The sequence below is a fragment of the Dermacentor variabilis genome, chromosome 3, assembly GCF_050947875.1.
Source record: "Dermacentor variabilis isolate Ectoservices chromosome 3, ASM5094787v1, whole genome shotgun sequence".
Lineage (NCBI taxonomy): Eukaryota > Metazoa > Arthropoda > Arachnida > Ixodida > Ixodidae > Dermacentor > Dermacentor variabilis.
In genome coordinates this window covers 70,574,482-70,844,743 of record NC_134570.1, presented here as the reverse complement: position 1 = coordinate 70,844,743, position 270,262 = coordinate 70,574,482, and the positions used below count along the sequence as shown (strand labels likewise).

The 270,262-nt window shown below is 46.0% G+C and overlaps 6 protein-coding genes across 9 annotated transcripts; 2 read left to right on the top strand and 4 right to left on the bottom strand.

Annotated features, from left to right (window-relative positions):
* Positions 1-28,171: 28,171 nt before the first annotated feature.
* Positions 28,172-76,184, bottom strand: LOC142575857 (calpain-A-like). Of its 2 annotated transcripts, none has more exons than XM_075685560.1 (19): positions 76,049-76,184; positions 60,447-60,626; positions 57,570-57,639; positions 55,656-55,917; positions 53,099-53,267; positions 51,785-51,850; positions 48,197-48,282; positions 45,769-45,846; positions 44,797-44,972; positions 43,828-43,991; positions 42,115-42,332; positions 39,478-39,520; positions 37,479-37,713; positions 36,246-36,304; positions 35,715-35,783; positions 32,646-32,724; positions 30,097-30,210; positions 28,414-28,472; positions 28,172-28,312 (listed from the first exon to the last, which is right to left on the bottom strand). In XM_075685560.1, the coding sequence occupies exons 1-19, from the start codon at positions 76,082-76,084 to the stop codon at positions 28,286-28,288; spliced, it is 2,190 nt and encodes a 729-aa protein (XP_075541675.1). In that variant the 5' UTR covers positions 76,085-76,184; the 3' UTR covers positions 28,172-28,285. The 2 variants fall into 2 exon arrangements, with proteins under 2 accessions (XP_075541675.1, XP_075541676.1); XM_075685561.1 differs by lacking the exon at positions 76,049-76,184 and adding an exon at positions 67,334-67,525.
* An 18,020-nt stretch (positions 76,185-94,204) lies between these two features.
* Positions 94,205-97,956, bottom strand: LOC142574557 (lactosylceramide 4-alpha-galactosyltransferase-like). Its single transcript, XM_075683610.1, has 3 exons — positions 97,943-97,956; positions 96,567-96,902; positions 94,205-94,526 (listed from the first exon to the last, which is right to left on the bottom strand). Exons 1-3 carry the CDS (start codon positions 97,954-97,956, stop codon positions 94,205-94,207), a joined length of 672 nt encoding a protein of 223 aa, XP_075539725.1.
* Positions 97,957-106,763: 8,807 nt separating this feature from the next.
* On the top strand, positions 106,764-143,228 carry LOC142575855 (ankyrin repeat domain-containing protein 27-like). Of its 2 annotated transcripts, none has more exons than XM_075685557.1 (17): positions 106,764-107,221; positions 107,511-107,616; positions 107,959-107,995; positions 108,113-108,186; positions 109,606-109,661; positions 112,352-112,420; positions 112,520-112,575; positions 115,236-115,392; positions 121,360-121,436; positions 121,778-121,943; positions 123,934-124,005; positions 124,703-124,769; positions 130,519-130,657; positions 132,619-132,712; positions 134,462-134,669; positions 136,392-136,443; positions 140,376-143,228. In XM_075685557.1, exons 1-17 carry the CDS (start codon positions 107,174-107,176, stop codon positions 140,428-140,430), a joined length of 1,533 nt encoding a protein of 510 aa, XP_075541672.1. In that variant the 5' UTR covers positions 106,764-107,173; the 3' UTR covers positions 140,431-143,228. The 2 variants fall into 2 exon arrangements, with proteins under 2 accessions (XP_075541672.1, XP_075541671.1); XM_075685556.1 differs by having other exon boundaries at positions 112,352-112,432.
* On the bottom strand, positions 141,952-149,429 carry LOC142575856 (nuclear speckle splicing regulatory protein 1-like). Of its 2 annotated transcripts, none has more exons than XM_075685558.1 (6): positions 149,408-149,429; positions 148,979-149,057; positions 148,556-148,621; positions 147,938-148,060; positions 145,861-146,068; positions 141,952-144,864 (listed from the first exon to the last, which is right to left on the bottom strand). In XM_075685558.1, exons 1-6 carry the CDS (start codon positions 149,422-149,424, stop codon positions 144,146-144,148), a joined length of 1,212 nt encoding a protein of 403 aa, XP_075541673.1. In that variant the 5' UTR covers positions 149,425-149,429; the 3' UTR covers positions 141,952-144,145. The 2 variants fall into 2 exon arrangements, with proteins under 2 accessions (XP_075541673.1, XP_075541674.1); XM_075685559.1 differs by lacking the exon at positions 149,408-149,429 and adding an exon at positions 149,141-149,363.
* Positions 149,430-149,602: 173 nt separating this feature from the next.
* On the top strand, positions 149,603-247,904 carry LOC142575854 (telomerase-binding protein EST1A-like). The gene is made up of 19 exons (XM_075685555.1): positions 149,603-149,737; positions 152,469-154,398; positions 164,305-164,424; positions 165,826-166,015; positions 170,555-170,817; positions 176,911-176,989; positions 182,746-182,856; positions 184,106-184,297; positions 186,788-186,849; positions 191,992-192,137; positions 193,233-193,527; positions 194,439-194,536; positions 198,718-198,821; positions 199,607-199,777; positions 203,856-204,011; positions 225,192-225,345; positions 242,240-242,451; positions 242,935-243,016; positions 243,866-247,904. Exons 1-19 carry the CDS (start codon positions 149,635-149,637, stop codon positions 243,994-243,996), a joined length of 4,599 nt encoding a protein of 1,532 aa, XP_075541670.1. The 5' UTR covers positions 149,603-149,634; the 3' UTR covers positions 243,997-247,904.
* Positions 247,905-253,032: 5,128 nt separating this feature from the next.
* LOC142573987 (uncharacterized) lies at positions 253,033-254,866 on the bottom strand. The gene is made up of 2 exons (XM_075683187.1): positions 254,500-254,866; positions 253,033-253,432 (listed from the first exon to the last, which is right to left on the bottom strand). The coding sequence occupies exons 1-2, from the start codon at positions 254,794-254,796 to the stop codon at positions 253,058-253,060; spliced, it is 672 nt and encodes a 223-aa protein (XP_075539302.1). The 5' UTR covers positions 254,797-254,866; the 3' UTR covers positions 253,033-253,057.
* Positions 254,867-270,262: the final 15,396 nt, after the last annotated feature.

The window sequence follows — 270,262 nt, the reverse complement described above, 5'->3', positions numbered from 1 at the left end:
AGTGGTGAGTGCTTATGTATATGAGACAGTTGCCTTGCTAGAGCCGCTCATTTAGCTTGGTGTCCTGTAGAAACTTCAACATTTTAGTTGCATGCATTCAAGTTGCAGTGTCGGGCCATGGGCCGAGGATAGCTTCCTCCGATGGTGGCCTGCCAACGCTGGCTAGGAAACTGTCTTAACGTCCTTCCCTCCAGCATGTATGCTGGGCAATCACACAGTATGTTTTCTAGTGTTTCAGGCGTCTGGCAGCGTTCACAATCGGGGCTGTTCGATTGGACGATGAGGTGTGCGTAACGACGGGTGAAAGCAACGCCGAGCCGAATCCTGTGTAGCAATGATGTTTTACTCCGTATAACCTTCGGGGGCAAAGAGAATTTACCGTCTGGGTCGATCATATGTAGGCGTCTGTGGATGTTGTCATCGTGGGCTATGTGTGCCTTTGTAAGGTGCCTTGATCATAGAGTTGGTGTCGGGTCACAAGTAGGCAATCCATATTTCATCAGAGGAAGAGAAGGCCGATCTTGCCTCACTGTCGGCGAGTTAATTGCCAATCACACCACCATGACTAGGCACCCATTGAAAAGTGATCACGTGGCCACTTAACTCGGCACTGTAATGAAGTTCGGCGATTTCCAGCATGAGCAGGTTATATGGTCCTTTCTTTAAAAAGCATTTTAGCGCCTGCAGTGCTGATTTGGCATCGCAGAATACCATCCATTTATGAAGTGTCTGCGTTCTCATAAAACGAACAGTCTCCCGTGTTCCCACAAATTCCGCAGCCGTAGATGTCGATTTGTTGTCTAATTGAAATCGCAGAGTAATTCTAAGTTGTGGGATGACAAATGTGGCCGTTGTGGCAGGTGGTGTGACCGAACCATCAGTACATACCTGTAGTCTCACTATATAATGTAAATATATGGGACAGGGAGAGCCGTTTCAAGCCAATGGAGGAAACTTGAGATTTCTTCATAATTCCGGGTATCTGGAGCCTCACTAGTGCTCTTGGCAATGTCCATGGAGGTGTCTTGGGGATGTTGGTGGCCTGGAACCTTGCAGGTATAATGCTTGCGTGACATGCAATTGCTTTAGAAAAATCGCAGTCAAGGTTGGTTCTTGGAAGTGTTGTCAGAGGATGGTGTGAGTGTCTGGTCAGCAGGCGAAGATAGGTTTGCACAGGTTCACAAGACCTGTATATGTTGATTGGATAAGCCCATGCTTCCACTATTGTGCCCTTAGTTGACGTGCAGCGTGGCAAGACAAGGCATATCCACAGTGCTTGTGCGTGCAGGCTCTCCAGCGTGCACATACAAGATGATCCCACGTTAGATAGCGCAGGCATCGCCACAAGCAAATATGAATAGATCAACTCGATGACCGCGGAAACTTGACCGCGAAGTGACATTCGTGCTGCCTATCGCTTCAACTTAAAGTGAGCATCGAGAACAGGGCACGAGCGCAAAGCTACGAGCCGCCAACGCAGCTAGACTCTGCCTAACTTGAGGCAGAGTCTATAGTCTTGAGGCATAACTGGTGCTTTGCCTCAAGTTATGCAGTACCAACCAGCCCCCACGCAGATCGCTCTCAAGATACGGCCGCACCACCGCACGCAGCAGGCACATGCTCAGTGCGGCTAAAGTCCTTTTATCAAGGGGCTTTAGTAGCGGCCGGAATAGAACACCGTAGTAGAACGCCGCCTTCTGGCGCCTCACAACACTGGGTACCTCGAGCACGACGGAAGACTGCGCGCTTCCTCCCCGCTTTCCGTCTCGCGCAGGCGGCTCCCCTCGCAAGCGTTCACTCGCGCACGCAACGCAGGGCGCGCGGCGACGGCCTAACCTTCCTTTCTTTCCGTCTATTCCTGCTCCTTCTTCCTCACGGCGACGGCGGCCTCGAGCTCCACCACTGGAAAATCTGGCGCCACCGTCAGCGTGACGTGCTAGGAGGGATCACGTGGACGTAGCGGCCGCGTCGGCTGCTTCGGGCGCGCCGAAGCGAGAATTTAAACGAGTTTAAATTCCCTCGTACGCTGCGGTCCTCATTTAGTGGCGAAATTTTCCCGCTTCGAGTGTCTCCGTTACAACGCTTCAAAGCACTACAATAGGTAGTGGCTGCCTTTGAAGGCGCGCAACATATATGGTAGGCTACTGCTCGGTTCCGCAGGGCCGGACGCACGTAACGGAGGCCGGTGTCAGCCTTATTCACACGTAGCCGCAGGACAAGAAGCTGCGTGAAGCTTGGCTCGCGAAACATAAAACCGGCAAACAGTCATCGGCTACAACTCGGGTATGCAGGAAGCACAGACGCGAGGATGATTTCTGCTACGGCGCCCGGTCTGCGATGTTCTGAAAACGCGCACTGAGACGCTCGCCCGAGTCCGCTGCCCGACTAATGTCATGACGGTTTGGTCTATGAACTTGTCGATGCTATAGATACTCGCAAGTTCAGTGGAGTGCAAAGGCAGCGGTAAGAAGCACATTTAAAAAAAGCATGGCATATGGTCATGTTTGCGTTATGAATTAATGCACTGGATTACAAAAAAGGAGCAGCGGGAAATTGCACGCTGAGAACACCGATAAACATACAGTGCGACGCAACTCGAAAAATAATATTGAAAGGTCAAAGAATTTAGAAGAAAAAAAAGATTGAATCGTCGCGACGGGACATCACAGGCGTCGAAGTCTCTACAATGAAATTATTTTTGAACAGCTCTAATAGCGCCCACGCAGCAATGGTTGCTTGTATACTGTCAAATGCTCATATTCTGCGGCCTAAAGCTTATGGCACGGTGCGAAAACGCGCGCGCGGAGAAAGCGAAACAGTGCGCGGACAAGCATGCAGACGCGCAGTCGGTCGCTGCGAATCTGCGCGATCGCTGCATTGAGGCTTCGTTCTATTACGCTCCATTTAGTCATACAAACACTATAAGAACATATTTCACATAGTTTGCTCTCAGCGTTTACCTACATTTCACGCAAGAAGCCGGTTCGGGAGACTCCATCGCGGCGACCGCGCTCAGTGGCGTTCACTGTACGTATTCGGTAAGGAGATAGCGTCTGTAAACGATTGTGTGCTTTCAGTTTGCCCAAGATTATTGTTTAGACAGTAAGAAACTTCTCTCGTTTCGAAAGTACTTATAGAGAGCTCGCGCGTGGTGTTTTCAGTGAGCGCTGACAGCAAAACCTATGAGGAGCGCGCCACGTGATCCCTCATACTACGCCAGCGAGGCGCTTCCGATAGATGGCGACTCCGTAACTCCTCGCCGCCAATAATTGCTATCGCCTTAAAACATTTCGTTCCGACACCCTGAATAAAACTAAATGTAGCGACATTCCTCCTCGCCTAGCCTCTCCTTCTTCTGGTCTCCTCGCTGCTCGCCCTTTCTCTCGTTGCTCATCCTCGCCGTGTGGTCGTTCGCACCGGGTCGCGCCGGCAGTCATACATTCAAAATTGTTAGGTGTTTGCGCATGGATTTTTACCGTATTTAAGGCTTGTTTATTGTGTGCTGTGTTAGGAGCGATGATGGAAGGCTATGAAGCTGCATGGCAGAAGCAGATGATTTTTGCGCTGTTTCGACAGAGTAACTGCGTGCTTGTTTTGCCGCGTCGGGCTGGCTGGCTGCTTCCAGTTAGAAGCCTTTCGATGCAAATTTTGCAGACAAATTCATTTTAGTTCTGAGTTCCAGCACAAAAATGGTAACTCTTTGTCTGGCATGAATGCATACGCAATGTACACGATTTTCATATTGGCGGCGAGCTCCACCACTGGAAAATCTGGCGCCACCGTCGGCGTGACGTAGCATGAGGGATCAAATGGACACAGCGGCCGGTGTCTGCTGCTTCGGAAGCGCCGAAGCGAGCTGAAAACGAAAGCTTAAAGTCACACCTGCGCTGCGGTTCTGATTAAGTGGTGAGGTAGTTCAGCACAATGCGTTGGCGGGCTAGTTGGTGCGAATCCATGAATACATTTGTTAAGCGCAAAAAGACAGACACAAGAAAGACGACAGGACAAGGTCCTGTCGTCTTTCTTGTGTCTGTCTTTTTGCGCTTAACAAATGTAAGTGGTGAGGCTTTACCGCCTTGGGTGTCTGCTTGACAACATTTGAAAGCACTATAATAGGTAGTGGCTGCCTTTGGAGGCGTGCAGCATGGTAGGCTACTGCTCAGTGCCGCAGTGCCGGTCGTACGCAACGGAGCCTGGTGTCAGCCTCATTCACACGTAGCCGCAGGACAAGAAGCTGCGTGAAGCTCGCGTAACATAAAACCGGCAAACGGTGATCGGCTACAACTCGAGTATGCAGCAAGCACAGAGGCGAGGAAGATTTCTGCTGCGGCGCCGGGACTGCGATGTTCGGAAAACGCGCACTGAGACGCTCGCCCGAGTCCGGTGCCCGACTAATGTCATGACGGTTCGGTCTATGAACTTGTCGATGCTATAGATACTGGCAAGGTCACTGGAGTGGAACGGGAGCGGTAAGAAACACATTTAAAAAAAGCATGGCATATTGTCATGTTTGTGTTATGAATTAATACACTGGATTACGAAAAAGAAGCAGAGGGAAATCGCACGCTGAGAAGACCGATAAACATACTGTGCGACGCAGCTTGAGAAATAATATTGATATGTCCAAGAATTTAGAAGACAGAAAAAGATGAATCGTCGCGACGGCACATCACAGTCGCCGTAGGCGTCGAAGTCTCCATAACGAAATTATTTTTGAACAGTTCTGAAAGCGTCCACGCAACAATGGTTGCTAGTGTACTGTCAACTGCTCGTGCGCTGTGGCCTAAAGCTCACGGCACGGTGCAAAAACGCGCTCACAGCGAAAGCAAAACATTGTGCGCGGACATGCATGCAGACGCGCAGTCGGTCGTCGCGAACCCGTGCGATCGCTGCATTGATGCTTCATTCTGTTATGCTCCGTTTAGTTATACAGACAGCCCACTTTAAGAACATATTTCACATAGTTTACTCTCGGCGTTTGCCTACCTTTCACGCAAGAAGCCGGTTCGGGAGACTCCATCGAGGCGACCGCGCACAGTAGCAGTAGCACTGTACGTATTCGGTAAAGAGATAGCGTCTGTAAACGATTCTGTGCTTTCAGTTTGCCGAAGATTATTATATGGACAGTCAAAAACTTCCCTCGTTTTCAGAGTACCTACATAAATGTCCAGGAGGGCTGCCGCGTGGTGTTTTTATTGAGCGCCATAAGCGAAACCTATGAGGAGCGCGCCGCGTGATCCCTCATACTACGCAAGGGAGGCGACGCTCTGCGGCGCGCCTAGAGCCAACTTCCATCACATAATGTTCCTATGCCCTGAGTTTCAGCCGCCCTCTGAGTGGCAACTCACCGACATCGAGGGATGGGAGACCGCGGTGTCTAGCTCCAACCCAGCCGACCAAATACCGCTGGTGGACTGGGCTCTGAGGGTCGCCGAGGGCCACAAACTCCCGGACCACCCTACGCGCTCCTGAGCCCCCTCACAAGTAATGTTGTAAAAAGGCTCAAGTAATAAATGTTTACCACCACCACCACCTTCCGACAGATGGCGACTCCGTAATTCCTCGCTCCCAATACCCGCCAGAGCTTTATTTGAGTGTTATGTCATTCACGACCAGAGTACCGGCAGGCAAGAACACTGTCGCGGCTTCCACAGATCAAACCACATCGCGAGTTATTTTCATTACATTCATCAGATGCACTATTTGGCTTTCTAAAGACACTTGCCCGTCGTGAAAGGGCTGCGATGAAGTCAAGGTTTCGCCGGTACACGGGAAAAGCGATGCGTTTGCGTGCGTGAAGCACTATGGAGCGCCTGCTTATTCAACAACTCAATGTGTTTCCGCTGTTCGAATGGGCGTACGTGTATATTTGCGTGTACCCAATCGGCTGCTGTGTGTCGAGATTTTGCATCTTCATAATGGGATTATGTTAGCACCGTTATGAGCGAACGCAAGGCGCGTGACATATTCGCCTGAATAACGCGAGCGTCATGACGTGATCAACGCGGGGCATCTCAACTATTCTCGTCGTTTCGCACAACGCTGTCATCTCTGCATGCAGTGAAATTGGTCCTACGCCTTCATGATAAACTGGTTCCGCTGGCTCTCAAGCGCAAATATCACAGGTGTATTTCATTTGTAAACGAAGCGTTTACAAGGACGAAACATAGACATAAAAATTGTTTCCATCAAAGAGAACCTTGCAAATGCTGGCCTTGTGCGCTGCAACGCGAGTGTAAAACGAGGTAACTGGTTCTCCCTTTTGCGAAATATATTTGCAGCGCCTAACAAAAGCATGGACTGACAAAGCCACGCACTCTCATTAGTACAGTAACAACACGTATAAACTGTTTAGCTCGAGATATGACAGCACACGGCCTAGGCACTCCATAGCTTCACACACTTGTTGACGATTTCGTAAACGGGAAAAAATTTGAACGAGCGCCGAGAATGGCACCGGTGCATAAGCTTAACCATGACTGAGCTTCGTACCCCGTGAACTAAAGAAAAAAGAAAATAGCTCTGTACGTACACTTTTGCAAGCAATACCTAATATAGAACAAAAACAGAGTTCTTCAATGTCGCGGGTAGCTACGAAGCTTACAGCCAAGACATGCCAAATACCTTGCAAATGCCTCGCCGCAGCATCTCGACGGCCAACCGTCATGCACCGAGACGCGGAAAAAAAAGGACTTTTAGCTTGTCCGCTATTACGGCAAACAGGGGTGGTTTGGACGGATTGCCGGATGGGTGGCGGCGTAAACTTGAGCGGCCGGAGCGGTGCAGCCGCGTGGTGGCGTAGAGCTCAACAAGACAGACGCAGTGCTAAAATTACAGTAACCTACAATATTCTGCTTCGCTGCTGGCGTAAATTTTCGACAGCGGCATAATCGTGTTCACAATTACGCCGCTGTCGAAAATTTGCGCCAGCAGCTAAGCAGAATATAGTAATTGGCTCTGTGTTTGTGTGTTTCAGCTTTGCACCACCAGCTGGCGCCACCAACCTGGCCGCCCATGTTTACGCCCACGCTCATCCGGCAAACCATCCGCGCTTGCCGGAATACCGGACGCACTAAAATTCTCTAATAGTGACAAGGGCGCGGAAAATGCCATATGATGGCGCTCAACCATTTTCAAGACCCATACTTTCTCTCCTGCCTCTTTTCATGCTTCTCGCAGCATCTGCAGCGGCAAGATAAGTGTATGTCGCTACCTTTGGTTTTATTCAGGGGGCTTAAGTGTTTATGGGAGCTGCAAGCAGGACGATTCAGCCACCATGGGTATGATGAACTTGGGAGGAACTAGGCGTACAGTATTTACATGTTTTACATTAGAACAATAGATACATTGGACAGTCTAGCACGATCTAGCAGCGAGAAACAGCCGCTTATAAACACTCCGTGCTTCCTAGATCCCTGGGTGCGGGAAACGGCAGTTCACCGCCGATTCGCAGCGTCAAACGCCAATGCAGTCGACCCGCCGGTTGTCCATTATCTTGAGTCTTGAAAGGCGCGTCAGTTTCCCAGAGCTGACCCCCGCAGCGTGGCCGCCGGTCGTCCACTGTCTTGCGTCCTGTAGTCGCCACGTGTGTCAGCAGACTGTGACGAATCCTGGGGCCCACGTACCGCAAAGCACCCTTTTGTTAGGGAAGCTCTTCTTGCTGCAGAGAGACTATGTTGGCGGTGGCGGGTTCAGTAACAATAGTTGGTCCGCCGATCACGTTTAGCCACAGCGGCGCCGAGGGGGTGTTGAAGCGGCACCTCGAGGTACCTACGAAATGAGTTACCGCAGCAATTGTGATAGGCTTCCATGGTTCTCTTCGGGGAAGCTTGCAACGCTCGCAGCTGCAGCTGGCTGAGAAAACTTGCATGTTGCCACCTCGGCAGGCCATTCCTAACAATATATACTCAGCCAGGCTCAATTGGATTTAAACTCACCAGATCCATACTCAGATGAGAGAGAGAGAGAGAGAGAGAGAGAGAGAGAGAGAGAGAGAGAGAGAGAGAGAGAGAGAGAGAGAGAGAACTTCATGTAGTCGCCTGCAGAACGACACCATGACTAAATGGCGCCGTGACGCGGGCCCTGACGTCTTCTCAGCGGGTGGTCTCTACTCAACTCCAGCGCGTGTTACTCCCGCGGTTGGTCGCCCTGTGGGGCAACGTTCCGTCGGTTTCGCTCGGCCTTTGTCTTTCAAGAGCCGCCGAGACCTGCTGGACGGCCCAGGTTTGGCTTTCGTGGTCGTAGCATTCCGCCGCAGCCGCGAGTCGCGGAGGAATCGTTGTACTTGTCGAAGCCTCATTGGGGAACTTGGTGCAATCCCATAGGATGTGCGTCAGGGTGGCCCTCTCCCGCTGGCACACGCGGCACACATCACTCACATATAATTTAGGGTATAGATGAGTCATTAATACTGGAGTGGGTAAAGAACCAGTTTGCAATTGTCTGAACAGCACCGCCTCCGCTCCGCTCAGCCCCGGGTGCGGGGGTGGGAAAGTCCTTCGAGCGAGGCGGTAGAACTGGGTAAGTTCGTTGAACGTCGTAATGCGGTCCTTGGCACTACACCACGTTGGACGGTCGGTTGCAGCGGCGCGGTTGGTTAGCGCTCGCGCCACTGCGTGTGCCGTCTCGTTGTGGTTATCGTGCTTCTCGGACGCATCGGTGCCCGCGTGCGCCGGGAACCACTTGATTCTAACACACCGATTCTGTCGTTGCAGGTCAGCCGAGCACAGAACGCGCACAGCCTCACCACACACTTTGCCCTTTGCATAATTCCGCACTGCACTTCGGGAATCGCACAACACCGTCTGGCACCCGGGGTCGGCAATGGCCAGGGCAATGGCCACCTCCTCCGCCTGACACGCCTCGCGGACCCGTAAGCTCGCCGCTGCCCTCGTCGCGCCGGACGACGCCTCGATGACGGTAGCTACGAACGCCGCGCAGTCTCCCTGGTATTCTGCCGCATCCACGAACCTTGCGTGCTCGTCCTTGGCGTGAAAGTCGATGAGGGCCTTGGCCCTCGCCGCTCTTCTCTCCTTGTTGTACTCCGGGTTCATGTTTCTCGGGATGAGGTCCACCCGAATCCGGCGCCGGGTTCCGTCCGGGACAGAAACGTCGCTACTCGCCGCTTTCGCTCCGGGCGTGAAGCCCAAGTATTGAAGTATGCGCCTGCCGGCTTCGGTCATAGAGAGCCGCTCCAGCTGGGCGGTTCGTTGCGCTTCCGCAATTTCGTCGAGGGTATTGTGTACCCCCAGGCTCAGGAGCTTGTTGGTGCTCGTACACTCGAGTAGTCCGAGCGCCGCCTTGTAAGCTCGGCGTATCAGGGCGTCGATTTTATTCCTTTCACATTGCATCCAGTTGCGGAAGGCTGCAACGTAGGTGACGTGGCTGATTACGAAGGAGTGCACAAGCCGAATCAAGCTTTCCTCCTTCATCCCGGCCTTGCGGTTGGCGACCCGTCTGATGAGACGTATTGCGTTGGTAATCTTGGCTGTAAGGCGGGAAATAGTCTCGCCGTTGCCCCGTCGCTTGTCTATGATCATGCCGAGCACCCGGATTTTGTCGACCTCCGGGATCACGTGGCCGTTCCTCGTCACGATCTTGATGGCCTCGTAATCCCTCGCTTCGCTCCTCTTACGTCTGACGTATTTCGGTGGTAACACCAGCAGTTCTGACTTGCTCGGTGAGCAGATCAAACCAGAACCGTTCAGCTGGTCTTCAATCGCGTCGACGGCTTCTTGCAGCGTGCTCTCAATGTGACCATCGCTGCCTCCCGGAACCCACAGCGTGATGTCATCGGCGTAGATGGTGTGCCGGACGCCCTCGACGCGAGAGAGTCGCTTGGCCACCCCGATCATGACGAGGTTGAATAACAACGGCGAGATGACCGAGCCTTGGGGGGTCCCGACACTGCCGAGCCTCTTCTCTTGGAGCCGTAGATCGCCGGCGCAGAGCTCAGTAGTCCGTCCCGTCAGAAAGTCCTTGATATAATTGTATGTTCTTGCGCCCATGTTGAGTCTGGACACCTGGGCTAGGATGGCAGAGTGCTTCACCTTGTCGAAGGCGCTCTGCAGGTCCAGCCCCAGAATGGCCTTGTCGTCTTTCGTTAGGGTATCTTCGTCAATTATATCTTTCTTCAACAGAATCATCCCGTCTTGGGTGCCGAGGGAACGCCGAAACCCGATGATCGTGGTGGGGTATAGTCCCGACTCCTCCAGGTAATCCTGCCACCTACACATGAGGACGTGCTCCAACACCTTGCCCACGCAGGACGTGAGCGAGATGGGCCGGAGGTTGTCCGTGTTCGGCGGCTTGCCTGGTTTGGGGATGAGTATGGTCTTGGCAGTCTTCCACTGCTGGGGCAGTGACCCCGCACTCCAGCACTTGTTGTAGTAACCGGTGAGGTTTTCGATGGCCACATCGCTGAGGTTCTTGAGCGCTCTGTTCGAGATGTGATCCGGGCCGGCCGCCGACTTGCTGTTTAGTTCGTGCAGGGCCGCTCGCACCTCCTCGACGCTGATGTCGCGGTCAAGCTTCTCGTTGGCTTGACCGCCGTACTCAGGATGCCTTTCCGTGGGTGTAACCGGAAGATACTTGCTGTTTATGCGTCTGATTACTTCAGTTTCCCCGTTTTCCTTGACTGCTCTGTGAATGATCTTTGCGAGGCGGTCGCGTTGGTGGGACTTTGTTTTAGTCTCGTCGAGCAGATGCCGCATCAAGTTCCAGGTTTTGCCGCTATGCATCTGCCCGTCCGCAGCTGAGCTCACTCGGACTGAGACTCACGAAAATTCTACTCAGCCAGGCTCACTCGGACTCAGACTCACCAGAATCGTACTCATCAGGGGTGACTTGAACTCACTCAATGAGACCCAGAAAGGTCTTCTTGGCCCAGAGATCTCATGAACTCAGACTTTTTTGAAATGAACCTATCGATAACAAAAATGACTTCATAGTAGGCTAATGAAGAGCGAATGCAGTGGGATTACAAACGCTAATTTAGAAAAGAGTATGCACGAGAGTAGTTAATATACAAGAAATTTCCTTATTTCCTGTTCATTACGATGCCTTGCAAGAACTGAATAAGTATGGCGCTCAACCTTGGCAGCGCTGCATTTATTTCGACTGGTGACAAAACGTGCCAAAGGGCTTTTTAAAGAAAATGCAAATTCGTATTTGTTTGTGCATGTGTGCGTGCGTTCGGTGCGCTCACGCCTTTGTTCCTGTGGTGCACGAACATTTTTGGCAGTTCGGGATAGACTTCTTTCTTCCCTGCACTGAACTAAATGAAGGCTTGCAACGTAAACAAAAGATTTTCCTGCTGGAATTGTGCGCAGAGAAGCTTGACTTGTGCGCACAGAAGCGTGTAATGCCAGCAGTGTGTTCAATGGGGCTGGTTGGTTCATCTTTAGAATAAAAACAGGAACAGCGCAACAAAGGACGAGCGAATAAGCAGGACAGCGCTCTGTCCTGTTTACTCGCTCGACCAGTGTTGCGCTGTTCCTGTTTTTATTTTTGCAATGCCACTTATGCATGATTTATATTATAGAACCGCAGAAGGTCCAACTAGCTGTAATGCTTTTTGAGATGTCGGGCATAAAGCTAGACGCTGAGAATTTATTAAGTCCTGTTTGGTCCATGAAATCAAGCCTAGTTTCGTCTATGACACTATATATATGTGCCATAGGTGCAGAAGCGCTATTCCAGGAGTGACACTGCTGACAACCACATTTGCTGTAAATTGCTCTGAACACAAGCATCAAACATGGAGGGTGCATGGAAAAGATCTAAGAGGGAGCGTTATGTGATCATCTGGAAGCATAATCATAAATATATAAAAAAGGCTCATGGGAAAGGCTCATGGGACCGTGATGATGAGCGTGTTGCGAAAACAATAATTTTTATCCGCTGAGCACGTGGCATGGAGATCGCGCGACGAGGGCTCCACAAAAACCTACCGCGTACGACACAGTGCTTGAAAAAAGTAGCAGTTTCTCTCGAAAGCCGAAGCATCGATTCGATAGCAATTAGCGGACGGCCATACGAAGTAAGGATAGCAGTTTTAGCGACCGGGTAAATTTGTAAACATTCGCTCACAAATTAATAGGCATAGTGTCACGCGCACACGAGCGAACATGATGAACTCATCTCACTCGATGACCGAGCACACTCGCTGTCGAAACGCTGGAGTGTGAAAGCGCTGCTGCAGCTGCGAGCGAATTGACCTTGGTGCTGCCTCTCGCTTCAACGGAAACTAAGCAGTGGGAACACAGTGCGCAAGAAGCTGTCAGCTCTTGGCGCACCTTGTCCCCATCGCAGATCGTTTTCAAGGTTTTCAGCGCCATGCGCAGCAGCCGAGAGTTGAACGCCCCACCCTGCCCTCCTCCAGGCGCTTTGCGCGCGACCGAAAACGGCGCGTTTCCTCCCCACTTTCCTCCCTTGCGGGCGCGAGACTGAGTCACCATCATCGGCTCATCCGCGCACGCTTTCACTCACACATGCCGTATAGCGCGCGGCGACGATGTCATGGCCCTTATATTTTATACGGAACATCACGGCGACGGCAGAAATGCGCCTGGAGTGTCCATGTTATTGCTGTCGCAATAAAAGTCCAGAAACCGTGCAGGTTCTACTCCTGAAGACCCATTGCACAGATTGGCTCTATAGAGGGAATGTCGTGGGGCGGAACCATACGAGGCTGGATTGCCGAAACTAGCTGCTTGGCGTCATGCTCCCTGCTCTTTCCTATCCTATCAGCATTTCCTGTCCGTCAAGACACGAAGTGCGCGCGCTACAATTCTACTAAGATTCTAGGATTCGATTCGAACTACGATTCACGAGAGCAAGGCTGAAAGCCTGCCTGACCTCTTCTCGAATGTTGCGCTGGACACTAAGCATTCGGAATTTCCAGTCGCTCCACAGAGGCAGCAGTAGTACAGTCGAACCCGAATAATATTGAACCCACATATCGAATGATTGTGTAGAACGAAAATCTGTAAAATCCCCCTGAAATATATGTATATTTTTATTTTATATACAGAATTATCTATATCTCGCATTTTCTTACGATCCCCTTGAGGGTCGAAATGTCCGGGTTCGACTGTACCACTCATCATAAGCAGTGCCATAAGCGTAGCAATACCACAAGCGACAAATAAGCAGTGCCATGATATCAACTTCCGCTGAACGGCAGCCGTCACTGTTTCAGCGCGAAGGTTTGGGCGTCTAAGCAAAACGGGGGGGGGGGGTGGCACGAGCGCTTAACGAGAATTATAACTGCGCTTAAGAAACCTACTACCGTATACACTCGTGTAGGAGCCGCACCCGTGTAAGGGCCGCACCCCGAACGTGGTAGTCAAAAATTAGGGGAAAGAATTGTCGCTTAGCTCAGCTAACCCTGGATATAAAAAGCGAAAGCTCGGTTTAGCGTGGTTAAGTCTTGGTTTCACTTGGTTAACCTTTGATTTAGCTGTAATTATTATACTTATGTATACAATCATCGTTAAGCCAGGTATAACGGCTGTGCCTATAGGTCGGTGGCTAGACATGACTGTGATTAGGCTCGATAGTACGACGCCTGTTGTGCCACAGGGAAAGTACAAGTGCTAGACATGGCAAGAGACGCCGCGAAAATGCGTAGCGTCGAAGCAAAAACGGACAGGGCACGAACGCGGTCGCTACATTGATCTCGACGGTACGTGCGACGCCTGTTGCATTCGGGACTCTCTCCAGTGAAGCAGCTCGGGGCAATATCCGCGGGGTGGTCAGACGCCGCTTGGCGACGGCGGCTCAAAGCCTCCCGCTCCGCGCAAATCTCAGAGAAGACGGCCCGGTCTCGTTCTCATCCATGGCTCAAGCTCGCACTGGCTAGGCGAGCGCGGCGCTCCTTTTAGCCAGGCGTGCGGCGAATCACGTGATCAGGCGGTTACCCAGCTACGAAGAGCGCATGCGCCAAGCCTGTGGCAGCGGCGGTTAACTCTATGGCGGTTAGCGCATGCGGCGGCGCAGGGGCTCGGCGCGTTGAGTCACATGATGCGTTGCCAAGGCTACGGCGCAGCTGCGGTCAAATGAAGGTCAAATTGATGGTGACGGCGAAACTCGGCTCGACGAGGTTAGTAAGGCTTTCGGTGTGAAAAATTATCGGAGAAGCAATCGCGTTCGGTGCCCCGACGCCGCGCGCGCACATCGGCGAATTTTCGCACGCTGCGCACTTCCGCGTGCTTCTACTAGATGGCGAGAGCTTCGATTTGAGCTCTGGTGCAATGATGCATGCTGAGAACCAGGGTGTGCAGTAGTCACTGGCTGCGCTGGCACCTTTTTCACCAAAAGATTCGGTCCCATGTAAGGGCCGCACCTTGTCAAAATTGTGAAAAATAAATGTGGCCCTTACACGAGTCTAAACGGTAAACTAGATAAACTCTGACAGCGTCGAACTTATTCGCTTCTCGCAACAAGGCAGCCTATAGCGCGCCTTCTTTGAACTTGATCCCAAGAGAGAAAGGGGTTGCTTGCACGGTATACACTATATACTCGCAAATGCCCGGATGCTCCATGCTTTGCAGCGATCCTTCCCCCACTTTCCTTCCAAACCAACTTAATGCGAAGCAGAGGAAATACGAGGGGATTGGGGTGGACGGTGCCGGTAGTCGGGACACAGCGGCGCCGACTTTCGGTACCGATGCTCAGTGAAAGACGCGTGTAAATGTGGAGGAGCGCTTTCATGGAGAAAAGGGGGAAATCGCAGTTGCGACGCGGAGCCGCGTATTCCCGTGCTTGATCTTTTAAAGCGAAAGCTTTATCAGCAGTGAACTTGCTATTTCGCCGTCGCCGTGCTCCGTGGAGGCACATGACGTCACACAGCGTTCCTCGCCGTTGCGTTCGCCTCCGCTCGCTTCGCCAGCTGCGTCGCATTCCTGATAACATGTCGGAGGATTGAAAAGGAAAGCTCGCGTGCGCCGCAACCACAGTTCAGGCGGCAATTCTGATAAGCAGGAGGAGGCCTGGAATCGACATCGGAACGAGATGAAGAGAAAGCGAATCGCCCAGGAAACAGACGAACAGCGCGTCGAACGACTGGCTAAACGCCGCAACATAGCTAGACAACCAGAATAACCTGGACTTGCAATCAAGATTAACCAAGGCTAACCATGCTATGCTTTCGCTTCGTATATCCTGGCATAGCCGAGCTAAGCCACTGCCAATTTTTTTTATGCACTCGTGTGATATATCCAGTATCATAACGCGGTCTCCGCAGCGAACTTAGTTCTGTTTTTCTGTGTGTTTAGGTTTGTTTAGGTGTTTTGTATTGCTTTAGGTTTATCCATTTATGACTATAGTCAGCTAAAGGTGGTATTCGACGTACGTCTGCGCTAGAGAGCAGCACAATTCAATCCTTTAGATTTGAAACCTGTCACGCATATGATCTGAGTGACCTTTCTGTACTTCAACATTATGAATCACCTTTTCCACATTTAAGCTCACATCGTCACCGCGCCCTACCTCGCATTCACCTCTCAATGTTTGCCCTCCCTCACCTCAGCCTCACCAATCTTCGCTTTTCATATAGATTCCGACTGGGCTTGAGTCATGCCCGGTTTTTTATTACTGGGAAAGAAAATGCAGAAAAAAATATGGCAACTGTTGAAAATTTTTCTTGCACAGGTGTGACGCAAGTGCGCGAAATAAAATGACGATTGTGACGTCATGCTCACGTAACCGGCGCTGCGATTTGGACACGTTATTCAAGTGAGTTATGTTGTTTTCTTTTTCTATGCTCACAATTATTTTATTGGGATAGTAAGTATAGGGACACTCCGAGCGAATTTTCGCAGCTGCTGTGCTCTATCCATATAAAGTCCAAGTGTGATAAGATACTGTAGCGTTCCGAGTGCCGTATGCTGTGGGGTCGGGGGAAAGAGTGCGAGCGTGAGTCGAGAAGGATGTTGGCTTGATGCGCGCCCAGTATTGGCGGCGAGGAGTTACGGAGTCACCATCTATCGGAAGCGCCTCGCTGGCGTAGTATGAGGGATCACGTGGCGCGCTCCTCATAGGTTTTGCTGTGACCACGCGCGAGCTCTCCCGGACATTTCTGTAAGTACTTTCGAAACGAGAGAAGATTTTACTGTCTAAATAATAATCTTGGGCAAACTGAAAACACAGAATCGTTTACAGACGCTATCTCTTTACCGAATACGTACAGTGAACGCCACTGCGCGCAGTACGTCGGCGCGATGAAGTCTCCCGAACCGGCTTCTTGCGTGAAAGGTAGGTAAACGCTGAGAGCAAACTATGTGAAATTTGTTCTTATAGTATTTGTATAACTAAATGGAGCGTAATAGAATGAACCCTCAGTGCAGCGACCGACTGCGCGTCTGCATGCTTGTCCGCGCACTGTATCGCTTTCGCCGCGTGCGCGTTTTCGCACCGTGCCTTGAGCTTTAGATCGCAGAATATGAGCATTTGACAGTATACAAGCAACCATTGTTGCGCGGGCGCTATCAGAGCTGTTCAAAAATAATTTCTTTGTAGACACTTCGACGCCTACGGGGACTGTGATGTGCCGTCGCGACGATTCAATCTTTTTTTGTCTTCTAAATTTTTGGACGTTTCAATATTATTTCTCGAGTCGCGTCGCACTGTATCTATATCGGTGTTCTTAGCGTGCGATTTCCGGCTGCTTCCTTTTTTTTGTAATCTACTGTATTAATTCATAACACACACATGACAATATGCCATGCTTTTTTTAAAAATGTGTTTCTTACCGCTCCCGTTCCACTCCAGTGAACTTGCCAGTATCTATAGCATCGACAAGTTCATAGACCAAACCGTCATGACATTAGTCGGGCACCGGACTCGGGCGAGCGTCTCAGTGCGCGTTTTCCGAACATCGCACCGGAGCAGAAACCTTCCTCGCGTCTGTGCTTGCTGCATACCCGAGTTGTAGCCGATCACTGTTTGCCGGTTTTATGTTTCGCGAGCCAAGCTTCACGCAGCTTCTTGTCCTGCGGCTACGTGTGAATGAGGCTGACACAGGGCTCCGTTGCGTACGTCCGGCACTGCGGCACCGAGCAGTAGCCTACCATGTTGCACGCCTTCAAAGGTAGCCACTACCTATTGTAGTGCTTTCAAATGTTGTCAAGCAGACACCCAAGGTGGTAAAGCCTCACCACTTAATCAGAACCGCAGCGCAGGTGTGACATTAAACTTTCGTTTTCAGCTCGCTTCGGCGCTTCCGAAGCAGCCGACGCGTCCGCTATGTCCACGTGATCCCTAATAGCACGTCACGCCGACGGTGGCACCAGCTTTTCCAGTGGTGGAGCTCGAGGACAATAGGAGGTAACGTGGTCAAGCGCCTGCTAAAAGGGGTTGGAGGGACAGCTGAGCGGCGCCTCTCCTCTTCTTGCCTGGCTATGGCTACGTGTGGGCCGGTTAAGCATATACGCGGCCTGCGCGCGCTATCTTGGAAGTAATCTGCGGTTGGCGCAAAGACTGGACGAGCCGAATTTGCTGGTGGTTTCAGGTGCTCTGTCTTCGCGCACGCCTAGTGGTGGATGTCGCGCACTCTCAAGTTTCGGAAATGCGTTGAAACGAGAGCAGCACGATACGTTATCTCCCCTTTTCCCTCGGTCTTCATCACGCCAGAAATGTGACAGCGAATGTTCGCAGTCAACGAGTGATATCTGTTCATGCTTGCCTGTGCACGCGTGGCACCAGGTTTGCTACTTGAATTAGTTAGCGAATGCTTATTTCAATCTATATTGGCGATAAAACATTCATCTCACGGAAACTTGTAGGGTTTGTTTGTTGATATTTAATGAAGCCATCGTAGCGCTAATAAAACAGACACAAGAAAGGCAAGACCGGACAACACGGACGCACGTGCCGTATCTTGGATGTAACCCGCGGCGGGTGCAAAGACTAAGGGCGAGCCGGTATAACCAGTGGCTTCATTCGCACTAAGTTCCCGCGCGTAATCTCAAGGTCGCGTATTCTCAAGTTTCCGAGGTACGGCGAAACGAGAGGCGTTTACTACTGCGCTTCCGGATTCTTCACTCCAGCGTTGCGACAGCAAGTTTTGGGGTCACCGAGTGAGATTCTTGATGTTTGCCTGTGCGCGCGTGACATCATCATCATCATCCGCATCATCATCATCATCAACAACAACAACATAATCATCATCGTCATCATCTTCGTCGTCGTCGTCGTCGTCGTCGTCGTCGTCGTCGTCATCATCATCATCATCATCATCACCACCACCACCATCATCATCATCATCATCAGCCTGATTACGCCCACTGCAGGGCAAAGGCCTCTCTCATACTTCTCCAACTACTCCGGTCATGTACTAATTGTGGCCATGTTGTCCCTGCAAACTTCTATATCTCATCCGTCTACCTAACTTGCTGCCGCCCTCTGCTACGCTTCCCTTCCCTTGGAATCCAGTCCGTAACCCTTAATGACCATCGGTTGTCTTCCCTCCTCATTACATAACGTTACCCCTTAACGTTACACCTATCATTCTTCTTTCCATAGCTCGTTGCGTCGTCCTCAATTTAAGTAGAACCCTTTTCGTAAGCCTCCAGGTTTCCGCCCCATACGTGAGTACTGGTAAGACACAGCTGTTATAAACTTTTCTCTTGAGGGATAATGGCAACCTGCTGTTCATGATCTGAGAATGCCTGCCAAACGCACCCCAGCCCATTCTTATTCTTCTGATTATTTCAGTCTCTTGATCCGGATCCGCAGTCACTACCTGTCCTAAGTAGATGTATTCCCTTACCACTTCCAATGCCTCTATACCTGTCGTAAACTGCTGTTCTCTTCCGAGACTGTTAAACATTGCTTTAGTTTTCTGTAGATTAATTTTTAGACCCACCCTTCGGCTTTGCCTCTCGAGGTCAGTGAGCATGCATTGCAGTTGGTCCCCTGAGTTACTAAGGAAGGCAATATCATCAGCGAATCGCAAGTTACTAAGGTATTCTCCATTAACTCTTATCCCCAATTCCTCCCAATCCAGGTCTCTGAATACCTCCTGTAAACACGCTGTGAATAGCATTGGAGAGATCGCATGTTCCTGCCTGACGCCTTTCTTTATTGGGATTTTGTTGCTTTCTTTATGGAGGACTACGGTGGCTGTGGAGCCGCTATAGATATCTTTCAGTATTTTTACATACGGCTCGTCTACACCCTGATTCCGCAATGCCTCCATGACTGCTGAGGTTTCGACTGAATCAGACGCTTTCTCGTAATCAATGAAAGCTATATATAAAGGTTGGCTATATTCCGCACATTTTTCTATCACCCGATTGATAGTGTGAATATCACTGGCTGGTCCTTTGGTTGACGGAAGTCTAAGGTGTATCTGATTCTATTTGCAATTACCTTAGTAAATACTTTGTAGGCAACGGACAGTAAGCTGATCGGTCTATAATTTTTCAAGCCTTTGGCGTCCCCTTTCTTATGGATTAGGATTATGTTAGCGTTTTTCCAAGATTCCGGTATGCTCGAAGTCATGAGGCATTGCGTATACAGGGTGGCCAGTTTCTCCAGAACAATCTGCCCACCATCCTTCAACAAATCTGCTGTTACCTGATCCTCCCCAGCTGCCTTCCCCTTTTGCATCGCTCCCAAGGCTTTCTTTATTTCTTCCGGCGTTACTTGTGGGATTTCAAATTACTCTAGACTATTCTCTCTTCCATTATCGTCGTGGCTGCCACTGGTGCTGTATAAATCTCTATAGAACTCCTCAGCCACTTGAATTATCTCATCCATATTAGCAACGATATTGCCGGCTTTGTCTCTTAACGCATACATCTGATTCTTGCCTATTCCTAGTTTCTTCTTCACTGCTTTTAGGCTTCCTCCGTTCCTGAGAGCATGTTCAATCCTATCCATATTATACTTCCTTATGTCAGCTGTCTTACGCTTGTTGATTAACTTCGAAAGTTCTGCCAGTTCTATTCTAGCTGTAGGGTTAGAGGCTTTCATACATTGGCGTTTCTTGATCAGATCTTTCGTCTCCTGCGATAGCTTACTGGTATCCTGTCTAACGGAGTTACGACCAACTTCTATTGCACACTCCGTAATGATGCCCACAAGATTGTCGTTCATTGCTTCAACACTAAGGTCCTCTTCCTGAGTTAAAGCCGAATACCTGTTCTGTAGCTTGATCTGGAATTCCTCTATTTTCCCTCTTACCGTCAACTCATTGATCAGCTTTTTGTGTACCAGTTTCTTCCGTTCCCTCCTCAGGTCTAGGCTAATTCGAGTTCTTACCATCCTATGGTCACTGCAGCGCACCTTGCTGAGCACGTCCACATCTTGTATGATGCCAGGATTAGCGCAGAGTATGAAGTCTATTTCATTTCTAGTCTTGCCGTTTGGGCTCCTCCACGTCCACTTTCGGCTATCCCGCTTGCGGAAGAAGGTATTCATTATCCGCATATTATTCTGCTCCACAAACTCTACTAATAACTCTCCCCTGCTATTCCTTGTGCCTATGCCATATTCCCCTACTGCCTTGTCTCCAGCCTGCTTCTTGCCTACCTTGGCATTGAAGTCGCCCATCAGTATAGTGTATTTTGTTTTCACTCTACCCATCGCCGATACCACGTCTTCATAGAAGCTTTCGACTTCCTGGTCATCATGACTGGATGTAGGGGCGTAGACCTGTACAATCTTGATTTTGCACCTCTTATTAAGCTTCACAACAAGACCTGCCACGCTCTCGTTAATGCTATAGAATTCCTGTATGTTACCAGCTGTATTCTTATTAATCAGGAATTCGACTCATAGTTCTCGTCTCTCCGCTAAGCCCCGGTAGCACAGGACGTGCCCGCTTCTTAGCACTGTATATGCTTCTTTTGGCCTCCTAACTTCACTGAGCCCTATTATATCCCATTTACTGCCCTCTAATTCCTGCAATAGCACTGATAGACTTTCCTCTAGATAATGATCTAGCGTTAAACGTTTGCAGGTTCATATTCCAATGGCGGCCTGTCCGGAGCGTGACACCATGCATTTAATCTAATTAGTCAGCGAATGTTTACTGCAATTTATAACGCTGACAAAACTAGTACCCTTACTTCGTGTAGTTCTCTAATACGTTGCTATCGTTATCAATCCTTTGCCTTTCGTGCAAGACTGTCGCCTTTCTTTAACACGTGTTTGACAGCGTCATAAATGGAAGTGTCACATGCGCGGTTCCAGCTGAACTTGGTGAAATGAGCTTGCCTTTATCTGAAGTCGAAACTTCATTTTGAGATTGTGATCTAGCTATCTTGGGCTCAATTGCCGGCTCGACCAGGGCACATAATTATGTTCGCTCTGCTCTACTTTGCTAGCTGTTAAAGAATTTTCAACAGATGATGTTTGCCCAGGCCGGGATTAGTAAAATCCGTCAGATAAGAAGTAAGGTGATAGTTATACGCACGCATACTCTAGCAGAGGACGCATAATACTTTTGATGGCGCTGCCTGTAAAAATGTCTGCTGGATATTCGCCCGCGTCTTCGACGTGCTTCGCCGCCGTAGTCATGAGCACGTGGCAGAGCACGCTTTACAGAAATCAAAGCGCAACTACTCAAGTGAGGGGCACAAATTGAGCGACAAGGCAGGACGCAAGATAAGGAGGGAAAGATACTTGCGAGGCCTGTCACGTAGTTCGTACCACAGTCAAGTGTTCTACGAAAACTCGTCTAGCGAGGAAACATACTGGTGCCAAATAACGTGCACTCGCCAAGAATAAAAGAAAAATTGCCGCTCGTTTTAGAATCCTTTTACATTCAGTCAACTGGACGCAAGATAAACCGGACGCGGGCTAATCTTCCCGAGATATACACCCGCAGGCTGCGCCGCCTCACCCATAAAGAGCCGCGCGCCCGTGCTTGTATCTTCATTGTGATCAAGGGACCTGTACGGGGCCCGAAACGTCGGTTCTTTATTTTTCTTTTATTCTTGGCGAGTGCACGTTTTCTGGCACCAGTAATTCGTACAAAGGCATCCGTACAAACTCGCCTAGCTATCGACTCTACTAATCAAGTAATACGCCTGATGTGCACTACCCTTTAAAGCGATCCTTTCTTTGCGTCTCTCTCTCTCTCTCTGCCTCCAAGTTTCACGTGCCATCTGTCGTTCGTACGTTAGCGTGTCGTCCCACGCAGAGTGTGCATATATCACGCAATTCAGACCGACAACGTAGCACCAAAGGGCACCTTTTTTTTTTTTTGTAATCGAACAAGGATGACGACGTAAAATCTGTACATGTAATGTCGCCTGATAGCCATCTTTAAAACACAGACCTCTTAATGAAATAGCGACTGACATTGAATGGATTTGATTTTCTTGAAGCTCTCATATATAGGCTACCCTAATTGGGGGCTGTTGGGTGTGGTGCCTATTCTTGGCCACTGGATGTGTACTGGATGTGTGCATATTCGTGGCCAGTATTCCAGAATGACAAAAAAAGGTATAAAATGCTTAATTCAATTTAGATATGCGTAGAACTTCGGTGTGCATACGCATCTCCTCATAATTCTTCCCGCGACGAGCATCCTACATCGCCTTGAGCCTCGTGACATCGCTGCGTCGACATGTCATAGTGCGCGCCAGCCTGATTTGCTGTTTGCATTTCGGCATAGCTTGTGAGCAGTGTTGTGCATACACAGAAATAGTCCGTGAGATAACAAGTTGCATAGGTAGAAATAAACTCAACTGTACGCATCGCACTTACTTGTGTAGCATTTATTCAGCCGCTTCACTAAAGCTCCTTTCACGCAGATTTCATGTGTGTTGTATCTTCATATTTTAACTATAGGTCTGTAACATGGCGACGTTTTATGTTTGCAACATGACGATTGGTGAATTTCTTTTCTCTGAATAATTAAGGGATCTGATCCGCGGACAAACCTAGGGGAATTGCAGTGCGCGTGATAGCGGGGCGTCAACATGCTTGTTATTGCGAAGCATTCTTTGCTTCATTGCAGGCACATCGCTGGTGATAGTGAGCAGGTCCCTGTTTCGTCCAGTTTCGTGTCTCTTGAATAAAACGACATTCGCGACCGATGATGCGATCGAATCTCTCTTCCATCACAGTAGCCCTATGCTGCAACACTAGGCCACGATTAATTTTATTTTGTTTATTGCATTAGATCACGATCGCACGTAGTGGATCGAAGTGCCCGAGTGGTGCATCTGGTCGGATTTATTCGAAAGGAGCTCTCGTTTTTTCAGAGTCACCACTGTCAGTTTCGAGACGTACAACCTGACGGCATCAACTACTGCGAAACTTGCAGCTCTTTGCTCTGCACTTCATCTCGTCAGCCAAGAACAACCTCGAAGATCGTTTGTAACGAGCAACTATAGAAGGCAGTGCTGACGTATTTAGCATAAGCTTTGCGGCGTTGACCACACAAACAACTGGTGTTCGAGGTAAGAGTTTTCTCATTCATTTGTCGACAAAGGGAACCACGCAGCATTTCAAAGGCTTCCGTGTCACTGCGGTTTCACTGATAACGAGATCATGGATTGCGCTGCCCTATAGCTCTGATGGAACATTGGAGTCGATACTGTTGTCACGGTCAGATGCAGTTATAGAATACATTACGTGCTTGCGCGATACATCGTGTTCTCTGTGTAGAACAGCCGAAGTTATCAAAAATTGTAATAATAATAAAGATACGGACAAATCTTACACCTTACTAAAACGGGTCAGATATCGCGGTCATTTTTACAATGCAAACAATTTGTTTTTTTTTTTCTCAGCGAGGGCTCAGCGCTCACGAGCTAGAATATTGCGGTTACGTTAGCGTTGAAAATCTGCGAGTCGTTTTACGGTTTTTGAATATGCTGCTGAACAAATGTTTTTTGTCATCGCGTTCTGTGAAGAGGATATCGGCCGTTACAGATATTGTGAAACTTTAAATTTCGGAGCGTGCCCATTATTTCGTTGTCTGCGCAAAATATCAAAATTTTTGAACGGAACGTCGCGAAATCGCAACGTTGGAATGCATACGTTTTTGCTGCCACGATGCAGGCACATTTATTCGTTGTAGAATTTAATTCATTCAGAGGTTAATTTTTGATTTTTGCAATGAGCTGTTCGATCGATAATACTAGTGTTGTAGCTAATGAACACTCCAGCTTCCGCTCAACTGCCACATTACTTTGACACAGCGTGCAGTTTGCAGGCTTGCCAGCTTGCAGCGCCGTCACTGCCTCAAAGCAGAGCACTTACTCCCTATAGGCTGCTGTAGCTATCGGCATCACTTGCATAAACAAGCGTTCAACTTCCTCGTGCTTTCAGGCGCGTACTGGTGCGCAGGCTTACTTCGAATTTTGTATTCGTTTAGGCATTTTAGATCACAGATGAGCACTTACTGAACAGCAATCCTGTTCAGTAAGTAAAAACAATCAGAACGGGTCTTCGTTCCTTCCGAGTCTCGCGCTTTGATGCGCTGCGGCCGCCCGCCACTGTACGACAGCGCCATGTGCTGGACTACCGGCGACGCACGGTCCCCTTCGTCGCGACCGTCAGCAGCAGAGCAACCGAACGTTGCACTAGAAATTTATCAAGCATGACGAGGCCCCGCGTGAGAGCGAGGGCGAACTCTGGCGTCACTCGGGGCACTCTCGTCGTCAGCGCGCGAAGCGCGATAGCAGCGCCCCGGTATGGCCCGCAGCCGCTCCGGCCACTTGAGCCGTGGTCCGTTTACTTTTTTGGCCGTTAGTACCTTTTCGCGCAGTGGTTGGCCTGTACCACGTACCGATAGCGGGGCGTGTCGTCGTGCAGTTGTCACCCCATCGCATCTGCAGACCAGGGCGAACAAGTTACGCCGACCATGAGCGGCGTCAAACGTGATACCAATGGAGATAAACTTTTTCCTCGGTGGCTCTATCTTTTTTCCCCGCATGGTCGTTTGTATAAGGTTTCGAGCAATTTCGCGGCGGAGCTAAGACATAGTCATTCTAAACGTAGTCGCTACACACAATTCAATTTTTAATTCAATTTATTATGTCTTTTTAAATCACAGAAAAATACACAAAATTTGTCTAGATCCATAGCCAAAGGCTAGCAGGGGGTGAAGTACATGAAAGTTATGTTATAGTGCAAATAAGGTAAATTGTGTTTCAAGGTAGATTGGCACAATAAAGAAACGCAATTGCAAATAATAGTGTCGTAGACTTAACATGTGATTCAGTGGCATACTGAAGAGAAGGGGGAAAAAGAGGACACCTGTAAGCAAAACTGACTGCACAAAAGATATACAAAGGGGTCATTTTAACACGCTAATGTTGCCGACAAACACGGATACACTTTCTTTGTCAAATTTTGAGTATAGATATTTTATTAGAAAAGTCAGTCTGTTGAAACGTTATGCACGAAATACCTCCTAAGGAAACGGTAAATGAGATGTCTATTTTTTATGCAGCGAAAGTTCATTCGAAAGTTGGGCTCCGAGAAACTGCATTAGCCATTCTCCGCATACATTCTTTTCTAGGGGCAAGTTAAAATTTCTGGACATGGTACTTCTGGTGATGCGATCTGAAGAGTGAAATATTTACCCAATAAATGGATAGTTATACTGTGTATTAGGGGCTCAGCCAAAACTGTATCTGATTGGCGTAAGGAGTTATCGAAGAATAGATTACTGAGATGGTCATGCCTAGATTTTGTAATTATTCGGTGTGCTCAGTATTGCAATTTTATTGCGGGATCAAGATATGTATCCTACATCCGACCCCACGATTCGACGGAGTAGGACAAAACATTGTGTTTGAATGCAAAATACACAGTGCGCAATACATCGACATTAATGTAATTTCGAGCTTGCAAAAGAATAAAACACTTAGATGCCAGTTTCGCGCATACATAATTAATCTGATCCGCCAACTTAAATGGCAGTCCAACCTCACTCCCATATACTCGAAGATGGGTGCGCACTCAAATGACCAGGAATTAGCTTGAATACAAAAGTCGTAAAGTCTCGCTTGCATGGTCGGAACATTATAATTTGCATTTATAATTGATTTGTTACCTGGGCACCATTTTGATTAGCGTTTTAATTTTTAATTAGTTTTGTTTTCATGTTAAATGGGGTTATCAGCCATTATGATCATTGCTGTGTCATATGCGTACATGAATACCTCAAATGACTGCAAAGTATTGCGAAGGTCATCCGCATAAAGAGAAAAATAATCGGACCAAGATCTGAACCTTGAGGTACAGCTGCGCATCGAGATGGCATAGAAGACGATATGTCGTTTATCGTTACTTTCTGTTGACGACGAAGAAAAAAGGTCGCAAGCTTTCCCACCTAAACCGTAACGCTGTAGTAGCAGTAGTAGATTACGGTGGTCTACTGTATCTAATGCTTTCTCCAGATCGAATAATACCCCTGCTACCGAAAGGTTTTGCTGAAATCTTGAATTATTTTCTGTGTTAACGATAACACTGCAGATGCCGTTGAGTGATATGTACGGAACCCATGATGCTGAGGGCATAATAGTTTATATTCATGCAAAAATTTCATTATCCGAGTTGCACTAATTTTTTCGAAAAATGGTATTAATTGCGCTAGGGTTCGAAATTGGTCTGTAGCTGGAGGCGCTCGGGTGATATCCATCTTTAAAAATTGACCCTACTTTGGCTGTCTTTAGGAAAGAAGGAAATATTGATTATTCCGGTGAGTAATTGAAAAGTGCAGCATAAAATAGGGCCGAGGATGTTAGTATTTTGTTTTATCATGCGCGTCGTGATGCTATCTGGCACATCTACCTTATTCAGCGACATGTTGACAACAATGGTTATTATATCTCCTTGTTCAACATCATAAGCTACAAAAGAGTTTTGAGTGGAATCGGAACTGTACGTTTGTGATATTTGAACGCGCACCTATATGTATTGAAGTTATTTGCTACCTATTTATTAATGACATCGGGTAGAACTCGGAGAGATCTGGATTCACCTACTGCTTCTTTTACAATTTTCAAAATTTTCTTTGTGTTTCCGTTAGCTTACCCGATGAGACCAGAATAATATTCTTTTTCCTTATTCTCATAATTGACACACATTGACTTCGTAGCATTTTTAAACTGACATAAATATACTCATTATCTTTATGCTTTTTTATTTCTGGTGCCAGTGATCTTTTTATTTTAGCAATAAAAGGATTTCATTAGTCAGCCATGGACATATGCGTTTAACATAGGAATGTTTAATAAATGTTCGACTGGGTTCGCTTACGGACATAAGAAATTCGATTAAGTTACTGAATTCCGTGTCAACACCCTCGTTGTATATTGTACTGGTTTCAGTTTGCAAAATACAATTGCGCAATGCATTGTAATCTATTCTACTTAATTTTGTAACCCTAGATCGCTTGTGTTTACGCAAATTGTGTATTGCGACAGAAATTGGCTGGTGATCAGTTCGTCGTTTAGGCCTGCTGCAGAATAAACGCTTGTTGCCCCAATGTAGCGTGTTGGCCGCTTGGCTTCCTGTCATGAATCCTAAGCTCTATATTACATTCAGTTAGATTAAGTTACTCAGAAGAAATCGGCCCATAAATTACACTACCGTTGCCACTGCGCCGATGGTTTGTAAATGTAAACACAATAAGCTGTTCTTTCTTTCCCTGCGTTTATAGTGACCTTTCCTATGTTACATTCTGTGGCGATAGCCTGATTCATTCACTCTTATTCGTCGGAGCAACTTTATTTCCACATCACAACCACGGTGAGTGAATGACGTGGACTCCTGTATGTGTAAAGTGGACCTCAGTCTTAAGGCAAACCAAATAGCACTAGATAGATTAGATAGATAGATAGATAGATAGATAGATAGATAGATAGATAGATAGATAGATAGATAGATAGATAGATAGATTAGATAGATAGATAGATAGATAGATAGATAGATAGATAGATAGATAGATAGATAGATAGATAGATAGATAGATAGATAGATAGATAGATAGATAGATGATGTATGTATGTATGTATGTATGTATGTATGTATGTATGTATGTATGTTTGATTCAGAACGGAGGGCTGAGAGGCGTCATTGCAAGATCTACCAACCGGCGAGGTCGTGGTTTAATTGTTTTCAGAGACGGTGCCTGCGAAATCGCCGTTCCACCCTCGTATTGGCACCATTCCGCGCAATGACAAACAGACACACGTCGAAAGTAAAAACCTTTTATTTGACGACGATATTAATGCAGTACCTTCGAGCGAGAAAGCGACAGTCGCATTTCCGACACTCGCTTCTGAGTTGAACACACCGGAGGGGATACTCAGCAGTACATCGTGTATTTAAGCCACTGAAAGAAAAAGAGCGGCGAGCAGTAATCAAATGAGCACGTCATTTCCTGGCCGCTGCGGTTGTTGACTTCGCATTAGGCGTGATAAGGTTGCAACTCACCTCGTTTCGACTAACGGTCACAGCGTTCTCCTTTTCTGGGTCCCAGGCGTCGTAAATGTCTGAAAGAAGACAGGAGATTGGTATGCGTCACTTGCTGTACCGACATCACGCACAGACACAAAAAAAGTGACTGACCGTGACTGGGATATATGTCGTACGAAATATACTACGACTGGCCGTTAATTGAAGTCTCTGAATTTGTATAAAAAGAAAACAATGTCCTTATCTAGTAACCCCTCCCCCTACCCACCCACAGGCTGTTTCTTTTTTTGTTGTTGCTGTGTGTTTTGTATCGGTTATACGTGTTTCCAGCCTTGTTCTAGGGCCGATACCGAGGAAAGTGCAGTCTAAAAATTCAAGTAAATCCGGAAAGGAATTCAGTTAAAAAATATGGGCCTATTTCGTAGGTTTATTCAGCCTAAAAATTTTAATTCGGACTCTCATTTTACGTCTCTCACTTGAAATGTGACTGCACGGAGTGCCGGGGGGAGTGAGACTGCCTCTTTCTCGCCCCCAACTCACTTATGGAAGACATTGTCTTTGATTGACTTTAACAAGAGATTAGATCGCCTTCCTGCCTTTTTCTTTAATTATCGCTCTTACCTCTTCAACGCGTCCCTCTCGAAGACGGCTCAGCAAACACTGCCGTTGTATACTAAGCACTTATCCTTTAAGGCGTAATTTAGCTGTTAGCTCGCTAGCCGGTTAAAAAGATGCCGACAGAGCCAATGGCGAAAAGAGAGGACAAAGGACAAATGTGATACAGATATCCGGTTCCGTTCCCTTTCTATATTTCAACGTTACACCTTTCGTTTTACATTCTATATCCGCGTTGACATGAATGCGACAGCAGGCGCATCGTATCACACACATCAACTTTCTAGCGCACCGCATCCATGCAAGCGGGGCTAATGCGCTAGGAAAGCGCGTCAGATTAATGTGCCAGACAGTGGGGGATTGAGACAGGTAAGTAGGCTTTCGCGGTGTATGTAAACGCGATCGCAAAGCATTAGGAATTCTGGGAAGTGGAATTTGCAGCCGATCTGCTGCACTCGCCGAGCTGCGTTGTGGCGTGGCGCCGTACGCGTCTGGAAGCGCTGCTTTGCCTTCGATGTGCGACACCGCGTACCGCCGCACCAGGGGTGATGCGCTACACGTGAGTGAGTGAGTGAATAAACTTTATTGTAGGTCCGGCGAGGACGCGAACTCGTCGCGCACCCGGCTAGTCCCACGTCGGGACCGGCAGGTCTAGCCCACCGGCCCGGTCGCGGGCACGCCGGACGGCCAGGATTTGCTTTTCTAGAGCGGGGCTACGCAAAAGCGAGTCCCACACCTCCTTGATGAACTTGGGGTATGTCGACCCGCACTATGCAACGCTGGCGCATTGCATAGCTCGTCACGCGGTAGAAAATGTGATGCGCTACTGTCGCATTTTGTGTCGCATTCATGTGAACACGGCTTACGGCTCCTTGCCGCATGGCACATATACATAGTAGCCGGAAATGCTGCTATGTATCTGTGCACATATCAGCATGTCAGGGAGGCCGCACGTCATCTATGGAGGAAATGTGAGGGCTTATGCATAGTTGGACCCTTTCAGAACCGGCGTCAGTTTCAAGGTCCGCTATAACTATGAGACCAAACCGGAAGCGTAAAAGCGCTGCACTGTTAGGTCACACGCACCGATCATGCACATGAGCTTGACGGCGCAGCCGATGAAATCTGCCAAGCTTATCTTGCGGTCGTGGCCGTAACGCAGGACGAGGGCCTTCAGAACGTGTTGATTGACGACGTAGCCTACAGAAAAAAAAAGACATTGCGAATTATTATCGCAGTTCAACTAACCTTGTAGGAAATATTATTCTCTAACCGTTGTGATCAGCTATTTTTGATAAATAACGATGCATGCACAACTCAGCCTGATAATGCACAAATCACTTATTGTTTAAAATAGATTTCCATTGTTCTGGAAGGCGTCAGGCGCCTCCGAGTTCTGGAATAACGTGGCCTCGTAATGTCGCCTTCGACGAGTTAGACACACTTTGACACCACGTAAAGTATCTTTCGCAGTACGCTGCACAAGAGCTAACGACTATGCCTTATCTGATGGCTGTCTGACGCCTATGACTATTGCTGATTGTAAGCTGGTCAAATTCAAGTGCTACAGACAGTCTTTTTCATGGGCGCCACCATATTGCGTAGGCAGTGGTAGCATTTATGGGTAGTCGGCATGCAGGCTTGGGCTTGCGCTCCGTGTTGCATGCCGTGGTATACACTCGGCGGCAGTTTCTGGTATGCTTTCTCTTTCGCGCTCGCGCGGTCTATTTAGCATGACATGGCGTCTTCTACGAGGTAAACGGTTCTGTGAAACGTGCTGAAGTGACTTAAGTTGGCATGGCTGGAGTTTCTAATGGTGTTGAGGCGGACGGAGCACTTAGCGCGATGTTTTCCCGTGTATTTGAGCCTGCAATCAGCCTCGGAGATCAGTAGTGCATTTCTGAATATATATTTCTCGAATGTGACCTTATACTGCAGCATTTTCAGTGTTATTGAAAGCTGCGGTTTAGCAGCTACGAGTAGTTAGGAAACATATGACGATCCAGCACCGTGGCTACCCTACTGCTGCGGAATAAGTTATGCGGTTTACTTTGACAATTATTCAAACAGTTATCTGTAGACATATTGCACGACTACCCTGTTGGCAGGACGAGGTTTCCGACCACGAATAAAATAGAGTTGACCTAAAAACGTGCATGCCGACACGTTAATCACACACGTCGAGTGGCCGAGTGACCGACCGCAGACTGCGCGAGCATCCGAGGAAGTGGTAGATGGTGCACATGGTCCAAACACGCGGCATAACCATGCGAGGCCTGATTTCGGTATTAGGCAGTGCTTTTCTTTTTCATATTTTTGCGCTATAGAAGAGAATAAACATGTATTTTTTCTTTTTTTTTTCAGTCTTATTCGTCCCGTCCTCAACGACGCATTCATCCGTTTTACGGAAAAAGTGCGCTCACAAGTAGCCGTCGTTTTTTTTTTTTTTGTGATCCCCTTTAGATATGCCTTACAAGACAAAAAAGGCAATGTCGAAGCGCAGAGCTTATACGTATAATGCTGGTTTACTAACTATACCGATCACTGTGTTGAGCAAGCCCACCGGCCTCATACAGGAGGTTTAGGTAGACATGGTATAGTAATTTAAAGTCTACTTACCATATTGAAAAAGTTTGCGCGGAAACACGAGGATAATGCTGAGAAAAGACAGGGACGGGTCTCCGGGAAAACTTTTTCAGTATGCATTTCAACCAACTAGCCCAGCTATCTGGTCTTCTACTTACCATACTTAAAACGCGTGAGAATGATTCCGGCGGCTGACACAAATGTTTTATAATGATTGGCGCTGAGACGTTTCGGGGTTGCATTTGGTTGTGCGTATATGGGCACTCTTATGGCTTAGTTCCCGCGACAAACAATCAAACACTAGCTGAGAAGATTTCCCAATTCACGCTGGCAAGTCACACACGCCGGTTCTCTTCGTTGAGCGGAAACCAATAGAGCCAAAATAGTAGTTCACAACACATACTTACGCCGCGGCCGATGATGCGCGTCGCACTTTTGTGCATCCAATAGAAATTTCCACACACTGCAGCTACTGCCGCACCAAAGGGCTACCAAAAGTGTTTGTTTAACGACCTCGTACGAATTGACCTCGCGTAAATTTCACGGAGGTCGAGCTAAAGCATCTCCGAATTGTTCCGCAGCGCGAATGCAACACATTCAAGCAGCACCGCGCCGGCTCGCAAAGGCCAGAGAGGAGGAAAGGGTCGCCACACGCCCTTTTCTCCTCGCCCGATGAAAACGTTTATATATCCGAGCTTGACGTTGGCGTCGACTTCTCAAACAACAACGACAAAAAAGCGGAAGGGAGGGGAAGGGGAAAACAAATGTTATGAGTTCGGTTACTCCAACCATTTTCGCGAGTGCTAGAACTTAATCTCGGACTTTGTGTACGTTGCCGCATGCCTCATCACCATCTGCTCTGCGATCTGGTTGACAATATCTTACCTATAAAAAACATCAATGGAGTTTTATTGATATCAAGACTGCCGCTAGTTTCTGCTTACAGACGATATATGCTTGCACAGACTTATACAGCAAGCTCAGAAATGGTTTATATTGCTCGCTTCAGTCGCGAGAAATGCGACACTAACTCGAGCCACTGAGCTCACCTGCGGACCGAAGAGCGTTCCTTAATGCATACGTGCTGAGATATCCAGTCGAACCCTTGTCGTAAGATTTAAAGGCCTCCTGAAAAAAAAATTGAAGGTTATAGTTCGACATCATTAAAAGCATAATTTATGTCCAGTGCAGGACCGCTTCGAGGGATCACAAGTTACCAGTGTCTTACACCAGTGGATTCCATTCTATGCTTGCAAATTTTCTAGTTTTATCACACCGACCAATCCTCTGGCGTCGTCGACTGTTTTACCCTTTCTCTACAACTAATTATGTTATTGTAACAGATCGTCGGTCATCTGCTCTGCGCATTACCTTGCCTATCCCAACACCATTTCCTCCTCTTAATCTCAGCTAATCGAATATCAGATAGACCGGTCAGCTAATTGATACCACCGCGTTCTTGTCTACGACATTGTTTTTTTTTTCTTTTTGTACAGCACAGCTCTTAGGCGCCCGTTCCTGTGGCGAGCGTCGGCGTCATCCCTCGGCAAGCTTGTAACCGAGTGAACGAGCACACCAAAATGATGAAAGAGTGAACGCGGAGCGCGGATGGAAGACGGCGATAGCGAAGAGAGCGAGAGGAGGAAAGAGGGGGAGGATGTTATGACGAAAGCGCGAGAAGGAAAGTGCAGTGCCCAGCACTATAGAGGCTAGAAGGTTATCCTAGTGTCGGGAGCGGACGCCCTTTCCCGAAGCGCTGGAGAAACCAGTTTGGATGCTTGGCGGGGTAGTTCGAAGAGGGCGCTGCGCTCCTGTGGCGGGTTACCGACGCCAGCCGAAGGAATGCAGACAAAAGTCGTCGTCAGTTTTTGGTAGCACGTGTACCGACGTAGTTCACTTTGTTGCAGCCTTTATTTTCGTTGAGACCGTAGTGCCACGGCTTGGTGCGATGCGACGAACTTCTGTGATAATGCCTTCAAAAAAAGAGAGGACATGTTTTGTTCCCCTTTGTAAGGGCGGTTACAAGTCGTCTATAGAAAAGGTGTCGTTGTTCCGCGCTCCATCCGACCCTGTTCGCTTGAAGGTCTGGGCAAGGAACATCAAAAGAGACGTTGGAAAACGAAAGAGTGATGTTGGAAAACGAAAGGCTGACCACCTAACAGAAATTATTGATGAGCTATTGGATGATGGCAATTTGGAGTGTGCAGAATCTGTGTTGAAAATACAAGGCAAGCAGTTTGATCATGACAACTGTGTCGAAAAGCACAGTGACAGTAGAATAGTATATTATATAGCCGGCTATGTTGTCAGAAAGTCTTTAAAAAAAATTCCATGCCCCGAGTGTGCCTCTTGCCTTTGTATTTTGCCCCTACAAGCAGATTCTGATGTAAATTCTATACTAACCAGGCAGTTTGATCATGGGGGCTTGATCTACCCTTCCAAAGCTGTTGAGGAGCTTGTTTGTAAAGTTGAGGACACATTTACTGTGTATTTCAGCAGGAATCAGCTTCATGCTGAAAGCATGGTCTGCTTTTTGCATTTCCTTCAGGGAGCGAAGCTTAAAGAAGTGGGTTGCAGTGAGCATGGGCGGTGTTTGACAACAAACATAATAAAGTTCTATGCACTGACGAGGCTGCACTTCTTTGCAAAAGCAAAGAATATGGAACGGAGCACTCAAAGAGAAAAACAGAAGCTCCTGAAAATGAGGCGATGCCAGTAAAATGACAGTCGCGAAAATGCTCCCTGCTTTTGTACATACCTACCTTCGTTGTGCAATAATTAAAAAAAAAAACTTGTAACATAGGTTTTGAAAGCGCTCCCCATACAGCGTTTTTGCGGACCATAGTGTGCAGTTTTGTAAAGCTGCAATAAACTATATGCACGAGAAAAACGGAATGCATTCCATTTTCTCTCCACGCTTGTGGGCTGGTTAGTGTCGCTTATCCCGTAGAAAAAAAAAATATACCAACCCCATTTTATTACGGCCGCTTGCGTAGCTTCCGTCACTCTGGTTAAAATGGCAGCACAACAGGGACGAAGACAAGGCACATAGAAACACATGACAAGTGCACCGTCTAGTTTCTGTGTGTCTTCATCTCTTACGCTGCCATCATAACGAGCTATGGGCGAACTAGCCCAAAACGAAGTTTTATTTCACCGCTCGTCACGATAAGCGTACTGGCCAATATTGTAAGGTTGACTAGCCCTCAAAGATTATTGCGTGCCTGTTTTCTGAACTTGCAAATCGGCGGAAAGCGCCGGTCACTTGCGAGCGCCCGCTGCAAAGCGCGCCGGAGCCCGCAAGAGCAACCCGCCAGCGAGCGCTGGCGCCATCTGCCGGAGCATAGCAAAGTATTTCACGTCGGCACGCGCCTTCACGACACTAGGATAACCTTCTAGCCTCTATACCAGCACGACGGGCTTTGCGGCGACGATGGCCACGAGATGACGCCAGAATAGCGTGCGTCGTCTGCATGGAAACGAAGCACTGCATTAGCAGTGGGTCTGTCTGCGGCGGCTGCTGTGGATCGCGCTCACGCCTCACGATTAGCGAGGCAGTCGCACCACACTTCGCTCCGTTTGCAACGTGCCGCACAAGACAGATTGTCAGCCAATACATTGCGAGATGAAAACACGTATACAGCTGCACTCAAATGTCGCATTAGGGATTATCACAATCGAAGGTGATTTTTTTTTTACATCGCTGGTTGTACACTGTTTTTTTTTTTTTGCGAGCTTCTTTATCTTACAAGATTTCACGCTTCAAGATGTATTTTTATAATTTTCCTGCCACGCTTCTTATCTCCGAGGCAACGCACTGTCCCGTCATGCATTTCGGAGGCCATACGCATGCTTTGTGGTGGCGGCGCTAAATGGCGCCGAGTTTTTTTAGGGAAACGAGAAAGAGGAGTCTTGCTGCAGTACACGCCTCATACATAACTCGTTTCGACGGTGGCAATACGTGGTGTCACTATACTGAGTCAATACTAAACGCGTTACCGTCAACAGTCATCGTGATATGGGTTTTTGTAAGATTTATGCTGACTAACGAATTTACTGAGTACCATCAAATATAGCTATTGCTGTTATTTTTCAACTGCAAGTTCAAAAATACTTGCCTTCCATTGTTTGATGTGTTTGTGAAGCACAGCAAACTCTTCCACAGTCAACGTCCCAGTGTAGTCGTCCTGGCACGAAAATATCAAGGGCGACACGAATGGGATCCAGTGACGAAAATGTGCAATTTACATCAGGGAGATAGCAACGTTTCCAGCAAAAATTGTCCCTTCGACAATAGCAGTAATTTGTTTTCTGTGCGTTTTCTCTGTGGCGAGGAGTAGTGGGTTCCATTCAAATGCGCCCAAGCTACGTTTAGATACATGCCGTATGAAAATAATTTCCGTTTAAATTATCCCTAAAATGTGCCAGCAGTGACTGTTCATGAAACTTAATGATCATTAATCGTCCGTTTCATAAAAGTTACACACGACATGGGTAAACAAGGATTCCCATGGCTTGCGGATACACTTGGTAAATTCAATAAATGAATAAGTGCCTACAGTGGCTGATATATATATCTGAACGCTAAAGGAGCTTGCAAACCGCAGGTTCTTTTCCTTTATCTCTTTTTTTTTACAGTGAAAGGATACATCAATGAGGGCCACCATGCTTCGGCATATGTCCAATGAGAAATCAAGAGGGCCACCATCTGAAATACGAAAGGAAAAAAAAAAGAACGTTACTCAAAGCATACCTAAATATAAGGAGTTGGTTGAAAAAGAAAGTAAGGCAGTATCTTGCATAGAATGAAAGGTTGCTGGCCTATTGTTTATTCGATCAACTTTAGGTTATAATATCAGGCAACAGCTTCGAGCGCGTTTCTGCGTATTTGCTTCATCGCTATGTCGTGCTTATTCCGCTTAAATGAGGTCAAGCTAAAGAATTCTTACTGAAATGTCGTTTCTTACTGACCTTATGCTATCCAGTAAAAGTGATCGGAAATCTACCGCAAAAGAAGAGTTTGTTGTCTCTGTGCAGGTCTTTTCTCTCACAATGAATATTACAGTGGATGACCCAATTTCTGTTGGATGAATAAAAAATGGTCAAGTTCCAAAACAATTATTTTTATCCTACACATTCGTTTTGTCTTATGAGGGCCACAAGCCGTTTTTGTGAATGCTGCAAATACCTTCCGTTCTCGTTTACAAAGGAGGCTTTGAGGCTTTCCCTTCAGTGATATTACAAAATATAGATTCATTCATTGATTCTTCGACCGCTTGATTGGTCAGTTGACATTGGAACTGTTGGCGGCAAGCATATTGATCGCATAGTAAGGCAACCAAGTAGAGGAAGTATAGCTAGATGGCGCCATCGTACGCGCCATGGCAACAGTGAGCCTGTCGCCCTAAGAAACTTTCGATGGTGTGTCCTATCACTTTGTTTTGCCGCGAAATAAAAGAAAGCATTACTTCAAATTGGTTCAATGTACAAGAGCTCTCTCTTTGCATTAAAAGAAACGCGTCATGTATATTTCGTTTAACTTTCGCCAAAATTAATTTGTGAACTAATGATAACTTGGATGGAAAAAGTTTTGTAAATAGGCGGGCTTCTGTTTTTGGAGAACTACCGTTGCTCGCTCTTATCATTCTTGCCCGATAAATTCGACGGGCCGGGCATGCAAACAGCGAAGGCGATTTTATATAGTAGAAAATGACGGGCAAGGTTGTTTTCAGTCTCTAAAAGGAAAATATCAAGTTCCTGTCACTGTCCTTCACAAATGGGCTGCCAAGTTTCAGCACAGAACTGTAACGGCCTTCAATTAATGTCTTCCGTTAGCGCATGCCTAAGCTACGCGAGTGAAGGGGCGGCAATTCTCAACGTACCCTGCTCGGACACGTTCTTGAGCAAAGTTTTGAGTGCGCTGCAGCAGACGGTGCCGTCCTCGGAGGCCACTTCGTTGAAGGCGTCCTTCAGGCTTTGGTCGATCTCCTCTTCGCTATCGTCGCCACCGTCCTCGCCGTCTTTCCCGTCGCCCTCCTTTTCGTCACCGTTGACCTCGTTTCCATCGTCTCCGGTAGTTTTGTCCGGTTGGACTTTGCCGCCATCACTCTTTTTGTCCTGCGGTGAACAAGCAACGCATTCTAGCTGATAACGTCTACGGAGAGATGATTCCTGTTGACATAAAACCCTCAGCTGACTACGGTCACCCGGGTATAGTCTTAAGGTAGGGTGTACTTTGCTTTCGCCGGCGTCGGCTCAAGTTACTTTATGAACGTCAAGTAACAGCGCGTACGTTGTACGTTCGGTCCATGTCCTTTATGCGCTATTTGACGATCGTGAATAACCAACTAGCCCAAATTTCAACTCCAGTGCTCTATAAAACAGTGCGGTTTTCTTGTTTTTTTTTCTTTAACATTGGGGCTGCTTGACGCGCGGTGAACATTATCGAGCGCCTTCACCACCTCACAATTTACTTTTTCTTCTGTTCACCCTTCTACCCTTTTCAAAACCTTAGTGCGAGGACCACAATCGGACGTTTAACAAAAAAAGAAAAGAGAAAAGCGGAATAAAAACACGAATTCGCTAAGCGAGGAAGGACGATGCAGCGCTGTTTTGCTGTATTCGTTTCTTTCTTCTTCTATTTTATTTTGCCAATGAATCCTCCGAGTTTCCCAGCTTGCAGTAGGACAACAATTCTGTTTAATCTTTCCATTCTAGCGTCGCTAAATTTCTTTCTGTCACTTGCGCTCCCCCAGTTCCTGATTTTTATTTTTTTAGGGCCCAAGACGTACAACCAATATCATTGCAAAAAAAAAAAAGCTCCAGGCTGCCTCGGAAAACGCGGTGCTAACTTTCTACGCATTCTATTTCGCTTGCGTCCAGATGTGGGCGTTTTAACGTGGTATGAGTTAGACGCAGCTAGGATCGCAGGAAGCACGCCTTGTAATGATGCTTCAGCTTCCTCTTGTATCTGTGACTACGCATAAAGTCTTATTCGCAGGTTAGCTGAATGTGAATGTGCGCACCTATACCGAGCAAAAAGAGACACCAGATCGCTCTGTTTGCGCGAGGCTCAGCATAAAGCTCGTCACCTTATTAACTCTTCGCTGCACCTGCTTGAAGCGACTGTAAAATTAAGGCACCCACAAGTTCCCCTTGACCTCGTTCTTGTAGGTTCTTAGACAATGCCGTTAACTGAAGAAAGAAAAGGAAGAAGTGGGATCATGGGAAAGAAAGAGTCGTAACACCGAATCGTCACATGAATGCTGCTGAACCAATTAACATATAAAAGACTGTCATTTACATTTGCATTCGTTGAAGGACTTAAGGGGCCATTTAGTTTTGCATTGACTAGACGACTTAAATACCTGAGAATTTTTTCAACGTTCTTTCTTTTTATTCGTTCATTTCTTTTTTGTTCGGCATTGTTTTCTCTTCAAGTTCTGTTTTTCTTTGTGCCTTCTGTGCTGTTATCGTAACGGAAATCTAGTTGCATTATAGTGCAAGTGCATTCTTAATTTATTTGTAAATATTAGACATAAAAAACATTTTGATTGGGCAGCATAACGCAAACGAGCAGGATCAAAAGGCTGAAACTGCGATGATGCGGTGCGGCGTTTTTTCTCGTCTTTTGTCCCCTTTCGTTTTCGCTGTGTTCAACGTTCAAAATGAACGCTAACCAACTCGCCCAGCTAGCCATCTTGCTTCATTATGAAAATCACTCGGAGCTCACTGTTATCCTCGAGTCTGAGGGGACAATATTTCACGTTTGCCAAACTTTGTACGCACTCCAGCCAATGTTGCAACTTCCTATGACTACACTACCATGCAGTTTACTGCGCTCGCGTTAATGCGGACGATCAATGCGACATACATACTGACCTCGCCAGGCTTTGTGATGATGGCAGGCGCTCCATCGTGCTCTCTGAAAGAGAACGTATCGTTCACACGGTTTAACACTGTGCACTGTTTATCGCAACAAGGAAGTGTTAGTAAAACACGATGTACACTCTCTCTCAAAAATATGCGGGCTACATTGCGTGCGACCGTACGTCAGTATGTGACTACAGGCTGTTTAAGGAAGTTTCTGCTCTATGCCACAAGCTCGAACATCCTTGAGACTGAAAAGACACCCGTAGTCACCATCCGGAGCTTTGGAGTGTCAGGAGCGCCACGTTAACCACACCGCACATCCGAACTACATATGTGGTGAAGACCCCGAGTAGGTCGCGCACTTTTGACAAATGGTGTACTTTAAATTGTAGCTTTTGCATAAGAGAACACTTTCTTGCATCTGTGAAAAACTATTGCATGCTTATCCCACCTTCCTTGCCGCCGTAATGGGCGCGCGGAATGAGAAAGCCGTAAATGTATCACCCAGAATAACGATAGGGAAACGAAAAAAAAAAGCATAAGGAAAAGTTGTCAACCACCCGACTTGTCGCCCGAAGCTACAAAAGAAACATATACGGGTTTCTCAGAAAGAAAGTTTCGCAGTTGAAGAAGGGTTCTTCTTCCTGATTTTCAGCTTCCCCAGAACTGATTTGCCCATCTATATAATTCAAATAGGCTGCTTTTTGTGTTATTAATCGGCTTCATTATTCTTTGTTGTTGTTGCTGAGACTTCAACACATCGCTTCAATTACCGTTTCTCTTAATTAAGTTTCTTTTCTTGTGTTTCTTTTTTTAGGCAATAGTTTCTTGAGGGATTCATGGAACGGAAAAGCCGGCGTGTAAAGCACGGACAAAGGAAGAACTAGAATGGTAAGTAGAAAAGTAGAAGTAGAAGTACACCTTATGCACCGTGCTGCATAGCTGCATCTTGTCGTTGGAGATGCTCAGATGAACGTATTTCGGGTGACTATGTTGGGCAAAATTGCGTAAATGTTTCTGCTCGCGCCTGTGTGCCTGTTTCAACTCAAATCTTTTCTGTGCTCGTAACTGTGAAACTGACACTCTGTAGCATCTTTTGCGGGGCGTTCTGACGCGAAATCATCAAATGGCCCATTTAGGGAAAAAGCCGGCGTCTGTAGCAGCGAAAGGGCACTCAAATTCCCCATTGGCTGCGACGCCACGTCGCGAGTGCGCCTCGACGGAGCAGAGCGGGCGAGACGGCACACGTGCTGTTTCTCTAGCGCGCCAGGTGTTACGTGAGGGGAGGGTGCATCGCCACGACGCCACGTCACCAGCGCGACACGACGGGAGCAGATAGGTGACGCGACGACGCGGGGCGACACGGGTTGTCGCCGGCGAGGCAGTCGCGTGACACGCGCGTGCGGGTGCCACCGTATCGCTCTCGGAAGGCGGCTCGCTATCCGCATATATATATATATATATATATATATATATATATATATATATATATATATATATATATATATATATATATATATATATATATATATATATATATATATATATATATATATATCTGTCACTCCCACTAGGCTTAGCTGCTGCGCGCGAGTGCCGGCCGGCCGGCCTTGGTGGCCGCTGCTGCTTCCTCGGTCTCTCGTCGCGCAGGACGTCGGCGGCATACGGCGTTGGCCCCGCAGACTACTGCTGCTTGCTGCCTCGGGCAGCACATACCGCTATGGCACATTAATCGCAGCACAAAACTCGAAGGACCCCTCAGCGGCATTCAATTGGACATCAATGCTTTCGCATTCACGACTCATAAGTGCTTAGGAGTCCTCGGACTTTCTTATATCATTTCTCTCTCGCTTCTTTCTATTGCCATTTTCTCTTCCTCTACCGTAAGGCAGCCAACCGGACTCATGGCTGGGTAACATCCCTTCATTCTTTCTTATTTCTCACTCACTCACTTATATCATTTCTCGTTTTCTGTTTTCCTTAAGAAAAGATGAAAAATTGATATGCATACCAAATACCATTGGCATTTGCCTACATCAGGTGCGTCCAGCACATCCCGTGAAAGAGGTGCCTTTGCCGTATTAGATGATAACATTTTCCGTTATAAAATACTAAATACTAAAATAAAAGGGATAAGATCGCCATTCTTTCCTCCGTACAACGTAGGGGAGGACACAGCCTGCTTAATCTGAGCTTGCAGGCTGCATATATTAGAAGAAACAGGTCTAACATCAGCACTGGATATTAATAAAAGACAAGTCACTCCTTTAGCTTCGACACGGACTTGGCTCGTGGACTAACAATGCCTGTGCATTATCTCGCGCAAAGAAACCACTTTTAAACTTCTTCAGAGACACTGGCCTCAATGGCAAACCTTACTTTCTTGAGTGTGTTGGTGTGTTATGTGTAGGCTGTCTACCCGTGATGCGCACCGCGCATATTATATTTTTCGTCATACCCATCAGGAGTAGCGTGCTATAGAGACGCCGCCAGGTTAACCTTTCCAGGATTCATTAAAAATCCACCCTTCTCTCTTCTATCTCTCGTCTGTACAGGTGTTTCTGTTCAGCGCGTCTACTTCAACATTGTCTCACATTTGACAGAATAGATATTTCGTAAATAGATAAACAATAAAAAGCTGCTGACCTGCACCGGCACTTCTTTTCGGTGTAGATCCTGAGGAGGAAGTCTCCCGCCTGGTCGGCTTCCTCGGTGCACGGGATAACGCAGAAGGTGCCCGGCAGCAGCCGGAACCGGCACGTGTTTTCGCGGGATGCGCTCAACCGTTGGCTCTGTCCAACTTGTCGGTAATCTGCCAGGTACTCGTGAGTCAAGGGTGCCGGGCAGTTGTCCGGGTCTTCGACCTGAGGTGTGACGCGACGAGGCCGAGGAACTGAGACATTTATAAACTCCATTCCAGCGACGCTAAGAAAACGACCACCGACTGCATGGTTATTCAAACCTATTTCGTTATACATTTCGCTGAGGCAAATGAAAGTTCCAGCATTTCATTCCTACAACCTTATTTTTTTTTCGTTTGAATTAGCAACTGTCATAACGAGGGAACGACAATAAGAAAAGAAAGCCCATAGTCCCGTTTCACGCAGGCGCTGCCGAGATGACGAATGAATGATGTCGTCCATAAGCCATCGGTTATAGTCTTCATGTTAGTCAGCCCGTGACCTAACGCCACTAAAAAGTCCTAGTATATGGCTCAAATGTGGCACAAAGGCAAGCCGTTAAAGCAGAAATATGAATTAGTGGACCGTATCCTCGCGTGTCTTGAACGTTGTGCGCACCATATAGGCATGCGATGAGGCTGTTGACCTTAGAAAGAAGGCAAATACGGCCGTGGTGAGCACAAGTGTATATATATATATATATATATATATATATATATATATATATATATATATATATATATATATGTATATATATATATCTATATATATGGACCAGGGCTGGGGTGATAAAGCTGGTTTTCTCCTCTGCATGTGAATGCAACTTGAAATTGAGGCCTCCAGCTCAAACTTTGCATTTCGAAATGTCCAGTTCACTTGTCTATATCAGTTTACGCATGTTAATTACCAAGCAATTCAGTATTTATTTTTCGGTGATTCTGTGGTCGGTATAATTGTGCTCACGGGGGTACTTAAAGTATGCAACGCACTCCAAGCACTCGTATGGTACGTGCACCATGCAATACTCGCAATAATTACTCAACGTGAATTCCATGCACTCAGAGCGACTGCATTATCCATTAAGAACACGAAATAATAAGGACTGATGAAGAATGCGAAGGTTAAGGGATCGTTCCCCACCTGCGGCAAGTTGTTTTTCATCTACTTTAATTTCTATTAACTTATCGTTTCTTTATTTCATTTATTAAGCACAAGTAATTTCCCCTATGTTGCCCTTGGTGTCAGCGTTTGTTGGCTTCTTATGATAGGACTCAGAAAAATCGGGCCCCTCGGTTAACCCCCTTTGTTCTCGTTTAAAATAATGAGGAGAAATTTTTGGGCGGCTCATCTGATTTAAGTGCGTTAGTTTCTTCTCTCTCTCTCTCTCTCTCTCTCTCTCCCTCTCTATCTGTCTATATATATATATATATATATATGATAAAGGACGCTGTAGTCTTGCAAATGCAGAGCAGGCTGTGCGTTGGCGAACTAACTTGCAACCCACTTCCGTGACCCTATTTGCGCGAGTCGCTGAGCAACAGCACCGCTGATGTGGCTAACCGCACTCGCTACAGTGTAACAAAGCTCCCGTATCGCGGTCGTGCGGAATTTCGACAAGCGATTTGTGTCAACAGGAGCGCCGACCGGTGCGTGCGCAGAAGCGCGTGTGGAAAACTACCTCGTAGACAGCGAAGCCGATGTTGAGCCACATTTCGTCGTGGACCTGGAAGACGCGACGATTCTTCTGCATCAGCGCCACGATGACGGTGCACTCTCCGTCTTCGTCCTCGTCGTCCGGCTCGTGAAGGGTGACCATGTACTGCGGATTGGTGGCGAACTTCTCTGCGGGTCGCAAGAAGATTGACTGAATTTAGTATTTGGATGTGGACGGAAATGTCGACAACTGCCTTGTCGCCGCGGCTTCCCCGCAAAGATAAAAAAAATGTGTCAAATGATTAAAAGGCTAAGTGCAACGAAATTTCACTTTGGCCGGATCGGAGTAGTCTATACTATATATTAAAGGTATCTTGACAAAGCTGCCCTGAGCAGGACGTTGTATAATTTTCTTATTAGTAGCCTTAAAGCAGCACTTAAGTAGACGACTCGTGCGCAACTTGCGTAGCGGATATGACGTAAGTGTGAGGCCCGTCGCCTCCGAGATCTTTCAGCACGGCGCGGTTAGCCGCGGGCGCGGCCTAATATTGGAGATTATGTTGAGGAACCGCACGTTCTCGGTCATGCGCCATAACTTCGCACGGAGACTGTTCCGCGTGTTCACTTTTTGAAACTAGGCTTTATTACGTGATTTGGAACGAGGAATGGGGAAAGGCAGACACAAGCGCTCGTGTCTGTCGTTCCCCAGTCCTCGTTCCAAGCGGTGGACGAATAACATTGACCATGAATTGTAACCAACTAGCCCAGATCAGTGCACTTCTAAGTATATTTAAAGTCTCCTTGCTCTGCTGTGGCAAAAGGACGAGTGTCCGCGGCGGTTGTTCGGTTAATAGTGCCGCCAGGTCACTGGCCTGATGGGTTACCGGCCGCCTTTCAAGTGAACGCACGCACATTGCAGTTCGCTAAAAAGAAAAAAAAATTTCTCGATATTTCTTGGCCAGTTAAAGAGTCGTTCAAGGTTTTCTCAGCGCACCCGAGTTGTCGTCGGCGCCACCGGCACTCGACCCGGGCACCCAGGAGCCTTCGAACTTCGCAACCTCCCACTGCTTCTCCGAAGCGGAGCCTTTCAGTTCACCCGTCGTGGAACCGGGATCCAGGTGGCAAAAGTCAAGCATCTGGAAATACTTGACGAAGTCCTCTTCCGAAATCCTGCGCGTAGGTCACGATGATTACGTAATGGTGAACAGGTTGGTGTCTTCTTTTATGATTCGTGAGATCTGTGTTACGTATTTCACTCATCGGTGGCTCAATGTCTGTGATTTTCTAGTGCTGAGCATGAGAGTCGTGAGTTGGATTACAGGAACGCGACCACCGCATTCCGGTCGAGACTAAATTCAGGAACGCTCCCTGAGTTTCATTTCAGACGCACGTTAAAGAAGCCACTTCCTTCACGGGGTCAGCAATAATCCGGAGCCTTCAATTACAGCGTCTTTCATAACCTGCACTGCACTGTTGGTTCGCGAAACATCGTGGTTTCTTACCTGATATTGACTCATGTATGAGATGAGACTAGAACAAATTAGACTCACGTTGATAAAATTTAAATTTTCTGTTTTTACAGCATCTGTGAGGCTGAACACTCGTACCAGCCGTTCTTACTGAGACAAAAAGGCTATAGCTATTACACTAGAGATTGATGCCACGCAACTTGCCACAAAGTAAAGGCGTACCCTCCAGTCAGCCGAAGAAGAAAGGAAAGCAGGGCGGAGAACGGGTAAGGCAGTTTTTGTTATCTTTCTTTTTCTGTTTTTCATAGTACTCAGTGTACCGTGAGACTCGTGGATATCGGGGCAAAACAGCGTGCATCGATGCCCTTAGCGCATCACCCAGCGCTCTCTTGCCTTCTAAATTTACGCTCACTACTCTGCACCTTCCTTCCAGAAAAGAGGGAGAAAGAAACCTGGTCACTTTTCGGGCCCTAGTTTTACCGAACCTGAGAACTCACCAGAACTCTCCATCGTCTTTGACCACAAGCCCCAGCTCCTGTCGCTTTTCGTCGCTGACCTTGGCCCACTTTTTTGATCTGTAAGCCGAGATATTATGTCATGGTAAGCAGCATGCGCTCACTTTTAAGGGCAAACATGCAAGTAGAGAAAGAAAAATGTCCCTGTGTGAAATATTCTGGAAGATTGCTTGAAGAAACACAATATCCGTAAGCTAAAGAACAAATACAACACACAGAAGAGCTGTGGATGTAGTAGTATTAGTGGTAGCGCCAGTGGTGTTTCAGCAGCCGGGTTAGCCTGGCATGATTAGCCAGCAGTTGTTCAGCGTGAGCTTATCACGCGTTGATAACAAGAGTGCGTCAACAAATACTTACCGGCCCCGTGTCTCGAATTATCCCGTATATATCACTACGTTTTCAAAACTCGCACGTGGAAGAGCTGTGCTCATTATCATTCGTGTTTTCGCTGTTAGAAAGTTCAAGTGTCAAACACTGACCAATTGCCCCAAATGCAGATTCTTTTCTGAGGAGCGAGAGAGAAATGATGCATAGAAAGGCATGGAGATTAACCAGAGGTAGTTCCGGTTGGCTACCCTGCAAGGGGGCAAGGGTTATGGGGAATAAAAAGAGAAAGAGATGATAGTATTTTGAGCTTGTAGCTCTGCGCCACTTCAGGACACGCCAGCCCCAAGGGGCAGCTCATAAAGCTTGACTTGTGAAATAGTAAGTAAGGTCGTGAACGGATCGCAGACGAATAAACTGACAGCTAAGTTGTGTGTGCGCGTCTATCTTGTTCACAACGAGAGCGTCAGTATGCGACAATCAAACCATTCATTCACTGGATGTGCGATAACGGGAAGTGTATACGTTTTTTACGATGGAGGCACTTGAGCAGGTCAGCCTTCCAGTGCGACGAGGACACCAATAAGCTGCTCATGGTGTAATGGCGACAGCTTTGTGTGTCATTCTATAAGGAGAACACTGTGGCAGCGAAGACAGCGCTTGTATCATCATTATTTTTCGTTTCTGCTATGTAACGGGTCGTTCAAACAAAATACTCGTCAGCTGCACCTGAGTCGCCTGAGAAGAGATTCGAAAGAGTGCTTCCTTAATTGGCCTTAATTTGATTTTCTTCCTTACTGTGTAGAAACACGAACATAAAACTACTAGCCTTGCCGAGTAAGAACTATGGTGTGCGGCTACTCGAAACATTCTAATAACGAATCGAGTATTTCCTTATTCGATTAGGTCTTCGAATTGAATAGTCACTATTCGTAACCACCAATTATTTTCTGTTAGTTTTTCGAATATTTAATATCACCAACGGTGCGTGATGAAGCGCAATATTGCAGAACATGTGTGACAAATTCAGTCCAGGTGGTCATAGCAGGCATAAAACACGAGAAGTTACGTGGTGGAACACGTTGTGTCACTTGAAGAGCCGGTCATTTCCGGCTAATCCACCGTCATGCGCGCCCACCAATGGGTCCTCCTCAATATGTGAAAAAAAAAACTGCTTATTGGCGGCTACATTCGCGCTTTTAATTAACAGCACTTCACACCTTGCAATCTAACGACAAAAACTTCTTAACGTTGTGGATACGAGGACACTTGGATGTGGCGACACTCTTATATTAATGGTGTACTATAACACTGCTCGAAAACTATACAAGAGGTATTCGATATTCGATTCGGCTTCGAAAATTGCTATTCTCACGCCATTAGTAAAAAACCAACAGAGAGTAAACTGTGCAGTTATCCAGAGGCAAATTGAATGGTATAGTATTTAAGCTCAGAAGTCGTCACTAGCATTCACTGTCTTGGCGCACGGAAGCAAGACGTGCACGTTCGAATTTCAGGGACATACACATGGCATTCGATGATATATACGCTAAAGACTTTCAATATATAGTTTCAACCAGAAGCAACTCGCGCAGCTTTAATATCCGCAATTAACCGCTACTTTTCGAGTAACACTCTAGAGGGACACAACTATGCCAAGGCTCTCATTGCAGCTGGACGAAGACTATCCGTTTGCGTGATACGGAAGCGTGTACAAGGCAAGCACAATTTTTGTGATAATACGAAAGGAAAGATAACGTGCACGTAGGAACATGAAAGTATAACAGCGTAATTTTCTGCAACAAAAGCATGCATAAGTGCTAAACAACGATGTCAGTCCGTCCGTCCGTCCGTCTCGACAAAACTACTGCCTATTTACAAAGCACGAAAAGATACAACAGCACGCAGCAGAACACTATGCAATAAAATTTCGAAGATACCGTACAATATTTTGTGGGGGGTTCAGTATATATTGCTCCTTATCATTTAAAAGTAATATTGTAATACCTAAACGCACTTCTAGTTTAGTTATACCTCTCAGATTAAAAGTGACAAAAACGTTGCGTTTAGCAAAGTGAATGCATACTTGTCAGACCAAGCTCCTCTCCATTCTCCGCTTCCCCACGGGTTTCTGATTCGAATGAGTCGCTCCTCCCGTCCCTCCACCGGCACCTAAGAAAAACGTTGACGAACGGATTCAGTGAGGGTTGACTGATTGATTAATTAATTCCTCGTGCGGGAGAAAACGCCAAAAATTGCGACACGAATACAAAAATAAATAAAATTAAATTATGGGGTTTTACGTGCCAAAACCACTTTCTGATTATGAGGCACGCCGTAGTGGAGGACTCCGGAAATTTCGACCACCTGGGGTTCTTTAACGTGCACCTAAATCTAAGTACACGGGTGTTCTCGCATTTCGCCCCCATCGAAATGCGGTCGCCGTGGCCGGGATTCGATCCCGCTACCTCGTGCTCAGCAGCCTAACACCATAGCCACTGAGCAACCACGGCGGATGACACGGATACAAAGAAGATATAAACTGCACAGGCGCTGACTGTTAGCGCTTGTTCTTCCTGCCAAATGACAAAGAAAAACACGCAAGAAAGAACTGCGCACACGCCAATGAATGCTAATCAAATGAGTGTCTTGATACGTGCAGACACCTGTTAAACGTGGAGGCGGTCTCCTCCAACGTGGCTCGGCCAAACGCACATCAAAATACACCCAAAAAGCTTGTTCTTCCTGCCCGTAAGTGTATGGAGACGCATTTGGGCAACTTTCCTTCTAGTAAAAGTTACTGAATATTTCCACGTTAAGAATTTTGATCACCCTTGAACGCAATGTAGCCGTTTATTTTTTAATTATCTTTTTTCTTTTACCGGTAAACAGATTGAGCCGAGCAGATGCTAACAAAAGCAATGACGTCACGGGGAACTGGTGGATGAATTCCAGGTATCGCCGCCACTCATGTTTATTTTTTTTTGCTTCCTTCTGCGACCTACATCAATCCACTACTAACGATGAGATCGGCCTATTCACAATTTCTGAGGTTCAATGCAGTTTGCTTGTATATGTTTCTTTAGCGTCCCTGTAATCCTCGAAGCCGTGAATGCATTGTTGCTCACGGCTCTCTGAAGAGCAAGAGTTGCTAATGCTAAGGTAAAGCTACATGCTGGATAAGTTTATCACCCAGAGGCTTGTTACTGCGAATGCTCTGAAAACAATAGGCGCGTTCTATCTTGACGTTACTGCTGTTATCTTGCCTCCAAACAGGCTTCTTTCTTATTACACTGGGAACCACGGCCAGTGCCCCCATCATGCTACGCAGACTTTAACAAACTAAAGAAGAAAGCAAGGATACAGAGGAGACAAGTTGACTACATATTTAGAATAATTAACATACACCGTATGTAAACACTCTTTTAAAAGGCGTTTGAAAGAACAACTAGAGAGATCACGAAAATTTTTCGTGAAAATGTCCTAAAATAGTGCAAAGTGACATTGAAGTAGCACCTTGTTCCCACTGTTAATGCAGATTCGGTTGATACAGCGCTCAGCTTTGCGAGCATCTGTTTTTATGGCCCGTCGTTATGGTAACATAATTCGAAGGTCGAAGATGTAGAAAGAGCAAGCAAGTCCTTCGGGTGTTAATGGTGGCACCGAGTTCCTGTGTGATGTGACGGTTGCTTATAAGCTATACAATTGCGATAACAATTATATGGGAACTGCAGGCGCATTCCTACCGTCGCCGTCGGCGTTGCCATGAGGTTCCCTATATAGTCTACGTGCGAGTGAAAGCTCGCGAGGGTGAGTCGGCGAACGCGGTCGAATCTCGCGTTCGCGAGCGAGGAACGCGGGCCGGATGCGTGCCTTGTCCTGTCGCGCGCGAGGCTGGGGTCAGGCGAAAGAGGAGGGCGTTCTTCTCCGGCGGGTGCTAAGGTGCCTCGATGTCCTCCTCACCCACCGCTCAGTACATAATGGAGACATCAGTGGCGTCTACTACGGCGTTGGGCACGCGAATGGCGGACGCCGTAGTAGACGCCTTTGGCGGACGCCGTAAGGGCGCGTTGCCGGCGCTCGTGTGTCCTGGAAGCGATGTGCGACGTTGCCAAAGTGCGCGCCCGTGTGGGCCTCAGCTTCAAAGTGGTCAGCGATGTTTGCAGAGAGAGAGAGAGAGAGAGATGGAGACGAAGAGGGAAAGGTAGGGAGGTTAACCAAGGACGTGCCCGGTTGGCTACCCTACACTTGGGGAGGAAAAAATGGAAATAACAAATAAGGAGAGAAAAGAAAAATAATATGCGGTCATTCACAGTCAGTCGCAGAGGAATATTCACTGTCACAAGCGTTCATACAATGCAGTGCCCTTCTAGAAACGCAGAAGGGCTTTTGTGGTTTGCATGCAAGAACGCATGGTCTACGGTCCAAGTATCCTTTCTTCTCAGAGCGCTCTGTTGTCTAGCAGGTGGAGTTTCGCTTGTAAAGTTGAGTGTCAAAGGACGGGCAGTGACACAGAAGGTGCTCTAGAGTCTCATCACACCCGCACAAATTGCACGCCGCACTGTTGGCCATTGCTATCAGGAATGAACAGGACATTGTAAATGCGACGCCCTACCACATGCGACACAGTAAAGTTGTTTCGCGACGGGAGAGTCCAGATGGCAGGCGAAGTTGCAAGTTAGGGTCGAGAGGATGCAAGCGTGAGTTGGTGAACCCCGGGGAATTCCATCGTATGTGTGATGTAGCGAGCAAGTGATTGAAGTTGTCGCACAGCATCGGTTCTTGAAAGTGGTATAGGAACCCGCTGATGCTTTTGGTGAGCCGAACGCGTAGCTTCATCTGCACTGTCGTTGCCGACAATTCTGCAATGGCTTGGCAACCATTGAACTACAATGTCGTGGCCTTTCCCGAGCGCGCGATTATGAGCGTGCCTTATTTCGTACACTAGCTGCTCGTGTGACCCATGACTTAGGGTAAACTGCAGAATTTGTAGGGCTGCTTTGGAATCGCAGAAAATGGCCCGACAATTTGGTGCCTGCTGGAGCACGTACCTGAGTTCACCTTGAAGAACCACAAGTTCTGCTGCAGAGTGCACGTAGTGCTCGTAGCTTCGTATGCGCTGTGCTTTCGATGTTTCGTTCGCGTTGAAGTGAGGGATGTGTGAAGGTTAATTCGTTCGCTGGTGTCGCGATTCCACACCCCAGCATTTTGACAGCGAGTTTCCGCGTTCATTGAGTGAGATTTGTTCATGTTTATCTGTGCGCGCGTACCTCTGCGCTTGTGGTGTGGTGTGTGTTTCTTTCTTGTGTCTTCGTTTTTTCGCGCAGTTATAAGAAACGTCTAAACGTGTGACACCGTGCTTCTTATTTTAGTTAAAACACGTTGGCGGGATAGTTAGTTTGAATCCATGATAGAATGGTGTAAGCGTGACTGAACAAGGACGTAGAAAGAAGGAGACACAAAAAGACAGCGCTGTCTCTGTGTCTGTCTCTTTTTACGTCCTCGTTCAGTCACGCGTACATATTCTATCATTGTTAATTTAGTTAGCAAGCGAATGTTTACAAGTTTATACGGCCGATAAAGCTACTATTCTTACTTCGTACAACTATCTACTAATTTGCTATCACAATCGGTGCTTCGCCTTTCGGGCGAAACTGCGAATGTTTTTTCTTACCTGTGTGGCCCCAGTGACGCTGTACTCATGAAAAGCATGTAGTCCTTTCTTGCCCTTCTCTGATTCCTGCAAAGGAAATGCAGTGTTTCTTAACTAGTCCGATACAAGAAAGTAAAAAGAAAAAAAAATGTGGGACCTCTTTCCCGCGCGATCTGATAAAAATTTATTTCAAAAGTTCATGACGTAAACTGCCCGGCCTAGCATACACTACGAACCACGGCAGGGTTGGTTAACTCGACAAGCGCAAGCACTTCACTTGCGCCAGGTCTACTCTGTCCGATTGGTAACTTCACCAGGGGCACGCCAGCACAACACACAGACTGCGGAGAATGCCTTAAAACGCTACACACATCGACACTGTAGCCTCTCCACCAATCCTCCTCTCCCACCCACTTCCGCCGTCAAAATTCATGGCGTCACGGTAAACTGGTGCAGTAACTTCAAGGCAGTGTCACCACCGTTATTTCGTTTTTTGGCAAGTCCGTTCTGCGGAATCCCGCAAGGTGGAGGAGACGTCATGAAGAGAATCATTGTCATCCACCCGATCTAACAGGCAGCCGCAAGGGAAACATACGGTTTTTTTTTTTTTTTCAGAAAGAAAGCTTCGCAGTTGGGAAAAAATGTGGCTTCGTGCTACATTTAGGTGGATGACGATTTTTCCTTTCATGCCCTTTCATTCTTGCGTCTTCACTGGCTTACGAAACCTCTTTTCGAGGTAAAAGTGGCTTATTTGGTATTGTAGAAGGGTAATTTACTAATTTTGAAGGTGAAAAATTCAGCGCGACACCCAGGACAACCCACAAAGAAGAGACGAGGCAAGCACTGGCGCTGACTAACAACCGATTTATTCCTTTTGTGGGTGTTGCGCTCAATTTTTCACCTTAAGAATTCCATGTACCAACGAGCCACAACAGAAGTATTATTGATTTAATTTACTAATCTAGCTGAAATATTTTTTCTTTCTCATTAATGCCCTTTTAAGGGTGAGAGTATTAGCCGTGGGACAAGCAAGTGCCTTTTATACACTCATAATGGTGTTAAAGTGCTTAGTGAGTATAATGCTAAGCACAACTGCATGGATCTTAAGTTTCACGAAATTAATCTCAAAATTGCTGTTAGGGGGTAAGACTGTTCGTCATTCCATACTCGAACTGCAACAGTTGCCGACGAACAGCGATGCGCACTCGAGAGATCGTCCTTGCATGCGCTTCACCTTATATCAATATAGAATATAGAATATAATTTATTGATAGGAAATACAGAGAGGTCGACCTGAAACTTTCCAAGGTTTCAAATGGAGGTAAAGTGGCTTACGATGATGGAACATGTGATGAGAGATTTCCTTTCCAGGGCCTTCTGAATGATCTGAAACAAGTTCTTGGGCGGACGCTCCAGGATCAGCTGCTCCGTGAGGCCTCCCGTGAAAGTGCCCAGGCCTTCGTTGCCGCTGCCTCCGACGAGGGCAGCGTAACCTCCGTGGAGCCTACCGTGTGTGTGTGTGTGAAAAAGCGGTGTTAGCATATATCGCTTATTAAGCAATCCTACTACTGAAATGAAAACACCTTACCAGATCTATGTCAATCTGAGCAAGTGAAGCATCAAAGACAGTTAAGCTATACGTATAAGCTAGTCCTTGCAGACTTCACTGGAAGTCCTAGGGTTCTGTTCGCTATAGCTGTTGATAGTGGCCATTCATCATCGACGCCGTGGCAGTGTACTGACGCTTCGGGGCTGCCGCGCAAGTTGCGTTCCTGGACCACGCCGTCAGCTTTTATTGCCGCAGCCATACAAATAATCTAGCTGACCTCCAACGTCCGGGCCGATGAAACGGGGTAGTGAAGAAAAAAAAAAGGTTACTTACAACTAGCCAATGAATATACTGAGGAATCAATTGTTTACGAAGTGGACCCTCATCTCAAATACCGGCTGGATGTAGAACTTTCGAAACGTACCGAGACACGAATTCATCGACTACGCCTTGGGACAGCATGCACCAAACATTTTCTATATCGAATAAAACGGGCGTCTGCCCTTTCTCGCTCCTGTGGGAACGACGATGAAAATGTTCGCCTTCTCCTCCTCGAATGCCCCAGAGACGCGACGCAAAGACGGCAGCTAGAGCAAGAGCTTCACTCCACTGATCCTCACCGGCATTTCTCACCCGCAAAATTGTTGGGCCCATGCCCATCGAAAATAACAGAGCGAAAAGCATTGAACGCACTCGAACATCTTTACGAAAGTACAGGCATCCTTAACATGTACTAGATAACGCACTTAATAGACACACAATGCAACTACGACTTGCTTTCATTATTTGTAATTATTAGCGCTACGTTTTACATTATCTTGCGTTCTGTGCTGAAGCTCAGCCTTGGCTGTCATATTCTGTGCGTGTATTATTTTAACTCTGTGTAATTCCTCATCTGTTTACATGCTCATCGCTGTCTACAGCGTGGCCGCTTGTGGGACTTTGTTTGTGACTTTGTTTACAAACTCATTGTGGTGCGATTTGCCTTTGCCTTTAATACTTATTTGTTGGTAGATGTATAGGACTACATGCTGTATATTTCCGGCCCTGTGACGTCGTTTTTTTTTTTTCATTTTCCTACTAAATATTTTTTAATATATATTGTTATTTCTGCTATGAGAAAAAGAGCAGCCATCACCATTTATAGGATGACTACCATGTCTTTCTTTTATTTTCATCTTAATAAAAAAATACTTTCCACTGAAGTTTTTGTCCGTTCAAGTGAGGTATACGCAAGGCAACTTTTATTTTATAACCAGCGATAATTACGTTTCGACGCAAAAGTTTGAGGCTCCGGCGCCGGTTGCGTTACCGGCTGTACTTTGACATTTGCTACCAATCACGCCGCCGCTTGCCGCCGCCATACGAAAAATGGCTGTGATAGTCTCCTTGACTGCTTCGCTGCAAAAATGCATGCAGGCGTGCAAACTCATACACCAAAGACAGCGAAACCGTATAAGCGGATTGACACGCTCCTACCATATCGTGGGGGTCGTGGTGCGCCGCTGCCCGAAACCCAGCCAATAATTTGCATATGATTCACTATATCCGAGCTCAGTGTATCTATACTGTCTGCTATATCCGACGTACGTTCCTGTATGCTGTGTTGGCTCGGTTTTGTTTGGCGTGTCTTTACCTCCTCCACAACGACCCGCACGGAAACGGTTATGCACCCTTCGCATAAAGGTTTGCTGTAAAATAAAACCTTGGAGGATACTGGGGGAACTATGCATTGAGGATAAATTAAGTGGGAAGTGCTTTTAATCGGAAGTTGCACCCCTCACAGTAAAAAATGACCCAAACACTCAACGGAACCAAGTCATAGCGTTATCGGTGTCCTATTTTGCGCGATCTAAATACAAATGAACACTGGGTTTCAGTGATACTCAAAGATATTGCTTTTCATCAGCTCAGTGGGAGTCGATGAAAGCACAAGTACTTTTTTTTTCCAGTGCACCATCAACAAGCTTCTTGGTCAGTCGTTTCCGCTATCTTAGAAGCCACGGCGAGCTAATACAAAAATTTCAGTACGGCGTCGCCATCTGCTTTCCTTATAGTAGCAGTATAATTTTGTCGCCCACTGCCTCTTAGCTCTCGGTCCGCTATAATGTCGATTCGCTGCAATTAATAGTTTGGGTGTTCGACAAATGCAATCTTACAAGTCCAGGTTGACATTGTGTTCCTTCCACCTCCTTCAATCGCCAGTCAGTAAACATATTCTGAAGCAGACTTATTTGGAAGTCGACTTTCTTGTGCGAGTTAAGCTTGGCGATTTATGACTCTCTCATCTTTCCACGCGCAGGCAGCAAGCAGAAGTGACGTAGTTTGCCGAAGCAGGCTCACTTGGCGTAGGCCTTCTCCAGGAGGGCGCTCCAGAACTCGTTTTTAGCGCTGGATGTCACGAAGGCCAGCGTCTTTTCGTCCTCCCTGTAGGGAAGCCTGTCGTCGACCACAATGTCGATCCAGCGGTTGGCCTTCCACAGGCGGAAGTGGAAGATGCCGGCGTACTTGTCCTTCTGGAAGCTCTGACCCTCGGGCACCACGTTCTTGAATAGATCTTGGTGCAGAGTCAAAGTGGCTATGGATGCTAGCAGCCAGCAGTCACCTGGCACGTAAAGAAAGTGTCATTATACGCCGAGGCGATGACTAAAATCGTCAACGACATCTTAGATTACAGATTATTTAGCTGAAGAATAAATTGTTGATCCCATGACCAACGGGAGCCGAGCAAAAGTGCGTTTTGAAACTACAAAAAAAAAAAAACATTCCGTAAGGACAGCGGCATTGCTGGGCACTATTTACGGTGTTAAAAAGCGTTTTGTTCGCATGAGCCTTCATCCGCACTCATTTAGGCCATTGCATTGATTTTGGGGGATTAACTTACAAAACTGATCTGCTTCCGCTTCAGCTAATTCAAAATTAAGCTATCCGTGCGATTACGTAAATTTCGCGCGATTCCCTTCGCTCCGCTCTTTCATTATCACAATATACTTCGGATTGATGGTTTGGTTAAATAAGATCTTGGAATATTTGCCTACCGCATCATCAATGACCAGAATCGTCTTCAGTTCATTCGCAGGAATGAGATTATTAACAATAATGTAAGACAAAACAACCTACTTCTGTCAAATGTTGGAACTACAATTACGGCACTCAAACGAATTTTTCATTAATCAAGTATGGAATTTATTTATTTATTTATTTATTTATTTATTTATTTATTTATTTATTTATTCATTTATTTCAATAAACCTCTAAAGGCCCTCACCACGAGGGTATTACATAGGGGGTGGTAAAGATTACATCACAAACTAGACAAAATGAATAGGTAACAAAAATCAAAATGTGGTGGAATAACAACACTCAATGAAACATAATGAAAAAACGCAACTTTGAGGATGAACGGAGTTCATAAGTTTATTGTTCGGACGACGGAGAAGACCCTCAGTACCACAAGGCAGTTTCCACTAGGCAGAAAACACTTTTTTGTAATTAATGTTCCTAATGACTTCGAACGTTGAAATTTGCACGTGTCATAGGCAATTAACGGGAAAGTATTTTGTGCACTTCGAATTTTTCCTCTGTTTTTTTTATCTTTCTGCGTTATCACCGCAAAAACGGAAATGTGCTATCCATTTCTTAATAAATTTAATTTTTCAAAAAATATTATAACATATTACACCATAACCTTCTTGTTTCAAATTAAAGTTCTTTAAAAATGCGATTGTTGAGCTTTAGATTAATATATAGCATGCTATTTTGACCGTGATAATAATAATAAGAAAAATCATTACTTAAAACTTTCAAGAAGTGGCCAATTTTCCTATGGGGAGGAAAGAGCTGAAAAATTAAATTACATTCTGGACTTTCACATGCCAAAACCGCGATATAATTATGAGACACGCCATGGTGGTGAACTCTGCAATAATTCATACCACGTGGGGTTCTTTAGCCTGCACTCAACGCACGGAACCTGGGCATTGTTGTGTTTTCCTCCCATCAAAAGGCTTGCGTCACACAGGTGGCGTGCTGCCTGAGCGTCACAGAGTGGTCTATAGCCGCGCTTATATGAATGCGAATGCAGCGTATCGTATTTTTTTTTGGCGCATCATGGTAATACTATATTCGGGACTCATGTCATTAAAGTTACTCACCGGTGTACGGCATACGCTACTTTAGCACTCTACCATGTGCGACTGGGGATAACTTTTTACCCGGAGTTTTCGCTCCCGGTTGTCACCAACCTCCGTTACTCACCGAGTCCGCCTTGCTCCACATCGAAGCGACTGAAAGTTTCATTCAGGAAGTCCGGATTTTCGCTTATCTCCTGAGAAAACGAGAGACGGACAAAACATTACTGACATGGGCCGGAGAACCCGCGGTTAACGAGTCGGGAAATCTAAAATTTTAAATTTTAAACTGACACGTCGCTGCTCACCCCACCCCCCTCCCCCACTCCTCCCCGTCATATTGCCAGTTGAAAAACTGTTATTTTACTTCAGTGTCTCATTGTTGCAAATTTTAAAATCTCATGACGTCATGCATTACGTCATGACGTCATGACCTAATGCATGACGTCATGCATTACGTCATGCAACTTCAAGCAAGTCTTTCCGCCTTATTCTTTTTTTTTTTGTTCTGAATTAACGAAGCTTCGATCACTGTACGAAAAACGCTTCTGATATTTCAGAGGTGTAACTTAGCAGTCCAGCTTAAAATTTTCCTTAGGCACCCCTTCAAGAGTGCTTTAGTAGCCTCTCTTAACTGCCACCCGCCGATGTGGCACAGTGGCCATGACGTCCTGCTGCTGAGTACGGGGTCACGGATCCGATTCCCGGCTGCGGGATTCGAATACGGGGTGCGCGGAATTCCAAAATGTATGTGCAGCTAGATCAAGGTACCCGCGTTAACCTCTTTATGATCAAATACAGTTCCATATGAAAAAAATATGCAACTCGTTTATTTCCGGTCACAAAGAGTGCATTCGTACGAAAAAAAAAATCACCAAAAATGTTATTTGAATGAGAACGTAAATAAATAAATAAATAAATAAATAAATTAATTGATGAGTAATCGATTTGCTGGAATGTTCACAGCTGTAAAGATTTGATCCGACGTATCAAAATCGCTACTGCAGGCTGTGCGCAGGGCTACCGGATCACTCGAATCGCATATCGCCAAATTGGCCTCCGCGGTAGCCTAACAATAGCCAAACGCGAAAACTGTAAGTAGCCCAATGGTAGGCAAAAAAAATTAGTGTTTTTGTGACGTTATTCCAGTCATGCAATAAGTTAATTTTCCGCAAGAAAATTCACATGTTAATCTCTTTCACGGAAAGCAGAAATCCGAGATTTCGCACGAGGCTTGCGCTACAGAGCTACTGAGTAGGCCGCCAAAAAAGGTGCTAAATAAGATTTCCCGTTCATGCAGATGCACATTTGTTACGACAGCGTTGCTCGTCACGTGGTTTTATTGTGGCTTTGTCCGGGAGCCTAGGAGAAGACTATTTAAATACACGCACACAGGTATGTGGTCACATGATGCCGCGTTTCACTGTTCCCTTGCACTCGCACTTGCTGCATCAGTTGAAGGAGTGCGGCCAAACAGGCTCGCAGGCAAATTTATGATATGTTAAATGCGGAATTTATGACAATGCAGTCTTTTGTTTTACACAAAGAAAAAGAACGAAAGAGAGAGTGAAATAGCGAAAAGAAAAGTCGTTTCACAAGAAGCACTGAGTAAACACGCTCAGCAATAGTATATATTCAGCATAGTTATAGCTGACGACAATTTTACAAAACACAAGACAACAAAAAGCACAAAATGATGTGATAGATTATGAAACAAAACGCATTATAATAGATGGCAGCTGTCCCTCAGAAACAGGAATGTCACCAAACTGGCAACTTCAATGCTTTCAGCTTTCACAAATTGAACAGCTTTTACAAACTGAATTATTCGGGAGGACTCTCCGCAAGAAATTAAATATAGTAAAAGAAAGCCAAATAAAAGCTTCCAACTCTGTTGCCAACCAATAAGTGTTCTGCTTAGTTCTTGCACAAAGCAGAGTACATGGTGACTGGCAGTCCGGATTACGATTTGCTACATTCTTACTATCACCGAATTTGCGTGCGAGGGGCATCCATTAGAGTTATGATCCGACACCCGCCCCCTCCTCAGCGTAGCTTATTTAGTGGCTCTCAGGGAGACGAGTTGTAAGTGTGGGAGGAGATTAGTTTTCAGAAGCAATTATATATAGCCCGAAATAGCGACATAGTTGACAGCAAATTTCTGACGGCAACACGGACGAGAAGTAGCCCAATTCGGTAATTAATAGCCCAATCTGGTAATGCCCTGTGCGTTAAGTTTTCCAGTGCCCCAATACGAATTTTGAGGTATCAAACTAAGCGAAACGGTAATGACAGGCTGTGTCCTGGTGGTCAAAGTAAATCCTGAGTCCTTTACTACGTTGTGTAGGCGGGTAGGGTTTAACGAGATGTTACTGATGAGCTTCGAATCGATACTCCTCAATTGCTACTGATTTTCTCTTAAACAGGTGTTGCTTGGGGACTTTAAGTCTCACGAATCAGTCAATAAATCAATCCCTTAACTGCAGGAAAAAAAGTTGCTAGCCACTTAAGTATCCTTACTTCATTAGAATGCGAAAGCATAGTGATATCTGCAATTAATTGGTTACGCCCATGATACGTGACGCCATACATTGTCGCGCGTTCTTCGCCACTCTACCTTAATCCAGATTGCCCTAATTTGTACCAACCTTAATCTATCGTAATCCACTTCAATTCATCTTGATTCATATTAATTGACCTTAATTCTCGTTACTCCACCTTCAAGTCCCCTTAGTCTAACTTGTTCTAACTTTAATTCAATTTACTTCACTATAATTCACTTTAATTAACCTTTATTCATGTTAATTACCCGTAATTGCTACCAGTTAACGTTGTCATACCATTTCCTATCTTCTGTATTGTTATTGACGTCACCCAAGACGCTGACGACGTCATATTGATTTTTGACGCCACTCTTTGCGAACAACGCCGGCTTTCCTGCCTCATGGGACGTATAATGCTTTCGCATTGAAAACCGATACAAGAAAGACTGCGCAGTATTTACCCAAGGCCTTTTCCAGACGACTTCGAACTCGGGTTCCTTGGTGCCCCAGGCGGTCTCCCTCACGCAGGGAAACTCGTGGTCTTCGAAGAGCTCCTGGCGTTTCAGGCATCGCTTCAGCAGGACCTCATAGTCCTGAGGTTCGCCGGTCTTGGTCTTGGTGCCGGAGAAACGTTCGCCGAACTGCGCAGACGAACGCCGTGGCGTTCCGTTCGAACTGATAAGCTCGTACTCAGCGCGCCGCGTGAACGCAGCAGTTGTTAATGCGAGAGACCCGTAAGTTGACAAGAATCAAGGGTGCGGCTCTGGCAACCGGCAAATGGTTCCTGTGAATGATGAGCTTCGCGAATGCAGCCCTGAATTCATGAGGGGCCGCACTGACACGTCCTTTGGTTCGTAAGAGCTGTTGGCGTTGGCTGATCGCCTTCGCTAATATGTCCAACGTTAGGAGTGGCTGGGGCCTCCTCTTAAAGACGTGTTCTAGCTTAATAAGATTTTCTCTCTGTTTCTGTGTCTGTGTGGCGTGCGTAGGGACCCAGATTCTACATGTAAACGAAAAGCTTTAGCACTGGCCTCGTGAACGGGACTGGCAAATGTATCTTATGGTGAATATATTTAACAGCTGGAAAGACACACAAAGCAAAGAAACTTAGACGACGATTCACGCATTAACTTTTAATAAGTAAGACATATAGCATTTTACAATGCTGTGCTTTGTGGGGATGCGCGACTCTCACGCGTCCCCTGATATGTCGTTTTCCCGCATAGCTCCCGTCTCCTGTAATCCGGCTTCGCCGCGTGGCCTGGTGCCCGCGGCAGTCGATGTGGTTGGAGCGCACTGCGAGAGATGGCGCGAGTGTGGCTTTGCTACCGCCACCTAACAGCGTGGTCAAGAGCGCGGAAAGGAGAAGGCTCTTCCTCTTTGGCTCGGGTTCGGAAAGCGGCGCGGACGTTCTGCGCGTGCGCCGATCCATGCTTCTGCGAGACCATCTCGCGAAGCCTACCGCGGAATAGACGAACACGATCGTTCGAACGCGCCACCATTCGCGTGACCGTACGCGCGGACGACCAGGCGTTGGTGTCCAGCATGGGGCGAGCATATTCGCTCGTTAACCGGTCGCGGTGAGTCGGACTTTCGCGATTTTTCGCGTGCCAATCGGCATGTTTTGTGGATAGCAACTCGGCTAGCAGGCGTTGTTCTATGAAAGGTGCAATAAATGCCCTTGTGATTGTTTGCACTACTGTGTTGTAGTTCCTTTGTCCCAAGAGCACGGGTGAGAACCCCACAGCTTGTAAAACTGACTCAGGAAGTCGCACGTGACGTCACACGACTCCCTCGATTAATGTCTCACAATTCACGTTGACGCCAGAATAATTTGTTTATTTCCGGAAAACCAGTTCCGTGGATTCTCGTGAGGTGGCGGAAGGTTCATGAAAGGTAAAATTGTCATCCACCTGAATCTATCACGAAGCTACAAAGGAAACCCACGGAAACTCATACGGCTTTTTCAGAAAGGAAACCTCGCCACTGAGGAACAATTTGCCCTGGTCCAGCCTTCGAACCCGGGACCAACGCCTTTCCGAGCTAACCAAGAGGCCAGCAGGCCGGAGCGCGAGGGCGAATTAATCGACAATCCGAAACACAGGGACACTGAATATGACAAATACGTCCTGCAGAATCCCGCAGGGTTGGTTTTTATAGATTCGCGATGCTTTTATACATTCGCAGTATCATTAAAATATTCTACGTAAGTAGTTTTAGAGGACACGTGAGACAACGTTATGATGCGGCAGCTGGGACGTGCTTAGTGCTAATTACGTAATGACGTCTTTGAGTTTGTGTGTGTAACCTAAGCACATTTAACAGACAAATAAGGCTATGAACATTTCGTAGCCTCTCGTTCTTGCACGAAACAATGCTCGGATGTTCTTTTCGACTTAAGAAAACACGATAAAGTTGAAACTCGCGAATTTTTTTTAGCACGGTCATACGAGTCTAGCAAAGCTGGCACGGGGACAAAAGCGAAACACGACACCGGGTCTTCTCTTCGCCGCATGCCGGGCACGAGTTGAAGGCGTTGGAAGGACTACAGGGTAATGCCCGTGCATTCGCTCGTGCCTTGGTAGTCATCCAAAAGAAGCTGCCGGGACAACAAACAGATTGCAAATTGGCGCTAGTCCAAGGAATGGTTCCGCTGCAGCGCCTATTGAAGGCAAGCAACCCGGAAGGCAAGGATGAATGCTCGCCAAGGGTCCGCAAAAGACAAGGACTGTCCTGTTTTAGCGCTATACAACGCAATAAATAGGATCGGGTTGAGGGGTAGAAATTACAGACGCGTGGATTCTCTCCCTCGTCTGTAGATCTGACGCTGGGTAGAGGTACGGAAGAAACGCTTTTTGTAAGATGTTGTGGAGTGTGGCGTATATCGAGGGCCGCCACCGGCTCGCTCAAAGTGCACGCTCGCTCCTGTATTCAGAAAGAAAGTTGTTACGCTAATGTTGATCGTAACAGCAGACGTTAGGCTATGAGTCTTCTTCAATGAGGCGATCGTGATGTTGGCCACACTACCGAAGGAAACCGGCCAATGGCAAACAGCACTTACGTACAAAGATCTCTGTGCATTCGGCCCCTGAGCAGGTTGATTGATTGCTTGATTGATTGATTGATTGATTGATTGATTGATTGATTGATTGATTGATTGATTGATTGATTGATTGATTGATTTAATGACAATGTTGGCAAAAAGTATGTCTACTTCGCAACATGTATATTTTTTCCATGAACACAGTGATAACTTGAGGTGAAGTGAACACGTACATTATGAAGCAGTTCGTTATCATTGCAGCGACCCCTCGCCCCGCCCCGCATAAGCGTCATCTGTCTTGCTTGCAGTTTGCGTTTCTTTCTTTCTTTCTTTCTTTCTTTCTTTCTTTCTTTCTTTCAACAAAGAGTGCCAGCTACTTTCAGATCATGATCGAACGGCATGCACGTATCAGTGAGACACAGAGCTCGTGACAGGAAAGTGACGATCGCTAAGCGCTAAACAAAGGAAAGGTACGCTAAACTGATGATGATTGTCCTTGGACTGCAACATACGTTTCAAAGGGCCTCTCTTTCCTTGTGTGGCAACTTTGTCTGCTTTAACAGCAAACTCAAGCGCACAACTTAGAAAGCTTATTGGGGAGCAGAAAAATTCCAGAGGTACATCATGACGCTCAGTAATCATTTGAAGGTTACGTGACGCCTTGCGCACATGCCATGAGAAGTCCTTCGTGAAGTGCTTCAGAGGTGTAGTTTATATCCTCCCCATGTCTTGCGGTAAAATGTACACATACCGGCCAAACCTAAATTTGCGTGAACGCTCACTTACGGGAACATGCTCATAAAGTAAACAAGAAAGATGACAAGGGCGCACATACGGTAGCCCAAGTTATGCGTGTGGTTGTGAGGCTCGTTTTTTTTTCGGGGACGAACATTGCAGATAGGGTCTGTAACAGGTCTTCGGATCTTGCTCTGGAAGCCGATGTTATTAAAAGCACAGGGATATTTGTATAAGTGTGCCGTCACTCGCACTTGTTACGTCAGAATATGAATTCTTGTGCAACCGTCTTTGGTATGCGTTCGTTGTTCCTGCGATAGAGCTGTATACTTATTGTGCGTGTACTTACCGTGATGATGTATATGTATAACCCTTCCCACTGTTCAACAGCTGTAAGTATAGCGCTTCTCTTTGTCGTATCTTCCAGTGTGCGTTGTAGATTGGTGCGTTAATTCCACTCATCAGCAATGCAAGACCAAATAGCCCAGCAATTACTCTTTTTAGGCCTCAATGGTCGTAAAAATTGAATATCTCTTAGTTTAGCCGTTCTCAGGCGATCTCTTTCCCAAGGAATGACCGAGCCACATGCTTCGCCATCTTACAAGATACAGCGCATTCAGCATGACATGCCTAATGGACTCATGACACAGAATGATATGAGCACGACAGGGCGGTCCTTCATCAAACTTCACACTGGATGCAGCAGCCTAGGCATGCGAGGTACATTCAACAGGTGTATTCCCTGCTTCTCCTAGAGCTCCAGCGAGCGCTGCGCCGACGTACTGCCCGTTATGATAGGCACTATTTAGAACAAAAAATAAAAATAAAAGAAAATAGAAAAATATAGTAAAGAACTTGTACATGTGAGAAACATGTAAGTCGCGTTCAATATGAGCTGTAACATGGCGCCCGTCGTCGAAGGGGCCTCAAGATTGCACGGCGTCACCAATAAAAAAATAAAAAAAACTAAACACCGTTTCATAAACTGCTACCTATTAAAGCGGATTTTCGTATGTCGGCGCCTCTCTGTAGCCTTGAAGCCTCTTAGACCCGGGCACCATGTTACAGCTCATATTGCACATGACTGTACGTCGCCTTTATTTTCATGAGAAGCATTATACGGCTACTCACACCGGAGTCCAGAGGTGGTGCTTTTCGGTGAGCATCAAAAGGATCACTTTAGCGTGCCCACAGACCCTAAAAAGTGCATAATATATCGAATATACGTGATGAGGAATGCAATAGACGACGTCCATGTTCCAAAATGTTCTCGTTAATTTTCTAGAACGAACTAAAACTCTCATTACAGCAGAAAGCGGACTTAGGTGAGGAGTGTGCGACCTATAGGAGCCAAATAAAGGTGCAAAGGCATGCTTTAGAAGTGTTCTTTGTTCGCAGAAGCGCATTCAGAGGCCATTCGGGGTCACAGGATTCCCTTAGGAGGGTCTGGGCGGCGCCACATATGTGCAGTGGGTGTCACGTGATAGGCGCGGCCCCGTGCTGTGTGTAGAGGTAGTTTGAGCAGAGATAAAAGTGGCGCGGCCGAGGAGGGCGAGCATTGCGCCCAAGCCGCTCGGTGAAGCGACAAACAACAAACGGCAGTAGGCTGCAGTCTTGTCGACGAGCACGACCTTCACGCATTTACGATAATTCATGTCAGGGAGTTTCGGCCTTTACTTCTTTTTTCTCTCTCTCGCTTACTGGTATTCCTGGAGAAGCATAAACGCTAGAAGACAATGCTGGAAAATGCATTGGTAAAAGATCTAGAGATACTTGACTGAAGTGTGGGAGGCGGATAACGAATTGCTCTCTGGAACGAATACCGATAGGATAGGCTCCCTTGATAAGCTCCGTGATTAAATACGAACTCATAGATGCGGCTCTTGAACGCCCGCAAGTGAGACTTCTTTGCTCACTATTGCTTCAAATGGGTTTCACTAAGCATATTTCAGCATAAAAGAAAGAAGGATAGCGGGTCATATGTGATAGCTGTCACTTGAACATCCAGAACTTCAATGTATGAAAAGCGAAGTGCCCAAGCAAGTACGCCTCTACTCGCTGAAATTTCTTCAAATTTTGTGCTTCAAGTCACATGGTCTCCTAGTACATGATACAGTGGGAATCTACGTTCTCAAGGATTGTCTTCCATTGTAAATTGCTCACACATAGTCGCACGTCCTTCTCAACTTGTTTTGTGCCGCTTTGCCTGCGTTTTATATCCTAATAATAATATTTGGGGTTTTACGTGCCGAAACCACTTTCTGATTATGAGGCACGCCGTAGTGGAGGACTCCGGAAATTTTGACCACCTGGGGTTCTTTAACGTGCACCTAAATCTAAGCACACGGGTGTTTTCGCATTTCGCCCTCATCGATATGCGGCCGCCGTGGCCGGGATTCGATCCCGCGACCTCGTGCTCAGCAGCCCAACACCATAGCCACTGAGCAACCACGGCGGGTGCGTTTTATATCTTGATTCGGTGTGGAATTGCATGCTTGTCTTTCAGACACCACTCATTAGGCCACGTTTACTGCGCTTTTCTTATTTGGGTGACACGAAAGAAAAAGAAAAAGAGAATTCGAAAAAAAAGAAATTACGAGGTTTTACGTGCCAAAACCACGACTTGATTATGAGGCACGCCGTAGTAGGGGACTCTGGTAATTTGGACCACCTGGGGTTCTTTAACGTGCACCTAAGTCTAAGTCCACGGGTGTTTTCGCATTTCGCCCCCATCGAAATGCGGCCGCCGTGGCTGGGATTCGATCCCGCGACCTCGTGCTTAGAAGCCCAATATACCATAACCAGGGCGGGTTGAAGACAGAATTTGAAAGAAATCGGGTACCACATACCCTTACGTTCTGTATTAATCACGTTGCTCTGGGACACCCAAGCCAACGTTGACAAAGGCTACCCTTGATGCCTGAACGCACTTCGAGCCAGTAGCTTCTATATTGACAAAAGAGGCCAGAAGTGTAATCTTACACGAAGTGGGACCTATTTGTTTGAAGCAGGCTTAGGTGTCATTCTTCCTTCAATTCTTTATTTTATCTCTGACATTCCTTTGATCTTGATGATCATTGTCGGGAAGCCACTACAACAACAGCCATGGCAAGGCATTCGCCCCTACTGCCGCTGTTACGCCCCTGTAAAAGTAATCTGGTTAACATTCTGTGCACGAAGTAGGAGGCTTCGTTCCCGAATCTTGCACGTCTTAGTCGAGACTTGGTAGTAGAAACGATAATTTAAAGTAGCCTGGAATTGATGCTTTATTTGCCCATATCGAAGGTACATAAGTAAAGATTTAGGAGTGAGGGTCTCGGCGTGAACTTCGGCATGGGCTTGTGCATAGACTACGATAACTCAGCTGTTAAAACGTTTATTGCGGCTACCATTTCCATTAAGAAGACACTGCAGCTTACCGGCCACCAGCAGGCGTTCGCGCGCGTGGACAGATAGCCATTAATTTCGGCTAACCCACGACCGCGGGAAAAAAAGTTAAGAAATAAAAAAGTAAATAAAAGGAAACAAGGAAAGAGGAGCTGAAGGCGGACATGCTTTCAATTATCTCACCTTGTAGATTTTTTCCTTGGTCGTTTCCGCCATCGCTCCTGCTTTTCACGACAGTGCTTCGCCGCACGCGTTCAACGCCAGGTAGTGCTCTCAGGCACAACAACAACTCCGTCGGCAAGAACTGTTGACGATGCCGAGCGCCTGTTCCGCAGCCAGCCGCTTCACTTCCAACAATGCCGCTCCTCCGGGCGACGCAGGGTGATTAAAATAACCCCCCGCTGTCTCGCACTTCCCCCGCGCTCTACGCTTTAAAGCGCACGTGGCCTACTCCAAAGCACTCCCCCCACGCACACAGACCGGGACTGCCTTGTTTCTTCCTTCCCTCCCCTGAAATGTTTGTTTTCTTCTTATCTTTCCGTTTGTTCCGCCGCGCCGAAGGCTCGGATAGTTTTGACTAATTGTCTGTCACGCCTGTACGCTTTGACGGAGGAGGACTGGCCGGCGTTTGCGACAAGGGCACACTGACCGACAAGACTTGCGAGATGAAGCATACTGTGGATTTATTACGAATAAAGAGTAAAGAGAGAGAGACGCAGAGAGAGACAGAGAGAGGATATTTTGTTTTGGCTAAGGGAGGCTGCGCGCTATCTTCGGTTTACTGTGAGCGCGCTTAATTCAGCCACTTGACATCTTCGCGACTCTGGGCGCGACGTACGGCCTTCGCCCGAGGTTTCGTATTTAGCTGATACGCGCTTTTGTGTTTTTGCACTGTTCGTTGTGGCGGCCCTACTTGACGAAACGAAAGCGGCCCGTCGGCTGCTATGGGCGCGCCGCGTGCAAGCGAAGTGCTGACTCCGTCCTTGACCGCTCACAGCTTGATTCGTCCGGGCGCGGCTGCACACGCGCAGCGCTAACTGATAACCTAATTCTGGCTTGTTTTAATTCACACCAGTCGAAAAGATTTCTCAGGCATCCAAAGAGTCATCAAGTGGCGCCCGCGAAAACCTGCCGCCTCACTTGCGAAACCTGAGCCTATAAGAAGCCTTTAGTCGCATCACAGCTCGAGTTCGTAACACGTGTGCTTTCTAGCGATACGCTATCGCGTGCAAGCTAGGCGATCCCGTTACACTGGAATGAAAATAGAGCGGTGCGGCTCCAAGACGACGTCGCAGGCTGCTGTTTGTAGGACGCGCTTGTTTTTACGAAGTTAGCCGAGCGTTACTCTCTTGCGATAGCGCCTTATTTGCGTGCTGGAAGGATTGATCACCGTAAGAAGCTGACAGACACTCAGAGAGACGGTCTTGCCGTGAAGTGGCGAAAGAGTGGTAATTTATTGTGCCACGTTGCATACAAGACGCCGACGTGACCTCGCAGAAGTTGCGTGCGTGCTATGAGGCTAAATTATCTGTCTAGCTAAGGGGGCGCCAGTGTTACTGAACCACCTCGGGGTTGTTTGCGTGCCAGGGGAAGCGATACTGCGACCACTCCTCGTAGTCGGTTTCGTGTGCAAAGAAGAAATTGCGCTGCTAACTGAATGCAAGGTCAATCAAAGGAAATCACCTAGAAGTCACGCAAACTGGGTAGATTTAAAGGGCCCCTCACCAGGCCACATAACAAATCTTGGTTATACGCTGGAAGAAGTTACGCGCCCTCTTTGGAGAGCTAAAAAAATTAAATTAGGGGGTTTTACGTGCCAAAACCACCTTCTGATTATGAGGGACGCCGTAGTGGAGGACTCCGGAAATTTCGACCACCTGGGGTTTCTTAAGGTGCACCTAAATCTAAGTACACGGGTGTTTTCGCATTTCGCCCCCATCGAAATGCGGCCGCCGTGGCCGGGATTCGATTCCGTGACTTCGTGCTCAGTAGCCCAACACCATAGGTTTGGAGAGCTCTACCGCAAGAATTTTTTTAATTGGTTCATTAATAGACAAGAAAGAAATACTTCAGTACAGCGAACCCATGATTTCAGGAGGTGAGCGTCACTGCCAACGAGGGCACTCTCTCCACTTGCGCCGTCTAGCCTCCGCAAACGAAATTCCTTCCCCGCGTTCTCCCATATACCGGAGCTGGAAGATTGCGTGACGGAAGCGTCATGGGCCCCCGCCTTCTTTTTTGTTTCTTATAGCCAAGCTGGCTAGCCGATTCGTTCATCCGCCCATTCGTCTGTCGCCTGTACGCCGAAAAATCCTCCTGCGCAACCCCATGCGCATGCGCAAAAAAAGAAGGGAAAGAGAGGCGCACTATCGCTATCGTTCCCCGCCGCAACTGAGAGCGCAGGAGCAGTAGTTGCTCTCCGGCTCCGAAATGGCAGGGCACGCGTCATGCGTACTCCTGAGCAGCAGGCAGCTTTCGATTAGCAACGCCGCGAGGAAAAGCGGGAGCAAGCTCGTCAACTCCGCGCCGATGCTGCAGCCAGGGCACGAAAACAGGCTCGTGAAGCCGAGCGCCAGAAGCAACTGCGTATCGAGGATCCGGCAGCCTACCGAGCCATCGTTTAATGAACCGTCGCTATGAACCCAGTGATAAACATTGGGGCCGCACGTTTCAGCTTCGATGGGTAACCATCTGTACGGTGTGCTTGGGCAATGATCTTTCTTTTTCTCTCTCGCTTTTTTCTGCGCGGCGCACTCCGCTGGCTGTCGCGCGCGCTCGTTTCTCGCAGCGCACGTTCTTGCGCTCTGTGCACGAGAACACCTGACTAGCGACACGAGTCAGTGCTAAACGAACCCTGAGGCAGACGCAAGTGGATCACAGACCATGTTTGCGTGCTGGAACTTGGTAGAAAATGGCATCGGTAATTTCGCTCTCAATGCGCACGATTGCTCGACGTGGGAACAAGCATACGAAACGGAAGCACACCTTTCTTTCTGCGGTGCGAAGCTTCTGTAAACATTACTTTGTCTATTGAAGCAACAAATTACAGAAATAACAGATTCTGCCTTGAATAGTTCTCGGAGCGTCACGTGTTGCTATTGGCGACGTCACAGCATATATATACATGTACGTAGGCGCACTTTGGTCATTCCCCCGTCTTGGAGCGCGGCGCCCGCGAGGAGAAAGGCAAACGGCGTCTAGTTTGAAATTTCAGCTCTTTCTGTGGCGCGCGGCGATGTAATACTTAGTAGGCACGATCGTTAGCGTGCATAGTATGCGCGGCGCTTGTCAGCTCAAAATGGCCAGACCTGGTGAGGGGCCCTTTAAGGGACACCCTCAGAGCGATAAAGTGGTAGCTTGAGCGAGTTGGTGATTCAATATCGACATGTCTGCATGCATAGAGCAAAAGACGAGAACAGAAGAAAGGACACAACACAGCGAAGCAAGGACACGTCACAGAAATTACACATGAGCGCCTGTGTTGTGTCCTTTCTCCTGTCCTTGACCTTTGCGCTGTGCAGACGTGTCAGTGTCCTTACAGTGGGCCATTTCCGAGGTATAAGCGGTGATGGCCAATTCAGGACGTCTTCCCAAAAGATTTCTCCGGCCTAAGCCCTCAAGATATGCTACGAAATACGTTGCTTGTTGATAGTGACCTATAGGAGTAGTGTGATCTATCTATCTATCTATCTATCTATCTATCTATCTATCTATCTATCTATCTATCTATCTATCTATCTATCTATCTATCTATCTATCTATCTATCTATCTATCTATCTATCTATCTATCTATCTATCTATCTATCTATCTATCTATCTATCTATCTATCTATCTATCTATCTATCTATCTATCTATCTATCTATCTATCTATCTATCTATCTATCTATCTATCTATGTGGCTAAATCTTTCGCGATATCGCATTGCTTGTAAAGAAGGCTGTTTACCATGCAGCGACGGCGCGAAAAAAATAGCTGCGGTCGCTCGCTCCCCAGAGCCACCTTCGTTGAAAACTGCCATATGCGTCGGCGACGGCCAAAGTAGCTTCTCTAATGTCAAAGTATCCTCGACCAAATCATTGCAATGGAAACAACCCGGAAACGCGGCAAAAGTTCGCACGTTGTTGTTTTACATCAAAATAGAATAAGTGTCGTGTTATGAGGTTACTAAGAGCGTTGGTCATTTAGGATTGCTCAATTAGTTCGCAGCTGACATGAGTGAAAGGCACACCACCTGGTAAACTATAGGAGGAGAGCAGGAAAGCGCTATCTTGAAGGCACCCAGAGTGGGGTGCCTCGATGTCACCCAGCCCACGATCGTGCCGATGCCGCGATGGGCGGCCAACTTCGCGGAACTAACGGAAACATTTCGCGGGATGGGTGCGGCAGAAATCACTCCGTCGCCGAGTGAAATTCGCGGTATCGACAGGAGCGTTCTTTAGCGCGTCCGTGCCAACACACCTCACAGTCGGAAGAAGACGACGTCGGCACGTACCAACGACCTCGTCTGAATTCCGTTCTTTTTGTCAATAAGGTTTAAGCCACACCTCAGCCAGTCGTCCTGGCGGAGGTATGCGTAATAATTTAGGCCACATGGCGTTGTTCAACGCACATCGAACTCTATCCGCACGCTTCTTTTAAAGCGAATAACTTTCTTTGGCTCTTTCGCCCTTCTTCGCGGCGATCGGTGACAGAAAGGTTGGTGGGGGCTGGAATTTAGCGAGTTGCGGGACGTGTTCATCAATGAACACCAAGCTCGTTGAAACGCACGTGCTCCCGCGCGAGAGCTTCGGGGCGTCCGAAGGTTTAGTTGCTGAGGCGCAGCACTGGGTCTATACTATACCCTTACACAGCTCTGTTCTCTACGAAATTACGCAATGAAACAACAAATGCTAGCTAATTATGCTCACTTCAACAAATACGCGGCTCCAAGCGCGTCGTTCCTTAAATAATGGGAATGACTTTCTAGGAGCTCTCGGCTATTCGTTTACATTGGCAGTCTTCGTCGATAGCTTCTGCACATGTTTTGTTTCATTTCTCTCTCTCTCTCTCTCTCTATATATATATATATATATATATATATATATATATATATATAATATTCTTTTTTTACTTTTTGTGTTTGCATTCCACCCTATAGTGTGATCACCTGGCATACTACTACGGTAGCTGAGGGACAAATATTTTATGCACATTGATAAAACTCCCAATCGAAGACGCCACGTATACCCTACTACGCGCATTGACTATGCCTTCCATATGCACCCGCTTGCTCCTCTCTCTCTTCATCCCCATACCCCTTTTCCCCAGTGCAGGGTAGCAAACCGAAGGTGCGTCCGGTTCACCTCCCTGCCTTTCTATCTCTCTCTCTCTCGTTCACTATTCATCCACTATTCTCTATCATCGACAACATCATCATCATCATCATGATTTTTATTTTCACCACTGGATACAAGGTGAAAACGGGAGCGCCGGAAAACTATGCCTCCGTAAAGCCCTATAGTATATATTCAAGAGTGCTGGCAACATTGAAGAATAAGCCGTCCCATGTTAACCAAATTTCCGAGTTTCGGGCACACTGACTCCATCAAAGAATCCAGAAACTCTGCTAAATGGAGTTAGGCAGGGAACAAGCAGCTACTCCCACAAAAAGAGGATTCACCGATGCTCCCGCTCCTTCTTGGAATGCCGTGTTAGAATGCAGCAGCCGCGTGTAAAACATTCAAGTCTCAAATTGTCAGCCGTAGAAAAGGCTACCTATTATCAGAGCCCTTTAATAAAAAAAACGTATTAAAGGTCTCCGGTTTTAGCTGGTGTTATATACATCTACTTCTTTGTTTCTCTAAGCTTCGCCGTTGATAACGTGAGAAAATAAAGGGCAAGAAAAATTAAAGAAATGCGCATTTGGATGACCACAACGGCATATACTATCAATAATGATAACAATGACAAATAAGGCAAATAAGACTGTAAATGTATTTATTGCACCCTCCTAAAGGTTTCACGCACGCACGGACGTACATAGCTACTGAGAGAAAGAGAGAAATAAAATAGAAAAAGACACCGCATAGAGCGTATAGTGCAATCGACATGAACTGTCGTCGCAGCGAAAATCGCTCAAGGCTTCAGTTGACCTTCTTACGTGACAGTGACCTATTAGAAAGACTATAATGATCCCATTCCGTCCCTTTTCATAATTTTTTTTTTCTCACGCTTTTATTTTTGTCACGCTCTTCTTTTCGTCTTTACTTCCCCTTTCCCTTCCCCTGGTGCAGGGTAGCAAACCGGAGGTTTTAACTCTGGTTAACCTCCCTGCCTTTCTCTAATTTGCGTCTCTTTCTCTCTCTGACCAGTTCAGATGGATTACCTGAAGAGTTGAACGTTATCTGCCCGACAAATGGCTATGTCTAGGTGGCTTCTGGGACACTGTTAGCTGGAACACCCACGTATCTGGCAGCTCACTTTAAGTTCGGTTATGTTGAAAGTGATGCAGGTCTTACGATTTCTGCTAAGCGAACGTAACGTTGGCAACGCGTGGCTTAAATTTTGCACTTGCAACATATACCCTACAGAGTGAATGATTAAAAAGTTGATTACTGAATATTCTCAATTACCTACCTGCCCATCGCGATTTGCCGGGCAAATAACGTCCGCCTTTTCTAAAGTGCACGTGGAAAGCCGGAACAACGCTGTCACAAGCGGTGTAAAAAAATTCAAATAAAAAATATTTAGACCTTAACAAATCAGGTGGTCCACACAGCAATCTTGCAAATGCAGGAGGAAAATGCACGAGTCAGAGTTTATCAGACTTGCATAATTTGCCTGCAAAACTTTATACTGGCAGCACCCACCCACACACGAATGACGACCTGTCTAATACAGAGGGGGGTCGCCTCGCTTAGTGTCTCGCGATAGCGATCTTACATAAGCAGCAAAACGTTTCGGTTGCACCGGTTTCTACACTATGTCTAAATGTCAAGTTTTGCTTTGCATCGATACAAGTGTTCTTTCACGGGGGCAAGTGCGCATGCAGTTTTCGAGAATGACTTTACTTCGCTATCTAGGTCGCTCGCTGTAGCTCGGTTGACTGAGCGCTTGTGCGGACATCCAATTCTTGTAAGTTCCAACAGCGGTTGGAATTTCATAGCTGGTTGTTACTTGAGTACGCTTGAAGTTCACTATACTTGGTACTAAACGCAGTCACTGTGGTATACACATACACTCACGTCAGCAAGTCCGTGTGAACTTGTAGAGAACAGCTTGGAAGGTTGCGGATGCTACAAAAACTGCTCGTGTAATCGCGAGTCAGATGACAATAAAGGATGTCGGCGAAAAGAAAATCCCGTAGGACAGTCAAAACACTTCTTGGTTGGTAGCGTGACGGGATTGTTGACGTTTTACGTGACATTTGACTGAAGAAAATGTGTGCCTATCCAGGTAGTGTGACTATGGCGCCGAATGAAATGAAGAGGTAAGAAGTCGATAAGTGAACTGAGACTTCCCTCATGCGTACGTATATACACGCTGAGGCTAATAGTATCAGTAAACGCTAATGTATATTGCTGTAAGCGACCTGGCTCCTACAGTTTCTATGCATTGCGTAATCGTCAGGTAAAGCGGCCGACTGAAATCACCAGGGATAGGCTGCTGCAAGAGATAAGCGGCACAGTCGTCATACAGCCACCCTTCGAAGTCATACGATTGCTGACAGCATAACCGCAAGGAGGGAGCAACACCGTTTGTAGACAAGGAAGACAAATACAGAAATGCGCAGTGGGGCAAGAAAGACTTGCCGCTGTTGCGCAGATAGCTTTTATTTTTTCATTCCTCTTTCAATTGCGACTTTATCTTTTATTTTTCTGTTTCGTACATCACCATGCACTTCCCGGTTAGGGGGGTAGGAATATCTTCGTTATTACTATATTATTATTATTATATTATGTTAATATTATTATAATATAATATTAATATAATATTAATGTTATATTACGCATCCAATGGTGGCCTTCAAAAAGGCCCTCCAGCACAATAGCCCTATAATCTGCTCAAGCATCTACTTTTTCCGGCAGAGCCCATCTCACGACAAACGTTGACGTTAATGCGATGAGCATTAAAACAATGTAGCGACATGCCGTATTGCCAGACGAAGTGGCAGTCTCGCTGCCAGCCACAAAGCCAAATGTAAACACGACAATATATATATTCCCTGGTGATTACATAAAATTCTATCATGCGCATACTCGATTTGTCAATAAGGTATTTATGTGTGTGCACGCCATGATAAATTGTTGTAAGCGTCATGGTTCCTGGTTGCTGTACATCGCGCACGCAGTTGTCAGGCCAGGAGGTTGACTCAACTGGCAAGGATGTGCTGCTGCAGGACATAAGTGTCACCGCCGCCACTCCACCGCCGTTCTTCCAAGTCATACGATTACTGATACCGTATCCGCAACGAAGGGGCAAAACCGTTTGTTCACAAGGAAGTCGAAGATTGCACAGTGTCGCGTGAAACTTGTCGTTGGTAACAGCGCATCTAGGGATTTGCCTCCACCTCTTCCTTTTCTTTTTGATTTTCATTTTAATTAGACGTATTCTTTGCGTTATGTATAACCAGGCACTTTCCGGTTGAGTGAGGTTATGTTGCTTCGTGTCTCGCCTCGTCTCGACTCGTCTCTGACCTCTTCAAATAATAAATGAGGTGTATGACGGCGCACTTTGAATCCAAGTCCCCCAGCACAGTGTCCCGATGCTCTACCCAATCATGCACTTTGTTTCGCTTTATAGAAGCCAATTATCTGCCCAATTCGCAACTCAAAGAGCGCAAATCGATCGAAGCCAACGTGAATAGCGAGAACATATAAAGCAGAAATCTTTTTTTGTCTCTGTCTCTTTCCTTACCTTGTAAACGTGAATATTGTCCTTTGCCTCGGGCATTGCTCTGAGCTGCCGTTCCTCGCCAAGTGAACGGCCGGTGGTGTTGCGGGTTGCAGAAGTTGCAGTACTGAAGTCCGAGTGTGCGGCGCGCGCCGGAACGCTCGCGTGAGCAGCGTGCTGTTGCCAAACCGGTCGGCAAAGATGATGTTTTTGTGCGGTAACAGAGGCTGCCGGGCATGCGTTGCTTGCTTTATTCTGCGCCTGCCATCCAGACGAGGAAATTATTGACATCTACTATATACGTATACTGGTGCCAGGCAGACGTGTTTGCGTCCACCGTCCTTCAATGGCAACGAGGTCGCGAACGCTCTTCGCTATACACGCGTAGCAGAAAGGGCGCAGTGAGGATTGGCTCTTGTGAAAGAAAAAATATCAGCGTACGCTCGGGCAGGCGTGCGCTTTCCACACGATATATGTTCTCGTCAGCGTTCTAACGTAAAAACAGGTCCTTGTTAGAATCATAAAACCATGACTGATGAAGCTTTCTTTCCTTCTTTCTTTCTTTCTTTCTTTCTTTCTTTCTTACAGAGTATCTAATCGCGCTCTTCGCCAGCGCATTAAGTATTGAGTAACATTGAGTAACATGTAACATGAGCATTACACATGTTTTGCCTTCTCTGAGAGCTTTCATACCCACGCGAAAGCACATACGCGTCAGTAACACAAAACCTGATGAACTGTCACTGTTGAAGCAATTACAACAAGCTGTTTTTAGCAATGTCCGGAGTCCTGAGTGTCGATTGAGACACTGCAGTGCTTACGGAAAAATTTTCCATGGACATGTTTCAGCCTCCCTGTGACTACAGTGTGGAAGAGGAAACAATCTGTCACATTTTGTTTCAGTGCCCATCTGTGGATTCTCTCATTCTTCGCTGGGCTCGGCCAGTTGGACGCCCGGCCTCTGTTGGAAAGAGATAGTTCTGAAACATATACGAGTGTCGGCTACATTGACTCGCTGGATCCCTAGCTGCAACTGCCGTCACAAATGTTCCACTCCGATGCGACATTGTCCTGCCGCCTCTGGATCGGGGTAGCATATACAAAAGCTTATTCGCTTCATATTAGAATGTTTGGCACACCTGTGTGCTTCGCCAGCGAGACTCCTGTCGCTTTTTATCATTGTGACATCCAGTGCCATCCTCTCCAGAATTCGTTAAACTGGCTAAGTTCAAGACTGTGGTCATTGCTGGCATATAGGGTGTATTAGCGAACACTTTCAATCTTTTTTTAAAGGTGGCCTGTGGCAGATAGCTTACTTCTAGTTTATTAGCCGATCTACTCGAAGCGGCGTACACTACTTGCACAAGAAAATGAAATGCAAAATTGAATAGTTAACAAGAATTCACTAATTAACATTTTAGCTATTATCTTATGACCCTTATTGCAGTTTACAAATTCTAGCAGTGGACTTCACAAGGCGGATCCACTTGGAACGAATTCTCAGGACGACACCAGCTTCGAGATATAAATTCCCGAACTTTGCGGAGAAACGCACTGGCGTTCCAGTTACTTGTGTGCTTCAGTGCATGAAACGACGTTTTGTTATCAAATTAACTGGAACACCAATGCATTTCTCCGCGAAGTTCAGGAATCTATATCTCGGAACTGGTGTCATATTGAAAATTCGTCCCAAGTGGATCCGCCTTGCGAACTCCATGGCTAGAATTCGGAAATTGCAATATGGGCCATAATGTAATTAGTTAAAACTTAATTAGTGATCTCTTTTAATTAGTCAATTTTGCATCTCAATTTTTTGTGCAAATATTGTCCGCCGCTTCGAGCAGACTAGCTCATGAAATGGAATCGTGATGTCAGCCATAGGCAACATTTAAAGGCTTTTGAAAGTGTTCGCTGAAACACCCTGTATAAAGCAACGAGGGCGTTGCCGGTGTAAGCCAAGACGACGGCTCTCTGCGACCGGTTACGGACTTGGTGCACACGTTCAAGCGCACGCGGAACAAGTGTTGTCTCTTTCTCTCTCTCCTCCTTTCTCTCTTTTCGTCTTCTATCCCATTTTTCTCCAGTGCAGGGTAGCAGACGGAACGTGCGTCCGGTTAACTTGCCTGCTTTTTCCTTGTTTCTCTCTCTCGCTCTCTCGCGACGTCACTCGCCAACATACCAGAAGGCCTTGCAAGCACTGCTGCGCTTCTTGCGATCCATCGGTCACCTATTACGGGAACGCTTTTATTATCCACCTATTATCCGCCTATTATCATTACGCACCTAGTACACGAAAGCTTTCCCATTTTATTTTCATATTATACTTTTCTTACTCCCCTCTCTGACTCCTTTCTCCCACCCATGGTAGCGAACCGTAGACTTTCACCCGACTAATCTCCCAGTCTTTTCTCTCACTCTTCAGCCTCTCTGTCGCTTGTATTTTGTTACTTTTTTTCGATAATTCGCGCAGTCGTGCAGGGGTCAGCAATGTTTGTCAGCCATTTCGTAAACTTGCCCTTACCATCACAGTTGCTTCTATTTATCTGATTTATATCGTTCCTGAACTTAGCACGTGTCGTGTAATATATGGGCCAACGTCTCTATTGGTTCGCAAACTTGCCGACGCGGCGCAGTTCCAGGTCAGGGACGGACCCGAACGTGGTGCAAAACACAACTCGGCTCCACGTGCCTGCGCTTCGGCCCCACGGGGCAACATTCTCACAGATCGGAGCGTTTCTTGCCAACACGCGATCTCGATAATATGCGCGCCGAGTGATAATTATCTTTGATAGCTACGGCTTCCCTATTGACTCTCCGCCAAATCGGTACGGTGCGGATGTTTGCCAAGGCCTGCGGCTTCGGTAACCAAAATAAGTTACTAATTATGCGCCCTTGTAAAGACAAAGAAGAAAATCACTTCAGATGAAGTGATAGTTCAGTTTTTCTTTTGCTCGCGTTATGCTGTGCCAAAAGTGTACGCAAACACGACGGAGTATAAGCGATTGCAATGATTAACAGGTTTAATCATAAAGACCATTACTACCGCTCATATTTCTAACGTATTAACTTTACTCCTTCGGTTACGCCTACGGTCGGGTCCTTTCATTTTCTCCTTTCCATACCTGACAATAGCATTGCAATATTTTGCGCATATGCGAATATGCCGCGCAATAGCCTTCGATGGACTAAAGATGTGCATTAGTGGCTTATAAGCAGCAGCTAAAAATATGCATACAGTAAAAGAGAAGCGACGAAAACATGCGAATGAACAATCACCAAAGGCGTCAGGGAAAGTATATCCCACCCGTCGTGTTGGCTCTGCTATAGGCACAGCGGGATCAAATCGACGCCGCGGTGCCCGCATTTCGATGGGGGCGAAAGGCAAAGACGCCCGTCTACCCGGCATTGAGTGCGTGTTAAAGAACCCCAGGTGGTCAAACTTATCCTAGAGTCCCCGCTACGGCGTGCCTCATAACCATATTATGGTTTTGGTACGTAAAACCCCAAAATTTGATTTTTAATCTATTTCCTGAAGCTAATGGCGCATTATATTGGGAGAACATGGAGCACTCAAACGCGTCCTCAAGTAATCTCTCAAGAACAGCTGCATTCCCATGGGCGAACAGGTGAAAGAGTGCATTAGCGGCAGAACAGGAGCACTTTGGCGACGTCGAGAACAGTCGGGAGCAGTTCTACTGCTCGCGCTCGAAAAGCGCAGTGCGAAGAAAGCTGCGTGACGTAAACGCGTGACATTATTTTATCTTGGTTGTGTTTCCGTTGTTTTAGCTCAGCGTGCAGCCAGTAATGGCGGCTGAGAAGTGAAGTTCGCGTGATAATCACCGCAGGAAGGTAAACGGCGTGGTCACGTGGTACACCCTCGCACCTGCTCACGGAGCGCATGAAACGTTTCAATGGGGAAGCGACCTGTTACACTCTCACTGCGCTACTGCTCTGCTCCTCACTGCTCTTTGCCTCCATTCTGGTTCTTCCAGCAAACTGCGCCTTAATAAGCTGGAAGCAAGCTGAGTGTCCAAGAAGCAATACGTGTAATTGAAACTGAATATAGGGGCGAAATCGACCAGAAAAAGACGGACTGCACGTACCTAACCATGATACGAGCACGGAAAGCACATGAGATGTAATGTATATGACAACAGCAGTGCACAATTCTGCACCACTTATAGACTTATCTTATTTGTACGGAGTAGTCAATGTAGTATATAAACAAAAGAAGCGCTTCCTAATTGATTATAAGTTCATCTTTGATTGTGCGCGTGCATGAGTATAGCGCTTCAAGCTGCAGTAAACGTGCCCGATAATTTCGCAGTGCTTATTCGCATTGGCATAACAGTGCACCGAACTAATTATCGTATACTAAGGTGCAATGATCCCGAGTGTATTACTTGCGCTGGTGAAAACTCCACTCCTCAGCAGCAGTCTCGAAAAGGAGTCATTTCCTGGTCAGCGTTCTCCGACTCCGTTAGCAGTACAATGTACGCTCGTTGAATGTAGATTATCTCTAAAACGTGGGGGCCATAACCTGTTTCCGGCATCTAACTATGATTTCTCAAATCATAAAAGGTTCCGGCTTTTTGTTCCGACGTAGCTCTTTTGTAGCTCTTTTAGCTATGTGCTCTTACCGACCGTGGTGAAGACATGACGTTTGACAGTGCAGCCGTGAGGTACAGCTCGTCTTCATGGCTCTAACGTTATATGAGACCTACAGCTTTAAAACGTCATGCGCACTGTGACAGCATGCGAGATAAGTATTTACAGACAGTGACCGCAATGTTGAGCAGTACAGCTGCTTTAAACGAATTGTTATTCTCGGCTTGCGAAAAGAAGGCGAAACGCGCTGCGATTATTATGAATGTAGCATGCTTTGATATTGTTGGCACCGACGCGATGTAAAGTTGTCAACTAAACAGAAAATCATAAATGGTTGCGTGTTGCGGCATTATTTATCAGAACTTCGACTACCGTAGAGTTTCTTCGATGCTTTCGATTTTGCATCTTTAATGAAACTTCTTCATGTGAGGCCGCGCCATCGTTCCGTGTGCTTTAGAAAACTTTAAAGTGAACGTTCAGCAGTTTTTGGTCTGTTGTGCACTTAATATACTGTTATGCGCTCAGCTTGCAGAGCCCCCGACACACACTCGAAGAGTAAGAGTCTCGCTGCAGTTAATTGTTCTGATTGATGAACATCAAGGCTTCAGAAAGTATTTGTATGGGTCAGCAAACAGCTACAGCGAACGTGTTTCACGACTGTATACACTTCCCCAGAGAATGAAGGCGTGTCCAAGCAAATCGTGTGAAAATTTCTCGCAACTTCTGTACTGGTTGGAAAATGCAGTCGCAGAGCATGCGCCGCAAGTATGAGTATATTCAAAGGAGGTACAGGGCGCCTTGGCCCTTATCATGCCATAGGCAAATGCAATTTGGCACGGGCTGCTGTTCTGACCGCGTAATCTGTACCGAGAGGTCTCGTAATTGGAGTCTTACAGCAAACAGGACATCAGCGCCTGTTCCGTCACTTCCTTAGCTCCTCTTGTCCGTGTCTCTGTGGCGCTGTTTATCCAAGACGAGGATATCCGGTCTCGTTACGGCACGTTGAAACAGAGCGGCGCTAAAGGAAAGAAAGAAAGAAAGAAAGAAAGAAAGAAAGAAAGAAAGAAAGAAAGAAAGAAAGAAAGAAAGAAAGAAAGAAAGAAAGAAAGAAAGAAAGAAAGAAAGAAAGAAATACGCACCAACATGGTAGACCTAACGACATAATATTGAAATTAATCACGCCTGGACCGAGGCCAACCAAAGAAGCAGCCTGAATGCCGTTTTGAATGCAGCGTCTACTCATTTGTAAGGAAACCCTATTAAGAAATGCATAAACCCCGCATTCAATATTATATAGAGATCCCAGATATAAATCCGTATGTTCTCATATATCTTGAAACATCCTATCAAAAGAGTACCCTATCCTCAATAACCCTTATATCCAATGTATGATTTCATATAAAAACTCATATGTTTAGACATGGGGTTTCTTTTTGCTTTTCTTTAGCTGCACCAATTTTTTTAAAAGCTCGCCGGTGGCAGATATCACAATTGCAACCCTTGAGCTAAATTACTCGTTAATGCGGCCATTACTACTACGAGAAATCAAAATGCTTATTTCAATAATTAACATAATTAGACGAATCACGATTTTATTTAATTACTTTACAGCACATGCTTCAATATACGAATTGCAGCTAGTGAGTTTGTAACGTGTATCGACTTAAAGCTAATTCTTAGGATGACACCGGTTTTGATACGCGCCCATCAGACTTCCGGTAAAAAATGCATTGCTGTTACACTTACTTTTTAAAGAAAACGCTGTTTTATTTATCGAAGTACAAAAGTAACTGAAACGCCAGCGCGTTTTGTCAGGCATTTTGAAAATTAACACCTTGAAACTGGCGTAGTCCTGAGAAGTCATTCTAAGTGGATACGCCTTCCGAGCTCACCGGCTACAATTCTTAAATTGACATATGCAGCATAAGGTAATTAATATAGAAAGGTAATTAGTGTATTTCTGTTGATTATTTAATACATATAAGTGTCCCAACTGCCGTGCATGAATTCTTAAAAATATGCAAATGCCATGTAGCTGAACAGAACCAAGTTAATGTTGCTCGCCGTCGCTTGGTGAAACTTAGAATACTTTTTTTGCATTCCGCCTAATTGCATAATTAGTCTTAATTATTTACTCAACTTCTCAAGTATTATAATTAGATGAAAAGTGTCAATGATAAAATTGTAAAGCAATATGAAAAGCTCACGATACAGCTTTCTCTTGCTCAATACGTTCTACCTGAAAGTGTTTTTCCGAGCGTGAAAGAAGCCCGCGAATACATACAAAATTGCCGCGCGACTGGGCGCTCGAGGCACTTCGCGTGACCGCGCAAAAAGTGATGGAACGAAAAATGTTGGGCGCAGCGTTATGAGACAGGAAACGAGCGGTACGGATCAGGAAGCAAACGGGTATAGCTGATATTATAATTGACAATGGACTAAGACAGAAAAAAAGAAGAGCTGGGCAGGCGTAGTTTGGATAACCGGTGGACCATTAGAGTCACAGAATGGGTGCCAAGAGAAGGGACGCGCAACCCAGGACGGCATAAAACAAGGCTGGGGGATGAAATTAGGAATTATGCAAGCGCAAGTTGGAACCAGTTGGTGCAGGACAAGGGCAATGGGAGATCGCAGGGAGAGGCCTTCGTCCTGCAGCGGACATAAAAATAGGCTGATGATGATGATAGCTGCATCCCAGTCCCCATCAGTGCTTGTCTGCACATTGGAAAGACACGAGAACAGCCTGAATCTGTCACAACTTAAATATAATTTCATCATTTAATCATCTTTTAATCGTTGCAGCCATTACGCAAGCAAGAACCGGCAAGGGTCTAAAGAGCGTTGCATAATTCGGGCTTTTAAGTTGCATAATTTGGTTTTAAACACCGGGGAAACTTTATCGCTTTATTAACATGATTCACCGCGCGAATAAGGATGTCCTAACGGGATGTTCACCAGACTCAGTAGCACGAGCAGGCTTTTGCGCCAGAAGCACCACTGCGTAAAGTTATCTTCGCCGCAGTACAGATATTTATGCAGTGAAGCTTACTAAAAGTAGAAAGGTTCCATTCGGAGAAAAAAAAATGCGGCACAGTCAGTTATAGGCTCAACCAAACCAGCTAAACCATTTGCTCCTAGACGAACGATGCTCCATGCGCACGGCCAGCCATGTCGATGACGCGGTTTCAACTGACCATTGTAATTCGAATTGAATTCTCGGGTTTTACGAGCCAAAACCACGATATGATTACGAGGGGTGGCGTAGTGGAAGACTCTGGTTTAATTTTGACCATCAGGGGATCTTTAACGTGCCCCTTGCACGGGACATGGGCATTTTTGCGTTTCGTCCCCATCGATATGCGGCTATCGCTGCCGGATTCGATCCCGCGATCGCGTGCTTATTAGAACAACACCATAGCCGCTAAGCCACTGTGGCTGGTGAGTGGTAATTCATCGGTAGAATTTGCCTACTTAATGTGTGGAGGAGCGCCCGTAAGACTATGAAGCTGAACGCCTGTGAATTGGGCCGCCAAAAGGAACTCGACTTTTGGCGAGAGTGCATCAGTGTAGAATGTGCTAAAGTCGGGCGGAAATTCTTCCGGCCTGCCTCTTCTTTGGTTAATCTTTCCCGAACGCTTCCTTCCAAGCAACCGAAACGATTGATTTGCCGGACGATAAAGCATGTCTCCCCGTAACTGAGATTTCGACCAGTCTCGTATTCTTGCAGCCCTTGAAACGCCCCTTGCTGTGGCGATTACCCTGAATTCTCATATGACGAGTTATTTCTCCTCCAGTCAAAAGATATTCTGTGTTGATATTATAAGAATACTGGCCACTGGTATATCATATAAAGTTACATAAAGCTAAGTGCAGGTGCCTCTCAAGCTTCCTTGAGAGACTTCTGCACGCTGTTAATTGGGAAGCACGCAACAACGTCGCCATAGACTGTTTGTGCGCTAATTCCAGGGCGTGCAATCCTTTAGCTTTTGCTAACGGAATAAGGACGTCGGAACGCTGCAGTTCACAATGCCGTCGATGAAATAAAGGCGCAAATATATACCGTTGCAAATTAATTTCGTCATTATAACCTAAAATAGAAATCCTTGTTAAATACTTTGTTACAGCGAGGGTCGTCTGCCTCCCACTAGTGCCGGCGTATAATCGCTATCGCGCTCACCTATCACCATTTTCAGCATGCTTTCAGTGAACGACTACATCTTCACTGCAGATAGAAAAGTTCTCATAAAAAAATGCTCCACGGCTTTTTCCGCGTTAGCACTTCATGATTAGACACTCTGACCGGTAAGCGTTCCATTGCACTGAAAAAAAAAAAATGGGTAGCACGAAAATTGGTTGTCATTCCCTTTAAATACACCTATGCGTTTTGTTGCCACAACATATGCGCGTATTGCAGCAAAGCCATGGTCGAAGACACTAGCTTTTGCTTCAGCTCCCTCTGTACGCAAAGACTATTCAAACATGGGGTCGCAATAAATAATGGCAGTGCATCCGTGGCACTCTTTATTTATTTTGTTTGTCGTATTTTACTGCCTTTCAACGTGCCCACACTTTCGCCAATAACTTAATCAGTGACTGGATTGATTGATTGATTGATTGATTGATTGATTGATTGATTGATTGATTGATTGATTGATTGATTGATTGATTGATTTTAACGCGCCTCACGCTCAGCAATCGGTACATTAACATAGCTACTGATCCTACGTAGGGTTTCGCTCGTGAATGACTGCAAGTCGGGCAAATCGGAACAAAATTTTTATCAAAAATACGCAGAAGAACGACGTATAATTGTTTCTTCAGATGTGAGAGTGCTACGTCCTTGTATCTCCTTGGTTTGTGTACATATAGATGTAGTTCGGAGCATGAAGCAAGGGAACAGGAAAGACGCAGAGAAGTACCAACTACTAACTGTTCGTGCCTTTGATGTCATTTTATAAATTTTGAAACTAGAGAAGAAAGCTAAGCTGTGTTCAAGCACTCACGAAAGGTCTCTTCCGGACAACCTTAAATCTATAGCGTTCAAAGTTCGACAGAGAGAAACTCCGGGTCCACGAAAAGATTCTACTTCTTCAGGCATTGCTCCAACAAAGTGGAAGTGAAAATTTCCATCCACTTTCATTTCCATTAATTTATCATTTCTTTAATTCAATTAGTAAGTACAAGTAATCTCCCCTGTGTTGTACTTGGTGTCTTTGTTTGTTGGCTTCTTATACTACTTGTAACCAAGAACGACATGTATAATAAACCTTAACACCAACTTACCCACGAACAAGTTCGTCTGACGCCTTTATAGTTTACGGAGTAATAGGTCCCAAATCTTCGCTGTGTACTATGAGTGGTCCTGTAGGAGAGGGCATCGGATTGGCTACGGCAGTCATACCTCGTTAATATGGACATGGGAGGGGGGGGGGAGGGGGGATCATTCTATATCTCCCACAATGGCGCGCCTAACACAGGTGCCCGCTAGCGTAACGCTGACATTACGTTGACGCTTGCGCCGAGGGGCTGCTCGGTCGTGGCCCTAGCAGCAGGGCGACACTTCAACGTGGTGAAGTAAACAAAAAGATGGCGGCACACAGCGCAGTGGTAGCCATGACGATAATGACGCGGGAGAAGGTGCACGGCTGCCGCCGCCGTCATGGCAACGATCGTCGTCGTGACAAGGGTCGGCGTACTTAACCTTGACGGGGATCGAGAGTAAGTGCCCTCGCTCTAAACCTGCGTGCAATAGTAAAATATTCTGGGTCTATTTTCAGGTCAAGAATGGCATGCACGCATCAGTGTGCCGCAGTGTTCTTCACAAGAAAGTATCGAGCTAGGTACACGTCAAGTTTGACGACGAAAATTGGCAAGTGTTAAAGTATTTTCAACCATCCAGTTTTTCTCGGTAAATTTGTTTCCCGCATGTACGTATTAGGCAACATATATATATATATATATATATATATATCCGCTTTGCTACCCTGCACTGTCGGAGGGGTAAGGCGAGAGAGAAAGATAAATCCATCTTCCGGTTAACCTCCCCGCCTTTCGCATCTCACATATATATATATATATATATATATATATATATATATATATATATATATATATATATATATATATATATATATATATGAGATGCGAAAGGCGGGGAGGTTAACCGGAAGATAGATATCCGCTTTGCTACCCTGCACTGTCGAAGGGGTAAGGCGAGAGAGAAAGATAAAGAAAAATGTACACGGTTTCAGAAGCAGTCGAGCTTATCAGCCGCAGGCCAGTTTATAAAGCCGCTAAATAGCTAGCTAGCTGAAGGCCATCCCAAACTTTCACGAGATGGAGAAAAACAAAAGAAACAAATGTCTTGCAGCGACCTATTGACAAGCTCCACGTTACACTGAAAAAAAAAAAAAAGAAATGTAAAGGCAGTAAACTTCCGATAGCGTTAAAAACAACAAGACTGTCGTTTTGCGGTAGAAATGTTGACAGTCGTGCTGTCAGAGACTCCCACACACTCTTGCGCAACCCGTATGTATACACAGGCTGCGAGGCGACCGCGTTCACCAAGCACGCCTGGTTGGTTGGCGCGTACGTGTATAAGCCACTGTATCCTCAGCCCGACTGTCGCGCTGCCCTGGCCAGCATCCAAGAGTCGCCACTCGCAGTTCGTCAGCGCTCAGTTACGCTCGGCTGCTGTGCCTTCCTGCTCACTGCGCGTGCTGCCATGCGTGCGCGCTGTCATATTATTGGCAATCCAGAAGCAAAACACGCATTAGTTACTGCATTGTTGCAGACAAGAGCGCAAGCGTTTGGCGCCGCGGTCTGTTTCAGATATCGATCCGTTTCTCCTATAACGCACGTACTGGCGCGAAAGCTGACATATGCCAACAGATCCATCTTCTGACGGCACGCATCCCGCAGCCAATATCTGCAGAGTGGATCCCACGCGACCTTCTAAGCTTCCAAAGCCGTGCGGATTCTGCGACCCGTCTGGCGACCTCTCCATCGTCACTGCCTCAACTCTTTCACCTAGATGGTGCCACCCTCCTTTTAACAAGAAAGGAGCACCTCGGGCGCCGCACACGTGCTCTCATACCTTCTCTCTCTCTTCTCTATCCTCCTTCGTCCGGGTTGCGCTGCCCACCCATAGGAACATGTTCAATCACCAACTCGCCCAGCTTGCCGTCTTAACTCTCATACCTCCGTGTGCGGTAAACCTCCCCCGCGGTCTTACCCGTGCAGAAGGAGGTTGCGCTTCGGAGGATCCGGGTCGGGGTTGCCCTCACTCTTGCCGTGACACCTAGCAGCAGCGGGACTCTCGCCGCATAATCCGAGCGATTACACTGCTTGGACGCAGAGACCACATTGTCGATCCCTCTTGGACTAGATTAGATCAGCAAATCTTTTTTCATTCATTTAATCAACCTTATTCACCCCCATCTCATACCCCTGTATGCCCTGAGGCATTTACTCTCGCATTAAAAAAAAAAATAAAGCGTACATAGTGTGATTACACAGCAGCAGTAGCAGTTGGTTGTTGATTGTCGTTTCATGAAGGACGAAAGCGAATTGCTGCTGTCTGCACTGTGTGTGTCTAAATTGGGCTGCTGACGCCTAAACGGGAGCCAGCAGAGGGGGTGGCGGGAATGGGTGCAACAACATGGAGAAAGAAAAGCAGAGATAATTACGCGGTGGGAAAGCATATTTATACCTTTATTTACACTATGGAAACATTTGGCGCTTAATTTCGCTTTCAATGTTGAATATTCGAAACTTTTCAGTATTATTCAAATATTCAATAATATTTGAATATTATCGTCTTATATTCGATTCGGTCTATTCGAATAGTCACAGTTTTCCAAATCGAACGATTTTACCTTAGTTCTCGAATACATCACGCCGTCTTGCGTACAGCGCCAAACAGGTGTCGCCGCTCAGGCCTTTCTCGACTTTCTCGACTGAATCACTGGATCATTCGTTCAGAAATCTCAATACGTTCGCTCAGGCATGGCGTTTAGGGTGGCGTGTAAGCTTTGTTTGGTGCTGTTTATGGGTGATGCGCGGGCGTCCCTTCGGGAATAAACGGAAAACAAACATCTTCGCAACATTAGGTGACGTATAATAGTGGCACTGTCTTTCGCCGTTATTCCTATCCAGAACAAAAACAAAATGTGCGCTTTCTTGTTTCGCCGCCGCCGCCGCCGCTGCAGAAGATCTTGCGTATTCCCGTGTTAGTCTTGACGGTACACGCTAATGTGAAGTGCCCCAAAAGGTATGGCCTCGCAAAACTTTCTCCTGATAAGCATGGCCCCGTGTCAGTGGCGTAGCCAGAGAAGGAGAGGGGTGGGGGGGGGGGGGCTGACTGGGCTTCAGTATCAACCCCGCTCCCCATCCCCCGGTTATATTTACGGCCGACTACCTGCTCCCTTTTATGCCTGGCGTGTCGCCTATGAACAAAAGTGTATATCCTTCAAACATCCGCCCCATACAAATACAAGATGGTACACAGCTTCGGGCAGACCAAGAGCCTGCTCAAGGTAATAGTCTTATTATGCGCCAAGCATGGGAAACTTATCAGAGAATAAGGGAACCTTCCCACCCCCTTCCCCGAAAAAGAAAAAATCCAGGCTACGTGCCTACCACGTATGGAGTCCTCAGTACGGGAAAGAGAAGCTACTTACTCGAATCATATTTTTTTTCCCGTTTAATAAACAATGCTTTATGCCATGTGGTGTAACGGCAACACATCGTATACGTTTGGACACTACAGGATCCCAGCATAGGTTTATATTAACGACATAAAGGTCATTTCTTAATCGAAGACAAGTAAGAATGTATTGCATATTTCATTCGATTCGCTCATGTAGCGCTTACTACCTAAATATCCCGTAATATTTTATTACATCGGGAACGAGCAAACAGAGGAACCCCTTCTCGCGACGGGCGCATTCCAACGAAAAACAAAACAAAACACAAAAAGAAACAATAGTGAATATATTGAGACAACGCTGCACGTCGCCGACGCTCTTTGCCATCTGCGCAGCCCAGCGAGAGCGCAGCTGTGATGGTACGCCCTGGTTTGATTGATCAGGTTTATCGGGAAAAAAAAAAAAGCGATGTAGAGGCGCAATTGAAAGTAAGCATCACACGGGGTTGCGATTCAGTTTCACCGGCGCTATTTAGTTCCGCTGCCTCAGAAGAGGAGCTGGCGTCGGGATCAGCAGAAAAACCTGAATAGAATCGAGCTCAAGGAGCCCCTAGATTACACCGACAGGTTATACCTGTTCGGGTCCGGCATAATGTAAGTATTTTATCCTCTAGATCCGATTATTTTCCGATTATTCAGCGCTCACAATAGGCCGATGCTGCAGTAATGACGTAAGCACTACTCACGAAGCCTGAAAAGAAGAAAAAGATAAGTGGAATAGAATTGTTACACTAATTATCCTGGCCCAGGCAACTCAATATTGAGCACTCAATTCATTTTGCTTCGGTTTATTTTTCGGGCGGTGTTGGGCTGCTAAGCACGAGGTCGCGGGATCGAATCCCGGTCACGGCGGCCGCATTTCGATAGGGGTGAAATGAAAAAAAAAAACACCCGTTTACTTAGATTTAAGTACACGTTAAAGAACCACACGTGGTAAAAATTTCCGGAGACCCCCACTACGACGTGCCTCATAATCAGATCGTGCTTATGGCAAGTAAAACCCCATAATTTATTTTTTTTAATTTTTCGAGCGATTAGGTAAGCGAGCGAAGATAATAGAAGCGTCATGCTGCCACGTGAACAACTCGTTCGTGCACATGTTCGCCCGAACAAAGAAGTGATGTCAATATAAATGAGCCCCATTAGACCAAAATACGTACACCTCTTCTTCTTTTTTTTTTTCGAGAAGGAAGCAGGGAGGGAGGAAGGATTAGGCTTTCGTTAGCACCGCAGTAAATACGCATCTTCGGCATGCTTTCGGTTCAACTTTCGCACTGTCACATCGCTCTGTGCGCACAGCGTTGAAATGATATCCAAACGCATGAGCATGCGCAGGCTCAAACAAGGACCACAAATTCGTGATCGCGAACCGTGTGGCCTGCTAGTTTTCGCGTGGTGTTAGGAAGTGCGTCTCAGACATGCCATTAGAAATGCCGTGCGCAGTTCATCCTGTCTATTTTTCCATTTTTGAGTTGTTCTGCCGTCCTTACGTATCAAATTCGGTTATAGTACGCTGTAAAAAAAATTAATTAGAACATGGAACAAGGAGAAACGCTAAACTTCTATGCTTGCGTCAGAAAATTTATTTCAATGGAAGAAACAGCGATTATTTTATTTGTAAGATAACGTTTTTTCTGTTTATGGTTAAAGGCAAAATTTTTCTCAATTTTAATAGAATCGGTCCCTATACGGTAAAGTGAAACATTTGTCATCAATGCTGCATGTGATCGAAATCAGATTTCTTCGTCTCTTTACTATCCTCAATTAACATATTTGTACAGCTTCACCAGGTCACGTAGGTATGGGCGGATAGATTTCACATGCGCGAGCCAATTGGTCTTTGTTTCTGAATGAGATATCACTGCAATCAGGGCGATCGAATCATGCCGCTCAGATCATGACTACATAAACTGGCAGAGAGGATAGGTGGGCGTGTCGCGCAGTGCCCAGCGTCTTGCACCAGATGCCTCGTCGGGTGATTAAATCTCATATGTTATTCGTAGCGTGCTTATGATCTGTTATACAGCCGCACCCCACCCTTTTGTCTCTTTCTACAAAAAAATTCTACATGAAAGCTCGAGCCGAGAAGGGAGTCAAAATTACTCCCTAACTGAAATAAACTATCTAACGATTTCTTTCTGTAACATTACGGAAAAACAATAACCATGTAATTTTGCTTAAATTACAGAAGAAACAAGCTGTAAGAGAGAAACGAAAATATATTTTGCAGAAATTGCCACGCTTCTCTCTGTATATATTGTTTCTTTAAATTTAGCATTGTATATATAAGTCCCAAACCTCGGCACTTTGACTCCCTCGACACGCTCTTGATTAGATGCGTGCAACTCTTCTGTAGGCGGTAGCTGCGCCCCAGCTGACGGGGACCGGAGTAAATGACGCTCGTTGCCACCTCGCTTGTTTTGGGGTTCACAGGCTAGCATGACGACTTCCAGCCACTTCTAAGCAGTATTTTTATTCGTCATCTTCTTGCTTTTCTTTTGCACTTCACCTGACCTTTCTTTCTTTATTGAAACGAATGTTACAAAACAGAAGAAACAGATGTAGTCGCCCTGTGATGGTGACGGCTACTCCTTTTTCGCGGCAGTAGTAACCACAATAACAACAATAATAAAATTATTGTGAAGGGGAAAGAACGACGTCTTAGGGCCAAAAATGACATGACGCATGACAGAGATGAAAGGCGAGGACAGGGTGGGTTTGTTGTGAAGCAGGCGTGCAGGTACTCAGGCACGAACTTTGTCGGAATTCTTCGTCGTAACTTATAACACAGGTTATCTTATATATAGTTCGCCTTGAAAGCGCGATCGTGAATACAAACGCTAATAAAAGTTGTTAAAATGTAATAATAACATAAAATTCGCCGACCCGGTCGGCATAACTAGTAGAAGTGGGCAAATATCGATCGAATACGAATCGAATACGGAGTAACGTTTATCGAATCCAATATCGAATATTCAAACCCAGACCCACATATGTACAGCAATAGTATTTACTTCAGTATAATTAGGTAACACGCTTGCTGGCAGTGAGAAATAGACTGCCAATTATTATGGACAATTAGGATCAGTTTTAAACACAAGCTCCCTATAATTCTCCTTAAAAGAAATGCATGAATTCCAAGAATGACAGGCTGCTGTATGACTAGCTTTGTGACTATAGCTTAAAAAAAAAAAAACGCTAAATAAGTGGTTGCTGAAAAAAGAAACATACGAGAAGTTGGTGGAAAACCCAAAGAAAGAGCTGCATACGTATTTGTGTGCCGTAGACACAATAAAGGGGCCGTTACAAAGAAAACATCGCTGGTTGTTGCGTAAAATATAAAAAAAAATCTAACTGATTAGACTGCAAGGAACACAAAAAATGACCGGTTGTCATGTAATGGACAAGAAGAAGGGGAACCGAAGGGCCCGAATTTTGTTAATCGCAACACCATATGAAGTCAACCGATAACGAAGAAAAGGAAGGCATAGGGAAATAATTTTTAGTTTTTGATTAAAGTGTAGAAAATTTAAAATAAGGGAAATGAAAGTGGAGAAAAAAACTACTTGCTACCGGTGGGAGCCGAAGCCACGACCTCCGCATTACGCGCGCGCGTTGCACTACCGATTGTGGTTTACCGTGACGTCTGTTCTCACGTCCACATTCTTGGGTATTTATGTTTGTGCACGAGATCTAACCCAAGGAGTGTTAGCCAGCGCCACGCTTCCGCCGCGAAACCGAAAACAAAGCTTGTATTACACTTTTTGTTTCTGCGTTACTTGCAACAGTTTTGTTGTGATTGTTTTGCTTCCGATAATTTACGATATTTTGTTCAGCAGGCGGAGAACAGTGACCCGACTGAGTCAGTTTTGCGAAATTTTTGGTTGGTTTCAATATTCGAAAATAACAAATAGTTCATTTTCTAATACGAATAGAATATTGCTGTTCGTATTCGAAAATTCGTATATTCGCCTTTCCCTAATAATTAACACAACGAATTGAGGACGTATTAGTTGAATTCTGTTCGACACTAAGCGTTCAATAAGTGTGACGCTGCGCACTATAAAATTACATTACTTAAGAATAAGAAATACTACACCCATCGATATGGATGTTTCAGACTGAAAAGGAGTGAACGCAAAGGCACTCAATAAATATTTCCTCCGTTAGTCTCTTATCCATGTCACGCAATATTGGTGCAATTTGGCGCGTTTGCTATAATGCATGCTTCTGATGTATTTATTTAATACATACATACATACATACATACATACATACATACATACATACATACATACATACATACATACATACATACATACATACACACACACACACATACATACATACATACATACATACATACATACATACATACATACATACATACATACATACACACACATACATACATACATACATACATACATACATACATACATACATACATACATACATACATACATACACATACATACATACATACATACATACATACATACATACATACATACATACATACATACATACATACATACATACATACATACATACATACATACATACATACATAAAAAACTGGTTCTGCCGGGTAAGCTTTTGCGAATACAGATCCACATTCGTCTTTTGGAAAACAAGAAACGAGGCAAGCGCTTCAACGGAAAAGATTTCTTCTGACTTCTCCACCGGCCAACTCACCCTCAGAAGCGCATGCCTTGAAGTTACAGCAAACCTTGCGCCTTTGTGAGCCTTCGAAAGAAATAATTTCGCTTGCATCACGGCAGTCCTTCGCCACCTTTGTATATGCAGCGAGCGCGTCTTGCTCGCACGTCAGGCCATTCATTCCCGCCGAATCGTAAATTGAGTCAAAAGCGTCCGTACAGCCTGTTCGCGAGGTCGAAGGTGCGCGGGCAGTTTTGGGCGGCCGCCCGTTCAACGAACGACCCGCGCTCGGCCTGGATGTCGCGGGTGCGACTGTGGAACGTGTGCACCAAATAGCTCTGGCCGAATGACTCGCTGACGTTCGGGCCGGCGGCAGTGCGGAAAAGCTGGTGTGCCGTCGTGTGGTTCAACGGCAGAAGCCGCTTGCGTGGCAGCAGTGTCACTCCGCGGCAGCGCCGTCTGTTGTCCAGCGCTTGCTCTACCCTGGTTGCGTTGCACCATCGGAGGAGGACTCTGCGCACAACCCTGAGAGGTACAGAGAGAGAGAGAAAGAGAGAGAAGATTGAAGAGAAATAAAATTGGAGACTCATTTGTGAAGTGCGTAGTATACCCATTATTGCTAGGCTATTGCTATGGATCCACGTGAATCCACATTAAGTTCACGGCAAATGCTGTGCCACCTTTATGAAGTTATGCATCGTTAAGCATTTCGTCGACACGGAGAGTAAATATTTAAAGTATAGTGGAGGCTGTCAACCCTCTACTGGCGAGCGAAATAAAACGGAAGGAGTGTGAATAAATGAAACATTTGCGAAAATATCGGCGCACGCGCACGGGGAACTGCGCGGCAACCGTCAAGCCTGTTACACGCAATCCCGACGTATATATATATATATAGCCAAGAAGCGCAGCTGCGTAGATATGCTGGAACGAAGGTTCTATATATGGACATGGAAGCGGCCCTTTACTATGGAGATTACGTGGGCCGAGGACACGGGTATACGAGCCGAGTTGTGCTCCGAACGAGAGATGGCCTCAACGAGTGCGTACCCGAGTCTCGAAATGTGACGCCTCCTCTTTCCAGCCGCGCGCAGCGTCCCCTGGACCAAAGCGCGCGGCGCGGCGATGTGTCGCCGGCAAGCCGGCCAGCCACGCGCGCGTTATCAGCTGCGACTGACAACAGCTCGCGATCGTAAACAACGACGCCCGTGCTGCTGCCGAAATGGCCTGGACAGTGCGCGCCGCCCCGCCCGACAACCTTTTGCGCAGTTGTGGTACGTCGTGAAGATATAAGCCTCCATCTGCATCTCTCTCACGCTTACGTAGCTCACCGTAACGCTCTCCTTCAATTGGTATGTTCTCAACTCCGGCGTCGTGCGGCGGAGCCGTGTCACAATCACAACGTGAAGTGTCGCAACAAGTAATCCAAGAGTGAATATTTACTAAGTCGTGAACTGTATATACGTATACAATAATTAAGCGGTCATTTTCTATCGCAACTATCTTCTTTCCTATCAGCTCTCCCTGTCCTTAACTCCAATGTACTCCCTCACTCTCTGCTGGCGACCATTCAAGTGCCATCCACTAACATTAGCCAGCGCGGTCAGCAGTAATCCCCGTTCCTTTCTTTCAGATTTTTATTTAATTAACAACCAATTAATACTTCTATTAATAATTCGTTATAGTACTTATACACGTTTGAGAAGTTACAAAAAAAGGATTCGAGCAACAGCACGGCCAGCCGTCGATTAGCTCGGCGGCGCGATCGACTCTGGGATGTTTCTTCAAAATCATACATAACAAAAGCGGCGGCGACTTGTAATTAACTAATGGCGACGCGCTGCCATAACGGGATAGTATACCTACAGTAGACAGCTGCACGCTGTCAGTCCAGGAGCACAAAGAAAAAGCTGTCATCGGATTCGAATCGGAGCTTAACGTCGAGACACAAATTAAATTAAACTTTTTGCTACAACTCAACCGAGAAGCGACGTCGGATAAAGTCAGAGCAGAGCAGTTGCCTGATGATGTACAGTCATGAGCAATACGTGACGGGGGAAACCGAGTGCACTTTTAAACAACGAATACTGTATAGCGATGCGCGGATTCCAACCTGACATAATATGTAACGGGTTAGCTTGCTCCCTGGACATTTTGTATCGTTAGGCATCTGTCTTTAGCCATTACGGCTTCTTCAAGGTAAAGTGCAGGTTCCGTATCAGATTGCTCGAGGGAATGCTCCCCGTGAACCTGTGGCCTGTTTTGAGATTGTTTTTACCCCACTCGTAAGCCGCTAAACAATGAAACAGATATGGTGTGCGAAGATTAAATAGGGCCCCAGGGCAAAGCTTTCGTTTAGCGAAGGTTATCGTGAGCACTGCGAAAACCTATTGTCTTGCATCTGGGTGCCCATTCTTCGATAAATGATCGTTGGAGAAACTTCGCAGCCGCATGATTACCTGCGTTTTGTCGTCTGTTATTTTTTTACTTCACAGCTATTCATTTCTTTAGACAGGGCCCACTTCAGCGAAAAAAAAGAATAAAATAAAGAATGTTAATGCTTGCCTGGGCCCGTTGTAACCCCAATCCTTTGGATAGTAACCCCAGACGAAGTCCTCGAGGCATTCCCGGATGAACGAGTGGCGCGCAGAAAAAGCGAAGAAGTTGTTAGTGACCGTGTCGTCAGCGGAACAGGCCACTACGGCGTCGTCTATGCCTTCCAGGCTCTTCAGGAAGATGACGTCGAAGTCGACGTACACGCCGCCATGTTTGAACAGCAAACCCAGCCTGAGACCATCGGACAAGTGGACCGCCTCGTACGGGCCGCGCTTGTAGGCGCCCTCGCGAAGCCACAGGTCGAGGACGGTGTCCTGCGGCAGCGACGATTGAAGCAGCGCGCAACTAGAATAAGGACAAAAGCGATAAAAACCATTTTTTTTCTTTATCGCCCTGGACACTTGTTTAGTGGTGGCACACTGCAAAACGTGCTCTGTTTCTTCAGCGGTGCACGTCTTTGCCGTTTCGTCTTGTCGAGTTCTTTTAACTTATACGAGTAGCACAAGTAAAAGAGACCTCACAAGAATGATGCTGCGAGCAGGAGGAGGATATATGATGCCGTTTTTAACGCGACCGCGTTAAGGGCCCCGTGTCGCAGAAATTCGGCGTCGGACGTCGTTCGGCAAAAAGATTTTCGAATAACCCACACCCAGGCCCTACATGTGGCGCAAGGACGTTACTGAACTAATTGAATTTCTCAAGCTAAAATACGTAGAAAAATCGTTAAGTACGACTTACAACCTACAGACATGGTAGCGTCGGATTCTAATTTGACTATACGCGAAAACGTAATCCTGTTACACGAACACTCAAAGAAACCCCTTTTCCAGCGTTTCTACTATACATAGACCCGCCACGGCGTCCGCCATATGCGCACGCCGGCGCGCGAGTATCTCAGAGGTCACGGAGCGGCGCGCCCGATTCCTTGCAGTACCTCCAGATGGCGCTCGCCTCGGCCGCATCGCGGCCCACGTAAGAGGTCGCGCTTCTACCAAAAAGTCCGCCTTCATGCATAGCGTTCGCGGCCAGTGTTTCCCGGTAAACATTACGGTTACATACATTCCAGTTGCCGAGAAGTGTGAGAAGCGGCCAGGGATCTTTGAATGCTATCGCATTCCACTCTTAAAGGCGAAGCTTAAGCGTCCTCCAAATTTCTTGTGTCCCGCTATCGATGCCATAGGCCCTTGTTTCGTTTTTAATGTGTCTTTAAAACTTGACGAGCCAACTAAGTTCTACCTATCGTATGAAGAAAAAAAAACGGTGTATATACATATCGGCTAGTGTATAGATCTAAGCCCTGAGATGTGACACTGTGTCCGGATCGCCGCATTTCAAGCTTAATTATTTTTTTTTGAGCAGCAAGAAACACGAACGACCTTCCTCACGCCAGCTGTGCCATCGTTTCTGCAGAAGCTACTGCTGTCACCCAGGTTGTATTGTAATTAACGCCTGCTTCTAATAATTGCTCATATTTACTTGCATATCACCCGCCCCTTATGCTCGATGCCTTAATGAGGTCCGTTAACGTCAACAGACTCGGCTAAATTTACTCTTTTCTTCTTTTTCGTTACACGTGTGCCATCTTTAATAAATTACTCGCTTTTACGTGCGCATCGTACCCAGCAATGACTACTTCTCTCACAACGTAGCGAATATGGCTTTTGCGTAATATTTATCGAAGGAGATAAATATTTCTTTCTTTTTCTGCAATGAGTGAAAAAAAAAATCAATAATAATTAAAAGAGACGCCTCATTCGCGTACAAGCAAACGTATAGTTACCAAAAGCACAACGAAATCAAACGCGCACACAGTGTCTCGCACTGCGAGTTCATAACTGTACCCCTGATCTTACCTGTGCCATTTTTTGTAACTTTTAGCAGTTGTGAGTTCGTTTGTCCGAACCAGCACTGTAGCGCGAATTGCTGTCCGCCCGTAAAAATGGCGTTTGATGGCTTACCTTAAAATGGCTCTTGTAGTCCAGGTGAGCCAATCGCACGTTACGGAAGGTACGGAGAAGCGTCGCGAACGGACAGAAAGGCGACAGCAGTCTCACAGAGGCGTGCAAGTAGTGGACCGACCAGAGAGGATGGAGCCGAGATGCGGACTCTACGGCGCACGCTGTCCGCGCCCCGACAGTTCGGATCCTGGACGTCTCCAGAAAGAATATCCGTCGTGGTGCGCGGTCGCCTCCCTCGTTCAGGAAAATTGCGTCCTCCAAAACTGCACGCCAAGGAGACCATATAAAGCCAACAGGCAATGAAGCCACGGAAAGCACGAGGGTAGTTATAGACGTGGCGTTTGAAACCGAAAATGTTGAAAATGATGATGGTGACCATCACTATGCCACAATTCATCCAACCACGACGCAGAACCTGTGATGCCAAGGTTGTGGGTTTGAACTACCCTTGCCCCGGCGGCAAATTATCTTTTCGTCCACTCTCATTTCCCCTTTTCTTCATCCTCTTCTACGTTTCAATTTCAAACGCAGCTACTCCTATGCTTTCCGTGATTCATTGTGTGCTGGCATTGTACGGCCGTGATTAACAAAAATCAAGTCCCTCTGTTTCCTTTCTCCTCGTTTACAAAAGTGGTGCTATAATTGTTGTGGGACCAGGTGGCCCTCAAGGGGACGTTAAGAATAAACATTAAATCACTTAAAACTGGCAAAGTGTTCATTCGAAATCTTTATTCGTTAATCTCACGTGACAAGATGTTAATTATCAGAAGAGAAAATTAAGGCCAAGCTACCACGGTTTTGAATTTTCCGCCGAAACTTCAGTGCCGTCGCGTCATTGTGACGTCACGAATTTATAAGTATGTTTCTCGTACTTGGTTCGTTCTGGCTCAGTAAAAGCTAGTGAAACTTGCTAAGTTCAGTCCTTGGCTCATTTAGAATTCCGCGTGGTTCATCATCTTTCCCGATGAAAAATTGCCCAGCAGACGTCGAGGGCGCGGGAACTCCATGGTGGCGTCGCCACCTGTGTCTCCTTTCTTTTCAAGCTTCTCGCCCTTTCACGCTAAGAGTGGCTTTTGTTTTCGTCTTGTAGAAGAATAATTTGCCATATAATGTTAATTAATTTTTGTTTTCAATGTCCCTTGATTTTGATGGAGGCGTCCCCTCCCTGCTTTACTCACAGGTCTATTGTGGCGCTCTCCGTAATGGACAAACAAGAGCACACGGCGCGAAGACGTGCTTAATTGCTACGTGCTACGCTTTCTGCTTCAGCCAGTTTGAGCTGACGTAAAGCGGCGCCAACCTCATTGGTGCCGCTTCACATTAGCTCAAACTAGTTGAAGCAGAATGCGTAGCTCGTAGTGACTCAGCGCATCTTCGCGTCGTGTGCTGCCATTGTGGCTGCCCCCGTGCTTCATGCATGGTTCTATAGCCTCTTACGCCAGCTGTCGATTGCGCTATGGCGGTTTGAAAAACCGAAACCAGGAGGCGCAATTTCTTCTCATAACAATCAATGTTTACATGTTGCCGGAGCCTGCGTTACTGAGTTTGCACGGGTTCAAGAAAAGAAGGCGCGATGGAGATTTTGGTCTAGATTCCGGCCAGACTTCGCCGAGGTAGCTCAATGGCTATGAAGTTGCGCTGCTGTGAACTAGGTTGCGGGTTCGATCCCGACGGCCGCATAGCAATGAGGGAGGAATGCAAACAACGTCCGTGTTTTGCATGCGCGTTAACTGAACCCTAGGTGGCCAGAATATTCGGGAGTCCCTCACTATAATGGCGAGCCTCATAATCAGATCGAAGTTCTGGCACGTAAAACCCAAGAATTTTATTTTTTTTTATTTCGGGCGCACCTTCTCACGATCCGCTGCTACACTCTCCCACAAGTTAGGACTTTGACAAAGAGCTTCGAGCACGACAGAAACTCTTCGCCAGCACGAGCGACAAAGTCAGAGTGCCAGCTTTTTGCAGTGCAAGACAGTATGAAGGACACAGGATAACTTCGTATTTCTCAGATGGCAGTAACACCCAAGGTTTCGTGGATATTGTTTTGGCTAGACAAACACGTTCACATATGCCGATAATTCGTTGTGCTTGGGGAGCGACGTTCTTATAAATTGTACGAGGCGTACAAATATAGCAGTCATTTCATTGTACGGAGCGTATTGTTGTAGTTGTCAGAGGAGCGATGAGATTGACCAACGATAAAAACAGCGACGTCCGGCTCGGGGTGTGAAGGACGTTTCGACGGCAATGTACGTACATGTCTCGCCCGAATGTGCTCTGCGGCACGCGACACCTCGTCCACAACCAAGCGTAAATATTTTATTGTACCCCAAGGAGTCTGTATACGTACATGCGTCTACTCTAAGACTTATAACCGCTCATCAGAAAAACGTCGACATTGCAATCGTAAAATGTTACCAGGCTGCTGGAGTTATGAACAGCAGCGGTTTAGGGTATTTTGCCGTCCGAAGTCAAATTATAGCGCCCCTCACCACTGTGGCACCAAATTCGGATGTGTCGTAGTTCTGAACATCACTCTGTGAAGCGTTAGAGATTGTAATGGGAAACGTTAGCACGTAGGTTTCTGGGTATCAGTTCGTTGCTCCGTAAACAATCCGTGGCAAACAGTGGGAATCCGTGTTAAGCGAAGCGTTCTTTGATGTCCGTGCACATCTTAAAGCACATGCTACGCAAACGTAACACTATGATGACGGTAATGTTTTTAGAAAATGACTCAAATGTTTCGATGCAGCTACTACTCTGCTTGTTATACTTATCTATTTGTGCTCATGTAGCAAGTGCGTGGGACATTTCCTTTCTGTGGTATTGGCCAAGAACAAGCACGTACCGTGTGTGTCGCATGCCCAGTTGCAACATATCCAGTGGCGAAGTTGTCTGTTTGGCAATATAGTACACGCAATGGGTGAAGAAGCAGAGAGAGCTCCGCTTTAATATAACCTCCGTGGTTGCTTAGTGGCTTTGGCATTGCGTTGCTAAGCACGAGGTTGTGGGATCGAATCCCGGCCGCGGCGGCCGAATCTCCGTGGGGGCGAAATGCAAAAACGCCCGTGTACCGTACATTGGGTGCATGTATAAGAACCCCAACTGGTCAAAAGTAATCCGAAGTCCCTATACAGCGTGCCTCGTAATAAGGCAGTGGTTTCGGCACGTAAGACCGCAGCATTTAATTTTAATTATTCTTTCTTTAACAAAAATACACAATTTGTATCCAATTTGCATTCAACGTTGCAACAAACAAAAAAGTTACAACGTAGTTTATGGCCCGCTGGTTAAACGCGCTTGTCAATGAAGCAGGGTGAGGGGTGCGCTAGCTGAAACGCTCCTGGTCCTCTTTGACATAACTTTCATGCCCCGAGGGATTGAAAATATTTCAAACTGTATATCCGACAATAAGCGACTGAAAAATAACAATAATTTTCCGCAGAATGATCTGGCAGGAAGGAGGTAGCACGTGCGCCGCATAAAGCGTAAAACGCGGCACGTAAAACTTACCCATGCTGCCCCAGTTCACGTTGACAAGTATAATCGTGAAAGACAAGCACACGAAACAAAGTACAAGAATACGCCTCGGCACCGTTGCCGATGCTGTCATCGTTTTCTTCTTCCTTATTCAGACGCAGCGAGGAAAACTATTTGCGAGAGAAGCAAAATACATTTGTTGGAAACAAGGACGCTGACATCAAAAGGGCACTGCAACGCGTTTTGAAGCGCGCGCAATCTGTAGGTATGCAATGATGTCATGAACATATGCGAGCCAAATATTTTTCCTCTGCGTCAGCATGAATTCGCCCACAATCTCGCACAAAAAAAATATTGCTTTTTCAGCGGCTTCGATGCACCCTTTGTCATGCCCCATCTATATATATATGACATCACAGACCACACGACAGCGCATTGAGGCCCCATTGCGCATTTGTCCATGGCCACGAATTACTCACTTGCGCGCCCACTCACGTACATTTTCGAAATCTTCTATATAGCGAACTGGGAAACGACGTTTGATAACGCGTCCCGCCCGTCTTTACACTGCTCCTTATAATTATGTCGCTCTCTAGCACCATTGTCCGAATACGATGCTTAAGTATTACCATAACTGCGTCGCGTAGAGAATAAGCGAGAAAGGAGGAATATACAGAGTATTGCTATTGACGCCGTCCCAGCTGAAAGGAAAACGTATGTTGAAGAATAATGGGAAAGTAAACGTTTCGCACTTTGCACCTCCGATATTATTAGGTCCGTTTCAAAACGTCGTTCGGAAATGTATTCATTGAAGTGCGCCGCACTCTCTGTAGTGTTTCCGCAGGTATGAAGAAATGGTGCCGCAGGGTCCCTCTAATTAACGGGGGTAGACACAATGCGCAACGCGCCCTTGGATCTCGTTTTACGAGTGCTTTTGATGAGTAACAATTCTTTAAGGCCGTAAACAGGAGTATGCAGAAGTTGTCATCTGTCTAAAGGTTGTTTTCTTTTCTTTAGCTGCACCAAATTTTTAGAAGTTACCTGTGGCAGATAGCTAGTACAATTCTAAAGAATTTCGTCCAGCTAAAGGGAGAAAAAAGAAACCTGGTATATAATTCTCCTAGCTATGCACTATTCCTCGCGAAAGTTTGAGCAAAACTTGCTTTTACAGTATACAGCCCGCATATATGGGATTTCGTTGAGATCTATGGGTGATGATTGTCCCTTCGTCCGTTCTTAACAGACATTCGACGGTCAGAAAACCGACGTTACTTGGGGCGCAGCGCAGAATCTCATCACTAACTTCTTTCCGGTGTTTGTTCAAGTGTTTCTTCGTAATATAAGAATACAGCAAAGAAGAAGCAGTTATGATAAAATATATGGGGCAACAGAGTGTATAAGTAACCCGTCGGTTTTCCTTCTGCAACTCACGTTCTTAACGCTTTAGCATTCCCCTCTCTCTCTCTCTCTCTCTCTCTCTCTCTCTCTCTCTCTCTCTCTCTTATTTTCTTTCTTCATATATGTCTTTCTGAGAGACTTGAACGTGCGCAGAGGCGGCCGATCTCTCAATATTTGCTCCTAGCAGTTTATACAGCAACTTCCGTCACGTGGGAGTGATCGAGCTGGTTTTCCCACGGTGATTTAATTATCAGAAAAACCGACAACGAGAACTGGGGATGGTGAAGATTGAGACGGAAGGTAAGTGGCATTTAAGGTGATGTGAAAGGATCCGACGTATTCCACCACGAAGAAAAACAACTACGTTTTGACGAATTTTGAGCAACAGAAGAACGGAAAAGAATGTTGTGGCACAGAAATGGACGATGTGCAAAACCCGCAAGCCGGTTTCTCGACACGACCCACCACTACTATAAACAAGAATGCGAGAACCGCAATTTTCGAATAGGCGTTCATGTCATCGTCCACTGAGTGCGGCTTATGAAATGAGGACATAAATCGAGCTATACGAAGCCCTTTAGCAATCACTTATGTCATAAATTTAATATGTTTAATTCGCTCATTCTACTTTGTCTTCTTATTCGTTCTTTCCTTCTGACGGACATGCTCGTGACGTAGTTCCAGGAAGGACTGGAAGACCAGCAAATCCATGCCTGTCGGTAGCCGCCACCACTCATATATGTATTTTTTTTTTAAATGAAATAATAGGTAGCAATGCGGGGTGAAAGAGAAATACAGAAGAGCCACTGACGAAGGAAAGTGAGAGAAAGCGGGAGTGCAGAGTGGTATGGTGCCAAGACATGTGCCAAGCTCATTGCGGAGGTTATGGTATGGTATGAAAAACTTTATTCAGGTCCTTGAGGTCGCGCTAGATTCCGAGGCCGAAACGGGCCGCTCCCACATCGGGACCGAAAGGCCTATAGCCTCTCGGCCGCATCGCAGGCACGATGGATGTCCATGTCTGTTCTTCTGTATAGTTCGGGGCTGCGGAGAGCCACGTGAGCTGTCCTTGTCGCTGCTTAACGCGTAGCACCGCCAGAGCATATGTTCCAAGTCTGTTGCTCTACTGCATCGCGGGCAAGTGTATGAAGCCAAGGCTTCGGGAAATATTTTGCTTATTAATAGGGAATTGGGATAGGTCCCCGTCTGCAAGAGCTTCAGGGTGAGAGCTTGGGGTCTGTTTAGCTTTATGTGCGGAGGCGGATATGACTTGCGCGCCAAGCAAGGGTGTTTCATGAGTTCGTTGTATGAGAGAAGGTGGTCCCTGCAGTACGCGTAACCTCCACGACTGGCTGCCCTAGCGCCACGCGGTCTGTAAGCCCTTGCGCAACGTCGTGAGCCGACTCGTTGAGAATAGTCGGGGCTCCGTCAATGTCTCCCATGTGTACGGGAAACCAAATGATCGTGTGCGGGTCAACGTCCTTGCCGCGGAGGATCGCCAGGCGCTGTCTGGAAATGGTGCCCTTGGCAAAGGCTCTCACTGCCGCCCTTGAGTCACTGTTAGAAAAAAAAAAAAACTGTGCAGAAACCATTGACAAGGATTGTCAATCTGAGGAATAGCCGAAAGTGTCCTGCAGCGAGGGTGTTTAGCCAGCGTTTGTTATTTCACTGCTTAACTCCGCAGAGAACATAGTCATTAACCAGCACGTTTGTAAAGGTAGTACAGGTGGCTATATATATTAGCTGATTCGTCACAAGTATCTCGTCAAATGTGGACAGGGCGCCACAAGAGGACAGAGCGGCGGGAGAAGAGGAGGGCTGTCGTTCGGCGACAGCCCTCCTCCCGTTGGCGTTCGGCGACGAGTGCGCACCACAACTCAGTTTTGCGCACGGTGTAAGAATATTATTCTTGCACCGTGGTTTGGCTTGAGCATGCGCCTATTACATTGGCGCTTTTGAATCTGCGGTGCAAGACCGACCGCCAACGCTGAAACGGACGAAATAGCTAAAGAAAGCTAATCGCTTTAAAAGAACTTCATCTATGTCCCGGAGCTTTCAAGTTATGGTCCGTCCGACATATCGCACACGTTTGCAGCTGCTTGAGCATCGCGAATGAAGGCAAGTTGCTCAGGAACAAATCGTACTGCTGACCTCAGTGGCTCTGACCGGCTCTTGGACATTTATTGATTACATACAAACGGCGAGCGAAACGTTGTCCAGACCCGTCACGCGTGACGTCACGCGTGACCGCGTGACGGGTCTGGACAACGTTTACGCCGGAAGAGCGGCGGTGGCGCATGGATGGAGGGGCTTTACGTCAGCCTCATCGGACGTGTACCACTTGCGTCGGGTTCATGTAAACGTAGCCATATATGAGATCGACGGAAAACCGTTGGCGTATGCCAGCGCCCAATCAAATAATCACATAGATTTGACGTTTACTATCCAGACGAGCCAGCAACCTTAATTGATTCCGGTAAGGGAGCGTCCAGTTGGCTCCGTCGCTCTTGCAGCGAAACGCACTCCGCGTCTCCGGAGGCCATCTAACACTACACACGTGGGCCGCGCATATGCAGTCGATACTGGGACATCACGGCGGCGGCGGCTCCGACAGCGCGAACTTGCCTCGAGAGTCTTAATGCTATCCCAATAAAAGTGCACAGAAATACGTTAAGCCAAGTGGCCTTTTAGGCAATTAAATATAATGGGGCTTTACATGCCAAAACCACTTTCTGATTATGAGGCACGCCGTAGAGTGGGACTCCGGAAATTTGGACCACCTGGGGTTCTTTAACGTGCACCTAAATGTAAGTACACGGGTGTTTTCGCCTTTCGCCCCCACCTGAATGCGGCCACGGTTGCCGGGATTCGATCCCGCGACCTCGTGCTTAGCAGCCCAAAACCATAGCCATCTTTTAGGAAATTGATGCAAAAATTTACATACGGATAAAGTCTACGAAATACCACGCAACTGATGCCTTCAGGAGGAGCAAATATGCACCCAAAGCAGCCATAAGCAGCTGCGCAAAACTGACCTCGAACCTCGACCTCATTTCAACATGCAAATTGCTTACGAAGTTGTATAGAGACTACTGCTGACATTATTCACAAAACTACTAGCGATGGTGGATGTGGACTGCGTGGATTCATTGCTCGTCAAGCATGCACTGCAAGTTTCAAGCTTTGCTGCAGAAGTGAAGCTGCTACTTCTAATTTTTGACACTATACGCGCAAATACATAATTCACTACTACAGCCGACTACAGCTCATCGTTTTGATATTTTAAATTTATTTCCGCTACATTTCCATATGCTTTGATTCGGGATAATTACTAGCGCCACCTGAAGGCACGTAGGGGCGCGACTGGACGCTTATTGACGTCAACTGGTCCACATGCTCCGCAAGCGATGCAATCCGTAACAGATGTTCGCGCTCAAGGAATGTCGGTAGTTTCACCTGTTTCGTCCGCATACTGGCTTTGTTGTATGTGCACTGCTTTTCTGGCTTTCCGCAGAGACGGAAGGAGCGCGGCTGGGCTCTGAGCCAATACAGCGAGAAGCCCTGTCATCTGCGTTCGTCGCGCCGGACGAATGAAACGTTATCAACGCACGTCCCCCAATACCTTGAGTCACGCCGCTCAAGCGTCCTACGTCAGAGTACGAGCTTTCGTTTTACGAGTAGCTGACGTAGAGCAGTAAGCCGTCGTTACGGTGGGATCTCTCGCATTCTTAGCAGTTTTGACCTTTCCAACAAGTTGTATCTACGCCACAAAGAAGGATGTCCGCGGACGACTTGGAGTCCAACCCCTTTTACAAGCTGTTGCAGGTAAGAGTGTTCCAATTCGTTTGCGGTGTCTGAAAGTTTTGTTCTTAAGTAATAACGTCGTATTTGTAACTTTGTCAAGTTGAGAACGTCGCTCTGTCATATCGCATCGGCGGCGGCTGCCGCGATCCTGCTTTGAGACGTTTGTTCTGTGTTTCGGCCACTGCATGACCTTGTGAATTAGTGTGGATCAGGTCGTTCTCAGTAGCAAATGATCAGTAAACGTTGAGAATTCCGCTCACTTACGCACCCTCTCACTTACGTGCCTCTTCTCATCTGTTTTCCTCCAAAGACGACGTATCGATCGAAGTACGAAGATGCTCAAGCAAATTGCTGGCTGGTATGCGTACCACATGCTTCGTCGCTAAAAGGAGTGAAAATAAACTCAAAGTTTGTTGGTGAGTTGTATTAATAACCTCTAAATCCTACCTTATTTACGTGTTACAGTAACCGATTTGAATTTTGCCACCTAAGTTCTTTTAATGTAACTGGTTTGTAACTGGAGGCAGAACCAAAATATTTACGCATATTTTTGTTCTTTTGCTGCCATGCTGGTAGCTAATACTGTTATTCGTAATTGGCATTTGTTAACAGCCCTTTCCCGTTACCACTCTTATGATAATGCGACGCTTGTTGGAAATGGGCAAAATAACACTTTCAAACTAGAAACCTTGCTAGGAAATCTAATGGAAATCAACAGAGCAGTTTATGATTCTTTCTGGTATACATATTCTCACTAGATGCCCACATCTTGAGGCCATCACCACTTTTCAAAGGGTGAGAAAAAATGCACATTCTTTTTACATTTATTTCTTCCTGCATGTACTAACAAGTGCATACAAATATATTTCTTAGCTGGCAAGCATTATCAGCAGTTGCTCGTCTTAATTGCAGGCAGTACACATTCTCTGGAAACAATTTGAAAAAGAGTGTTGAAGTTGATGGAGCAGAAATCAAAGCAGTTTCAGGTATGTGTCTTTGACAGCACCTTTGGTCTAGCGAATCACTTCAGGCGATCAATCTGGTGAGGTGGGCAAGTTGGTTGCTGTAGGTCTCATTCGTATTTGCTGCATGGATTTACTAAGTAGAATGGACAGTGCTCATCCAGTCTACTTGTGTCTTTCTGTGAGTTTAGTAAGTCTGCGCTGTAAACATGAATGCGAGCACTTCAGGCAAAACCTTCATAGCAATAGCAAGTTAGTGAAACTCTTTGAAGTTTCATGAAAGCGAGAAATGGTCTACCCTACAGTAGCATGTAGCTACAGATGAAACCCATATAGGTTTCTCAAAAAGAAAGTTAAACAGCTGAAGATATTTGGCATTATGAAACATTACTCCAGTGCACAATTGAATATGGACGAGAAGGACAACACAAACGCCAGTGTGTTGTCCTTCTCTTCTCGTCCGTGTTCAATTGTGTGCTGGAACGATGTTTCATAATGCCAATCACAACCAACTAGCCCAGCTGTCCATACTTACTGAAGATATTTGTTTAGGCCAGGATGAATTTTTCTTCAGCTCCAAAGCTTGCTTCTGAGAAATTGAGCTTCATGCTACCGTTGGATGGACATCAAGTTTTTCCACTTCATGTCAGTTTTCTTGCGTTATGGCATACTTGAAATTAGCTGGTAAAGTACATTCTGTCTGATAATTCTGCCTTTATTAAACAGTTGTCACATCTATAGGAATTCGAAGTTGTGCAAAGTTGCCTAACTCTTACATGTTGTCGGAAATTGTCACAAAATTGTTTTGCTGTTTTGCATTTTCTTTTTTTTTCTTGCACAGCATGCACTGCCATAAACGTGAGATGTAGGCAAATGTCACGCTGGCTTGAAGTACCCTTGCTAACTTTTCATGGCCTCATGAGGTTTGGACATCACCTGCTCTGTACTAGTTGATAATCTATCTATAAACAAAGAAGCACATTGCATTCTGAAGGAACCAGAGAGTCAGCCTAGCCAGTTTTAAGAACTACTTCTGCACAAAAATGACCCAAGCTGGCAAAATTGCTTCAGAAGCTGCGGCGTCATACTAACGGACTGATGTAGAAGTTTGGGCACAAAATTCAAGAAGGCAAATATTGTCCTTCATTTTGTCTACCAGTAACCATCCTTTTTTCTGCCACGTAAGTGCAAGTCGAGCCTTGAAAAAAATACTTCACCATACTAAATAAACTATCTTGCTGCTGCTCGTTATGCAGCAGTAAGGTAGTTTAGCATAAAGACTGTGTTTTCCTTCAGTAGCAGTAACAGCACACTATGCATGACAGACGTGTGTATTGTGGGCTATATAAATACGTTCATGCAAAATATACTTCATGTGCATATATATATATATTCCTTCTTTTTTTCAGCTCTAACTGAACATTGCGTTTTCTTATCCTGTAGGTTTTCCTCATGAGTTCACGGTGAAGATTCTTGGTGAAGAACTTTGCTACAACAGGGTACAATATCTTATGTTAGAGCTTGTTCAATACATTAAGGCGCTTACAATATTTTACTAAGACTGATACTTGGGCTGGTTGGTTGAAATGCATACTTGAACGGCAGTGTAAGCCACACAGGTACACAGAGAAGGACCACACTTAGCTGTGGTTGGTATGGTAGGGGTTGGTATGGTTTTCTTCTGCCTTAGTCTTATGCATGCGTCCATGATCTTTTTATTTTTTATTTACTTCCAATGAAGTGTAATTTCTAGTTCAATGCTATGTATTGTGGTGCTTTCTTTTGTGTGTATTTGTGTTGCTTGTGCTGCTGTTCATATATGCAAAATAAGCTTTAAGGCTTTCTTTCTTTCTTTCTCTTTCTTTTTTTTTTTTTTGGCGCGTAACATTTTAAGGGCTTTCATGCTTGACTTGCTTACATGCGTTGTGACCAGGGTGGTCAGTTCCACTTACCAGAAGCAGATTTATGCCTGCAGCTTTTGCTGATTTGTTTGCAAGACTTTTCAGTAGCTTATTGGTGTTCAAGCTTTTAAAGAAAAATAATGTTTTGCTGTAATATGTTCTTTCACATGGTTAAATAGCCGTGGGGCTTAATGTTCCCCTAATGAATGATTGTTGAAGGTAATTAGAGTAACCAAAAGCTACAGCTATCATCGTCAGTGCTTGAAGAATGCAGGTGTTGATAGGAGAGGTTAATGTCTGGAACATTAAACTTCTTCATGCCATTGCATTTAAAGTTGGTGCTACATGCACATTTTTAATTACATTACATACCAATGCGGTAAGATTTCTTGCAATCGTAATATTGTCAAAAGTATTATTTACCAGGTAAAAGTGCACGATGTGCCACTAAAAATATCAATAGGTATATTTTTTTATATTGAATAGTATTAGTTTACTTCAGAAATGTGTTTCTTGTGGGTAGCCTTATCTGGAGGCTAACTGACAATGAGCATGTGGGTGGAGAAAAAGCAAGCAAGATATTGGTGCTTTGTGTACAAGAGTAAGCATCACATGCATTCGATGGTCGAGTGAGTTATGAGAACACGCTATTTTGCAAGTGACATTCAATTTTAATGCATTTAAACAGTTTAAATGTAGGACCATATGACTGGAAATAAACTTTAATGCATTAAGCAGTTAATGTCATGTTTGTGCCCAGATGGCACAGGTTATGAGGTAGTGTAGTAATGACTGCGAGTTACTTTTACCTCTTTCAGTATTTGTAACATTTTACTCTACCTCTGAAAGCACTTATGAAAGCAGAGTTGATCAAGTGCATTTTAAATCCAAACTAGTTAAACGTTTAAAAAGATTCTTTTGATGAAATATTCTGCTTGCTTGATGCTATTTAGTGTGACAAATTATGGCACTTAGAGAGAGAGAGAGAGAAAACGTTTATTGTGTCCGGATGGGGTTAGAGAGAAGGGGGGCGAGGAAGTTTCGCTCCTTTTTCCTCGTCAGGCGGCGGCTAAGAGTCTGTGGGTTCTGGCAGCGACCTCTGTCATCTAAATGAGCCGGGTTTGGATGCCTGGGTCAGAGCTGAGCAGTGCACTCTCCATTGCTCCATCATTTTTATGGCACCTAGAAAAAAAACTTTCTTTCAGAAGACTATCAACTTGTTAAAATAAGTTCGTCTGATCTTCCGGGCTTGCAACCAAACTGAAGGTTTATCACTATTAGAGTGCATGTGAGAACATTAAAATTGTTATTAGACACACTCCTTTTACGATGGTAGTCTGCACGTTATATTTGTGTATAGTTAAAAGATCCAAATAATTTCATTTCACGGTCAGTCTTGCGTCTTTAACTGCCATATTTTGCACTAAAGAGCGACAACGTGCTCATGTGCTTGCGAATATACATCAGGTTGTAAGTTGTAGTTGGTTGTGGTATTTGGGCATGGTGCATTCGTTGCAAATGCACTACTAGAAACAATATTCCCCTCATACGACAAAAGCATTTCACATTATTGATGGTCTTATTGGCTTGTCAGAGTGGGCGCTGGCTGACAAGACAATGCTTCCAAAAAGGCATATTTCTCCAATGAGTCAACCTCGCCACTATTCTCGTGGCTGGAAAATGAATGTCCTGTTTGTATCAAGGGAAAGGCATGTGAATAACATAGCATGCAAAGACTGAATTCCTCAGATGTACCAGAACTTAGTCACTAACTTGTGGCTCCATCTTCTGAAATTCCTTTGCATACAATGTGTTGCCTGGTGATGATGCATTGCCAAGCTGTGGGCTTTTTAGATAAGTATTGGGAGTGCTTTGAAAAGTTTGCTTGGAGAATACTTTACAAGCAGCGATAGTCAGTTTAGTGTTCTGAAACTGAAGCATTCTTTGCACAATAGTCAAACTGAAATAGTCTGTGCTTCAGGAAAAAAGAAAGAAGAAAGATTCATTGCTGTTACCATGGCTGATTTGTTAAAGTATGCTTAAACATTGACTTGCTTGGTGCAGTAGAACTTGCTGTGTTAGTGCCCTTCGATGTATGAAATTATTGCACTGAGTGAAATATGTCAAAATGCGACTGACATTTGGAAACGCTGATAAAGGGCTTGAGGCGCTGTTTGAACATGATGCATAATGGCCCGTGACTTTGAGCTAGGAATCTTTATGTGCCTCTTTTGCCACGGAGGCTTTAAAATGTGCTGCAGCATAGCCACCTTACAATCTGATTTCAGAAGTTCAAGCAGTACAGAGTTCTGACTATAAGCAAGCCTTTTGAGGGCGCATCATCAGATTCGGACATGGTAGGTGTTTTGGTAAGTGTTTTGTATAGTCATCTAAATGCTCTAAGTTAATTCTTTTTTTTAGTGCTATACATTTTGCATTTTCATCTGTATTTGCAGGAAACAAACGGTTCCCTTACTCCTGCAGATTTGGAGAAATGTCTGTCCTATAAAGAGTGAGTTTACTCGTATCTTTAGCCTGGTTTTGTGTATGACTTATTTAACAGCTTTATTGACTCGCTGTAGGTAGAACCTTGGCTTCATTAATGCAATAGTCTTACCGGTATGGGAAGCTCATAAATGGAACAGAAAAAGTACTTTTTACCAAGCAAGCCATCATTAGCAGTCAATCAAAACCTTGGTCTGGGATAGTTGGTTCATTGTGTTAATGAACGAGTAAATGGCATAAGAAAATATTTGAAAATAGGGATGCAAGGGATGAATAAACAACATGCATGGTTGTCCGTGGGTGTTGTACTTCTACTTCGTGTGCCCATTCTTCTTTTTCTGTCGTGCCACTTACGTATTCGTTAGTATAATTAGTAGTGTAGCAAGATCAAAAAGCATAACGTGAAGACACCTGAGTACTTAGATTTAGGTGCACTTTAAAGAATACCAGCTGGTCCAAATTATTCTGGAGTCCCCCACTACAGTATGCCTCATAATTGTATCGTGGTATTAGCACGTAAAACCCATAATTATTTCTTAAGATGAAGAAGGGCTAGAGGGCGGCAAAGTCGAGTTAGGCGAATTGACGACCATTCATTTTAATGTGTGAAGCAGTGCACGGAAACACGACACAAAGGAGCAGACTAAATGGACAAGACAATCGCTGCACTCACAACTATTGTTTATTTTGGAAAAAGGAGAGTTGATATATATATATATATACACACACACTATTGCACCACTTGTGCGACAAAGAATGCCACTATTTAAAAGAAAAAGAAAGGGAACAAAACATGGTTGTTCTAAAGCAATCCAATTACATTTTTTTTCTTTTTGCTGGTCTTTCAAAAAATGACAATTCGCACTCGTTCAGCATGAGAGATGGCTGGATGGTACACAACTCTTTTCATCTTGCAATATGAAATACCTATAAAAGGGCAAGAGGCTGCAACTTGGGGCTTGTATCATCAGCATCGCCATCAGTATTATCATCACCATCAGCAAAGGCCTCGTAGATCTCTCATAGAGATCTCAAACAGATCTCCTTTTGCACCTAGACCAGTGTGAGCCGAACTGTTCCTGTGCCTGCAAGTCTCCTAATCTTATTACCTAATCTAATCCCATGTTTCCATCAACAGTATTTCCTTTGACATGTGTTCTGTCAACCTAATAGACCATTGATTATCTGTTCAACTCATTATATCACCTGTTCCTCTCCACTTATTTCTATATTCTCATCCATCTATCCATGTTCAACCTGTGATGCATGCCACATTGTTTTTCTGCCTCTTGATGCTATCCCTGTAATTTCTTGTGTTATTACCACATTCCTAGCTCTTAGTTATGTTCAGTCTGTCATGCTTACAGTGATAGGCTTACACAGTTAAAATTGGAGGAGAGCAATGGCAATTTGGGCATTGATCCAGCTCTTGCATACAGGCTTTGGCTGGTACAAGCGAGTGAGCGAAGCAATTTTATTAGGAATGCCTGCTTAATGATTAGCCTTCCCCTGTAAGGGAGGCATCACCGTGACGCGGCCATGACGTCTTCCCGGCGTGTGGCGCCTTTACTCCGGCCGTGGCCGTGCTACTCCCTTTGGTCGACCGTGCCTGCCCCTCTTTTGGAGTGGCAGCCTCCCTCTGGTTTCGCTCGGTCGTTGCCTTTCGAGGGCCGCCAAGATCTGCTGGTAAAATAATTTTTGGCTATGCCAGTGGCTGTCATTGATACTGCGTGCTTAATGTGTCTGGCTTTTTCTTGTAGGTCTTGTGAAACTGAAATTTTTGTTTCAGTTAACCTGTAGCAATAGTCAGGTTATTAATGTGTACTTTTCAAAAAATGTTTCCAGTTACATTGTGTACTATATATAAGAGGGAGCTGAGAGGCCAGACTTGGTAATTAATTAATTAATTAATTAATTGATAGTCAATTACTTATACCTCAAGCACCATGCAAGGTAGGAGGTTCTACATGAACGCTGGGTATGATGATGGTGTTAACAAAAGAGAGACATTACTACAGTCTTGAAATGTGCATGGTTAGTATGAACAACAATGTCCACAGGAAGATCTTTCCAATCCATAGCTGTATGCACAAAGAAAGGACTGTAGGTGGGTCATAGTTCGAGGAATTGAATGGGGCCTCTGGTAGCTGATATGGCTGGAGGTGTGGTGGGCTGGTTTGATAATGGAGCTGTTAAGAGGTAATGAATGGTAGAATTTATGAAAAATGCAAAGCCTGGATACTTTGTGTCATATGTGTAGACTGGACAGGCGGGCTTTGGTTTTTTACCACTCTGAATTTTTAAGTCTGTTATGCTGTCATTGTGCAAGTAGGCAGAAAATAATAAATTGTAACAGCTTGCTTCTGGACATGTTCAAGCATTTGATTTAAGTTATTTTGATGATGAGGCTTCCATGCAGCACTAGCACAATCTAATCCTGGCCTGGTGAGAGCTACATAGGCTAATAGTTTTACTTGGCGAAGAGCAAGTGTTATGTTAAGTTTGAGAAAAATTAGAATGCGGTTAGTGTTGTTAGCAGTGCTTGTTACCAAACAGTTAAGGTCGTGAGACATGGCTTGTTGTCTTGATATGGTCGACTTGCAAAGGTAATGTGAATGTCTAGCATTGAGTTGTGTGACATGCCCCTCTATGTCTTTTTTTCTGCAGATCTCTGACATACCTTCGGAGTTTGCCTGAGCTTGTGCCACTTCTCAAGGAGCTGGATAGGAAGCTGGAGAGCTTCTGTGGCACCTACATGATTCTGCCTGCCTACTTGCATGACACTGCGCAGAAGCTGAAAGACATAGTCCTCTGGGCCGTGGATGTGAGTGCAAGTTTTGAAGGCATACCCCAAGCCTAAACTCTGAATCAGACTACTAGGCTGGTGCGCTGCAGTTCACTGCTAGAGGGAACGCAATAGCCAGTGGGTGGCAGTTTGAGGATGCTCTGACCAGCTGTGGTTGCTGCTTAGTGCTTGTTGGCAAGAAGTTCCTTCAATATGAGAGAAACAAGCTTTACTACTGTAATCTGTTTTCTCTGCGTGCAAACTGTGGCGTATTCAGTGTTCTTGCTGTGATGCTGCACATTTTGTTCTGTTTAAAGATTCCTTACAGGCATTGTATGATGTATTGGGTAAGGGGATCATAAAAGTAAAAAAGTAAATACATGGGAACAGAGCAATATTCACATATGCAACATAAAATATAAATACATTAGAGCATTAAACGCAGAGAAAACACTTGTAGATGTAGTAGAAAAGAAAGTAAAAAGAAATTCTGCCCATAAAGCAAACAATATGACAGTGAACAAAAGTGGACTTTCCAATATCAGTCAAACAATGATAAGAAACGCAAGAATAAGAAATACAAAAATACGAAATCGAGACCAGAAACGTTTTTGTGCAACAAAACAACCTACTAATGCATAAAAGTAAAAAAAAATTATCATGTCATTTGATGTTGCTATCAGTGAAATGTGAGCTCATGAGCTGGCAGAATCTGTCTAGATTTGTTTTAGCATTGATGAAATTGGGAAGAGCATTCTATAACCGGGTGACAGGAGGAAGCACTTACCAATTGAATGCGTTAGTACCTGAAATGCTCGATGCTTTCACGTCCCCTGACGTTAGTCTTCTCTGCACGGCTCTTGTGACCAAGTTATCCGTGTCCTCAGGTGGCACTAGCATCAGAGCCTTCACACCATCTCTAATTGTAGCTGCATAACTACGACACCGACTCCCACCATCGCGTGCATGTCTTGCAGGGAAGCCAAACAGGTGAAGAGCTGTGCAGTGAAGACAAAAGTTGGGGTATGTGGGAGAACCTGAGCATACCCACCTTATTTAAGTCACGAAACACGTCTGTATCCTTTCCTTAAGAAAAGGTCAAAGAACCCACCAGCTTGTATGGTAAACTATTAATTTAAAACAACTATACATAGTTCTGGCCTGGCATTTTCTCAATCTGTGACATTACTAGGAGCTGTTCTTCAAATTTAAAGGGGCCCTGAGACACTTTTTATCAAAGTAAGAAGGGCATTTGAAGTTAAAATAGACTATTTCTGAAATATCTTTCTGCAAAAAATACTTCAATATGTTCAGAACAAGCGGAGTTATCGGAAATCAAAGGGTGCATATGACACTGTTCTCTGTGCTCCCATTCCTTCTGCAAGGCTTTTCACTGCGTAGACTACGGCGGAGCGGGGTTGCTTACAACGCTCTGCCTACTGTCACCATGGCACGCAGCTCAAATGTGACTTTGGATGTTCAAGTAGACGCCACTACTTCCGGTTTTGGCGCCTACAGTGCGCCAAACGTAGCCAAACACGGTTGTCTTCATTGGCACAGCGTGCTCAGCCAGCAGATTTGTCACGGCACCTCGCGGTGCTCGTGGTATGTACACTATGCAGCAGACTGCAGCTACATGCAACTGTAGTGCGTATGCGCAGCGTTTGCTTGACAGGGCTGAAGTGCCTGCTTGCGCTCATATGCTCCTGTCTGGCCATACTACGTAGTGCAGACCGGCTTTGTCCTGCACCAGCTTGACCGACGGATAGTAGCCACATCCAACTTGCGCATTTTGAAGCACAGTCAATAGCTCAATACGAAGCGAAGTCTGCCAAAGCGTCTAACCAGGAGCGGCTAGGAGTGAGTGTGCACTGGCAAGCGTGTGTGGGATCTGACCTTAAGTTTCGTGTGGTTCGAGGCTAGTTGAGTGTTCAAAACGAGTCAAAATTAGCGAGACCCGATGGCTACGACACCGATAAGCAGGGTAGCCAAAGTTTAATTTCTACGTGGGTGGCCACGGCCGAGTGTGATGAAACAGTAGTTTGCTTCTTCTGGAAGTATGTAATTATTATCAGAATGCAAAAGCAGATACTCACTTACATCAGCCTGTTTATTAAACTGTGTCAATAAATATACACAGTAACAGTAGGAAGAAGCGCACTGATCCAGACACCCTTCTTGATTGATGTCATCTATTGGCCAATAGCAGCTGCCTAAAGGAATCTGCTATATTACGAAATAAAGTGTCTGGAAAATAGTGAGGAGCAGGCTACTGTTGAAAGGAGAGCATTTAAGAAAAACGGTGACCTTGCGCTCTGCTTGCGAGCTCCACGCACCGTACACGGCTGCAAAATTTGGCTGAGGTGTTCACAGTGCCGTATGCTATCTGCGGTCTGTGTTTTTTCACCAAGCCCGAAGGGTAGTTCAAGACCTCTTTAAGTTGTTTCCATAGATCGTTATGCTTTGCATTGTCTTGCATCTTATCAAACTCCTGTTTTTCGTAAAAGTATCAATTTGAAGTTTTACTTTGACCCTTGGACTCTTTTGGACAAATATCCCAATAAAGGGATACCGACACTTTAGAGGCTTGATTGTGCAACATTTGGGCGACACACACAGAAGAGAAACACACACCACAGAGCGCTCTGTAGTGTGTGTTTCTCTTCTGCGTGTGTCATCCAAATGTTGCGCAATCAAGCCTCTAATATGCTGTACCAACACGCCCAGTCCTCAACCTTGGCAAGATGCTGACACAATATTTCTAAGTTGAGATAACTTGTGAGGTCGATTTCTGTGGACACACACACACATTATCTACAAGCTATAAATGGCGAATGTAGCTTAAAACATATTTAAAATCAGTTTTAAAGTACCGTATTTACTCGCATAATGATCGCACTTGCGTAATGATCGCACCCCTGAATTTTGTCGTCTAACTTCGATTTTTTTATTTCCTGTGTAATGATCGCACCCCGAACTTGCCGCAGTGATATGTCATGTTCCAAGTTTAGCTAATAATGATCGTGCTTACCATCTGTTGAATGCTACGCGAATGACTCTTCAAGACAAACCAGGCGGTCTGCACGCACCAAACATTCTTAAGCAGATGCCGCATTTCATTCGTTCCATCACTTTCCGCATTTCCATGACAAAAAGATAGCTACAACCAAACTTGCCTTTATTATGTGTAGGCTTTATAATGGTTGTGGTCAACAACAACAACGACAGCAAAGGTGCCTTTCAATTCTTCTCTTCTGCAATCGTGGGCACGCAACAGATCGTGAGCGGAAATGATAGTAGCCACGTTTACACTGATATGTTAGAAGTGTACCCTATTCATACGCCGCCGCTTGTAACACAGCTAAGATATTCGCCCATCCTTAGCAGAAACATGCTTTATTAGGATAGTAGTGGAGACAAATGCCACAGTTTCCGCAGCATGCCCGCCATGTGTTTCTATGTCACTGGCAGCTAAGCGCGCCCATCTGTTTTTGTCCCCTCAAAGTGGACATGGCTATGTTATTGCCGCATGCTTGCTGATATTAACAATATTATTCATTACCGATACGGAAGAAACTGTTTCAATGCATGTAATGTACTCACGAGAAAAAAAAAAATCGCGTTCAGCGTGTTCGGCTTGCTCCGCTGGCCGCCATTTTTGTTTTGGTGTCCCGCACTACAATCAGCGGCGGCCGCCTATTTGTTGACCTGTTGTAATCCTGCAGCAAATGCGGGATGAACAATTTTTTTTTTTTGCAGGAAATTTAACCCACGTAATGATCGCACCCCTGAATTTGCGTCAATTTTTTTTTACAGAAAAGTGCGATCATTATGCGAATAAATACGGTATGTGTGCACATAAAACCACAACACATGGCTTCTCGCGACATTGACATTAAGAAAGTTAGTTTGTAAACATCCCAGAGCATAACAACAGCAGCGCTACATCACGAGTTTGTGTTGTTTATCATCCTCCTTGTACATGCTCTTGCTTGTCCCACGACCTAGCCCTTCACTGCTGCACTCCCAGTCTTCCTTGGTTATTAGTAGTACAGTGGAGCGCTTTCAGTGCCGTTGCAACAGTTTTTGTCGTGGTGGTTAAATTCCCCGCGCTATCTGTGTTCACTGTGCTACACTGGCTGCACACAGAATGCAAGTATAGCATAATGTTGAGCGCATACTCAGTCGTTGACTTCTGCCCAACACATTCAGGGCTGGGTACAGTCAGGCATAAATTTCCCCGCGATGGCTCTCAGCGGCAGAAGTGGACCTAGTTCGTGGACACCACTGGACGTAAAGAGTGGACTCTGCTGAAGAGCGGCCACGTTTGCACACCTCAATTCGAGCATAGAAAAATAAGATATTTTGCTTACCTCTGCTTTGCTGTTCTCACCACTTACCGAAAGATCGCATTTCATTTTCTGGGTGGTTCGCTATAACACATGGCACTTTTACTTGCCTGGTTTTTAAGAAGGAAATGCAAATTTGCATTCATCTGCAGGGATGGCATCTGTTGCCAAGGGGGTGCTAGCATGAACCTGTGTAGCCACCTATTGGCATCTGCTAAAGGCAAAGCAGTCGTTCCAGCAGGATTTCCCCATGGGGAAAGCGGTTAGTTTGAAGATGCCTATGCCTAAATGTGAGGGCCATGTCCAGTATGGCAGTTGCTCGCGTTTGCAGAAAATTGTTGCCGCTGGACAATGAAATACGTATGGACAATGACGAGGGTGGCGAGGACATCACGCGGCTAGTACATGTGTAGATGGAGAGAAACAACTAGCTACAACAAATCTCGTGCGGCGGTGTTCGCGTCACCATTTTGTGCGATCATGTGACGTGCTGTGTTTATAAACCTACTGTCTCCTCTCATTGCTCTCTCAAATCGAAACTTGGGCTAGTTGCTACAAATGAGGCTCTAAATAATTAATCATTGTGCACTGAAGCAAACGAGGTTTCATACTGTGATAACTGGGTCGTTGGCTGCTTATTATAGCAGAGAGGACAAGATCCAAAATTTTAGTGTCAGTGCTCCTTTAAACATTAACTAGCAGTCAAACATTGTGTATTCTCTGGTTAGAGACTACTAATTGCAGTGGGATGAGCTTTCATATAAGGCATACCTGCCAAGCCTCCCAAATTATTTATGACGTTTACAAATTCGGCCTTGTTTATGACTTTGTGAATGCTGTGTCAAGTTTTACAGAAAAAAATTCTGTCTGCGAGAAATATTTGCTCGTTGGTCTCCGAAATTTTCGTTGGAAGATTCTTGATGATGAAAAAAACGCCAGAGGGGTACTTGGTTTGAGAAAGTTCCTGAAATCAGGAGCAGCAAATTTGCTGCTAAAGTCACTGTGATATAAAAGCAATGTTTTGATCGTTAGTCTCTACTGTTCTAAGTTTACTGCTGCTTGTCTGCTGTGTCTGCTGTTAATAAAGTGTCTATGTATTCCTCAAAACATGCTTGCTCAGAGCAAAATTTAAGAGAAAAAAATGTATATATGTAAGAGAATAAAACATGTTAGAATATTACTCAAAGGGTGAGACCCGTAGCTGTAGTGGCAGTATGAAGTAAATGTAAGCTGGCTATAAGTAAAAATGAGCTGTTGTGCTAGGGGTCCTCTGTTTGAATCCTGCCATCGGACAATTTCATTTACATTTGTTAATTCAAGCCAACGTCGTTCTTAGCAATTATTACAACAACTTTTCCATATCGGGTATGTTTCAAACCTCTTTCCTGGCTTATCCAGGCAGTCGTGCACACTCACGCTAATATTTCATTTTCAGGTTAGAGCTTCGTTATTGTTTTCCACTTTTAATATTTAAGTCTCAGAAGAGTTAAGATAAAAGGCATGCACTGTCAATGTTTTGTTTCATGACATTTGTTTGTGGGCTGCCTTTCTCAAAATTCTGAGGAATAATTTTGTAAAGGAATATGTAAGACCTGTTAGGAGCAACTTTAGTGATAGCATTGCATCTTTTCCTTCTTTCCTTCTTTTTCCTTTCCAGTCATTCCAGAAGTCACAGACACCACCGATACCAAGTTATGGTGGGGCTTTTCAGAGGATATCTCTAGCTGCAGAAAGGTGCAGTATATTATTTTTATCGCCGTTAATATTTGAGAGCCAATGAATAGAACACATACAACATAGGCATCAGGTGCTCCCCACATATGTGTTAGTAAGACAAGTTCACCTCTTTTAATAATAGTCCTTTTTGGGAGTGCCAGTGGCTTGTGGCAAAATTAACTTGACTATGTCACCTTTGTGATACTCTGTGTCACTTTAGTCTGATAATAGGTGAACATCTGGTTACCATCAACTGCTATTGATAATTCCATTGAACCCCTTTTCAGTAGTAGCATCATATCAAAAATGCTGCATTTTCATGATGTAATAGCATTTCCCCCTTTTTTTTGTGCTTGCAGCTACATAATGGGAGCAGTCCATCACAAAGTTTTCGGTGCTGTGAAGCAGTTCTGTCGGCAGGAGGACGCTGTGCTTGTCGAGAAGCTTAGGCAGCTTCACTCGGCCGGCTTGAGCCCCGATCAACTCGGTGTTCGAGAATCCTTCTGCTCCCCACTGCCTCGTTCAGTAAGCCTTTCTATCGGTTATGACTGTCAGAAGCTCCTCTGTACAGTGTATTGCAATCTCATATTAACTCTCATATCCCATCTGTTGGTCTGGGGATGCCAAACCCCACAACTTGGTTTGATTTGGCTTTGTTGTGGACGGAGCTGCTGTACCAAACTGATTGATGCTGACTGTGAGACATAGTGAAACTTAGGCGATGGCACCTGATAGGAATGGAATAGGGAATATAGTGCTTGTAATCATTAATTACTAAGGGTGTGTAAATACTCGAATATTCAATTTCAAATCGAGTAGTGAACGTACGAATAATTTGATTTGTGAATCAAATATCTGATATTTGATTTCTCAGATATTAGATTTTTAATATATTGGTTCCTTCGGTGAATGACCCTGGCCATGAACGGTGCCTTGACGTGCGCAGCGTTCACACGGCATGCAATATTTATCGGTAAAAGGTTTGATCAGGCCAACTGGAGTGATTGAAACGATTAACGCTGTGCAAAAAGAAGGAACAACAAAAGCAGCTATTGCGGAAAGCACGGAAGCATGTGTGAAGATCGGGCCAATTCGCCACCAGAAGGCATGCTGATCGAATCAAATACGTGAGTTCAGTGTTCACACAAGCAGATTTGCGCAGTTCCGAGCTTTCTACCCACATGCAAGCACACAGTAGTGTGCTTAGTTCGCAGTAGTTGCCGGCTGTTCGGCCATGGACCCAAGCGCTGCTTCAACGGCAGCTGTCAGTCAAAATGCACAAGAGAGCTCATGACAGATCACTGATCAGCCATCCGCAGACACTTATTAGCGACAGGCTTTCCGTGATGGTTTGTGGCCCGTTATCACAATGCCCGGCGGCAAATTTTCGTCACGGCCACACTATTGGCTACGCTGTTTAGCCCATTAGGCCTAGTTGGAGGTGCGTCGTGGGGCCTTGGCGACTAAAGTTATGGTGACTGAATCTCGGATCTATTCACAATGTGACCCTCATAAAGCCGACAGACCACGTCACCAACGAAATCGAGTGCACAGGATGACTCTTGCATCTTCATGGCCACCATCTTTGTGAAATAGCGTATGGTGGCCCCTTGTTCCAAACGCCATTTGTAGGCACACAATGGTCTTTTTTCATATCTTCATGTGGCCTATCACAAAACTAGCTTTCGATTTGCATGGCGCGCTCGGAAATGTCATGTGACAGCACACTGACCCCAGGCTACAGATGCATTCACCTAGACTGCAGATGGATGCAAATGAAGTCGAAAAGGGGAGAGGGGGACGTTGACTGAACTTGCCGTAGGCCTTTCGATTTGTGAAGTCTTTACCATTGGTGCCGATGACTGCACGGAGTGGTGCCAAGTGACATGATGTGCATTCCTCGCATTTTTCTGTCGTTAAGATTGGCCTTAAAGAGGTGATGATATCCCACAGAAACCACCTGCCATAAAGATGAAAGAACACTCCTATTTTACAGTAGAAAACTGGAAAGCAATACTTTCCAAGCAATAGACGATTGCCAATAAGCACAGTATGGCCCACAATTAAACTGAAAACCCCATTGGTATTTAGGACAACTTCCCTATTTCTTCAGATTCAGAGAAAAAAAAAAGGGCTTGATTCTACTTGACAGGCATTCTATCAATAAAAATATATATTCTGAACCTTTGTATACAAACTGAGTTGTTACCAGTGCTGTCACACTAGTTTGGTGTTTCCTTTAATAAAAGTAGAGCATACTATACATCTATATTTATCGGTACCTAACAACCTAGCAAGATTTTTGTTTAGTAATGGGTTTAGCCTCCTGAGCATGTGCAGCAGTGTTTTTTTTTCCATAAAATTTAGAAGCCTAAAAGCTTGTGTTAAATTTTCTGATATTCAATATTCGATTCGAAATCTACTATTTGGTATTTGCACTACCCTATTATTACCTCTCCGTTTTTAATAACCTGATCTGTGTGATTGTTTGCTCCTATTCTGGTCATCTTTCCAGGTGGTGGAACTTGCATCACTGGACTCGAAGATGACACCTTTAGAGAAGCTCTGGTGTTTAAAGACCACTCTGGTAACCACTTTTTTCATGTTACGCTCTTGTAACATGTTTTGTAAGAGGTAACATATACACATCATATACCTAACATGTATCTTGAAAACACAAGCTCAAGAGCGAAGGTTAAAAAGTAAAATGTGTATCCTGAAAGATCTACAGAGTGCCTTTAACTGTGATTTTAGCAGCTATAAATTTTTAAAATTAAAGCAATTTACTTGCGATCCCTTTATGTTTACTATATGAGTGTTTGTCAGATGGATGGCGTTTTTATATGGAGTAATTTGTGCAGTGATATACACGATGAAGTTATTTTTTTTAATTGACTTCTAAATGGTTAATCTGAGATTGCTGAAGCATTTGGGCAGTTGACGACTGTTCTCAATATTATCTGACTGCTCAATCACATTTTGAAAATTGGAGTTCCTGTGGGAGGTACTCTAACAGCGAACAGTAAAATGTGGTTGTGTCGTTGTGTTTTCTTTCCTGGCCACATTGCCTGTACAGAAATTGAGATTAGCCTAAAATTAAGTAAATATGCATGGCTGGGGGCAAATTTGCTTTTTAGTTTTCTGTTTAAAATTACGAATAAAATCAAACGCTATGCCATGTGTTCCGAAACCTGGAACAAGGTAAATTCAGAAAAGTGAGTGTAAAATTACTTCCTAATGTTTCTTTGGTGTTGCAGTGTGTAATCCTTTGTTATTTGTTGCAGAAAATGCTATCAGAAGAAATTTATGACTCTACTGCATACAGCTGTGCCCGTCTGAAAAATCCTAATGGTAGGGCTTTTGTGCAGTGTTTTGTAACATTGAATTGTAAAGAGTTGTTAAAGTACAAGAAATTTTCAATATCTTTTTGTTTATCTCTTACCCAGGCAACTCATGTTAGGCCTTATGAACTCTAATTTATCTTTGAACTTATTCCGTTATTATCTTTGTGTGAAACGCTGTCCTTCTAAAGCATTTCTATCTTTCTTTTTTCTATCTAGTCCGAACGAAAGTTTCTTGTCCCATCAATCAACTAAAATGATACTTGTGTTAATTTTAATCGTCTGTTTTACAGACTGCAAATGGGATTTTCAAGGATGTTACCCTTTGGTCAGTTGGCTGGTCTGTCATTGAAAAATGATGCAGAGCAAAAAAATGATCATTACCTCCGGGCAATATTTGAATGCATCATTTTTCAGTTAATCGCCATGTGCTCTAACCACTGCACCATGGCAGCTTTGCTGAACTGATTGAAAACCAGTAGTAGTTATGCAGCTTTACGTCCAAGGCGGTTAGATCTGCCACTTAATGGGTGCTTCACAGAAAGCTAGACCCTAGCGTTGCAAGTGTTGGGACACCACGCACTCAAACAGATAGGTAGACGTAATGAGCCACGTCACTTTGCACATACTTTTCAGAGGACTAGAGTATGATGTTGCAAGCACTGGGACGTTATGCGTGACATGGAAAAAGTCATGTTTCCTTCCTGTGTGCAGCCATGAGCCACATTCTGGTTTATAATTTCGGGGACACCACTTCCACTCGGTGGTGATTGGCTGAGCCAGTGGGCTGTAGTATTCCCATTGCTCCAGTGATATGTGACACTGGACGCTACTTAATGCAAAGGCAAACGTATCGGCAAAGTCAGGGTCCTTCATTACTTTTCTTCTGGTCACGAAACACTTGCGTAACGCGATGGGAGCGTTTCATTTAGCGCACGCAGTGGACGCACCACGGCGCTCGGGCAAGCAGAACGGCATCGCAGGAGATGCCAGTTGGACGTCACATGCGTTCTGTGCCTACGCCTGCTTTTGTGCAAGGGCTGACTTCCATTGTTGACGTGTGAGCATTGTCGGTACAAGGTGTAAATCACCAAAAAAAGTAGAAGATACCTATAAAGAAAAGGGGTCAGACAAGGAGAGACAATCTCTCCAATGCTATTCACTGTGTGCTTGGAACAAGTATTCAAGCTATTAAACTGGGAAGTCTTAGGGGTGATAATCAATGGTGAATATCTCGTCAACCTTCGATTTGCAGATGACGTTGTCCTGTCCAGCAACACTGGGGACGAGCTACAACAAATGATTGAGGACCTTAACAGTGAGAGTGTAAGAGTGAGGTTGAAGATTAATATGCAGAAGACAAAGATAATGGTCAATAGCTGGCCAAGGGGAACAAAAGTTCAGGATTGCCAGTGAGCCTCTAGAGTCTGTGAAGGAGTACGTTTACGTAGGTCAGTTATTCACAGGGGACCGTGATCATGAGAAGGAAACTTACAGAAGAGTAAAAATGGGTTGGAGCGCATATGGTAGACATTGTTAGATCCTGACTAGAAACTTACCATTATCATTAAAAAAGAAAGGTGTACAATCAGTGCATTCTACCGGTGCTAAAATATGGGGCAGAAACTTGGAGACTGACAAAGAAGCTCGAAAACAAGTTAAAGAGCCCCTGAAACTGTTCGGACAAATTGTGTAGACGCGTAGGGTACAGCTAAAGTTAATCGTTTGCGCCACAATTTGTTTGAAGCGTCTCGTATTAAGAGAGCTCCGGATGATTACAAGTTACCGTCCTCCAGAGCCATGCATTTTCTCCAACTCGGTTGCCAAGTGATCTGGGCTAAGCTCCGCCTTCACTGACTCTGCGACATGATGGCACGTCATGTCGTTTACTTCTGGTTCTCTAGGAACACACGTGTGAAGCCCCTCCAACCTCTTCGTCAACTGCTTGGCAATCAGCCCTAAGTGAGAGCTATCGAAGCAGCTTGCATTGCAAGCATTCTGTCACAGTGCCGAACCTGTCTGGTATTACGGTAATCACAGGCAAGCTGGGCATTTCGATGGATGAGTAGAGGCATAAATTCAAGCTTATGAATAAACTTGAACGTATACGTACTACGTAAGCGGCCTGATAAGTCTGCACGGTCCAGCCACCTGGTGCTGCAGAGCTTAACCAGCCAAACCAAGAGCTAATAATGCTCTAACCAATTGTAAAACATCTTACACATTTTTAAACAATCGAAAAACTTACACCAGCAGTCAAGAATACACTTCGTTGCTGCTACTTTGTTTGGTAGAAGTCTGTGCCACCAGGTGGCTGCACCGTGCAGACCATTCACGTTTGCGCTTCTGCTCATCTCGTGAAATGGCCTGGTCAAACGGCCAGGCCCTGTCCCCTTGCGCTTGCGTCTACCCGAATACCAGACTCGCGAAACGCTATTGTGGTAGTAATCCTCCGTTGTAAAGTGACGGCCGCAAACACACATATTTTGGCGCCGATCGGATAGCGACAGTCGGATGCACTGTAGCCAGTGCTCTCATCTGCTGCGTTGTAGAGGGACACGATGTTGCAGCTTGACATATTGCCAGGCACTATGTTTGCAGCCCACAACACAACAAAGGCGAATCATGGTGCTCGCTAAAAGACTGATACCGACACTTACCGTAGAGCTCTCGTCAAAATGGAGCATGTTGTAACAAGCAGACGGCGCTTGCTGTGTGTCGGAAGCGCTTAAGTGTAGTGAGAAATTGGTCTTGTGCATTCTCTTTCTGTTACTTTCTTTTTATAGAAACAAATTAACTAACATTCCAGAAATTACTAACAACTTTTGTTCACCATAAAGTTGGAAAAAATTATTAATGACACGCTTTGGGAAACCAATCAGATAGCTCGCCCTACAAGCGTCATTAGGGCGACTTACGTCAAATGGTTAGGGGCGGCTAAAACTTCAGCTGAGCAGTGTGCTGCGATTGACAGCGATGTACATTTTTGCAACCTTATAATAAATTAGATGCCTTATGCGGAGCACTTAGATGTGTCATTAATGATCAGAAGGACCTACTCTACGACTCTGTTCGTAAAAATCATCAAAATAATTTCAGGGTCCCTTTAAAAACTGAGCAAAGAGCGATAGAACGAAGAACGTTAGGTGTAATGTTAACATACAGGAAGAAAGTGGTATGAATCAGAGCGCGAACGGGGATAGCCAATATTCTAATTGACATTAAGAGAAAGAAATGGAGCTGGGCAGGTCATGGAAGTTAGATAACCGGTGGGCCATTAGGGTTACATACTGGGTGCCAAGAGAAGGGAAGCGCAGTCAAGGATGGCAGAAAACCAGGTGTGGTGATGAAATTAATAAATTTGCAAGTGCTAGTTGGAATCGGTTGGTGCAGGGCAGGGATAATTTGAGATCAGAGGTAGAGGCCTTTGTCCTGCAGTGGACATAAAATAGGCTGATGATGATGATGATGGCTAGACTTGCTAACCAAATCTAACTAGATCATCTAACAAACCAGAGAATAGTCTAAATAGAGACAGCTGATTGAAACATTTTGTGGAACGAATGCTATAAGGGGGTACGGGCATGTCAATTACACAATACCACTGTGTGTAACAAACACATTGCACGCTGGATTATTTTGCCAGAAGTTCCCATTGAATGTTCGCCCTGGAAACATGCTGAAATAGATGATGATATTTATTGGCACCCCTTTGAAATGAGTTAAGGACAAATAATCACCTAGCTTGCTTAATTTAATCAGGTTTTAGTACATCTATCGTTGTGAAGTCCTTTGCCGATGTGATCTCAATTTTAACTTTCGTATTTAAAACCTCTAGCACTATATTGCACTGTTATCTACACTTGTAATGACCTCAGTTATATCAGTCTCTTCCCTAGTTTTAGAATAGGTGTGGGAGAGGCCAGCATCTCCGGTGCCGCCTCCTGTCCCTATATGAAACTTTCGGGAGGTTTTGTAACCAGAGGAAAAGTATAGAAGGTCCCTGGTGAAAGCAATCAGCTCAGAATATGCGTGATGGATAATAAATATGAACCACTTGTCAGCGGGAATCTTGGTGCCCCTACATGTTGTAGTATCGTCATGTGCACATTGCTTTACTTTTTTGCCAGTGACAATCTTTCACTGGATTATCACTGTCATCAAACTGTTGTTCGTTGCTGAATGCCTAAGGTATCCGAAGTTTCTTGAATGCTGCCTCAGATTGTATTGAAGAAGTCTTTTATGGTCAGATTGCATGCTTGTGAGGATACTGTTGTACAGCTCTCGAAGAGATTAATAATCTCCTATGAGTGTTGATCAGCACAACGGGCAGCGCCGTGTTGCAGAGCACAGTTATGAAAGTGTTGAGAGCAGGTGTGTGGGCACAGAGCATACTAGTGTCGTAGCATCATGTGCTAAGCTATTCCTGTAAGTCCCTTGTAGCCCCAGCAGCTTATTCACTACCATCACAAACAGAAATGCACCCATGGCCACCTGCGCTCAAGATGGTTATAGTAAGTGGTTGCAAAGAATATATGTGCTGACAAATAGTAGGGACTATGCCATATTCATTGGTATAGCCTAGCAGACGGTGTGCGGACACCAGGAAGTTCTGGGTGCGCTCGCCTATGCTTGTCACAGGTGCGTGCTCTATAACATGGCACTGACTGTTGTGCCAATCGATGCTCCTGTGAGATTATTGAAATATTTGAGAGCTGTGCATTCTTGAATCTATGTGAGCACCAGGGATTGTCTGAAATGTATAGTGACGCATGTACTATCAGTGGACGGACTTGACCCGTCAGTTCAGATGCGACAACCTACTGTGATCGCTGCTGTCATTGCGATTTGAGCGTTGCTTCTTTTTTTTTTGGCCATAGGTTCACGCAGTATAGAGTTCAGTTCTAAGCTCGCAGTTTTGGCACTGTCTGGCCCTTCACTGTTGCTATAAAGTGTGACAATAGGGTGCAACAGTTCATAAAAGATGCAAACGCATTTTGAAGTGCTTGTGTTATGCATTTGTCAAAGCAAACATAGGTTTCTATTGGCTATCACTTGCCATTACATCTCGTTTGCTCTTGACTGCTAAAAACAGCATAAGGTTTTCTTCTTTCTTTTCTAATGCTCTAGCTAAACTTCTCATTACTCTATTGAGGCAACGCTTGCATCATTGTCAACTGTTTCCTGATTTAGCTCGCTGCACTTGCTGTCTAACGCAGCCTCTGTACCACTCTTAAACAAGCTCTCAAAGATAGTAATAATAATAGTAAGAAAAATTGTGTTAAGGTCTTTTAAGAGCTTGTGGTTTAGTGGGCACTATGATAGTATTAGAATCCAGCAGTATTGTCTAAGGTGAGAAAGCAAGATTAAATGGACTGGCTCATAGCATGTGTGGTATGCTATGTTTGTGTATGGCCATCCAAAATTGAAATCAACGTTGTACATGACTAGTCATGTATTCTGTGCCATTCCTACATCATTATCAGAGTAATTGAAGTTCAGGTTGTGTTAGAAATTGCCATTTGCAATCTCTTTGTATGACTGGCATGTCACAGTTAAGCCATGCAGAGCTGTTGGCTTCTGCCAGTATGTTGTTTAACTTACTCTATGTTTGAATTGAGAGAGTTGTTTGACATGTGTAGATGCCTTTTAATGTTCCTCAAAACAGATGAGTTAGAAGGCAGGTTGCTTGACTTGTCTAATGTGATTCCTTATGCTTACGCTGGCCTTTGCTGACACAGATTTCTTCTTCAATACAGAGCAACTGCACCTGACATCTGATGATCTGATTCCAATCCTGGCCTGTTTGATTGTCAGATGCAAACTGTCCTATCTGGAAAGCAACCTCTACTACATCCAAAACTTCAGCTGGAACCTCCCAGAGAAAGACATGCTCGGGTAATTTTAGTCATTTCGTGTACCGTGAAATCATGACAGTCAGTGGTAGTGGAAATTGAATGCTTTGACTAATTCAGTCTTCTGACGAGAACATATATAAGCAAAATGACAATGTTTGGCTGAATTTTACCTGCACAGTGGCTTAAAGGCCAGCTGCAATAGAATGTCACTTCAGCACAGTTTATTTATCCCTTTCTAGCCCATTGTCGCCATTTTCCAACATACTGAATCTGAGCTGCTAAATACGAATGACAGACCTAAGTGAGATAGTCTTTTTTGGGTATGATGTGTAGTCATCCAACAAAAATATGTTGGTGTTTCAGCGTGTCTGACTGAGAAAGCAATGCTGTGCACACATTGTTTCCAAGAGTAAACGCTCCAAGAAACTGACGCAGCTGCATCCGTTCGAATTGAAAAATTGCAGTCGTCATCTCTGCAATGCTGGCGCATTTACAGGCTGCCATAAAATGCCAGATGGTTAGCTTGCCAATTCCGTATTAGTGCAGTGTGCAAATCTGTGGGTTATTATGTTGTGCTAGGTGCCCATTTTGGTGTTTCATAAAGAGCCCACAGATATTGTGCAGAGGTAGGAAATGGTATGAAACAATTTTGGATGGTCTCACAAAGAAGTATTTTTAAGTGCAATTAAAAAGCTTTCTTTTTTCATAGTAATTTAGGCTAAAAGGCTGAAAAGTACTGACAGGACATTTATGACTCATCATTTTCTTTGTGAGTTAGACAATGGTTCAAACACTCCCTATAAATACCCCTAGAAAGACTGGCAAGCATCGGAGCACACAAAAGAATAATTACTTAATGATAATACAATAATACTTGTTTCTACAAAACAATTTCAGTTTCAGTACTCGGGAGATAGATGCCTCACAATGTCACGATAGATTGGTTCACTTTGTTGTTTTGTTCTCGCAGACGAGCCTTAGGAGATGGAACGGTTAGGTCAGGGCTAAATAACAAGAAAGAAACTTGTTACATTTATTTCCAGAAAATGGTAGTTAGGTAGCTAAATAAAAAGAGAGAATTGCGAATGTATGATCTAATTCAAGTTACCATTCCGTCTGCTGTTCATGGTCACTCTTTACGAGTTCCCGTCGTAGGAAAGGTGGTGGTGCGGTTGCTAGCCCCTTAGCACCGATGCACTAGTCATCAAAACCTCGGTCACAGATGCTGTGCTAATTCACTTTCTTGGAAACTGTTGTCCACTGTTAACAACCGGTTTTAAACTTTTTGTGGAACTTGGGCGATGCTGTTTGAAACCACCCACGGCATCTTTGTTCAGCATTTGCAGGGCAGTTCTTGGGTGACCACCCACTATCCCCCTCGTAGCTGTGTCCTCTGGAACCACTCTCTTAGCTGGCGTAGTGGTTTTTTGCCAGGGGAGGTCACCCACTGCGAACACATGCACTCGCGTACACAAACACAAAACTGGTGCTGAAAGGTCACTGCCATACGTGCAAAATTTCTGCAGGCCTCCTGTGCCAAAGAGCACTGAGGGCAGAAATACAGTATACATATGAAGCAGGGACCTGGCGTGGTCAACTCGGGTGAGACCTAGTCTGAGTTCTACATCAATTCTGGCAAGCGGTAATGATCCTGCTCTTTTTCAGTTTCAGTATGGCAAACTTGCATTCTCATGAGCTATTTTTGATGCACCCATTCTCATTTTTCACACGAAATCCTGCACTAACATTTCTTTGTAGCTGCACTACTACTGCTACAGATATGTTTTATGCTATGCAATATTTCGCTGCAGCTGGCCTATAAGGTGAATTGTGTCTGCCAGTTCATGCCATGTTAAGATTGCTTACCATTTCAGTTCTGCTGCAAACATTTCACGCACTGCATAGTTTATGGTGTCAATGCCTCTCATTGTCTGTGCCTTTGAACTTAAGTGCCTTTCCAATAGGCTATTTTTGTCATTGATTTCCCTGTCTTTTGTTCAGGTACACCCTGGTTACTTTCCAAGCTGCTAAGGAATTTCTAAGGTTGCAGGACACTTCACATCTGCAGCCATCACAGACAGGCATGAGGCGAGAGGTATGGAGAGAGAGAGAATAACATTATTGAATTGGGGAAAGGGGGATAGGGGATTAGGAGCTTGATGGGTGGCGCCCCAAGTCCAGGGCTCCACTGGCTTCTCCTGCTAGCCGAACGTGACCAAGAAGAGCCTTCTGCAACTTGCTGTGCAAGCTATATTAAAGGGGAAAATTTATCTAAAGACACACACCAGTTCCTCTAATCAAATATGCGGGAAAGGTACAGATGCTTTCATGTAGCACCTGCTGAACTGGTTTGTATAAATAAAATTTTGTGCATTTAAAGAAAAAAATTTTGTTCTGCCATCTGTGTGAGTCAAAATATTGATTTAGGCTGTCAAAAACGAGCAAAAAAAATTTGGTCAGTTGAAGAAAAGAAAAGAAATAGACATAATTCTAGTGCTAAGGTTACAAACTCGCTCTGTGAAAAAGATTTACCAGTTTTGTAAACCACATTACTTGACCATTCAAAGCCGACAGATATAGTGATCAATATACAGTTTATGCAAGGCAGTTGCTTCATTGATGCAAAATTTGTAGGATTTCTGTCTAAAAATTATATATTTATATTTCATAATTTTGTATAACTTTTGTCCGCTTTAGTTGTCCTAGCTGATGCAACTTACAATATTGCAATTTGTGTGTTTTCATTCTACGTTATAGGCTTTTAGAGTTAATGCTTCATATTCCTGAATATTAAAAAAAAAATATATGTGTATATATTGGAGGACCAAGATAAAACGTCAGCAGCCAGGGAGCCCATAAATGCTTTTATATATATGTGCAATAAAGTTTGTTCAAATCATTCCTGCAGCGGCCAGATTAAAGAATTTCTGCATTTAGCATTTCCTTGTTTGATTCTGTTTTTTCACAATGCCTCAGATACCGTGATAACAAAATTTTACATTATTTGAATAGGGAAGCTCAGAGGTACAGATGTCTCTGTATCAACTGCTCTTTGTTTAAGTGCGCTTGTACAGTGGAATCTCGATAAACGGAAATTGCTTAAATGGAACTGCCTCTTAAATGGAACACCATCCTCATGGTTGGTTGGCTTTTTTATTCATGCATTTGTTTTCAGCTTTGTCTCTCAGTAAATGGAACTCCTGATAAACGGAACCCATTTCCCTGGTCCCTTGAGGTTCTGTTTAAAGAGCGTTCACTGTACCAGAACCATGTCTAAGCACAGAACCATGTCTAAGCACAAGCGTGTGCCTACTTTCATTGGTGCTTTTGCATAATGTCAGCTTGCGTGGCACGCTGTTTAGATGATGCTGTGCCACTGGTAAAACGGCCCCTCGAATTTGTTTTTGTGTGTCAATTTATTCATGCAGTAAGTCTATTTCGTGTTCTTAGCAGCACAGGATACAGACACATTGCAGTGAGTGAAAATCGATAAGAACAAACAAGAAGGCACAACCAAGTGCTTTGTTTTAAATGCATGTATAGCAGGGTATTTGTAAAGGAAGCTCAAGCCTAAAATAATAGAAGTGTTGAAATCTGTCACAACTTGAAGTGGGATAAAAAAAAGAAAGAAAAGAAAAATGCTCTACTTTGGCTTTGTGAGTACCTGTGTTGTGTATGCCAGTTGGACACTTTCAGTTGTCATCAAAGCACTGTTGTATCTGAGCATAGTTATCGCATACTCAGTGAAAGTTTCCACAGAATTGGAATAATCAGAACATATAATTGTTCACATTGACATTAACCTCTACACGAAATTGACATAATGTTGATCATTTCGCTCTAGATAACGCCGACAGAATTGATGCAAGTCACTGCCAGACTTCAGATCTCTGAGAAGAAAAAGAAAAATGATGGCAGCAGCAGCAGTGGAGATGAAGTAATAAGGACTGCGGTGACTGCACCAAAGAGTCGTCCCATCGACAGGCAGCTAGAGCAAGCGGCCAAACTTATCGAGGCCTCCACTTCGGAGTTCCATCAGAGGGAAACTGAAGGTAACAGTCCACTGTGCTCGTCTTTTGCTTACCTGTCGTGGTCGTGGCTGTGTGAAATTCTGCTGTCGAGCACAAGGTCCTGGCTTCGATTCCCGGACACAGCCGCTGTATTCCAATGGGGGTGGGATGCAAAATATTTGTGTAATTAAATGTAGTTGCATGTTGGAGAGCCCCATTTGGTTGAAATTGTCTGTTTAATAGTGTGCGATAACCCTGTTGGTAGCCATGTTCCCCATGAAAGTGTTACATTAAAACATACAAACAGAAGCATTTAAGTTTAATGTATGAGCATTGGCCAGTTTGAACTGCTGCGAACATATTTTTTTTGTGCCTCGGAACTGAGACAGAACTGAAATATTTCCTCTGGAACAAACCAAAAATTGACATAGGAAGAAAAAAAGAATATAGAAAGTTTTGAGTGCTCACAGAGCTGTGCACAGCAAAGCTGATTCTGGCATTAATCCTGAGAAAACTTCATTTTTCTATGTTATAAGCAGCTTAATATTACAAAAAAATTGGCAAATAACTTTGCTGCAATTCTGCATACTCGCACAACTGTTGCACTGGGCTGAACTGGAAAGTGGTGTTATTGGTTGCCTGCCCAGAGAAATCGAACTACTGTAGAATGGTCCCTTAACCCTTTGAGGGTAGATTTTTTTCGCCATATGCAACCACCCAGGGTTGATTTTTTTATTGCAGATTCCAATTCTTCCTAGGGACTTATTTCGAAAAAAATTTACCGAAATTTTTCTAGGCTGACCGTAAAGTGAGAAAAAAATATTTTGTGTTGGTATATATGTACTCTTTATTGATGAATAACAAGAATAAAAAAGGAAATAAACTAATAAGAATGAAAAATTTGATGCATTGTTCCACACATAGTTCCAGGCTTTGAAAATGCTCTCATGAGAATATTTGGCAAGGCTCAAATGTTCCTGCTCTTACACTAATATGCACATCCATAGCATAATAGAACTGCGTAGCTGCACGCACTCAAGAAAACTGTGTGGTTGTGTGCCCGTCAAAAAAGCAAAACATGCGACTTCCGCTAATCTTCATCTTATCGCCAACCAGAGGCAATTAGTTTTCGCAAGAGTCCAAAAAAGAAAAAAAAGCAACAGAAACGCATGCACGGTGGCATCCCTCCTATGCGCACTCCTGTGAGCACGAAACGAGCGAGAAACAAGTGGTCGCCCTTTGAGCGATTAGTAACGAGATAGCCATCAGTTTGCAAGTGCAAGAAGCCGAAACTGCCCGCGCAATAAAACCGGAACCGTCGCCCGACCGCGCACGCGCCAATGCGCGAGCGGTAGTATATAGAGGCGCGTGAGCAAACTAGCTCTAAAACAAACCATGCAACAAAAACCGAGAGGCGGAGGCACGCCAAAAAAAATTCCCTGTATCCCCACATAGTGGCAGCACATGACAGAAAAGAAAAAGTTAGGAAATTGGCACGCTTTCTAATGTACAGACGGCACCGTAAATATATGGCATCGACCATTTTCGGACTTGTTCGAGGCGCCGTATATTTATGTCATTGACCTTTAAAGGGTTAAACAGTGTAAAATCATTCCACTCCACACCCTGTTGTTGCCCTTTCTAGCAAGCTCAGATCACATTCAACTAGTATAGCTTTTCTAAAGTGAAAGCTTTTCTATCACTTGCTGCCTGTGTGACTGTGCTTGAAAGCAAGTGTGCTTTGTTTTTCTCATTCCTGTGCAGAGCTTCAAGAACTGTTCAAGAATGGCGATGAAAATAGCAAGGCCAGTATCGGGTATGTGCTGCGTTTTAACGCTGCATTCTTATTGCCCACACCAGGGGAACGAGCCCGTTGTGTTGACGCAATGGCTGTGACATTCCTCTGCCGAGCTACAAGTTTGATTTTTGGCTGCGACAGGCGCACTTTGGTGACACTGGAGTATGAAAAAAAGCAATCCTTCGCAGATGTATGCCATCTGAGCAAATAGTACATGAAAGACAGTGGAACTGTAGAAGCGAGTTCTCACAAACTTCATTGCAAGTACTAGGGGTCCTGTTTGCTGGCTCAGTTTCGCTTAAGCGCAGCAGCAGTTGCTGCTGCGTTTTAGTGGATGCCTGTTCTTAGTGATACCTCCTGCGTAGGCTGTGTTAGAGCACCACGGCATTGACTTTCACTGCCGCAGCCTTATAAACTCCTAGCTGAGCTCCAACGTGGAGTCAATATAACACAGTGTGAGAAACAGAAATTATAGCTTACTGGTTTAAAAAAAAGAATTCATATAAGTGGTTTTTCATTAGAATGAAATATACATGTATTACTTCTGATTTTGATTTCTTGCCAATAAAAAGGCACACTGCTTTTTGTTTTCTTTTTCTTGGTGCATTAATATCTTGTATTATATTATATTAAAATGTATTAAATTTACTATGTTTCCTTATACAGTTAATTTCCATTAAAGGGACCCAGAAACTATTTTGACAATTTTGCACGAACGTACTGAGTCATTAGATCACTAGTCCTTCTGATCATTAATTGACGCATCTAAGCGCTCCGCGTAAAGCATCTAATTTATTATAAGGTTTCAAAAATTTACATAACTGTCGATCGCAGTACACCGCTCGGTTGAATTTTCAGCCGCCCCTAACCATTTGACGTAAATCGCCCTAATGATGCTTGTAGGGCGAGCTATCCGATTGGCTGCCCAGAGCGTGTCATAAATAATTTTTTCCAACTTTACGGCGAACAAAAGTTGTTATTAATTTCTGGAATGTTAATTTGTTTCTATAAAAAGAAAGTAGCAGAAAGAGAATGCACAAGACCAATTTGTCACTACACTTAAGCACTTCTGACACACAGCAAGCGTCGTCTGCTTGTTACAACATGCTCCATTTTGACGAGAGCTCTGCAGTCAGTGTCGGTATCAGTCTTTTCACGAGCACAATGATTTGCCTTTGTTGCGTTGTGGGTTGTAAACTTAGCGACTGGCGATGCGTCAAGTTGCGACATCATGTCCCTCTGCAAGGCAGCAGACGAGCAGAGTGGCTGCAGCGCATCTGACTGTCGCTATCTGATCGGCGCCAGGATTTGCGCGTTTGTAGCTGGAGGATTGCTACCACAATAGCGTTTCGCGAGTCTAGTATTTGGGTAAACGCAAGCGCAAGGGGACATGGCCTGGCCGTTTGACCGTGCCGTTTCACGGGATGAGCAGAAGCAAAAACGTGAATGGCCTGCATGGTGCAGCCACCTGGTGGCACAGACCTCTATCAAACAGCAGCAGCAACGAAGTGTATTCTTCTTTGTTGCTGGTGTAAATTTTTCCCAGGAGTGTTATCATTAACATGTTGCTTTTATAAATGTTTTAAATGTTTTACACTTGGTTAGAGCAGTCTCAGCTCTTTGTTTGGCTGATTAAACTCTGCACCAACAGGTGGCTAGACAATGCAGACTGATCAGTCTGCTCACATTCCTTCATCAGCTTGAGTTTATGCTTCCACCCATCCGTCGAAACACCCAGCTCGCCTGTGGTTACCAGAATACCAGACACATTCAGCGCTGAGACAGAATGCTTGCAACGGATGCTGCTCCAATAGCTCTCGCTTAGGGTCGGCTGCCAAGCAGCTGATGGAGAGGTTGGAGAGGCTTCGTGTGCTCGCTCCTAGAGAACCAGAAGTAGACGACACAATGTGCCATGATGATGCAGAGCCAGGGAAGGCGGAGCTTAGCCCCGATCACTCAGTGAACGAGTTGAGAAAATGCGTGGCTATGGAGGAGGGTAACTTGTAAATGTTCATAGCTCCCTTAATATGCAACGCTTCACACAAATTGTGGTGCGAATGGTTAACTTTTGCTGTACCCTACACATCTACAAAATTTGTCCGAACCGTTTCCGAGCCCGAGCCCTCCGAGCCCTTTAATTCAGCCATGACAGGGCTGAAGAAATTGATCCAATTATCTAGCAGGTTGAATTAAAAGAGGTCCGAACTCACTGCTGCTTCATTTGGCATTATTTACCCAACTATGATGCGCCCACAAATCTAATGTGCATCCAAACTTTATAAACCAAAAAATGTAGCATGTCTCTGATTCCGGCAATTACGAATAAGATGAATCTAGCAGAGTTTACTTTCACAGAATGGAAATTTATGCATACTTAACGTCCATCGTTTCCAAGAGCTTTTTATTCACTGTCTATGAAACATACCACTTCATCCTCCTTGAGGGCCATTGCATATGATATCCCACATTTCTTGAACTGCTACAATTGAAAATGGAATGGTGGTCCACACCTGGGCTAACCACGACACCATTTAGTCCCACGAAGCATTCACATCTTGAGTGCCATAGATGTGTCATGCAACTTTGTTGCTGCTAGCATTTTGATCAAGTAACTTCATCTTTTAAATGAGTTTTCATAATTAAAGTCTGAAAGTGGCACATTTTCATCATTAGGTTATGCCAAACTTTTTTTTTGCACCAATCTTTTGATGACATTGGCAACGACGCTGTGTCTGATGCTACAGTGTTGTTAATCCCTCTAATGTGGTTTCGGTTTAATGTCCGTTTTTGCCTCAATAAACGTGCCGAAGGCAGGCTGAAAATCATTTTCAGCAGGAGATGAGATGCTGTCTGTCCGTCCTTCAGTGCCACCAATATGGGCAGTGCATGAACGAAAAAAACCAGTCAAAAACACAAAGGACAAGCGGAGAGGTTCACATCACGACTGGTCGTTGTGGTGTGAACCTCTCCTCTTGTCCTTTGTGTTTTTGACTGGTTTTTTTCGTTCCAGTATGTACCAACTGGCCCAGATTTCAACCCTCGGGCAGTGCAGCCATTGGGGTTGGATGCATGGGTGCTGACCAGTCAGGTTTGAATTGTTTGAGGGCCAATTTTATGATCTAAATAATAAAAGATTTAGCCCATATAAATGCATGATCGAGCTGATTGAAAAATTAAGATAGTCAGAGTCAAATTTCTGGAAGTCTACCGTATTGCTTGTTTTCCACTATGCTTCTGCAATCCTTAATATGCCAACTGCACGGTTTTTTACTTACCTGCCTTATAAAGTAATCAATTATTGCTGTACCAATAATTGACCATTTGACAGTTACCAAACATTTCTGCATCTTTATGCTGTGTTAAAGGGACACTAAAGGGAAACAGAAATCAGTTCAGACAGAGCACTATTCTATCAAAACTCTATTTACTATAATTTAGGTGAAAGGTGGGCTATTAGAAATGTAGTAAATGAAGGTAACAGTTCTACTTTTTAGATTTCGTGCCGAAAGCCCAGCACATAGTGCGACGTCATGTATTTCAAAGTACTGTGTTTTAAAGTATTGTTCGTTATTTGGGCCGTTGTGGATTGGTGAAAATTCTCAAGCCTGTGAGAGCTTGCTCTTTGGTTTTTCCAGATTACAATGCAATCTATCTCTTCCAATAAAAAAACTAAGTTGGCCTGAGCAGGCACCATGAGAATCCATGAAGCAACTATTCTTTCATTGCCTTTTTCTTTTTCTGGCCTATCAAGCTTCCCCTGAAGAATAAAGAGAGTGGCTCTTTAGTTTTGTAGAAGCTTAGTTTAATAATACAGCTCAAATGAATTTTCTCTTTAGTGTCCTTTACTAAACTTCAAAAGTGGCAAGCTCTGCCTATATAATAAGCAGAACTGGTTGCCCTGGCCCAGTGTTTTACAGACAGTCTTTTTCCTTCTCTCCTTATGTATGCAGGGACTTTCTTTCGGGACTTCAGGACTCGCTTGGCGTCACCTATGGAAAGCTCTAAGATATATTTCAGGTCACCACTGGCTGAACTCTGCGTTACACATTTTTAATTATTTTTTTTACAAACTTTTTGGGTCGCAATGCTTTCTTGGCATATTTACGTATATTGAGCTGCAGCATTTACCTGCAATGTGCAAACAACCCCTCAGTTAAATGTACAAAGGATTTTATTTTTCTTTTTACACTAAACAATTCTACAGCTTATTTGTTCTCATAGAGTAAATCTATTGCCGCGACTACTGCGCCATGCTCAGCAATGGATGCAGCGTAACGAATTTTCACAACATGCATGTGAACATGGCACTGGTTACGTGTGATGACGAATGTTGGAAAATAGAGGCCTCTGTTTCATCCTGCTGCGAGTGTGCATTGCATGAAATGGGTATCTGTCCGCCTTGCGTTGTGATAAGAATGTTGCCTGGAGTGGTGTGAAATCGTGTTGTTGACCTGCTGTCCCAACCTGCGATTCGTAGGCTACGTTGAACTTGTCATTTCATGAATTTACAAAGTATACTGCTGGCAAAAATGTTCAGCACTCAGATTTTTTTTTTGCTTTTGCTACGAGGACGCACACTCCTTAGAAAACAAGTTGAACCGTTGATATGTTCCACCATATCAGTCACAGCGTCACCATGTGGACTGTGGCAAAATCTCAACAGTGTTCAGCAGGCTGGCAAATCAAACGAGTTTTCACTCTTATGAGATAACCTGTTTCTTGGATGCATTAAGACACTGTGGTATTGAAAAATTTAGTTGTTAGTAGCACTTGTGCAGAGGAATGAGCTGCATTGCGTGTTGCTTTGCAGGCTACTATATAATTAAAATGAGGGTTTATATTTCAGTAGGACTCTCTGTTAGATGCCTTTGGACATGGTGATGTGGTGAATGAAAAGTCGTTACCGACACTGACACATTGGCGAAATGCGTGTGCATCAATGTTGAGAGGCTGACGTCGCATGCCATTTTGCGAGACAGCATGCAGCGGTGCTTCTCGATTTGCATTTCAAACTACTATATACTCGTCATGTTTCCTGTTGCTATTACATGAACTAATATGACACTAGTTGCATTTCTATGTGGCAACATCGTAACTGAACAGGTTGAAGTAGGACACTACCATTTGCCGAGTGAATTTGAGTGATTGGTGCAGAGTCAACAGTTTAAAGGCTGCGTCTTGCCTTGAATATATATTACAATGACGTCTATATATTATGCCTACTGTTATAATTGTGTGATGTTCACAGATGCACTTTTAAAATTGTGTTACTCACCAAGAAGCAATAGTGCATCTACAGAGTACAGAGCTGCGATTTCGAGAGCATGATGAAGGCTTGCTAGTGTACGAGCTTAAGTGACTCACGCACAGTATGTTCAGACTCAAATTTTATTGTATTTATACTACTACTTATGAATGTCTGTGAAAACATGTTGGATGACAAGTTAAAAATGTATGATAATGTAATAACATAAAATTCACATCATTGTAATGATAGCATTATCGCGATAGATTAATTTCACACGATTCTCGTGAAGTGTATACTGACCTTCCTGGACACTATTTCTAATTTCTATTAAATTTGGTATTTGAAGGATTTTTCTTCCTGTCCTATACATGCTAGTTACGTGACTTGAATACTAGCATCACAAAAGTGCTACATCTTGAAATGCAAATGTGAAAAAACTGGACACTGAATTTGATTGTCATGTGATGTGCACAGTGGAACATTAACTCTGTTATTGTTATTCTTGACATGGCAGTTGCCAATCGTAAAGTGTGTTTTGAAAATCTGGAGGTATGGGCAGTTGCAACAGTAGAATGTTACACTTAAAAAAATAAAGAAACACCTTTGCGGGACATGTGTTAATTTTCCAATGTAACTTTTTGAAGCACTTCAAGAAACAGGCTGTAACATTGATACTTCGTTCATAATAAGTGCTTGACTTGTGCTTGCAAATGTTGGCATTCGTGTGGCTTGTTTTGATCCAGTGTTTCGCAGACTGCTTTCGGAAAACTTCTGGGAAGTCTTGAGAGGGTTCAAGCAGATGCAAAGTACTGGCTTCGTTTCATTTCCCAAACACTGGCGCATACCAACTATGGGGGGGGGGGAGGGGATTGGCCAAAAAGCAGGCAGTTTTCCGTATGGTTAGAATTAAAGCAAAACTAGATTTGAACAGTGGAGCATGGGACTAAGGTACTGGTCTAGAGGTGTACCATTGACACTAGCATCGTCTTCTTCAAAAGAGCAAACAAAGTGACCTTTCGAGGCATTCGCAAGGACCCGTATGGTATAGCTACAACTCTGAACAGTAACAAAAGCAGAGTTGAAATTAAGACGTATCTCATAAACCAAACTTGCAGTTCTTAGCTTTTTTTTTTCTTTAGTTGAATCTGCCATCTGTTGCCTCACTTCCGGATTACAGTTTTGCCTCTTTCATTGATTGTGGGTGTCATGATAAATGTAAACACAAAAGAAAAAATTCCAACAGTTTCATGCATAACACACATTTAGCTGTTATTGTGTTAACTTGATGTGTGTCTTTTTGCTTATGCTAACATGTAAAAATGAAAAAAAAAGGGAAAGAACTTGTCTAGGGGGTTGTGTATGATTTGAGAACATGTGATGGCATTGTGAAAGACGAGACTGAGTACCCCTGGTTAATGTTTAATATGTGCCGGATGTAGAAATGTTGATGAATAACTCATACATATCTTATAGACACATGGCTGCAGTCATATAGCGTTTGCAACTTTTCTGAAATGTACTGTTCAGTGTAAAAAATAAAACAAATTATACTGTATATGACTGTGGTGTCATTTCTTCATACCATTTCTGTATTGCCTGATAGCAAATTTGCCAGTTCGCTTTTGGATGAATTGGGACACAGTACAGCCTTAAACACTACTTTGATGGCAAATGATTTGATATCTCTTTTTGGGGGGTTTCAAGTTAAAATGCTGCATGTAAAGTATAAACTAGAGCAGTCATCCCTTTTATGTTAAGAAAAAAAAAATTGCCAGATTCGGATTTATTGCAATCGAAGTCTTTTTCCTGGCAGAGATTTTCAGGAGCAGAGCTTGCTTGTCTTCATGTTTGGGCCGAGTGTCCCTTCATTTGTCGCACTCTGTGCTACTTTAATGCACACTTTACTCTGGTTGTACACCTACTTGAAGCATGCTTTTGAACGTGGCTTGCTTGTAATAAGGATTTTAACATGTAAAACCAACTTCTAAGGTTTAAATTCAGGTGTTGCACAATGCTCTACTTTATTCTTAAGTTGAGAGCAGAACATTTTACGGTAAAACTGCACATCTATTTTTGCATACCTTGACTCGTCACAATGCACACGCTGTCCATCGCCACGCTTGAATGTGCTTTGGATGGCACCAGCAACTTTATACAGTTATTGAAACATGTCAGCACATAGTTAGTGCACACATTTTGTTTCTGTACAAGTGCTGCTGCCAACGTTTCCAAAGCACCGGAGGTGTAATCACTCGTAAGAACGGTAGCTTTCAAAAGCAACAACTAAAGAGTCACCACTACTGAAATAGTTCGTCATGGAGAGCCACTGCTGCTTTTGTTTTACTGAACCTTGCAGTAATACGATTGGCGCCAGTTTTCAGGAACTGTCAGCATGTTAACACCACTGCGAAAATGCATCACACAACACTTCAGCCGACTCCAGCGAATCTCTTAATTCAAACTGGCTTTGTGCTACTGGACACTATCATGTGCTGCCCTGTAGACATCCAACTCTGCTTTGCGTTCAAAGTATCGTGCTAGTGCTGCTTCAAACTTGTCCCCAACTGTCCTCTTACGGAAGAGGGCTGTCCAGTCTTTCTCAATGACCTTTGTGGCAGGTTCCTTGGTCGTGTCTTCTTTGCCCTCGTCATTGGCTTCTAACTGGTCTTCCTTTGCTCGTTTACTGCTTGGCATCGAAGTGTTCCCTTTCTCTTTCTGCGAAGTGGCCTGGCTTTCATCTTCATCAGAGGATTCTTCCGAGTCAACCTCGAAGTCACTATCAGCATCTATGTCTCTGTCTACATTCTCACTCGCAGAAGGCTCATTGTGTGGTGGAGAGCCCTCATCCTCAGAAGGATCGCTGATCTTCCTTGTTCTGTAGCCCCTTCTGTCTTTCCTGGACAAGCATTCGCTGCGTTTTTCACTAGTGGCTTGCTGTGTGCTGTGTTGGCTGTCTCCACTGTCCCTGTCGCGCTGTCTAGCCAATGACGACGTTTTGCAGTTTTCAGGTGAAGAGCGACCAGCTGGAGAAGACTCTTCGATGCTCTTGGAAGTTCTGGGCTTCTCGTCTTTCACTGGCCAATCTACAGGCTTGTCAGTGTTTTGAGGAATTCTCTCTTCCCCGACTTCTTGCTTCAGCAGATGGCGGTAGAAGCCACTGAGGTCTTTCTGTTTTGTGACGTCCATCATTTCTGCACAAATACAGAGAGAAAAATACAACTGATCCATATTAATGGTCAAGCTTCAATTCTGGAAATTTGTCCCACCAACGTAAGATCATCATATATCAAAGTCAAATTCTCAAACATGTCCACACCTGTCATATCGGTAAACATGACGTTAAAGTAGAGTACATGCTTCCATACAGTGGACTAAATGCCAGTAAAGTGATAGCTAAAGGTGAATTAGTTTGCGTGTGTGTTCTCATACTGAAGTACCAGTGCACCACCCTTTATTTTTGTATTAAGGCCAAACTACACATACACTTGCCGGCATGCAAAAGCTTGCACCGTTTGCCGTGCCTAGTGAGTAATGGCGGTTTGAACCTCCAAGACGCGCGCCAGCACGCGCTGACTTGTCTCACTATTTTTGATTTAGTCGACATCGTTTCGTATTTTTGTGAGGCAGCCAGAGCACTGATATATTTGTCTAAGGAGGGTATCTGCGCTTGCATCATGCATTGATGCGTACAATCTGTCCTGCACCTTAGTCTCGCCAGATAGCATTTTTTTTTACAGCTTTCCTTACTTTCAAAACTCTGAAAGCAATGACTTCCCACTTTTCATCATTCATGCTGTGACACTAGTGATGCTGCTTCGAGTACTTCATTTGAAAGCACTGTTAGGAATGCTCCAAGGGAAAAGCTTAGCTTCGAGGAACAAGTGTTTGACACGAATTAGACACATATCACGCAAAAATACTGGCTTGCGACTTAACTGCTTCCTTGCGACTTAACTGCTTCCCCATCCTCCTCAACACCAACTTGGTTTCTTGGATATGTAATACTTTCTCTTTCCTTCATGCTTCTGTAGCAAGGGTTTGCTTGCATGCTTCACTGTTTTCCGCTGAAGCACATTTGCGTTAAATGGTACCTTTAAGTGAAGCGCTTGCCCCTGTCTACCCCTGGTGCAATCATCCTTTGGCTGTTTGTCTCTTTGTGCACCAAGGGTGCAGTCACTGGTACTCACGGTTCAATTGTTCCTGCCGCATTTCGCGTTCTTCTTCCTCTTGCATTTCCTGCATTTTGCGCTTGTAGGCCGATGTGACGTATGCCTCCTTGTCACCAAAAGCCTCGCCTTCAGTTTCACGTTCCTTCTGGATCTTTCGCTGTGTCCTGCGGTCACCTTCTCGCTTGCGCAGCTCAGCCGACTTAAGCAGCTGTTCGATGTACCGAGGCTGCATGAGGAGCAACATGAGAAGTAATGTAGTTATTTGCTATGCTGTCGTCCAATGCCAGAAGATGCAGCAGTTGTACAGGGAAGATGAACGTCAGGGGATGCTAGATAGCCGAGTGTGCCCATAGTGTGATGCATATACTATTTAACACTGAAAAAATGAAAAAAGAAAGATTATTTGGGAATTTTCTGTGCCAGAACCACAACCTCATAAGGAGGTACGTCATAGCAGGCAACACCAATTAATTTTGACCATCTGGGGTTCTGTAAAATGTGCATAAATCTAAGTACATGGTCATTTTTGCATTTCGCCCCCATTGAAATGCAATGCAATTGCCGTAGCCAGGATTGAATCCGTGATCTTGAGCTTAGCAGCGCAACACCATAGTCACTAAGCTACCGTGGCGGGTTGAACTGACTGTGGGCGTAGGGTAACGTTCAAGACAGAGCCGGTGATGCAGCGTTATGTGAAATGCTACCAGACCATAAGTTTCGTGGTCAACATACTTTGCAAAACAGGCATACCATGTGCAGTGACGGCTATGAGACTTCACGTTGTTTCTGCCCTGTGGTGTCATAATTTGTGCTTGATAATTGTAGGTTTGCTTTAGATTTAGCAAAATATTCAAATGGCAATATTTAGTAAAATCTAGAGGTCAGAAAATAATACTATTTCATAGCACATTTGAAAACTTAGATAACCCCATCCTCCGAAGCCAGAATTTTAAGTAAAAATTTTTAAAGTATGGCAGTGACATTAAACTTAAGAGAAAATCACAGATAGGGGGATTGGGGACTTAAGCAATATGTAGCAATAACTGGGTGTCTATTTAAAAAAAGTCAAAATAAAGAATGGAAAGGAAAAATTTGTGTTGATTGCCCAGTAACTGTCAAGCTACATCTGCTGACATCTGAACAATGGTCAGCAGTGGGAGTGGGTTTAAAGGGGGGAGGAAAGGGTCAGGGAGAGAGGACAGACTAGGATGAAGGAAACAATTAACATAACGCACAATGTAGTAAAAAGAATGGTAAACAGAGAGAAAAAAAGAAATAAGCGCAACTAAGACAACACGAAAAACCATAGCTTGCTTATGCTCTCACTTTGGCAAAGCGTTTGTAAACCCGGCCCTACATACCGGCACTGTTTAGTTCGTGTAGAGCAGCCTTTTCAAGAAAATCACAGAGTGTTATATGAGCTGCCTCCGATGTGCAAGATGGGCCACATGGTTAAATGAGTGCCTCGCAGTTGTTGGCTGCAGCAACGTAACAGCTCAAGAGTTCCTCGCAGTGTCGCAAATGTTCTGCACTGCAGGAGCAAGTGTTTAAGGATCTTCATAGCACTACAGTTAGTACAGGTGTCCGCAGTGGCAAGGTCAAGGCATTGCATGCGTGCTTGTGTCCGCACTCCACACACATAACCACAGCGATATGCAATGGATTTGGAAACTAGTTCCTAAACCGTGCGAGAGTGACAATTCTTTCATTCTCATTGGCATTTGATTCCTTCGGTATATGAGGTGCATGAGCAAGTCATAGTTATAACAGTGCTGTTGACTGGAAGCATTGCCAGACTGTAAGCATGAAAGTGCCTTGAGATCATGGCTATCATCATGTATCTGCTGTATCAAGTGTATCAACTCTGTCACAATGTTTCAGTCTAAATGCAAGTGAAATGTATTGAGATTTACGTTAAGTTCAATGAAAGGTGAAGTTATATGAGCTTTCACAAACAACATAAACCACAGTACCCTCTCCAAGATATTTCTGCACAGTATAGCATTGGAAATACTAGCAACATACGCTGGCTAAAGTGTAAAGAAAGAAAAATAACATGGCATAACTTTACAAAGACAAGCTTCAAAATTTGTACCTTTCTGTCTTTTGTGACTTCTTGTTTCTTTTCCTCCTTATTCCTTTTCAAGTCATCATACACTTCATCATATTCAAATACTGACGGGTCTTCTTCCATTGCTTTCTTAAGAGTAAGCTGTGTCTGTAAATAAAAAAAGAAGACAAAGCATACTGTTTGAATGACGAGGTATTAGCACATTTTTCGCCTGAATGCTCATGAGATGAACATTACATGTCACTCAAAATGACACTCATAACCATAATTTATTTATACCACTCAAGTGAAGGATCTCAGGTCTGAGAGACCATAATTAGCAGGAAATGGCTTAAGTGATAAAACAGATTACTCAACTTATGCGGTGCCCCTATTAGCCCTGCCAGTGGAAAAACTGTTACTCAATCAGCCCTTACAAAATTAGTATTTGTCAACTACGTCATATGCTTCTTCTTCACTGACAGCTGTCTAATATGGCTGTTCACTTGAATAAATAACATGCAAACATGGATTCGACTAAGGGGTAAATCCACCAAGAGCACTTCGGTTCAGAAGGTACCAGCTAATTATTCCAGTGTTTACAAATTGGTGCTATTTTCAGGTTAGTGCATAAGAACAGTGCAGGACAAGAAAGAACAGTACCTGAATTTTCTTGAGGTTGCGCATCGACTCTTTTCGCATAGTCTTTTCGATGGATGCCTTGTCGTGCTGCAAGAGGTGCAAGGTATGTATTGAAAATCAAGATCGCTCGGGACAGATGCCATCGAAAACATTTGTAATCACTTAGCCCTCAGAAATATGTGATGGCAGTTTACGGGTGTTACACGGCGCACTTTCGATCGCGATCAAGCCCGTTCCGGATCGAATTTCTCGGTTTCGATTTGTTTATTCGCGCAAGCTGCGCGAGAGAGCCAATCGCGGTCGAGAATTTCGATTCGGATCGGGCTTGATCGCGATCGAAAGTGGTCGTGCGACACCGGTATTATGCGGCTCGCATTGTAACTGGTATCATCGCAATGCGCAGTTGTCAAGTGCGTTTACAATATTTGACTGCGTGCAAGTTACCTCATCGTCACTGTCATCTCCGAACACACATGCCGAAGAAAGAGGTTTGTCATTCTTCTTTGGCAAAATGAGCCCATACCTGAAAACACATTAAAACAAGCATTCAGACATCACAGATTTTTACAACATCAGCAGCGTTCAATCGAAAACGTTTTAACGAACGTGAACATCAGCCAATCTTGTTTATAGGTCAACAACGCTATATTTTTGCAAGCCAAGGGGGGAAGCTTATGCTTGGACCGATCGGCGAAACTGACGCTAAGTGTGGGAAAGCAACGCGTGCACTCAGCGTTACGTTTATGTATTTTTCTCAGTGCGCCAGTGCAAGCTTCGCTTTCAGCATTTCGAAGCAGAACAAATAAGCATTTCGTATTATAACAGAAGCATCCAAGTTAAACGCGCTGGGTGCTCAACGAAAAGAATGCGTACTTCTTGGGAGCCGCCATGTTACTAGTTTTCTTTTCTTGCTTTTTTTTTTCTCAACTGCAGAAATAAAGTATATAAAAAGTAGGGCTCATTTATTAGTGTACAATATGCCAATAAGTATAATTTATTAAGGAAAACATATGAAGTACAATAACTTTTTTGACATTTTTTGTTGTATCGGTTGGAGGTGAACGAACACCAGGCGTCGGAAATCTCCTCCGACTAGAGAAATGGCGGACCGACCGTCTAGAACGCATCGAAACGTACAAAAGGTATCGCACATTGAGCGAACCTGTGCTTCCAAACGACAGGTGATGGAGCATAATCGTGCAGGTATGGAGAACGTCCAGAGCGGCTATAATGCTTCTCTCCTGTGGCGCAAACAGCGCGCTGCCTCTCGCTGCGGTTTTTTTTTTGTTGGTAAACACTGCGTGTCTTTGGATACGCAGTTAACAGTTTTGTGCTGTATTCCGCCATCTACATCGTCCAAGGCATGGTTAATGCTTCTTGCAAAACGGTTCGATAAATATGTGCCCGCACACGTGCACGCTTTTTTGCGTAGCGTATCGCTGTGTGCTGTGAACGAGTTTCATCATCGGTCTGTGCGCGCTGTGACTTGTTCGTGCGTTGAACTTGCCGCGGCGTGAAGCCAGCCGTATTCGAGATCGCGCATCTTGGCGTTATCGCCCGGCGCATTGTTGCGATTGCTTTTTGACGGTGCGTAACATTTTCGTACCCTCTACACTAACTCCTAGCCTAGTGCGCGTGCTGTGTAGACATCGAGGCCTTCCCTGCGCTGCGATCTGTGAGTAACGCGCGTTCCGCGACGCCAGCTTGGAATTTTTGGGGAGGTCGAGATGGGAAATTGCCGTGGCTTTCTCAAAGACGGCCCTCAGCTATCGTGATTGATGTTCTTGCATATTTTCACATGACATTGCACATCGTTGACAGCACAGGACGTGCCATTTTAGAAGTGCAAAACACTGTCGCATTTTTTTTTTTCTCCCGGTCCCTCGTTTCTGTGCACTTCATTTCGCTCTTTCGAAACACAATACATCTGCAACGGTTGGTGGCGTGCACTTATCTTGGTGTGCCACGCACAATCAATCCTTGAAGAGAAACATCATTTATTTAGTTTGTATATTTGTAACTGTTCACATACTAAAACAAGAAACACTAGATTGGTGTCCTTTTTCATACCATTACCTTCTGTGATCATGAGGAATATCCACTTGCAAAATCACAGAAGAAATTGCTAGACAGGTCTGTAAAGGTATGTCATATCGCTTTCCTACTGGAACAATTATATAATGTTCCACATGAGTGGGGGCTATAAACAAATGCCTCCGCTTTTTTATTACCTTTTAATGCACAAGTCTCGTTTTTATTTTTTGTGCTGCTTTATCATATTTATCTTTTGTTTGTTGTAGGAACATGCCTGACTGGGATCTTGTCATTCAGCTATGAGGTTATTATATGTATACATAATTTGGGACCACAATTAATGTTCACTCTGTGACCATAATTTTTTCCTTTAATGCATTGAGACTGAGCTTGCTAGTCTAAAATTGGGAGGTTCTTCTGCACAATTCATGACTGCTCACAAATAAATGCGCAAATATTGACTTTGAACATGTCTGGACAGGATGTAAGGTAAACTGCAGACATGCTAGTTGGAGGCGGAGCTTTTAAACCACACTGGTTGCAAAACACTCCATAGGCCTTATGTTTTAGAGTCCAGACCCAATGGTTGCCGGAAAGTTTGAGGGTCTGCTGATTGTCACATTACCTATGAACAGCAATAAAATGAAAATCTTTGAACAAGTACATTTTCAGCAGGCATACATAATCACACTTTGTGAGTCATGTGAAGATTTTGACTTTCTGCAGTGCTTATTTTTTATGAGAAAGTGTTTTGAATACTTTGTACATACCAAGTTTTTAACCTATTCAGGTGCCAATTAATTTTGCACTCAGAAAATCTAGTTTTACCAAATTGCTTGCATCTTCAGAATCATGATACACTTGCAGCTGCAGAGCAGATTAAGAATTTTAAATTCTTCAGTGAGGTTTCTTAAGTCTACTGGATGTGAACTCCATGTGAAAACTCTATACAGGAACGTCAGATATGAGAACGCCAACTATTTCACGTCTAACATAGTTACAAAAGAACTATCCAGCCTCTTGTATATATGCCTGATTTGAAACATTTCAGCGACACTCAGAGAAGTGAACCTACTACATGATGACGTATTTACACCGAGAGCAAAGACGCAGCTGTCTACCTTCGAATTTCACCAAAACACTTTACATATATTATTCATACGCAAAGCTTAGGACCAATAATAAGTGTTTGAATATATATGCAGGACATTTAAAATATTATTTTCATCAGTGATGTTACTTTTGTTGCACTATTTTAGTGCACATAACTGTGTACACAGCCTGAAAGGTGTTAATTTGATAATCAGACTCTTTGAGGGATGTGACTGTGACCACATCTTTCTTTATTTGATGAATGTAATAGGAATAGTTGCACAGAAAAAAGATTTTTGTTCAAAATTGCATATTCCATACAAGAAACTACATGTTTTCTGTGTGCATTGATTGGCACTCTATAGTTGTTCCTTTTCATTCCATGGGAGAAGGCAGGTGCGTTCAATGGAGCAAACTTTTCGTTGAAGCATAAAGCATCTTCTGTACAGGATGCACCCTTGCTTGCTACCGTAGTCTACAATGTGCATGTATTTATTTGATATAACATTGTTGTGGCAGCATGCTTGCCGTTTGCTTTTATTTTTTTTCTTATTGACCTATACTAAAATACTTAAATTATGAACCTTGATAAAGACATTAGATAAGGATCTGCGCTACTGAAGTGACACAGATCCAATATAGCTTCACTGCGAAATGCATGGACTGCGAAATTCATGGAATGAGACTTATGTGACCCCACTACATCCATAGCTTCGTCAGTGTTGCCTGCTAAGTACGAAATGGGGGTGTAGGTATGAGACGTCCAGGAGTCATAGTGTGCCTCATTGTGCCGCATGGTCTTGTGCAGATGCTCCCTGTGAAAAAGATGGCAAACGGGAAGGCAGGCGGTCAAAGCCCGAGATGGCCCTCTACCGACCAGGCATGGGTCTACCCCATAAAAACCATGGGAGAGCAGACACGTCCGGAACACCCACTGAGGCCAAAGGACAGGACCCTGTGCCAGCCTTGAAGGACCTTTCTCTGAAAGATAGCATAAATGGGAAGTGGACGGGCAGTCGAGCCAAGCGTCCTGACCAGCCCGTCTACACGCCACGGCCCGTCAAACCTTCCGTAGAGCGGCCGGCTGCTCCGTCTGAAGGACGGCCCAAGGCGGCCGTCGTAGACTCTAAGGGGCCGCCATGTTCTGCTACACCATTTCCTGCAGAAGGCACAAAGCCTGTGCCTGTTGGTACTGCTGAGAAAAGTGCCGAGAGCAGTGAAAAGAAGGTGCAACAACCTCGTCCCGAATTGGCACTGCAGAATGGGCACCACGAGCATCTAGCAGAGGCAAAAGTGACAGAAAACTTCCAGGAGCATCCTAAAGAGACAGGAAAAGCCCTCGAGGTGATTGGACCACCAGCAGTGAAGCAGCAAGTTGTCATCAACGAGAGTTGTGGTCCTGGTGGCGACATGAGCACATCGAATGCCTTGAAGGCCGTGGATTCCAGGTCTGACCGGCAGCTTGCGAGAACTGGTCGACGGACCAGGGGTAGTGGCAGGAGAATTGGCCCTTTGCCCAATACTCGTCAAGAAAACTGGGATGCCCCAGACTGCCCAGGAAATCTCGAGAAGCCTCAGCAAGGAGTGCTTGCCCAAACACCTGGCCGGCCAGGACGGATGTCATCCCCTCACCGCAGGAACAGCTTCTCTGAAGGGCCCAGGCACAGTGGCTCCGACGATGCTGATGAGACTGAACACGACGTGCGCCGCAGGGGAATGAAGAAGAAAATTAAGAAGAAGAGAAACAAGCCGAAGGAAGAGCAGCCGGCCACAAGAATTTCTGTCAATGGACTGTCTTCGAGTGGTCGTCATTCAGACGGTAATGCAACGACAGAAGAAGATTGGAGTGGGGAACTTATTGTGGAGTCATCTGTGCATCCGAGGATCTACAGCCAAGAGCAGGTGGCCAGAAACAGTGGACCCATGAGGCGAGAGAGAAATGACAGTTACCAGAGCTCATCCCCCGAGCCCTGCCGTTTCACTGGGCGTAAGTTTGTCAACAGACATCACCGTGAGTCGTTCTCTGAAGAGGAGAAAGACAGGGGCCCGACTCGAAGTCGCAATGGCCCCCTTCCGGCACCCGTCATCAAAGACTGGAGCGCAGCCGTGGCGGAGGAAGAAGAGCTCCAAAGGCACTCTCTGAGCCGGACGACAGACAACCTGAGAAATGACTGCAGTGACTCGTCCACGTGGCGTTCTACCTGTATGGAAGTGCACCGCAAGAATCGCAAGAATGACGCCTCGTCCCAAAAGGCTTCTCCGCCTAAAGCGCACGAGTCCCAGCTGCCTCCTCGGTTCCAGAAGCGGAATCGGCCTGCAACCCCTGAGAATGCCGTCTCGTCGGCAGCCAAAGGTGGGCTCATCCGCCTTCCATGCGATGTGAGCCTAAGCAGTGCAGGCTCCTCAGAACGACAGTGTGATGAGAGGAGTGCTGCTGTGGTCCCTGTGTGCGGAATGGGTCAGGAAAAGCCCCTGATTGCAGTGAAACCTCAGCCTCACGTGCCAGTGGATTCCATCTACAGCCGGACAATGCCCATGGCACCAGTGCCTGGTTTCTGCAACCACTATGAACCATCCCCACCACCTGTTGTGTCGCCGCCCATGATGTCATCACCAGTGGTGTCACCAGCGTATCCGGCTGTACCTGGTGTGCCATTTTCGTGCCATCTCCCTGGCCATGGTTTGTCCCCGGTGTACCATGGTGATCAAGTCATCACACCAGATGCATATGGTCGGAAGTAAGTGGGGATACCTTTGAGTTGCGTTTCCGTTCAATTATGTAAGATATTGTGAACTGTTCTTGTGGCACATTTGTCTGGTCACTTTTGAGCACTCTCGCGGCAAATTTAGAGTGCTCTTGTGGTGTGGCTTACATTCAGCTGGTTGAGATCGAGCAATCGGAGGGCATTCGCCTGGTTCACCCAGAGTGCTGGGCTCCGGCTCCGAGCGCTTAGAGGTGCTTTCACCTTCGAGCTGGAAATGTGACCAAGCTTCAGCAAAATCTCATTCATGCGGCTACTTAGATTGCTCTGGGAGCAGCTGAAAGTTCAGCTGGGACAGCATTACTCTGGCTCTGATCTCCAGAGGACTTCACCTCTTTGCAAACCGAGTTGGAGTATGGCAGGAACCATTCGAGTGTACCATTAGAAGCGCTCGTTGAAGGCACTTTGAGCAGCTGATATGCAATCCATGGCTGCAGCGTAGGAGTCTTAGGTGGCTCAGTGCTTGTGGCATTGCATTGCCAAGCAGGAGGCTGTTGGTGTTGTGCATGTCAGCAGCAGTCCCATTTCGATGGGGGCAGTATGTATAAAAACATTGCTCGTGTACTTGTTAGATTTAGGTGCATGTTACTGAAACCAAGGCAGCCAAATTTAATCTGGAGCCCATCACTACTGTGTCTCTTACAGCTTAGATGTGGCTTGTGGAATCCTCACCCGTGCTATTGGGACAAAGGAACGACAACACAGTAGTGCGAACAATCACAAGAGCATTTATTGCACCTTTCATAGACTAATGCCTGCTAGCCGAGTTGCTATCCACAAAATATGCCGATGGGCACGTGACAAATCTAGCAAGTCCGACTCAGTGCTACCAGATAGTGAGCAAATATGTTCGCCCCATGCTGGACACCAACGCCTGGTCGTTCGCACGTACGCGGTCACGTGATCGGTGGCGCGTTCATACCAGGCCTCGCGATACGGTCCCGCAGAGGCATGCATCGGTGCATGCACGAAATGTTCGCACCACTTGCTGACCCGCAGCCAAAGGGGAAGAGCCTTCTCCTTTCCGCGCCCAAGTAACCTTGCTGTTAGGTGGCGTTAGCAGAGCCACACTCGCGCCATCTCTCGCAATGCGCTTCAACCACACCGACTTCCACGGGCATCAAGCCACACGGTGAAGCCAGATTACAGGAGACGGGAGCTACGCGGAAAAGCAACATATCAGGGGACGCGTGAGAGTCGCGTATCCCCACAGGCAGTAGTATGTTAAACCACATCATTGAGTCTGGGTGAGGGCAGCAACCTTGGCAAAGGGATGAGCAAGCTTTTATATGCTTTGAAATTTTAGCATTAGCACCAATGCAATCTCTGTGGTTGTTTGCAGTATTATAATGTTGCCAAGGCCAGCTCAAGTTAAATAATAGTTTCAGCATACAAGTGTGAAACATGTCATGAGCTTCTCATAGAGCAGATAACCTTCCTGTCCATGGAGCAGCTGTAATTTTCTGTCATCACAAATTTAAATGAGTCAATTCAGTGGTAATAGCTTGTAGTGACTGTTCATAATGTACATCTGATACCAGTACTGTAAGGAACATACAAAATTTCACGTGCACTTATACATGATATAGAATGTTTTAGACTGGTGTCGTGTCTTCTCAAGTTAGTACAGTGCCTACACATAGTTATGCTTTTCAATTAAGCCTATTAGCTGTGCAGTTTAGTTATAATCAAGTTGCACTCCAAGTAGAAATAACCTAATTATATATAGGTCTATAGGTTATACAGTATAAGCATATATTCATTACATGCTGATATTTCTGAGAAACATTTTAACTTAGAAATTAAGTGTGCTGGGACAAACAGCATCATTCCAAAGGAAGTGAGCACTCATGGCACGAATATTCATAGGGGTTCTGAACCACTCCTCAGGCTTGGTGAAAAAACACAATCCACGGATAGCATACATTGCTATCAAGACCGCAGCCAAATTTTGCAGCCGTGCAGGGTGCATAGATCTCGCAAGTGGAGCGCAAAGTCACCTTTCTCTGAAACACTCTCCTTTCAACAGAAGCCTGCTCCTCTCTCTTTTCTGGATGATTTATTTCTTACTATAGTAGATTCCCTCCCTTATGCAGCTGCTATTGGCCAACAGCTGCCATCAATAAGGAAGGGTGTTTGGCTCAATACACTTACTGTGTATATTTATTTACACGCTTTAATAAACAGGCTTAAGTAAGCGAAAATCTGCTTTGAAATTTCTTTTATAATTAAGTACTTCCAGAAGAAGCTGACTATCTTCTGCTCATGCTCGGCCATGGCCACCCGCGCAGGTATTAAACTTTGGCCACCCTGCTTATCGGTGTTGTAGCCATCAGGTCTTGCTAAATTCGACTAGTTTTGAACACTCAACTAGCATGGAACCATGCAAAACTTAAGATCAGATCACATGCATGCTTGCCAGCGCACACTCACTCCTGGCCACTCCTGGTAAGATGCCTTGGTAGACTTTGCTTTGTAATGAGTTAATGATAGCTTATGATAGGGCTTCAAAATGTACAAGTTGGATGTGTCTACTATCTGTCCATTGAGCTGGTGCAAAACAAAGCCGGTCTGCACCATGTAATACAGCCCAAGGAGGTTAAAGAAAAACAGTTTCCTTTAACAGTTTCCTTTAACCTCCTTGGTACAGCCATACAGGAGCATATGAGCGTTACCGAGCATTCTAGCCCTGTTATGCACAAAGCAAACGCTGCAATTGCATATAGCTGTAGTCTGCTATGTAGCGTAGATACTATGGCCACCGCGGGGTGCTGCGACGAGTCCACTGGCTGAGTGCACTGCGTTTCGCTAAGAACAACTATGTTTGGTGCATCGTGGATGCCAAAATGGGAAGTAGTGATGTCTACAAGAACATCCAAAATCAAATTTGCACTGCGCACCACGGTGACGTTCAGTAGGCGGAGCTTTGTGGGCACACCCTGCTCCATCATAGCCTTTGCAGTGCAAATCATTGAAGGAGGAGCGGAAGCACCGCGAATGCTATGCTTGAGTGCCAATAACTCTGCTTCTGATGAAGGCACTGAAGAACATCATTTGGCAAAGCATTTGGGAAATAGTGTAATTTAACTTCAAATGCATTTCTCAGTTTTGATAAAAAGTGGTTCATGGCTGTTTCCGTACTTTGTGGGGCAACTTGCACTATGATTATTCAGTCATCATGGGCATGACTGGGAGTACTGGTTTTGGAATGCGGTTTGTTGAATTGCATTCTGTACTTGAGAGCCTGTTCTATGTCCTTGTTAGCATCAGTCTGTTCAGTTCCCTCTCACATTTTCTTTTAGCTTCATGGTTTCACACTATTTCAGTGAAGTTCAGCAGGCCTTAAAAGATTTGAAAAATCTTCATGCACCTTTTCACGCAGCTTCACCCTCGTGTATGGCGTATGATAGCCTATATTGCTTAAGCAACAAAAGCCCACTTAGCCACACAAGCAATATTTCATGCAGCAGTATCAAATAAATGTGGTGGCACTGCTGCTGGGACTGACAGCCATTGCCAAGTGAGTGGTTAGCTGGCATTTCAGAAAAACAATCTCGTGACCTTGCAACCATATGGAAATTTGCATGCTACGCTATGTTTCTAATGATAAACACTGTTTTATAGCAAAAAGACTCGGCAGCTTGGGACAGTCGGGCAGCCACACTGAACTCTAGGCTGTCAGCTGAACCAAGGCAATGGTTATAACTCCCATCATTTCTATTCCATGCTAGTTGAAACACCACATTGAAAACTGTAATAGACACTAGCACTCAGTATTCCTCTAGGCAAGTTTTAAGAAAATTTATGGCCCATGACGAAAAGTAGGAAAAAAAGAAACTCTTGCTGGTAAAGTGAAGTGAGAAATTGAACGTGAACCACTCATTCACATGCAGCTTGCATGGAGGCTTTTCTATTCACCCTCAGCCACCGTCATCTGCAGAAACATGCCAGTGGGAAAGGGACAGTACAGAAAAATGGGAAATGGAAAAATGAGTACACACAAAGGTTTTGTCTCCCTCTATTTTTGTATGAATAGCTGACAACCCATTAACAATTGTATGAAGTTTTGATCCTTGAGAGTGTGACATTTGTGCCATATTTTAAAGCAGCTGTTTCCGAACATCTGCCAAGTGCAGCGGGGCTTCGGGTTTGAAGGGGGCTTTTTGTGACATTCAGAAATCGGAGGTGGTGATCAGTGGTATCAAAAACGGCTTGCATGTGGTTTAGTCAGCCTAGCCTGATGCAGCATTCTCAGGTTATGTTGTGACTGAGCATTCAGCAGCACCCACCACAGTGGCTTCGCAGCTGCGGTGTTGTGCTGCTAAGCACGAGGTCGCGTATCAAATCCCAGCTGCGGCGGCCGTATTTCGATGAGGGCGAACTGCAAGAACGCCTGTGTCCTGTGCATTACAGGCACGTTTAAGATCCCCTGGTGGTCAGAATAAATCTGGATCCCACCACTACGGCATCTCGTAATGAAATTGTTGTTTTGGCTCATAAAACTCCAGCATTAAATTCGAGCATTCAGCAGCATAGTAGAGAAGAGAAAGTAGGAGGGCTGTTAAACATTTCGAGAGAACAAAGCCCCTTACCACAAATAAAGCCCCTTACCAGAGAAGGGATAGCAGAGGACCAGGGTTCTCCTGTGTCAAATGTGAGGGTGCATTCTGGTGCTTTGGTCATGGTGTGGCTTGCAACCACTCTACTGATATGGGCATCACCAGCTTTTGAGTGTTTACCAGCAATTTGCGATACCATGTCATCATCATCATCAGCCTGTTTTATGTCCACTGCAGGACGAAGGCCTCTCCCTGCGATTTCCAGTTACCCCTGTCCTGCACCAACCGATTCCAACTAGCGCCCGCGGACTTCCTAATTTCATCGCTCCACCTATTCTTCTGTCGTCTTCGATTGCGTTTTGCTTCTCTTGGTACCCATTGTGTAACCCTACTGGTCCAATGGTTATCTAACTGGCACATTACATGACCTGCCCAGCTCGATTTTTTTTTTCTTGATGTCAATTAGAATATCGTCTATATCCGTTTGCTCTCTGATCCAAACTGCTCTCTTTCTGTCTCTTAATGCTATGCCTAGCAACCTTCGTTTCATCGCTCTTTGCGCGGTCCTTAACTTGTTCTCAAGCTTCTTTATCAGTCTCCAAGTCTCTGCCCCATATGTCAGCATTGGTAAAATGCACTGATTGTACACCTTTCTTTTCGGTGGTAATGGTAAGCTTCCAGTCGGCAGCTGGCAATGTCTGCCGTATGCAATCCAATCCATTTTTATTCTGTGAATTTCCTTCTCATGATCAGGGTTTCGTGTGATTAATTGACCTAGGTAAACGTACTCCTCCACAGACTCTAGAGGCTGACGGGCAATCCTGAACTCTTGTTCCCCTTGGCCAGCCATTCACCATTATCTTTGTCTTCTGCATATTAATCTTCAACCCCACTCTTACACTCTCTGTTAAGGTCCTCAATCATTTGTTGTAACTCATACCTAGTGTTGCTAGACAGGACAATGTCATCTGCAAATCGAAGGTTGACGAGATATTCACCATTGGTTATCACTCCTAAGACTTCCCAGTTTAATAGCTTGAATACTTGTTCCAAGCACACAGTGAATAGCATTGAAGAGATTGTCTCTCCTTGTCTGACGCCTTTCTTTATAGGTATCTTCTTGCTTTTCTTGTGTAGAATTAAGGTAGCTGTAGAACCTCTGTAGGTATTTTCCAAGGTATTTACGTAAGCGTTCTGTACTCCTTGATTACGTAATGTCTTTATGACTGCTGGTGTCTCTACTTAATCAAATGCCTTTTCGTGATCTATGAAAGCCATATAGAGAGGCTGATTGTACTCTGCGGATTTCTCGGTTACCTGATTGACGACATGGATGTGACCCAGTGTAGAGTACCCCTTCCTGAAGCCAGCCTGTTCCCCTGGTTGACTTGTGACTTAAGTCCAGTGTTGCCCTTATTCTATTGGAGATTATCTTGGTGAATACTGGAAATAAGCTAATGGGCCTATAATTTTTCAATTCTTTAACGTCTCCCTCTTTGTGGATTAGTATAATGTTGGCATTCTTCCAGTTCTCTGGGACCCTTGAAGTCAACAGTTCGTATAAAGGGCCACCAGTTTTTCAGGCATTATGTCTTCTCCATTTTTGATTAAATTGACTGTTATTTCATCTTCTCCTGCTGCTTTTCCCTGTTTCATGTCTTGCAAGGCCCTTCTAACTTCATCACTAGATACAGAAGGAGCCTCTGTAACCTGCACATTACTACTTCAAATGGAAGTATCATGGCTGTTCTGGGTACTGTACAGTTCAGTATAGATTTCTTCCACTGCTTTTACTATATCTTCAAGGTTGCTGATGATATTACCCTGCTTATATTTTAGTGTATACATCTTGCTTTGTCCTATGCCAAGTTTCCTTCTCACTGATTTCATGCTGCTTTCATGTTTTACTGCTTCTTCTTTCTCGCGTTACAATTTCGAATATCCCTTATCTTCTGATTGTGGATCAGTTTTGACAGTTCCGCGAATTCTATCTGATCTCTTAAGTTGGACACTTTCATTCTTTGTCGTTTATTTATTAGGCCCTTTGTTAATTGGGAGAGCTTGCCTACTGGTTGTCTTGGTGCCTTACCTCCCACTTCAATTGCTGCTTCTGAAGCCAGCCGAGTTAGGGTTTCATTCACTCCCTCTACGTCATCCTCATCTCTCTGTTCTAAGGCTGCATATTTGTTTGCAAGTGCCAGCCTGAATTGGTTTGCTTTTACCCTTACTGCGTCTAGGTTGGCCTGTTTCTTCCTGACCAAGATTACTCTTTCTCTCTTCAAATTGAGGTCAATCTTAGACCTTACTAACCTAACCTATGATCACTGCACTTTACCCTAACACTTTTACATTGTGCACTATGCTGGGATCATCAGAAAGTATGAAATCAATCTTATTTCTTGTTTCATCATTAGGGCTTTTCCAGGTCCACTTTTTGTTCCTATGCTTCCTAAATAAGGAGTTCATTATTTGCAGCTTATTCCTCTCCGCGAATCCTACCAACATCTCTCCTCGAGTGCTAAGTTAGTTAATTAGTTATTAGTTGATCAGTTGGTAAGTTACATTTGGTTAGTTGCTTTAGTTAGGTACATAATAGTTTAGTTGGCAAATAATTAAGTTTAGGTATCTAGTTGGTTAGCTTTGTCTGTTTATTATATTCTTGATCTAGTTATTAGTATTATTTTGGAAGTCAATTACTTTATTAATTTTTAAAATTTAGATCAGTTATTTAGGTTTGTCACCCATATTAGTAAGTTAGTCATTTTCTTTAGATAGGTTACTTAGTTAAAGTAGTTATAAGTTTGTTTAGTTAGTTTTGTTAGTTATTTACTTTAGCTAGTAAGGTTAGCTATTAGGCAATTAGTCCAGTTTGTCTTGTCAGCTTATTTATTTAGTTAGATGAGTTAAAACTTAGTTGTCAGGTGGGTGATTTTTTCTTGTTATATTTATTTCAGCTAGTTATATTAGTTATTTAGTCATTTGGTTGCTTGGTTGAATATTTTAGGTTATTTAAGTCAGTCATTAGTTGCTTAGCTTAGTTATTAGTTGAGTAATCCATTCATTAATCCATTAGCCTTGTTAACTATTAATTTTAGTTATTGCTGAGTTAATTTCAGTATTTGGTGTCTTTTGTTAGGTAGTTTAGTTCATTATTAGGTATGTAATTAGTTTTGTTAATTAATAAGCTTAGTTCTTGCATTAGTATACTTAAATAGGTATTAGTTTAGTTAGTAAGCTAGGTTAGTCAGTCACCCTTGGAAAGATACAGAGCCACACAGCAAATGTTAGGCATTGTCGCTATCATGAATCGTGCTGTCACCACACAGGGAGAAATGTACAGAGCAAAATTTAAAACGCAAGCAACCAAAAACAGCAACACAGGCCTTTAACGCGTAATTACATAAAAGAGTGACATGCAATCACTCTTTAGCCAGATTTCAACGATGGAGTAGTCCCAAGTGCACGTTTTGAATTCTGAATTTCTCACGTTATAGTTTCGGATATCCCTTATTATCGCCTTGTTGATCAATTTTGACAGTTCCGTGAATTCTATCCTATCTCTTGAGTTGGATACTTTCAGTTTTTGTCGTTTCTTCATTAGGTCCTTTGTTACTTGGGAGAGCTTGCCTGCTGGTTGCCTTGGTGCCTTGCCTCCCACTTCAATACTGCTGCCTCTGAAGCCAACCTAGTTATGGTTTCATTCATTAGCTCTATGTCATCATCATCTCACTGTTCTAAGGCTGCATATTTGTTTGCAAGTACCAGCCTGAATTTGTCTGCTTTTACCCTTACTGCTTCTAAGTTGACCTGTTTCTTCTTGACCAGTTTAACTCTTTCTCTCTTCAAATGGAGGTGAATCCTAGCCCTCACTAACTTATGATCACTGCACTTTACCCTGCCTATCACTTCTACATTCTGCACTGTGATGTGATCATCAGAAAGTATGAAGTCAATTTCATTTCTTGTTTCACCATTAGGGCTTTTCCAGGACCACTTTCTATTGCTACGCTTCCTGAAAAAGGTGTTCATTATTCAAAGCTTATTCCTTTCTGCGAATTCTACCAGCAACTCTCCTCTAGCATTCTTAGAATCGACGCCGTAGTTGCCAATTGCTTGTTCACCAACCGGCTTTTTCCCCACTTTTGCGTTGAAGTTGCCCATTACTACAGTATACTGAGTTTGCACTTTTGTCATCGCTAATTCAACATATTCATAAAACTGATCTATTTATAGATCATCGTGACTGTATGTTGGAGTGTAGGCTTGTACTACGTTTAATATATACCTCTTATTAAGTTTGATTACGACTACAACTACCCTCTCATTGATGCTGTAGAATTCATCAATGTTGCCTGCTATGTCCTTATGGATTATGAATCCCACCCCATGTTGCTTCTTATCTGAGAGACCTCTATAGCAGAGGACATGTCCGTTATTCTGTAATGTATAAGCCTCACCAGTTCTTCTAATCTCACTAAGGTCGATGATATCCCTAACAATGTCTCATAATTCTTCAAAAAGTCCTGCTAAGCTATCCTCACTCGAGAGTTTTCAAGTGTTAAGCGTTGCAAGGGTTAGTTTCCATTGGCGGCCTGTCCGGATCCAGAGATTCTATGACCTATGACTGATTCGTTGCACACTCGAGTGAGGCCTCGTGCCGTGACTACAGAGTCGGCAGCTACCCAGTAAGGAAAAGAGATAATTATATGTCAGTACACCTTTACATTCAGTTGAAGTTGGTCAGAAAAGTCAGCCTTGCTGTAAGAGGATGCCTGGTAGATTATAATTTATGTAAAAGTGAAAGCGGCATGGCAGCAACGCCGCATTGAAGTTCCCTCTTAAGCTGTCTTGTGACATCAATTGATTTTCATAGTCTGTGCTCTGCGTCAGAAGATTGTTGATAGATAAAGATTGCATTTAATTCTGAATGTGACAAGGACTTGTCGAAGCAAGGTTTGACAACTTTTTCTGCATAAATGTTGCAAAAATGGCTCAAAGCTGCAGTTTGACAAGCTAACTGAGCCGTTTTGACGTGAAACTCAAATAAAGGACAATGGATTTAAGCACCAGTGTGCACTTTCTGTATCCTTGCGTCCTGTGCACTCCAGACTCACATTGGGCTCATCCTCAGGCTGTTGATATTGGTTACATATGCATGGAGAATCTCTATGTGCTGTAAAGGTTTAATCTTCTTTGCTTGTCAGTTACCTGCATGACAGATGTCATTTCTTGATCATTATGTGGTGATCAAGAAATGACATCAAGAACCTTTTTATGTGGGGATCAATAAATAATCTTGCCCCTGTCCCCCTCAAATGTACAGCCGGATAAAGCCGCTTGTGGAGAAGAACCTGCATGATGCTGTTCTCCTGGAGCGAGAGCTGAATAATTACCTTTCCAAAGGTATCCAGAACATTGACACCAAAGCCATGGGCCACTGCAGGTGAGTTCATTTGCCTCGACACCAATGGTACGCGTTGCACCACAGCAAGTAAGGAAGAAATGCGGAAAGCCTTTCTTATCCACAGTGCATGAATTCACTCACTGCTTGATAGTTTGTGTGAATGCTCAACTCTCTTGTGTGTCCCACCATTCGGCTTTCCTGCATGACTCACATGTGAGGCGTTGTTTAGTTATGTAGCCATGACGAGAGATGACACAATGTCTTCCATTTTTCAATATAAACATGCCCTTCAAAGCCAATAATTGAACTTTTAGTATATGAATTATAATTTATTGAGTTATTAATTTTTTATTCTGACACCTTCAATGCCCGAAAGCATTACAGAAAAGACTAATGATTAGAAATCAAAAGGACACAGCTCTGTGGTAATGCAGTTGCAGCACACAGTAGTCATCAATGTCACCTTCAAATATTGAAATATTAATGATGTTGACAATGGAGATGGGCAGGTGGTTCCAGTCAGTTGCTGTCATCAGAACAAATGAGGCAATAACAAAGGCAAGTTAATGCTGCAAAAAGGCACGCCTTTCTTGCTGTGGTTCACGAGTTTCTTTATTTTGTTGCTGCTGCAAATGATGCTTGTAGTTGTAGTAGTCCTTTGCATGTTTAAGAGCTTTTACAGTAAAAAGCAGTATTTATTTTCTTCTTTTTGTTTTTGTTATGACAAACTGGCTTAGTCCTGTAGATCTGGAGGCAAGAAAGCATGAATGAAATGTCTCTGCAATAGAAGGGACCCCTAGCCTTTCCCAGGAAATTGCTGGAAAAACCCACAACAGCACTTGCCTAAGCACTTTGTGAATTGTGAGATTGATCTGTCCAGTCGGTCACTGAAACATACACTTACGAGAAACACTTAAATGAGTTTAGGCTGATGAAGTATTCTTTCAAAACTTCATTTTTGTTAGTTTTGCAGTTCTAGGTTGATTATTAATAGATAAAACTGCCAAAGTTCACTCCTATTTATTTGTTAATTTTGTGTCAAAAACTCTGTACTGGTATATCAGTGTGACATCACGGCTTTCAAATTTTTGTATATTGTGTTTGTGGGACCTGTAAGTGTTCTCAAGACTCAATCTTTGGCTATTTTAGCATACGACATAGCCTATCTGTACCAATGCAAACATTAACTAGGTCCAAGCAGGTGCCGTCAAATTTTATAGCATCACAGCTAACTGGTCCAGGAACTTTAGAACAGTGTCATCACCAGTCTTATTGTTTTTGCATCTTTTCTAGTTTAGCAAGCCTTTCCTCTAAGTTAGAATGGCTTTTTTTTTTCAGTATTGTAGAAAGGTGATTTACTAATGCAGCTCAACCTATCCTTCCCTTTAATGTCTCTTCACTATGTAGATGTAAACAGTTGGAATCCCCTCGTGGTTTCAGATGGAAGCTCCAGCTGCGGTATGAAAATGTGATCCTGGCTGACCCGAGGTACTGTGCAGAGAAGAATGTGGAGAATGCTCTCTGGAAGTCTGCCTTCTACCAAGGTATTGAGACGTTCCGTCGCATCATGGAAGAGTGCCCCGAATTTCAAGATGAAGCCAAGACACAACTTCTCAATCTGGTTGACGAGGTGAGAAGATAGCCAAAGTGCTGAAGACTTTGGAAAGTGTCTAACGAATGCATGTGAATGTAGAATGGGTTGCACTTTTAACAGCAAATAGCTCTTAACAATCTATTACAAAGTTTTCAGTTTATTTGTGCATACATAACTAATACAGTGTAGACCATAACGCAAGTCGCGGGGGTTGTGAAAATCCACGCTATAAGTGGTACTGCGTCATAACCAAAGCATGCATTTTTGTGGGCTCTTGCAAGCACTAAACGGGCGACCTACCTTTCAAACACAACTTATTTCACATTTCACTCACACTCGCATACAAAAAACATGTGCAGCTTGCACTAGTGGTGCAAGGCTGAAGTCAACAGCTGAGCTGATCACCTAGCTTTTATGTGGCTTGCCTAAGTTGTTTGTAGGTTTTGCAGGTTATGCTAGGTTTTGCCAAGTTATTGGTAGGCTTGGCTGAGTCGTTTGTAGGTTTTGTGAAGTTATGGTAGGCTTGGCTAAGTTGTTTCTAGGTTTTGCAAGGTTATGCTAGGTTTTGCTAAGTTGTCACGACGGGCTTGACACTGGAAGTTTTAAAGCAGTCACAGGCCAGGATCGCTTTCTTGGCGACTTCGAGCATTCAGGTGCTGACTCTCGCGTTCCATGGACTAAAACTCGGAATCCTTGACTCGGCGTCGCCTCTTCTCAGCCGCCGCTTTGGTGTGGTGTTCCAGATCAGCTCTGTGGCGACGTATTGCTTCTTGCTTCCCAGTATGGCTCCCTTCCTGGTAAGCCGCTTCTTCTTTGGGCGTCCAGACTTTCTTCGCTCTTCCCATAGCAGCAGCATGCACGTATGGAGTAGAAGAGGCAAGAGGTGTGTCGCCGCGCCGGCTGTTCCGAGCTTTTACTCGCCTGTGACGTCACAACTGATGTCAAGCTGATCACGACATGACAGAAGCTGAAAAGGTCGGGCACATGCTTAAGGGAATTGCTGACGGCCCATTTAATCTGCTCGTGCAAAAGCTGCTCTACAGTTGATGCAATCATTAAAGAGTGCTGACAATTCGAGCAGGCCAAAAGCCAACACATCTTGCAACCATTCGCCAGACTTCCCAATACTGCCGCAGCGTCGACGTGTGAAGATCAACCCGCACAGCAGCATGCGTCGCCATCAGAGGACGTGTTGTGAATTGTTAGACATGAACTGGATGCGATGGCGCCCGCAGCTTTCTGTTTGCGCAGCCCTGACGCTACCACATTTTCAGTTCCCCTCATACAAGCCATCATTTGCCAGGAACTTGAAAACATTCGTTTACATTCTGTGTGTGCTGTCACCAATCCCAGAGCTAATGAACACTCTTCTACTATTTTTACTCCACCCCGACACTTCTCTCCGCGTTATCGCAACCCGACATCCCCTGCTTGAATCGTTCAGTGACATCTTTGATTTCGGCGACAGACGTTTAGGCCAAACATCTGTTGTTCAGCACCGTGTAAACACTGGAGACACGAATCCTGTTCGTCAGCATCCCTATCGTGTAGCGCATGCTGAACGTCGAGTCATCCAATCAGGAGTGGACAAAATTCTCTGCAAAGGGGTCATCGAGCCATCAGCCAGTCCTTGGGCTTCGCCTGTGGTAGTTGTGAAAAAGAAAGATGGTACCTGGCGTTTTTGCGTCTATTATCGCCACTTAAGCAAGATCACGTGAAAAGACGTTTACCCACTACCACACATCGATGACACCTTGGACTGCTTGCACAGAGCTAAATACTTTTTAAAAAATCTTGTCCGTCGATCTTCAATCTGGCTACTGGCAGATCTCAGTTGATGAAATGGACTGCAAGAAGACGGCCTTCATCATGCCGGATGGCTTACACCAGTTCAAAGTCATGCCTTTTGGCCTATGGAATGCTCCTGCGACATTTGAACGTATGATGGACTTTTCTGCGAGGCTACAAATGAACCACCTGTCTCTGTTACGTTGACTACGTTATTTTTTTTTTCTCCCACGTTCGGCAGCCACCTTACCCGACTCTGCCATTCTTGCGGTCTTCCGAAAAGCCGGCCTCCAACTGAACTCCACGAAGTGTCAATGCGGGCTCTGTCAGATAACTGTGTTGGGACACGCCATTGACGCATCTGGTGTCCAACCACATCTGGAAAAAGTTCGCGCTGTACGCAGTTTCCCTGTGCCACGCTCTGCTTCTGACGTGCGCTGCTTTGTCGGCCTGTGTCCTTAGTTTCGCCTTTTCGTCGAAAACTTCACTGACGTTGCTCGGCCCTTGACAGATCTTCTAAAGAAGAACACTCCATTCTCATGGGCCCAGAGCAGGCTTACATGTTCGGCACTTTCATGGGATTTCTGACCACCCCTTCCATACTTGGCCACTTCGATCCATTTGCACCGACCGAAGTACACACTGACACAAGCGGCCAGGGCATCGGTGCTGTTCTCACCCAACAACAGAATGGTGCCGAGTGCGTGATAGCTTACGCCAGCCACCTGCTGTCACCTGCCGAGAGAAATTACTCCATCAGTGAGTGGGAGTGCTTGGCTTTAGTTTGGGCTGTCGCCCAATTCAAGCCATATTTGTACGGCCGCACGTTTTTGTTCGTTACAGACCACCACGCAATGCACTCTGCTGGCTGTCTTCCCTCCGGGACCCGACAGGACGACTTGTTGACTGGGCTTTGCGGCTTCAGGAATTTTCGTTTGTTGTCAACTATAATATGGTCGTCTGCACAAGGACGCAGACTGCCCCTCTCATCACCCCGTGGATCCCCCTGATCCTGCTGCGCATGATCCGATGACCTGCATGATGGCTTTTGCTGACATGACCGACATGCGCGCTGAGCAACAATGCAACGAATCCTTACAGTCCATCATCGCCGGAGTGCAATTTGGCAGCACTGACTCCACGTGCCGCATGTTCGTTCTGCACGATGGCATCCTCTACTACCGCAATATCAACCCTGACGGCCCTCAGTTGCTGCTTGTCCTTCCTCGTCATCTGCGATTCGTCGCTCTCGAACAACTTCACAATGCACCGATGGCGGGACACCTTGGCGTTTTGCGTACATACGACCGCGTACGACGCCAGTTCTTCTGGCCGGGTCTCTACCGCTCCGTGCGCCGTTATGTCGCAACTTACGAATTGTGTCAGCACAGGAAGGAACCTCCCCTGCCACCTGTCGGACGACTCCATCCATTTGAAGTTCCCTCTGAACCGTTCCTTTGCGTAAGCCTTGATCTGCTTGGCCCTTTTCCGACGACAACTAGAGGGAATAAGTGGATCGCCGTCACTACTGATTATGCAACATGCTACGTGATAACAAAGGCATTGCCGACTAGTTGTGCAACAGACGTCGGCGATTTTCTCCTCCACGACGTCATTCTCCACATCGGTGCACCTCGACAGTTACTTACAGACCGCGGCCGCTCGTTTTTGTCTCGAGTTGTCGACGACCTCCTCTGTTCTTGTGCCACTGAGCACAAGCTGTCCACTGCCTACCACCCACAAATGAACGATCTTATGGAACGTCTCAATTGAACAATCACAGAGATGCTGTTGATGTACGTCTTCAATGATCACCGTGACTGGGACGCCACGCTGGCCTACGAGACGTTCGCATATAACTCATCCCTACATGACACCACAAGATATTCACCCTTTCATCTTTTGTATGGTCGTGACTCCACATTGCGATTTGACACCATCCTGCTCGTGAAGTCATCGATGGCGCTCACATGGCACGTCAAGTTGCCCAATCTCGTTTATTAGCCTCGCAGCATGTATAAAAAGAGCGTTATGACCGGTGCCATCGCGATGTTAAGTTTGCGCCATGTGCTTGGGTGCTCCTTTGTTCACCATGTCATCGGGTTGGCCTCTCCCAGAAGCTTCTCTCTCGCTACACAGGGCCTTATGAAGTCCTATGTCAAGTAAACGACATAAATTACGAGATTGCGTCTCTACAGTTTGATGCATCCTCAAGTTCGACGCCTGTTGACGTCGTCCACGTTTCGCGGCTGAAGCCATACTTTGCTTGCAATTCTTCGCCTACCATGCGCCAAGACAGCGCTTCACCACCCGGGGGTCCTGTTACGGAAGGATGAAAGAAGAAGATCGCGGGGCGCTGGTTGCTGCGTGTTGTTGGTCGTCGGCTGTCTCAACTACTCCGACTCACTTTGTATATATATTGTAAATACAATCTTTTATACTCCCAACATCCCCGTAACAATATCATTAAGTTACAAGCTCATGCCTGTAACTGTTGGTAGCCTATAAAGTCAAGCATTGATACTTATAACGAATGAACGAATTAATTGATGCATTGAATTAAATGTTTGTTGTCGATATTAGCATGTGATGAATATATGCTTATAACAAACATTGAACATAGCAAAGTCATTTTCGTGCTGGATGCAACTCCTTTAAAAGGATCCTCTACTGTATTGCATTGAGTCAAGGCAAACTGACAAATGCTTTGCATCACTAATTCCTGGATATGTATACCATACTAGCCAGCACAAGTTTTCTGAGCTTCTCTTTCTGCATATTTTCCAGGGCACAATCTTTTACGAGAACCTGCTGGACAAGTTTCAGGAGACGTATGGTTTCAACTTGAACCAGTTTCTCGAACCGGACATCTGTAGTTCCTTGGGCGCCGGTTCCTCTTCATCAGCAGCCAGTGTCGCCGGAGGAAGGGCTATTGCTGACTCCGTCAGGCTGGTGCTTATCTCGGTGCAGAAGATCTACATCTGTCTTGGAGATCTGGCTCGGTATCGAGAGCAGGCCATGGGCACCACCAACTATGGCAAAGCTCGCAGGTGAGTTGAGCCCATTTCATAAGCTGTAATTTCACGAAGCAAGTGGTTGCAACAAATAGCACGCTGCTGCAGTCGTGAAACATTGCTTTCGTAAAGGCTAAAATTTAGTCCTCAAAGGGACCTACAACCTATTTTTATGGCACATATCTTCTTTAGTTCAATGGAAAGCTTACAGTTTGATTGCGCAGTAGTGCAGTTGTAATGTGGAAAGCTTCATTGGACATCTTCTATAAGAATTTTTCTACGGGTAGCCATGGCCATGTTTATGTAGCTCTATGCTTGAAATGGTGATAAGTGAGAGCGATAGCGATTGTATATCAGCGCGAGAGGGAAGCTGTTACATGTACATTCCTACTCGTACAAAATCTTTCATTTATCTAGGCAATTCTCGTGTGATTTATGCTTCCTGCAATATTGAATAATTTCTATGATCCTACAGTTAAACATTGATATAATGAAGTTGGTAAAATCAGCAATTTGCTTTGTTATACTTAAATTTTGTTATATTGAAATTCAATTTTTTATGCAAATAAGTACATTCGCTGACTGAATTTTCTTACACTAAAAAAGCTAAACGATTTTTGGAATTATCATCGTTACCGTATTTAGACGATTGTAAGTCGACTCTAATGTAAGTCGACCCCCTCCCCTCCCCATATTGTGCGACAGGGAAAGAAAGAGCATACCCAAGGGCGCATTCGATAATGAAAATTTATTAGTAGCTGACATGGACACTGGACTGCTCATCTTCACTAGTGCTGCCATCGTCATCGTTGCTACAGTCCCACAGTGCGTCATTGTCCCGCGAAATTTCGCATTTGGCAAACGACTGCACCATGACATCTTGTGGAACAGCAGCCCACGCCGAACGCACCCAACCACACGCAGCCGTCAGGGAGGCTCTTTTGACAAGTCCGGTTAGCGTAATTTCGCGGTCTTCTGCTGCCAGCCACTCATACTCACGGCGGAGCAGGTCCTTAAAAGGCGAATATCCGGTCTTGTTTCATGACCATGTCACACTTCACTGGCAGGGACCGATCGCGCATTTCAGTGACGTACGCCGCAAGCTTAGCCTACAGCTCCGGAAAGCGTCCAGACTTCGGCACGTGGGAAATTTCTCACTTGCCGTGACAGGTGAAAATTTCGCTTCGCTACAGTCGCCACTGTCGCACCACCTGTTCCGAAACATCGAACTTGCAGCCCGCTGCGCAGCAATTTGTTTCTTCGGCGTAAACGATGGCAGCCCTCTTGAATGCTGCTGTGAACGAGTGCCGAATGATTAGTGCGCCTGGAGCACTCATGTCGACTGAGGAAGCATAGAAGTAGCACGTAGCTGGCAGTCAAGTGGAACGCGTCAAACCAGTGCCTTTCGTCAAGGAAGCTAAGCGCAACAGGCAAAGAGAAACCCGCGAGCGGTGTCTGCTCTTCCATGAACTACCGATGCTCCCCGCAAGCACCGCCGTTATGAGGGGGCCGCCGCGAATGGAACAGCGGCGCTTCCATCAACTATCGACACTCCCTCATAAGTGTTGTGTGCACTGTGAAACTCTCAAACATGTTGAAAAACCCTTCCGAAAAGCGAACAAACATGCGGGATAGCAAAAAGCTATGGGTGGGGCCATAGAGCAAATATAAAATTGTAACTACGTTGTAGCTCCCGTTGGTCTCGCTTTTTTGGCGGTGCCATGTTTTGGTTTCGATTGTAAGTCGACCCCCACTTCAGATTTTCAAATTTTAAAAAAAGTGGTCGACTTACAATCGTGTAAATACGGTAATAGAGACTTTTAGCGTGTCTGGTAATCCGGCAAGCGTGGGTGCTTTGGATGGATTGCTGGATGGTCGGGGGCGTAAACGTGAGCGGCCGGAGCGGTGCAGCCGCCTGGTAGTGTAGAGCTCAACCAGGGAAACACAGTGCCAAAATTGCAGTAACCTACTATATTCTGCATCACTGCTGGTGCAAATTTTCAGCAGTGGCGTAATTGTCTTCACAATTACGCTGCTGTCGAAAATTTACACCAGCAGCTAAGAAGAATATAGTAATTGGCTCTGTGTTTATGTGGTTGAGCTTGGCACCACCAGCTGGAGCCACCGATCCGGCCGCTGACATTTACGCCCCCGCACGTCTGGCAAACCGCCCGTGCTTGCCGGAATACCGGACGCACTAAAATTATCTAATTATAAGAGCAATCATTTTGTTGAATTAGGGAGTAGACGCCAAAAGATATGGTTTCACGATGTGTTGACGATATCTTCACATCGATTGTATGAAGTGAAACCAGCCACGCTTTGACGTCTGCTCACCCCCCGCAGCTGATAGTGTCGCCCGCAGTTGGACATTGTTACTATGAACAGCACCGGCAGCACGAGGAGGAATGCTTCATCTGCTTCTTGCTTCAGTGCATCTCGGAAACTTGAGATTGCGCAACCTCAAGCATAAATGCACGGGAAGACAGCTCAAGATGCCTTGCCATCTCAGCTTGCCCACTCTGTGCTCATGCGGCAGATTGCTTCTAAAACCGTGCGCACAGGCTGCGTATGTGTATAACCACACTGAGAACCATGTGCAGCCAAGGCACTGCTCTAGAAAGGACAATGCACTCCAGCCTGACCCCCTCCGCCCTTCCATGCACTTGATCGCGGTACCGCAATCTTGCACCCCCGTCCCCCCTTTCCTTTTGCTTGTGCAAAAAGATGGAGTTCATCAAGCTGCCATCCTTCTCGGCACACCCTTCCATACTGTCGCTCGGAGGTGTAGTATGCAACAATAGGATTTTATCCTATAAATAGGGAGCAATAGGATCTTATCACACTAGGACTTCATCTGGAACATGTCGCTGCTCTGGTTTGGCGGGGAGCGGGTTGCAAGCTGCACACAATTTGAGAAGTGTGTTCGCAAGCAGCAGCATGTAATTCGACCATTTGATCTGCTTACTCGGAAGTTTCTGTTTCGGTATTCTTCTGCGGGCGCAATGAAATTTCTTTATATTGAAATTGTGTATAAATATTGGTTATATTGAGGATCAAAATATGTGGTTTTGTATGGACAAAAAGTTATAAAAAGTTGAACATACTTCACTGTACTGTCGCCGACCGATTATTCGGACTCGACGGAGACTGTCAAAGCGTCCAAATAATTGGGAGTCCGAATACTGTATTTGCCCAAAAATAAGCGACTGTTCCACAAGTTGCCAAACGCAGGGTGCCGTATTCTCGGTTAGTCACTTTTATTAGAGATACAGTAGAACCTTGTTGATACATTGTTTTCAATTAAATTCAATTCAATTTATTTTTCATTGATAATAATTTGTACAAAAGAACTGCTGGGCCAGTATCCAAAGGCTATTGTAGGGCCCATAGTCACATATGTAGCAGCAGCAACAAAGTCAAGCACATATCTAGTTATTAGTGATACAATCTAATACAGTTAGGTGGATACATACAATTAAAACCAATAAAAGAAGAAAACAGTGCATATCAATTATAGTAATAAAACAGAACTGTTAGGAGAATACATACACACAAAAAAACAAAAAAGAAATAGCATATTATATGTAGAAGTAACATATTTGCAAAGGTCTGTGCGCAAGTGTTTAGGCCTTCTGAACAGATTCAAGAAGGAATAATCTGGCTCAATATGAAACAAGTGGAGAACCAGACTGACGGAAAATCGCGTACTTCTTGATACTTAGGTATAGCTTTTTTACAGCAGACATGAAATGGTTGGCCATTTTTACCTCAAGAGGTACTACGTTCCAAATTTTGGCACCATGAAATTCAAGTAGTCGTTAGCCATACGACTACTTGAGTTTGTTGTTATGTACGTTTTCCTGGTGCCAACATTCGCAATTGAAAACACAAAAAATGACCCGATAGAATCACGCTCATTTTTTACCGGTCCATATGTTCCCGGAAAACATGATTTTTGGCTCCAATGTTCAGTACTTTGCTAAACTACGATCATATGATACGTTTTCCGGCCGCTAAATCCCACGTAAACAAGAAAATGCGCGATGTGCGCAGGAGCGAGAACAGTACTGTATAGCTGCCCGCCACGGCAGCTTCACTGCAATACTCGCCTGCCCGTCTCATATGAAAACACTGGCGCTCACTCAGTTTTTCATTTCGGTACCAAGAAATCTTCTCCTGGGTCATTGCACGTGGCATTCACAGCTATCACCGCCAATCCTATTACGATAACCACCTTGGTGTATCTGTTTCACAGCGCGCGGTGCCATTTGAAGTGTAGTGCATGCTTCTACTAGGATAACGGAAATGTGCCGCCGTTCCCTGCTGCAGACTGCGATCGTATATGTTTTCCGACTGCCAGATCTCATGTGAACAAGAAAAGTTGTGAGCAAATCTCCACCCGGGTCACTGCACACTGTATTCGCAGCTATCGCTGCCAAACCTCTTGCGATAAGCACCTTCACCTACCTGTTTTACAGTGCATGGTGCATAGTGCCGTTGGTACCGTACTGCACGCTTTGAGTCGGCGATAATGCAAACGCGTCGCCGTTCCCTGCTGCAGGTGGCACAATGTGGGCATCACGTTTCACTTCGGTGGCATCCGGCAGCACCCACCATTTCTATTTTGTTTTGGTTTCCCGTTGCCCTCTTAAAACACCATGCGATAGGAAAACAACCAAACGCATCTCGGGCTGCTGGAGCACCATCAGCTCGACGCGCGTCGGTGTCTCGGGCCACAACAATCCTCACGACACTTCGCATTACGTAGATGTCAACAACAGTTGAGTCTGTTGAATTTTTTTTAGTTACTTCGGATGGTATGTTTTCCCAGTTAGTACGTTTTTTCACGCTGTTTTCTTCCAAAATGTATGAACAAAGTTCTACTGTACCTTCAGTTTCCCGTTACTATAGCACAAGGTGCATCGGTGTCTAGGAGCGACGGCATTCTTGGCATTGTGCCATTTTCACTATCACTGTGCGGAAATGCTGCCATCTGTCAACGTGTCTTGTGCCAATCACGAGAAATATCGGGAAATTCAAAATATTTTTCGAAACTAATTGTTCATGAATAGTGCCGAGTTCGTCAATGCATGTTGCTCCACACACATATGCTTGACCTTGGCCTAGACATTTTGCAGCCACGATATTCTGCGAGGCCTTTTTATGCTAACCCTTCTCACGCTTCGTCAGTGGCCAGAGCCATGCTTCGCACACATTATTAGCTGGATGAGCTGGCCACGAACAGTAGATAATAAAGATGGCATAGAACAGAGTGGAAGGTGTCGCAACAAAATCGACGCCTGTGTCTTGGCTATTGTCGTGTTGTTGCTACTGATACATGAAAGTGCAGTCAATGTATGCCCTGAACTCTCATCGGCGACTGTTTGATTGTTTAGGCTTTGCTAGTTCGAGTTTTGCAGAGTGCCGCCAATGTGGCCGGTGATGTCTCAAAACGAAAGTACTATCACTATTTCTGCTTGACTAGGTGGCCATATTAGCACACGGTCGTGCATTCGGAGCCCAAATTATCACAAAATGCGCTGTAAGGTGTCTAAAATTGCAGTCGTCCTGTCAATGGGGCCGCGGGGCTGTCCGAATGATCAGTCATTGACTGTGTTGAAGTTCTTTACATCGAGGTTTAATTGTATATGCAAACTTTTGTGATTTCCTGTCGAACTGCTCCGGTAATTTCCCAAGTCAAGTCGATTTACTTTTTTTGCCAAGCCAAGTGAAAATTGCAAAAACAGAACAATGCCATTACACTTGTTTTTACATCCATGGGTAGTAAATGCTAGGAAATGCCATTACTGTTCTGATAGTGCCAGCACCTCTTTACTGTACAAGTCACATTTTATGTCTTGCAAGTAGACCATCGAACTCAAGGGACTTGCTTACAATATCGAACGTTTATAAAAGCCACCATGCAATGGGGGATTCTGCTGTTTCGCTGTTCCTCTCGTTTTCTCGTGTTATAGTATGCCCATTCCTATTGTATACCAAGTGCAACAGTGGTCCAGCAGTGTGCTCTATTGCAAGCTGTGCTGCCTAGTCATTCGCTGGAGCGTTGTGTTTGTTGTGCATTCCGTCGGACATAATATTTCTTTCCTCTGTCATTCCTCTCCGCAGCTGGTACCTGAAGGCCCAGCAGATAGCCCCAAAGAATGGCCGTCCATACAACCAGCTTGCCATTCTTGCGCTCTATGCGGTAAGTTCACATGACTTTTCATCTTTTGCAGTCTCTGCACCATTTCATATTGTGCAGTTGAACCTCGATATGACGAAGTTATACTTGCAGTGGAAAACTTCGTTAAATCGCGAGCTTTGTTGATTTGAAGTTTTAAAGTTTCAGTATTAAAAATAACTTCATAAATTCCCAGAGCATTCCAGGTGGATAATATCTTCTTAGTAAGCGTTTATAAACAAAATAGCAAAAAGGTCGGGCCATAATAGCGTGGTTATGAGCACCAGTGCGTGCCGTGCAGATCGCACCGAGAGCAAGGAATCGATGTGGCCCACGGCGTCTGAGATTTGCGTGTGTTGTGTCACACAGTGCCGTAAATCTTGGACGCCATAGCTGACCGCGCCACCCACAAATTAAAACAAAAGTGTAAAAAGCTACAGTTATTGGTCCTGAGCACCCCCCCCCCCCCTCTCAAAAAAAAAAAGTCAGTTTCGCCAATGCTGGAGCATTGATGGCGGTAGCAAAGAGGCTACGCAAAGTAAGGTTCGTGGTTTTATCGGTGTCACGCACGTTCAGGCAAACATTAACACATCTCACTCGATGTCCATGAACTCACAATTGCAACGTAAGCGAGCGCTTCCTGCCCTTTCTCTCGGAAACTTGATATTACAAACAACTTTCAACACTAGACAGCAATCAATCAACACTAGAAACGTGGGAACAACAAAATGCACGGGGCCACGGCATCATTCATTTCGGCTTGCGGCAGAGAGATTGCCTCCAAGATTATTGTGCGCGGCCTGTGCATGAACGTGTGTGCAGAAGATAAGGCAAATAGGCTGGCGTTCCTGCCCTCCCTCCCTCCCAGCGCCTGCTTGGATCACACTACCGTGCATTCACTTCCTCTCCATCCCTCTTGCACAGAAGGAATTGTCGGCTCTCATGTTTCTTCGAGTTGTTTACCAACTCAACAAGCGGCGCAGCAGTGCTTCCTGCCTACCGTGTCCCAGTGCACGTGCTTTGACAGCGGTGTATTGTCGCTCAAACTTTTCATGCAGAAGAACGCTTGAAATAACTTTTGCCTCGGCCGACATAGTTTTTTGCTAGATTTACTAGCCATACAGGTTAGGTTACAAGTACATGATTGAAATGGACGAAAACATTGTTAAATTGAAACTGTGTCACGAAGTTACTTCTTTAAATCACGAAAATTAAAACATGGTTTTCAATGCAACTAAGGTCGAGAAATGAAAATAGTTCGTTACATCGCAAATTTCGTTATATAGAGGTTTGTTATGCTGAGGTTTAACTGTAACATTTTTAGGAGAAAGCATGCAGAGAAATGTTGTTTGCCTAATTGGCCACTGGGATCTTGGCATCAGACCAACAATACATATGCTGTCATCTCTCTCTGCTCCTATGAAATAAAAAATGAAAATGTGGATTAACTTCGTCTGTGACTTTGACTTCAGTTAATTTGATTTTTCGCTTGATTTGAGCCCGTCTGTCACACAAAACTGACCGCAGTGCGTTACGATGGTTACCTAACTTTCTTTTTCTGTGTTTACTTGCATTGTGGTTTCAGCATTTCTTTCTCTCCTTGTTTTTTATGTTAGAAACATTGATGTTGTATTAGGAGGTGCATTCGTTATGCAGGGAAAAATATTTAGTCAGAATTTTGGAATTCTGAAAGTAAGAAAACTAGTTTGATTAGCCTCTTTAACATGTTTGTAACATGTGTGCCTACTGCCACAAATAATACAAGGATTAGGGGTGTGGGATATAATAGGGAGTTTTAGAATAGGGGCCCCAATAGTTCGGGGCCCCAAAGAGCTTTGCGGGTGTTAGCGTTGGGGCACGTAGGAGTGAAGAGTTTTAGAATAGGGTTTTACGTTTGCGGATAGCGTCTTGCGCTGACAGCGCCACTACGGCGTCAAAGAAAAGCTATTAGAAATAATTAAATAAAACATACCATTTTATGATAGGAATAATAATTTTGGCTTTCGTGTATTCGCATTTAATTACAATTTGGAGGCTATTCTGTAAGCAGCAAACAATTAGTTGCGCTTAGTTTTGAGCAAACCAACTTTACTAGCCTTCACCAGCCAAGCTTAGCCGTGTTAGGCCTACGAGCCATAAAATCCACAATCGAATTCAAAATCAGCGGCGTCTAATGAGTCAATCTTCATAACACACGCTAGTTGAAAGAAAGCGATAACCGCAGTCACTTCTCCTAGCTTGCGAACTTCACGCGTTACCGCGAATCGAACCCAGTTTGGTGCTAGGTTAGAGCCGTCGCTTCGATGGGTGCCGCCATGTTTGCCGATGCAAAACTGTTGGGGCCGCTATTTGGGCTCCCGCTAAATCGGTGAAATAGCGTTCCCAACGCAAAACCCAAAGGCAGTTTGCGTCTTGCGCATGCGCAGTGGCTTCGACGCTATTTCTTTGGGGCCCCAAAACGTTTGGGGCCCCTATTCTAAAACTCTCTAATATGCACAGCACGCTGGCTGTCAGTGAAATAATAGGGCAAGCAGCTGACAGGGCTCGGAGTCATTTATTTTCTTATTTATTTGTACATAATTACCAATAGTTACCACTCGTGCGATATCTCTATGGTAGTCCACAGTCGCCTAAGGCTAATGAATGACGATAGGTGGGCCCAACGGGTATTTAGATACCTAAATTTAAGGCTGTATAAACATATTATTGTAGACGTCTCTACATTCTACAGTGAAAGTTTGGCCTCTTCGGGGAAAACTGCAGGAATAGGCACACACAAATGCACCATAGAATGCAGTTGAACCAAGGGCTGTAACAGGTGCTTGTTGGTACAAGATGGCAGTGCCGTTGCCAAGTCATGCGCATTAAAATTTTCGGTGTGGCCTCACAATGTTAAGCGTCCTGAAAGTGGTGTTTATTGAATCGGCAGGCAACCTTGTATGCATGGGCCTTAACGCTGTAGAGTTAGCCAGTTATATTATCTGGCAGAGTCGTCCCGACTAGGCCCTTGTCACATTTTATGGACATTGACTCTACCTAGTTTCAATTTCATTTTGTTATTCTTTAAGTACAATAAACGGGTAAGACACAATACACAGATGACAGTCTCAAAGTCAAAGACTGCATAAGGACCCTCGGTTAATAACAACAATGGAGAGATGTATCAAAGGTGAGCAACCTAGGTAAAACAAACAAACACAGTCTCAAGAAATACAACATAAAAAAATTAAATAAATGAAAAACAGTTGTCAGTGCATAAGCCTATCGTGCATAAATGTACTTACTGTCAATATATGCAAATGGCAAATGTAGTGTAATGAACAATGTGAACTTAGTTACATAAATGGGTAAAAAAGCTTAAGGGCATGACTAAATGCATGAAAGTATGAGTATGAGGATTTAATGGTGTTGGGTAAGCCATTCCACAGTTTTATAGCAGCAAATGATGTCATTTTTCCATATTTAGAATGAACCATAGGCAGTAGAAAATTGGAGTTACATGCAAACCTAGTATTATTACCATTAATAAGGTACCTGAAATCAACGAATTAATGTGAAAGCTCTTTATTAAGTAATTAATAAAACATAATTGATAGCTAGTAGTTGAACAAAAAATGTTAAAACAAGGATGTCATTTTTTTTTACAAAATAATAGAGTAGCACTTGTGAAAAAAAAAAAAAAAACCGCTGTTAGTGATAACACGTATTGCTTGGTTTTGTAAGTACTAAATAGACGAGATATGACAGTAATATGTATTTTCCCAGGAAACAATGCCATAATTGATGTGATTGTGAATGAAAGCAAAGTATAATGCTAATGACACCTCTTTTGAAAGATATGCTCTTGATTTGATATTGCTCTAATACTGAAGATACACTTTTGCTTTAATGAAGGCAATGTGTTGAGAAAACTTAAGGTTGGAATCTATTTTGATGCCCAAAAATGATACACAGTTGGAGATGGGAATGTAACGACCATCTAGACTTATCTCAGGCATGCCAGGTAGTATTCTTTGGCTTGATCGGAAAAATCATGAATTGAGTTTTGGTAGGATTGATAATTAAATGATTGGAAAAACACCATGCAACAATCTGTTCAAGCTCATTGTTTAGGCTAAGGATTAAAGTTGTTAAAGATTTGTCACCCAAGGAGGTAGTAGTATCATCTGCATATAGTATGCAGTGTGCAAATTTAAGACACATAGGTAAATCATTAATATACATAGAGAATAGTAAAGGGCCTAGTATGAAGCCTTGTGGTACACCTTGATTAGTAACTTTTGTATCAGAATAAGCACCCCCCCCCCCCCCCCCAAAAAAAAGCTGTTTGTTCCCTATCATGCAGGTAACATTTTAGGAGTTTTAGTACTGGACCAGTAATTCCCAGGGCTTCTAGCTTAGTGAAATTATGTTATGATTAATCATATCAAAAGCTTTAGTAAAGTCCAAAAATACCGAACCAACGAAATTACCTGTATCAATCGACTAATGAATGTAGTTGGTGAGGGATATTAAAGCTAAATTAGTTGAACTGCCAGTGCGAAAACCAAATTGACAAAACTGCAATAGATTAAAGTTCTTAAAGTAAATATTAGACACTTACAAAATAACTTCTCAACAGCTTTACTAATCATCGAGAGAATAGAAACAGTATGACAGTTAATCACCTCCGTTTTATCACCTTTCTTATGTACTGGAATAATCTTAGCCCATTTAAAGCAAAGTGGGAAAAATACCACATTTAAACATATGAACAATTATAACACAAAGTGTATCAGAAGTAAGTGGTGCAACAAGTTTTAGATGAAATACAGAAATATTATCTGAGCCAGGGCTAGTATTCTTCAGAGCTAATACCATGGAGCGTACCTCATCTGCAGTTACGGGAAAGAGAAAAAAGAATGATTGCAGCGATAAATGGGATAAGTAGCCGTCATATGACGACTGCTGTATATGTTATAGAAGTAGTCACTGAAACTATTTGCTATGCTAGAAGAATCAGTGAGAATTTTACTGTAATTTATTTTATCAGCGGTACTACCGGACTTGGGTAAATTCATGAATGCACTAAGAAGTTGCTATTGTTTTTTGGCATTTTTCTTGTGTCTTGCAAATTCAATTTCGTAATACTGTTGTTTAGACTTCTTTAGCAAATTATTCAGTGTGTTACAATATTTTCTATAACGTGCCGGTAAGCATACATTAAAAGGTTTCTTTTTAGTCTTTTTGTATATGTTTTCGTTTTTTTCCCATACTAGCCAGTAAACGTTTCGTTACCCAAGGATTACTGGAAAACTTAAAATGTTTCCTGCCTCTGACAGTAGTTGTGTTAGTGCGAACGGCTTCTAGAAAGATGGAACAAAAATTTTCAAGAGCTGGGTCGAGATCATGCAGGGAGTAAATTACAGGCCAATCAGTATTTGTTATAGTGCTAGAGAAACTATCTCGGTCAAAGTTGGAGGAAAAGTAGCCGGGCTCGGATTGAGGCATTTTGGCCTGAGAGGAGACAAATATCAGAAAAGGGTCTGTGATCTGAGTATCTATGACACCAGCGTTTGGAGTTGGCACGATGTTAGAGCATGGTCAAGGTGAAAGTTGCTTGCAGTGAAGCTTAGTGGAACAGCAGCAGTATTGTGAACTATAAGGCTACACAACAAATCTGTAAAGAGAGCAGGTGCTTCTCTCATTGGAAACAACTAGCGCATGTCCAAAAGTTAAAGTAACACAGTTGTATGTGTGGGATCTCTACCTGTTTTCTTTCTTTACTCTGTTGTGATCAGAGGCGGAAGCTCGACGCAGTCTACTACTACATGCGAAGCCTTGCTGCAAGCAATCCTTTCCTGACAGCAAGGGAAAGCCTTCTGGCGCTCTTCGATGATGCTAGGAAAAAGGTATGTTTTTAAAAATTGTCTACAGCTGAACCACCTTGTATAAAAACATGTATGCATGCTTTTAAATAGCAGGTTGCAAATTCGAGTTGTTTTTGTCGTTTGCTCCTGCTGTGTTCTGAAATGATAATCTGAACAAGTTGGTCCTCATGGGGAATAAAGAAAATTCTACTTGCTGTCACCTGTCACACTTTTCTGCAAACGATAAAAATCTAAAGAGGCTGCAAAGTCTGCAACGTTGTACATTGATGCCATTGGTGCCCCAGGTTGGGTGCCAAGGGAAATTTAGTAAAGGAAGTTTTTTTCTTCGGTAGCAGTTTTCTTTGAAAGTTGTGTTCCTTCACTGAACATACACTGAGAAAGCACTAAGAAAGTTTGTCGAATAGTGAGGCCTGATTTTAGAGTTTAGCCTCACAGTCACCGGAGCAGAAAAGCGTGCTTTCTAGAACCAAAATTGGAACAGGGAATCGCTAGCCTAGGCTACTTTGTACCTGTTCATTTTGGCGCTCTTGTCCGCAGTTTTTGCACTTGTTACCTGTCACTATTTGTCACTATTGTCAAATTTTGTCTCCTCTGCTGCTTTTGGAATGAGTATTGGGTTTGACAGCAGCACTTTATTGTTCATATAATTATTTTATTTTTGCACAAACAGATATGTCTTGCAGTGTGTCTACATCATGTGCTCAGCTACACTCACTGTTCTCTTTTTCGCTTTGTTTGTTAAGGACTCCACTCATATCGGCATTCAGTAGCGTGAAGTTTAGGTTCTTGCAACAAACATTTAGCTGCTGGGTGGCCAGAGACTGCATTGTTGTTTTTTTTTGCTGCTTAGCTTTCTGCTTCTTGGCTACCTTTGTGGGATTTTACGGCTTTCTTTAACTTGGAACCGAGCAGCCCTGGTGGAACACTCATCACACTACTGCATGTCGAGGGCTACATCATGCAAACTGTTCCATTTGATTCTGAGGTGGTATTTTAAAGTGAACACATTTGGCAATACTTTTACTTTCATGAGATACTGCGTGGTTACCAATGGATGTGTCCTCTTCTACAAGCGACGTCAGTCCTTGCACGATGACAGATGTGCTCGGTTTCTTAGCGCAGTGTTGGGAATGCTGTTGCCCCTAGACGCCGACACGTCTGGCACTAGTCATATCAAATTCTCGCAAAAGTATGACTATCCCGGAAAATGATCGCCTGAGAATACCGGCTCTGCTCTCAGCATAACTCCGTAAATGTGGTCTCCTTTCAGTATGATCACCTGGAGCGTAAGAGGCTTGAGGAAGAGGGTACCAGCCAACAGCCCAGTCTGGAGGGTCCGTGGGACGAAGAGCGGTTGGAAATTTGGATCCGGCCCGATGGGTCCACTTCTCACCGGAGCAGTCGCCAAGGGGACCAAGCGTCACGCGAGATTGAGCAGTTGGCACAGCTTTCGACAATTGATGTAAGTTGCCGGAGGGAGTAGAGCTGAGCATGCGAAATTGTGCACTTGGGGTGGCTTGCTCAGGAGAAATACCAAATTCAGCTAGCTTGACATATGGAAGGCAGGCTCCACGTACACCTTACTTGAGTGTTCAGTGGAATTGAAATGCGGGAGTCGAGTACTTCAATTCAAAGTAAAAGGTTTTTTATATGTTCTCGAAATCTGACACAGCCCTAAGTTGTCTTTTCTTTTGCTTCTCTCTCTCTCCTTCTAGCATTGTTTTCTTAGTTGTTGTACCTTTTATTTGTGTTCCCCCCCCCCCCCCGTGAATAATCAGCTCTCGTGGAAACAAACCGTACGAGGAGTAAGTTCATTGCAACATTCACAAGCTCAGTGATGGTGTTGATAGTCGCACGTGTTGCAGTAAAATGTTATTAATTCAGGTAGTCGGATAATTTGGACTCATTCTATAGCAGGTGTGTGCCTTTAATAGTGTATGAATTTAATGGCATCAAACTCTCAATAATTCGGACGTATTTGGCTGCACACCTTTTAATTCGGACAACCCTCAGAGCGTGGAGTGCCTTATATGTGCGACACAAAAGAGCAAGAGCAGCGCTGGCGGCCAATTGAAACACATAGCCGCGGAAGTCTGCATCACCGTAGTCATCAGCAGAGACCACATTGGAAGACAGAAAATTCGAACTCTTCATGTCTGTTTGTGCATGTATGTGCTTACCGCTGCACATCACTGCGTTAGCCACACATACCTTCAGAAGTGCGTAGTCGCCATCCCTGATCTCATTGACAGCTGTGGTTTCTTTTGCAGTGGTTGTGACAAACAGTAGTTTTATTCTGTGTCATTGCATGCATTGGTCACGTGCCTTCAGAACTGTGCAGTCACCATGCATGGTTGCATCGGTAGTGAGTGCGGGCGAAAAAGTAATTTAGATGCGCGTGCGGTTGTAAAAATTATGCCTACTCGGATGAAGAGATGAGTCTTGTGCTGCGACCAAACAGGCCTCACTGTGAAGGAAGTAGTGAGGACCTCGCCGCAGCAAACGCTAAGCAGTCACGAGATGACGAGAATTGCCGCTTCTGCACCGATTTTGTGGGAAATAAAAGCAAGGGTTGTGAATTTATTTGTTTTTTTTTTATACCCTCGATAATGCGCCAGTTTTTTTCGGTTCCGTGAAATGCGAAATGAAGTATTAAGGCTAGGGAAGATGCAAAAGTGTGACTGTATTTGGATCAAGACGTACTTTTGGGCTAGTTGATTCATACCCATAGTAAAACGGCGCCAGAGGACACAAGATACCTGAGGAAGAAAAATGACACGTACACAAGGCGCACTAACAACTGAAGGCTTATTCACTTAATGTGCAGAATAAGTACTGGCTCAACATGAATAAACAGAAGATAGGAAAATATAAGAGGCACGAAAGAGCATCACATGGTCAAGTCTACTATGTGTGAAGAACTATTCCTGTAAAGCATCTGATGTCTTTCCCTGCGAGCATGACGGACTGCATGCCGACACAAGAATCCCCCCCATCGTTTTTATCTCTAGGGTTTCAACGATCACCCTTGTTAGCCTATCTGTTTATTTAGACATGATGCAAATTTTTTTTCCAATAAAGGTGTGCAGCTGCAGTCCCTACAATGAATACCTAGATGTCCTGACATTATTTTTGTTGTGTTGTACTCGCATTCTTTTAATCTGTCATTTAGGTATCCTCCTTTCTGGCCTTTGTATGAAGCACCGCAATCCAAAGCAATTGTGTAGACCACGTTTTCAGTGCACTGTACAGGCTTATCGCGATGATTCTTAGTACACACAGATTGCCTATCTCCTTTATTAACTGCTCTGCACATTATTGCTAGCTTGTCGGCTGGGGTAAAAACCACCTTTACTTCCGCTCTTTCCACCACTTTCTCCAGGTTATGCGAAACGGAATCTATGTAAGGAATAGACGACACACTCTTTGTACGTCCTTGTGCTCCCCACACAGTTGGCGTTAGTGCCTTGGTTCTTCAGCTTAAATGGCCGAAACGTTAAAACATTAAAAATGAAATTTAAGCATCTTTTCTGCAACTGCAGGGGCATTGCTCACAGGTATCCCCATTCAATGAGTCGATGAGCCTGCTCGTCGAAACTCTTTCACAGCCGTTGAATGCAAATTTCTTTTGAGGCACTGTCAAAGGATGAATGAACGAAGCCGCGCTTTATGAGCTTAGAACGTGAAGAATGAAACATCAAAATCTGTTTATTTGCTCTAGGCTAGAATTCCCAGCAGACCTGTTTGGATGAGAAATGTAGCTTTACTTATGATTTAGGGTTTAAACGACTTATGTCTTGCCACCTCTTGTCCCCTTGCCACCTCTTGTAATGCCAGTTCTCACATTTCCCACTTTGCTTAAAGATCAAAGAAACAGATTTGCAGTATTGCATACAAAGATTAAAGTGACAATAAGTATGATTCTTATTTTTAAACTTTTCTTGTTTTGCAGCTCAATAAACGCTATGTCTTGAGTTTCCTGCACGTCCATGGGAAGCTCTTCACCAAGGTTGGGTAAGTGCAAACTTCTAACAGTAAATAAATTAGGGATGTGATCTTTTAAGGAAGTGGTAACAAAAATAAAGTGTTTAACGCGGCTGCTACATTTGTTTCTGAGAATTTCATGTTGCATTCTGTTTTAATTAAATTGCTAGTTACAAGTTTTGTGTTCTTTTCTTTTTTCTTTTTGCTTTAGTACTTTGGTAAATCATGCGACGCAGTTTAGGGCACCTCGCTAAATCCCTGCACCAGTGGTGAAGTGAGAGGGGCAATCTGCCAGGGAGTTTGTTTATCCAAAGTGACCACTATAACATGAGAATTCACTTTGGAATCTACCAGTTGAAGATGAATAAAAACACAGTCTACTCGACACTTAGAATGTGTTCCAGATTGACTACAGTCAAGCTTCATATTAACGAAGTCACATGTGACGCCATAGTAACTCTACTATATTCAATATTCGTTAAAGCAAACATGCAGTTAAACCTCAATATAACGAAGTACAGTAGAACTTCGTTCATATGTTTCCGGAAAAATCTCAAGCAAAAATGTACTAACTGGGAAAATGTATGATCCGAAGTCACTAAAGAATTTGGCAGGTTCCGCTTAGTTGACATCTACATAATACAAAGTGCTGCACAAATTGTTGCAGCACGAGACGCTTGAGCTGGTGCGACCCAAGTGGCACATTGTGGCTTCCGGCAGGCTTACATTTGCGCATCTCAAATTCGGCCTATGTCAGAAGGTTCTTTGAGAAGGGTATTTTGGCAGGAAGTTCTGACATGCCCACTCAGCTCAAATTGTTGCGACACGAGACGCTAACGTGCGTCGAGCTGGTGGTGCCTGAGTGACCCGAGGTGCGTGTTGTCGTATTTCCTATTGCGTAGTGCTTTAAGGCAGCAACGCGCAGCCGAAACGAAATGAGCTTGTGGTCAACGCCGTAATAGAATGCCTACAATGCCACCAGAGCGAGACATGACACTCACTTTGCACCACCTGCGCAATAGCGTTTTTGTTGTCGCCTACTTAAAAGCGTGTAGTACTCTTACAACAGCACTGCGTGCTGTGAAACAGATAGGTGAAGATACTTATCACACTTGGATTGGTGGTGATAGCTGTGAACAAGTGATAGCATGCAACAAGTCGGAAGATTTGCTGGTACGGAATATGAAACCAAGCATGCGCCGGCGTTTTCACGTGAGAGGGGCGGGCGAGTACGTATTATGGGGGGGGAAGCTGTTGCGGCAGTAGCTACTGTTCTTGATTGCGTGCACCTCATGCTTTTTCTTATTCACATGGTGTTTTGCAGTAAGATAATGTATTAAACAATCAGAGTTTTGTGATGTGCTGAACATTGGTGCCAAATGATCGTGTTTCCTGGGAACGCATGAACCGGTAAAGAAACAAGCGTAACTGTATTGGGTAATTAGTTCTCAATTACGAACGTTACTGCTGTTAAATCGTACTTAACTTAATCATATCAACGAGGTTCTACTGTATCTTTTTATAACCTCTCGTCCACAGAACTCCAATGTATTTTGAACCTTAATATAATGAAGTGCATTTATACGCAATTTCAATATAATTAAATTCTATTGCAGCTGCGAAGGTATACTGAGGCAATAAATTCAAACTGCCTCAGACGTAGCTGATCAAATAGTTGAATTACGTGCGGCTGTTTGTGAATGCACTTCTCAAATCGCACGTCGTGCAGCAGAAAGCAGCCGCCGAAGTGGAACAGTGTACCAGCAAGACCCTCTCATCGTATGTTCTGTATAAAGTCGAAGTGTGGCAAGATCCTGTTGTACTCCGCGTGTCGTACGCTGTGTGTGCGAGAGAAAGCATGCGAGGGTGAGCTGAGAAGGATGGTGGCTTAGTACGCAACCATGGGGTCAAAAAGGGGAGGGGGAGGGTGCCGATGAGCTCGCGTCTCTTCCCCTGGCATGGCCGTGGCCGTGCATGGCTGTCAGTGCTACAAAGACTATGCACGGACTATGCGCCCTATGTTGGAGGTAATCTGCAGCGGCTGCAAACGCTGGGTAAGCTGAGATGGCCATGGCTTTATGTGTGCTGTCGTCCCGATGTGGGCAACACTATCAACCACCGCGGGAGAGTAAACTAAAAGCCTTTGCTTCGTACAGCCGATGTGAAGCTCTCAAGTTCAGCTAAACGAAATTTTTTTTCATTGAATTTAATTTTTTAATTGCCGGTAAGTCGTGGCCCCTTTCATGCAAAAACAAAAATCTGTCGGCGACTACTTAAAGAGGTTGAAGTTTACTGCAACAAAATTTCGATGGAACGAAATAAGGTGCCGATTTTACTGGTCTCGTTATATAGAGGTTCAACTGTATTCATTACGTGCTGATATAAACTGTAAGCTTATTTGATTTACTTTGTTCTATCTGATAATTTTGTTATGCAGTTGCCAAATGATAATTCGGACATGCTTGATTATTTGGACAGCTCCGTGGCACCGCCGCTGGCCCCATAGACATATACAAGTACGACTGACATTTTAGACACATTACACTGCATCGTGTGATAATTCTGGCTTCAACTGCATGGCTGTGTGCCAGTTCGGTTAACAATTATAGCAGAAACAGCGATATTGTCATTTTGATACATTGCCGACATAGTCGCTCACATGTTGCTGGCGCCTCGAAACTAGTGAATCCTAGTCAATATAGTAGTCACCAAGCACCCTCAAACCACAGGACAAGCCAAGCCAAGCTGCTAAGTTGTAAAGGCTACATTTGCAATTTGCATGATTTTTTGTGCGAGTTCCATTCCGCTATAATCATCGACCGTTCACGGCCGACTGATCCTGTTGACAACATTGGCAGAAAGTCGCTCTGACCACTGATGAAGCATGATAAGGAACAGCATTAAAAGCATGCATCGTTAAAAAATCGCTGCCACGGGCTGTCTAGACTACCGTGGTCTAGTCCAAAGGCAAGCGTATGTGGGCGTGGGAATGGGTTGACAAACTTGAGCTGTATTCTTAGACAATCACTTTCGGAGACACTTCCACCTTAGCGATATTACGCATGACTAGCACAGGATGCATCAATAGGCAACAGTGTTTCTGCACTGTAATAAGATAGCGTGCTTGGAACTGTGCCATGTGCCGTCCCTCGTAGACACCAATGCGCCTTGTGCCAGTCCTGCAAAATGTAGCGTCCTTAGCATTATGCCAAGAATTTTGTCGCTCATTGATGCCTATGCGTCTTGTGCTAGCCACGTGAAATTGAAGGTATCTCGGAAAGTGACGATCCAAGAATACGGCACACTTTGTTTTCCCACTTTTGGAATAAAGTCACTTATTTTCTTGTGAATCCAGTATTTCGGATCCCGCTTATTCTGATGTTTTGGTAATCCCTGTCGAGTCGGAAATATTGGTCAGTGGCTCTATCTATATTCGTTATATAAAGGTTTAGCTGTAGTGGACTAGACCTTCCATGTTGTGTGGCTGAGTACTGGCATCTTTGAGTGTAGTGAATGCAGCATGAGGGTGTTGCAAAGGGGACAACACAAGTATTTGACACTAAAGCACTGTGTTAAATTAGCTTTAAACTGGCGAAGTAAATTTTTCAAAACATTATTTTCATTTACAGTTGATCCTGATTTATCTTAAAACACAAAGATATCGATATTATTGTCTCCTTTGAACAGCCCTAACATTCCTTTTTTAAATGCCATGCAAAAGTATAATGCTGCTGTCCGCGTGCATCGGACTCCCGTTCATCGGCACATTCGATATATCAAACGCTTTACCATGCCCCTGCAGGTGCACTTCTCAAAACGGGGCCATGAACACTTCTTGCGCCGTTATAATATTTCAATTCTCATGAAGTGGCACTGTGTTGGCAGATGCTGCTTTATGCACATTGCCTGGAGGAAAAAGTAGTTTTGTCGCTGCAAATGTGGACGGCTCTTGTGGACTGCAGCAGTTCCTTATCGACAAAGGCAGGTCACCACACTCCCTCAAGAATGTGAGAGGCTTCCCGGTCTGACATGCATCCCACAAAAAAGTGTGGATGAAACACTTCCTTTTCACTGGGTGGCTCTGGGCATTGGATGTCAAACTGGAGATTCCTCACCACAGGGTTTGTCTTCTTGTAGTTGCAGGCTTTTTGGGTTTGCACTGTTATCTCTAAATCCAAGACCATGACTTGTTATGTCCGTGCGTAAAAAATGAAATAAGTAAGTTCACTTTTGTGTATCCGATTCAGCTTTGATGAAATGAATCAGGAAAGTTACCACGTGTCACAATCTCACCAAACTGTTGGAGATATTTGGGGTTCTCTGATAGGCATACCTTATATTTCAAATTATTGATATATCAGTCTTTTTGCGACCATTGCAGTTCAATATATCCATGATTGACTGCAGTATTTGGCACAAATGGGTTGATTATTGCTGGTGAAAATGATGACCAAACTTCACTATTTCAAACTTTGTGCCGACAGCAAGTGTTTCAAAGGTATTTTTAATGTTTAGGCCATTGTGCTGCAGAAAACGCTATCGAAGCTTGCTAGATGAACACTTCAGAATTCAATGTAGTTCTGTACCGATAAACAGTTAACTTCGCCCGAACAGGTGCTGTCAAGATCGAGGGCGTTGCAGAGAGCTGGTTTGGAACTTTAGAGGCTAATGTCGCCACCTGAATCTCATTTTTGCAACTTTCTTGGCTTACCAAACCTCCTCTAGTTCTAAGAGTGGCTGCTTTAATGTTGCTGAAGCACAATCAATAATACAGTCAAGTGTCAACATAATGAGCATGAATATAACAAATTAGTGGATATAGCGAAATAAGCCTAGAAAGTTTATTGCTAATATCAGCATGTAATGAATACATGCTTATAATGAAAGTCGGATATAAAGAAGATGTCCTTGGGGTTGGACGTGAGTTTGTTATAGTAAGGCTTGGCTGTAATAACGCTTTAGTATCCCTTGAATCAATTACTTTGGCCTGCACACAGGTTAAAGTAACAATTAATGACACTTTATCCTTTCTCACATTCACATGCGCAACTGCTTCGTATCACTGTTCGCTGCTCGACAGTAATGATATGGTCATATTTTTCCTGTTTCATTTGTAGAGTTTCCCTTTGGTAATGCATGTTTTGACCTATCTTTTGGTGTCTTTTGACGCAGTATGGAGACATTCTCTGAGACGGCTCGGCGGATGCTGATGGAGTTTCGATGCCTACTCCAAAGGACACCAGCTGCTGTCACCAATAGCCGACATTTACAGCTTCTCGCGATCAACATGTTCACCGTTGCAAACACCTGTCTAAAAGGTGGGCTTTGTCACCAAGTTTTTAGGTTTTGTGTGTGCACTCTCGCTCGGCATTGACAATTGCAGTTTTTTCAATTGACCAAGATTTGTTCCTTTGCTCTAATGAAAAGCCGCTGCTAATTTGCATTAGAAACACCAGCTGAATACCAAAAAGCTTGACTGTCTTGATGAGCCAGTAAGGTAACTAATTGAATACTAGTTACCTCCTGTTGCAAAGCAGTGCTGCCGCAATGCCTTGTGCATCTCGTTGTAAAGTGTGCTTGTTGCCGAGCTTGACTGTAGTTTTCTCTCTCTTTTTCAGCCTTATTTTAACTGATATTTTATCTTGCTTTGCTGTACACTATGGGGTATCTGTATACATTGATTTTTGCCATAGGGTAAATGGGATTTTGGGAAAGGCCTCATTACGCCCAGTCCGGCAGTACAAGTGCTTCATATGGTCAACACTGTATTGCCATTCTACATTAGATGAAGATGTTTGAAGTTCTCAAGAATGAAACAGACACGAAAACAAGAGAAAATGATAAAGAAGAATCTGATGAATACATTGTTGTGCCAAAGGATAAAGAAGAACAGAGAATGGAAGAACCATAGTGCTAACACTACTGTACTGTATAAGATGGTTGTATAGAGGGCCTGCTTGTTTTGTTTGCTGGCAGGTTTTCCATTCTCAAACATATTTCCTGTGGTGCCAAAAGAATCTTCGCACGTGGCTGTTGTGTTGGTCACGGTACAGTGTATCACTGGATCTAATCTCTTCATAGAAATCCACAAATCAGCAACATTTATAGAGCGTTCCTCAGTTCTGGGGCCTTGCGTTGGTATGGTTCATATAATCCTATTTTTCCCTCTGTCTTGCTCGTGCCCGACAGCAGCAAAAAAATTGGCATGCTTGAGCCATTGAAAAATTGTGGCAAGAGTTCATTGAGAGAATAATTATTACTAAATTTGCTCAGGGAGCAACGCAGACTTGCAAAATTTGCCCCTGTGCAGATTATTGTGTTCTTGGTCATTATTCATCACTTTTTCTTTGCACAGATTCTTCTTATGCAATGGAACCAACGTGCCTTACTTACTTTCCCATCCATGTGTCCAGATCGCAGCATGGACCCAGACTGCCGTTCACTGCTCCAGGAGCAGAGCCTGCAGGTGGCGCTTGCCCACGTGGCCATTGTATTGGAACGTGCCACACAGCTGCTGCAGCAGAGCTCGTCCTCCCCATCGTCCTCATCGTCGTCCTCACCTGGTGCGCCCTCCTCCTCCTTTTCACGGGTCTCCCTTTCAGACGAGGTGGCTGAGCTCCTGCCCACTCTGAAGCTGTGGACCGACTGGATGTCCTGCCAGAAACGGCTCTGGATTCCTCCACCTACGCCGTGCGACTACAACACTAGGTATGTGCCACTTGTTGCATGCTTTGTTCATGTTAGACGTTGTCATCTATAATCAAACCTCAATAGAGTTAAACCCATTTATCAGTACATTATATGTGGACTCATTCTTCAAGATGCTTAAAAATTAACTAAGCTCAAGCTAACATTGGCAGTTAAAATTTGGCACCACTTTGGCTTGTTTGTTTACAGGACTTCATGGAACCACAGTTGTGGGTGCGATTATTGTGAGAGAGGGGGAAAGAATCCTAATTCTGACAAGTGAAGTCGGGTGTGCTTTTATTATGCAAGTGTGTTCATTGGGCGTGTAAATACAATGTGTAGCTTGTTCATAACTTCTGTAAGCTTAAACCTTAAAGTCTTGTAACTAGCTGTATAGCACTAATTATCTGTTAACCTTATAAATGAGTGTTGCGAGTCAGTCAGTGCTCAAAGCTTGTCTACTTATAGAAAAGTTGAGTGTAGCGTTAGTTTGGAGATATTTGGTACCAAAATCTGATGCACAATGCATTGGTGTTCCACATAATTCTGTGCCGAAGTATGCAAGGAAGGTTTTCAGAGAGAGCAGTAAGTGGACCATTAAATTTAATGCACTTCAACGAGGGTGAAGTCTTGGGCCTGGTGCTAGACTTTAGATTTCTTCTATAAGTTGACATGTCTTGAGCATCGACTACTTTTTATACTGCATGCTCAAATGAATCAATAAATGGTTCTTAGTGAAACTGAAGTAGGAGCTTACTGGTTTTTGATGTCCATGACTGCTTTGAATTTTGGCCAGTAAAATTTGCAATGTTGTCAGATCTTTTTTATATATATACAATTAGAGAAAACTATTGCAACTATTGGTATCAGTTTGTTGGTATGCTGGAAACTGAATGCTGTCGCTTCTTTTTCTTTTCCTTCTATGATCTTAGTGTGAAAGGGAATGTTTGGACAACACTGGCAGACCTTCTGACAGTCCTGCGAAGGTTGAACCTGGGTGACATCAAGTTCTTCAAGGAGCCTGGAGAAGGTAATAATTTATCTGGCTTGCCACTTTACCTGTTTGTAGGTAGGCCCGTGCAGAACTTAAGATAATTGGTTTAGTTGTTTAGCCACATTATTTTTTTGAATGCTCGAATTCTGCTATGTTCTCATTTGGAACTGATTAGAAAGGGTGTAAATGGTCTTTAATCCTTTGAGGGTCACGTTTTTGTAGAGAAATGCATACCCCCACAGTCACAGTTTTTATTCCAGATTTAGATTGTTCAGGGTAACTTATTTAATAAAAAAAGAAACAAGTGAATAGGTAATTCTTAAGTGGCAATAGAGTGACAAGAAATTTTAATAATGTGTGCAGTTTATTCTTTGTACTGCTTTCATACTCACTGATGTACATCACTCCTGCTTGGGCTTTGAAAGGGTCTGCAGTATTCGTAAATAAATAAATAAATAAATTATGCATTTTGTATTGTTCAATACATAATTTTTTACTACTGTGATAAAATTCACACAATCTTCTTACATGCTGTGATGGGAGTGCTGCGCCAATTGCACCAAACTGATTTCCATGAAGGAAATCCTGCTACATGCTGCGCAAAATTGTCGTATATAACAGGTATTGCGCCAGGCCTGTGCCGACCCACACCTACAGTCGAACCCGACTATATCGAACCCGTCTACATCGAGTTATTCCATATATCGAACAATTTCAGGACACGGTATAGTTAAAATGAGTATATATAGCAAAAATTATGCTTACATAGAATAAAACTAGTGGCGACTCCCGATACATCGAACGTCAAGCGGCGGACAGTGCCCCCGGAAGTTGGCTTTCCCTCGCGGTGATGGGAAAACCCGGCGGCGCGGCTCCATCCAACCGCTCTCCCTACGGGACCACGCTACCTCGGAGCCGCCGACACCGCCCTGCAAAAAATGACCCTGGCCCGCCCGCAGCGCTTGCTCAGACAGCCAATCAGAGGCTCTTGTGCCCTCGCCGTGCAAGATGGCAAAAGTGCGAGTTGTCTCGCTGCTTTTCTGGTTCATTGTGTGCGCCTTGTGCGCCTTCTCCCGCAGTGTTGCCGTGATGAAGCGGCAGAATTCGCCTTTCGTCGTGAAGCTCGAAATCATAAATCGGGTCGAACGCGGTGAGAAGTCGGATGTACCCGCAACGTACAAGATTCCGAGGTGCACCCTCGGCACGATCTTGAAGGGGGAAATTAGGGCTAAAGCGGCCTAACTCTTGACCCGGTGCCCATAGTGCCCGTGGCGCCCGACGCGTACGCACAGCCATATACGAGTGGTTCATCCGAAATAACTTCAGCCGTACCGACTTACGCATGCTCGGTGATGACTGTAAATTCTGATTATTGTGACAAAGCCGTTGCCAGTGTTGCCGAAGTTTGGACCGAGCTGTCAGAATTTCCGGAAAGCGTTGACGAATCGACGGTCGACGAGTTAGTGACTGCAGATGATACTGTCGCGACCATGAGAGAGCCCGAAAACGAAGACTACATTGCCGATAGTGTATCGAGCAGAAGTGAAAGTAGGCACAATGAGGAAAGCAGCGACGGTCCTTTGCCCACGTCCTCCGAGGTGATTGGTGCACTCGCACTAGTCCGGTGCTTCTGCGCGAATGTGGAAGGTTGCGGCCTCAGCTACTCCGACTGCTTAGACAATGTAGAGAAGTGCATGCGTCGCAGGCAGCGAAACTGCCCAAGCAAAAGAAAATACAGGACTATTTCATGCAAAGCTAAGCTAGTTTCATTGATAAAGTGGTTTTATAAATGGTATGTGCTTTTATGACATCCAATTATTTAGCAGGCTTATATCGACTTATGCTCTAGATTGAACTGATAGGCGTTTTTTTGTAAGTTTGATATAGCCGGGTTCGACTGTATAATGCCGGCATCATGAAGAGTGCTGGCAGCAAGAAGCAAACACTTCGTGCTATCTCTTGCTTCAGCGCATCTCGGAAACTTAGGTTGTGTGACCTTCAACACTACATGCACAGGAAGACAGCGCTCATGAAATAACCAGCCTTCGTGGCTTGCCTTTAAACATTGCATCTACCGCAAATGCCACGATACAGTGGGTGGGCTACGCATGCACTCAGCTGTGCGGACAGCACTGCGCAGCCATGCTTAATCACATCGACGCCCCAATACTGGGTGCAGGGGAAGATGGCGTACATCAATCCACCATTTGTTTGCCTCACTCACGCACGCTTTACCTTGCACCCAGAGCATGCGGTGCGGGGCGTGATATTATCGCACTTGGACTTTATATACAGGATATCACAGCAACAGCAACAGTGATAATTTGCCTGGAGTATTTATGTAATGGCTATCGCAGTAAAATGAAGTGTTAAGGTCAGAGAATGCAGCCCCAGAGATGTGTGCTCATAGTGAAAGCTAGGAATGTCGTTTGAGTGCCTGCATTCAAACTCAGTGGTACACAAGCATCATAAAAACAAAAGCGAGTCAGAAACCTGCCGTAATCGATTGTTTCATCGCTGGACGAGATTCTTTCAGCTCTAGTGTGTCTCACAGAAAGAGAGGCATACACACCAGTATTGCTGGTTTGCAAGCACCTGCCTGTAAACAAAGTAATCTCATGCCTGTGGGAGAGACATGTAGGCTAGCATCTCTCAGTGACGCTATCAAAGATGAGAAACGAGATAGTAATCAGTTTGCACAATAGCTGTAACTTAAAACAACAAATGTGACACTGTCAAATATAAAGTGCTGAAGCGCAGACGTGAGCACATCACTGTAAACTATCCGAAGAAATACTGTAGAAGAGCATTAACTTGCATCTCACAGTACCAGAAAAAAGAATGTCTGAATTATCTGAATGCTGAATTCACGAATAAACAGCAAAAACAGCATTGAAATCAAGCTGGAGCAGCATATTTTTATTTGATGAAGTACTGCATTTTGGACGTCTGCCTTTTTGCTCAAAATCCCAGCTGACATAAGTTTTCTGAGCCCTTCTAATTGATCAGCAGCACGCAAGCAATAGATCCACGCAAAGGCAGATGCGCAGTGCAACAGTCAGTCGCCCACCGAAACAAACCTTCCAGCTGAGAATGATCTGTGGTTTGCAGCCACTGTTTTGATGCATTGAGCTTTTCACCTTCAAAGGCTTGCGGGATGTGTTAGTTTTTCACACGGGTCCAATGTGCTTATCTTCATGTTTTACCTTTTCATGATGTCGCAATGCACCATTCTTCGATGCTTTCAAGATTTCGACTTTAATTGCCAAGTTCTTGGCCTCGTACTTCTGTCACTTTGCAAGCGTTGTCATCAGTGTAGCGCATGGTGACATGGCATGCACAACACGACAACAAAGAAAACTCGATGAGAACAGGCGGCAGCGCATGTCCTACAACAACAGGGAAAATGGTGCTGCCCAGTAAAGAGAACAAGTAAATAAACAAAACAACAACAAAAAACAGATGCTCAGTGGTGCTGTAGTCGCCGCACCAACTGATGACGATGGCCGTGCTATGGCGATGCCTCCCATGGTTTCACTCAAGTGGTGCTGCCTTTACTTTGCTTTTGCGCGCCGGCAGTTGTAAGCATTTTTCCGAATTATATGGTGTACATGCAAATTCTGCCGAATTAGCGAACGTTCCATCATGTAGACTAACATGCATTTTTGCTAGGACGGAAATACCAGTCTGAATTTCTGAATTAACGGGTGTCAAGTTACTGAGCTTTTACTGTACTACTCCTAAAGCACTGTGGTGGCAGCCACCGTAGAGCGAAGTGAAAAATCAGTTCTGGTTGGAGCCGAGAGGCAGCAGCACGTTAGGAATTTTTTTCTAGAAGACAAGGGAAATTGCAGCACCTCTAGGTTGATGCTAACTGGTGCTTTGTTCTGTAAAGATGGATTTTTTTTCAAGTGTTTTGTTGCCATCATACATCTACGTCCATGGCCATTTGGGACTTGTTTCCACCACCATACATGTTAACCACACGGTTAAGCCAACCAAAGCCGAAAAAACGGCAAATTTGACCATTTCCAGTGCCCACAATAACATCCGCATCTAGAAATTCAAGAAAAAGAATGAGACCAAAGGCCTTTTGTGGGTTGAGATCAAAACTGCAAAAAACTGCTATGCAAGTCGTCAAGTTGCCTAAGGACATTTGGTTTTTGCAGTTGTTGCTTTGAAAATGAAGTCATATTTTTTCTCTCACTGCTTTACAGATCGTGAGCTGGTGACCTTACCTGAAGATGCCACCCTGACCAGCTTTGTTCCCTTATTGGGTGCCCCTCAGGAACCCTTCTACGTCCAAGTGCCATGCGATCGGGTGAGTTGCGGTGTGTCAGCCCCAATAAATTTGGTCCCATTTGTAGGGCCCAGTGTCTCAACTTGTACAAAACCTTGCCACTTCAGTTGAACCCTGCTATAGCAAATGCCAAGACAACAAAATTCTCGCTGCAACAAAATATTTTCCCATCCCCAACAAACGGTCATAGAATTCAATGCATTTCGCATCTCTCGACAGTGAAACGCCACTAGACAGCAGTTCTGCCGTAACATTTGTCCATGTGTTATTAGCCCACGTAAGGCTAACGAGTGCAAAAAGTGCTCTATTACATTTGCTGTGCACTAAAACTGCATAGAATACTGCTACTGTGATTGAGAACTTCTTCAAGTGTGCGGGTTTCAATGCCACGAAACTGGCATCACAGGCTGATTCGGCGTTTTCAGATTAAGATTTCCCAAAGGCACAGATCACGCCAGTGCTGTTGGCCCAGTATTGCCATCACTGACTGATGCGTGGGGTGAACTTTGTGTTGTCTACGATACTAGCAAGCCAGCAGGCCTGGGACTCCGAGCTCCTTAACCTGGCTTTGTGTGCGGGCTGTTGCTTTGAGGAGTAATGCCATGTTTCTTAAATTAAACTGCATTAGTGCTTAAAACTACTACTGAAATCGCTGCAGAAATGTTCTACTAGTATTTGCTCTGCACTTTTCCTGCTGTCCCTACCCCCCTCACTTCGTCATGTCTGTGAGTGCTCTTACGAAATTTAAAATTCTAAGGTTTGCAGCTACGTGCATTTTTTCTAAGCTGTATGTCCTACTGATGCAGGAGCGAGCTCGTAACTACCTGCGAATCAGCCGGATCCAGTTCTTTGGGGACTACCTGTGTGGCATCTCGCCACCCTACCTGGAGTTCAATGTGGAACGCAAACGCTTTGTTTCACTTATCGCTGTCTTGGATACAGAGTCTGACTCGGAGAAAGACCTGACTTACGATTCGGTAAGTGCTGCAAGCACTATGGCCCCCTGTGGATCACTGGCACTCATTATTTTGTGGTGTGCAGTTGTGATGGAAGATTATGTTTACATTGGAAGATCTCATTTCTTCTTGAAACTGTGCTACTGGCCTACTACATACCTGAAACATACACCCTTTGTCAGGAAAGTTCCAGGACTGAATTCTATTTCTTTTTTTCCAATATTAAAGCTCAAGAAATTAGTGTAACTGAGCGATTTTGTATGCACTCAGAGTAGACATAACCTTGAATGGTTTTTCATGGAAATTCGCTAGGCAGGAAAGCTGTGTTTAGCAGACTACTGTTTGACTAGTTGGCACTTTTAGTTTGACATCGCTCAAATGACTTGACAGACACAAATTCCCAGCGGAGAGTTAATATCAAAGTGCGGTGAACGTGTGAATGCCTGTTTGCAAGTTCAAATGGTGGAACCATCTTTACATTGCAATATATAGGGACAGGCAAAGCCATTCTGTTAAAAATGTCATTAAAATAGTTGGGTAATTTTTATCCAAAATACCACATTGATTCACGCACATATGTCCAGCTTCGCTGTATTTATTTAGAGATTCAGTTAATATTAAGACCACATAGTGTACAGATGTGTTTTCTACTGTGCCAAAAGTGCTTATCGCTGCGCCAATCCAGGTTTTATTGCGACAGCAATTATAGGGCCGTTTCAGGTGAATTTTCACTATTGGCGTTGCTGGGATGTTCCATACATAATTGGCTATATGTATACGACACATTTATCTATGCTGTACAGTCGACTCCCGATAATTCGAAACCGCTTAATTGGAATTTTCGTTTAATTAGAAGTGAAGTGCTGGTCCCGTCAGTTTTGCATGTAACCCTATAGAAGAAATCGCTCGATAATTCGAAGTCCTCATCCAGTAATATTGTTTAATTGGAAGTTAATTTTCAGCCGGGATCCTCGAGGTGACCGTCATTTTTTGGTAGAATGTGCAATTTTTCAAGTGTTGCAACAGTTTCGTGCTCCGCGTTGGTGTCATCGCCACCGCAGCCGCCCGCAACGCCATCCTTCTTGGAGCGGCGCGATTATTCATTGCTACGGCTGCCGTGGCCTCCGCGATCAACTCCGGCGGGAGGCGAAGCGGCTCCCTCCGGAGGCCACGCGCGGCTGCCGCGCGGGGCCGGAGCTGATCGCGGAGGCCACGCGGGTGCCATAGGTGCACGCAGCGCTGCATACTGGCAGTGGCGAGATTGTGTGAGATTAGTCTTGCAGCGTGCGCAGCGTATGTCGAGGCATGTGTTGGTCGAGCGCCTTTGTGCGGGAAGCTCGTAGGCTAGGTTGTTCCACGAGTGATTCGGAATTGACTGTACCTAGTCGCGCAGTTTATAGCCATGGCAAACCGTGGCTCTTATCGCACGCTCGACCTGGCAACGAAAGTCGAGGTTTTGAAGGAAGTTGAGAAGGGAGGTGCCGCCAAACAAGACATAGTGCGGAAGTACGGGATCAAGCCGAACACGCTCTCTAACTACATCAAGAACAAGCGCACAATAATGGATGCATTTGAGAACGACAAGTTCAAGACTTCTCGGAAGCGAATGCGCACCGGCGCTTACCCAGAGTTGGAGAAGGCTCTGCTGGTTTGGATTAGGGAGGCCAGGAGCAACAAACTTCCTCTCAGCGGAGACATCGTTGCGATGAAAGCCCGAACGCTTGCAGCAATGTTGGGGATCGATGACTTCGTTTCGTCAGATGGATGGCTGACGCGCTTTAAAGATCGCCATGACTTGGTTTTCAAGAGCATGTGTGGTGAAAAGGCGTCCGTTAACCAGGAAACATGCGCCACGTGGAAGGACGGAAAGCTGCGTGAATATCTCGCCGAATACAGACCGGAAGACATCTTCAATACAGATGAGACTGCACTCTTCTATCGGCTTCTACCAGAGAAGACCCTGACATTCAAGGACGACGACTGTGCTGGGGGCAAACGCAGCAAGGAGAGAGTGTCGGTGCTGATCGCGGCAAACATGACTGGCAAGGAACGATGTCGGTTACTTGTGATCGGGAAAGCCGCGAAGCCGAGATGTTTTAAAGGCGTGAAGACGCTGCCTGTGGACTCTGAGGCGAACAAAAAAGCGTGGGTGACGGTCGAAATCTTCAAGAGCTGGATAAGCAAATTGTACCGCAAGTTTGCTGCTTCGAACCGCTAGGTGTTGTTCCTTGTCGATCACTGCAGTGTTCATGTGAATGTGCCACCCTTGAGTGCAATACGCCTGGCATTTTTGCCTGCAAACACAACGGCTGTTTTGCAGCCAATGGACCAAGGCATCATCAAGAATGTTAAAGTCCTGTACAGGCGGCACCTCCTCGAGCACATGATTTTGTGTATGAATAGCTCCACAAAGTACGAGGTGAGCCTGCTTAGTGCCATCCACATGTTGGCGCGAGCATGGGATCGTGTGAAGCAAAAAACAATTGCAAACTGCTTCAGGGCTTGCGGTTTTGTGGCAGCTTCTTCGGAGGATTCCTCTGAAATTTCAGCGGAGGAAGCGTCAACAAGCGAGCTTGACGGCACTGATTTTGGTGATGCTCTCGGGGACGTCAATTTTGAAGATTACGTCGCCGTAGACAAGGCGGTCGAAACGTGCGGTGCGCTGACGGATAGCGAAATTGTAGAGATTATTCGGCCCCAGGAAGCGACCCAGGAAAGCGACGATGACATTGAAGGTGAGCAGCAACCTAAGGCTGCCGATGTAACTACGGGCCTTGCTCTTGCGGAGCGCTTCTTTGCCGCTGAAGGTAACGCGGAAGAAGCGTTCCGCCACATCTACAGCCTGCAGAACTTGCTTTCAGCAGCGCGATTCGGCAAGAAGAAGCAAAGCAAGATGACCGACTATTTTTCTTAGAGAAAATACTGGGTTTCGCCACAAATAAAATGCTTTTTTTTGTGTTTTATGCTTAATTGGAAGTTCGTTTAATTCGAAGTTTTTTGCGGTCCCCGTGAACTTCGTATTAACGGGAGTCGACTGTATATGCAAGCTCGGTGCTATAATATTCAACTGCCAAAGCTGCTCAGATAGAGTATTGTGTTCTTGACGGAATTATTCCTCAGAATGTTTTACAGTTGCAGTGTGAAAACAAAAGTAATTAGACATTTCATTCACAGCGCGTACCTTTTATCTTACAGGGCATACGTTTTATCTTAAGTCATCTCGGTCTGTTAAAAAGTGCAAACCATTTTAGTGCTCACAATCTGAAAGGCATATAATTTCACTGGCAAGACTCTTCATGGGCAGCATGGTGGTGCTTGTGCAATGCAATTACAGGCCCCTCATGGCATGTTAATGCTTTCAAGGGTGCCCAGAGTTTGGCGCATCCTCATATAGTCGCACTTGCATATAATTAGAGCAGCATCTGAGGAGTTTAAGCATGCAGTTGAACTTTGGTATTGCTGACAGGGCATTTCTCATTGGGCAAAATTGCCAATTTTTCGTCTGCGCCGAAAGGTTAAATTGCTGTTCCACCACTACGTCTCCCTCTTTTTGTTATTACTCACCAAGGTGACTCAATGGCCACAGCCTTCTACTGACTGCCCAGCACAAGGTCATGGGTTCAATTTGTGGCAAAATTGCTATGAGGGCGAAAGGCCTAAGCACTCGTGTACTTTTCGTTTTTTGTCTACATTAAAGAACCCCTAGTGCGCAATATTACTCTGTGACCACCACTACGATGTCCCTCATAACCTTTTGTGCAATTTCGAGGTGTTCAACTGCAGCCCCCCACCCCCACCCCCTGTTCCTTGGTGAGTTTGCTGGCAGTGTCTATAGAGGAGACTGAATAAATTAGGCGTTCTCCTGGGAGCATCTCAGTGTGCTTGTTCCATGCTCCTGGCCATCACTGTTATGTAGGAGCTGTTCATGTGGTCATTTCAGAGACCCTTTCTGGGAATGCAAAATGTTGCCTAAGGAAGCCTTTGTTCACCGTGACATAAGCGGCCAGTTGTGGGTGGCTAATGTCTCACACTTGTTGTGTAGGGATGTGGGGGAGTGGCAAATGCTGGCTCGACAAGTGCAATCTTGGCATGGTTGCAGTCTGACGACGAGCTGGAACTGGGCGACTCTCTGGACGACCAGGAGGCACCGCTCAAGTCCGGGGAGGAAGAGAACGAGATCCAGAGGTTGTGGACCAAAAAGGAGCAGTTACGCAAGGCGAAAGAGCAGCATGAACGCCAGCACGCCTGCGTACAAGTGAGTCAGAGGCGTCTTTCTGGCATTTGCACTTGGTTGCAGTGAATTAGTAGTTTTACAGGGAAAGCTTATATTCTTTATTTCAATTCTTTATTCGCAGGCATAGAACATACAGAAATACCAAAACTGGAGTTTTATATAAATTTAATATGCCAATATGACAGAACATGTGAAACTGAATATGAAATGACACGAACAGCCAATATGAAATTCTTTCATCATATCCCATATTCTCTGTAAGCATATGACAAAAAAAAAAAAGAAAGCCTTGCAGTCAGGTTTATGTGGATAAAATGCAAGCATATATGGTGCCTCTGACAGACGAGCAAAGGTCTCCTGTGGATTTTAACGACCTGTCAGTGGCTTGCCAGCTGTGCCATGAGAACAGCCCTAAATTACAAATGCAATTGATACGGTCAGACAGGATTGACACGTTGGCTTGCCAGCTACAGGCCAGCCAAGCCATACTGTTGGCCCAAATGCAAGTGCCCATTTAGAATGTGCCATTTCAAATTTCTTCTGCTGACTATTTAGCTGCCAAGTGAACAGATATTTGCTTCACGATAACCCATATTGACTCGTATCTTGCATTTTCAGTTTCATTATAACAATAAAATACAGTATAACCTCATTGATATGATCATGTTTTGTACGATTTCCCAGTGCCAACAACATTCACGATCAAGACTACAAAAAATGATCCAGTACAGTTACGTTCTTTTTTTTTTTTACCAGTTTATTCATTCCCGGAAAACACAATCTTTCAGCACCAACGCTCATTACATCGCTTAACTGTGAGTGTTTGACACATTATGTAAACAACAAAAGATGCAAGGCATTCGCGCAATCGAGAGGGGTAGGCAGCTGCTGTGGCAGCTTACCCACAGTGCTTTTCCACTTGCGTCACATAAAAATGTCGCCACGCATTCGGTTTGCTATTGTGGTACCAGCGATTGTCTTCGTGGGTCATCGCACATTGCCATTCATAGCTCTCGCAGCCAACCCATTGCGATAATAACCTTCACCGATCTGTTGGACAGTGCGTGTTGCATAGGAAGCGTACTGCACGCTTTTAATAGGCAATAACCAAAACGCACACTGTTTCCTACTGCAGGCAGCATGAAGTGAGCATTATGTTTTGTTGTGGCAGCATCGTGGCATCGTATTCCAGTGTTGCCTACTAGCTCGATTTTGTTTCGGTTTCCCATCGCCATTTTTAAAAGATAACGAACATCTCGGGTGGCTTGAGCCCCATGAGCTTGATCAAGCCTCAATGATTCTCGCCAAGTGGGCATGCCGAAACTTACCACCAAAATGCTCTGACCGAAGCAGCTGCTGACCCAGGCAAGATTCGAGGAGCACGAACGTAAGCTTGATGAAGCCGCAAACACGACAATGCAAGTCTTGTGTTGCTTGGGCCTCACAAGATCGGTGTGCATTTGCATCTCGTGCTGCAACAATTCTCGAAGTGCTTAGCATTGTTTAGCTATTGTCTAACGTTCAGTTTGCCATTGGATTGTGCGTTTTCCCAGTTAGTACATTCTTTCTTGTATTTCTTTCTGAAACATACGAACAAGGTTCTACTGCAGTACATTTCACATGCTATACGTGTAACAAAGGAATCCAGAAATCAGCACCTCACTTTTGGAACAGACGTTAGGCATTAACACGAACCATGCACCGTACAAAACACTTGGCTTCAGACGACATGGATAAATGTGCAATAATGGCAAACATGCACATAGTCGAACACCTTTTATATGGACTCTAAGGGCAAATACCGTATTTACTCGCATAATAGTCGCACTCGTATATTGATCGCACCCCTGAATTTTGTCGTCAAAATTGAATTTTTTTTCTTTCCCATGTAATGATCGCACCCTGAACTTGTCACAGCGATGTGTCATGTGCCAAGTCTAACTAATGATGATCGCGCTTACCATCTGTCGAACGCTACGCGAACGACTCTTGAAGACATACCAAGCGGTCTGCACGCGCCCAACATTCTTAAGCAGATGCCCCATTCATTCCTTTCATCACTTTCCGCACTCCATGAAAGAAAAATGCTACAACCAAACTTGCCTCGGTTTTACTACTTGTAGGCTTTACTATGGTTTTGGTCAACAACAACATAAATGGAGCCTTTCGATTCTTCATGTCTACACTCGTGGGCACGCAACAAATCGGGAGCGGCAACGATAGTGGCCACGTTTACACTGATACGTCAGAAGTGTACCCTATTCATACGCCGACGCTTGTAACGCAGCTAAGATATTTGCCCACCCTTAGCGGAAACATGCCATATTAGGATAACAGTGAAGACAAATGCTGCAGTTTCCTCAGCATGCCCGCCATGCGTTTCTGTCCCCTCAAAGAGGACATGGCTACATTAGTGTCGCATACTTGCTGATATTAATGATATTATTCATTACTGATACAGAAGAAACTGTTTCAATGCGCGTAACATACTCACGAGAAGAAAAATAATCGCGTTCGACGTGTTCAGCTTGCTCCGCCGGCCGCCATTCTTGTTGTGGTGTCCCGCACTGACAGCGGCAGCCGCCTGCTTGTCATCCCGCAGAAAATGCGGCGTGGAAAAAGAAAATGTTTCTTTTCGTGGGAAATTAACCCACGTAATGATCGCACGCTTGAATTTGCATCATTTTTTTTTACAGATAAGTATGATCAATATGCGAGTAAATACAGTACTAAGTCGACATGGACTGTTTAAATACCATTGCAGAAACCTCGCAACGCTTGTTTTCGTGCAAGGAAAAGACTTTGTCTGCGAGTAAATTCCATCTGTAGGGTCCGAATACCTTTTTCGAAATTGAAATCTCCCGCCACCCAGCCAGGGGAGTGGTGACATTGCATATGCCATCCCCACCCTTTGCTGCCGTCAGTGAGTGAAACGGCATCCAACAGATGGCAGTACTGAGCCAAGACTGTGGACGGTGGATTCACTGCTGCAGCTGTTTTTTGGTCAAGTGGCGTAGATGGTCCCGGCATCTTGCGACATCACATGGAAGTAGAATTCTTGGCTACTTGCATTTTGTGTGAATATGTGAGCCAGCAAAACCAGCGCAGCACTAATGCAATAACAAAACTACTGAAACGCGAAAGCGTGGGCGGCGCAGAGTCGAGCAAAAACAAAATCTCTCGACCGCCTATGTCATTGTCAAGGGTAACTTAGACGAGTTATTTTTTCTAAAAATGAAATAGAACTGGACAAGTAACAGTTTATTTCGTCTTATAATACAAGGATGTTTTTTTGCATTGATTGGCTGAGTACTAGTGGCAGAATTTAAATGAGGAGTGCTTTTGTCATCGGGCAAGTGCTTGAATGTCCCAGGGGAGTCTCTAAACATGTCCTGCATTTATCTCAGTTTCTCGATTAATAAGGCTCTGTTTGCGATAATATTGATGCCTTAGAGAGTGTCGAGCACTAATCTATCTCTTTAGCTTGACCTAATATTTGCCTTTAGTGTCCCTTTAAAGGTCCCCTCACCAGACCACATAGCAAATTTTGATCATACGTTGAAAGTTATGTGCCCTCTAGGGAGCGTTCTGCCACAAGAATTTTTCAAATTGGTTCATTAATAGCCGAGATAGAAATACAGTTAGGCCTCGATATAACGAACGTCAATAGAATGAAATTCTTGATATAACGAAGTGCCTAACTTTTCATAACCCCTTGTCTATTGAACACCATGTATCTGTAACCTCATTATAACGAAGTGTGTGTGTATGCGATTTCAATATAACGAAATTTCACTGGCCCCGCAAAGGAATGCCGAGACAATAAATGGAAACGTCCGCAAACGCAGATGGTCAAATGGTTGGACTACAAGAGGCTACTTGCAAATGCACCTCTCAAATCGCGCGATGTGCGATAAGAGCGACCGCGGAAGTGGAGCCCAATCATGTTCCGTGTAAAGTCCAAGTGTGACAAGATCCCATCGTGCCACACGCACTGTACGCTTTATGTGCTAGTGAAAGTGTGCAAGGGTGAGACAAGATGGTGGCTTCACAAGTGCCGCTTCCCACGCAAGCAAACGGAAACGGAGGGGAGCGCGTGCCGTAACATGATCAAGTGCGTGCGAGGGGGCGGAGTTGGGGAGGTGTGGTGTAAGTTGGCGCCAGTCTCGATTTCTGACGCGTGTCTGTCTCGGCCGTGGCTGCGCATAGCTGTAAGCGCGGCTGCGCGCAAACACAGCCGCGCACCCTGTGGAGGTAATCTGCTGCGTGTGCAAAGCGTGGGCTTGCCGAGTCCGCGTGGTAGCTGTCTTCCCGCGTGTTTAGTATTGGAGGTTGCGTAATCTCTAGTTTCGGTGACCCGTTGGAGCAAGAGGCAGACGAAGTATTCGCTCCCCACTGTCAGCGCTTTTCCTGATAGCGTCGACCCAGTGCGGGTGACGCTATTAGCCGCAGGGGCGGTGTGCACGCGAAAGCATGGCTGGCTTCGCTTAAATCGTACCGCCGATGTGAAGATATCGTCGATGTGCATGGAATGAAAGCGTATCATTCATCGCCGACTCACAAATTTATCAAAATGAATTGTTTTCTCATTCAAATTCGCTTTCTTCGATTGCCCTATAATTCGGAAAACGCTGCGGCCCCTTTCCATGCAAGAAAGATCGGCCAGCGTCTGTGCTTATTTGCATAAAAGTTCGAATTTCAATACAACAATATTTCGAATAACAAAGCAAATTGCTGATTTTATCGACTTAGTTATTTCGAGGTTTAATGGTATTTCAGTGCTGCAAACCCATGATTATAGTAGATGGTGGCCACTGCCAAGAAATACGCTCTTTCCACTTCACCGTCTAGCCTCCACAAGCAAAATTCCTTCCCTGCGTTCCCCCATACCGGTGCTTGAGGGTCACAAGACGCATATGCCTTCTTTTTTTCTTTTGCCCTCATTTTATTTCTGCGCAGCGCACTTCCACTGACGGCGTTGGATGCAAGCTGTTGCATTTGTCTCGTTTCGCGCAGCACACGATTTTGCCCGCTGTGCACTAGAACACCTGACGCAGTATAAGTCAGTGCTGACAAAACAAAAGTACATTTCTCTTGCTGTGAGGCGAAGTAAAACAAGAACACGCAGACATTCAGTTTGTGTGTTATATTACTTCAGTAAACTTTAGTTCGTCTATTGAAGCAACAGATTACATAAATAACAAATTTGGCTTGAATAATTAGTGAAATCGCGTGCCACTGTGAGTGGCATCACAGTACTGCCATGTATGTAAGCGCACTTCATCGACTCTCCGTGGGAGGGCAGTGACCGCGAGCAGAAGGGAAAATGGCAATCAGTTTGAAATTTCAGCTCCTTCCGCGGTGCGTAGTGATGCATTACGTAGCAGACGTGGTCGTTTGCGTGCCTTGTATGTACGGGGCTTGTCAGCTCAAAATGGCCAGACCTAGTGAGGGGCCCTTTAAAGCCCATTCAATCTCCTGGCAATTTCAGCAATGGTTGTGCGTCACTGTTTGTAAATTGTGAAGCTGGTGCAGCATTTCACCACTTACACATCGCCATTCATTACACATAATTGCGTGTTTAGAACACAAGTTAATGGCATTCCTTGCACTCACTAAAAACTTAGCGCTAGCTTTGTTTTGTGTAGGTTGTGCCAAACTCAGTGTGCATGTAAATGGAACTAATGGGGAATAGTCTAAAACTTGCAAGGTGATTGGAATGGACTTCTAGCTCATAGGCCTGCAAGTCATATCAGCATATCAGCTTTATCATGTCTTGCGACATGCTGGCCTACATACTATTATCTAAGAGGTAGTGCATGCATCCCACAGGTTAGAAGTTGTTAAGTAATATGATTCATGGCTGGCTGATCCTGTACATGAACCTGTAGCTTGTGACCAGGTGTGGCCTATTTTGACGTACAAGTACAAATGCCATAGCATACGCATTTGCTTCAGCTGCCATCCATGTACGCAATGGCACTTCAAATGCTTAGGTCCGATAAGCCATGCTATAGTCGCCTTGCAAGACTGTTAGCACAGCTGTTAGTTGTATACTTGTGATGGGGAATGAACAATTGTCATAAAAAATTTGTGGTGTGTGTGTTTTGAGAAAAAGTTTAATTTCTGAGCACTTTATCCCCACAGCCAGTAAAACTGTGAAATACTATGCTGTTCACGTATACCAGCACATGTTCAAAAAACCCGAATATGAGGCTGCGTGTCTGGGTTACTGAAGTATTCGACTTTTCCTCGAATTCCATGGTAGGTAAGCTTTTGGAGTCGACTACAACCGTGAGTGAAATAGTGAGACTACATCTCGCAAGAAAAGGGACTGTATTTTGCTGTTGAGGTATGTAACAAGCAAACGGTATGTGTTACCTGAAGAATAAATAACCTCCTGTGTTTTCTTGAAGCCGGTCTACTAATCAAGCTTAGAACCTGGTGGTTATAGAGGGAACAATGGAACAATTTTCCCAGATGGTGGTCACGGTTCATGGAGCACAGTTAGGGCAACGTCGATTTATTTATAGTGCATGTTGCCGTTTCTGATGCTGAAGCAAAGGATTGACAACAGTGCACGGTGTGACAGGGTTAGAATGACTCGGAAAATGGCACTGCTACAGTTAGGAGTGGCTGAGCAGGCATTGCGAAGATAAAGGAGGCTGTGCCTGCAATTTGGTGCGTGAAGGCTGTGCTAAACTCTTGAAAGTAGAGCGCACATGACGTTTACAGCTCTTCATTTCTTTTCTATCTCTCCTGCCTTTTTTCTTTATTGCAATAGCAATTATAAGCCCCCGTATGTGCGAGTGAAAGTGTGCGAGGGTGAGCCGACGATGGCTGCCCAATCTCGCGCGCGCAAGGGAAGAAAGCGAGGAGGAAGCGCGTCATGTTCCGCCACGCGCAAAGTACCGGAAGGAAGGGGAGGGAGTGAGGGGGGTCGCGTTTTACTCCGGTGGCTGCTGCCTATGGCGCGACCTCTATGTTGAAAGTGATCTGCGATGGGGAAGTGTACTGAGTGCTGATAGCTTCGTGTGGGCTGTGTTTTAGCCCGTAATACGCGTTGAAGCGAGGGACAGCGCGAAGGTCAATTTGCTCGCTGCTGCTGTCGCGCTTTCCCACTCCAGCGTTCTGACAGCGAGTTCCAGTGGTCATCGAGTGATATGTGTTCACCTTTGCTTGTGCGCGCGTCACACCGTGCTTGCTGATTTCGTTAGCAAGCGAATGTTTACAAGTTTATACGGTCGGTAAAGCTACTAACCTTACTTTGTATAACTGTCTACTAATTTGCTGTCGCAATCGATGCTTAGCATTTCAGCCGATACTGTGGATTTTCTTTCTTTCTTGCGTTAAGTGAAGGTCCTAGTCTTCTGAACCCCGTAAAAAATACTGGCAAGCCTCGCAGCTCCCTAAGTAATTTAATAGCTTTACTACAGGCAGTTTTGGTTTTGTTCCCCAGGAGGTGTCTGTGTTGTGATGACGCGAGGCAGAAGGTGGTCACGTCACGAAGTAGCAAGGTATCGCGACGTTTTGGCACTCGCTCTGGCTCGCTCGGTCGTCTGCTATGCATCGGGCATCACAGTGAGTACCAGCATATGAGGCAGCCGGAGGGAGTGCAGAAACGTCGCTATACCATGCTTCCACGAGACCACCTTCTGCGTGGCGGCATCACAACACAGAAACCTCCTGGGGAACGAAACCGAAATTGCATGTAGTAAAGCTATTAAATTATTTAGGGTGCTGCGAGGCTTGCGTCTTTTCCCCTAGGATTTAGAGATACCAGACCTTCATTTAACTAACAAAATGAAGAGTTGTGTGCTTTGCCAACAAGATATTGATTTTTCTTTTGGAGGGGAGGGGGCGGAGAGAGAGACCCATAGAAGTTTGCTTACGCATCAACCTTTCTCTGAGAATGTTGAGGTTCACTTGCATTGACCAATAACCGTGCCATTCAGAAATACATGGCCGAAGCGTGTTTGCGCGCAAAGACCACTAATTTGGCTTTCCACGGCCGAACCCTCTTCTTCGGTCGTCATCGTGTCACCGACCTTGCCTGGGGCCGCACCGCGGTCAGTCCGCGAATTAATCCCCCACCGATGGCCCGACTCGCATGCGTTGTCGCTCGTTTAGGTCGCGTGTCACCGATGTGTCTCCTACTCTCTCACGGCCCACAGTCACGTGAAAGCGTTAATCGCCAACCGTTATGACCCTGCGCCACTGCCAAGGCACGTTTAGGCGAGGTCCTCGTAAAGGTGTGGCCCGTAGCCTTCCGTTCTCGTGTCTCCTCGCGGGAGTGTACGACCGGACAGGGCGCGCTTCGGGAGACGTTCCCCGGCGGCTCCTTGGCGATATCATTAGCGGACTCCTTGGTCGACCCGGTCCGTGCGACAACGCGTGTTTGTTCGCCACGCGAAGAGCGAGAGCGCTGCTTTCGTGGGTCAGGTCTTTCCCAAACGAAACGGCGCTGCGCTCGCAAATAGAGAGAGCGCGAGACGACGTCGAGGTAGTAGTGCAGAGCGAGCCCCGTGTATTATACATATAACTGGAGCGTGTGCGTGCCAACCTCCTCCTGGAACCAGCCGCCGGGTGACGTAACGGCCGCCGATCTCTCGACCACGGAATAACGGCCTTTGCAAACCGTCTGTCTGCGCGGACGTCCTTGCCCTCCGATCGGAGAGGAACGCATCCCGGCCGCGCCTCCCTTTTCGTGTGCGCCACCTTGCGCGCGCTCCGTCTAGCATGCGCGCCGGTTCGTCTTCCGATTTTCCGTACACGGAAATGCGGGGAGAGCAAACGAGCAGCGAGCAAGGTCACCGGCGCGCGCTTTTTCTTTTTCGCAGGCCGATCGCCCGTGTGTGTGTGTGTGTCCACTACTTTGGTTGTATGCATGTCCGCTCGCACACACGCTGCAGGCTGCGTGCGTATCGAATTTATTGCCCGCAACCTCGCCGAGATGTCGGTTGGTAAGGAAAAAAAAAAAGAAGGCTTCCCTAGCCCGTCTCGCCTTCGTCTGCCTCGTTTCATCCATTGTTGCTCGCGCATGCTCGTCGATTGGCTTCGCCAATCTTAGCGCTGTACTACATGTATGTGCGGGGCAGTGCCGAGCTTCCGAGGTATTTCGCGCGTGAAACAAAGCAAGCAAACGGGGCGGTCTATAAAACCGCTCGCTTTACGGTGCTCGGGAACGAGAGGCCTCCGTGAGATCATTCAGTATAATATCTATATAGGCGCCCGATGTTGTACTGCGGCTCGTCCTCCTCGGGGTCAGCGCAGGCCCGCTGCGTGCCGGCCGCGGCGTTACGTGAGGCGGCCGGACGACTCTATCTGGGCTTGTCTGCGTGTATCGCGGGACGCGCCTCTCTATCGCGGGTCGACGCCGGCCGCCCCGGCGCTCGAACAAACCGCTCCCACGCGCGCACTGTGGGCACGCTCTCACCCTCCGCGTTCCTATTACCTCTTGATCTTCTTGGGCATCCCTTTAGTATTGCGTGTTTTTCGTCAGTGCACCGCCCTCCCCTCGATCTTCTTTCTTCTTCTTCTTTGGCAAATCGCGGGGCGCTCCTGCTTTCAGTCACAGAAATATAGCTGTCGAGACGTCCGTGGCAAGCGCGGAACTCATGCCATATGCGGTAATGCGCGGTCCTGGAGCACGTTGGAGCAGGCCGGTTGCCAGCCATAGGCTCCCCCGCATTGTTCGCGGAATGGTGCGCGTTTGTGCGTGACCCGCTGATTCTGTGTATGTGCGGCCTTCCCCCGCGTTGCCTTTCATCCTGAGTTCCCTCCGGTATGCCCCCCTAGAGATGCATCTATCGCGCGCGTGCCTAACTATAAATTCCGATCGGGATATATCAATCACCGCGAGCGACGTGGCTAGTCTCCTACTCATCATTCAAACGTCTGTGTTTCCTTTCCTTCTTTATTTTTTTTTTTTTCGTCAAGTTGGTATCCTAGCGCAAGTGCATGCTGTCCGTTGGCGGATGGGAAAGGACTGGCGAAGCTACAACTCGCCGCTTGACCCGGCACGATGATCCGGCGTGGCGCCGTTTCCGGTCTCGCTCGTGGCCGACAGGCAGACTGACTGACTGACGTACTCGCGAAACGCGCGAGGGCGTCGTATATAATGGGTATGTGTTTACAAGCGCGCCCGGCGATCACGGTAGCCGTCGCACCCCCGTCTGTCGCTGGCGCCGCCGCCTGGGCTGCGCAACGTAGCGATGACGAATGGTTCATCTCCCGCTGGCCCGTAACGTCTCTGTCTTGGTGTGCGCGCCCGTTGCGCCGAGAGACGCGTTGAGGAGTATAATGGCTGCGACCGGCACTTTGCACGTCCGTCCGTCGAGGGCGCGAAGACGGGGCCGGACGGGCGGCCACAGGTGCGAGCGCCTCGGCAGCGCCCATGTGCAGTGGTAGATGTGGTGCCCTACTCTCGTGTCTGCGCTCGTTTGAGTCTTGGTTGTTGGCGTTCCTGCTTGCTTTTGAAGCAACGATTGCGGTGTTTTTCGTAAACGCCTGCGCCCAGTCGCCCTCCCTTCCTGTTGTGTTCGCTGCGAGCGGTCATTCATTGCCCCTCCCCCCCTCCCCCTTGTTTCAGCGAACTGTGCGCATCAATTCTTCGAGGCGGAAGATCATTCGTCTCATGGGCGGTGCAGTGTTGCCGAGGTTATACGTGACGGGGGAACCTAGAAAGGAGGGGAGAGCGTGCAGTGAGGTGGGGGGGAGTAGCATAAGGGAGCGGGAGACTCTGGGGGACCTAAAGCCTGTCCATCTTGAGGGGTTTTGGTGGGGACCGTGCTCCCAGCGCTGCCTGGTGCGGGTTACGCATTCCATCTCGGTTATTTTTTGGGTGCAATTGTTTTTTTATTATTATTATTATTATTTCCTCTCATCTTTTGCTTTCTTCTCTCGCCACACTGCCATCCACATACAGCAATTGTACGGCCCGGGAATAAATGAAAGAAAGAAGGCGCGCTTGGCTGATTGCATTGCGGGTGCACACTCGTCGAAATTCGAGCACTTGGGTTAAATTGGCGGCAGCGTTCATTCTTTTTATCTTATGATTACTGGACGCCATCCACCTTCTACCTTATTTTTATTTTCCTTTTTTTTTTTCCTGAGCGGAGAAGAACGTGTGGAAGCGCAGAAAGATTATGGAAGGAAACCGGGCGCGTGGTCCCGCTTCTGTTGCAGCGTCCGCTACCGATGCGCGATCCATTTTTCATTCCGCAAGCGAATTAGGCGACCCAGCGCGTGGACCATTCTGTTGCCGCTTGCTGTCGAGGCTCTGGACGGCTTGGGTGTGTGTAATAGCGAAATTGCGATGCGGTCGAGGATTATGCTGTCTTCCGCTGCAACGCTGCCGATTTCTACCGCGTGCTTACTGTATGTAGTTCCTCCCTGCTTAAGGCGCCGAAAGAAGTTCCTTATCCGGCATCTCTCTCTCTCTCTCTCTCTCTCTCTCTCTCTCTCTCTCTCTCTCTCATTTCCCGTGAAGCGGGAGTTGGAGAAGTAATTTCGCTTCCCGGTGCGGGAGAAAGTGTATAGCGTAGAACGGTGACGGTTGAGGGCGGTATGCGCTCACTCCCAAGTGCTTTCGCTTTCGCGCACACCCCACCCCGTGCGTTGTTGCGTGCGTATGATGACACGTATGTTCTTGCTCGCGTAAGGTCCCCCTCCCCCCCCCTTATACGGCACGACCGCGCGCCGTTTTTGAGGAAAGAAACTGCAGCTTGCGGACAGCACCTGCTGCAAAGCGCGAAGCACCGTCGAAAGGTCGTTCTTGAAGGTCGTTTAAGTGCTTTCTCCCCAAATAGCTTGGCTACTGTGTCGCCTCATTATTTTGTTTTTTAGAGATGACTGAAGCAACCGGGGGAGGTGGCGGGGACCATGCGTTCGGGTTGTCCCGGTGTAAATTGCCGCAGTTTCACCGTCGTGATCGATTACACGGCACTGAAGGTGGCGCGGAAGCATCGTGTGAGCTGCGTCTTGTGTCGGCTTGCAGGACAAGTAAAGATCACACAGCCAGACGGACGGCCGGGGAAGATTACGCGCCTAAGTGCTAGAGGCGAAAAGTGTATGTTGTGAACGCTCGAGAATTCGAGAACCGTTATGCTGATGGACCCGCTTTAGTTGTGTGCGTGTGTGTGTGTGTTTTCCCACTGTGCCTTGAAGTGATAAAGGAATATGTGGGGTTGCCCTCTCTCTTTCTTTCTTTGACGTATTCATTATCTCGCTACGCATCGGCTTAGCCGTATTTTACAGAAATAAGGGAGGTGAATGGAGGCGTATGTGATAAGGACGCATTATAGTTATCAACCCCTGTTCATGTTTGGTGTTAGACCGCTGCAGGTTTGTTGTATTCCTTGACATGTTACTCCGTTCAGGCGGGATTGTCGATGGAATGTGTGCGAACCGTGTCCAAACGGCTGCCACATCTATTAGATGATTTTATCTGATAGTGCCATCCCTATATACGGATTTGACCGTATATGGACACCGAGGCGGGGCACGTGCAACATACCACGGATGCTGAACCACTGGAGTCACAGCGTAATGACTATGCAGTCAAAACAAAATGGACAGGCATCGGTTAGTCATAGGAAGCGTAGGTTGGTGCTCCGACGCCGCGTGTCTCCCATTGTTCTAGCTTGTTCGTAAAAGTATTACCGTTTACTGAAAACCGGATTACCGAAGCCTTTGTCGGCAATCGCAACGCTGGCAGTGACATATTGTGACACTTTGTCCAACTGCAAGGCGTTTGAAACGTTTTTTGTGTTAAGTGTGCGTTCTCGCCGAACAAAATTAAAGGACTGATTGTTAACGATCATGTCGATACTGACGCTTTACAAGTTTAGTTAAGCGGAATATGGTATGACAGGCCACTGCTGTAACGGCACCGTTTCCCCTTTGATTAAAGTTCCTCGCCGCAAGATGTCGCCATGAAAAGTGTTGAAGGACCCTGGTGATACGCGTATACGGTCAAGCCGAAACTATTCGTAGTCTCCCGCTTGTGCCCTGCACTTTGCTTAGAAACTGTGCGCTCTCTTTGCATGCTATATACCGCACCATTCTGTTGTGCATTTTCAGTAATGAGCTCATTTATTTATTAGCCATTCTTTCGGGACCATTCTTTTGCAGGAACGGAGATATAGAGGTTGGCGCTTTCGCTTTTGTTGGTACCCTTGTTATACGTGTGTCGGTAGTGCGTGCAGCTTCCATCCCACGTTCTCGTCTCTTGAATCGCCGTACGCCACCACAAGCATGAGGAAACGCAAAGCAGCTCGTTTTGCTTTTCCTTGTTATTTTCTTTTTCTAATGTTCCCGCCAATCTCCGCGTGTGTGCTCCCGCGCGCGCACGGAGGGAAGGCATTCGAAAGAGGGAGCATGACCGCGTTCACGTCGTCGCGGTGGCCGCACCTGCGTCACAACCTGTGTCAACAACCGTAAATCAGAATCGTGTCGGCTCCGCATCCCTCACTCGCTCTCTCTCAATCACTCGCCCTCCCAACCCAGGCGCCGCCGCCGCCGCTGTAACCACTAGCTGAGCGGGGATTCGCTCCTTGTGGCTCCCCCGGTTCCGAACGGCGGCTTTCGCATCTTTTTCGCATGCTGTCCGTGCCCGGTCCCCGAAAAAGCGGCTGTACGCGGCGGCGTGGTTAGCCGAGGCTGCGAGTGTTTTTTTTTTTTTTTTTTTTTTTTTTTTTTTTCCGGAGCCCCGCTCGGGCGCCTATGTCCCACTGGGCTCGTGACAAATATGTCTCGGCTAGACGGTGTGCTGCCCTAACTGTGCGCGGGTGCCTTTCCTCTTATTATTGCCTGTATCAATTTTGTACACTTGCGCAGCGGTAAGCCGCGCAGGGAAAGGGACAGCGAGCGTCTTTGACGGTCTAGGACAAGAAGAGTAAACACGAAGCATCGAGATTGTTATGTTGCCCGAGAAGTTATTTGACAAAGAAAAAAAGGAAAGAAGAGAGAAGCGAATGTATCGACTTCGGGTTCGTTTTGCCGTCCAGGCCCGCGCGAGCGAGCGAGCTGGCATGTTCGGTGTGACCAGCAGCAGGGGTGTGCGCGCGCCGACTTAATGGTCGGACGCACGCAGCTGCGCTTGTCTGTCGTGATCCCTGCATCCATTAATCATATCGCTTCGGACAGTAATCATAACGAAAAATAAGCGCGCGTGTGTACATTGGGCTTATATGCTAAATATGTCAGCGGGTGTGACCTTGCGTTGCCGGCCGGCTCTGCGGACGCTATCGAGTGCGGCCCGCGGGGGGAAGCGGAACGGGGGTGGGGGGGGGGAGTCGACCCGGCCGTCTCACGAGGCCAACGCACTCGGCTACGCGCCGTGTATCTGTGATCTCGGCGGCTCGGCGCCGTCTCCCGGTGTTTGATCGTGTCCCGGACAGCGCGATACAGAGCGCGATGTTAGCTGCCGGACTGCGGAATGCTTCGACGCGCAACCTGTTGTAACGCGATAACCCGCGTGCAGGGCCGTAGCTGTGTGTCCTGTTCTGCAACGTCCACCCTTTGTGCCTGTAGAGGCAGAATGTAGGCTTGTGTAGACTGGTAGCAAGTCATGTTCCTAGGGGTGGGCAGCGCAACCCGAACGAAAGACGAAGTATACAATACGAGGCATTCGTCTGGGTTGCGCTGCCCACCCCTAGGAACATGTTCAAGCACCAACTCGCCCAGCTTGCCGTTTTAATTTGGTAGCAAGTGGCCGAAGTCTTTCAAGCTGGCTAGTTTTGCCTTAAATAATTGTGCGTCGAGTACACAATTCGCGCGATTCGACAGATTTGAAGAAACAGATTCACGCTTCACTTGCACGAGAAGCGCCTGAGCGTCGAGAACACCATAGGCATTGAAAACAGTTTCACGCTATCATTTCTGCCTTGCGGCGCGGATTTTTTTCTTTCTTATTTAAGTTTCTTCCCTCTATCAATACACACCGGACGTTCTCCTGTATAAGTGCCGTTTAATGGGGGTAGACTGTTTCTTACGTGGCTGGTGCGCCGACCACATTGTCCGGTTTGCTTACACGTGGATTCGAGCGTTCGATGCGAATAACCGCAGATATTGGGCAAGTTTTTTTTGCCTGTACTTGCGTATCAGCCACTGCTTTTTCTTATGTCATCCGCGCCGCTCCTGATCTTTGACTACATCGTACTCTGAGAATTTGCGGACTATTGGTTGTAAACGCGGTGAATTGAAGTCTATGTCAGCGTCGCAATTTCAGTCGTGGTTGCGTGCCACGCTCGAACGCCTACATGTTCTACATGTACAAAAAGACGCGATATTCTTGCTGTACGTTTCACAATCAAGTCCTCGGGGAAAAAAAAAAAAAGAATAGCAGTTGCTTTTACTGGAAGACAGCGCTACAGAAGAACCTCGGTGATACCACCAGGTCCACCTCGGTGGCGGCTGCCGACTGTTTGGTGCCAGCTTATTATTATTATTATTTTTTGTCGCATATTCGAACCCTCCAGAGAGAGCATTGTACGTACAAAACAAGGATTGGCATTTTATGTTTGTTCAGAATCGGTTTTCGGCGCGCTTCGTGCTTCCTTTGTTTGAATACGCGCACATGCGTTTGTTAGTGCGTCCACGGTGTGTCCTCTGCCCAGCCGCCCATCCAGTGTGCTGCGGTTAATTGCCTCCACTCGGCGCCCGCCGAACGCGTGGTTAGCGAGATCACGAACGCGTGACGACCGTCGGTGAAAGCAAGCTGTCTGCGTGCCGCCATGTATAGTATATAGCGCTTACTCGTTACGTAGGGTCTTCTTTTTTTTTTTTTTTTTTTTTTTTTGTACCGGTCGGAGAGCGGGGCGGTTGCGCCCAAACGGTGGCAACTCCGCGTGATTGTTGTTACCCGTGCGGCGGAGGAAGCTCAGTTCCATGGCCGCGCGACCACCTCCGGGATTCCTCGAATCGTACCCAAGGACGGTCACTGGGCTGTCTGTCCTTTGTTTTTCTTCGCTTTTGTTTTCCGCTCCCGGTCAGTTTGGATGCGCTCTCGAAGTAGGGACTCTATATACGAGCATGTGATGTAGATTGGAACAGTATACACACGAAAGCGTATTGTTAACATACAAGTTTTGCCCAACACGTAGTATAGGTGCGCGCCGGGCTCCCAGCTCGGGACCCTTGTATTGTATTGGCGATGCGGCATCGGAGCGTTGCAGCTTCTTCGCTTATACGCAGCATACTTCCTGTCAGTCTATATAGTATAGAGTCGATACATTGTGTTTATTTCTCATTTACGCTATCGTAGCACCTGTTTAGCGGGCCGCGCAATCATTTTTAGCTGTTGGCTGAGAGTATCCCGTTGTTTTCGTATCTCTTGCTCGTAGGATCGCTATTGGCCGTGACCAGATCATCTCTGTAGGATCTAGAAAGAGCTCGTGCATATACTACGGAATTTCTCCGGGGCGGGTCCCTAAATTGTCCAAGTGGGACTTTCGTTGTTGCGAGGCGTTCGTTGTTGCGAAACTTTCGTTCTTCTGCGCTTTGCCTCGTTGCATTGCAGCCATGCGGCATGAGTAGTGCGCCGTGTTATTATTGTTTCCGTTTATTTCATTGTGCGCACTTTGTGTCGCGTTGTTTCTTCGTTTATGTGTGGAAGCTTTCGGGTATGCGTCCTCTCTCTGAATTACCTGTTGATGCGAAGGGCATTACATGTTCTTTTTTTTTTTTGCCGCAGGACGTTTAACTTGGTGTATACGCCACGACGAAGCGGTGTGTTCATTGCTAACGTGTCCGACCACCGCCTCAGGCTTGATACTATCGAGCCGGTGTAGCATTGAGACACGGCGTCTTAAAGAAAAAAAAAAAAAAGTCCCGTGTACCGCTGGCACCGGCTGCGGCGCCGCCTGCTGCTCCTGCCTGCCCCTTCGCAGTATTCAATTATCCGAGAGCGCTTCTGATCACGAGGGGAGAACCCGATGATTTATAAGCGTTTGGCTTTTCGGTCCTTGTCATTTACATCCGATCCTCCCTTCTGGTCTCGGATCTCGCGTTCTCGCGGCGTTTCCTCTCGCGCTCGAATCAATCCGGCAAATTGCGCATTAGTCCGAATGCGAGCCGAGAGTCGTTTTCTATACTCGGGCCGCCTCTCTACTGCTGTGGCGCTGCGCCGCTGCTGCATGGTTTGCTGATGCGAGCCGCCGCCGCGCCTGCGCTGGATCTCGTGTCTGATGAGTCCTTCACGAAAAGGGCGTGCTGCGCGGGTCACTCGCCTTGCGCGTGCGTGTCTCTTGCTTTTGTTTGAGCGCGTGTGTGCGCGTGCGTTGCGTCTGCCCGCGCTCTCCGGTTCTTCCCGTTTCGCGACTCGCTGAGACCGGAGCGCTCACGCAGAGCCCGAGGCTACGGCCGGTCTACGGCAGCCACCGTCGTGCGTGGACCCGCAGCGCCGCTCCTTTTCCTTTTCGCTCTTCTGTCGCCGTCTCTTCTCCCGTGCTTGCTTCTTCATCACTGTACTACACAGGGACCGGCGTTTAGGTGCAGTATTTACCTTTAACCCGCCACCAGCTCGACGTCTCTCTCATATGTATGCCTCTACCGTCTTGCTTCTCTTCCGGCTAGCTCTTTATTTTCTCATGTGGGTCTGTCGGGTCATTCTGATAGAAGAAGAAGAAAAAAAGATATCTGTGCATTCCTGGAATGAGTTAATTGGTCGGCTCGAGGTGATTTATACGAACGGGCCGCGCGTAAGCGGCTTTAACATGTATTAAGCCCGCGTCGTCTGCTCCTTCCTCCGCCTTCGGGCTTCTGAATCGTTTAGGTCATGTTTGGGAACTTGTTTATATCAGCTTACAAGTCGAGAGAAAGCAGCAAGGAAAGTCGCTAATGGATCGTCTCGAAATCGAGCGGCAGTCTTGCCGCTGAGCGGGGACTTCCTGTCGGCGGCGACATGTGTATATATTCTGCGGCATCGGCTCGCTGTCGTTGCTTTGGCTACGGCTGTAGTCATGCTCACTCCAGGTATGGCCGGCTCAGTTCTGGCCGTGCATAGGCCGGACCCCCCTCCGGCCCTCCTGCGCCTTCCTCCCCTTTAGGCTATGTGCGCCCCCCCTTCGAGCTGTGTGGATGATTTCGTTCGCCCAAACATGGCTTCGCCGGCACCGCGCAGGAACGTTGACCCTCAGCGCGGTTCGAAGGGAAACGCTTCGGCGCCGTGCCATTCCTTTGCAGTGCTGCTGTGCAACGTGAGCGATGACGTGTCAACCGGTGCCGAAGTGCCCACGGGTCTGCCCGGCGGCGTTATGCTATAGGTGGAGTTCAATTAATGTTCCTCGAAACCCCGCCTCTGATGTAGTGCGGAATGCGTTCGGCCGTTGCTTGTTTCGTTTAATCTGCTCCATCTTTCGCACTCGTTGTACGCTTCATTCGTCATCCGCGTTCTTGTGCCAAAAGATTAGGCGATGTGTGTCACAAATATCAATTTTCAATTATGAAAGCGGCGGATGAAACAATCATCTAGTCGGAAGCGTTTTCGCGTATGTTCCTTGCCACGCGTCTGAGCCTGTGCTCCTCTCCTGTTACGGTTCGGGAGTTTCGCTGTCCGTTCTCGAGATATTTAAGAACAGGAGCACGTTTTAAAATTGATGTGGTGCCAAGCTATTTTTGTAGCTAAGGTAATCAGGGAATAACATACTATAGACGCAGGGTGGATACTGCATGTAACCTATTGTGTTGCCGGCGGTTTGGGGCGAGACGTGGGCTGCGTGGGACTTCTCGACACTGCGCAGTGCGGTTAGTTCTTTGTCCGGTGCATCTCTCCGTGTTTCTGTGAAGTGCTGGGAGCTCAATTTGGTTGCCCATCGGAGTTTTACGCTGTCCAGACATCCGAAGTGTGTACACTGCCGCGGGCTCTCCTCAAGTGGACCTTCCCATATAGCTACTGCTCCCTCGCACACAAAGACTTCCCGCGAACCACTTACACCGAAGTGCTTGCTTATATACGCGCCTCCTACGGCGTGTCCGGATTATCTCCAGAGCGATGCACCTGTCAAACAGAGTTTGCACGAATTGCGTCGAACGCGCGGCGGCATTCGCGGGAGGTGTATCGAATAAAATCGATTGGGGAGAGCGAGGGATTGGGCAAGCTTCAGTACGTGAGGGAGCTGCAGTTGGGAGGCAGCGGGGGTAGGAGGGGGGAGGGGGATTCGAAATGGGGTGTCCACGTTCCAATCGGCGTCCGTCACTTCCCCGCGAATTAACTCAGGCTGGCCGGCGTGAATGCACGTGCTGTTTCTGCGTTACACTGCTGTTGTTCCGGGTCCGAGGGCTCTTCGCCCCCGCATCTCGTGCAGGCTGGCACCGCACGCCCGGGGGACGGCGGGGGCAGTGGTCGTGCGCGCCCAAATAAGTGTTGAGTCACGATCAGGTGACTGAGTCACTGCTCCGTCCTTCTCCTGGTCCCTCTGCCTGCCTGCCTGGACACTGCTGCAGCGACCCTGCGCCGAATTCAGCCGGGGGACGCCCAGGGCGGTCAGTGCGGGCGCCAAGCTCCCGCGGTGTCCGGCTCGCGTTGACAGGGTCCGTGCCAAATGACGCGTCGGCCGGTCCAGATGCGCGCGCGCGCTTTCTCCTCCAGCGTGGTCCTCTGCGCGGCCGCCGGCGGGCGGGCTGCTTCCAAATAAATGTGACTCAGTGCGGCGCGCCGGGTTCGGAGCCCCCTTTTGTGTTATAAGGGAAGAAGCCGAGACGGGAGGGGGGCTTAGGGCTAGATTGGACCCTTTGGCGAGATGCCTCTCCCCTGAGTGGACTGTCGTGGCGCAGGGCGCTCGGTGTCGGGATAGTGCGCCGTGGTCACTGGGGAGACGGATGCGTTTTCCCCGCGGTTCTCGTTTCGAATCGAGCCAGGGAAGGGGGTCTGCGTTTCCGGCTGTCGCTCCCAGTTGTGCGCTTTGGACTCGGCCTGTTGCTGCAGCGCCGCGTTTCGAAGCCTGGGCCCCCCTACTCCTTCCTTCCTTTGTTTGCCGCCACGCGCGTTTGTTGACGTCCAGGGCGTGACGTCCGGCGTTGCGCGGGTTGTGTGTGCGCGCGCGCACGCGCTATCGCTGTCCGTGCCTGCAGTGGCGAGTTAATGACCCTTGGTCGCGTGTGTACGTATCGCAATATAAGTAACCCGTGCGTTCTGTGCACGGGGACGCGATGACGCTTGACCCATCGGCGTTTGTCTTAGTTAAGAACTCCCGCTGTCATTGCTGCAGATGCGGAGTCTGATGAGAGCAGTGGGCTCTGTTGTGGACCTGAAGAGATAGCACCGCCATTAGGGCTAGAGGAGCGTATTGGTGTGCGTCGTTACCTTATCTCTGCAGCTATCGCTTTCATCTAAGTAGCATTAGGGCAGCGCTCTTTTGAGCACTGAATGTCGTGTTTTGCTGATGCCTGGAGCAACATGACCTTGGTACCTTGTGATTTCCTATGCGCAACATCATCTCGCGTGACCCAGTGTGCTCTGGTAACTTTGTTGTTCTTTGGTTGTGATCATCACGTGGAGCACAAACGCTGAAAGCATATGAGGAGGATATGCGTGGAAGGTATGCTAAAGTGTTTCTTTCGACCATGTGCATATATAGGTAAAGTCTGTGACTTTTGTAAACGATTCGCGCACAGAGAAGGTCTATTTGTCTGATCTTACTGCCCTGTAGTGAATTTCGAGTGGGAGTTCAAACGAGGTGGTTCTATATAATAATGCCACTTATTTATGTGGCGCCCTCCCAATCTAGTATTTTGCGCCACATTGATTGACTGAAGAAACGCTTTATTTTCGGTTGGATGGCTTTTTAGTGTAGCACAAGTAATGAGGATGGGAATAAAGTGTGTTGCGAGGGGCAGGATCTTCCAACCGGTGTAATAGCCCAGGTTCCCTGACAATACTCGGACAATACTTGGACAATACTCCACGGCTGCGCGACTGTACTCTAGGCCGCCCGCCATTCGGGCCTACCCTTTGTAGCTCGATCGGCACCTAAAGGATTTTGTTAATGTGTGGTGAGCCTTCTACTCCGATGTCAATCCGCGAGCCTGGTTGTTTCGTCTCCTCTGTGTTCGTGTTTCTGTCGATTCTATGCGTTGGTGTATAGATATACAGCGCTACACACATGTCGCAACGTTGCTGCTGTCGCGACACGTTTTTCCACTTCCTGCTTACGTGCGGCGCCACTAAAAGGACCCGTGGTCGCGTCGCGTGCCTCGCAGGCGGTTCTACAGGAGCACCGAAGCAAGCAGGCGGCCATGCTGGAAATCCGGCCTCGGTTCCTCATACCGGACACCAACTGCTTCATCGACCACCTGCCGCTCGTCCAGAAAGTGGTCGCCGACGGACACTTCAACGTCTACGTGCCCATCGTTGGTGAGTGGGTGCCCGCTTGTCTGGCCGCGAGCTCTCGCGCGCATGCTGAGCGATTTGCGTGCTTCTCAACCGGTGAGGGATTGCAGCTGCTGCTCGACTCGCTTGCCCGAGTAATCGCCGAAAGTGGGTTGTTCTAAGCAGGGCAGCTCCTGTAATGAGCGCGAGTCGGGTGGTAACTATATAGGGAGTAAACGTCAAGGTACTCTATGACTGCCGTCGCCTCTGTCCGTGAAGAAAGTAAGAAAAAAATATTTTGACGAGCAATTAGTAGAATGAAGATTTTCGGATGATTGGCGGCCATTGGCGGATACGATTTGGTTTGTGGAGAAACAAAATCATTCGCTTTGAAATTGCAGCTGTACTGCGCCGAAAACTTTCAAGTGGGACCTCTCGCCCTTGGAAATAGGTCGGCTGCAAGGCGTGATTCTGAAGTTTAATATTAAACCTAACTATAGTACTCCGTCGATTACAGCTCATATTGCACGCAAGGTTCAGTTGACCGTGTTCTTTGTGGTTAGGCGGTTAGGCGAAATGCTACTTTTATCCTAAGAAACCGATGAAATATGGAAGTGAATTTCGCTGAAGTATCGATTAGGTGCTTCTCATATATGTTTGACCTGTACTGTGTGAGAGTTCGATTTTTTGCTCCTGTACAGGTGTTTCGTCGAGCATGCTGCCACGGTACGCTCCAGCCCCCTCACCCCCTTGCCTTACATGTTGCTCTCGCACTTTCCCATAAAACGAATTTAGAAAACATGCCAGCTCTGCTCACGTATTCCTACGTATAGTCGCCGATGTATTCGTCGGCAACCGCGCTGAGAATGTCGGTCGGATCATCCATAAACCAAACTTCCACTTCGTCTTCTCCCGTGCCGTGGCGTCCGTGTTCCGTCTCTCTCTCTCTCTCTCTCTCTCTCTCTCTCTCTCTCTCTCATTGCTGACCCCTGAAGGCCGTGTTTCCATTCTCACGACCCTTGCCTTAGCGTCGAAGCAAACTTGCGCGAATTATGTTTGCCGAAGGGAATGTTTGTCGAAGATGGCCGCGAAATATTACTCCTCGCGGGCCGCGCCCATCTGAACCGCATCGCCGCTGTTCGGGAAGAGTGATCGTCCGCGCGCCTTCCTCCCCTTCCTCACTCGCATCGCTGTCTGCGCGTTCAGGTAAAAAAAGACAAGGAGACCGCTCGCGGCTCAACCCTTCCTCGCCCGTAGATCCGGTCGGCCGTGCCGATGCGTCTTCGCGTGGCCGCAGGTTACTGCACCGCGTGTTCTACACTCGCGCACGTGTGCCTGCGCACGCCGGGGACAGAGCGCGCTCACACCGCGCGCATGCCGCACGCGAAGACATAAAACCTCGCGTCTGCTCGCGTACGACGGCCCCGATGTGTATCGACGGCGTCGGCACTTGCCGGCCTGCCGAGTGATGAATGGCTTCCGGAGGCCCCTGCGCTGGGGCCCGGCGGCGGCTAATGCGGGTTTTCGGCGAAAATGAGATCGTTGTCACTTTCACCGCACGCGCTTGTAGCTTTCTCCTCGCTCCTCACCCCCCCGTCGTCCCCTCCTCGACGCAATCACGCGGGCTAACGAGTAGCCCCGAGTGCCGCCGCCGACTTGGTTCCGCCCTTGCTCGTCGAAAGGGTTGTACCTCTCGCCTTGACATTGAGCCGTCAGTGTAATCACGCACGCTCGGCCTACCTCGTTTGAGCCGAAACAGTTCTCGGACTTTTACGTGCAGACAGGTGGGCTTCGTGTAACGCCTCTCTTTGTTTCCCTGTTAGTGTGTGCACTGGATTCTTATACTTACTTTGCCCCACGGAGGACCGATTAGCCCCGACTGCGTGCGCGCGCATTACCTAGGTCCTGTCGGTCGATTTATTTCGCGAGGCGAGCACCGCCCGGCGCCACGTAGTCGCCGGTCCTGTCAGCCGACAGCCGGAACGGAGAACTAACACCCCGGTTCGGACCAATGGCGCCGCTGTACTTTGTACAGCTCGCCGTGTCGTTCGTTCGCTCGCTTTACCTATTTTGCAAGAATTAAAGCAGGGTATGACGGGTAGACGCAAAGGCGATGAAAATGACGAGACCACGTTTGTCCCGCCCCCTTTGCTGCCCTCTCAGGCTGTGACTCCACCTGCCCATCCTTCTGTCCTTATCCCACCCAGCCTCTGACGTAGCTGGCCAATTCTGTGTCGAAGTTCGTATTGCCAGGCGCTCTTTCCACCCAGTTCTGAAAAACTTTTGTGTGCTCGTTCTGGTGCTGTCACTTAAAGTGCCCCTCACCGTGCCCCTTGAAAGTTTTGGTTGTGCACTGAAAGTAGTTACATGCCCTCTAAGAAGCGTCCAGCCGTAAAAATTTTTCAAATTGGTTCATTAATAGCCCAGATAAAAATAGTTCAATGCCACGAACCCATAATTTCAGGAGGCGAGTGCCACTGCCAAAAGAGACTCTCTCCACTTGCCCCGTCTAGCCTCCTCCAGCAAAATTCCTTCCTTACGTTCTCCCATATCGGCCCCGCCTTCATTTCTTTTCCACTTGCTTTTTGCTGCGCGGCGCACTTCTGCTGACGGTGTCACGCGCAAGCTGTTGCGTTTGTCTTGTTTTGCGCAGCGCGTGATTGTGCACGCTGTGCATGAGAACACCTGACTAGCGGTATGAGTGAGTGCTACACGAACACTGAGGCAGACACAAGTGAATCACAGAGCATGGTCGCACACTGGAACATGGTAGAAAATGCCATAGTTCCGGTGTCAGCATGTGCGACTACACGACGTGGGAGCAAGCAGACGAAATGGAAGTACATCACTCTTGCTGCGGCGCGAAGTAAAACAAATACAGGGAGACATTTGGATTGTGTTCTTTATCATTTCTCTGAAACTTAGTTCGTCTATCGTTGCAACAGATTACACAAATAACAAATGTTGCCTCGAATATTTCTCGAAGTCACAAGTCACTAAGGCCGACGTCATAGCAAAGACGCATGTACGTTGGTGCACTAGCACGTATACGTGAGCTCTTTTCGCGGTGCGTAGCGGTGTAATACTTAGCAGACGTGATCGTTAGCATGCATTGTATGCATGGCGCTTGTCAGCTCAAAATGGTCAGACCTCGTGAGGGGCCTTTGAGGATGCTGTATTGTGTGTAGTCTACCAGCTGCGGGCCTAGATTTCTTGGCGTTATGTTGAGGCGGTTCTATTGCTGGAAACATAATTTACGCAGATGTCCCTCCACTTTCTAATGGCACATTCGACTTGCCGTTTTCGAGCGCTTTAGACCTCTCTGGCGGTGCACGTTACGATCGGCTGGCGGGTGGAAGGGGGCGGAAACCCGCATTTCAGGATATTTTGTTGAATGGGACTCAAGGGGCGAAGGGGTGCTAGTTCAGCATTTTTTTTTTTTTTTCGCTTGGGCATGGTGATAATCTTATCTGATGAGAATTTGAATTACCCGAGCTAGCAGTGTAATCAAGGGCTACTAGAAGTGCGGCAATGTCCCGAGGCTCTTTTTCCAGCAGTCAGTGAGTGTAATCATAGAGTTTCATCCAATAATTACTAGAGGGAACTCTGGCACTAGTGTTTACAGGAGCTGCAATTGCGGCGGTTGAGCCAACATGGGAATTATGGGAAGCACATGGATTTGCCTAAACTTCATCCTCCTGGCTCCAAACGGCTTCACGACTTTGTAAGCTCATCATTTTCAACAATGTCCTGCATAATACATAATTAAATAAACATTATTAAAATTGTTCGATGGCAGAATTCGAGTACAGTACCTCCAGCACAGATGCCAGATATAGAAACCATTACGCCACTGACGCATGCATTGACAAGCGACATATAATGCCCTTATAAATTTAGCGGGGGGCAAGCCAGTGCCTTGAGACGCTTGGCACGTTTCGATTTGGCCAGCTCGACAAGCTGAACGATTACAATGGACGACTTGCAGAATGGTGTGTGTTCTCTTCCGTCAAGCGGCAGTACTACAAAATTTGGGTGGGAAAAGAGGCTTAAGTTTGACCGCTTCTCAGTAAATTAAGTTTGAGTGCTTTCACAGATCAAGTGTTTTTGCTTTGTTTATGTAAATACTAGGCTTCTTACAAAATTAAACTGCATGTCCAAGATGAAAGTGTTCAGGTGAGTATTGATGACATAATCTGCGATAAAATTCGCTATGATGTAGAAACTTCATCCTAAAATCAGTAACACAAAGGAACATGTCTACCATGTATCTGTGAAGCAAAATCAGCTCTCTTAAGCAAGTTTGGTTGGAAAATACCTTTCTTGTTTGTGCGTAGTATATTTCTGCAAATGGCTCATTGGCAGCGACTGTGCATGTTCGCAGTGTTTCTGCACTTAGAAAAGTATGGATTACTCTGAAATTTACATGGAGGAACGGAAAATATAGGAGGGATCATTACGTCATACAGCCAGCCTTCGAAGGGGAACGCTAAGCCACAGCGGTGGCTCCTCCCTCTGTGGAAATTTACAACAATGAAGGCATACAAAGCATGAATCCACAAGCACGAAGATCAGACAAATCCATGTACATCCCATTGTTCCCATGATGGCTCAACGATTGCAGTGCCAGACTTCCCATTAGTATATTGGAGTAAACTCTGTGAGTGGAATGACTGTACATTAGAGTGCATGCCACCCATAAGTTGGCCTATATACTCGGCAACGCCTCGACGTCGGCCCTGTCAAGGACAGACTTACCTGATGAAGTGCCGAGTCCATTTATTTTCACACCATTTCTTTCTCTAGCTCTCTTTTTGCAATAGACATTTGTACACACACTGGCCTGCCTGCCTACCTACCTACCTTCCTTCCTTCCTTCCTTCCTTCCTTCCTTCCTTCCTTCCTTCCTTCCTTCCTTCCTTCCTTCCTTCCTTCCTTCAATTTGAAATTTTGCATGTGGGCCAACTTAAATTTTGGGGTGAGCCAAATGAAATTGGGGGGTATGCTTACGCATACTTAGACAATTCCAGTGGAGTTTCTGCATACTGTTATTAGTATATAGATAACTATGTTTAGTCCTGAAAGCGCCAAAGATTTAGCTTTACAGATTTCGGGAACCTTTACTGCGTCACAGCAGGAGACTACAACTTAAGGACAAACTGAGTATCGGAGCTTCTTGCGTCTGCATGCTTTCGAGCTCTAGTGCAGTGGAACATCACCGACTATTGCTCAGTCCGTCGAACTCCCAAACCACGTTTCCCTCGGGCTAAATTTGTAAGAGACGCTATTTATCAGCGGAACAGACAGCATTCCGCCGTCTGTTCGGCTGCAACATCCCAGCTCCTTCCTTGTTATTGGAACTAATTAATTATCGTAAACCTTCGGCAGACGGCAGCTTGCTGCGCCTCATATACGCGCAGTTCCATCTTGCTCATAGTCTAGTGACCCGGCAAACTTGGGATAGCGATTAGTTATGTCATTGGCGTCGTTCCTCGTCTATGTAGATCGCCGCCGGTCCGACGACCGTTTCCATTCGTCAGGTCAAAGCGCTGCCGTTCTCGGCCGAAAGAATAAATGCACTCAGTGTGGCTGGTGCCGAGGGAGAAAAAAAAAAAAAAGATTTATTTCCTCAGACGCGGTTGTTTCTTGCAAGCCGTTAATAAGAGAAGGCACGGTTCTTAGAAGAGAGCTCTTAGTTGGCTTTCCAAATCCGCATTGGCACAGTTCTTTAATATGCGTCGGTACTTTCGCAGGTGCAGCAGCAGCACGTTAATGGGCATGCCGACCGCGTGGCCGCAAATTAAGCCTAGGCTTGCGAGCGGGTGACACCCGTTCCTCCGAGATTAGTGGTCCGTGTAACTATTATACACTGCTCTCCATATACCTGCGGGAGCTTCGCCTGATCACTCCAGGCGCACTATAATCCCGCTGGCGAGGGGGAATTCCCGGAAATTGCCGCCTCTTTTAATTAACGCCGTAACTCACTTTACCTTTTTTTCTTTTCTTCGGTCGCGTCGATAAATTTCGTTTCGACGGCGAAGTTCTCGTAATGAGCTTTCCCGGCTAGTGGTCTGCGCGCCGCTTATGCAAGAGTGCGGCATTTAAGGACGCCACCTTTGCCGTTCGTTGTCAACGAAACCTTTCTCGTTTTTGTTTTTCTTATATCACGAGTCGGCGGGTGCACGCGTAGCGCGTGTTTGTCGCGCCGAACTAGCGCGCGACGTCGCCGCGAAAGGAATCTCGCGTAATCGCTTCCCAATTTGGTTCAATCTGTGCGTGTGCCGCCTTTTTTTTTGGGGGGGGGGGGGCGAGGGTCCACCGTTGTGTGCCACCTGCCGGAGCGGCGCCTTTTTTTTTTTTTTTTTTTTTGCTTCGCGTTATTTGCGCCACTTGAAGATAAACAGCAACCGCGGAGTGCTCTCTCACGCAAGTCCTTTCCTCTTTTCCTCCGAGCCTCACGGGGGAAAGATCGGGCTAGACGATCGCGCGCGCGCATGCACGCACACACACGCACACGCGTGGTATCGCCGAAGTGTCGCGACTATAACGACACTTTTGGCGGCTTCTGTAATGGCCATCTGTCCCGCATGGCGCCGCGCCACCGCTCTTGATGGCCGAGCGCGTCGCGAACTGTGGTAGCCCGGGAGTGCGCGCGTTACGAGAAGTATGCGGATAGAAAAGCGAGTTCGGAGCTCGCGCTTTCTTGCAGTATCCTGTGCGCGTGCGCGGGATCGGGATTCCTGTATCCTCGCAAACTTTCTTCTTTTGTCTTGTCTGTTTCCGTTAGCGTGCCTTTCTCTTTTTTATGCTTCTTCGTGTTTTTCTTTTTTTTTTTTTTTGGGGGGGGGGGGAGGGGGAGTGGTTCGCGCGTACCGTTGAGGAGGGATGAGAAAGAACAAAGAAAGCGGCGGGCCCGCGGCGGAGAAATCTTTTGAAGGGGTGAGGCTCATCACGCGTCCGTGAAGGGGAAAACGCGCATTCGAGTTCGCCCTGGGGGTTTTATATCGTAGACGGCGTAGAGAGCGAGAGCGACGCGGGTTTTATGGTCCCTTTGGCTCAGAGCGGCTTCATCCTCGCGCTCTCTCTGCTTTTTTTGTTTTTTTTCCTCGGGCTCCGAGTGTCGCCGTTCTTCGCGGAGGCGATGGAGGCGTATAGCGAAGTGTTGCTGCGTGCAGCTACCGGAACCATTAAAACAAAGCGTGCGCTGCTGCACTTGCTGGCGGCGGCGTACCGTTCCCCCGTAGTGTCCAGCATACCCCCCCCCCCCCTCCCCATATAATTCCCCTTCCTTAGCTTGTCTTTTTGTGATAGTTTGGACCGGCCGATCATGACGAAGAACCTAACCTGTTCGTGGATAATTTCGTCTTCGTTTGATGATTGCTCGATGGCGCACGGAGCGGAGTTTTTTTTTTTTGCTTGGAATGTTTTCGATGTGACAGCGAGGCGGTCTGTGCCTACTTCGGCCGGAGACGGAACAGAGCCTTGTCGGCTGTGGGAGGTGGCGACTCGGAAGTCTCGGAGGTGTTAGTGCGTGGGATCGACGACCGCTTATCGCTCCTGACGCCGGCGTGTCAGAGATGCGGACTAGTAACGTGCTATTAACCGCGAGTAGGACCCAATGAATGTGGATCTCCGGATAAGCCAGACTGATAAAGCAGAGCCATTGCTTCCTAGAGACCGGTTGTACTGTTATCGTTGCTGTGGTGTCGCCACGCGGAAGTGAACGGCACATGTAGGCACGTAATCAAGTAATTAGCTTGATTAGCTTGAGCCAGAATCCCGATTACTATGCAGTAAAGCTGCTTTCCCTAAGAGAAAAGCGCCACTCGCTAGCCATAATGGCGATACTGAGAGCACGGTCGACTGTGTCGTCGGATCGAATCGCGCGCCCTGTATGCGTAATCGCTTCGTTTTTCATATGGCGTCGTCGTGCGTTTTAGGTCAACTGCCATTCATGGGGCGATTCGATAGTTTGCTATACGTTCCGCGTTTGCAGCGGCGGGCCCGATATCGGCTACTATCTCGTGACGCAGATAAAATGCGCTAGCAAAGGAAAGCGATTATAAACGTGTCACAAGCAAAGAGCACGCGTATAAACAAAATCGTTTCTCTCTGATCTCTGAATAAACGGAGATATACCGCTAGAGGTTCTTCGATGGTAACGTAATTAGTGCCGAACGTGCCTTATCGCGCGACAGTTTTATAGCCAACAGATGGGTAGTGCACTGGTTCTGGTCGAATTAATTACCTTATAAGGAGATGAGGAAAATGTCCGTGGTGTCGTGGGAATGAGGTCGTCGCGCGTCTGTACGCGGTCCGTCAACGCAGGGCAAGTCTGATTGTCCAAGTCCGATCTTCTATAGAATATTGGCGCCGCTGTCGATATCACTGGTGCTACCTGAAGAAGCAGAGCTTGACACATGCGTGCTGGGCACATTGCCCTCCTTTTATCTGCACACTACTTTTGAGCCAGCAGGTTAGTCGCATGGACGCACACGAACGCTTTTTCTCTGTCACTCAGTTATACAGTGTGCTCGACTGTGCTGTGCAGGATGGCTCGTTGTACGCTCATGTTACGCCTTATTAACTTCGAAAGTGGCCGTTATCCTCTCTCTCTCTCTCTCTCTCTCTCTCTCTCTCTCTCTCTCTCTCTCTCTCTCTCTCTCTCTCTCTCTCTCTCTCTCTGTGCACACCCTTCGTAGCGACGAAGAAGCTGAGCCATCTAATGGGACGGTTCGTCTTGTGAAAGGTGTTAATGGTCAGTTGACCGTCGAGCAGAAGCTGCCCACGTTTCTGTTGTGATACGAGAAACGGGAGAAACCAGAGAAGCATCAGATCACTTTCAACTGGCCGAAAGAGGGAGAAACGAACGAACAAAATATCACGGAGCGTAGTTCGAGTGCGGGGAAAAAGGTGTTCCTTCGGGAGAGCAGACTTTCACCTTGGCGGCGAAATCGAGGCCGTTACCACGGAACGCCCGATACGCGGCTGGCTCCGACCTCCAAGCGAAGAAGTGAACGGCCGTGCATCGGCCATTATTACTGCGCCCGGCCGAGGAATAGCCGCCGTTGCTCCTTGGTGGTGCCTGCTGCTGCTGCTGCTTCTGTAGGGGCGGCGGCGCTAGCGCTGGGCAGCGGCCATTCACACCGGAAGCGTTAAACGGGCGGTGGGGGAAGGCAGGCAGGCCCCACCGCTTTTGTTCGCCGGGAGCGCGCGCGTTCACGCGCTGGCCGGCCCGCTGGAGAAGAAAGTCAGCTGAGGCTGCGGCGGCAGTGCCAACCTCCCCCCCCCCCCCCCCATCCCCCGAAATCTCCGGCCCCGTCGGCCCGCTAGTTCGCCGCAGCGTATCGTAACCGAGCGCCGCAGGAGGCTCTGCCGGCTGACCGGCGAGCGACGTCCAGTGGTGGCAGGGCAAGCAGCACGTCTTGCGGTTGATACCGAGGTCGTAACGTAAAACACCGATACAAGCGCTCGCGCGCCAGACGTGCGAGCGCTCGTCTATGGGGAACAGATAAACACGTCCGGAATCTTAGCACCTTTGCTGCGCGCGCTGGTAGTCGGAGGTAACTAGATTTCACTGTTAGCTGCGTGATAAGTCGTGCTTGCTTTCTTTTTTTCCTAACGTGCTTTATATTAGCACCAAGCCAATGAGGGTAAATGCACTTCTAACTATCGCTTTTTATGTGTCGTAACGCCGGGTAGCCAGCCTGGATGTTGAGACGTTGCGCAAAGTGCTTTATAGTTCTTCCTGCTTCTTCGTAAGTTGAGTATTCCTTGGTAGTCTTGCATTTGGGGTGTATATATATTTAAAAAAAAAAGTCAACCGAAGTGTTTCCTTGCATGATAGCCAATCGCTCCCCTTGCACTCGGATTCGGTGCGCCCTAGCCACTGTTGTGACTCGACCTCTATGGTGTTGTGCTGCTTGTTGCGGGGTTCGAGTTCCGGCAACGTTTTGGTAACGGCGGTTTGCGTAGGCATTCGAGCATCGATATTTGAACGGCAGGTTGTAGAATTAATCCGGTGCACTTTTCTTATCTCAGTGTGGTTTCCGAGTGCTAAATTATACATGTAGTAATGTACTATTATTGCGACTTGAGTACATAATTCTCGGCGCTCAAATGCTGCAGTAATCATAGGTAACCTAGAGAGCGGAGACTCGCTGGTATGGCGGACCCGGATTCCAACCTCGGTGCATGGACACCGGGTGGTCGTCTAGACTCTGCTTACGTAAACGGCTATGGGAGGTGAGGCGCATTCGTACGCGGGTTGGGAAGTTTGGCGTCTCGGCATCCCTGTCGTTAAGTTGTTGGGTCAAGTCGTGAGGTACCCGCATGCATCCTACACTGCTTGCAAGAACCCTTGCAAACGAACCAGGATGACACTGGCTTCCACCGGGGACGTATATAAGATGGCTATGGAAAAGGAGGAACGGACGGGCTGCGTAAGTAGTGTGCCATCACCGTTAACTGCGCCGGTGCCTAATACGGCAGATAATGAAACAAAGTCGTATAATTCAAAGCGTCGCTGCCTATCCCTGGAGCCCACGTATCCTTACCCTTTATTTGCTAGCGTGTTTATTAAAGTGAGCTTATCCCTGCGTCTCTTCTTTTTGATGTCGCATCCGAGGTCTATAACCTCGTCAGTGTAGAAAACTTGAGTTTCTGCATAAAGCTGTCAAATGGCCTCACCTCACGTACACCGTGTTTCCAGCCCCCAGCGACACCGGCAGCCAGGTGCTTTGTGCTCGGCATCGTGTCAAATCAACACACTTGTGCGCTTCAGCATGTTCAATGCAGTGAATGCTTAAACATAGGTCGGCCACAAGTGTAGATTGACCGCGTAAGGCACGATCCGCAAGAATGCAAAATGTTTGAATATTTGAAGCGTGGGTTGATTACTATTTCTGATAGGAGCGGAGAAAAATTTGAAGATGACAGGCCTTGTATACTTCGGCGTTTCCGCTGCAGCACAAATCCAAAAGATATCCAGTTACTCAAGTCCTACGCGAGCCGAAGCCACATTGCGTCGGCAATTTCATATGCTCAGTACCGCTACATTGCCTGTGTTTGCTCGGAAAGTACGGTCTATTACGAAGCGAGATCACACTATTCACGCCATCTTAGCTTAGCCGCGGAGCTCCTGCGATGTCGCAGTTTCTTACGCGTCTATTAGGTAGAGTTTAACTCGCAATTCCAATGGTTGTAATTCCATATTATGGTGCCTCAGCACCAATTCGATTACCCGAAATGCCCATCGCATGCCTTCTCAACGCGTTTACATAGCTTGGTCGACGCCGATTCTTCCTCGCGGTGTCGGCTAGAATTTTATCTACTCGCCCATTTGCTCTCCATTCCACACTGTCGTCTTTTGTGTCTACTTAACGTGTCGCACGCCCAGCATTTTCCTTTCGACCGGTCGTTGCGCGGTCCTTATCGCTTTTGCACGGTGCGTGCGTGCAGTAACGTCGCGCTAAGCGTGATTTCCTTTAACACGCCCTGGTGCCGACACAATGATGCACGCAACTCACGCGACGCAGTACACAAAAGGCTGTCCGGGAGAGCGAGCGGCGTTGGTGACGACGACCTTGACTCGGGAGCGGTGAGACGCGATTATATGTCGCAATCCGCCGCTGCCGTCGGCGCGTCGTGGTCATCTCGCGGACGCGTCGTTTAAAGGATAATACGGCGTTTATAATTGTTTATGCCTCCCACTGTGATGACCGCTCGCCTGCACTCTCGGCGGTCTTTGTCGGAGCAGCGTTTTCGGCGGGGAGGGTCTCGAAAAAAAAGGGAGGGGGGAGGGAGCAGGACTAGGAACGGCTCGGAGAACTTCGGTGGAAGGAGGGAACGCCCTTCTAGCGGGTTTCTCTTCCTGCTTCCACGTGTGTGTGTGTGTGTGTGCTGTGGGCGCGCGCGCCTGTGTGGTGTATCACGCGATTCAGCCGTCTGTCTTTAGCGTGTTCTCCCGAGTGGCATCTTCCATTCTCACTTTGGTTGGGCCCCCCTCGCATGCGTCTTTCTCGGTTCGTATTGCGGCCTTTTCTCATTTTACTTCTTCGCCACTCTTCGTCTCTTCTGAACGGACGGGCTGAGGCACTTCCTCTTCGCCAACAGTCCGGCGTACGACCGCCACCGATCACCACCACCACGGCGACCAGGAGCCATCGAGGCAACAACCTTGGTGCCCCTGACTACGAAAACAAGCCAAGCTGCCCCCCCCCCCCCCCCCACATCCCTCCCTACTCTTCCTGCCACCGTCTTCAGTTCTTCCGCCGCCCCGCCCCGAACCTGTCGCACGTTTCTCCGCTGTACTTTTATTTTACTATTTTCCTCTCGCACTGTCTTCGTCGAAGAACGGACAAAAAAAGGAGCCCAAAAGTGCGAAGAGAGCTCTTCCGCGCCATCCGAACTCGAGCGCGCGTGGTGTGATGGTGATGGATGAGGAGACCTCATGCAGCGGCGCGCGCGCACACACACACACGCATGGCGAGCTTCACCACCGCCACCACCACTGCGCTCCATTTCCGATTGGAACCGATTGAAATTTGCTCCTCCCGGTATTTTTTCTTTCTTCTCCTCCGCTCCTCCATTTCGTGGCTATTACGAACACGAGGAACCTTTTCTTTTTCCTCTCTCTCTCTCTCTCTCGGACTAAACGGGACTCTTTGCCTCCGCGGAGGAGCTCGCTCACCTGCGCTCGCCCAGGGTGGTTGTCGGTAGGGAGAGTATCCCCTGCGCGAACGGGCTCTGGGCAAGGCGTGTCGATACCGTGTCCGTTGCAGCCGCAGCGTTCGGCGCTGCGGGTTCATAGCACGCAGCCTTCGCGGTCCGCTCCACCTTGGTTGGCACGCGAAGCTGCGCGCATATAACTACACGCGCGTTGCGCGATGTCGCGGCGACCCTCTGGAGGTGGTACAGATACGCGCATCTTTCTATTTTTTTCGCTGCTGTATACGCACGCACGTAAGAGCAGAGGCGGCGGCTTTGGCCGCGCTCTTCTACCAGCTCTCGTAATGGGACGAGAACAGAGCCGTCCCGGGACTTCCGCGTGCCTGCATTATACGAGCCCGCCGCTGCTTGATGCTGCCCTTTCGGTTCTCCTTTGTATCTCTCCTTGAACGTGCATGCAGCGCTGGCTGACTGAAGGGAGGCTTTGTTTCGTTCGCCTGCCGGACAGGCTACCGCTCGGACCTACTGTACACGGACGTGCGCTGTGGCGGGCAGCGCGCGTGCCGAATTAAAGCAACCTGCTTCGCGTTCGTCTTCCGCGCCTGAGCGAATTAGCTCGAACGAGAAAAAAAAAAGAAACTATCTCATGTGGCGGGTGTCACGTCGCATCTTCTTCCCCACCCCCACTCCCGCTGCTTCCCTTTTGCTTCGTGCAGCAGAAAAGGTGTCCTACGCAATTAAGGAGGTCGTATCTCCCTTCCATTCTTCCGTGTCCCATTGAAACTTGGAAGGTCAGGGCCACGGTCGAGTCTCGTCTCCAGTTGTGCGAAGGCTGAATTTTCTGGTGACACCCGGAAACGACGGGCCCGCTGTTTGTTTCGTTGTGTTCTTTTCTCTTTCTTTTTTCAGGCTAGCTTTGTTTTGTTGTTTCACGGCTTCAGTGGCGTTTCGATTGACGAAAGGACTGACCGAGGTCCGACGTAGTGGTCGTGCGGAGAAACTTCAAACGAACGTGTAGGTTGTTAAGTTAGACGGCCGAAACCCAGTAGTTGGCAAAGCTTAGGGAAGCTTGACTCACGCACGGTTTTCAGGACCCAGAGTGTTTCGCACGCCCAAGGGCGAGATTCTTGCTTTGCTTTGGGGGGTGGGGGGGAGGTTGAGGCTTCTGCTATCCACGCACGCGATAAAATCCGAGCTATAGCATCCTTCTCCCACACTTTACTACTTTTGATGCGTTTCACGGCACTACGCGAGATTGTGCAGCGCGTCGCTGTGCGCTGTGTAAACATGGATAGATGGATGGATGGATGTTATGAGCGTCCTCTTTGGAACGGGGCGGTGGGTTACGACGCCATGCTCTTGCTATTATACTGCCTAATGTCCTACCTAGGCTAAAAAAAAAAAAAAAAAAACCTATGAACTGCCACAACCAAATTTTCTGATCCCCTATTGCGAACTTTGCTTTTGGACGTCTCCGTTTCTTGTCGTTTCCCTACTTCCACCAATCTTCCAATCGCCTCTTACTAATCTCTATTGTGCGGACACGTTTACTTTTCCACTGCTCTCGCTGAACCCAAGGGCTTCAAGGAGGCCAGTGGTGCCTAAATCGACCGCTGGGCAGACGTCTTCAACACGCGGTTCCCGGAAGCGCCGTGTGGTGTTAGTGGCCGAGCATCGTACTAATTTTTGCGTTATTTAAGTTACGACTCGAAGCCGACAGACTTGCACAGTGTCGTGACGTTCTTGAACGTGGGGACGCGGTAACAACTTGATTCGCTCGTGGAGCTTTCACCTTGCGGAAAGCGTCGCTGCGGGAAAACTTGCCGCGATGCAGCAGGCTTCTCCGTCGCGTCTGTTCATGTTTAGTCAATTCATCGCAGTGCAACAGCTTAGCACTAGCACGGTTCTGTATCGCCATTGTTTTTCTTTTTTATTATTATTATTAATTTATTTTACTTGCGTTTTACAAAGCGTTCGCTTTGGCGTTGGAACGAGTCTCCTTTGAGGTTGGACTGACCTATTCAGACTCCACGCTGCGACTCGTGAAGCAGAAAGTTGGTCGCGAAAGTTTTCTCCGAAGGCGGCACATCTCGCGGGCTTATGCACGGAAATGCGGCGCCAGCCGATTGTCTTTTGCATTACCCTTATAGTGCAACAAAGGGAGGAATGTTTCCCTAATTACGTCAATTCGATTCTGCAGCGGGTTTTGTCCGTAGCAGTTGTAGCCCCCCCCCCCACTCCCCCCCCCCTCTCCCTGCGTGCTGCCATCCTAGCTTCTTCTCACGGTTGAGACAGGCCAGACTTCGCCGTCCACTCTGCGTCCCGAAATTCACACGGCAGGCGCCGCTCAGACGATCCTGGCCGTGATCTTATAAGCGGCGGCCCAAGGGCAATGGCATCCCGTTGCGGTTCGCTTTCTTCTCGTCGGCCGCTGCCGTTGGAGCGAGGCGGCGGCGGGGGTTTTATTCATTGGGCGGGCGGTGTCGGTGTCTGCGAGTGAGCGAACGCGCCTCTTCGACGGCGTTCTTGCGAGCGGCTAACGAAGCACCGGTGCCCGCCTCGCGTTCGCCGTTCTCTTTTCTCTCCGCCTCGTTGTTTTCTCCGGTGCTTGCCCCGTTTGTTCCGAGCGCGCGGCTCTCGAGGTGGTGGTGGTGGCGGTGGCTGCTTCTTGCGCCGCTGCGCTCGGGAAGGCGCAGATTAAATGAAGCCGCCGCGAGCGAGCGCTTGTTATTCGCCACGGGGTGTCGGAAAAGGATGAGGCCGAGAAGAGGGGGCTACTATTCAAGGAACGCAGCGGCCTGTCTCGTTTGTCCGTTCATGATGACCCTCGTGGTAATGGAAAAGCGCAACGCAGCGGTGGCCCCCCACCCCGTCCCCGGCCACTATTTGTGAACCCGTCCCGACCTCTCGTGTGCCATAGCTGCTGGTTGCATCTGCTGCGCGACGCAACCTTTCGGGAAAGCGCGCGCGTAGCGCGAGTTGACCGACCGCTGTCGGTGAAGAAGCGTCGTCGTCTTGCGTGCGAGAGGTGGGCTTTACCGCAAATGTGTCGTGTCCTGCGAGTCAGCCAACTTTGGCGGCTGAATGGTGGTGGCTCCGGCCGCAGAACTTGAGTACTGCCGAAATTGAAAAAAAAAAGTGCCGTTTTTCCTTCATCAACTTTGTGTGATTTGTTGCGACCTGTTATGTTTCGGTGGGGCATGAGGAAGTCAAAAGCCTGTGCTTGTCACCAGCATCTCCTGCGTGTCCCCATTCTTCCTCCCTTCTTTTTTTTTTCTTTTTTCAAATCCTCAAGATTTTATGTTCATTTACTCATCCTGCCTCTTTGTTCCTACCTCCTCGGTGCTGAGCCAGGGTCTGCCTGCCGTTTCTTTGTCTCAGCATAAATGTGCTTGAGCAGCTAAGGCAGCAACGTGACGTGCCTGCCTTGATGTTAAGAAGTGAATAGAGTAACACCAAGATAGAGTCAAACAAACATTTTAAAAGAAAAATGTTCTCACTCTTAGCACAAAGCCCTCTTCAGTCATGTGGCTCTGTACAAGAAGTGTTATTATTTCTTTCTTTTCTTTTTTCACCTGTAGGCTGTCACTGTACGCATTAAGACTTATCTATGTTCTTTACATAGGGGCCAAACACGGAATCTGTTAATTGGGACAGGTGGGACATGTCTTCTCAGTAGTGGAGGGTATGATGCAACCATCCATTAGGAAAATACAGTACACGACTGTAATTTCCTAACGGATGGTTGCATCATACTCTCGACTGCTGCAGCTGTTGCACTAGCTAGCCTGCTGGTTCAGGTTCAGTTCATGCTGCAGGAGCTGCATTGTGATAAATATGTGTGTCTACATGCTGAACTTTTCGTTCATGTTAACCTTCAGTAGCTTAAGTTACAGGCATGTTCGAAATTTTGGTTTTAATCTCACTCATTTGTAGTTCCTTATTGTCAAGCTGTCAGCAGGACTTTCAAGCTGTCCTATTTATTTTCTGGGTTCATTTACTTGCACCTTCTTTGAGGAGCAGTGAGCTGATGTTCTCAAACCAAAAGCAACGCTGAAGAGAGCAGTGGGCTTCTTTCATCATACTAAAATTGTTTGATTATTTAGCTGCTTTGGATTTACAATAGTTACAATTTCGAGGAAGTCACTCAGTGCAAATGGTATAGCTTAAGTGCTACATTTATTGCTTGATTTATTGTGTAAGAGAAAACAAAAAGAAAACCTTCTCGAGTTCTTTATTTCACTCACACTTATCATGTACCTGTACGCAGTTTTGAACGAGCTGCATGGTCTGGCACGAGGTGGATCTCGTCCGGGACCGTGCCCTGACCACTGTGAGAAGGTGGGCTCGAGTGCCAGGGCGGCACTCGCCTATCTAGAGGAAAGGTTTGGCCAGCGGGAGCCAAAGCTGCGGGCGATCACCATCAGGGGCTCCGTACTGGACACAATCAGCTTCCGGAGCGAAGATCTTGGAGACTACAAGGTACATGTTCTTGCTTAAGACATTTGTCAGGTGCTTGTACTATTGAGAGCAAAAGTCTAGATAAGTATATCTTGCTGTTATGACTGACTTGGCCATGGTGGCACGGTTGCTATGGAATTCCTCCACTGAGCACAAGACAGCTTCAAATCCTGACCACAAGCACTATTGGCATCAGAGAGCTTTAGCTGTACGATCTATGGAAAAGCACTTAGCCATAAGATTAAACTTCTGGCAAAATGAACCACATGCATGGTAGAGGATTTCTATAGTACAACTAGCACAAGAACACATGAAGGGCAAAAATATCACTTCTGATAGTTGCGCTATGCAAAAGCACCTAAGTTATTTAAACTTGTGTGCATGTGAAAGAATGCTTATCCGGAGCTGTCCAGTACAGTGTCACTCATTATCCACAGTCACATTGCAGCTGTAGGACATGAAAAGTTCAATTAATCAACCACATTTTTCCTCAATTTACTGCAGGGGACCAATGATGACCAAATTCTGACTTGCTGCCTGCTGCTTTGCAATGATCGTACGGAGCATGCACTTCCTAGGGAGCCTGGTGAGTATACCATAATTCTGGGAATGGTAAAGAGATCAGGAACTATGTAAAGCAACATTGGGATTGATTAAAATCAGTTAACCTTGTTTGCATTCACACTGAAGGGTTCTTGAGCAACATGAAAAGTACCTCACATGGGGCACTGACTGGACAAGGCAATGAAGTGACGAGTTGGTTTAGGAAAAAAAAAATGTTTAATACTATTTAGGTGTGTAATGGCATTTGTGGCATTGGCAAGAAAGTGGTCACAGCAGAAACAAAGAGTTGTATGCAGCAACTGCAGGCAATCTGAACTTTCACCTAGCCTGAAGTTCTTGGTAGCGATTAGGGTACTTATAAAGCAATGATGTGTCGGGGGGGGGGGGGGGGGGGGGGCTAAGCACATGGATAATGCTGAAGACAGTAGGATGTTTTGAGATGTTAGATCAAAGAATTGGCTCTCATAACAGGTTCATAAGCACTACAGTCTAACAAGGTATGGCTTGTGGTTGTTACATTATGCGAGTTAACCTTGCTTGTTTTTTTTTACATTCAGCATCCTGCTTCAGTATCTCAGTGGCTTTGGCGTTGGGCTGCTGAGCTCGATATCGCATGTTTGATCTCGTCTGCCGTAGCTACATTCCAATGGGGGCAACATGCAAGAACTCTCATATACTCATATACCAATCATTGGACACACGCTATCGAAATACAAGTGGTCAAAATTAATCGGGTGTCCCCCACTATAGCAGGTCTTATAATCATATTGTTGTTTTAGCACGTAAAAACCCCAGAATTAATATTAAAAATTGACATTATCAGCTGCAGAAAGAGTGTTGTGCTTACCAGGCACTTTTGTTCTTCTGGCAGATGCACCGGTGAAGCTATACCGCGAAACAGTTCTAATCACTGAGGACCGGAACCTGTGCGTGAAAGCCCTGACACACAATGTGCCCGTACGGGACCTGCCAGCCTTCCTCCGTTGGGCCAACATTTCGTGAGGGCAGCGTACGAGAGAGAGAAAAGCCTCTCTGCCACAACACAAACGAGCAATGCAGTGAAGTCTGCGCCGGAACTACCTGAAGGATATCGCTACCTCCGACCCCACTCTGGACAACAGCCCTCGGGTGCACCCTTCCTTCCAGCTCTGCAAGCACAGGTCTATCAGGCTGGCCAGCTAAACCGTAAAGCACATCGCTGACTGAAACCCAGGAAGACAGGGCGCCTAGTTTTGCTTCCACTAGGGGGCCCCTTTAAGGAGATGATGCAATGTCTGTTATAACATTTTTGAGGGGGGTTGGCAAGAGAAGAAATTAACTCTCGGCTGTTTCACGAGGCACGCACGAGATCTGTGCACAGGCTCGTACTAGCTGCAGCAGAATGGCAGCATTTTTTTCCTTGTGCTTCGTCTCTTTCTTATTTTTTTTCTGCAGTCTCTTGTAGTGCGCCTCCTTGATTGATCATCATCAACCAGGATGAGAACAGGAGAGCACAGGATCCAGCCACAGACTGCATTCTCTGCTACCGTGTTAACAAAGTTATCTGCAAAAGAGACAGTTTTTTGATTGTTGAGAGGCTATCTGTTTCAGTAATAAAGCATGCAAATGAACAGGAAGGATAGAGGGACTTGACTTTTTGCTACATCACTTTACTGCCCCTAGTCCTCACACTTGAGTTGATGAAAAGCCGCAGCTGCTGGAGGCGCCTTATGAGTGCTAAGACAACTCCTTGGCATGTGAGAAGCGCCTGCCAACAGTCTTGCAGGAGTAGCACAGTCGTAGAGAGTAGCGTACACATGCAAGAGGAAGAAGTTTGTGTGAAGCAAGTGGGAAAGCCCCATGGTAAATGTAATTGTACTATATTTTTGCCACTGGTGAATGAAGATCTGAGGTGGTTATGCTGCAGAAGAACCATGTTTGTATGTTTTCCGAGAACACAATGGCAGTATGTTCAAGGCTACTCACTGTGGTCGCACGTTCAGAACCAGTTGATTGTGACGACAGTTTGGGCCCGGTGGGCAAGAATGCTTTGTCGGGAATGCACCTTTTCCTCTATATCTCGCTCACTCTTAGATCACTACAGGGAACTATGAATACCTTCACATCTTTGAGGCGGTTTCTTAGGAATTCAAGAATGCATTTGTCAGAAGATAACATAGTGCAAACTTGTAGCATATCTAAGAGCAATGCAACACAGCCGTAGACTGCATTAAATACCTGTTTGTATTAGCGAGCTTGTTTTTCTTGTGTAATGTTCACTACATTTTATTACTTTTAACAGTACAGGTTTTATTTCTTCAGCATAAACTCCAGAGGCTGCATGCACAGCGTTTTACCTGTGCGTAAATTTACACACAGTTGTAAAAAGCTTCCCTCAGCAGACAGTAAGCAGACATTGTCAAGTTACTGTAGTAAAATGTCACAGGCGAGTGTCTCTCTTCTGTCTTTTAAAAGCTTCCTTGCTGTGACTTGCACACAGCTGCGTAACCATAGGTAAAGTTACCCATGCGTAAAATGCTTCATGCAAGCTGTTTCTGGTCTTCAGCTGAAATCTCGTTCAGCGATATTCTCTATGGTATTAATATTAGCTCTGTGATTTTTTTTTTTTTCTCATGTGAATAAAAGGTGTTCTTGGCCATGGTTCCCATTCATTTATGGCAGGCTTATTGTGATGTGTGTGATGTTGAATCTTGCATACATATAAACTGGGTGAGAAAACAAAAAGAGCAAAAGGTGTGTCTGTAAGTATTTTATTGAAAATGGAATTCATTGTGTACATGTTCCTCTTTTGCACTCCAAGGTGCCATACTTCAGTTCAATTTGACTGGTGGTGTGTTAATTGTGCAGTCATGTTGAGGTTGTGATACAACTCGTGTTCTCATGTGTACTCTATGTGAAAGCGAATAGCTTTTTGTCTCTGTGTTTTCATCATATCATGCCATGTCTTACTACCTCCATTTTTCTTTTTTTCGTTGTTGCTAGCTTTTGTGTTTTTTCTTGAGTGATGTGGTGACGTTGTCTTGCCCTGCTCTACCAGATGGATGGATTTTTGCCGTATGTGCAAAGCAAGCTTTCTTTTTTAGCTTCAATTTTTTTCTGTTTGTCTTTTGTGTTGTGCTTTTCATTACTTTTCATTGTGTGAAATACACATTGTAAGCATATGCTATGTCATCAACATTTCATGTAGTAGTACACAACTATGCGAGTTCTGTAGCTGTGCGTAAACTTTGGCGAGCATTGTGGTGGTTACACGGTGGTACGAATACAAGAAGAAACGGCTGTAGCTGCAGCAATTGCGTCACTTGCATTTCGCTGTGTCAATCACAGTTTGAGACAAGGGTTTTGTGGTTAACCGCACGCAGCTGTCGAGTCGTCAGATTATCATCTTTTTCCGCTTTGGCTATGTTTGTAAGAGTAACGGCACAACATTGGTCTGAAAATATTTGAAATAAACTTGTCTTTTGCAGCTGTTTATGTGTGGTTGTTTTGGGCATGTGGTTGTTAAGAGGTAGCAATTGCAAGGTGACAGCACGTGCTTTCGCTGATTGCCATTTTTCGTTATATGCATGTTAAAGCTGGAATTCAGTCTAGGTTTGACTTCCACAGTGCTCGCAGTTGTGCTTCTTCATCTCGTGCACATTTCTTCGTATTTTTTTTCTCTTCCTCATTGCTCGTTCAAAAGAAGTTCACTACTACACAATGTTTCACTTTGATACTCATGCTTGGGATACTGGCTCGAAGTCGGCAGTGCAGCAGGTACAAAGTGGTTATGGGAAACAAGATTCATTCCCATCACTGCTGGTGGTGGTATGTGTTACGGGAACACCTCGGAAACCAGAGACTGGTGTTCTTATTGTCTAGAGGCAGGTGTATTGGTGTCCTCGTTGTTGTCGGTGTTCCGAGTGGTGCTTCTATTGTTCGCCTTTACCGCTTGGCCAGAGTTGCAGAAACCCAAGCTTACCTACATTTGATGCGCCACTTTTTTCAATCCATATGCGACTTTGTACACCCCTCGAATGCGGCCCTCTGTCTTGCAATAACAGCAGGAAAACTGTACTAAAGCTTCATGCTTTTTGGACCATCCCAGATGCCTTGTAGACATTGTTATTTTACTCACTCCCAAGAATATGGGCAAAAAGTCGGTCAGCATTGATGGAACAATTAACCATTTGTTCCCTTTTCACAAAGATATGCATATATATATATATATACAAATAAAGGTTGTCTAAATTCCAAAGGTGATGTGCATGCACTAAATGATGACGTGGTCTCTAATTTTCATGCTGCAATGCCTTGTGGAAACCTGAAAACAGTGCTTTAGTGCTGCAAGTTCATAATAAAATCCACAAAGTGAAGACAGCATATCCACACTGGCAACCTTTTCTTGTATAGCAGCCTGTAAGTATTGCAGTTGCGTACACTCGAGTGTAGCTGCTAAAAGAAAATGTGGGACATTGTCTTGGCAATACCACTACTATAATCTCGGTAATCACTTACGTGTGCTAGCTTTTACGCAGTCTATTTTGGTGTTGATTTAAATTGTGGAGCTGCATTTGTTATTGTGTTGCTTTTGGTGTCCTCTCTCATCATGCTCAGCGCAGAGTACAAGGCATGTTTCCACCCCGCTTGTGAACCAACCTTTTTAGTGGTACAGTGTCTCCTGACTTAATGTCGTTCCCTGTTTTGTTGGCCATTTTCTTTCTTTAAGGGCTACATGTTGCCTTACTTTACCTCCTGCCACACTCGCAATGTGAGTGAGACTCGTGTTTTATTCCTGGTTACACATTTCAATGCTGCCATTAGTTCTCTCTTTCTCTTTGTGAGTATGTGCATGTGAGTCCTGTCACAGTGAAATCCAAGCACTTTTAGGTCGTATGTGATGGTCATTAAAAACAGTTTCTATTACAACCTTTGCTTGTCTTTGTCTTGCCTACATTTGAAGAAGTTTGTGTCCTTTTGCTTCCTGTCTCTATTTCTGAAATGCGCTACATGCAATCCATTAATTCCATGCATTTTCTGTATTATTCCTTTAAAATGTAGAATTGATATGGAACCTTTATGAATGCCATAAGTGTTGTACAGGAAGTATGCAGAATGACCGGACTCTACGCATTGCAAAGGGTGGATGATTGCATTAATATACCGTCACGGCTGCAGTGTGCGACAGTCTGTACAAATTATTGCAATAACAATACGGTAAAACCTCGCTATAACGAAGTTTAAGGAGAAGCTGCGCTTATGTGTATCCATCAGTTATAACGATTGTCCACTCTCGCGACCGACATTGACCCGCCAGTGCAAGTATGTGTAAATTGATGCTGGGTAGACCACTGCAAACCCCCTACGCGACACCGAAGCACGGCGAAAGATTTTCCTTTTCGTTTTTCATCGTTTTTTTTGCGTTCTTTAATGCAGCTATCGACGCCATACCATCCTCTCCGTCGACGTACGCGCGCTCAAGCAGTGGCCTAACAGTTTTAGCAGTGAACGTTTCGTTAGCGTGACGGTGGGGCGCTGCAAGCCTTTGATTTTGTGCAACGGCTGGCGGCTTGCGCAAGCAGCAGGCGCTTAAAAACGATAAGAACATTTCCTTACGCTAGCGGGCTTCTATGGCGGGCGTTGGGCTTTGAATCGAAGGCTGGTAGCGGCCGCTGGCACGTTCTGTAGAAACGCCGATAAGGCAAGGGATCTCCGAGTGGGAGTAATCTGTAACGGTCCATTATTCATTTTCTGTCGTTCGTCGCGCTGAGTGCCCCATCCAGGCGATAATGGCGGCGCGGCTTTGTTGGCCAATGAAGAAGCGCGAAGAACGGGTAGTTCAATGGGTCGTCATAGAATGGCGGCCGAGGGCTGATAGCTTCGTGTGCGCTGTGTTCTCGCCGCTCACTTCGCGTTAATTGGAGCAAAAGACAGCGAGTGCCCGCGGTCACCGAGTGCCATGCAGTGTTTGCCTGGGTGCGCGAGACACCATGCTTGTTAATTATTGCAAGTTTATACGGCCGATAAGACTAATATCCTTACTTGGTATAGCCGTTTAATTTGCTATAGCAATCGATGCTTCACCTTTCGAGAGAGTCTGCGAATTTTTGTAACAACACTGGTAGGTACAGCTGTACGCAGAAAAGCCTCCCACTGTAAGCACAGTCATTGTACTCTGGCTGGAAACCCTTAAATAATTAAAATAATGCAACAAGAAATCGTCTAAATAATTTTAAAAAAGCGAATGACAAACTTCAGAAGTATTGAGGCACGGTAGTATTAATACTTAAACATAGAGAGGAAATCTTAGTGCAGAAGTTTCTCTGCAGTCAAGGGAAACGTATGCGCAAACACTATGAAATTAATTAAAGAGCACCGTCATTGCCTCTCGGCGGGAGTGACGCATGAATCGGGCCGGTGCTGATTGGCGGTCATAACGCTCGACTCGGATGCATGTCGCAAGTCAGTGGTGGTTGGAGGGGGGCTGACTTTCACTGCCCATACAAATCGCCGATGCGAGGGAGCGTAGTCTCACGGAACTGGGTTGCGCCGGTGCTCGCGGCACCACAGACAACACTAGTATGTTTGATCGGCTCATATATGCACCGTGATCCGGCCCTCGTATTACCGCTACGTATGTGCTGGTTAACGTGGGTCTGTTCTCAACGGAACGACGCAATAAAAACATGCTATACCTAAATATTCGAACGTGCTTCGCTAAGTATGGCTGATGATGTCCGGCAACCATGCTTAATTTTGATGAGGAAAAGTTCTGTTTTGCTGCCCGAATGCCGAGTGCAAAGAAATAAATGCTATAGTTTTACAGAATAAAATAAATATCGTCGCTAGGCCTCCTCCGGTTCACTTCAAAGCTAAAGCTGACGGCGCTTCGGAATGAATCACCGACGCTTCCAAGCCGCAATATTTTCTTACCGTTGTTGTCGCTCTTCGCAATAATTATAATCGCGACATGCACTTCGAGTGGCCAGTTGTTTACCTCTGCAGGCAGAGCACGCGTGTGCGCGAGCAGACGACGCAGCATAGTTTTGAGTCACTATTTTTGTGACCCACGTGACCAAGCCGCGTTGCGTTTCCTCTCCTATACGACGTCATAGCATGACCCGAAGCCCAGAAACCGAAATCGCTCGGTAAAATAATGCTATTATTAAATTATTTATCGGATATATATGAATCCCGCGGTGTGTATCGTGCTTCCTGACGCAGTAAGCGACGCTCGACTCAAAGAACGCATGAACGAAATTCTATACCCCTGTAGGCACTACCCATACGTGGGCCGATCCCGAAGATAGTGCGATGCCGGGCCGACCCGCGGCGGAGGCGCAATACGCCATTAAGGGGCCCTGCATTGTTACGTATTCGACGGCAAGACGCCGACGGTGGCAGGACGACCAACCCAAGGTACAGACGACCCACGCAGCGCCAGGAAGACAATGACGTTTATTCTTTCAGCGACGCGCTTTTTTGCGCGCTAAGCAGCCAATCAGGGGGTGGCAAAATAAAGAAGGATATCGCGGCAAGCGGGCCATCCTTATCTGCAGATTCCAACGTAGAATGCGACCAGCACCGCGAATGATACATCATACACAGCTTCGCTAGTCATCCTTCTTCAGGGAGTGAAAGGGCACTGAGTTTTTTTCTCTCTCAACTTTCGTATCCATTTTTCCTTTCCAGAGTACAGGGTAGCCAAACGGAGATGTCCTCTAGTTAACCTCCCTGTCTTTCCTTGGCTTTTATCTCACTTACTGAAATGTCAAAAAGAGCGATACAGAAGAAAGGGGAAAAGCAGGGAGGGTAACCAGAGGGGAAGATCCGGTTCTGAAATGCCAAGATTGTACATGCAGGTAAAGTGCGGACTGACTCCCAGGTCTCCATTCTGGGGACAGTTATCATATTTGCCAATGCCTCCGCCCCGTTGTCAGATTAAACGCCGCACGCAACAGCCGCGTCACACCAGGGAGGAGCTTTGCGCCAATCCTCTCTTGCATGCGCAATTATGCGAACGACAATTAAAATTTGGAGTCGGATATCTCGGAGCACAGACACGCTAGTAGAATTCTTCCAACAGATACTGCCTGTAGAACTGTAGAAACACGACTCCATCTAACTTTGCAGTACAAACATACCCACTAACTGCAGTGAACATGAAGTTGATTAGTCAACTTTAGTTATTTGGGCTGCCGACAGCCATAATTATCATTTCACTTTGTGCCCCCTGTTACGTCGCAACACCACCAAGGGTGTTAATTGACCATTTGGCACATGTCAAACCATCCACCTCCTAACCAGACGTCAGCGTGGCGTGGACAATGACTAAAAGCGCTCCCCCCCCCCCCCCCACACCCCTATTACCTAGAAACAGGAGAAAAGGATGATTGACAGGGAACACGGTCAACGAATGGACAAGGGCTCCTAATTAGAGGAGTCAAATCACCACCTATCCCTCGGCACTTATCCAGCCGTCCAGAAAGAATGCAAACAGGCTGCTGCAAGATTCCACGAAATGCCCTCAGGCGGCGCTTGACCTTGCTGACTGAACGAAGGACGGGGTGGGCAACGACGAATGAACCAGGTGTCGCCGGATGATTTCTTTTTGCCATGAATTCCAAACCAGTTTCTTCGAGGCGGAGTTGCCTGGGCGTGGTATTGCAACGGAGTCGACCATGGTTATTTGCTGCTGGAGAGTCTTGAGATTCCCTAATTGACTCGCCTAGGGATTACGAGGAGATTAAAAGCCGATACTTTCCGAGTGAGGACAGAGGGTCCTGATGTGAACTGAGACGTTAACTTGCTCCTGCATGGAGTGGGCTTCCGCACTGGAGCCGTGCAACTAAGCTAAATAAACCCATTTTCCTTCATTTTCTACAACTTGACGTCGTAGTCGATGAGCTTGGTGGATTCCATGCCCTGAACGCCAGCCTAGCCGCAACACCACCCTGACCGCATTACTCATTTGCACAGGTGGTCTTCGCGTGCCTCCCAGTGCCTACATAAAAGAAAACCATAACGCTTAATTTTGTGTGTTCCGAAGAACAGTGAAAGTGGCACAAAATTCACTCGTACCTAGCTATCCCTTTCGTGAATTATTATATTGCCTACATTTGACTAGAACACTCGCAAAACCACTAAAAAGCTTGATGTAATCTTTTCGCAGGCTGTATCCGTTTTATATACGGATTTACAATGCTCACACCAAATGCCGAGTCCTGTAGACAATATGGTCTGCCATATCGTCTTGCAAAGTTCTGCACGCTAAATTTGCAAGCGAGAAACGCTACACGTCGCACACAGGTGCACAAATTTTGGTTTACTCTGGGTAGAAAGCTCGGCAGTCGCATGCTCTCTGATTTCGGTTAACTTTTGCAGGACGTTCTTACTGCCCCTTTTCTGCTGGCGTAATCGCCCGCTCGGAGTACGGATTAAAATCAGAGCCACCATTTTGTAGCGACGCCCTTTTCGATGCTAATGCATTTCGCGATCGACGCTCCCGCCCAGGACGGAGCGTCGCCTGACCACTGCGAAAGGACACGCGCATCGGCGGTGTGCCATTGTGTCCGTGCGTTCCGCCTGTTCGCGCGTTTTGCGCCATACTATTCCAGCCGACGCGTCAACGGGCATGCATCTAGAGGTCACGGAGAAAAAAATGTCTGTGGCTTAGCTAAGGTTAAGCCCAGGATGCGAAGCATACTAGCCTTTATTTTAGTTATTGAACCTCTGATTAGCCTGGTGAACTGCTGTTGCTTGGCTATATTTGGTTCGGCTAAACGAAGAAACAACTCACGCAGGCGAGCGCACGAGCTGAGACCCGGCTATGTAGCTACGCGGCCGCAAGCGAGCGCACGAGTTGAGCCTCCGCTTTTGCAGCTGTTATGACGTCATATGGTAGCTACGCGGCCGCGCGCGGCGCAGCAAGGAAGAGCGTGGTTGTGCGGCTAGTATGCTTCGCATAAAGGAAAACAGCACTGCAGGGGAGCCGACTTCCATTAGCATGGAAGTGGTCCGCAAGAGCGTTGTTTTTTCCAACTTCAAGTTTCCTTTCAAAACACACTTTTATTGATCGAGAACGTTATCCAATGACATTGAGTATCGAAAAGACGGTAGACAAGGGGGACGAGCACTGGGGAAAGGCGCTCGAGCACACGGGCAGCCAGCCGTGCTTGCCTATGGCTGCGGCGCGCCAGAGGGCGTGGGCGGGACTCGAAGGGGGCGCGTGCGACAGTCCCGCGAATATGCTTCCGATGGTTGTGCCGATGAAGCTGCGCGCCCCGCGGCGGGCCACAACCTCGCACACGAGCCTCGACACGCAGGTGTTGGAGTCCAGAAAGCCGACGGCCCTATACAGGGCGTTGTCGAACTGCTGGGGCAAACTGACGTCACCTCGGTCGTAGTGGCCGGCGTGGATGTGATGGTGGTGGTGATGGTGGGTTCGCTTGCGCCGTAGCTGCGAGGCAAAAGAAAAAAAGAGAGAAAGTGAAATTCAAAAGACAAATGAAATCAAGTAATTTCATTTGTCTTTTCCGTGTTTACGCGTCTTTATGGCGAACGGAGAGCACTATTCACATTTATACTAGTAAAGGTAAGCCCCCTCCGCATTTGCATAGAAATGTTCCATTGGGTCCCCCCCCCCCCCCGAAAAAAACTTCCCGGTACGTGCCTGGTCTCTCTTGCACTTCCGCCGGACGAGAATTGTCCTATTTTACGCGAGATAAGATTTGTAACATAAAACAACAAGACGCGTGTTTTTTTATAGAAAAGAGGCGAGAATGAAACAACCAGTAGCGACGCCGGCTTGAGATTGACTGCAGCATATTGGAAAGACGAGTTTCCTGAACTTTTATTGAGCGACGAATTGCCCCAATGCAAATTTTAACGTATCACTACAAACCAACCTCTCTTGCAACAGAGGTGCTTGCTGAAAGACATGTTTTTTGCCGCAATTGAACACACACAAAAGGAAGACACGTAAAGACAACACGGGCGGCACTTCCAACTGATTTAATTTGGGCTGTGAATATGTGACCCATGGGTCACAGCCCAAATTAAATCAGTTGGAAGTGCCGCCCTTGTTGTCTTTATGTGTCTTCCTTTTGTGTGTGTTCAATCGCGGCAAAAGAAACATCTTTTAAACCAACCTCTCATCGCAGAATTAACGAAAATAGAAGACTTCACATAGAAGGATCTATCTGTGTAAACTGACCGTAGAGGTAGAGCTGAACTGCAAATCAAGATTTTCGAAGTAACACAGTGCGACTTGTCCGAGTGGTCCCGCAGTTTTTACGCATTTCCAACTCATTCGCTTGGCCTAGCTTTCAGTGTACTGTAACCATTACGGCATAACTCCTCGATCTCCTGCCGAGCTCAGAGGCAGATCGCTGCATCGCACAAGCCTGGTCGGCACGTCTTCTTTTCGACACAGCGCTATATGACCCCTGCCTGCTTCACTCACGCAACAACAAAAACAAAAGAAGAAACGGAATGGTTAGCACCGCGATGCTTCGGTTGACTTACCAGAGCCCCGGTTGAGTTGTAAGAGGCGATGGCGGAAGTGTAACTGGCGAGCCGCTCCTGGCCGGCGAATTCTTCCCGACCGTCGGCTCCGCTGCGGGCGGATCTCTTGGCGTTGCCGGCAAACACGTGGTTGTCAGCGTCCCTGGCAGCGTCGAATACAGGAGTGCTTCCATTGCCCTTGGCGGCTGGACGGGCGACCGAGGCTGCTGCGCCCAGGTGAAGGAACGCGATGACTATCAACGTCGCCGCACGAAACAAGCAGCAAGGCATGGCAGACTGACGGGCCGCCCGAATCATTTCTCGCTTCTTCGGGGTGACGATGGCTAACCTGCGTACCTCACGCGATGGTGTGGCGTGATAGCCGAGAAGATGGGTGCCACCTGATAGCAACGACTCGCAGAGAGAGGTCTGAAATTTTGCGCCTGCCGCGGGCCTTTTTAGCCCCTTGAAATCTGGGCGGGGCCAAGAGCAAATAGTGAGCCGAGTGACAGTGGGCGGGGAACGAGTGTGCCAGTGGTGTGGCATTCCTGGAACTGAATAGCTGAACAAAGGGTGCCGAGAGAGGTGCTCATGGAAAGGAGGGCCAGACATGTGGGTGCGGCTACGCCTTGGGTGGCGTTGGCCGTCGTTGTCAAACCCCATAGTCGCATATCGAGCGAGAGGTTAATGCCAGAAAGTTTATGAAAGAGACACGGGCCTCGTGTAGAAGCGAAGAACATTAGCTTGTGGGCTTTCGCCCATGACTTGTCAGACCACTTTGTCGTAGCAGTGCTTTGTAACCGGTTTTAAAGCGAAGCTTTCTTTGCCTCTTCCTTCCACTTTCCCACTGCTGCTGCTGCTGCGGGCAGTAGCAACAGCAGAGGAAAGGCGACGGAAGAAGCTCGTTTTCACCCCACCGCGTCGAATGTGCACAATGCCTCTGGAGCTCCCTGCTCGTCGCCACTTTAGCCGCTTGACAGCTGTAATCAGCCGTGACTCTCCTCAGAAGCAGCGCAAAAACTGCAGCGCTTCCCTTTCTAATAACCTGCGAGGCCAGAGGGGGCGCAGATAAAACTGTACAGAGGAAAAGCAGGAGAGGGAGGAGAAGAGGCAGTTCCCGTATAAGAGGGGGGGGAGGTGACGTGAGGAGGCAAAGAAACCTCACTACTATACGACAGCGGTAGCGGGGAAATAGGATAAGCCTAAGTTCAAGATACCGTACAGTACGTTGCTGCTATTTCTGAAAACTAAACGCCATGCAAATATGTCAAGCGGGCAACTTACTCAGAACGTGCAGAAGCAGAGCCGCACCAATTAGCGCACACTGCAGAGTCTAGGAGACACTACGGAAACGGTCGACCGTCAAATCAACGCTTCTGTGCCCGCCTCGTTAGCTTTGCACTATGGCATTGCTAGAGGTCGTGGATTCGACCCCAATCGCGGCAGCCGCATTTCGACGAGGACGAAATGGAAAACTCACGCGCACTTCGATTTTGGGACACGTTAAAGAACATCACGGTGTCAAAATTAACCCGCAGTCCGCCATTACGGCTGGCCTCGTAATCCGAGTGTGGTTTTCGCTCGTACAGACCCATAATCCAATTCAAGTTTAATACTTCTGCCCCAATGCGATGTGCCATGTAAGGATATGACAACGCTGAACCCTCTCAGAGGTTGTAAAATATGGCGCACAACAACGCCTCAAGCAAACACCTCTCCCTGTCTGTTCTGTGTACTACGCAGACAAACAGCAGTGGTGCACGCAAGCTAAGTTTAACATCAACTCACCACTCTCGTGTTTGCCTAAACATTGCGGAAATTAAGCTTTAGCCGTCAACAGTATCAGCTAATTATTTCTTTCAGTCACCGCCGATTATCTTTCCTCGCCGCGATCACCCTAACAAAGTGAAACGCATTTTGTGTCGGTCATTAACTTTCGCTCAATCCTTCGTACCACGCACTATCATCGATTGGAACGATTTACCCTCATACATAGCCATGGAAACTGACATAGCCAAATTTAAGGAAAAAATTTGCACTACTGTGAGAAGCTGTTAAAATGTTTCCTTATTAAGTGTGTTTCCCTGATAATTTTTATGCTTTGTGATTTGTTGCTTGCTCCTGACGTTTTTATGTAACGTTTCTTTTTGTTCCTTACGATGACTACACTGCCTTGTTGAACGAAAATCAAAAACACATGTCTTGTAAATGTTTTTCTTTTTATGTATGCTGTACCTGAATGTACACTTGCTTTTCTTGTATCCCCCCCCCCCCCTATGTAATACCCTCCTTCGAGGGCCTTTAGGGGTATTGTAAATAAATAAATAAATAAAAATTAACAGCTAATTATCGTCAATCAAAGCAACCAGCACTGAAAGCTTCGCTTACATCGATTCTTACAGTGCGTGGGATCAGCATAACTTTCGATCTCTCTCACCGATCCGCCTATTGCAACTGGAAATCAGAACAGTGTGCATGGGTTCATAGAAAATGAATGAGGGAAAAAAATCTAAAAAGCCTTTTTCTGCAGAATATCAACCCGACTTTTTTTCCTGTTCTTCCTTTATTCTCTCTCTTTTTTGGAGAAGCCAATTCAACGTTCTAGCACGAAAAAGAAAATTAAATCTGGGTGTGTTACGCGCCAAAACCACGATTTGATAACCAGGCACGCCGTATTTTGACCATCTGGGATTCTTTAATGAGCACATAATGCATGGTACACGGGTGTTACCCGCCGTGCGTGCCATATTGGCGTTGCTAAGCCTGAGCGCGGGATCGAAACCCGGTCGTGGTGGCCGCATTTCAAGTGGTGAAATGCGAGAAACGTCCGTGTACCGTGCATTGGGCGCACGTTAAAGAACCCCACGTGGCCAAAATTAATCCGCGGTCGCCCACCTACGGCGTGCCTCGTAATCATGTCGTGGTTTGGTATACACGTAAAACACCAGAATTTAATTTTTCTTAGGCGGGCGTTCTTTTTGCATTTCACTGCCATCAAAATGCGGTGCGGTGGCCGAGATCTCATTCCGCGACCTCGTGCTTAGCAGCGCATGCGCCACAGCCGGTAAGCCACCACGACGGATCCCTCTTTCTGCCATGGCCAGCGTATACTCTGCCGCGTTCTTTTGTCCGTATAGAGCGTATCCATTCTTGCCCCGTGCTTTCACGGCCAAATCGTACAAATAAATCACTGGCTTCCCTTCTCAATAAACCATACCGCGCTGTGGTGATTAAAAAAAAATAAGAAGAAAGACAACAAAGTGGCGAAAGCCCTGGACCGTATAGAGGAAGTACGGACCTTTTTTTTTTTTTCTCTCTCTCTCGTCAGGTTCAAGATTGCGTGTCAAGTACAACGAGCTCCATCGCGTCTCTTAATTTTCGCGCCGCCGTTAAGGACCTCGGCCGGCCTGCTGGCAAGGCCGGCCGAGGCAACGCATGGCAACGATATGTGTATCACAGCGTGCTTTTTTTTTTTTGTGACAACCGTACCGCACGGTATACATATTTATGCCTAGCACGTGACGGCGCCGTACGCAGCACTATTCGTAGATCAGTGTTCCTCGTTCGTCAACCACGTGGCCTAAAAAGCAACGCGATTTGAACCAGCCTACCGTATTCACAAGTGTTGTCCAAGTACCTACAAAGTATGCTAGCGTTACCTCCTACTTGAACGGGACCATGACGTTCAACAAAAGTGGCAATATGGGGGCTTGTTTTGGGAGTCTTGCCGAATTGGCATTTGCAATTGGCGAATTGCAGTCTTGCCGCCGTGGCCGGGATTCGATCCCGCGACCTCGTGCTTAGCAGCTCAACACCGTAGCCACTAAGCAACCACTGGGGGTCATGAGTCGATACAACCGCCTGAGCGATGACACCGAATAAAAAAAAAAAACGGTTTTTTATAAACCTGAAAAAAAAAAACAATAACCGTCCAGCAGCATATTTCCCGTTATGTATACGCGTATACAGGTTTCCAGGCACGCGTAAGTATTTATGTTCCATAGAGAAGTGCGATATTGACGACTTGCCGATGCAGAGATCAGCACTGACGTGTAAATTATGCATGCGCGAATTAGAAATTAAAACTTCGCTATCGGCAGCAGCACGCTTCCGCGAGTGTTGTTCATTCTCTTGCCTATGTTGCTGTATCCGATTCAGCGTGTTGAACATCAAAAATGTACTACTCTTTTTTTCCATAGTGCACCTAAACAAAGGTCGCGCCGTTAAAATAAATAATCGCGTGAGAACCACGTGGGCTAGCACGTTTCTGGCTTCGCCTCGTTACGGGGTGTTAACCCGTCCGACCACGTGGTACCCGTAACTAAATAAAACACGCACGCGCGCACGATTGCTAAAACCGAGTTATTCCCGGAACGCGCTCGTTCCGTCTCGCGTCTTTGTCGGAGGTGTGCGGGAGTGAGAAATTTCCAATACGAATCGCGGATACTCACTACTATTGGAGTGGAAAAATTCCGCTCCCACGTCGGGAAATACGTGGAAGCGGCCCGCTACGTGCTGGTACACGTTCAGACGGTCCTCGATAAAGTTTTCCGGTAAATTCCTCATTCGAAGTCGTCGAATATTGGTTTCTTTCAAATATATAAGGGACAAAAACACTATATGAACTAATATTAACATAGCCACGGATGTGAGCGCGATTCCGCGAGTCAATTTTGAGGAATACGGAATAGCCGCGGTTGTTGCGTGCGGGCACCAAGTTCCCGCAGGAGCGAACACACGTGGCATATAACTTAAGCTCTGCAATTTCCAGACATTCAGCAGGAATGGCTAGCTTTTAGGCGAGCTGCATGTACGGATTTGTTCCGATTTATTATTTGACCAGTCTCGGCATGGTTTGCAGCCCTTTAAAGGGATGATCGGTGTAGTAGCGTCATGCTTCCTGACTACAGTGAACGCAACACTGCACGCGCGTCTGGTCACACGCTGTTCCCTCGATTTATTAGTGTCATTGCCATGGTGCTCCACACAATTGAAAACAATTGTTTATCATTTACGAGCTACTCAGTTGTCCGTGCTTGTAATTATGAACGGCACTGCACGCATAGAGTATCCTTCGTAATCAGCCTGATTTCCTCCTTTTTTTTTAATTTTAAAGCGAGGCTTTCTTTGCCTTTTCCTTCGACTTTCCCACTGCTGCTGCTGTTGTCTGGCACACCGCGTCGTGGCTTGGTTCAGAGCGTCTGCACACTTGACACACGGCAGAAAGGAAAGGCCACGTGAGAAACTCATTTGACCTTTGCACCGCGTCGAATGTGCCTGATACCCTCTGGAGCTCCCTGAGCGTCGCCATTTTAGCTTCCTGACAGATGTAATTATCCGTGACCCCCCGAAAAAGCATTGCAGAAATCGCAGCGCTTACCTCTCTACTAACTTGCAAGTCCAAAGGGAAGCTAGATAGAATGGTAGAGCGGAGGGGATAGAGGAAGCAGGGAATTCGCTCGCAGTTTCCTCGCAGAAAGGAGGGGAGGGGGATAAGGAAACGATGTCGCGAGAAGACAAGGACACGCTACCACTGTAGACGCGACATCGGTTGCGGGCAGACGGGACAAATTTAGGGTCAAGGTACCATGTGGTGCATTTCTGCTATTTCCGAAAAATAATCACCATGCAAATCTGTCAAGAGGGCAACTTACGCAGGGCGTGCAGAAGCAGATCTGCATTATAGCGCACCGTAGGGTCTATATAGGCGACACTACGGAAGCGGTCGCACGTCAAATCAACACTTATGTGCCCACCGCTGTACCTTTGCGGCTATGACATTGCTCGAGGTCACGGGTTCGATTCCGAACCGCGGCAGACGCATTTCGACGGGGGCGAAATAAGAAACGCTCGTGCACTTAGATTTAGAGACATGTTAACAAACAGCCCGGAGTCAAAATGAATCCGGAGTCCGCCACCACATCGTGTCTGATAATCCGATTGGGGTCTTGCCGCGTACAACCCGGTGATTCAATGGAAATTTAACACTTTGGCCACAATGGCGCGTGAGGCAATGAATGTGATCAACCCTCTCAGAGGTTACGAAGTATGACCCACAACAACGCCTCAATCAAACACTTCCCCCTGTGTGTTCTGTGTACTACGCAGACAAACGGCAGCGGTGCACGCAAAGTAATGTGTAACATCAACTCGCCACTCTCGTGTTGGATTAAACGTTCAAGAAATTAAACGTCCGCTGTCAACGTGACCGCTAATCATTGTCAATCAAAGCAAACAGCACAGAAAGTTTCGCTTACATCGATTCCCACAGTGCGTGGGATCTGCAAAATTTTTATTTGGCGGGCGGACTCCACGCAGGCGTTACATCCCACGCTTTTCTAGAAATGAAACGATTTTTCGATTCGACGATTTCAATATTCGAACACCCTTAGGTATGATGCTATAGTCATATCCTTTGGTACTGGAGGCAAAGAACGTCATGGAATGCATCACGAGACGGCGATGCAAAATCAGAAGTCTTGCTTTCACGTTCACTGCTTCCAGTTAGATTGGATCATCTCAGCCGGGTAAAGCTAACGCTGGTGGAAATATAACGCCATAAAATATTGTCATTATCTGCCGCGCAACTTAAATGGCGTGTGCTTCTGTTCCCCACCAGTTCAAGCACGTGTAACGCCATTTTGTCTCCAGCTGAGGCAAGCACGTATACCTCGCGCTTGCGGCTTCGGGCTACATGCTTGCGTCTGCGAGTCGAGATATAGTTGGCGGAGAAGGCGCTTGCGAAAAAAAAAAAAAGAACTAATAATAATAATAAAGAAAGAGAAGAAGAAGAAACGCCCAAATTGTCGAACTACATCCGAACAGATAAATCAATCGGCACTGGTAGTGCAAATATGGACGGGGCGACCGCAAAAACGAGGCACACAGGACGCTGTGTGTGTCTGGTTCCGGGGGCGGTGCGTCCATGTTTTAGCATGGACGTACACGTTTCAGCATGGACGTATTGGTTCAACATGTCGAGAAGCACTTTCAGTTTAACGCATTGTATAAAAATTACTTTTCTGCCAAATTCAATAACTCAAGTTTTAAATACGTCGTATTAAAGAGAAAAAAAAATGCTGTGTTCCGTATGTGCACTAACTACGGCAAGAGAGCTCGTGCTTTCTAAGTGGCTGATAATTTAGAGGACTGTGAGATCCTGGGCTTCTTTTAATAATACTAAAAAGAACTTTCGCTCGGTAACGCCTGTCTAAATACATGGGAACGGGAAAATAGTTTTTCTTGACAACCACTGCACCTATCTTGACAATATGCGTTGCCACTTGAAGGAAGTTAAAATCTAGTAACTGTGAAAAGCAAATTTTAAGTTTAGGCCATCAAGGTTATAGAATTATACGACGTTGTTTGCTGAACCTTGTAAGCCTCGTAAATGTAAAAAAAAATTTCCTATGGTAGTCGCGCTAAGCTTTCTTTTTTTTTTTTTGGTTCTCATAAGTGGCGGAGTGTTGGACTGGACACTTCGCTTATTCTTAAGAAGCATGAAAAAAAAAATAAAGAAATAAACATCTCTGGTATTTTCGAAAGCCAGCGAAGTACCACACGCCCTGGCCAGCACAACCCCGCGTGTTGGCGCTTGAATAGCCCGGCCGCATTTGATACGCGTTACCCTGCGCCACTATTTCACGAGTCACAAGTTGGGGAGTCAAGCAGCCGCGCTTTGTAGCGCGGCGTCCTTAAGCCTAGCGTACGTGTCGTTTACAGCAGGTTTCACTACAATGAGCCCGGTGCTCATACCGATACAGTCATTAACGCGCAGGTGCTCGTCAAACTCTCAAAAGAACTTATCGTTGATTTGCCACGCCAGCCTGCCCGACCTTTCTGCGAAAGAAAGCACCCGCTCCCCACTTTTACCCCAATACGTGTTCGCCTGTACTCCCTGCTCTCACAGTGACAGGGACTTAATCTCATTGTTATACGAGGAACCGAGAGTGCATTCTCCAGGAAAAAGAAATGCGGAAGTTGACTCGCTGACTGGAATGTGGAGTTCAAAGAAAGTTTGGAAGGTCAACCAAATATTTAAAATAAGCAGAAAAACGAATGAAAGTGCTCTCAACAGCAACTGTCACGTGGCCGCAGGGGCGAAGGGGTAGACCAAAGCCCCTCATACACGTTTTTACCAAAGAGCGCGTGGATTGAGACGCTTTAGGGCAGACTTCAGTAGCATTGCCGTCTGATAATTCTTTTTTTGAGAAGGACGGCTATATTGTTTTAAAAAACGAACGTTGAAAATACGAACACAGGAGGGATACAAAGGACAAATACAAGCGACTCTTTCTTCCTTTTTGTTTCTCTTCTGTCTGCTTGCTTTGCGCCTGCTAGCTTCAAGTCACGAATTTTTGCTGATTCACTTATCTTCAATTTATTTCGTTACGAATGTATGTCCTTCCATGTGGGGTGTTGATTTTGTGTTTCTTTTTTTTTTCTCTCTCTCTGTGTATAAACAAAAAGCACGATTTGAAATTTAATTCCGCGGCTTTACGTGCCGCACACAGCAATACGATTATGAGACACGTCGTAGCGAGGGACTCCGGATTAATTCGGGCCATCTGTGGCTCTATAACTTGCACCCAATGCACGATACGCGGGCGTTCTTGTATTTCGCCCCCCATAGGAATCGGGACCGAATTAGCCATAACCAAACGTCGGTAACACGACGACGATGACATAACCAAGCGTCGGTAAGTGTTCACAATTACGCAAGCACTGATAAAAGCATTCTTTTTTGTTGTTGCTTGATCTGCACACAAAGCTTCGGCTGGATGCAAAGTTTCGTGTGACTTAAGTTATCTCCAGCGCGTTACTTCATTGCAGTCGCATTTGATACTCGCATGTACTTCATTAAGTCAGACTTACTAGGATACTCTGCGTCTTGTTATTTTATATCCGATTTACAATAGTTCTAATATTGCATCGCATATTATTGTTCGTCGACCTTTCGCTTGGAAGCCTGTTCAGGCATTTCCGAATTGCACGCTGCCGTTTTAATGCGTATCTCCCGTCGAAAAGCACGGAGAGCTGCGAGTGTCATTCCTAAGCGCACGGAGCTTCGTCATAATCGGTCTTATCCGCCGCTTCTTAGATGTTGTTCTTTTCTGTTTGATGTTTTCAGCAGATTGTGTAATACTGTGTAAATAATGTGCCAACAACGATGATGGCGAGCAACGAACTATTTCTAAGTTATTTTTCTTCGTGCACATCCGACTATTCGTTTTAGAGCGCTCTGAGAGTGCCAAGAAAGTCGTGCATGAAAAACACTTTTAATCCAATGTTACGAGACTCAGTGGTTCAGGGGATTTTCAGTGCGTAGGTGTGTTGCAGTACATATTGGTCACTGGTGAGGTTTAGCAGAAAAAAGTCGTGAAAGACACTTTTAACCCAATGTTACGAGACTCAGTGGTTCAGGGGATTTTCAGTGCGTAGGTGTTTTGCAGTACATGTTCGTCAGTGGTGAGGTTTAGCACAAAAAAGTCGTGAAAAACACTTTTAACCCAATGTTACGAGACTCACTGGTTCAGGGGATTTTCAGTGCGTAGGTGTTTTGCAATACATATTGGTCAGTGGTGACGTTTAGCACGTGCTGCTAAACCTCACCAATAGTACGAGCGCTGGCCTTCCAACGGATCGACGCGTGAGGCTGCATGGAAGGATCGCGTCGACTCGTATGCAGTAGCGTTATCCCTAAGGTTTACACCACCATTTTTGAAGATCAGGCGCTCGGGCGTAGTGATACCGGAAATCCCCCTATCAGCCACTGCGAAATCACCGAAGCAACTTCATTAGGATAACATGCCATAAACTGCTTTCAGCTCCCTAAGGCAAGCAAATTTATACGAGGAAAGACAAAGAGGTTGGCTTGAGATAGTATGATCTAACTGGCCACGTTGGCGAGGCCAGCTCATAAAAGCTTACTGATCGCGAGTAAACAAAGGTGCTTTAATCTGTGCGTGTAAACACTTATCAACGCTTGATTAAGGCTATGTTATAGACCCCCCCCCCCCCAATTAGAAATATATATTGTCACAACTACAAAAAAAATCTGAGTAAGTCGGCAATAATTTATGATTTCTGCATTCATTAAAGTGTCTCAACGCTTCTCTGCATTTATGATTGATCCTTACTTTGTATACTCCATTATTTTCTTCAATAGCTTGTATTCTTCGAAAACCTACCTGTGCGCATTGCATCAAGTTTCTTGCAGCGCCCACTACCCTGCTGATCAACTCAAGCGCGTTGCCACTAGCTCAGTGTATATCTCATATAGGACGCGTGTGACTATGTGCGTGTACGTAGATTTATTTGACAAATATTTTTTTTCTTCAAAGCGCGAAAAAGAAACACGGCACAAAAGGAAGGCAATTCATAGGACAGCGCCTGTCCTGTGAATTACCTTCCTTTTGTGCCGTGTTCCTTGTTTTCGCTTTGAAAATACTTGTCAATAGTGCACTAACTAGGCCCACAGAAAGTTCTAGATTTATTTGCTAATTTCCCCATTTCACTCCTGCGTACTTATTAGGCATCCAAGTGTCGCGGAAAAGCCGGCGTCGAAAGTTGCCGACCAGCGCTTTCAACATTATCACAAAAATCGACTGATTTCAAACGGCATGCAGCCGCAAAAAGAAGAACGCGGGCGGAAGACCAACGAAAAGGAACAGCACTTGTGTTGTCCTTTCGTTTTCATTGTGTCCAACGTTCTTTTCTTTCTCATGCCTGGTCTTTGAAATCATAAACACGTATACGTCCTCATTAAGAGAATCATTTTTTAGGCGGCGTTATTGACGCTTGTCCATACTCCACGACATCCAGGTGGCAGGGTGAAGCTTGCGTTTCATGTTTAATAGGACTACTTTTTCTTTCTTTCTTTTTTCCTGCACCAAACTTAGGTCAACGGGTGACTCGTATGAAAGCCGGAAGCCCTTCAAATTGCAGGCTGCCTTCGGCACTTTACAAGTATAGTTAAAGGGAAGGCAGGTACGCTATCGCGCATTTAAGAAAAAAAAAATACGAGATGACCCTTCGAGCCCCTACCCCCAAATGCGACCACGTGTTTAGCTGAGACCACGTGGCTGCCTCTACAAAGAGCAGGTGTCTAGGTCCTCATGAAAAGCGTATGACTAATGAGAGAGAGAAGTGACTTTCTTCAGCGCAAGAAATGTAAAATTTAGCGCTAAAAGTATGGGTGTATAGCACATATACACATGCTTATGACACATGTTTGTGATACAGTTTAATCCCCTCTAGTCGCTTCGCAGTTAGCGCGTTACATATGCGTGCTTTCAATGTTTTCTGGAAGAACTATACATCATGTTAAAAAAGTTGCCAGACAGTAACTTTCTGCTCCTTTAGAGACGTTGTATGTAGCGCTTACAACATTTCTCCGATGCCCTGGAAGAACCAAAGGTAGCATTTTTTTTTTGAAAGAACATGAGAGCCATGTTACGGGTAATGTGCACCGAAAGTTCGAAATGTGTTGGTTAATTATATACTTCGAAAAAAATTATGCAGATCCCACGCATTGTGGGAATCGATGTTAGCGAAGCTTTCTGAACTGTTTGCTTTGATGGACGATAATTAGTGGTGACGTTGACAGTGGCCGTTTTTTTTTCTTTAATGTTCAGTCCAACACGGGAGTGGTGAGTTGATGTTAAATATTGCTTTGCGTGCACCAGTGCTGTTTGTCTGCGTAGTACACAGAACACACAAAGAGAGGTGCTCAGTTGAGGCGTTGTTGTGCGCCATACTTCATAACCTCTGAGTGGGTTGAGCACATTCATTGCCTTACGTGTCATTGTGGCTGAAGAATTAAATTTTATTTGAATCATGGGGCTGTACGTGTCAAAACCACAATCGGATAATAATCATTGCCATTTGTTGGGCGTGTTGGTAAATTGAAAGCATATTTAGCGCCAGAAAACAAGGACTGAAGGGAGACGACGGAAGGGAGCGCATTGTGTTGTCGTCTCCCTCCCGTCCTTGTTTGCTGGCGCTAATTATGCTTTCGGATAATAAGGCACGATGTAGTGGTGGACTCCAGATTCATTTTGATTCCGGGGTGTTTGTTAACATGTCCCTAAATCTAAGTGCACGAGTGTTTCTTATTTCGCCCCCGTCGAAATGCGGCTGCCACGGTTCGGGATCGCACCCACGACCTCGAGCAATGTCATAGCCGCAAAACTACAGCGGAGGTCACAGAAGTGTTGATTTGACGTGCGACCGCTTCCGTATAGTGTCGCCTATAGACCCTACGGTGCGCTTTAATGCAGCTCTGCCTCAGCACTCCCTCCGTAAGTTGTCCGCTTCACACATTTGCATGGTGCCTGTTTTTCTGAAATAGCAGAAACGTAGCACATCGTACCTTGAGCTTAAATTTGTCCCGTTTGCCCGCAACCGCTAGCGCGTCCTTGCCTTCTTGTGTCATCTTTTTCCTATCCCCCCCCCCTCTCTTCTGTATGGTAACTGCGAGCGAAGAGTGGCAAGGCTGTTAATCACTCGTTTCGCGACTGCGTCAGTTATACCCATTGTCTGCCTCCTCTCCCCCCTCCGCTGTACCATTCTATGAAATCAAAAATTTGATAATGAGGTTCTGCGAGCCAAAACCACGATCTGATTAAACGGCACGCCGTAGTGAGGGACTCCAGAAATTCGGACCACCTGGAGTTCTTTAGCATACACTTAAATCTAAGTGCACAGGTGTTTTCGCATTTCGCCCCCATCGAAATGAGGTCGCCGTGGCCGGGATTCTATCCCGCGACCTCGTGCTTAGCAGCCCAACACCACAGCCACTAAGCAACTCCGGCGGTATCTAGCTTCCCTCTGGACTTGCAAGCTAGTAGAAAGATAAGCGGCTGCAATTTCTACGATGTTTCTGAGGGGGTAACGGATAATGCAGCTGTCAAGATTCTAATGTGTCGACGCCCAGGGAGCCCCAGAGGGTATTAGGCACTAGTCGACGCGGTGCAAAGGTCAAACGAGTTTCTCGAGTTTCCTTTCTTCTCTGCCACGCTCCTTCCGTGTACATACATGCTCTGAACCAACCCCGACGCGGCCTGCAAGACAGCAGCAGCGGGTCAGTTGAATGACGATACAAAGAAAGCGTCGCTTTAAAAACTAACTAAATGCTCTTTTTCTTCCTCTTTAAATGTTTGCTCGGTGTACTGGAGAAGTAAACGTGGCACTTAGACTTAATTTACATAGGGATAGGGGACCGAGGGAGTCAATGTTGTGGGTCATCTACGATCATAGTTTCAACTACGTGGCTTAAGTGCAAGGTCTGTTGAGAATTACACAACCGTTCGACGTTCCAAAGCGTTAGACGCGTTTTTTTTCAATGAACCACGTACAACGTTTGCCCAATGCAAAAGGATAGAAAGTTGGGTGAGTTGATATATACGGTAACATGATCTTGAATTGTAGCGCTCGTCCTGTCTGCAACTAGCCTCTGTCTGTGTCACTTCGCGCTACAGTTCACGATCTTGTTTGCCCAATGTTAAAAAAAAATGAACATCGTACATAAATCACATTTTGAGAAAACACGGGGCATCTTATGTGTGATGCATGCGATGTTTCAAGAGCCCAAATAATTACGGGCTCTGGAAAAATCATTCGTTAGGTAAGGGCTTGAAAGCTTCGCAATGTTTCCCACAGTACTACCACGTGGGTGTGAGATCGAGTGCAAGTTTGGAAGAAACGGGAAACATTTAATGTGATGGGCGGTAAAAGGTGCGCGTTTTGGATTAAATACTAAATTTGCAGATAGTTACTCAATACTGTTTTTCTTCCTATTGCCAGGCGCTGTATCCTTGCATGTCTATTTTACCCTTTGCCACTTGGCATCGGACCTCTGTTCAATGGCTGGGTCGAAATGCGCCAATATATCAGGCATATAGTGAGAATAGTGGTAAGCTGAGAGAAAGCGGCAGGTCGAATCGGACCCTATGTAAAAGGCACATCTTTCTTGAGCAGATCAGTCCGTGCGACCGCTGCAGAATATTTTAAGAACCTTCGGAAGTAGGGACACAGTCCCACAAGGTCTCGGACGTCATTGGCTGACTTGTACACAGGGAAAGAAATCACAGCACCATTTATTTTCCTTGTCCGCTTCCATACTTGAGACATCAACAAGCGGCAATGAACCGTTCTCTGTCAAATGCCAGATGCTCAGGCAATCTTTTTATGAATGTATATTCACACACGCACCACACACGAATTACAATACACTGAACCGCTGTAGTAGGGAGTAACAGTTGTAGTAACAGTTGTAATAGGGAGTCTCGGTAGCACAGCCGAGAGACATGGCATTCAGTCACCCTAAGTGGTACGAGTGAGAGAGGAACCAGGCTGCATACGAAGACTTACATATAACGCGTCTCTGCGGCGGCAATACGGTGTGCCGCTACATTGCTTCAATTCTATAGTGTTGAAGCCTTACCGTCAACATATCAATATAGCATTAACCGTCAACATTCATCGTGAGATACGTATTTGTTGGAATTTTTTTGAGGTAAAAAGGGGAAAGTGGTGATTTCATGGAAAGTTGGCTTGCGAAGGCTGACTGCTTGGCCTAATGCTCACTCCTAGTTTGTATTATATATACCTCCACAATGCCGGCTAAAAGCTAGCATTCCCTGATTGCAGTACAAGCTTGTTATCAGCGTCAAGAAACTCAACCCTATGCGAACGGCGCAGTTTGCTACAAAGTTACGACGCTGTGACTTCTTGCGGAAAAGGCGTTTCGGTGCGATCTTGGTTCTGGCATATGAAACCCAATAATTTAATTTTTTTACTCGCCATGTAAGAAGAGTGCGAAAGGACTATAAGACAGTCGGAGGAACTGCAGAATTCAGCAGTAAATCCTTCTCTTCGTTTTTACGGTCTTTCTATTTCATGTTGTTGTTGTTGTTGTTGTTGCTGTTATCGCCTCTGTTTCGCATAGCAAGCGATGCAGCATCTTCGTTTTCTTCTTTCGTCTTTGCGGAAAAATTCCCCGCTCCACTTTGTAGTTTACGTTAACCTTACTCGTTACAGGCTAATCATTAAGTACTTTTGCTACGACCACGACTTTAACTCCGAACCGCGTAAGTGGGACCGGAACTACCAAAACGAAACGCGCCGTTATACCTTAGTTTCAAAATAGAGGCCAGAAGCTTGCGCCGCTTGCTTGACATCACGTGACTTGCTGACTGCGTGGATATTTGCACGCTCGACCCGGGCACGAGCTGCGCGTTTCGCTCGCGATAAATTCGTTCCATGTCTGCGATCGGAACCTGGCCGCCAGATACCAGCGCTTCCAAAGCTTCGCCTGTCCCATCAGAATCTGGCCAGCTTCAAGGCATGTTAACTTTCGCTACACCAATGCGCTACAGGAAAAGCAAGTTGAAGCCCGGGCTGTCACTCGGCTCGACAAGCGGCGGTCCCAGTAGCTTGACGTCGAACATCAAGGTAAACCTTCCGGTACGCTTCGCCAGTCTCAGGATGCAGCTGAAACCTGACGTATTTGCAAGCGCGATAGCAGCATCTGCATCCAAGCGCTTTTCAAAAGTTGACATGCCGGCGACTCCAGCTACAACTCTGAGCGAAAAGTGCAAAGCTCGATCATCGCACAGCACCGAGCCTTTGAAGAGGAGGAAATGCGAGGCAAGTGCGTCCAAAGTTGTCCCTGATGAAACCAGCTTCATTGGAGCGCCTGAAGTCATTGTGAATGAAGAGCCAGCGCCGAAGGCTCTCACCGAGTCAGAGGGGATCGATATACTGACACAGCCGAGAGAAG

What these genes read in the sequence shown, in the direction of transcription:
- LOC142575857 (XM_075685560.1), bottom strand. Translation starts at nt 76,084, where the DNA reads ATGCCCGAGGCAAAGGACAATATTCACGTTTACAAG. An exon ending in TGGCGCCGACGACAACTCGG is followed by an intron (nt 43,992 to 44,796) that starts GTGCGCTGAGAA and finishes TGCGACCCGCAG; the next exon opens with AGAAGTTCGCCACCAATCCG. An exon ending in TCGGCTTCGCTGTCTACGAG is followed by an intron (nt 42,333 to 43,827) that starts GTAGTTTTCCAC and finishes GTCACACCTCAG; the next exon opens with GTCGAAGACCCGGACAACTG.
- LOC142574557 (XM_075683610.1), bottom strand. An exon ending in TGGGGTTACAACGGGCCCAG is followed by an intron (nt 94,527 to 96,566) that starts GCAAGCATTAAC and finishes TGTACCTCTCAG; the next exon opens with GGTTGTGCGCAGAGTCCTCC.
- LOC142575855 (XM_075685556.1), top strand. Translation starts at nt 107,174, where the DNA reads ATGTCCGCGGACGACTTGGAGTCCAACCCCTTTTACAAGCTGTTGCAG. An exon ending in AGAAATCAAAGCAGTTTCAG is followed by an intron (nt 108,187 to 109,605) that starts GTATGTGTCTTT and finishes CTTATCCTGTAG; the next exon opens with GTTTTCCTCATGAGTTCACG. An exon ending in ATATCTCTAGCTGCAGAAAG is followed by an intron (nt 121,437 to 121,777) that starts GTGCAGTATATT and finishes TTGTGCTTGCAG; the next exon opens with CTACATAATGGGAGCAGTCC.
- LOC142575856 (XM_075685558.1), bottom strand. An exon ending in GAGATGACAGTGACGATGAG is followed by an intron (nt 148,622 to 148,978) that starts GTAACTTGCACG and finishes CACCTCTTGCAG; the next exon opens with CACGACAAGGCATCCATCGA. An exon ending in GCAACCTCAAGAAAATTCAG is followed by an intron (nt 148,061 to 148,555) that starts GTACTGTTCTTT and finishes TTTTATTTACAG; the next exon opens with ACACAGCTTACTCTTAAGAA.
- LOC142575854 (XM_075685555.1), top strand. Translation starts at nt 149,635, where the DNA reads ATGGCGGACCGACCGTCTAGAACGCATCGAAACGTACAAAAGGTATCG. An exon ending in GATGGAGCATAATCGTGCAG is followed by an intron (nt 149,738 to 152,468) that starts GTATGGAGAACG and finishes GGTCTTGTGCAG; the next exon opens with ATGCTCCCTGTGAAAAAGAT. An exon ending in GCCAGCACGCCTGCGTACAA is followed by an intron (nt 204,012 to 225,191) that starts GTGAGTCAGAGG and finishes CGTGCCTCGCAG; the next exon opens with GCGGTTCTACAGGAGCACCG.
- LOC142573987 (XM_075683187.1), bottom strand. Translation starts at nt 254,796, where the DNA reads ATGATTCGGGCGGCCCGTCAGTCTGCCATGCCTTGCTGCTTGTTTCGT. An exon ending in ACAACTCAACCGGGGCTCTG is followed by an intron (nt 253,433 to 254,499) that starts GTAAGTCAACCG and finishes TTTGCCTCGCAG; the next exon opens with CTACGGCGCAAGCGAACCCA.